Source organism: Crinia signifera, chromosome 3 (assembly GCF_055691185.1).
Source record: "Crinia signifera chromosome 3, ASM5569118v1, whole genome shotgun sequence".
Lineage (NCBI taxonomy): Eukaryota > Metazoa > Chordata > Amphibia > Anura > Myobatrachidae > Crinia > Crinia signifera.
Window position 1 is genome coordinate 339,014,432 of NC_139219.1, and position 288,358 is coordinate 339,302,789.

Sequence of the window (288,358 nt, forward strand, 5' to 3'; positions counted from 1 at the left end):
CAGCACTAATCTCACACACTGCAGGGTCAGCGCCTGATACTGTAACAGCACTGGTGTACTACAGGGTCAGTGCCTGGTACTGTAACAGCACTAATCTCACACACTGCAGGGTCAGCGCCTGATACTGTAACAGCGCTGGTCTCACACACTTCAGGGACAGCGCCTGATACTGTAACAGTGCTAATCTCACACACTGCAGGGTCAGTGCCTCATACTGTAACAGCACTAATCTCACACACTGCAGGGTCAGTGCCTGATACTGTAACAGCACTAATCTCACACACTGCAGGGTCAGCGCCTGATACTGTAACAGCACTGGTGTACTACAGGGTCAGTGCCTGGTACTGTAACAGCACTAATCTCAAAATCTGCAGGGTCAGCGCCTGATACTGTAACAGCACTAATCTCACACACTGCAGGGTCAGCGCCTGATACTGTAACAGCGCTGGTCTCACACACTGCGGGGTCAGCGCCTGATACTGTAACAGCACTAATCTCACACACTGCAGGGTCAGCGCCTGATACTGTAACCGCACTAATCTCACACACTGCAGATCAGCGCCTGATAATGTAACAGCGCTGGTCTCACACACTGCAGGTCAGCGCCTGATACTGTAACCGCACTAATCTCACACACTGCAGATCAGCACCTGATACTGTAACAGTGCTGGTCTCACACACTGCAGGGTCAGCGCCTGATACTGTAACCGCACTAATCTCACACACTGCAGGGTCAGCGCCTGATACTGTAACAGCCCTGGTCTCACACACTGCAGGGTCAGCGCCTGATACTGTAATAGCACTGGTGTCACACACTGCAGGGTCAGCGCCTGATACTGTAAAAGCGCTGGTGTACTGCAGGGTCAGCGCCTGATACTGTAACAGCGCTGGTCTCACACACTGCAGGGTCAGCGCCTCATACTGTAACAGTGTTGGTCTCACAATCTGCAGGGTCAGCGCCTCATACTGTAACAGCGCTGGTCTCACACACTGCAGGGTCAGCGCCTGATACTGTAACAGCGCTGGTGTACTGCAGGGTCAGCGCCTGATACTGTAACAGCGCTGGTCTCACAATCTGCAGGGTCAGCGCCTCATACTGTAACAGCGCTGGTCTCACACACTGCAGGGTCAGCGCCTGATACTGTAACAGCGCTAGTCTCACACACTGCAGGGTCAGCGCCTGATAATGTAACAGCGCTGGTCTCACACACTGCAGGGTCAGCGCCTCATACTGTAACAGTGTTGGTCTCACACACTGCAGGGTCAGCGCCTCATACTGTAACAGTGCTGGTCTCACACACTGCACGGTCAGCGCCTGATACTGTAACAGCACTGGTCTCACACACTGCAGGGTCAGCACCTCATACTGTAACAGTGCTGGTTTCACACGCTGAAGATCAGCGCCTGATACTGTAACAGCACTTATCTCACACACTGCAGGGTCAGCGCCTGATACTATAACAGCACTGGTCTCACACACTGCAGGGTCAGCACCTGATACTGTAACAGCACTAATCTCACAATCTGCAGGGTCAGCGCCTGCTACTGTAACAGCGCTGGTCTCACACACTGCAGGGTCAGCGCCTGATACTGTAACAGCGCTGGTGTACTGCAGGGTCAGCTCCTGGTACTGTAACAGCGCTGGTCTCACAATCTGCAGGGTCAGCGCCTCATACTGTAACAGTGCTGGTCTCACACACTGCAGGGTCAGCACCTGATACTGTAACAGTGCTGGTCTCACACACTGCAGGGTCAGCGCCTGATACTGTAACAGCACTGGTCTCACACACTGCAGGGTCAGCGCCTCATACTGTAACAGTGTTGGTCTCACACACTGCAGGGTTAGCGCCTCTTACTGTAACAGTGCTGGTCTCACACACTGCAGGGTCAGCGCCTGATACTGTAACAGCACTAATCTCACACACTGCAGGGTCAGCGCCTGAAACTGTTACAGCGCTGGTCTCACACACTGCAGGGTCAGCGCATGATACTGTAACAGCACTAATCTCACACACTGCAGGGTCAGCGCCTCATACTGTAACAGCGCTGGTTTCACACACTGCAGGGTCAGTGCCTGATCCTGTAACAGCATTAATCTAATACACTGCAGGGTCAGTGACTGATACTTTAACAGCGCTGGTCTCAGCGCTGGTCTCACACACTGCAGAGTCAGCGCTTGATACTGTAACAGCACTGGTCTTACACACTGCAGGGTCAGCGCCTCATACTGTAACAGTGCTGGTCTCACACACTGCAGGGTCAGTGCCTGATACTGTAACAGCACTAATTTCACACACTACAGGGTCAGCACCTGATACTATAACAGCGCTGGTCTCACACACTGCAGAGTCAGAGCCTGATACTGTAACAGGACTAATCTCACACACTGCAGGTTCAGCGCCTGATACTGTAACAGCACTGGTGTACTACAGGGTCAGCCCCTGATACTGTAACAGCACTAATTTCACACACTGCAGGGTCAGCACCTGATACTATAACAGCGCTGGTCTCACACACTGCAGAGTCAGCGCCTGATACTGTAACAGGACTAATCTCACACACTGCAGGTTCAGCGCCTGATACTGTAACAGCACTGGTGTACTACAGGGTCAGCGCCTGATACTGTAACAGCACTCATCTCACAATCTGCAGGGTCAGCGCCTGATACTGTAACAGCGCTGGTCTCACACACTGCAGGGTCAGCGCCTGATACTGTAACAGCGCTGGTGTACTGCAGGGTCAGTTCCTGATACTGTAACAGCACTAATCTCACACACTGCAGGGTCAGCGCCTAATACTGTAACCGCACTAATCTCACACACTGCAGATCAGCGCCTGATAATGTAACCGCGCTGGTCTCACACACTGCAGGTCAGCGCCTGATACTGTAACCGCACTAATCTCACACACTGCAGATCAGCACCTGATAATGTAACAGTGCTGGTCTCACACAGTGCCTGATACTGTAACAGCGCTGTTCTCACACACTGCAGGGTCAGTACCTGATACTGTAACAGTGCTGGTCTCACACACTGCAGGGTCAGCGCCTGATACTGTAACAGCACTAATCTCACACACTGCAGGGTCAGCGTCTGATACTGTTACAGCGCTGGTCTCACACACTGCAGGGTCAGCGCCTGATACTGTAACAGCACTAATCTCACACACTGCAGGGTCAGTGCCTCATACTGTAACAGCGCTGTTCTCACACACTGCAGGGTCAGTACCTGATACTGTAACCGCGCTGGTCTCACACACTGCAGGGTCAGTGCCTGATACTGTAACAGCACTAATCTCACACACTGCAGGGTCAGCGCCTCATACTGTAACAGTGCTGGTCTCACACACTGCAGGGTCAGCGCCTGATACTGTAACAGCACTAATCTCACACACTGCAGGGTCAGTACCTGATACTGTAACAGTGCTGGTCTCACACGCTGCAGGGTTAGAGCCTGATACTGTAACAGTGCTGGTCTCACACATTGCAGGGTCAGCGCCTGATACTGTAACAGCGCTGGTCTCACACACTGCAGGGTCAGCGCCTCATACTGTAACAGTGCTGGTCTCACACACTGCAGGGTCAGCGCCTCATACTGTAACCGCGCTGGTCTCACACACTGCAGGGTCAGTGCCTGATACTGTAACAGCACTAATCTTACACACTGCAGGGTCAGTACCTGATACTGTAACAGCGCTGTTCTCACACGCTGCAGGGATAGATCCTGATACTGTAACAGCACTGATTTCACACACCACAGGTCATCGCCTGATACTGTAACAGCGCTGTTCTCACACATTGCAGGGTCAGTACCTGATACTGTAACAGTGCTGGTCTCACACACTGCAGGGTCAGCGCCTGATACTGTAACAGCACTAATCTCACACACTGCAGGGTCAGCGCCTGATACTGTTACAGCGCTGGTCTCACACACTGCAGGGTCAGCGCCTGATACTGTAACAGCACTAATCTCACACACTGCAGGGTCAGTGCCTGACACTGTAACAGCACTGGTCTCACACGCTGCAGGGTCAGCGCCTCATACTGTAACAGCGCGGGTCTCACACACTGCAGGTTCAGCGCCTCATACTGTAACCGCGCTGGTCTCACACACTGCAGGGTCAGTGCCTGATACTGTAACAGCACTAATCTCACACACTGCAGGGTCAGCGCCTCATACTGTAACAGTGCTGGTCTCACACACTGCAGGGTCAGCGCCTGATACTGTAACAGCACTAATCTCACACACTGCAGGGTCAGTACCTGATACTGTAACAGTGCTGGTCTCACACGCTGCAGGGTTGGAGCCTGATACTGTAACAGTGCTGTTCTCACACACTGCATGGTCAGCACCTGATACTGTAACAGTGCTGGTCTCACACATTGCAGGGTCAGCGCCTGATACTGTAACAGCACTGATTTCACACACTGCAGGTCAGCGCCTGATACTGTAACAGCGCTGGTCTCACACGCTGCAGGCTCAGCGCCTCATACTGTAACAGTGCTGGTCTCACACACTGCAGGGTCACCGCCTGATACTATAACAGCGCTGGTCTCACACACTGCAGAGTCAGCGCCTGATACTGTAACAGGACTAAACTCACACACTGCAGGTTCAGCGCCTGATACTGTAACAGCGCTGGACTCACACACTGCAGATCATCGCCTGATACTGTAACAGTGCTGGTCTCACACACTGCAGGGTCAGTGCCTCATACTGTAACAGCGCTATTCTCACACACTGCAGGGTCAGCGTCTCATACTGTAACAGCGCTGGTCTCACACACTGCAGGGTCAGCACCTGATACTGTAACAGCACTAATCTCACACACTGCAGGGTCAGCGCCTCATACTGTAACAGCGCTGGTTTCACACATTGCAGGGTCAGCGCCTGATACTGTAACAGCACTAATCTCTCACACTGCAGGGTCAGCGCCTGATACTATAACAGCGCTGGTCTCACACACTGCACGGTTAGAGCCTGATACTGTAACAGCACTGGTCTCACACCCTGCAGGGTCAGCGCCTCATACTGTAACATCACTTATCTCACACAGTGCAGGGTCAGCGCCTGATACTATAACAGCGCTAATCTCACACACTGCAGGGTCAGCGCCTGATACTGTTACAGCGCTGGTCTCAAACACTGCAGGGTCAGTGCCTGATACTGTAACAGCACTAATCTCACACACTGCAGGGTCAGCGCCTCATACTGTAACAGCGCTGTTCTCACACACTGCAGGGTCAGCGCCTGATACTGTAACAGCACTGATTTCACACACTGTAGGTCAGCGCCTGATACTGTAACAGCGCTGTTCTCACACACTGCAGGGTCAGTACCTGATACTGTAACAGTGCTGATCTCACACACTGCAGGGTCAGCGCCTGATACTGTAACAGCGCTGGTCTCACACACTGCAGGGTCAGCGCCTGATACTGTAACAGCACTAATCTCACACACTGCAGGGTCAGTGCCTGATTCTGTAACAGCGCTGGTCTCACACGCTGCAGGGTCAGTGCCTGATACTGTAACAGCGCTGGTCTCACACACTGCAGGGTCAGCGCCTCATACTGTAACAGCGCTGGTCTCACACACTGCAGGGTCAGTGCCTCATACTGTAACCGGGCTGGTCTCACACACTGCAGGGTCAGTGCCTGATACTGTAACAGCACTAATCTCACACACTGCAGGGTCAGCGCCTGATACTGTAACAGTGCTGGTCTCACACACTGCAGGTCAGTGCCTGATACTGTAACAGCACTGATTTCACACACTGCAGGTCAGCGCCTGATACTGTAACAGCGCTGTTCTCACACACTGCAGGGTCAGTACCAGATACTGTAACAGTGCTGGTCTCACACACTGCAGGGTCAGCGCCTGATACTGTTACAGCGCTGGTCTCACACACTGCAGGGTCAGCGCCTGATACTGTAACAGTGCTGGTCTCACACACTGCAGGTCAGCGCCTTATACTGTAACAGTGCTGGTCTCACACACTGCATGGTCAGCACCTGATACTGTAACAGCACTGATTTCACACACTGCAGGTCAGCGCCTGATACTGTAACAGCACTAATCTCACACACTGCAGGGTCAGCGCCTCATACTGTAACAGCACTAATCTCACACACTGCAGGGTCAGTACCTGATACTGTAACAGCGCTGGTCTCACACACTGCAGGGTCAGCACCTGATACTGTAACAGCACTAATCTCACACACTGCAGGGTCAGTGCCTAATACTGTAACAGAGCTGGTCTCACACACTGCAGGGTCAGCGCCTGATACTGTAACAGCACTAATCTCACACACTGCAGGGTCAGCGCCTGATACTGTAACAGTGCTGGTCTCACACACTGCAGGGTCAGTGCCTAATACTGTAACAGCGCTGGTCTCACACACTGCAGGGTCAGCGCCTGATACTGTAAAAGCACTAATCTCACACACTGCAGGGTCAGCGCCTGATACTGTAACAGTGCTGGTCTCACACACTGCAGGTCAGCGCCTTATACTGTAACAGTGCTGGTCTCACACACTGCAGGTCAGTGCCTGATACTGTAACAGTGCTGGTCTCACACACTGCAGGGTCAGCGCCTGATACTGTAACAGTGCTGGTCTCACACACTGCAGGTCAGCGCCTTATACTGTAACAGTGCTGGTCTCACACACTGCATGGTCAGCACCTGATACTGTAACAGCACTGATTTCACACACTGCAGGGTCAGCACCTGATACTGTAACAGCACTAATCTCACATACTGCAGGGTCAGCGCCTCATACTGTAACAGCGCTGGTCTCACACACTGCAGGGTCAGTGCCTAATACTGTAACAGTGCTGGTCTCACACACTGCATGGTCAGCACCTGATACTGTAACAGCGCTGGTCTCACACACTGCAGGGTCAGCGCCTGATACTGTAACAGCGCTGGTCTCACACACTGCAGGGTCAGCGCCTGATACTGTAACAGCACTAATCTCACACACTGCAGGGTCAGCGCCTGATACTGTAACAGTGCTGGTCTCACACACTGCAGGTCAGTGCCTGATACTGTAACAGTGCTGGTCTCACACACTGCAGGGTTAGCGCCTGATACTGTAACATCACCTCTGCCCCACATTTCCTGCCCTGTCCTCCGTATCCATGAGCCTCTGAAACACGCTAACGGGTCTGAGTGACCCCCTTTTCCTCTCTATGTGCAGGCTTGTCTGTGCCCTCCCCCCCCCCCCCCCCAGTGGGCATCGGAGAGGCGGTGTACCCAGTACTGTCATGGCACTGTACCCGGAACTGTCATGGTGAACAAATAACAAAGGAGTCAAAAACAACACAATTTCAGATGTTTCTTTTGTGTCACCAGCAGAATAACTGGTTCCTCCACCTGTGGTACCGCTGCCGGGGATTCCCCTCAGTAACACCATGGAAACGCCACATGTAACATTCCGAGGATAACATCACAGCGTAAACATAACACGGTGTCTGTGTGTGAGAGAATGTCCTGCGTCACAGAAGGCTCTACCACGTCACACACTGATATGAGCACTGACACGTCATCCGCTGATACGAGAGCTGCCACGTCACCCGCTGATATGAGAGCTGCCACGTCACACGCTGATACGAGCGCTGCCACGTCACACGCTGATACGAGAGCTGCCACGTCACACGCTGATACGAGAGCTGCCACGTCACACGCTTATATGAGAGCTGCCACGTCACACGCTGGTACAAGCGCTGCCAAGTTAAACATGTTGATACAAGCGCTGCCACGTCACACGCTGATATGAGAGCTGCCACGTCACACGCTGATACGAGAGCTGCCACGTCACCCGCTGATACGAGAGCTGCCACGTCACACGCTGATATGAGAGCTGCCACGTCACATGCTGATACGAGAGCTGCCACGTCACACGCTGATATGAGCGCTGCCACGTCACCCGCTGCTACGAGAGCTGCCATGTCACCCACCGATAGGAGAGCTGCCACGTCACCCGCTGATACGAGAGCTGCCACGTCACATGCTGATACGAGAGCTGCCACATCACATGCTGATATGAGAGCTGCCACGTCACACGCTGATATGAGAGCTGCCACGTCACATGCTGATATGAGAGCTGCCACGTCGCATGCTGATATGAGAGCTGCCACGTCACCCGCTGATACGAGAGCTGCCACGTCACATGCTGATATGAGAGCTGCCACGTCACACGCTGATATGAGAGCTGCCACGTCACCCGCTGATATGAGAGCTGCCACGTCACATGCTGATATGAGAGCTGCCACGTCACACGCTGATATGAGAGCTGCCACGTCACCCGCTGATATGAGAGCTGCCACGTCACTCGCTGATACGAGAGCTGCCACGTCACCCGCTGATACGAGAGCTGCCACGTCACACGCTGATACGAGAGCTGCCACATCACCCGCTGATATGAGAGCTGCCACGTCACACGCTGATATGAGAGCTGCCACGTCACACGCTGATATGAGAGCTGCCACGTCACTCGCTGATATGAGAGCTGCCACGTCACCCGCTGATATGAGAGCTGCCACGTCACACGCAGATATGAGAGCTGCCACGTCACCTGCTGATACGAGCGCTGCCACGTCACACGCTGATACGAGAGCTGCCTCACTCAGTGCAGCCCAGAGCTCCCACAGTGCAGCCCAGAGCTTATCAATACTAACATTGGAAGATACGCCTCACTACTGCTATCTCCAAGACTTTAGGACAATAGATGTCTGATGCTGGTCTAGTTCCTGGCGAGCTCCTTATCCTACTGCCAGGAATTAGAGCTTTTATTTCCGTCCACATGACTCCTAGACCAATGCTCTTGTTGATTCGAGCTTTACTTCAATCCCTGGTGGTACCGGACTCCTGCCCTGCGCTCTGGATACGCCCTTCGGGCCCACAGAAGGTGGTATTTGTTCTCACGGGACCTGGTCAATAGGGGATTCCCTGTTACCGTCAGTAATTTGTCAGGAACCAGGTTGAATGGTTCATTCTGTTTTGGTTTTCTGTTCAGGTTGTGTTTGGCATTTGACTCACAGGTGGCCTCCAGTGGCAGGTCTGTGCCATATCAGCTCAATATTCTGTGAGCAATTATTCACAAGGCTGTGAGGTAATTAGCTCATTAAGCACAAGCCTGGGAGCTGTCTGGATCTCCAGCAGGTGTAATCAATCACTTGAGCCCTTTATAGGGCAGGCTCTCCTGCAATACTCTGCCAGTGATAGCTTCCAGCAAGCTAATCCCGGTCCCTGCTTGCATGTCTGTGCCCAGTCCCCGAATTCATCCTGTCCCAGTCCTGGCCTTTGGTTGGCGTTCAGTTCCTGTGCCCGGTTCAGTCTCACTGGTTATTCCCATCTCGGTTACATAAGTGCTCCTGTGGAGCCTGGTTATTTTCCATTTGTTCTTTTGGAGAGCTGCCAAGCTCTTTTAGTTATTGGGCCGTTTCGCCCGTTGTCTAGTTTGTTAGGGTTCAGGATTGCGCCCCGCCGTGGGCCAATCCCATTTCCTCCCTCTGGTAGTTACCAGTTATTTACCTTTGTTTCCTTTTTGCTTGCCCTTTCTATGCATTTAATAGGCAAGGCCTTCCCCATTCAGTCCTGTTTATTTAAGTTTATTTAACAGTCTGCGATGTGGGACGGTGTCAAAAGCCTTACTAAAGTCTAGATAAGCTACATCTACAGCCCCACCTTGATCTATTACTTTAGTCACCCAGTCAAAAAAGTCAATAAGATTTGTTTGACATGATCTTCCCCCAGCAAACCCATGCTGTTTCCGATCCTGTAAATTGCTGGTTTTGAGATATTCTACAACTCTTTGTTTTAAGTGTTTCCATAAATTTCCCTACTACTGATGTAAGGCTCACTGGTCGATAGTTGCTTACCTCTTCCTTTCTTCCACTTTTGTGCAGTGGGACTACATTTGCTGTTTTCCAGTCCTCTGGGATTACTCCAGTAGCTACTGTAGTGACTGGTTGAATAATTCTGTCATTGGTTTTACCAGCTCCACTTTGAGCTCTTTTAGTATCCTTGGATGTATCCCATCTGGCCCCATTGATTTATCCACTTTCAGTTTTGAGAGTTCTGTGAGGACGTTCTCCTCTGTAAATGTACTTGTTTCTCCCTCAGTTTTCTGACTATACTTGCAACTTAACTGTGGCCCCTTCCCCTCTCTTTCAGCAGTGAATACTGAGCAGAAATAATTATTAATATTATCTGCTATTACATTGTCCCCCTCAAGAAAACTTCCACTCTCTGTCTTCAGTCTAATTATTCCACTTTTTGTTTTTCTCCTTTCACTGATATACCTAAAAAAAGTTTTCCCCCCTTTACCCACTGACTGGGCCATTTTCTCCTCAGCCTGTGATTTTGCACATCTGATTACCTTCTTAGCCTCCTTCTGTCTAACAAGATACACCTCTTTGTCCTCATTCTTCTGCGTCTGCTTAAATTTCTTAAAGGCCAACTTTTTTGCTTTCACTGGTCATGGACCAGACCTCTGCGTCGGTAGCTGGCAGAGTGGAGCTTGGAGATGCTGGATACTTGTACCCAGTACAGCCGGAGAACGGAATTAGTGCAGTAATCCTATTGGTCGCAAGATGAAAACGGTCGTCTTGAGGCAAAGGTGTTTATTGCTCAAATATAAGTCCTGAAAAGGACCCTCTCCTAGATCCCTACAGCATACAGATGTTACAGCATTCAGATACAGGTAGAAGTAAAACTTACACAGGGCTCGCAGATCCTCCTTTTATGTTACTCCAATACACATTACGACAGGGGGTAAGCCACCCTGTGGTCTCCAACCAATCACATTAAGTGCCAGAGAAGTGCATGCCCTGGGCACATGCACACTCTGCATTGTCCTCTATGGACAGATAGGAGTGGTTACTCCTCTGAGCCACAGCCCACCTGGGGGACCAGGTACCACCCAATGTGCCGGTCTGTCTGGCTAGGGGGAAGGTTTTCCTCCAAAACATAATCCAGGAGCCTGCCAGGGGGCCATCTGAACACCTATACCCCACAGGTGCTGGTAATCCTACATTATCAATACCTCCCAGCATCCCCCTCTCCAGGAGGACACAATGCTCTGTTCCTGGGCTTCCCTGGTAATGTATGATTGCCAGCACCTGTGGTGACACCTTTCTTATCAGTTACCTAGCTCCCCACAGGTGCTGGCAATCCTACATTATCCATACCTCCCAGCATGCCCCTCTCCAGGAAGACACAATGCTCTGTTCCTGGGCTTCCCTGGTAATGTATGATTGCCAGCACCTGTGGTGACACCTTTCTTATCAGTTACCTAGCTCCCCACAGGTGCTGGCAATCCTACATTATCCATACCTCCCAGCATGCCCCTCTCCAGAAGGACACAATGTTCTGTTCCTGGGCTTCCCTGGTAATGTATGATTGCCAGCACCTGTGGTGACACCTTTCTTATCAGTTACCTAGCTCCCCACAGGTGCTGGCAATCCTACATTATCCATACCTCCCAGCATGCCCCTCTCCAGGAGGACACAATGCTCTGCTCCTGGACTTCCCTGGTAATGTATGATTGCCAGCACCTGTGTGACACCATTCTCATCAGTTACCTAGCTCCCCACAGGTGCTGGCAATCATACATTATCTATACCTCCCAGCATGCCCCTCTCCAGGAGGACACAGTGCTCTATTCCTGGGCTTCCCTGGTAATGCATGATTGCCAGCACCTGTGGTGACACATTTCTTATCAGTTACCTAGCTCCCCACAGGTGCTGGCAATCATACATTATCCATACCTCCCAGCATGCTCCTCTCCAGGAGGACACAATGCTCTGTTCCTGGGCTTCCCTGGTAATGAATGATTGCCAGCACCTGTGGTGACACCTTTCTTATCAGTTACCTAGCTCCCCACAGGTGATGGCAATCATACATTATCCATACCTCCCAGCATGCCCCTCTCCAGGAGGACACAATGCTCTGTTCCTGGGCTTCCCTAGTAATGTATGATTGCCAGCACCTGTGGTGTCTCCTTTCTTATCAGTTACCTAGCTCCCCACAGGTGCTGGTAATCCTACATTATCCATACCTCCCAGCATGCCCCTCTCCAGGAGGACACAATGCTCTGTTCCTGGGCTTCCCTGGTAATGTATGATTGCCAGCACCTGTGGTGACACTTTTCTTATCAGTTACCTAGCTCCCCACAGGTGCTGGCAATCATACATTATCCATACCTCCCAGCATGCCCCTCTCCAGGAGGACACAATGCTCTGTTCCTGAGCTTCCCTGGTAATGTATGATTGCCATTACCTGTGGTGACACCTTTCTTATCAGTTACCCAGCTCCCCACAGGTGCTGGCAATCATACATTGTCCATACCTCCCAGCATGCCCCTCTCCAGGAGGACACAATGCTCTGTTCCTGAGCTTCCCTGGTAATGTATGATTGCCAGCACCTGTGGTGACACCTTTCTAATCAGTTACCTAGCTCCCCACAGGTGCTGGCAATCCTACATTATCCATACCTCCCAGCATTCCCCTCTCCAGGAGGACACAATGCTCTGTCCCTGGGCTTCCCTGGTAATGAATAATTGCCAGCACCTGTGGTGACACCTTTCTTATCAGTTACCTAGCTCCCCAAAGGTGCTGGCAATCCTACATTATCCATAGCTCCCAGCATGCCCCTCTCCAGGAGGACACAATGCTCTGTCCCTGGGCTTCCCTGGTAATGTAGGATTGCCAGCACCTGTGGTGACACCTTTCTTATCAGTTACCTAGCTCCCCACAGGTGCTGGCAATCATACATTATCCATAACTCCCAGCATGCCCCTCTCCTGGAGGACACAATGCTCTTCTCCTGGCCTTCCCTGGTAATGTATGATTGCCAGCACCTGTGGTGACACCTTTCTTATCAGTTACCTAGCTCCCCACAGGTGCTGGCAATCATACATTATCCATAACTCCCAGCATGCCCCTCTCCTGGAGGACACAATGCTCTTCTCCTGGCCTTCCCTGGTAATGTATGATTGCCAGCACCTGTGGTGACACCTTTCTTATCAGTTACCTAGCTCCCCACAGGTGCTGGCAATCATACATTATCCATACCTCCCAGCATGCCCCTCTCCAGGAGGACACAATGCTCTGTTCTTGGGCTTCCCTGGTAATGTATGATTGCCAGCACCTGTGGTGACACCTTTCTTATCAGTTACCTAGCACCCACAGGTGCTGGCAATCATACATTATCCATACCTCCCAGCATGCCCCTCTCCAAGAGGACACAATGCTCTGTTCCTGGGCTTCCCTGGTAATGTATGATTGGCAGCACCTGTTGTGAAGATACGAGGTTCCTCAATCACTCAGACACCGAGCAGATGAAACCAAAATATGGTTTATTTTTATCACAGCACACGAAAGTAGATGAAGACAGGAAAAAGATTCAAATGGTAGCATAAAAACATCCGGGTAGCAAAGTCCTTGTAGCATCACAGTCCAAAGCACAAAACTATCACTTATTCCACACAGCAGTGATAGCAGATAAGTCCACACGATACCTAGACAGAGCATAACCTCTTAGTCCAGGACAGTCCATCAAAAAATCTCCCTCCTGGCTTGTGTGCCAGTCATTTTAAAAACTTCTAAATTCCCACGCGTCTCCATACCATCAGTGGGCTTGCACTCGATCTCGATTGGTGGATTCAAGAGTCAGACACATCCCCCCCAGGTAATATCCAGCTGGCCATCTGCTGCAGCCCCCCTGCTGGGTCGGTTCCAGTAAGTCTGCTAGTGACCAGAGATATGCAAGGGAGTATCAATACAAGATACAAAACACAGTCTGATTACATTATGTCCTGATTACCCCCTGTGAACATTTCCTGTTGATAGCAGGGGAATTGGATCACCCCCTGTGAAGATTGTCCCTCAGCTACCACCCTCCTGTGATAGCAGGAACAAAAGTATGGTAATTGGACATAACCTTTTGGTGAATTCTTTCCTGGGTATTTCCTGTCCGACCATATTTGCTTAACAGCATCTAATACTATGGTACACACAGATATGGGGGATAGAAACATCTGCAGTGAACAAGAGACCTAAAATGTACATTAATTACTGTGGAGTTCTACAGCCTAATACTATATGATCTGGAAATACACACAGATTTGGGGGATAGAAACATCTATGGAGAATAAGAGGGTACAGACGGACTAAAATAGTACATTAATTACTACACCTAATAAAATATCATAATTACAGTCTTACGGTCAGTTTGCTAACCTCACATTCCTTCCCCTACTATTTTAGTTCCTGTACCAAGTTGTTCTGGAACCAATAACAACCTGTAGTGGGATGCAGAGCAGAGAATCTGAGGTTTGGATCTACCACCTGAGTCCCACAGAGTGGCATCATACCAAACCCATCTTGTAAAAGGCGTCTGGTTTGCAGAAGCAGCAAGGGCAATATCACAATATAAGTTATGCATGTTAACTAACAAGTGAGTTAGCAATCCCCCGTCCTCAAATGTTGGGTACCCCCCCTCTGCAACATCGTAAACTTTCACACCGGGCACACCTATAGGGTGTGCTAATACTTTTGCCTCTGGCACAATGGGGCAGGGAGCAGTTCCCACCTCCCCCTCTTTCCCAAGGAACATCTGCCAAACGGCAGCCCAATATCGGAGCTCTGGCCCTGGCACTTCCGCCACTCTGTCAAGTCCTTCCCCCCTCAAACCCACACTAGGGGCATGGCAAATTTCAGTACAGCATTTGGTCTCAATGTCCAGGGCTGAGAAGGGACCCTCCATCAGGAACAATTCCGCTGGTGGCTGCAGGGCAGGCTGGTCCAAGGCCAGTCCTACCCCCTCAAAAGCCTGGGTCTCACCTGCCGCTTCCCCAGCTGAATATGCTGGGCAGCCTGAAGCACGACATCATCTGCGACTGGTATGCTTGTGGCCTGGATGTTGTCGGATACTCCTCTAACCACGGTGATCTCCTCCTGGACGCAGTCCTCATAGATCCCCTGGCAGCAGGTTAAAAATTCTGCATCTCTCACCTCAGCAAAAGGGAAGCAGTAGTGCAGCTCCTCCCGGGGTGCCTGGCTCAGAGGCCTCACTTCCTTCATTTTGGGGATAACCTTCCCCTGTATAGAACACTGAGCAGCTTCTCCCCTAGGCTGTGGGAGAAGCTGTTGCAGGCGGTGCCTTTCCTCACGCCCCCTGCGACACTGATCTTGCCATGCTGGGGTATCCAGGAGCCCGCGATCAATCGCCTCTTCCTCTGCCACCACGAAGCACTCCTCCAGACACTGCAATTGTTCCCACACACTCAACTGTGCACCGAAATGGAGGATCCATGCCCGATAATCAGCAAATGCATTTGTAGGATCTCCCTGATCGTGAAGGATCTGCTGAAGGATTTCCCCGCGAGTGCAGGATTGGATGGGTATACCTCGCAGCTGACATTCTGCTATCAGCTCCTCCATACTCATTTCTTCAAGGGCAGTTAGGGGCCCCCCTGACAACGACCCTTCTCTTGCGGTAACAATTAATTCTGTGGCAGACCCCTCGGTTGTCTGCCCAGATTGCAGTAGCCCCCTTCTAGACCCTTCCTCTGGTTCTATCTGGGGCATCAATTTATTCTGGACTTGTCCTTCAGCCTCAGAATATTGTCCTCTTTGTAGCATCTGGGTAACTGTAGCAATCACTTCCTCTGTGAATTCTACAAACTCTGGCTCCCCCAGCAGATTCCATGAGGTGGCCTCACCTTTACAGTGCAGGAATGCATCCCCCAGGTAACACAACTTGTCCTGAATGCTGGATACTCTCCACCCGCTGATCATCTGCTGAGCTTCTTCCCAGTACTCCCAGATATACTGCATTTTCCTGACAATAAATAACAGATCCGGCTTCCCAGCCTGCCGATACACTGAAGAACCTCCGTCCCTGAGCTCCTCCGCTCCAGGGGTCTTGAGGCATCGATTTTCTTTCCTTGGAAACATTTTCCCTTTCCACAGGAATGACACCTGCTCACTTGCTGAACATCACCTTATTGCATTTTCCGTTTCCTTACATATGGTCTGATCCTCTGTCCTCTGTGCTTTCTGTGCTCGATGGTTGGTGTCTGAATGATCCCACCGCTGACGCCAAATGTGAGGATACAAGGTTCCTCAATCACTCAGACACCGAGCAGATGAAACCAAAATATGGTTTATTTTTATCACAGCACACACATGTAGATAAAGACAGGAACAAGAGGCAAATGTAGCATATAAACGTTATCGGGTAGCAGTCCAAAAAATGGCAGTCCTTGTAGCAGCCGTTCCAAAGCACAAAACTATCACTTCTCCCACACAGCAGTGATAGCAGATAAGTCCACACGATACCTAGACAGAGCATAACCTCTTAGTCCAGGACAGTCCATCAAATCTTCCCTGGCTTGTGTGCCAGTCATTTTAAAAAAACTTCTAAATTCCCACGCGTCTCCATACCATCAGTGGACTTGCACTCAATCTCTATTGGTGGATTCAAGTCAGGTTTATCCCCCCTCCCAGGTACTGCTGCTGCCCCCCCCCCCCCCCCCCTGCTGGGTCAGGCCCCAGAAAGTCTGGAAGGGGCCAGAGATATGCAGAGCAGTGTCAACACAAGATACAAAACACAGTCTGATTACATTATGTCCTGATTACCCCCTGTGAACATTTCCTGTTGATAGCAGGGGAATTGGATCACCCCCTGTGAAGATTGTCCCTCAGCTACCACCCTCCTGTGATAGCAGGAACAAAAGTATGGTAATTGGACATAACCTTTTGGTGAATTCTTTCCTGGGTATTTCCTGTCCGACCATATTTGCTTAACAGCATCTAATACTATGGTACACACAGATATGGGGGATAGAAACATCTGCAGTGAACAAGAGACCTACAATGTACATTAATTACTGTGGAGTTCTACAGCCTAATACTATATGATCTGGAAATACACACAGACTTGGGGGATAGAAACATCTATGGAGAATAAGAGGGTACAGACGGACTAAAATAGTACATTAATTACTACACCTAATAAAATATCATAATTACAGTCTTACGGTCAGTTTGCTAACCTCACACCTGTGGTGACACCTTTCTTATCAGTTACCTAGCTCCCCACAGGTGCTGGCAATCATACATTATCCATACCTCCCAGCATGCCCCTCTCCAGGAGGACACAATGCTCTGTTCCTGGACTTCCCTGGTAATGTATGATTGCCGGCACCTGTGGTGACACCTTTCTTATCAGTTACCTAGCTCCCCACAGGTGCTGGCAATCATACATTATCCATACCTCCCAGCATGCCCCTCTCCAGGAGGACACAATGCTCTGTTCCTGGACTTCCCTGGTAATGTATGATTGCCGGCACCTGTGGTGACACCTTTCTTATCAGTTACCTAGCTCCCCACAGGTGCTGGCAATCATACATTATCCATACCTCCCAGCATGCCCCTCTCCAGGAGGACACAATGCTCTGTTCCTGGGCTTCCCTGGTAATGTATGATTGCCAGCACCTGTGGTGACACCTTTCTTATCAGTTACCTAGCTCCCCACAGGTGCTGGCAATCATACATTATACATAGATACCTCCCAGCATGCCCCACTCCAGGAGGACACAATGCTCTGTTCCTGGGCTTCCCTGGTAATGTATGATTGCCAGCACCTGTGGTGACACCTTTCTTATCAGTTACCTAGCTCACCACAGGTGCTGGCAATCCTACATTGTCCATACCTCCCAGCATGCCCCTCTCCATCAGGGAGAAAATGCTCTGTTCCTGGGCTTCCCTGGTAATGTAGAATTGCCAGCACCTGTGATGACACCTTTCTTATCAGTTACCTAGCTCACCATGGAACACTGGCAAATGCCTCCTTCATTGTGAATGAGGCACACTTGCGTCCGCACCCCCTCTTTGGACAGTAGTAGTACGTTTATTTATAAGGCGCCACAAAGTGTCCGCAGCGCCGTACATAGCAAACAAATGACAAGGTGACGTACAGGGTGTGGTGATAAAATACAGTATAAATGGGGTATAGCTGGTAGAACTAAAATCAGCATCAGTTCAGAAGTAGGTGTGGAAATTGTCGAGGAGACTGAAGATGAAGTAGAGGAAGGGGAGAACAGGACAGGAGCACAGGTGAGGTAAAGAGGTAGGGTGAGTACGTGAGGAAGGAGGTCCCTACTCATAAGAGTTACCAGACTAAAAGGAGGTGGGTGGACGAACGAAAAACAACAGGATAAGTAGGAACGGAGGCAGGATAGGAGGATCAAAAGGGGTTAGGAGGAGGGATAGGCTAGTCGAAAAAAGTGGGTTTTGAGGGAGCGCTTGAAGGAGGTAAGGTAATCAGATAGCCTGATGGGTGGCAGGAGGTTGTTCCAGTGCAGGGGGGCAGCACGAGAGAAGTCTTGGACATGGGAGTGGGAGGAGGTGATTAGGTGAGAGGTCAGTCGGCGGTCAGTGATGGAGCGAAGAGGACGGGAGGGAGTGTGGATAGAGATCAGTGAAGAGAGGACAGGAGACACACGCGCTACAGAACCCCTAACCCTGTCGGCAGGGTTGCTGTACCCTGCCGCAATAGCTACTCGGACGCAGGAGCGTCTCATTGCTGGAGCATCTCAAACAGATGGAGCGCCACTCTGCCGGCGCCAGCATGATCCCCTCTCCGCCAAAGAGATGGCATCATGCTGGCTCCGGCAGTGTGAGAGGTGCCGAGTAGGCTTGTCAGGGGCGCCGAGGACAGAGATGCGGTTCCCGGCAACAGTACGGTATTTATTTGTGTAGTTCCACGGCGGCAGCCTATGCTGATAACGTAGCTTAGGCTGCCGCCATGAAACTACACAAGTAAGGCAGCCGTTGGGCTACGCTGATAACGTAGCTTAGGCTGCCGCCATGAAACTACACAAGTAAGGCAGCCATTGGGCCATGCTGATAACGTAGTTTAGGCTTCCGCCGTGAAACTACACAAGTAAGGCAGCCGTTGGGCTACGCTGATAACTTAGCTTAGGCTGCCGCCGTGAAACTACACAAGTAAGGCAGCCACTGGGCTACGCTGATAACGTAGCTTAGGCTGCCGCCATGAAACTACACAAGTAAGGCAGCCGCTGGGCTACGCTGATAACGTAGCTTAGGCTGCCGCCATGAAACTACACAAGTAAGGCAGCCGTTGGGCCACGCTGATAACGTAGCTTAGGCTGCCGCCATGAAACTACACAAGTAAGGCAGACGTTGGGCTACGCTGATAATGTAGCTTAGGCTGCCGCTGTGAAACACTACACAAGTAAGGCAGCCATTGGGCCACGCTGATAACGTAGTTTAGGCTTCCGCCGTGAAACTACACAAGTAAGGCAGCCGTTGGGCTACGCTGATAACTTAGCTTAGGCTGCCGCCGTGAAACTACACAAGTAAGGCAGCCGTTGGGCTACGCTGATAACTTAGCTTAGGCTTCCGTCGTGAAACTACACAAGTAAGGCAGCCGTTGGGCTACGCTGATAACGTAGCTCAGGCTGCCGCTGTGAAACTACACAAGTAAGGCAGCCGTTGGGCCGGGCTGATAACGTAGCTTAGGCTGCCGTCGTGAAACTACACAAGTAAGGCAGCCGTTGGGCTACGCTGATAACTTAGCTTAGGCTGCTGCCGTGAAACTACACAAGTAAGGCAGCCGTTGGGCTACGCTGATAACGTAGCTTAGGCTGCCGCTGTGAAACTACACAAGTAAGGCAGCCGCTGGGCTACGCTGATAACGTAGCTTAGGCTGCCGCTGTGAAACTACACAAGTAAGGCAGCCGCTGGGCTACGCTGATAACTTAGCTTAGGCTGCCGCCGTGAAACTACACAAGTAAGGCAGCCGTTGGGCTACGCTGATAACGTAATTTAGGCTGCAGCCGTGAAACTACACAAGTAAGGCAGCCGTTGGGCTACGCTGATAACGTAGCTCAGGCTGCCGCTGTGAAACTACACAAGTAAGGCAGCCGTTGGGCCGGGCTGATAACGTAGCTTAGGCTGCCGTCGTGAAACTACACAAGTAAGGCAGCCGTTGGGCTACGCTGATAACTTAGCTTAGGCTGCTGCCGTGAAACTACACAAGTAAGGCAGCAGTTGGGCCACGCTGATAACGTAGCTTAGGCTGCCGCCGTGAAACTACACAAGTAAGGCAGCCGTTGGGCTACGCTGATAACGTAGCATAGGCTGCCGCTGTGAAACTACACAAGTAAGGCAGCCGCTGGGCTACGCTGATAACGTAGCTTAGGCTGCCGCTGTGAAACTACACAAGTAAGGCAGCCGCTGGGCTACGCTGATAACTTAGCTTAGGCTGCCGCCGTGAAACTACACAAGTAAGGCAGCCGTTGGGCTACGCTGATAACGTAATTTAGGCTGCAGCCGTGAAACTACACAAGTAAGGCAGCCGTTGGGCTATGCTGATAACTTAGCTTAGGCTGCCGCCGTGAAACTACACAAGTAAGGCAGCCGTTGGGCTACGCTGATAACGTAGCTTAGGCTGCCGCCGTGAAACTACACAAGTAAGGCAGCCGTTGGGCCGCGCTGATAACGTAACTTAGGCTGCCGCCGTGAAACTACACAAGTACCCATATGAGTAATCCCTTTAAGCTCTTGAAATCCCCACATGCCCCATACAAAACTGCTGTAATGAATAGCTGCATTTCTTCTATAGACTGTACGACTGCCCTTGTAGTGTAAAAAACACATTGCTCTCCCCCAGCAGGTGTGGCACCCATTCATCACTTACTGCACATCATCTAGGATATGCAAAGGGGTAACATGGCTGGGTCTCCGAGCTATCCTTCCCTTCCCTTACTCCTCTGCTTCCCACATTCCCACCCTTCCCTTACTCCTCTGCTTCCCACATTCCCACCCTTCCCTTACTCCTCTGCTTCCCACATTCCCACCCTTCCCTTACTCCTCAGCTTCCCACTATACCACCCATCCCTTACTCCTCTGCTTCCCGCATTCCCACCCTTCCCTTACTCCTCTGCTTCCCACATTCCCACCCTTCCCTTACTCCTCTGCTTCCCGCTATCCCACCCATCCCTTACTCCTCAGCTTCCTGCTATCCCACCCATCCCTTACTCCTCAGCTTCCCGCTATCCCACCCATCCCTTACTCCTCAGCTTCCTGCTATCCCACCCTTCACTTAATCCTCTACTTCCCACTATCCCACTCCTCTCTTACTCCTCTTCTTCCTGCAGTACCACCTTTCCCTTACTCCTCTGCTTCCTTCTGTGCCACCTTCCCCTTACTCTTTTTTTTTTTTTAAATTCATCTTTATTAAATTTTCCAACATTACAAAAAGAAAAGACAAAGATTACGTAAACATATACAAACATACCTCACATATACATATACAGTAAAAATCCACCATCACTCTACTTACTCCTACTGTCTAGCAGCGACCTTTATATATATGACGCTTGTCCTGGCAGGGGTTGGGATCATTTGGTCTATTGCATTATGGTAGAAAGTCATTAGGTCGAATCCATTAGGTCGACATGCTAAAAGGTCGACATGATTCTAGGTCGACATGGGAAAAGGTCGACATGATTCTAGGTCGAAAGGTCATTAGTTCGACAGGTCATTAGTTTGACAAGGTCATTAGTTCGACATTGTGTATGTCGACATTCACAAGGTCGACATGGGGTTTTTCACTGTTTTTTTTACCTGAATGTCAACACAGTCGACATGGACACAGTTTAAAGTGCACTGCATCCCCTCGCATCGCTCGCTGCGCTCGCTATGCGTCGGGCACGGTGCCTCGCTACGCTCGGCACACTATTTTATTCTCCCACCACGCCCTAGTGGATGGTAGGGCATGAAATACCGCCTGTCGGCACATGTTGGCTCAAAAAACAGTGAAAAACTCCATGTCGACCTTGTGAATGTCGACATAGACAATGTCGAACTAATGACCTTGTCGAACTAATGACCTGTCGAACTAATGACCTTTCGAACTAGAATCATGTCGACCTTTTCCCATGTCGACCTAGAGTCATGTCGACCTTTTAGCATGTCGACCTAATGGATACGACCTAATGACTGTCTACCATAATGCAGTAGACCAAATGACCGCATCCCCCTGGCAGGTATACTATAAAACTCTAGCCTCTCATTTGGTCTTATCTGCAGCCCGCGGCTACTACCTCCATCACCTGGTTTTCCTTTCTCGAGCTCTTTTATAGTGAATCATATGTATTTACTCATAAACCACTTATCTCTATTATTTTCTTTTTTTTTTCCCCTTCTTTCTCCCTCTTCCCTTTCTTAAGTTTTCCCCTGCCCTCATCCTTCCCCCTTTAATTCCTTTAATATATGCTCAAACTTTTTACTTATAATGGATTCTTGCACATGATTTCCATAATATTATTCCATCTCTCACTTCTATATTAATCTAATTATTGTGAAACTTATTTTTTGTGTCTAATAAAACAAATTCTTTGCAAAATATTCAGTGTTTAACTTTCTAAATAACATACTATATTATCTCACTACTTTAGCAAAACATTTATAATATGTTTTATAGTGAACTTTTACCCATAAAGTAACAGGTACATTGCTTTAATTTGTGATCATGAAGTGATCTTTAAAGAAGAAAAAAAAAAAAAAAAAAAAAAGTAATAATTTATCAATTAATGAATTATTAAATACTAAGATCCAGGATAAGATTTTTCTCACACCTTTCGTGTTCTAATTAGTGCATTATCATAATTTTTAACATGATAAAACAAGTGTCTTACTATGTTTTGTAATACTTTGAGTAGTACCACCCTCCCCAAATACCATAAAACTTTTCGATTGAATGCCTATTTAAGTGTACATACTTTTCATGTTCTAATGTGCAATTAACTAAATTAACCCACTCCTTAATTGTAGGACCCTTGTGTGCCATCCACGTACGTGCAATAAGAACCTTTGCTATTGAACATATGTTAATCGCGTATTGCCTCTTCTCGTTCGACATTAAATCATGGGGCCACACCCCCATAATACATCCTAGTGGTTGAATACACTGATTTGGTATCCCAGTCTCGTTCAAGATTCTAGCAACCCCCTTCCAAAAGATATTTACATTTTTGCACTGCCAAATTAGATGCCAGAATGTACCGTTTAACTCTTTGCACTTTGGGCATCTGTTCTCTTTTTTTACATTATTTCCCCCTTGGAATTTACTTAATCTCTCAGGTGTTATATATGTTCTATGCAGTATATTCACCTGAATTTGCTGTATCCTAGAGGAATTGGTAGCAATCCTTGGAATTGACATGGCCTCCCTCCAATTTTTTTCTGTAATTGGTGGTATTTCCTTTTGCCACTTTGTTCTAAGCCCCACCATCTCATCCTGTTTTATCTGGTCTCGTAAAAACCCATAGAATCTAGACACGCCCTTTTGACCCTCCATCTTCTTAATGGCTTGTTTAACCTCTGATTCAGCTATATTTATAGGTCCATCCCTTTGATACTGGGAAAGGCCACTCCTCACTTGTAAATACCTATAAAACATCTCCTTAGGCATATCAAATTCATGCTGGAGCTGAGAAAAGGATTTTAGGGTATTCGCCTCATACAACTGCCCGATTCTATTTATTCCAAACTGTTTCCAGGATTCCCCTCCCTGTTGAATATCTAACTGTTTCAGTGGACTTAATGAAAAGATATAGGTATCTGGATCCATTCCTACATCATCCTTCCCCTTTCCTGCCCAGTTCCATATTTTTATGGCCTGGGCAACAAGAGGGGGATACTTTCTTTGGATTTTCGGCATTGCCAACCCACCTAGCTCGCGCTCTCTGCATAGTGTGTCCATTTTGATTCTGGGGCGTTTATTTATCCATACGAATGATATAATAATACTGTTGATTTTCCTAAATATCTCGTCATTAATAAAAATAGGTGTCTGCTGAATTATATATAAAAACTTAGGAAGAATTACCATCTTTATCAAATTAACACGTCCCAGGATGGTTAAGGGCAGCTTCATCCAATTTTTACATTTAACCTTAATTTCCCTTATCAAAGGGTCAATATTATCCACCACATAGTTCCTAGAGTCTTTTGACATCATAATGCCGAGATATTTAAATTTGTTGACCTCTGGAAGTAACGGGTCATTCCAATTTTCCTCCCTATTAACCTGCTTATTTATCACCAACAGATTGGATTTGTTTTTATTTATTGTTAATCCTGAGACTACCCCAAATCCCTGTATGGCATCGAGTATAGTTGGCAAAACCCTTGTATATTCCGAAAGACCTACTAAAAGGTCATCTGCATATAAGGAGACTATGTTCTGCTTCGGACGTTTTTCTGCCCCGCTCTCACTCAGTATATCTCTTATGATACATGCTATCGGCTCAATTGCTACTGCAAATAATAAAGGGGATAGTGGACACCCCTGTCGCGTGCCTCGAGAAAGGGAGAATGACTCTGTAACATACCCATTTATTAATATTCTAGCTCTTGGTCTCAGATATAAAAGAAAAACCCATTTGATAAATGATTCAAAGCCAAAGGCCTCTAGAACACACCTAAGATACAGCCATTCGACTGAGTCGAAGGCCTTGTTCGCATCAAATGATGCGATCGCTGACTCTACCTCCGAGGTTTCTGCCACTTGAAGAAATGAAAATACTTTTCTCAGGTTTATTGATGTGGACTTCCCATTCATAAACCCGGTTTGATCCGGGTGAATGATATCGTCGGTCACTCTATTTAATCTGTTCGCCAGGATCTTGGCCAGTATCTTTGCATCTACTGTTATCAAGGATATAGGCCTATAGGAGTCAACCCACGTTGGGTCCTTGCCACTCTTTGGTATCACTGCTATTATTGCCTCCATCATTGATTGGGGCAGTTTCCCTTTAGTATCCATATCCAAAAATAAATTAAGGAGCTGGGGGGCGAGGATGCTCCTAAATCTTTTGTATACCTCTCCCGGAAGTCCATCTATCCCAGGTGTCTTACCAGTGGCTAATACATTAATAGCCACCTCAACTTCCTCTATCGTCAACTGAGAATCCAGAAATATTTTAGCCTCAGAAGACAACTTTGGTAACTTAATTCTACCCAAGTAGTTCATAATTTCATCCTTTTCTATTCTCAATTTCGTTTGATACACCTCAGAGTGATGTTTAACAAACACTTCTGCAATCTCCGGTGTTGAGGTCAGCAGTTCCCCTGTGTCAGAGTAGATTTTTACAACAATGTTTGAGGGCTTCTCCCTCTTAGATATATATGCCATATATTTGCCAGCTTTCTCTGAATTTACGTATGCCTGATGGGAGTTGATCAACAGTCTACAACTGACCATTTCTTGCATATGTTCAACCCAGTCTTGTTGCGCCGCTAACCATTCTATTCTAGTTAATTCTTTTTTTTTCCCGAATATATAACTGCTCTAACTCTAACATTCTTGTTTCAAGTCTCATAGCATTTTCTCTGCATGATCTTTTAGTAGACGCAATTTTTTGGATCATATTTCCTCGCAAAAAGACTTTAAATGTATCCCAAACACATATAGGATCAGAAGTACCAACATTGACTCCAAAGAACTCTTCCATCTCGGCTGCCACCTCTCCCAGTTTCCCCACCTGGCCAATCCAAGAGGGATGTAGCCTCCAATAGCTATATCCAGGCTGAGTCGCCGTATCTATCTGTATAGTTATAGGAGAATGGTCAGAGATCCCTCTAGACCCATATTCTACAGACATAACCTTATTTAATATTCCCTTTGAGGTGAATATCATATCTATTCGCGAGAAAGTTCCATACGTGTGCGAATAACACGAAAAATACCGTATGTCTGGATGTCTTTCACGCCACACATCCCACCATCCTATTTCCTTAATGAACTCAGAAAAATCGCTTACCCTTTCTTTCGCTCCCCCCCCTGTTTTACTCCACCTGTCTACATTCGAGTCCTTTACTACATTGAAATCACCCAGGCATATTATATGACCCTCTGAACATGCTGCAGCAAACTCGACTGCTGACCTTAATACATCATATGAAAAAGGAGGGGGTATATACACTGCTAACAAGCAGAACCGAATGGAATTTATGCAACAATCTAAGAAAACATATCTACCCGCGGGGTCAATTTTTGAAGCACTACATTCAAAGGAAATTGTTTTCTTAATTAGGATTGAGACTCCCCTGGAGGAAGATGTAAAAGGTGCATTATATATTCTGCTAATCCAGGGTCGCCTCAATGCCAGTAATCTATCCCCACATAAATGGGTCTCCTGAAGACATATAATATCTGCATTCATTGTTTTACATTGTTTAAGCACAAGTGAGCGTTTTACTTTCTCGTTTAGACCTCGTACGTTCCATGTCATTAACCTAACCATTCCCTCTTATTAGATATATTTATCCATCTAATGTCAATGACTTTAAGTGTATTTAATAAGCTGCTTGAGACAATATCTATCCTGATGCCATGGTTGGACTTTGACTGTACCACATAAACCTCACAATCACATAACAACAAACCCCACATCAATAACCCCCCTCCTCCCCCCACCCTGTATCACCTATCCCACTAGGCATACCTCTTCCCCCCAAAAAACACTTATTCCCCCCCACTTCTATCTTCATCCTCATCCTTTCGTTGAGGAGTATTTAACTTAAAGCCACCAAAGATGCTACCCTGGCTCTCCAGCTCTTTATAACTTTCTGACAGCATTTCCCCCCCCCCCCCCCCAGTTTCCCCTCCCTCCCCCCTCCCGGCCAGACGCCATATCTGTCTTAGAACAAAATTGTTAACTCTCCATTCCACTCCTCCCTCGACCAGAATATTGGTTTTCAAGTGCTGTAAAAAAGTCTATCTTCCCCCCTCAACACCTCCTATTTATTTGACAGTTGTTGCTTGCTTGGATACACTTTATCCAACCAGCCTGCAGCTTCTCCCGGGGTATAAAAGAACCTAGTTTCCCCGTTTGCAATTACTCTTAGCTTGGTAGGATAGATCATTGAATATTTGACATTCAGTTCTCTGAGTCTCATTTTTATATCACGGAATATAGCTCTTTCTTTCTGAACTTCTATGGGGAGATCTGGGAAGGTTGAAATCTTTCCCCCATTATATGAGAGATCCATCTTCTCACGTGCCATCCTTAATATAGAATCTCTATCCTTAAAGTGAAGAATTTTTGCTATTAAGGTACGTGGGGGTCCGCCTGGGATTGGTGGACGAGCTGGAATTCGGTGCGCTCTTTCAATTGCAAAAAAGGGAGTGAATGCTTCCTTCCCAAATTCCTGCTTTAGCCAGTCCTCCAAGAATCTCTCAGGATTACTACCTTCTGCTCTCTCTTCAAATCCCAGAAAACGAATATTATTTCGACGCATTCTTCCTTCAATGTCTGATAATTTATTACGCATTTCTGACATCTGTGCTGTCATAGTTTTAACTTGAGACTGCAGGGGGTTGATTACATCCTCTATCCCAGATACCCGATTTTCAACTTCTGTAACTCTTCCTCGCAGTTTTTGGGCATCATCTCTTAATAGGGTAATATCAACTTGCACTTTATTGATTTGTTCGGCCAACCGTGTTTCGCACGTATTTACAGCCTCTAGCACTTGCTGCAAGGTAACCTCGGATTGTTGGCTAGTACTGTCCTTTTTTGTAGGGGTAGACTGTGGAGTATTAACATTCGAGCCTCCCCCATTTTGCGTTTGGGAGCGGGCGTATTTTTCCAACCTTGCGGCCGCCGCAGTTTGGCCTGTTTTCCCCATGGTATACTTTATACAGATTGCACCACAGGTGCCTGGAGTTAATACCCGTATATCAACACTGTCACCACTGATGTCTGTGTACGGTTTAAACAACTGTCTGACCACTCACATCACCCAACTCTGTCCACACGTATGCACTCAGCAAATGAACCGGATTTCGATAAGCTGCTACCAGGAAAAACCCTTGCACTGGTTATCCCGGACAATCCCCAGCATTACAGGTAGATGGTACTTTAGGAATGTCTCTTTACAGCCACCAAAGAATTAAGTATTATGCAGCAGGGTAGGGCGGTGTTAGGTGATTTACACTTTAGAAGAAGTTAGTCACATATAGATCCTTTAAAGCAGCAAGCCGCTATCGCAGGGAGAACACTGAGCGACAGAGCAAGATATATCAGCAGTTGATAGATTTAAGCAGCTTGCTTCAGCCATAGGAAAGATACAAAGCAGCAAAGCAGGATGTAACATCCACTCACAGTCACTTGCATAGACACATTGTTGCAGCCAAGTATAATATAGTAGCCATCTATAACAAGCCAGCCCTTTGATTTAGCAAAGTTTGTAGCAGCTTCAAGCAGTCAGGTATATATAGCAGTTAAGGGTTTTCGCTGCCACTATTACGTGGCTCGCTTACCTCCTGGAACAGTTTTCATAAGTTACCACCATGTATCCAACAGGAGTGAAAAACAAGGCTACGGTAGATACTTGCTATAATGTCGTGCTTCCCACGCTGCCTGTACTCCTTGTCACCTTCAGGGAAGATCCCTAACCGTAAGAAGAGAATCCTCTGAGTACGTATCACCGTCACACCACTGACTCCTCGACTGCGGCACCACCATATTTGCCCGGCTGGGAGGTCAGGGATATAGAGAGGCTACTGCGGCGTCTGTCTTTTCCCGCACTTCTCTGTGCGCTCGGTCACCCAAACACAGGATCGGAGACTGGGAGGGAGAAGCTCACAGGTCTGTAAGCCGCGCTGATATGTGGAGAGAGACACTCCTCACTGCGGCGTCTGACATCAGCGTGCATGCAGGTACTGGGTACTGGCTTCCTCCGGCGGAGCAGCTTGCCCCACCGTGCCCAGTTTCACTCACTGCACGTGGGAGGCAGAGTGGAGGGGTCACCGGCGTTTACTATGGATGCTGGAGAGCCCGGGCATCCTCCTCCCTTACTCGCGCTCTGCCGTGGCCACACCCCCTCACCTTCCCCTTACTCTTATGCTTCCTGCTGTCCCTCCCTTCCCTTACTCCTCTGCTTCTTGCTGTTCCACCTTCCCCTTACTCCTCTGCTTCCTGCTATCGCTTCTTTCCCTTACTCCTCTGCTTTCCACTGACTCACCCTTCCCTTACTCCTAGGCTTCCTGCTATCCCACCATTCCCTTACTCCTCTGCTTCCTGCTGTCCCACAGTCCCCATACTCCTCTGCTTCCTGCTACCCTACCCTTACTTTACTCCTCTGCTTCCTGCTACCTTACCCTTACTTTACTCCTCTGCTTCCTGCTGTCCCACCTTTTCCTTACTCCTCTGATTCCTGCTGTCCAACCGTTCCCTTATTCCGCTGCTTCCTGCTATCCCACCCTTCCCTTACTCCTCTGCTTCCCGCTATCCCATCCTTCCATTACTCCTCTGCTTCCTGCCGTCCCACCTTCCCCTTACTCCTCTGCTTCCTGTTGTCCCTCCTTCCCCTTACTGCTCTGCTTCCTGCTATTCCATCCTTCCCTCACTCCTCTGCTTCCCGCTGTCCCACCCTTCCTTAACTCCTCTGCTTCCCGCTATCCCACTCTTCCCTTACTCCTTTGCTTCCTGCTGTCCCACCTTTCCCTTACTCCTCTGCTTCCTGCTGGGCCACCTTCCCCTTCCTCCTCTGATTTCTGCTGTGCCACCTTCCCCTTACTCCTCTGCTTTCTGCTGTGCCACCTTCCCCTTACTCCTCTGCTTCCTGCTATCCCACCCTTCCCTTACTCCTCGGCTTCCTGCTATCCCACCATTCCCTTACTCCTCGGCTTCCTGCTGTCCCACCGTCCCCTTACTCCTCTGCTTCCTGCTACCCTACCCTTGCTTTACTCCTCTGCTTCCTGCTACCCTACCCTTACTTTACTCCTCTGCTTCCTGCTGTCCCACCTTTTCCTTACTCCTCTGATTCCCGCTATCCCATCCTTCCCTTACTCCTCTGCTTCCTGCTGTCCCACCTTCCCCTTACTCCTCTGCTTCCTGCTGTCCCTCCTTCCCCTTACTTCTCTGCTTCCTGCTGTCCCACCCTTCCCTTACTCCTCTGATTTCCACTTTCCCACTCTTCTCTTACTCCTCTTCTTCCTGCAGTCCCACCTTTCCCTTACTCCTCTGCTTCCTTCTGTGCCACCTTCCCATTACTCTTATGCTTCCTGCTGTCCCTCCCTTCCCTTACTCCTCTGCTTCTTGCTGTTCCACCTTCCCCTTACTACTCTGCTTCCTGCTATCCCACCTTTACCTTACTCCTCTGCTTTCCACTGACTCACCTTCCCTTACTCCTCGGCTTCCTGCTATCCCACCATTCCCTTACTCCTCTGCTTCCTGCTGTCCTACCGTCCCCTTACTCCTCTGCTTCCTGCTACCATACCCTTACTTTACTCCTCTGCTTCCTGCTACCTTACCCTTACTTTACTCCTCTGCTTCCTGCTGTCCCACCTTTTCCTTACTCCTCTGATTCCTGCTTTCCCACCGTTCCCTTATTCCGCTGCTTCCTGCTATCCCACCCTTCCCTTACTCCTCTGCTTCCCGCTATCCCATCCTTCCATTACTCCTCTGCTTCCTGCCGTCCCACCTTCCCCTTACTCCTCTGCTTCCTGCTGTCCCTCCTTCCCCTTACTGCTCTGCTTCCTGCTATTCCACCCTTCCCTCACTCCTCTGCTTCCCGCTGTCCCACCCTTCCCTCACTCCTCTGCTTCCCGCTGTCCCACCCTTCCTTTAGTCCTCTGCTTCCCGCTATCCCACTCTTCCCTTACTCCTTTGCTTCCTGCTGTCCCACCTTTCCCTTACTCCTCTGCTTCCTGCTGTGCCACTTTCCCCTTCCTCCTCTGATTTCTGCTGTGGCACCTTCCCCTTACTCCTCTGCTTCCTGCTATCCCACCTTTCCCTTACTCCTCTGCTTTCCACTGACTCACCCTTCCCTTACTCCTCGGCTTCCTGCTATCCCACCATTCCCTTACTCCTCGGCTTCCTGCTGTCCCACCGTCCCCTTACTCCTCTGCTTCCTGCTACCCTACCCTTACTTTACTCCTCTGCTCCCTGCTACCCTACCCTTACTTTACTCCTCTGCTATTGGAGGGGGGGGGAGATTGCGCAGAATTGATGACAGAATAAGGATTGGTATAAAAATAACAATGTAAATTTATTTGTACATACAATACTTTAAAATAAGGTGCAATTGCCTGGGGGGGGGGGTTAAATTGTAAAAATGGGAAATGGAAAAATTGAAAAAGCTGCGTCCAGTAATGGGTGTTGACACCTTGTTTTCTGGCCAGTGGAGAAGAAGAATGTGGACAATGGAATAGTCCTCGTAGCACTGGGACTGGAATCCCTTTATAGAGTGTCCTCCAAATAGGAACTGAGATGGTATATGTCCTTGATTTGGATTCTCTAAGGTATATGGTTCCACTTTAAACCATAGGTCAGTACCTTAGATAGGTGGCGTTCCTTCACAGGTGGGTACTCCAATTGTGTTGGTTGGTGGATATATGTCCCGGTCTAGTTCTCCTTTGCTGGAAAAGGTGATGCAGTTTTTCTTTTGCCCAAAACAGCGGTAAAGTACTGCTCGTTTTTTGATGTAATAATTATACTATATATGCAATCTGTCTCCTGCTCCTATAAAGGTTTATATGTAATTGTTTTGCATTTTTAGAAAATTATTATTGCCTGCACAGGTGTATGTGTTTTACTAATTGATATGGGTATATATACCCCCACCCTCAGCCTGCTAAAGCTACAGTACCTTGAAAAAGCTGGCTCCTAAGCAGTGAAACGCGTTGGCCAGGCTACCCAGCCACCACCCCCCCCCCCCCTCCCTCATTCTTGCTGCCAGTCCAGACATCACCTTGGCAAAAGAAAAACTGCATCACCTTTTCCAGCAAAGGAGAACTAGACCGGGACATATATCCACCAACCAACACAATTGGAGTACCCACCTGTGAAGGGGATGCAGTTAAAATCCCGGCGGTCGGGATCCCGGCGTTCAGAATCCCGACCGCCGAAATACCGACACATTCTCCCTCCTGGGGTGTCCACGACACCCCTGGAGGGAGAATAAATTAGTGTGCCGAGCGTAGCGAAACACCGGGCCCGCTGCGTGGCGAGCGCAGCGAGCCCGCAAGGGGGGGCGATCCACGTCCCCCCCCCCCTTGTCGGCATTTCGGCTGTCGGGATTCCGGCGTCGGGATTCTGAACGCCGGGATCCCGACCGCCGGGATTCAATACTGAATCCCTGTGAAGGAACGCCACCTATCTAAGGTACTGACCTATGATTTAAAGTGGAACCCTATACCTTAGAGAATCCAAATCAAGGACATATACCATCTCAGTTCCTATTTGGAGGACACTCTATAAAGGGATTCCAGTCCCAGTGCTACGAGGACTATTCCATTGTCCACATTCTCCTTCTCCACTGGCCAGAAAACAAGGTGTCAACACCCATTACTGGACGCAGCTTTTTCAATTTTTCCATTTCCCATTTTTACATTTTAAACCCCCCCCCCCCCCCCCCCAGGCAATTGCACCTTATTTTAAAGTATTGTATGTACAAATTAAATTACATTGTTAAATTTTATACCAATCCTTATTCTGTCATCAATTCTGCGCAATCTCCCCCCCCCCCCCCCTCCAATTGCTTATTGTTTTATAGGGACTGACAATCCCTGCTTTTTGATTGCTGCAGGCCCAACCGCTCACACAGGCGCCCCAAACAGACACCCAGGTGTCTGTTAACCCCCTTTTTACTCATCTGCTTCCTGCGATCTCACTCTTACTTTACTCCTCTGCTTCCTGCTGTCCCACCTTTTCCTTACTCCTCTGATTCCTGCTGTCCCACCGTTCCCTTATTCCGCTGCTTCCTGCTATCCCACCCTTCCCTTAATCCTCTGCTTCCCGCTATCCCATCCTTCCCTTACTCCTCTGCTTCCTGCTGTCCCACCTTCCCCTTACTCCTCTGCTTCCTGCTGTCCCTCCTTCCCCTTACTGCTCTGCTTCCTGCTATTCCACCTTTCCCTTACTCCTCTGCTTTCCACTGTCCCACCCTTCCCTCACTCCTCTGATTCCCGCTATCCCACTCTTCCCTTACTCCTTTGCTTCCTGCTGTCCCACCTTTCCCTTACTCCTCTGCTTCCTGCTGTGCCACCTTCCCCTTCCTCCTCTGATTTCTGCTGTGCCACCTTCCCCTTACTCCTCTGCTTTCTGCTGTGCCACCTTCCCCTTACTCCTCTGCTTTCTGATGTGCCACCGTCCCCTTACTCCTCTGCTTCCTGTTATCCCACCCTTACTTTACTCCCTTGCTTATTGCTATCCCACCCTTACTTTACTCCTCTGCTTCCTGCTGTCCCACCTTTCCCTTACTCCTCTACTTCTTGCTGTCCCACCCTTCCCTTACTCCTCTGCTTCCCGCTATCCCACTCTTCCCTTACTCCTCTGCTTCCTCCAGTCCCACCTTTCCCTTACTCCTCTGCTTCCTGCTGTGCCACCTTCCCCTTACTCCACTGCTTCCTGCTGTGCCACCTTGCCCTTACTCCTCTGCTTCCTGCTGTGCCACCTTCCCCTTACTCCTCTGCTTCTTGCTGTCCCACCTTCCCCTTATTCCTCTGCTTTGCACTGTCCCACCCTTCCCCTTACTCCTCTGCTTCCTGCTGTCCATCACTTCCCTTACACCTCTGCTTCCTGCTGTCTCACCTTTCCCTTACTCCTCTGCTTCCTGCTGTGCCACCTTGCCCTTACTCCTCTGCTTCCTGCTGTGCCACCTTCCCCTTACTCCTCTGCTTCTTGCTGTCACACCTTCCCCTTATTCCTCTGCTTTGCACTGTCCCACCCTTCCCCTTACTCCTCTGCTTCCTGCTGTCCCTCACTTCCCTTACACCTCTGCTTCCTGCTGTCTCACCTTTCCCTTTCTCCTTTACTTGCTGCTGTCCCACCTTTCCCTTACTCCTCTGCTTTCTGCTGTCCCACCTTTCCCTTACTCCTCTGCTTCCTGCTGTCCCTCCCTTCCCTTACTCCTCTGTTTCCTGCTGACCCACCTTTCCCTTACTGCTCTGCTTCCTGCTGTCCTACCTTCCCATTACTCCTCTGCTTCCCACTATCCCACCCTTCCGTTACTCCTTTGCTTCCTGCTGTCCCTCCTTCCCCTTACCCCTCTGCTTCCTGCTGTCCCTCCTTCCCCTTACCCCTCTGCTTCCTGCTGTCCCTCCTTCCCCTTACCCCTCTGCTTCCTGCTGTCCCTCGCTTCCCTTACACCTCTGTTTTACACTCGCTGGCCCATTTGCTGAATAGTGGGTGGAAATGAGGCAGAAGCAGGGAAATGGGCGTGTCCATAAAAACACTGGGCATACCCCTGGAGATGTGTGGATGCCGGCTAGGAGCAGGCCACTGAGGTCACATAATGTCAGCACCGCCCCATTTTCAGCCATCTCCATCCAGGAGATGGTTGAGACTAATTTTCATGCAGAAACAGTGTGATGGTGAGCGACCATGTCACATGTCACATCCACCTGCATGCAAATACGGGGAGGGGGGCGACTGTGTGAGCTCTGGTTACTGATTACAGAGGCCCGGGAATGTCCTTATAAATACCTGGTGTATGCCCTCCGCACTGTTACCTGTGCTCTACAGGCGTGTTCTCCACACACACAGAGAGACCTGTGCTCTACATACGTGTTCTCCACACACACAGAGACCTGTGCTCTACATACGTGTTCTCCACACACACAGAGACCTGTGCTCTACATACGTGTTCTACACACACACACACAGACAGGGACCTGTGCTCTACATACGTGTTCTCCACACACACAGAGACCTGTGCTCTACATATGTGTTCTCCACAGAGACCTGTGCTCTACATGCGTGTTCTCCACACACACAGAGACCTGTGCTCTACATGTGTGTTCTCCACACACACAGAGACCTGTGCTCTACATACATGTCCTCCACACACACAGAGACCTGTGCTCTACATACGTGTTCTCCACACACGCAGAGACCTGTGCTCTACATACGTGTTCTCCACACACACAGAGACCTGTGCTCTACATGCGTGTTCCCAACACACACAGAGACCTGTGCTCTACATGCATATTCTCCACACACACAGAGACCTGTGCTCTACATACGTGTCCTCCACACACACAGAGACCTGTGCTCTACATACGTGTTATCCACACACACAGAAGGGAGGTTATACTGTACATATAACAATGCTGTATACAGGAGAAGGGAGGTTATACTGGGCATATAACAATGTCTATACAGGAGAAGGGAGGTTATACTGGGCATATAACAATGTCTATACAGGAGAAGGGAGGTTATACTGGGCATATAACAATGCCGTATACAGGAGAAGGGAGGTTATACTGGGCATATAACAATGCTGTATACAGGAGAAGGCAGGTTATACTGTGCATATAACAATGTGTATACAGGAGAAGGGAGGTTATACTGTGCATATAACAATGCTGTATACAGGAGAAGGGAGGTTATACTGGGCATATAACAATGTGTATACAGGAGAAGGGAGGTTATACTGTGCATATGACATTGTGGTATAAGGAGAAGGGAGGTTATACTGTGCATACAACAATGCCGTATACAGGAGAAGGGAGGTTATACTGTGCATACAACAATGCCGTATACAGGAGAAGGGAGGTTATACTGTGCATACAACAATGCTGTATACAGGAGAAGGTAGGTTATACTGGGCATATAACATTGCCGTATACAGGAGAAGGGTTATACTGGGCATATAACAATGCCGTATACAGGAGAAGGGAGGTTATACTGGGCATATAACAATGCCGTATACAGGAGAAGGGAGGTTATACTGGGCATATAACAATGCCGTATAAGGAGAAGGGAGGTTATACTGGGCATATAACAATGCCGTATACAGGAGAAGGGAGGTTATACTGTGCATATAACAATGTGTATACAGGAGAAGGGAGGTTATACTGTGCATATAACAATGCTGTATACAGGAGAAGGGAGGTTATACTGTGCATATAACAATGTGTATACAGGAGAAGGGAGGTTATACTGTGCATATAACATTGTGGTATAAGGAGAAGGGAGGTTATACTGGGCATATAACATTGCCGTATACAGGAGAAGGGAGGTTATACTGTGCATATAACAATGTGTATACAGGAGAAGGGAGGTTATACTGTGCATATAACAATGCTGTATACAGGAGAAGGGAGGTTATACTGTGCATATAACAATGTGTATACAGGAGAAGGGAGGTTATACTGGGCATATAACAATGCCGTATACAGGAGAAGGGAGGTTATACTGGGCATATAACAATGCCGTATACAGGAGAAGGGAGGTTATACTGGGCATATAACAATGCCGTATACAGGAGAAGGGAGGTTATACTGGGCATATAACAATGCCGTATACAGGAGAAGGGAGGTTATACTGGGCATATAACAATGTGTATACAGGAGAAGGGAGGTTATACTGTGCATATAACAATGCCGTATACAGGAGAAGGGAGGTTATACTGTGCATATAACAATGCCGTATACAGGAGAAGGGAGGTTATACTGTGCATATAACAATGCCGTATACAGGAGAAGGGAGGTTATACTGGGCATATAACAATGCCGTATACAGGAGAAGGGAGGTTATACTGGGCATATAACAATGCCGTATACAGGAGAAGGGAGGTTATACTGGGCATATAACAATGCCGTATACAGGAGAAGGGAGGTTATACTGGGCATATAACAATGCCGTATACAGGAGAAGGGAGGTTATACTGGGCATATAACAATGCCGTATACAGGAGAAGGGAGGTTATACTGGGCATATAACAATGCCGTATACAGGAGAAGGGAGGTTATACTGGGCATATAACAATGCCGTATACAGGGGAAGGGAGGTTATACTGTGCATATAACAATGCCGTATACAGGAGAAGGGAGGTTATACTGGGCATATAACAATGCCGTATACAGGAGAAGGGAGGTTATACTGGGCATATAACAATGCCGTATAAGGAGAAGGGAGGTTATACTGGGCATATAACAATGCCGTATACAGGAGAAGGGAGGTTATACTGTGCATATAACAATGTGTATACAGGAGAAGGGAGGTTATACTGTGCATATAACAATGCTGTATACAGGAGAAGGGAGGTTATACTGTGCATATAACAATGTGTATACAGGAGAAGGGAGGTTATACTGTGCATATAACATTGTGGTACAAGGAGAAGGGAGGTTATACTGTGCATATAACATTGCCGTATACAGGAGAAGGGAGGTTATACTGTGCATATAACAATGTGTATACAGGAGAAGGGAGGTTATACTGTGCATATAACAATGCTGTATACAGGAGAAGGGAGGTTATACTGTGCATATAACAATGTGTATACAGGAGAAGGGAGGTTATACTGGGCATATAACAATGCTGTATACAGGAGAAGGGAGGTTATACTGTGCATATAACAATGTGTATACAGGAGAAGGGAGGTTATACTGGGCATATAACAATGCCGTATACAGGAGAAGGGAGGTTATACTGGGCATATAACAATGCCGTATACAGGAGAAGGGAGGTTATACTGGGCATATAACAATGCCGTATACAGGAGAAGGGAGGTTATACTGGGCATATAACAATGCCGTATACAGGAGAAGGGAGGTTATACTGGGCATATAACAATGTGTATACAGGAGAAGGGAGGTTATACTGTGCATATAACAATGCCGTATACAGGAGAAGGGAGGTTATACTGTGCATATAACAATGCCGTATACAGGAGAAGGGAGGTTATACTGTGCATATAACAATGCCGTATACAGGAGAAGGGAGGTTATACTGGGCATATAACAATGCCGTATACAGGAGAAGGGAGGTTATACTGGGCATATAACAATGCCGTATACAGGAGAAGGGAGGTTATACTGGGCATATAACAATGCCGTATACAGGAGAAGGGAGGTTATACTGGGCATATAACAATGCCGTATACAGGAGAAGGGAGGTTATACTGGGCATATAACAATGCCGTATACAGGAGAAGGGAGGTTATACTGGGCATATAACAATGCCGTATACAGGAGAAGGGAGGTTATACTGGGCATATAACAATGCCGTATACAGGGGAAGGGAGGTTATACTGTGCATATAACAATGCCGTATACAGGAGAAGGCAGGTTATACTGGGCATATAACAATGCCGTATACAGGGGAAGGGAGGTTATACTGTGCATATAACAATGCCGTATACAGGAGAAGGGAGGTTATACTGGGCATATAACAATGCCGTATACAGGAGAAGGGAGGTTATACTGGGTATATAACAATGCCGTGTACAGGAGAAGGGAGGTTATACTGGGCATATAACAATGCCGTGTACAGGAGAAGGGCGGTTATACTGGGCATATAACAATGCTGTATACAGGAGAAGGGAGGTTATACTGGGCATATAACAATGCTGTATACAGGAGAAGGGAGGTTATACTGTGCATATAACCATGCCGTATACAGGAGAAGGGAGGTTATACTGGGCATATAACAATGCCGTATACAGGAGAAGGGAGGTTATACTGTGCATATAACAATGCCGTATACAGGAGAATGGAGGTTACACTGTGCATATAACAATGCCGTATACAGGAGAAGGGAGGTTACACTGGGCATATAACAATGCCGTATACAGGAGAAGGTAGGTTATACTGTGCATATAACAATGCCGTATACAGGAGAAGGGAGGTTATACTGTGCATATAACAATGCTGTATACAGGAGAAGGGAGGTTATACTGTGCATATCACAATGCCGTATACAGGAGAAGGGAGGTTATACTGGGCATATAACAATGCCGTATACAGGAGAAGGGCGGTTATACTGGGCATATAACAATGCCGTATACAGGAGAAGGGAGGTTATACTGGGCATATAACAATTCCGTATACAGGTGAAGGGAGGTTATACTGTGCATATAACAATGCTGTGTACAGGAGAAGGGAGGTTATACTAGGCATATAACAATTCCGTATACAGGAGAAGGGAGGTTATACTGGGCATATAACAATGCCGTATACAGGAGAAGGGAGGTTATACTGTGCATATCACAATGCCGTATACAGGAGAAGGGAGGTTATACTGTGCATATCACAATGCTGTGTACAGGAGAAGGGAGGTTATACTGTGCATATCACAATGCTGTGTACAGGAGAAGGGAGGTTATACTGGGCATATAACAATGTTGTATACAGCAGAAGGGAGGTTATACTGGGCATATAACAATGCCATGTACAGGAGAAGGGAGGTTATACTGGGCATATAACAATGCTGTATACAGGAGAAGGGAGGTTATACTGGGCATATAACAATGCTGTATACAGGAGAAGGGAGGTTATACTGTGCATATAACAATGCCGTATACAGGAGAAGGGCGGTTATACTGGGCATATAACAATGCCGTATACAGGAGAAGGGAGGTTATACTGGGCATATAACAATGTGTATACAGGAGAAGGGAGGTTATACTGGGCATATAACAATGCTGTATACAGGAGAAGGGAGGTTATACTGTGCATATAACAATGCTGCATACAGGAGAAGGGAGGTTATACTGGGCATATAACAATGCTGTATACAGGAGAAGGGAGGTTATACTGGGCATATAACAATGCTGTATACAGGAGAAGGGAGGTTATACTGTGCATATAACAATGCTGTATACAGGAGAAGGGAGGTTATACTGGGCATATAACAATGCTGTATACAGGAGAAGGGAGGTTATACTGTGCATATCACAATGCTGTGTACAGGAGAAGGGAGGTTATACTGTGCATATAACAATGCTCAAATGCTGTATACAGGAGAAGGGAGGTTATACTGGGCATATAACAATGCTGTATACAGGAGAAGGGAGGTTATACTGGGCATATAACAATGTGTATACAGGAGAAGGGAGGTTATACTGGGCATATAACAATGCCGTATACAGGAGAAGGGAGGTTATACTGGGCATATAACAATGCCGTATACAGGAGAAGGGAGGTTATACTGGGCATATAACAATGTGTATACAGGAGAAGGGAGGTTATACTGTGCATATAACAATGCCGTATACAGGAGAAGGGAGGTTATACTGTGCATATAACAATGCCGTATACAGGAGAAGGGAGGTTATACTGTGCATATAACAATGCCGTATACAGGAGAAGGGAGGTTATACTGGGCATATAACAATGCCGTATACAGGAGAAGGGAGGTTATACTGGGCATATAACAATGCCGTATACAGGAGAAGGGAGGTTATACTGGGCATATAACAATGCCGTATACAGGAGAAGGGAGGTTATACTGGGCATATAACAATGCCGTATACAGGAGAAGGGAGGTTATACTGGGCATATAACAATGCCGTATACAGGAGAAGGGAGGTTATACTGGGCATATAACAATGCCGTATACAGGAGAAGGGAGGTTATACTGGGCATATAACAATGCCGTATACAGGGGAAGGGAGGTTATACTGTGCATATAACAATGCCGTATACAGGAGAAGGGAGGTTATACTGGGCATATAACAATGCCGTATACAGGGGAAGGGAGGTTATACTGTGCATATAACAATGCCGTATACAGGAGAAGGGAGGTTATACTGGGCATATAACAATGCCGTATACAGGAGAAGGGAGGTTATACTGGGTATATAACAATGCCGTGTACAGGAGAAGGGAGGTTATACTGGGCATATAACAATGCCGTGTACAGGAGAAGGGCGGTTATACTGGGCATATAACAATGCTGTATACAGGAGAAGGGAGGTTATACTGGGCATATAACAATGCTGTATACAGGAGAAGGGAGGTTATACTGTGCATATAACCATGCCGTATACAGGAGAAGGGAGGTTATACTGGGCATATAACAATGCCGTATACAGGAGAAGGGAGGTTATACTGTGCATATAACAATGCCGTATACAGGAGAATGGAGGTTACACTGTGCATATAACAATGCCGTATACAGGAGAAGGGAGGTTACACTGGGCATATAACAATGCCGTATACAGGAGAAGGTAGGTTATACTGTGCATATAACAATGCCGTATACAGGAGAAGGGAGGTTATACTGTGCATATAACAATGCTGTATACAGGAGAAGGGAGGTTATACTGTGCATATCACAATGCCGTATACAGGAGAAGGGAGGTTATACTGGGCATATAACAATGCCGTATACAGGAGAAGGGCGGTTATACTGGGCATATAACAATGCCGTATACAGGAGAAGGGAGGTTATACTGGGCATATAACAATTCCGTATACAGGTGAAGGGAGGTTATACTGTGCATATAACAATGCTGTGTACAGGAGAAGGGAGGTTATACTGGGCATATAACAATTCCGTATACAGGAGAAGGGAGGTTATACTGGGCATATAACAATGCCGTATACAGGAGAAGGGAGGTTATACTGTGCATATCACAATGCCGTATACAGGAGAAGGGAGGTTATACTGTGCATATCACAATGCTGTGTACAGGAGAAGGGAGGTTATACTGTGCATATCACAATGCTGTGTACAGGAGAAGGGAGGTTATACTGGGCATATAACAATGTTGTATACAGCAGAAGGGAGGTTATACTGGGCATATAACAATGCCATGTACAGGAGAAGGGAGGTTATACTGGGCATATAACAATGCTGTATACAGGAGAAGGGAGGTTATACTGGGCATATAACAATGCTGTATACAGGAGAAGGGAGGTTATACTGTGCATATAACAATGCCGTATACAGGAGAAGGGCGGTTATACTGGGCATATAACAATGCCGTATACAGGAGAAGGGAGGTTATACTGGGCATATAACAATGTGTATACAGGAGAAGGGAGGTTATACTGGGCATATAACAATGCTGTATACAGGAGAAGGGAGGTTATACTGTGCATATAACAATGCTGCATACAGGAGAAGGGAGGTTATACTGGGCATATAACAATGCTGTATACAGGAGAAGGGAGGTTATACTGGGCATATAACAATGCTGTATACAGGAGAAGGGAGGTTATACTGTGCATATAACAATGCTGTATACAGGAGAAGGGAGGTTATACTGGGCATATAACAATGCTGTATACAGGAGAAGGGAGGTTATACTGGGCATATAACAATGCTGTATACAGAAGAAGGGAGGTTATACTGGGCATATAACAATGCTGTATACAGGAGAAGGGAGGTTATACTGTGCATATCACAATGCTGTGTACAGGAGAAGGGAGGTTATACTGTGCATATAACAATGCTCAAATGCTGTATACAGGAGAAGGGAGGTTATACTGGGCATATAACAATGTGTATACAGGAGAAGGGAGGTTATACTGGGCATATAACAATGCTGTATACAGGAGAAGGGAGGCTATACTGGGCAATTGGCCGCCTGTCACCTGTGGTCCCCAGATAATGTCGCCCAGTGCGCCATAACCCCCATATATGGGGGCACCATTGGTAAGAGGGGGGTCTCCTCTGTATAACCTGCACCCCTTTATTAGCAATCATCAGTAGATAGAACATAATGAGATGTGTATTAAATGTCACATGTGATGTTGCTATGGGCAACCAGTCAGAATCTACATCTTATTTATTTAGCACCCTCTAGAAGATAGGAGACAGGATCTGATTGGTTGCCGATAGCAACATCACATGTGAAATACAACTCACATCATAGTAAATTTCCCCCAATATTTGCTGCGGGTGCAGGGGGTGGACGTCCCGCTGCCGCGTCTCTGACATGTCTGTGACTATAGGCACATCCCCCTCGCCACCAGGTGGTATCTCTGAGTGCCCACCCGCCTCATCGCTCCCACCACTGAGGCTTATTATATAATGGCGTGATTGCTGAGACTGTCCCTGACCCACAGGAGCGTCCCCAAGCACACATCAAAGGAGGGAGTATAGCACACACCTGGGCGGAGGCCCTGTACACAGTGCAGCAGCGCCTTTCATCTCCGACCACACAGGCTGATGACAGCGAGGTCTGTGGGTTATAGCCTCTGTGAGACACCTGGCACAGGTGAGACAGGACACCTATATATCAGAGTCTGTGTGACACCTGGCACAGGTGAGACCGGACACCTATATATCCGAGTCTGTGTGAGACAACTAGCACAGGTGAGACAGGGCACCTATATATCAGAGTCTGTGTGACACCTGGCACCGGTGAGACAGGACACCTATATATCAGAGTCTGTGTGACACCTGGCACAGGTGAGACAGGGCACCTATATATCAGAGTCTGTGTGACACCTGGCACAGGTGAGACAGGGCGCCTAAATATCAGAGTCTGTGTGACACCTGGCACAGGTGAGACAGGGCACCTATATATCAGAGTCTGTGTGACACCTGGCACAGGTGAGACAGGGCACCTATATATCAGAGTCTGTGTGACACCTGGCACCGGTGAGACAGGACACCTATATATCAGAGTCTGTGAGACACCTGGCACAGGTGAGACAGGGCACCTATATATCAGAGTCTGTGTGACACCTGGCACAGGTGAGACAGGGCACCTATATATCAGAGTCTGTGTGACACCTGGCACAGGTGAGACAGGGCACCTATATATCAGAGTCTGTGAGACACCTGGCACAGGTGAGACAGGACACCTATATATCAGAGTCTGTGTGACACCTGGCACAGGTGAGACAGGGCACCTATATATCAGAGTCTGTGTGACACCTGGCACTGGTCAGACAGGGCACCTATATATCAGAGTCTGTGTGACACCTGGCACTGGTCAGACAGGGCACTATATATCAGAGTCTGTGTGAGACACCTGGCACAGGTGAGACAGGACACCTATATATCAGAGTCTGTGTGTGAGACACCTGGCACAGGTGAGACAGGACACCTATATATCAGAGTCTGTGTGACACCTGGCACAGGTGAGACAGGACACCTATATATCAGAGTCTGTGTGTGACACCTGGCACAGGTGAGACAGGGCACCTATATATCAGAGTCTGTGTGACACCTGGCACAGGTGAGACAGGGCACCTATATATCAGAGTCTGTGTGACACCTGGCACAGGTGAGACAGGGCACCTATATATCAGAGTCTGTGTGACACCTGGCACAGGTGAGACAGGACACCTATATATCAGAGTCTGTGTGACACCTGGCACAGGTGAGACAGGACACCTATATATCAGAGTCTGTGTGACACGTGGCACAGGTCAGACAGGGCACCTATATATCAGAGTCTGTGTGACACCTGGCACAAGTCAGACAGGGCACCTATATATCTGAGTCTGTGTGACACCTGGCACAGGTCAGACAGGGCACCTATATATCAGAGTCTGTGTGACGCCTGGCACTGGTCAGACAGGGCACTATATATCAGAGTCTGTGTGACACCTGGCACAGGTAAGACAGGACACCTATATATCAGAGTCTGTGTGTGAGACACCTGGCACAGGTGAGACAGGACACCTATATATCAGAGTCTGTGTGACACCTGGCACAGGTGAGACAGGATACCTATATATCAGAGTCTGTGTGACACCTGGCACAGGTGAGACAGGACACCTATATATCAGAGTCTGTGTGACACGTGGCACAGGTCAGACATGGCACCTATATATCAGAGGCTGTGTGACACCTGGCACAGGTGAGACAGGGCACCTATATATCTGAGTCTGTGTGACACCTGGCACAGGTCAGACAGGGCACCTATATATCAGAGTCTGTGTGACGCCTGGCACAGGTAAGACAGGGCACCTATATATCAGAGTCTGTGTGACACCTGGCACAGGTCAGACAGGGCACATATATCAGAGTCTGTGTGACACCTGGCACAGGTGAGACAGGACACCTATATATCCGAGTATCTGTGTGTGACACCTGGCACAGGTGAGACAGGGCACCTATATATCAGAGTCTGTGTGACACCTGGCACAGGTGAGACAGGGCACCTATATATCAGAGTCTGTGTGACACCTGGCACAGGTGAGACAGGGCATCTATATATCAGTGTGTCTGTGTGAGACACCTGGCTCAGGTGAGACCGGACACCTATATATCAGAGTCTGTGTGATACACCTGGCACAGGTGAGACAGGACACCTATATATCAGAGTCTGTGTGACACCTGGCACAGGTGAGACATCACACCTATATATCAGTGTGTCTGTGTGAGACACCTGGCACAGGTGAGACAGGACACCTATATATCAGAGTCTCTGTGTGATGCCTGGCACAGGTCATACAGGACAACTATATATCAGAGTCTGTGTGACACCTGGCACAGGTGAGACAGGGCACCTATATATCAGTGTGTCTGTGTGAGACACCTGGCACAGGTGAGACAGGACACCTATATATCAGAGTCTCTGTGTGACACCTGGCACAGGTGAGACAGGGCACCTATATATCAGAGTCTGTGTGACACCTGGCACAGGTGAGACAGGACACCTATATATCCGAGTGTCTGTGTGTGACACCTGGCACAGGTGAGACAGGACACCTATATATCAGAGTCTGTGTGACACCTGGCACAGGTGATACAGAATACCTATACTATATATCAGAGTCTGTGTGAGACACCTGGCACAGGTGAGAAAGGACACCTATATATCAGTGTGTCTGTGTGAGACACCTGGCACAGGTGAGACCGGACACCTATATATCAGAGTCTGTGTGATACACCTGGCACAGGTGAGACAGGACACCTATATATCAGAGTCTGTGTCACACCTGGCACAGGTGAGACATCACACCTATATATCAGTGTGTCTGTGTGAGACACCTGGCACAAGTGAGACAGGACACCTATATATCAGAGTCTCTGTGTGATGCCTGGCACAGGTCAGACAGGACACCTATATATCAGAGTCTGTGTGACACCCGGCACAGGTGAGACAGGGCACCTATATATCAGTGTGTCTGTGTGAGACACCTGGCACAGGTGAGACAGGACACCTATATATCAGAGTGTCTGTGTGAGACACCTTTCACAGGTGAGACAGGACACCTATATATCAGAGTCTCTGTGTGACACCTGGCACAGGTGAGACAGGGCACCTATATATCAGAGTCTGTGTGACACCTGGCACAGGTGAGACAGGACACCTATATATCAGAGTCTGTGTGACACCTGGCACAGGTGAGACAGAATACCTATATATCAGAGTATGTGTGAGACACCTGGCACAGGTGAGACCGGACACCTATATATCAGAGTCTGTGTGATACACCTGGCACAGGTGAGACAGGACACCTATATATCAGAGTCTGTGTGACACCTGGCACAGGTGAGACATCACACCTATATATCCGAGTCTCTGTGTGACACCTGGCACAAGTGAGACAGGGCACCTATATATCAGAGTCTGTGTGACACCTGGCACAGGTGAGACAGGACACCTATATATCAGAGTCTGTGTGACACCTGGCACAGGTGTGACAGAATACCTATATATCAGAGTCTGTGTGAGACACCTGGCACAGGTGAGACAGGACACTTATATATCAGTGTGTCTGTGTGAGACACCTGGCACAGGTGAGACCGGACACCTATATATCAGAGTCTGTGTGATACACCTGGCACAGGTGAGACAGGACACCTATATATCAGAGTCTGTGTGACACCTGGCACAGGTGAGACAGGGCACCTATATATCAGTGTGTCTGTGTGAGACACCTGGCACAGGTGAGACAGGACACCTATATATCAGAGTCTGTTTGACACCTGGCACAGGTGAGACAGGATACCTATATATCAGAGTCTGTGTGAGACACCTGGCACAGGTGAGACAGGACACCTACTGTATATAGTAGAGTGTATGTGTGACACCTGTCACAGGTGAGACAGGACACCTATATATATTAGAGTCTGTGTGAGATACCTGGCGCAGTTGATACAGGACACCTATTTATCAGAGTCTGTGTGAGACACCTGGCACAGGTGAGAAAGGACACCTATATGTAAGAGTGTCTGTGAGACGCCTGGCACAGGTGAGACAGGACACATATATATCACAGTGTCTGTGTGAGACACCTGGCACAGGTGAGACAGGACACCTATATATCAGAGTCTCTGTGAGACACCTGGAACAGGTGAGACAGGACACCTATATATCAGAGTGTCTGTGTGATGCCTGGCACAGGTCAGACAGGAAACCTATATATCAGAGTATCTTTGTGAGACACCTGGCACAGGAGGGACAGGACACCTATATATCAGAGTCTGTGTGAGACACCTGGCACAGGTGAGACAGGATACCTATATAGTAGAATATGTGTATGACACCTGGCACAGGTGAGACAGGACACCTATATATCAGAGTATATGTGTGATGCCTGGCACAGGGCAGACCGCACACCTATGTATTAGTCTCTGTGAGACACCTGTCACAAGTGAGACAGGACACCTATATAGTAAAGTGTATGTGTGACACCTGGCACAGGTGACACAGGACACCTGTATATATCAGAGTCTGTGTGAGAGGACACTTATTTATCAGAGTCTGTGTGAGACACCTGGCACAGGTGAGACAGGACACCTATATATCAGAGTCTGTGTGAGACACCTGGCACAGGTGAGACAGGTCACCTATATATCAGAGTGTCTGTGAGACACCTGGCTCAGGTGAGACAGGACACCTATATAGTAGAATCTATGATATACCTGGCACAGGTGAGAAAGGACACTTAGATAGTACAGTTTCTATGACATACCTGGCACAGGTTAGACAGGACAACAATATAGTAGAGTCCATGTGAGACACCTGGCACAGGTGAGACAGGACACCTATATAGTAGATGTTCTATAAGACACCTGACACAGGTGAGACAGGACACTTATATAGTAAAATCGATGTGAGATACCTGGCACAGGTGAGACAGGACACCTATATAGTAAAATCTATGTGCGACACCTGGCACAGGTGAGACAGGACACCTATATAGTAGAATCTATGTGAGTGACCTGGCACAGGTGAGACAGGACACCTGTATAGTAGAGTTTATGTGAGACACCTGGCACAGGTGATACAGGCCCCCTTTATAGTAGAATCTCTATGAGACACCTGGCACAGGTGAGACAGGACACTTGTATAGTAGAATCTATGTGAGACACCTGGCACAGGTGAGACAGGACACCTATATAGTATAGTATCGATGATACACCTGGCACAGGTGAGACAGGACACCTATATAGTAGAATCTATATGAGACACCTGGCACAGGTGAGACAGGACACTTATATAGTAGAATCTATGTGAGACACCTGGCACAGGTGTGACAGGACACCTATATAGGAGAGTATATGTGAGACAACTGGCACAGGTGAGACAGGACACTTATATAGTAGAATCTATGTAAGACACCTGGCACAGGTGAGACAGGATACCTATATAGTAGAGTATCTATGATACACCTGGCACAGGTGAGACAGGACACCTATATAGTAGAATCTATATGAGACACCTGGCACAGGTGAGACAGGACTCTTATAGTAGAATCTATGTGAGACACCTGGCACAGGTGAGACAGGACACCTATATAGTAGAGTATGTGTGAGACACCTGGCACAGGTGAGACAGGACATCTATATAGTAGAATCTATGAGATACCTGGCACAGGTGAGACAGGATACCTATATAGTATAATCTATGGTATCCCTGGCACAGGTGAGACAGGGCACCTATATAGTAGAATATAATTGACACACCTGGCACAGGTGAGACAGGACACCTATATAGTAGAATTTATGTGAGACACCTGGCACAGGTGGGACAGGACACCTATATAGTAGAGTTTATGTGAGACACCTGGCACAGGTGAGACAGGACACTTATATAGTAACATCGATGTGAGATACCTGGCACAGGTGAGACAGGAAACCTATATAGTAGAATCTATGTGAGTGACCTGGCACAGGTGAGACAGGACACCTGTATAGTAGAGTTTATGTGAGACACCTGGCACAGGTGATACAGGCCCCCTTTATAGTAGAATCTCTATGAGACACCTGGCACAGGTGAGACAGGACACTTGTATAGTAGAATCTATGTGAGACACCTGGCATAGGTGAGACAGGACACCTATATAGTAGAGTATCTATGATACACCTGGCACAGGTGAGACAGGACACCTATATAGTAGAATCTATATGAGACACCTGGCACAGGTGAGACAGGACACTTATATAGTAGAATCTATGGTATCCCTGGCACAGGTGAGACAGGATACCTATATAGTAGAATATAAGTGACACACCTGGCACAGGTGAGACAGGAAAGCTATATAGTAGATTTGATTTTCTGTAAGACACCTGGAACAGGTGTGACAGGACACTTATATAGTAAAATCGATGTGAGATACATGGCACAGGTGAGACAGGACACTTATATAGTAAAATCGATTTGAGATACATGGCACAGGTGAGACAGGAAACCTATATAGTAGAATCTATGTGAGTGACCTGGCACAGGTGAAACAGGACACCTATATATTAGAATCTATGAGATACCTGGCGCAATTGAGACAGGACACCTATATAGTAGAATCTATGAGATACCTGGCACAGGTGAGACAGGACACCTATATAGTAGAGTCTATTTGAGACACCTGGCACAGGTGAGACAATGCACCTATATAGTAGAATATAAGTGAGACACCTGGCCCAGGTGAGACAGGAAAGCTATATAGTAGATTTTTTTGTACGACACCTGGAACAGGTGTGACAGGACACTTATATAGTAAAATCGATGTGAGATACATGGCACAGGTGAGACAGGACACTTATATAGTAAAATCGATTTGAGATACATGGCACAGGTGAGACAGGAAACCTATATAGTAGAATCTATGTGAGTGACCTGGCACAGGTAAGACAGGACACCTATATAGTAGAATCTATATGAGACACCTGGCACAGATGAGTCAGGACTCTTATAGTAGAATCTATGTGAGACACCTGGCACAGGTGAGACAGGACACCTATATAGTAGAGTATCTGTAAGACACCTGGCACAGGTGAGACAGGACACCTATATAGTAGAGTATCTATGATACACCTGGCAGAGGTGAGACAGGACACCTATATAGTAGAATCTATATGAGACACCTGGCACAGGTGAGACAGGACTCTTATAGTAGAATCTATGTGAGACACCTGGCACAGGTGAGACAGGACACCTATATAGTAGAGTATGTGTGAGACACCTGGCACAGGTGAGACAGGACATCTATATAGTAGAATCTATGAGATACCTGGCACAGGTGAGACAGGATACCTATATAGTAGAATCTATGGTATCCCTGGCACAGGTGAGACAGGGCACCTATATAGTAGAATATAAGTGACACACCTGGCACAGGTGAGACAGGAAAGCTATATAGTAGATTTTTTTGTAAGACACCTGGAACAGGTGTGACAGGACACTTATATAGTAAAATCGATGTGAGATACATGGCACAGGTGAGACAGGACACTTAAATAGTAAAATCGATTTGCGATACATGGCACAGGTGAGACAGGAAACCTATATAGTAGAATCTATGTGAGTGACCTGGCACAGGTGAGACAGGGCACCTATATATTAGAATCTATGAGATACCTGGCGCAATTGAGACAGGACACCTATATAGTAGAATCTATGAGATACCTGGCACAGGTGAGACAGGACACCTATATAGTAGAGTCTATTTGAGACACCTGGCACAGGTGAGACAATGCACCTATATAGTAGAATATTAGTGAGACACCTGGCACAGGTGAGACAGGAAAGCTATATAGTAGATTTTTTTGTAAGACACCTGGCACAGGTGTGACAGGACACTTATATAGTAAAATCGATGTGAGATACATGGCACAGGTGAGACAGGAAACCTATATAGTAGAATCTATGCGAGTGACCTGGCACAGGTGAGACAGGACACCTATATATTAGAATCTATGAGATACCTGGCACAGGTGAGACAGGCCCCCTTTATAGTAGAATCTATATGAGACACCTGGCACAGGTGAGACAGGGCACCTATATAGTAGAGTATCTGTAAGACACCTGGCACAGGTGAGACAGGACACCTATATAGTAGAGTATCTGTGAGACACCTGGCACAGGTGAGACATGACACCTATATACTGTAGTAGAGTCTCTGTGAGACACCTGGCAGAGGTAAGACAGGACACCTATATACTGTAGTAGAGTCTCTGTGAGACACCTGGCACAGGTGAGACAGGACACCTATATACTGCAGTAGAGTCTCTGTGTGACACCTGGCACAGGTAAGACAGGACACCTATATACTGTAGTAGAGTCTCTGTGTGACACCTGGCACAGGTAAGACAGGACACCTATATACTAGAATCTATGTGAGACACCTGGCAGAGGTAAGACAGGACACCTATATACTGCAGTAGAGTCTCTGTGTGACACCTGGCACAGGTGAGACAGGAGGCCAGGTACAAGGAAGGAGCAGAGGCAGACCCGCCCGCCTGCAGATTCCTGCACTCAGCAGACTTCCTTGTAGTCACAGTCGGCTGCTCCAGGTGCAGACACACAGGACGGGATGGGACTGACTCTGTGTAAGAGACGCTGCACCTGCTGTCCTTGCTGCAGACCCCCCTCACCGGTCACAGAGAGACCACTAGACCGAGGTGTGGACATCAGAGTCAGTGACGCTGACATAAAGCGAGCCAAGCCCACCTTCCAATCCTTCTCTACTCCAATCCCAGAGGACCAGCCAGGCAGTAAGGATGACACCCTGCGCATGTACAGACCCCATAACCCCATGCCTGCACCCACCATAAATCTACAACAGATGGAGGCCAATCTGTCCGGACTGGATAACCTTGGATTTGTACCCACTGTGGACATCACTGTGGAATCTGAAGATGACACCAGTGGGCGCACCCCCAGCAACAATATCGATGGCGACAACCCGAGACTGAGTGCTGGGGGGCTGAGCCGAGACACAAAGGTGTCCAAGTACAGCTACAAGCCGCGGTCTGCCGAGGACCTGGAGGTGCCCAAGGGCCAATGTCTAAGGATCATCGACTCCCAAGGGGAATGGATAATTGCACGGACGCTGAACCAGGACGGAGAGAGCAAAACCGGTTACATACCCCGGACTTACCTGGCTGATGCTGGTAGCCTGGAGGCCGAGGAGTAAGTGTGGCACCTGCAGATCACATCTGCCTCTACTAACACTGCCCAGTGCCCCCCCCCCCCCCCCACGCTTTAGGGAGGCCGGGGGTAGTGGCAGGGGATGGAGGAGGCAGGGGGTACCATCAGGTAATGGGGGAGGCAGGGGGTACCCTCAGGTAATGGGGGAGGCAGGGGGTATGCTGAGGGGATGGTGATGGGGTACCATGGGGGAGGCAGGGGGTACCCTCAGGGGATGGGGAGGCAGGGGGTACCCTCAGGGGATGGGGAGGCAGCCAGATACAGAGAGGAATATGTGAGCTATGCAGCATTCTTCTGTCATATTATTGTCAGGGTGACAGGAGAAGAACGTCAGGGTAAGTCACATAGAGGGACAGGGCTGGGTCGCCCAGGGGTGCAGGGACAATGCTGGGTCTGCAAATTAGCAGCAGTGACACACAGATACTGATAATTAGACTTTGTTACACAGACCACACTGCACAATCACATAACACAGACCACACTGTACAATCACATAACACAGACCACACTGTACAATCACATAACACAGACCACACTGCACAATCACATGGCACAGACCACTCTGTACAATCACATGACACAGACCACACTGTACAATCACATGACAAAGACCACACTGCACAATCACATGGCACAGACCACACTGTACAATCACATAACACAGACCACACTGCACAATCACATGGCACAGACCACACTGTACAATCACATGGCACAGACCACACTGTACAATCACATAACACAGACCTCACTGTACAATCACATAACACAGACCACACTGTACAATCACATGACACAGACCACACTGTACAATCACATAACACAGACCACACTGTACAATCACATGGCACAGACCACACTGTACAATCACATAACACAGACCTCACTGTACAATCACATAACACAGACCACACTGTACAATCACATAACACAGACCACACTGTACAATCACATAACACAGACCACACTGTACAATCACATGGCACATACCACACTGTACAATCACACGGCACAGACCACACTGTACAATCACATAACACAGACCACACTGCACAATCACATGGCACAGACCACAATGTACAATCACACGGCACAGACCACACTGTACAATCACACGGCACAGACCACAGTGTGCAATCACAAAACACAGACCACACTGTACAATCACATAACACACACCACACTGCACAATCACATAACACACACCACACTGCACAATCACATAACACAGACCACATTGTACAATCACATTGCACAGACCACACTGTACAATCACATGGCACAGACAACACCGTACAATCACATGGCACAGACAACACCGTACAATCACATGGCACAGAACACACTGTACAATCACATTGCACAGACAACATTGTACAATCACATGGCACAGACCACACTGTACAATTACATGGCACAGACCACACTGTACAATCACATGGCACAGACAACACCGTACAATCACATGGCACACTGTACAATCACATTGCACAGACCACACTGTACAATCACATGGCACAGACCACACTCTACAATCACATGGCACAGACCACACTGTACAATCACATGGCACAGACAACACCGTACAATCACATGGCACAGACAACACTGTACAATCACATGGCACAGACAACACCGTACAATCACATGGCACAGACAACACCGTACAATCACATGGCACACTGTACAATCACATGGCACAGACCACACTGTACAATCACATAACACAGACCACATTTTACAATCACATTGCACAGACCACACTGTACACTCACTTGGCACAGACCACACTGTGCAATCACATAGCAAAGACCACACTGTACACTCACATACTGCAGACGGAACTGTACAATTACATGACACAGACCACACTGTACAATCACAGCACAGACCACACCATACAATCACATGGCACAGACCTCACTGTACAATCACATGACACAGACCTCACTGTACAATCACATGACACAGACCATACTGTACAATCACATGACACAGACCACACTGTACAATCACATGGCACAGACCACACTGTACAATCACATGACACAGACCACACTGTACAATCACATAACACAGACCATACTGTACAATCACATAACACAGACCTCACTGTACAATCACATAACACAGACCACACTGTACAATCACATGACACAGACCTCACTGTACAATCACATGACACAGACCACACTGTACAATCACATGACACAGACCACACTGTACAATCACATGGCACAGACCATACTGTACAATCACATAACACAGACTATACTGTACAATCACATGGCACAGATGACACTGTACAATCACATAACACAGACTATACTGTACAATCACATTGCAAATACCACACTGTACAATCACATTGAAAAGACCACACTGTACAATCACAGGACAGACCACACTGTACAATCACATTGCAAAGACCACACTGTACAATCACATTGCAAAGACCACACTGTGCAATCACATGGCACAGACCACACTGTAAAATCACATGGCACACACCACAGTGTACAATCACATGGCACAGACCTCACTGTACAATCACATAACACAGACCACACTGTACAATTACATGACACAGACCACACTGTACAATCACATAACACAGACGACACTGTACAATCACATAACACAGACCACACTGTACAATCACATAACACAGACCACACTGTACAATTACATGACACAGACCACACTGTACAATCACATAACACAGACCACACTGTACAATCACATGGCACAGACCACACTGTACAATCACATGGCACAGACCACATTGTACAATCACATGGCACAGACCACACTGTACAATCACATAACACAGACCACACTGTACAATCACATAACACAGACCACACTGTACAATCACATGGCACAGACCACACTGTACAATCACATGGCACATGGCACACTGTACAATCACATGGCACAGACCACACTCTACAATCACATGACACAGACCTCACTGTACAATCACATTGCAAATACCACACTGTACAATCACATTGCAAAGACCACACTGTACAATCACATTGCAAAGACCACACTGTGCAATCACATGGCACAGACCACACTGTAAAATCACATGGCACAGACCACACTGTACAATCACATAACACAGATCACACTGTACAATTACATGACACAGACCACACTGTACAATCACATAACACAGACCACACTGCACAATTACATGGCACAGACTATACTGTACAATCACAGCACAGATGACACTGTACAATCACAGCACAGACCACACTGTACAATCACATTGCAAAGACCACACTGTACAATCACATTGCAAAGACCACACTGTACAATCACATTGCAAAGACCACACTGTGCAATCACATGGCAGAGACCACACTGTAAAATCACATGGCACAGACCACACTGTACAATCACATGGCACATACCACATTGTACAATCACATGACACAGACATCACTGTACAATCACATAACACACACCACACTGCACAATCACATAACACACACCACACTGCAAAATCACATAACACAGACCACATTGTACAATCACATGACACAGACCACACTGTACAATCACATGGCAGAGACCTCACTGTACATTTACATGACACAGACATCACTGTACAATCACATAACACAGACCACACTGTACAATCACATGGCACAGACCACACTGTACATTACCTTACATCTCACTTTTGCAACCTGCATGTCCCGATATTGGTTACCGCAGCAATTGTCATTGTCCTCCCGCATTTAAGTTGGCGGGCTGAAGGCCACACAGTGACATTAAAATATAAAGGCCCACACAGTGACTTAGTTCGCCTCACAGATGAAGGCCATACAATGACAGACTACTTATACCATTATACACTATTTTTCCGTGATGCCAATTACACATTAAGCCGCACACCGTGATGACAATTACACATTACGCCGCACACCATGATGACAATTACACATTATGTCGCACACCATGATGACAATTACACATTATGTCGCACACCATGATGACAATTACACATTATGTCGCACACCATGATGCCCCTTAGACCCCACACTGTGATGCCCATTACACCCCACACTGTGATGGCAATTACACAATACTCCCCACAACGTAATGCCTATTACACATTATGCCCCACACGCCGCTGCCGCACAACTGATGCCGTTTACTAATATGTCCCCACAGTGCCATACATATATGCCCCCACAGTGGCAGATATGCCCCCACAGTGCCACACATATGCCCCCACAGTGCCACACATATATGCCCCCACAGTGACAGCTATGCCCCCACAGTGCCACACATATAAGCCCCCACAGATATGCCCACACAGTGCCACACACATATGCCCCCTCAGTGCCAATTATGCCCCCACAGTGCCACAGATATGCCCCCACAGTGCCACAGATATGCCCCTAAAGTGCCATATATGCCCCCACAGTGCCAAATATGACCCCAAAGTGCCACACATATGCCCCCAGTGCCACACATATGCCCCCAGTGCCACACATATGCCCCCCTCAGTGCCAGACCTATATGCCCCCACAGTGCCACATATATGCCCCCCTCAGTGCCAGAATATAATATCCCAGAAGCAGCAGAACTCACCGTTGCTGCTGCTGGGGAGAGCAGAGTCCACACTGTACAATCACATGGCACAGACCACACTGTACAATCACATGGCACAGACCACACTGTACAATCACATGGCAGTTACATAATTGTACAATCACATGGCACATACCACACTGTACAATCACATGACACAGACCACACTGCACAATCACATGACACAGACCACACTGTACAATCACATGGCACAGACAACACCGTACAATCACATGGCACAGACAACACTGTACAATCACATGGCACAGACAACACCGTACAATCACATGGCACACTGTACAATCACATGGCACAGACCACACTGTACAATCACATTGCACAGACCACACTGTAAAATCACATTGCACAGACCACACTGCACAATCACATAGCAAAGACCACACTGCACAATCACATAGCAAAGACCACACTGCACACTCACATACTGCAGACGGAACTGTACAATTACATGACACAGACCACACTGTACAATCACAGCACAGACCACACTGTACAATCACATTGCAAAGACCACACTGTACAATCACATTGCAAAGACCACACTGTGCAATCACATGGCACAGACCACAGTGTAAAATCACATGGCACAGACCACACTGTACAATTACATGACACAGACCACACTGTACAATCACATAACACAGACCACACTGTACAATTACATGGCACAGACTATACTGTACAATCACAGCACAGATGACACTGTACAATCACAGCACAGACCACACTGTACAATCACATTGCAAAGACCACACTGTACAATCACATTGCAAAGACCACACTGTGCAATCACATGGCAGAGACCACACTTTAAAATCACATGGCACAGACCACACTGTACAATCACATGGCACAGACCACACTGTAAAATCACATGGCACAGACCACACTGTACAATCACATGGCAGAGACCTCACTGTACATTTACATGACACAGACATCACTGTACAATCACATAACACAGACCACACTGTACAATCACATGGCACAGACCACACTGTACATTACCTTACATCTCACTTTTGCAACCTGCATGTCCCGATATTGGTTACCGCAGCAATTGTCATTGTCCTCCCGCATTTAAGTTGGCGGGCTGAAGGCCACACAGTGACATTAAAATATAAAGGCCCACACAGTGACTTAGTTCGCCTCACAGATGAAGGCCAAACAATGACAGACTACTTATACCATTATACACTATTTTTCCGTGATGCCAATTACACATTAAGCCGCACACCGTGATGACAATTACACATTACACCGCACACCATGATGACAATTACACATTATGTCGCACACCATGATGACAATTACACATTATGTCGCACACCATGATGACAATTACACATTATGTCGCACACCATGATGCCCATTAGACCCCACACTGTGATGCCCATTACACCCCACACTGTGATGGCAATTACACAATACTCCCCACAACGTAATGCCTATTACACATTATGCCCCACACGCCGCTGCCGCACAACTGATGCCGTTTACTAATATGTCCCCACAGTGCCATACATATATGCCCCCACAGTGGCAGATATGCCCCCACAGTGCCACACATATGCCCCCACAGTGCCACACATATATGCCCCCACAGTGACAGCTATGCCCCCACAGTGCCACACATATAAGCCCCCACAGATATGCCCACACAGTGCCACACATATATGCCCCCTCAGTGCCAATTATGCCCCCACAGTGCCACAGATATGCCCCCACAGTGCCACAGATATGCCCCTAAAGTGCCATATATGCCCCCACAGTGCCAAATATGACCCCAAAGTGCCACACATATGCCCCCAGTGCCACACATATGCCCCCAGTGCCACACATATGCCCCCCTCAGTGCCAGACCTATATGCCCCCACAGTGCCACATATATGTCCCCCTCAGTGCCAGAATATAATATCCCAGAAGCAGCACAACTCACCGTTGCTGCTGCTGGGGAGAGCAGAGTCCACACTGTACAATCACATGGCACAGACCACACTGCACAATCACATGACACAGACCACACTGTACAATCACATGGCACAGATCACACTGTACAATCACATGGCACAGACCACACTGTACAATCACATGGCACAGACCACACTGTACAATCACATGGCACAGACCACGTTGTACAATCACATTGCACAGACCACATTGTACAATCACATGGCACAGACCACACTGTACAATCACATGGCACAGACCACACTGTACAATCACATGGCACAGACCACACTGTAAATCACATGGCACAGACCACACTGTACAATCACATGGCACAGACCACACTGTACAATCACATGGCACACACCACATTGTACAATTACATGACACAGTCCACACTGTACAAACACACGGCACAGATGACACTGTACAATTACATAGCTCAGTCCACTCTGTACAATCAATAATGTATGTATAATCACATAGCACGGACAACACTGCACAATTACATACCACAGACCGCAAAGTAACATCACATGGCACAGACCACACCGTACAATCACGTGGCACAGACCACACCGTACAATCACATGGCACAGACCATACTGTACAATCACAGCACAGATGACACTGTACAATCACAGCACAGACCACACTGTACAATCACATTGCAAAGACCACACTGTACAATCACATGGCACAGACCACACTGTAAAATCACATGGCACAGACCACACTGTACAATCACATGGCAGAGACCTCACTGTACAATTACATGACACAGACATCACTAGTTAATCACATAGCACAGACCACACTGCACAATCACACGGCACGGACCACACTGTACATTACCTTACATCTCACTTTTGCAAACTGCATGTCCCGATATTGGTTACCGCAGCAATTGTCATTGTCCTCCTGCACTTAAGTTGGCGGGCTGAAGGCCACACAGTGACATTAAAATATAAAGGCCCACACAGTGACCTAGTACGCCTCACAGATCAAGGCCAAACAATGACAGACTACTTATACCATTATACACTATTTATCCGTGATGCCAATTACACATTAAGCCGCACACCGTTATGATAATTACATATTACACCGCACACCATGATGACAATTACATATTACGCCACACACCATGATGACAATTACACATTATGTCGCACACCATGATGACAATTACACATTATGTCGCACACCATGATGACAATTACACATTATGTCGCACACCATGATGCCCATTAGACCCCACACTGTGATGCCCATTACACCCCACACTGTGATGGCAATTACACAATACTCCCCACAACGTAATGCCTATTACACATTATGCCCTACGCGCCGCTGCCGCACAACTGATGCCGTTTACTAATATGTCCCAACAGTGCCATACATATATGCCCCCACAGTGGCAGATATGCCCCCACAGTGCCACACATATATGCCCCCACAGTGCCACACATATATGCCCCCACAGTGCCAAATATGCCCCCAAAGTGCCATATATGCCCCCACAGTGCCAAATATGACCCCAAAGTGCCACACATATGCCCCCAGTACCACCCTCCCTTACTGGTGTCACACTGACATGGCGTGTACCACCCTCCCATACTGGTGTCACACTGACACGGCGTGTACCACCCTCCCTTACTGGTGTCACACTGACACGGCATGTACCACCCTCCCTTACTGGTGTCATACTGACACGGCATGTACCACCCTCCCTTACTGGTGTCACACTGACACGGCATGTACCACCCTCCCTTACTGGGTATTACACTGACATGGCATGTACCACCCTCCCTTACTGGTGTCACACTGACATGGCATGTACCACCCTCCCTTACTGCTGTCACACTGACATGGCATGTACCACCCTCCCCTACTGGTGTCACACTGACATGGCATGTACCACCCTCCCTTACTGGTATCACACTGACATGGCATGTACCACCCTCCCTTACTGGTGTCACACTGACATGGCATGTACCACCCTCCCTTACTGGTGTCACACTGACATGGCATGTATCACCCTCCCTTACTGGTATCACACTGACATGGCATGTACCACCCTCCCTTACTGGGTATCACACTGACATGGCATGTACCACCCTCCCTTACTACTGTCACACTGACATGGCATGTACCACCCTCCCTTACTACTGTCACACTGACATGGCATGTACCACCCTCCCTTACTGGTGTCACACTGACATGGCATGTACCACCCTCCCTTACTGGTGTCACACTGACATGGCATGTACCACCCTCCCTTACTGGTGTCACACTGACATGGCATGTACCACCCTCCCTTACTGGTGTCACACTGACATGGCATGTACCACCCTCCCTTACTGGTGTCACACTGACATGACATGTACCACCCTCCCTTACTGGTGTCACACTGACATGGCATGTACCATCCTCCCTTACTGGTGTCACACTGACATGGCATGTACCACCTTCCCTTACTGGTGTCACACTGACATGGCATGTACCACCCTCCCTTACTGGTGTCACACTGACATGGCATGTACCACCTTCCCTTACTGGTGTCACACTGACATGGCATGTACCACCCTCCCTTACAGGTGTCACACTGACATGGCATGTACCACCCTCCCTTACTGGTGTCACACTGACATGGCATGTACCACCCTCCCTTACAGGTGTCACACTGACATGGCATGTACCACCCTCCCTTACAGGTGTCACACTGACATGGCATGTACCACCCTCCCTTACTGGGCGTCACACTGACATGGCATGTACCACCCTCCCTGACTGGTGTCACACTGACATGGCATGTACAACCCTCCCTTACTGGGTATTACACTGACATGGCATGTACCACCCTCCCTTACTGGTGTCACACTCACATGGCATGTACCACCCTCCCTTACTGGTGTCACACTGACATGGCATGTACCACCCTCCCTTACTGGTGTCACACTGACATGACATGTACCACCCTCCCTTACTGGTGTCACACTGACATGGCATGTACCACCCTCCCTTACTGGTGTCACACTGACATGGCATGTACCGCCCTCCCTTACTGGTGTCACACTGACATGGCATGTACCGCCCTCCCTTACTGGTGTCACACTGACATGGCATGTACCACCCTCCCTTACTGGTCTCACACTGACATGGCATGTACCGCCCTCCCTTACTGGTGTCACACTGACATGGCATGTACCGCCCTCCCTTACTGGTGTCACACTGACATGGCATGTACCACCCTCCCTTACAGGTGTCACACTGACATGGCATGTACCACCCTCCCTTACTGGTGTCACACTCACATGGCATGTACCACCCTCCCTGACTGGTGTCACACTGACATGGCATGTACCACCCTCCCTTACTGGGTATTACACTGACATGGCATGTACCACCCTCCCTTACTGGTGTCACACTCACATGGCATGTACCACCCTCCCTTACTGGTGTCACACTGACATGGCATGTACCACCCTCCCTGACTGGTGTCACACTGACATGACATGTACAACCCTCCCTTACTGGGTATTACACTGACATGGCATGTACCACCCTCCCTTACTGGTGTCACACTCACATGGCATGTACCACCCTCCCTTACTGGTGTCACACTGACATGGCATGTACCACCCTCCCTTACTGGTGTCACACTGACATGGCATGTACCACCCTCCCTTACTGGTGTCACACTGACATGGCATGTACCACCCTCCCTTACTGGGCGTCACACTGACATGGCATGTACCACCCTCCCTTACTGGTGTCACACTGACATGGCATGTACCACCCTCCCTTACTGGTGTCACACTGACATGGCATGTACCACCCTCCCTTACTGGTGTCACACTGACATGGCATGTACCGCCCTCCCTTACTGGTGTCACACTGACATGGCATGTACCACCCTCCCTTACTGGTATCACACTGACATGGCATGTACCACCCTCCCTTACTGGTATCACACTGACATGGCATGTACCACCCTCCCTTACTGGTGTCACACTGACATGGCATGTACCACCCTCCCTTACTGGCGTCACACTGACATGGCATGTACCACCCTCCCTTACTGGCGTCACACTGACATGGCATGTACCATCCTCCCTTACTGGTGTCACACTGACATGGCATGTACCACCCTCCCTTACTGGGTATTACACTGACATGGCATGTACCAAACTCCCATACTGGTATCACACTGACATGGCATGTACCACCCTCCCTTACTGGTGTCACACTGACATGGCATGTACCATCCTCCCTTACTGGTGTCACACTGACATGGCATGTACCACCCTCCCTTACTGGTATCACACTGACATGGCATGTACCACCCTCCCTTACTGGTGTCACACTGACATGGCATGTACCACCCTCCCTTACTGGGTGTCACACTGACATGGCATGTACCACCCTCCCTTACTGGTGTCACACTGACATGGCATGTACCACCCTCCCTTACTGGTGTCACACTGACATGGCATGTACCACCCTCCATTACTGGTGTCACACTGACATGGCATGTACCACCCTCCCTTACTGGTGTCACACTGACATGGCATGTACCACCCTCCCTTACTGGTATCACACTGACATGGCATGTACCACCCTCCCTTACTGGTGTCACACTGACATGGCATGTACCACCCTCCCTTACTGGTGTCACACTGACATGGCATGTACCACCCTCCCTTACTGGTGTCACACTGACATGGCATGTACCACCCTCCATTACTGGTGTCACACTGACATGGCATGTACCACCCTCCCTTACTGGGGTCACACTGACATGGCATGTACCACCCTCCCTTACTGGTCTCACACTGACATGGCATGTACCACCCTCCCTTACTGGTATTACACTGACATGGCATGTACCACCCTCCCTTACTGGTGTCACACTGACATGGCATGTACCACCCTCCCTTACTGGTGTCACACTGACATGGCATGTACCACCCTCCCTTACTGGTGTCACACTGACATGGCATGTACCACCCTCCCTTACTGGTGTCACACTGACATGGCATGTACCACCCTCCCTTACTGGTGTCACACTGACATGGCATGTACCACCCTCCCTTACTGGTGTCACACTGACATGGCATGTACCACCCTCCCATACTGGTGTCACACTGACATGGCATGTACCGCCCTCCCTTACTGGTGTCACACTGACATGGCATGTACCGCCCTCCCTTACTACTGTCACACTGACATGGCATGTACCACCCTCCCTTACTGGTATCACACTGACATGGCATGTACCACCCTCCATTACTGGTGTCACACTGACATGGCATGTACCACCCTCCCTTACTGGTATCACACTGACATGACATGTACCACCCTCCCTTACTGGTGTCCCACTGACATGACATGTACCACCCTCCCTTACTGGTATCACACTGACATGGCATGTACCACCCTCCCTTACTGGTATCACACTGACATGACATGTACCACCCTCCCTTACTGGTGTCCCACTGACATGACATGTACCACCCTCCCTTACTGGTATCACACTGACATGACATGTACCACCCTCCCTTACTGGTGTCACACTGACATGGCATGTACCACCCTCCCTTACTGGTGTCACACTGACATGGCATGTACCACCCTCCCTTACTGGGTATTACACTGACATGGCATGTACCACCCTCCCTTACTGGGTATTACACTGACATGGCATGTACCACCCTCCCTTACTGGGTGTCACACTGACATGGCATGTACCACCCTCCCTTACTGGTGTCACACTGACATGGCATGTACCACCCTCCCTTACTACTGTCACACTGACATGGCATGTACCACCCTCCCTTACTGGTGTCCCACTGACATGACATGTACCACCCTCCCTTACTGGTGTCACACTGACATGGCATGTACCACCCTCCCTTACTGGTGTCACACTGACATGGCATGTACCACCCTCCCTTACTGGTGTCACACTGACATGGCATGTACCGCCCTCCTTTACTGGTATCACACTGACATGGCATGTACCACCCTCCCTTACTGGTGTCACACTGACATGGCATGTACCACCCTCCCTTACTGGTATCACACTGACATGGCATGTACCACCCTCCCTTACTGGGTGTCACACTGACATGGCATGTACCACCCTCCCTTACTGGTGTCACACTGACATGACATGTACCGCCCTCCCTTACTGGTATCACACTGACATGGCATGTACCGCCCTCCCTTACTGCTGTCACACTGACATGGCATGTACCACCCTCCCTTACTGGTGTCACACTGACATGGCATGTACCACCCTCCCTTACTGGGTGTCACACTGACATGGCATGTACCGCCCTCCCTTACTGGTGTCACACTGGCATGGCATGTACCACCCTCCCTTACTGGTGTCACACTGACATGGCATGTACCACCCTCCCTTACTGGTGTCACACTGACATGGCATGTACCACCCTCCCTTACTGGTGTCACACTGACATGGCATGTACCACCCTCCCTTACTGCTGTCACACTGACATGGCGTGTACCACCCTCCCTTACTGGTGTCACACTGACATGACGTGTACCACCCTCCCTTACTGGTGTCACACTGACATGGCATGTACCATCCTCCCTTACTGGTGTCACACTGACATGGCATGTACCACCCTCCCTTACTGGTGTCACACTGACATGGCATGTACCACCCTCCCTTACTGGTGTCACACTGACATGGCATGTACCATCCTCCCTTACTGGTATCACACTGACATGGCATGTACCACCCTCCCTTACTGGTGTCACACTGACATGGCATGTACCACCCTCCCTTACTGGGTGTCACACTGACATGGCATGTACCACCCTCCCTTACTGGTGTCACACTGACATGGCATGTACCACCCTCCCTTACTGGGTATCACACTGACATGGCATGTACCACCCTCCCTTACTACTGTCACACTGACATGGCATGTACCACCCTCCCTTACTACTGTCACACTGACATGGCATGTACCACCCTCCCTTACTGGTGTCACACTGACATGACATGTACCACCCTCCCTTACTGCTGTCACACTGACATGGCATGTACCACCCTCCCTTACTGCTGTCACACTGACATGGCATGTACCACCCTCCCTTACTGGTGTCACACTGACATGGCATGTACCACCCTCCCTTACTGGTGTCACACTGACATGGCATGTACCACCCTCCCTTACTGGTATCACACTGACATGACATGTACCACCCTCCCTTACTGCTGTCACACTGACATGGCATGTACCACCCTCCCTTACTGGTGTCACACTGACATGGCATGTACCACCCTCCCTTACTGGTGTCACACTGACATGGCGTGTACCACCCTCCCTTACTGCTGTCACACTGACATGGCGTGTACCACCCTCCCTTACTGCTGTCACACAGACATGACATGTACCACCCTCCCTTACTGGTGTCACAATGACATGGCATGTACCACCCTCCCTTACTGGTGTCACACTGACATGGCATGTACCACCCTCCCTTACTGGTGTCACACTGACATGGCATGTACCACCCTCCCTTACTGGTGTCACACTGACATGGCATGTACCACCCTCCCTTACTGGTGTCACACTGACATGGCATGTACCACCCTCCCTTACTGGTGTCACACTGACATGGCATGTACCACCCTCCCTTACTGGTGTCACACTGACATGGCATGTACCACCCTCCCATACTGGTGTCACACTGACATGGCATGTACCACCCTCCCTTACTGGGAATTACACTGACATGTCATGTACCACCCTCCCTTACTGGTGTAACACTCACATGGCATGTACCACCCTCCCTTACTGCTGTCACACTGACATGGCATGTACCACCCTCCCTTACTGGGCGTCACACTGACATGGCATGTACCACCCTCCCTTACTGGTGTCACACTGACATGGCATGTACCACCCTCCCTTACTGGGCGTCACACTGACATGGCATGTACCATCCTCCCTTACTGGTATCACACTGACATGGCATGTACCACCCTCCCTTACTGGTGTCACACTGACATGGCATGTACCACCCTCCCTTACTGGGTGTCACACTGAAATGGCATGTACCACCCTCCCTTACTACTGTCACACTGACATGGCATGTACCACCCTCCCTTACTGGGTATCACACTGACATGGCATGTACCACCCTCCCTTACTACTGTCACACTGACATGGCATGTACCACCCTCCCTTACTACTGTCACACTGACATGGCATGTACCACCCTCCCTTACTGGTGTCACACTGACATGACATGTACCACCCTCCCTTACTGCTGTCACACTGACATGGCATGTACCACCCTCCCTTACTGCTGTCACACTGACATGGCATGTACCACCCTCCCTTACTGGTGTCACACTGACATGGCATGTACCACCCTCCCTTACTGGTATCACACTGACATGACATGTACCACCCTCCCTTACTGCTGTCACACTGACATGGCATGTACCACCCTCCCTTACTGCTGTCACACTGACATGGCATGTACCACCCTCCCTTACTGGTGTCACACTCACATGGCATGTACCACCCTCCCTTACTGGTGTCACACTGACATGGCATGTACCACCCTCCCTTACTGGTGTCACACTGACATGGCATGTACCACCCTCCCATACTGGTGTCACACTCACATGGCATGTACCACCCTCCCTTACTGGTGTCACACTGACATGGCATGTACCACCCTCCCTTACTGGTGTCACACTGACATGGCATGTACCACCCTCCCTTACTGGTGTCACACTGACATGGCATGTACCACCCTCCCTTACTGGTGTCACACTGACATGGCATGTACCATCCTCCCTTACTGGTATCACACTGACATGGCATGTACCACCCTCCCTTACTGGTGTCACACTGACATGGCATGTACCACCCTCCCTTACTGGTGTCACACTGACATGGCATGTACCACCCTCCCTTACTGGTGTCACACTGACATGGCATGTACCACCCTCCCTTACTGGTGTCACACTGACATGGCATGTACCATCCTCCCGTACTGGTATCACACTGACATGGCATGTACCACCCTCCCTTACTGGTGTCACACTGACATGGCATGTACCACCCTCCCTTACTGGTGTCACACTGACATGGCATGTACCACCCTGCCTTACTGGGTATCACACTGACATGGCATGTACCACCCTCCCTTACTACTGTCACACTGACATGGCATGTACCACCCTCCCTTACTGGTGTCACACTCACATGGCATGTACCACCCTCCCTTACTGGGTATTACACTGACATGGCATGTACCACCCTCCCTTACTGGTGTCACACTGACATGGCATGTACCACCCTCCCTTCCTGGTGTCACACTGACATGGCATGTACCACCCTCCCTTACTGGTGTCACACTGACATGACATGTACCACCCTCCCTTACTGGTGTCACACTGACATGGCATGTACCACCCTCCCTTACTGGTGTCACACTCACATGTCATGTACCACCCTCCCTTACTGGTATCACACTGACATGGCATGTACCACCCTCCCTTACTGGTGTCACACTGACATGGTATGTACCACCCTCCCTTACTGGTATCACACTGACATGACATGTACCACCCTCCCTTACTGGTATCACACTGACATGGCATGTACCACCTTCCCTTACTGGTCTCACACTGACATGGCATGTACCACCTTCCCTTACTGGTCTCACACTGACATGGCATGTACCACCCTCGCTTACTGGTGTCACACTGACATGGCATGTACCACCCTCCCTTACTGGTGTCACACTGACATGGCATGTACCACCCTCCCTTACTGGTGTCACACTGACATGGCATGTACCACCCTCCCTTACTGGTCTCACACTGACATGGCATGTACCACCCTCCCTTACTGGTGTCACACTGACATGGCATGTACCACCCTCCCTTACTGGTGTCACACTGACATGGCATGTACCACCCTCCCTTACTGGTATCACACTGACATGGCATGTACCACCCTCCCTTACTGGTGTCACACTGACATGGCATGTACCACCCTCCCTTACTGGTCTCACACTGACATGGCATGTACCACCCTCCCTTACTGGTCTCACACTGACATGGCATGTACCACCCTCCCTTACTGGTGTCACACTGACATGGCATGTACCACCCTCCCTTACTGGTTTCACACTGACATGGCATGTACCACCCTCCCTTACTGGTGTCACACTGACATGGCATGTACCACCCTCCCTTACTGGTGTCACACTGACATGGCATGTACCACCCTCCCTTACTGGTGTCACACTGACATGGCATGTACCACCCTCCCTTACTGGTGTCACACTGACATGGCATGTACCACCCTCCCTTACTGGTGTCACACTGACATGGCATGTACCACCCTCCCTTACTACTGTCACACTGACATGGCATGTACCACCCTCCCTTACTACTGTCACACTGACATGGCATGTACCACCCTCCCTTACTGGTGTCACACTGACATGGCATGTACCACCCTCCCTTACTGGGTGTCACACTGACATGGCATGTACCACCCTCCCTTACTGGGTATTACACTGACATGGCATGTACCACCCTCCCTTACTGAAATCACACTGACATGGCATGTACCACCCTCCCTTACTGGTCTCACACTGACATGGCATGTACCACCCTCCCTTACTGGTGTCACACTGACATGGCATGTACCACCCTCCCTTACTGGTGTCACACTGACATGGCATGTACCACCCTCCCTTACTGGTCTCACACTGACATGGCATGTACCACCCTCCCTTACTGGTATTACACTGACATGGCATGTACCACCCTCCCTTACTGGTGTCACACTGACATGGCATGTACCACCCTCCCTTACTGGTGTCACACTGACATGGCATGTACCACCCTCCCTTGCTGGTGTCACACTGACATGGCATGTACCACCCTCCCTTACTGGTGTCACACTGACATGGCATGTACCACCCTCCCTTACTGGTGTCACACTGACATGACATGTACCACCCTCCCTTACTGGTGTCACACTGACATGACATGTACCACCCTCCCTTACTGGTGTCACACTGACATGGCATGTACCACCCTCCCTTACTGGTGTCACACTGACATGGCATGTACCACCCTCCCTTACTGGTTTCACACTGACATGGCATGTACCACCCTCCCTTACTGGTGTCACACTGACATGGCATGTAACACCCTCCCTTACTGATGTCACACTGACATGGCATGTACCACCCTCCCTTACTGGTGTCACACTCACATGGCATGTACCACCCTCCCTTACTGGGTATCACACTGACATGGCATGTACCACCCTTCCTTACTGGTGTCACACTGACATGGCATGTACCACCCTCCCTTACTGGTGTCACACTGACATGGCATGTACCACCCTCCCTTACTGGTGTCACACTGACATGGCATGTACCACCCACCCTTACTGGTGTCACACTGACATGGCATGTACCACCCTCCCATACTGGTGTCACACTGACATGGCATGTACCACCCTCCCTTACTGGTGTCACACTGACATGGCATGTACCACCCTCCCTTACTGGTGTCACACTGACATGGCATGTACCACCCTCCCTTACTGGTGTCACACTGACATGGCATGTACCACCCTCCCTTACTGGTGTCACACTGACATGGCATGTACCACCCTCCCTTACTGGTGTCACACTGACATGGCATGTACCATCCTCCCTTACTGGTGTCACACTGACATGGCATGTACCACCCTCCCTTACTGGGTGTCACACTGACATGGCATGTACCACCCTCCCTTACTGGGTATTACACTGACATGGCATGTACCACCCTCCCTTACTGGTGTCACACTGACATGGCATGTACCACCCTCCCTTACTGGGTATTACACTGACATGGCATGTACCACCCTCCCTTACTGGTGTCACACTGACATGGCATGTACCACCCTCCCTTACTGGAATCACACTGACATGGCATGTACCACCCTCCCTTACTGGTGTCACACTGACATGGCATGTACCACCCTCCCTTACTGGTGTCACACTGACACGGCATGTACCACCCTCCCTTACTGGTGTCACACTGACACGGCATGTACCACCCTCCCTTACTGGTGTCACACTGACACGGCATGTACCACCCTCCCTTACTGGGGTCACACTGACATGGCATGTACCACCCTCCCTTACTGGTCTCACACTGACATGGCATGTACCACCCTCCCTTACTGGTATTACACTGACATGGCATGTACCACCCTCCCTTACTGGTGTCACACTGACATGGCATGTACCACCCTCCCTTACTGGTGTCACACTGACATGGCATGTACCACCCTCCCTTACTGGTGTCACACTGACATGGCATGTACCACCCTCCCTTACTGGTGTCACACTGACATGGCATGTACCACCCTCCCTTACTGGGTGTCACACTGACATGGCATGTACCACCCTCCCTTACTGGGTATTACACTGACATGGCATGTACCACCCTCCCTTACTGGAATCACACTGACATGGCATGTACCACCCTCCCTTACTGGTCTCACACTGACATGGCATGTACCACCCTCCCTTACTGGTGTCACACTGACATGGCATGTACCACCCTCCCTTACTGGTGTCACACTGACATGGCATGTACCACCCTCCCTTACTGGGTGTCACACTGACATGGCATGTACCACCCTCCCTTACTGGTCTCACACTGACATGGCATGTACCACCCTCCCTTACTGGTGTCACACTGACATGGCATGTACCACCCTCCCTTACTGGTGTCACACTGACATGGCATGTACCACCCTCCCTTACTGGGTGTCACACTGACATGGCATGTACCAACCTCCCTTACTGGGTATTACACTGACATGGCATGTACCACCCTCCCTTACTGGAATCACACTGACATGGCATGTACCACCCTCCCTTACTGGTCTCACACTGACATGGCATGTACCACCCTCCCTTACTGGTGTCACACTGACATGGCATGTACCACCCTCCCTTACTAGTATTAGACTGACATGGCATGTACCACCCTCCCTTACTGGTATTAGACTGACATGGCATGTACCACCCTCCCTTACTGGTGTCACACTGACATGGCATGTACCACCCTCCCTTACTGGTGTCACACTGACATGGCATGTACCACCCTCCCTTGCTGGTGTCACACTGACATGGCATGTACCACCCTCCCTTACTGGTGTCACACTGACATGACATGTACCACCCTCCCTTCCTGGTGTCACACTGACATGGCATGTACCACCCTCCCTTACTGGTGTCACACTGACATGACATGTACCACCCTCCCTTACTGGTGTCACACTGACATGGCATGTACCACCCTCCCTTACTGGTGTCACACTCACATGTCATGTACCACCCTCCCTTACTGGTATCACACTGACATGGCATGTACCACCCTCCCTTACTGGTGTCACACTGACATGGTATGTACCACCCTCCCTTACTGGTATCACACTGACATGGCATGTACCACCTTCCCTTACTGGTCTCACACTGACATGGCATGTACCACCTTCCCTTACTGGTCTCACACTGACATGGCATGTACCACCCTCCCTTACTGGTGTCACACTGACATGGCATGTACCACCCTCCCTTACTGGTGTCACACTGACATGGCATGTACCACCCTCCCTTACTGGTCTCACACTGACATGACATGTACCACCCTCCCTTACTGGTGTCACACTGACATGGCATGTACCACCCTCCCTTACTGGTGTCACACTGACATGGCATGTACCACCCTCCCTTACTGGTGTCACACTGACATGGCATGTACCACCCTCCCTTACTGGTGTCACACTGACATGGCATGTACCACCCTCCCTTACTGGTCTCACACTGACATGGCATGTACCACCCTCCCTTACTGGTGTCACACTGACATGGCATGTACCACCCTCCCTTACTGGTGTCACACTGACATGGCATGTACCACCCTCCCTTACTGGTGTCACACTGACATGGCATGTACCACCCTCCCTTACTGGTCTCACACTGACATGGCATGTACCACCCTCCCTTACTGGTCTCACACTGACATGGCATGTACCACCCTCCCTTACTGGTGTCACACTGACATGGCATGTACCACCCTCCCTTACTGGTGTCACACTGACATGGCATGTACCACCCTCCCTTACTGGTGTCACACTGACATGGCATGTACCACCCTCCCTTACTGGTGTCACACTGACATGGCATGTACCACCCTCCCTTACTGGTGTCACACTGACATGGCATGTACCACCCTCCCTTACTGGTGTCACACTGACATGGCATGTACCACCCTCCCTTACTGCTGTCACACTGACATGGCATGTACCACCCTCCCTTACTACTGTCACACTGACATGGCATGTACCACCCTCCCTTACTGGTGTCACACTGACATGGCATGTACCACCCTCCCTTACTGGTGTCACACTGACATGGCATGTACCACCCTCCCTTACTGGTGTCACACTGACATGGCATGTACCACCCTCCCTTACTGGTGTCACACTGACATGGCATGTACCACCCTCCCTTACTGGGTATCACACTGACATGGCATGTACCACCCTCCCTTACTACTGTCACACTGACATGGCATGTACCACCCTCCCTTACTGGTGTCACACTGACATGGCATGTACCACCCTCCCTTACTGGTGTCACACTGACATGGCATGTACCATCCTCCCTTACTGGTATCACACTGACATGGCATGTACCACCCTCCCTTACTGGTGTCACACTGACATGGCATGTACCGCCCTCCCTTACTGGTGTCACACTGACATGGCATGTACCACCCTCCCTTACTGGTGTCACACTGACATGGCATGTACCACCCTCCCTTACTGGTGTCACACTGACATGGCATGTACCACCCTCCCTTACTGGTGTCACACTGACATGGCATGTACCACCCTCCCTTACTGGGTATCACACTGACATGGCATGTACCACCCTCCCTTACTACTGTCACACTGACATGGCATGTACCACCCTCCCTTACTGGTGTCACACTCACATGGCATGTACCACCCTCCCTTACTGGGTATTACACTGACATGGCATGTACCACCCTCCCTTCCTGGTGTCACACTGACATGGCATGTACCACCCTCCCTTCCTGGTGTCACACTGACATGGCATGTACCACCCTCCCTTACTGGTGTCACACTGACATGACATGTACCACCCTCCCTTACTGGTGTCACACTGACATGGCATGTACCACCCTCCCTTACTGGTATCACACTCACATGTCATGTACCACCCTCCCTTACTGGTATCACACTGACATGGCATGTACCACCCTCCCTTACTGGTGTCACACTGACATGGTATGTACCACCCTCCCTTACTGGTGTCACACTGACATGGCATGTACCACCCTCCCTTACTGGTATCACACTGACATGGCATGTACCACCCTCCCTTACTGGTGTCACACTGACATGGCATGTACCACCCTCCCTTACTGGTGTCACACTGACATGGCATGTACCACCCTCCCTTACTGGTGTCACACTGACATGGCATGTACCACCCTCCATTACTGGTGTCACACTGACATGGCATGTACCACCCTCCCTTACTGGGGTCACACTGACATGGCATGTACCACCCTCCCTTACTGGTCTCACACTGACATGGCATGTACCACCCTCCCTTACTGGTATTACACTGACATGGCATGTACCACCCTCCCTTACTGGTGTCACACTGACATGGCATGTACCACCCTCCCTTACTGGTATCACACTGACATGGCATGTACCACCCTCCCTTACTGGTGTCACACTGACATGGTATGTACCACCCTCCCTTACTGATGTCACACTGACATGGCATGTACCATCCTCCCTTACTGGTGTCACACTGACATGGCATGTACCACCCTCCCTTACTGGGTGTCACACTGACATGGCATGTACCACCCTCCCTTACTGGGTATTACACTGACATGGCATGTACCACCCTCCCTTACTGGTGTCACACTGACATGGCATGTACCACCCTCCCTTACTGGGTATTACACTGACATGGCATGTACCACCCTCCCTTACTGGTGTCACACTGACATGGCATGTACCACCCTCCCTTACTGGAATCACACTGACATGGCATGTACCACCCTCCCTTACTGGTGTCACACTGACATGGCATGTACCACCCTCCCTTACTGGTGTCACACTGACACGGCATGTACCACCCTCCCTTACTGGTGTCACACTGACACGGCATGTACCACCCTCCCTTACTGGTGTCACACTGACACGGCATGTACCACCCTCCCTTACTGGTGTCACACTGACATGGCATGTACCACCCTCCCTTACTGGTGTCACACTGACATGGCATGTACCACCCTCCCTTACTGGTGTCACACTGACATGGCATGTACCACCCTCCCTTACTGGTGTCACACTGACATGGCATGTACCACCCTCCCTTACTGGTGTCACACTGACATGGCATGTACCACCCTCCCTTACTGGTGTCACACTGACATGGCATGTACCACCCTCCCTTACTGGTGTCACACTGACATGGCATGTACCACCCTCCCTTACTGGTGTCACACTGACATGACATGTACCACCCTCCCTTACTGGTCTCACACTGACATGGCATGTACCACCCTCCCTTACTGGTGTCACACTGACATGGCATGTACCACCCTCCCTTACTGGGTATCACACTGACATGGCATGTACCACCCTCCCTTACTGGTGTCACACTGACATGGCATGTACCACCCTCCCTTACTGGTGTCACACTGACATGGCATGTACCACCCTCCCTTACTGGTGTCACACTGACATGGCATGTACCACCCTCCCTTACTGGTGTCACACTGACATGGCATGTACCACCCTCCCTTACTGGTGTCACACTGACATGGCATGTACCACCCTCCCTTACTGATGTCACACTGACATGGCATGTACCACCCTCCCTTACTGGTGTCACACTCACATGGCATGTACCACCCTCCCTTACTGGGTATCACACTGACATGGCATGTACCACCCTTCCTTACTGGTGTCACACTGACATGGCATGTACCACCCTCCCTTACTGGTGTCACACTGACATGGCATGTACCACCCTCCCTTACTGGTGTCACACTGACATGGCATGTACCACCCACCCTTACTGGTGTCACACTGACATGGCATGTACCACCCTCCCATACTGGTGTCACACTGACATGGCATGTACCACCCTCCCTTACTGGTGTCACACTGACACGGCATGTACCACCCTCCCTTACTGGTGTCACACTGACACGGCATGTACCACCCTCCCTTACTGGTGTGACACTGACACGGCATGTACCACCCTCCCTTACTGGTGTCACACTGACACGGCATGTACCACCCTCCCTTACTGGTGTCACACTGACATGGCATGTACCACCCTCCCTTACTGGTGTCACACTGACATGGCATGTACCACCCTCCCTTACTGGTGTCACACTGACATGGCATGTACCACCCTCCCTTACTGGTGTCACACTGACATGGCATGTACCACCCTCCCTTACTGGTGTCACACTGACATGGCATGTACCACCCTCCCTTACTGGGTGTCACACTGACATGGCATGTACCACCCTCCCTTACTGGTGTCACACTGACATGACATGTACCACCGCATGTACCACCCTCCCTTACTGGTGTCACACTGACATGGCATGTACCACCCTCCCTTACTGGTCTCACACTGACATGACATGTACCACCCTCCCTTACTGGTGTCACACTGACATGGCATGTACCACCCTCCCTTACTGGTGTCACACTGACATGGCATGTACCACCCTCCCTTACTGGTGTCACACTGACATGGCATGTACCACCCTCCCTTACTGGTGTCACACTGACATGGCATGTACCACCCTCCCTTACTGGTCTCACACTGACATGGCATGTACCACCCTCCCTTACTGGTGTCACACTGACATGGCATGTACCACCCTCCCTTACTGGTGTCACACTGACATGGCATGTACCACCCTCCCTTACTGGTGTCACACTGACATGGCATGTACCACCCTCCCTTACTGGTGTCACACTGACATGGCATGTACCACCCTCCCTTACTGGTGTCACACTGACATGGCATGTACCACCCTCCCTTACTGGTCTCACACTGACATGGCATGTACCACGCTCCCTTACTGGTGTCACACTGACATGGCATGTACCACCCTCCCTTACTGGTGTCACACTGACATGGCATGTACCACCCTCCCTTACTGGTGTCACACTGACATGGCATGTACCACCCTCCCTTACTGGTGTCACACTGACATGGCATGTACCACCCTCCCTTACTGGTGTCACACTGACATGGCATGTACCACCCTCCCTTACTGGTGTCACACTGACATGGCATGTACCACCCTCCCTTACTGGTGTCACACTGACATGGCATGTACCACCCTCCCTTACTACTGTCACACTGACATGGCATGTACCACCCTCCCTTACTACTGTCACACTGACATGGCATGTACCACCCTCCCTTACTGGTGTCACACTGACATGGCATGTACCACCCTCCCTTACTGGTCTCACACTGACATGGCATGTACCACCCTCCCTTACTGGGTATCACACTGACATGGCATGTACCACCCTCCCTTACTGGTGTCACACTGACATGGCATGTACCACCCTCCCTTACTGGTGTCACACTGACATGGCATGTACCACCCTCCCTTACTGGTGTCACACTGACATGTCATGTACCACCCTCCCTTACTGGTGTCACACTGACATGGCATGTACCACCCTCCCTTACTGGTGTCACACTGACATGGCATGTACCACCCTCCCTTACTGGTGTCACACTGACATGGCATGTACCACCCTCCCTTACTGGTGTCACACTGACATGGCATGTACCACCCTCCCTTACTGGTGTCACACTGACATGGCATGTACCACCCTCCCTTACTGGTGTCACACTGACATGGCATGTACCACCCTCCCTTACTGGTGTCACACTGACATGGCATGTACCACCCTCCCTTACTGGTGTCACACTGACATGGCATGTACCACCCTCCCTTACTGGGTGTCACACTGACATGGCATGTACCACCCTCCCTTACTGGGTATTACACTGACATGGCATGTACCACCCTCCCTTACTGGAATCACACTGACATGGCATGTACCACCCTCCCTTACTGGTCTCACACTGACATGGCATGTACCACCCTCCCTTACTGGTGTCACACTGACATGGCATGTACCACCCTCCCTTACTGGGTGTCACACTGACATAGCATGTACCACCCTCCCTTACTGGGTGTCACACTGACATGGCATGTACCACCCTCCCTTACTGGTGTCACACTGACATGGCATGTACCACCCTCCCTTACTGGTGTCACACTGACATGGCATGTACCACCCTCCCTTACTGGTGTCACACTGACATGGCATGTACCACCCTCCCTTACTGGGTGTCACACTGACATGGCATGTACCACCCTCCCTTACTGGGTATTACACTGACATGGCATGTACCACCCTCCCTTACTGGAATCACACTGACATGGCATGTACCACCCTCCCTTACTGGTCTCACACTGACATGGCATGTACCACCCTCCCTTACTGGTGTCACACTGACATGGCATGTACCACCCTCCCTTACTGGTATTAGACTGACATGGCATGTACCACCCTCCCTTACTGGTATTAGACTGACATGGCATGTACCACCCTCCCTTACTGGTGTCACACTGACATGGCATGTACCACCCTCCCTTACTGGTGTCACACTGACATGGCATGTACCACCCTCCCTTGCTGGTGTCACACTGACATGGCATGTACCACCCTCCCTTACTGGTGTCACACTGACATGACATGTACCACCCTCCCTTCCTGGTGTCACACTGACATGGCATGTACCACCCTCCCTTACTGGTGTCACACTGACATGACATGTACCACCCTCCCTTACTGGTGTCACACTGACATGGCATGTACCACCCTCCCTTACTGGTGTCACACTCACATGTCATGTACCACCCTCCCTTACTGGTATCACACTGACATGGCATGTACCACCCTCCCTTACTGGTGTCACACTGACATGGTATGTACCACCCTCCCTTACTGGTATCACACTGACATGGCATGTACCACCTTCCCTTACTGGTCTCACACTGACATGGCATGTACCACCTTCCCTTACTGGTCTCACACTGACATGGCATGTACCACCCTCCCTTACTGGTGTCACACTGACATGGCATGTACCACCCTCCCTTACTGGTGTCACACTGACATGGCATGTACCACCCTCCCTTACTGGTCTCACACTGACATGACATGTACCACCCTCCCTTACTGGTGTCACACTGACATGGCATGTACCACCCTCCCTTACTGGTGTCACACTGACATGGCATGTACCACCCTCCCTTACTGGTGTCACACTGACATGGCATGTACCACCCTCCCTTACTGGTGTCACACTGACATGGCATGTACCACCCTCCCTTACTGGTCTCACACTGACATGGCATGTACCACCCTCCCTTACTGGTGTCACACTGACATGGCATGTACCACCCTCCCTTACTGGTGTCACACTGACATGGCATGTACCACCCTCCCTTACTGGTGTCACACTGACATGGCATGTACCACCCTCCCTTACTGGTGTCACACTGACATGGCATGTACCACCCTCCCTTACTGGTCTCACACTGACATGGCATGTACCACCCTCCCTTACTGGTGTCACACTGACATGGCATGTACCACCCTCCCTTACTGGTGTCACACTGACATGGCATGTACCACCCTCCCTTACTGGTGTCACACTGACATGGCATGTACCACCCTCCCTTACTGGTGTCACACTGACATGGCATGTACCACCCTCCCTTACTGGTGTCACACTGACATGGCATGTACCACCCTCCCTTACTGGTGTCACACTGACATGGCATGTACCACCCTCCCTTACTGCTGTCACACTGACATGGCATGTACCACCCTCCCTTACTACTGTCACACTGACATGGCATGTACCACCCTCCCTTACTGGTGTCACACTGACATGGCATGTACCACCCTCCCTTACTGGTGTCACACTGACATGGCATGTACCACCCTCCCTTACTAGTGTCACACTGACATGGCATGTACCACCCTCCCTTACTGGTGTCACACTGACATGGCATGTACCACCCTCCCTTACTGGGTATCACACTGACATGGCATGTACCACCCTCCCTTACTACTGTCACACTGACATGGCATGTACCACCCTCCCTTACTGGTGTCACACTGACATGGCATGTACCACCCTCCCTTACTGGTGTCACACTGACATGGCATGTACCATCCTCCCTTACTGGTATCACACTGACATGGCATGTACCACCCTCCCTTACTGGTGTCACACTGACATGGCATGTACCGCCCTCCCTTACTGGTGTCACACTGACATGGCATGTACCACCCTCCCTTACTGGTGTCACACTGACATGGCATGTACCACCCTCCCTTACTGGTGTCACACTGACATGGCATGTACCACCCTCCCTTACTGGTGTCACACTGACATGGCATGTACCACCCTCCCTTACTGGGTATCACACTGACATGGCATGTACCACCCTCCCTTACTACTGTCACACTGACATGGCATGTACCACCCTCCCTTACTGGTGTCACACTCACATGGCATGTACCACCCTCCCTTACTGGGTATTACACTGACATGGCATGTACCACCCTCCCTTACTGGTGTCACACTGACATGGCATGTACCACCCTCCCTTCCTGGTGTCACACTGACATGGCATGTACCACCCTCCCTTACTGGTGTCACACTGACATGACATGTACCACCCTCCCTTACTGGTGTCACACTGACATGGCATGTACCACCCTCCCTTACTGGTATCACACTCACATGTCATGTACCACCCTCCCTTACTGGTATCACACTGACATGGCATGTACCACCCTCCCTTACTGGTGTCACACTGACATGGTATGTACCACCCTCCCTTACTGGTATCACACTGACATGACATGTACCACCCTCCCTTACTGGTATCACACTAACATGGCATGTACCACCTTCCCTTACTGGTCTCACACTGACATGGCATGTACCACCTTCCCTTACTGGTCTCACACTGACATGGCATGTACCACCCTCCCTTACTGGTGTCACACTGACATGGCATGTACCACCCTCCCTTACTGGTGTCACACTGACATGGCATGTACCACCCTCCCTTACTGGTCTCACACTGACATGACATGTACCACCCTCCCTTACTGGTGTCACACTGACATGGCATGTACCACCCTCCCTTACTGGTGTCACACTGACATGGCATGTACCACCCTCCCTTACTGGTGTCACACTGACATGGCATGTACCACCCTCCCTTACTGGTGTCACACTGACATGGCATGTACCACCCTCCCTTACTGGTCTCACACTGACATGGCATGTACCACCCTCCCTTACTGGTGTCACACTGACATGGCATGTACCACCCTCCCTTACTGGTATCACACTGACATGGCATGTACCGCCCTCCCTTACTGGTGTCACACTGACATGGCATGTACCACCCTCCCTTACTGGTGTCACACTGACATGGCATGTACCACCCTCCCTTACTGGTGTCACACTGACATGGCATGTACCACCCTCCCTTACTGGTGTCACACTGACATGGCATGTACCACCCTCCCTTACTGGGTATCACACTGACATGGCATGTACCACCCTCCCTTACTACTGTCACACTGACATGGCATGTACCACCCTCCCTTACTGGTGTCACACTCACATGGCATGTACCACCCTCCCTTACTGGGTATTACACTGACATGGCATGTACCACCCTCCCTTACTGGTGTCACACTGACATGGCATGTACCACCCTCCCTTCCTGGTGTCACACTGACATGGCATGTACCACCCTCCCTTACTGGTGTCACACTGACATGACATGTACCACCCTCCCTTACTGGTGTCACACTGACATGGCATGTACCACCCTCCCTTACTGGTATCACACTCACATGTCATGTACCACCCTCCCTTACTGGTATCACACTGACATGGCATGTACCACCCTCCCTTACTGGTGTCACACTGACATGGTATGTACCACCCTCCCTTACTGGTATCACACTGACATGACATGTACCACCCTCCCTTACTGGTGTCACACTGACATGGTATGTACCACCCTCCCTTACTGGTATCACACTGACATGACATGTACCACCCTCCCTTACTGGTATCACACTGACATGGCATGTACCACCTTCCCTTACTGGTCTCACACTGACATGGCATGTACCACCTTCCCTTACTGGTCTCACACTGACATGGCATGTACCACCCTCCCTTACTGGTGTCACACTGACATGGCATGTACCACCCTCCCTTACTGGTGTCACACTGACATGGCATGTACCACCCTCCCTTACTGGTCTCACACTGACATGACATGTACCACCCTCCCTTACTGGTGTCACACTGACATGGCATGTACCACCCTCCCTTACTGGTGTCACACTGACATGGCATGTACCACCCTCCCTTACTGGTGTCACACTGACATGGCATGTACCACCCTCCCTTACTGGTGTCACACTGACATGGCATGTACCACCCTCCCTTACTGGTCTCACACTGACATGGCATGTACCACCCTCCCTTACTGGTGTCACACTGACATGGCATGTACCACCCTCCCTTACTGGTATCACACTGACATGGCATGTACCACCCTCCCTTACTGGTGTCACACTGACATGGCATGTACCACCCTCCCTTACTGGTGTCACACTGACATGGCATGTACCACCCTCCCTTACTGGTGTCACACTGACATGGCATGTACCACCCTCCCTTACTAGTCTCACACTGACATGGCATGTACCACCCTCCCTTACTGGTGTCACACTGACATGGCATGTACCACCCTCCCTTACTGGTGTCACACTGACATGGCATGTACCACCCTCCCTTACTGGTGTCACACTGACATGGCATGTACCACCCTCCCTTACTGGTGTCACACTGACATGGCATGTACCACCCTCCCTTACTGGTGTCACACTGACATGGCATGTACCACCCTCCCTTACTGGTGTCACACTGACATGGCATGTACCACCCTCCCTTACTGGTGTCACACTGACATGGCATGTACCACCCTCCCTTACAGGTGTCACACTGACATGGCATGTACCACCCTCCCTTACTGGTGTCACACTGACATGGCATGTACCACCCTCCCTTACTGGGCGTCACACTGACATGGCATGTACCACCCTCCCTTACTGGTGTCACACTGACATGGCATGTACCACCCTCCCTTACTGGTGTCACACTGACATGGCATGTACCACCCTCCCTTACTGGTGTCACACTGACATGACATGTACCACCCTCCCTTACTGGTGTCACACTGACATGGCATGTACCACCCTCCCTTACTGGTGTCACACTGACATGGCATGTACCACCCTCCCTTACTACTGTCACACTGACATGGCATGTACCACCCTCCCTTACTGGTGTCACACTGACATGGCATGTACCACCCTCCCTTACTGGTGTCACACTGACATGGCATGTACCATCCTCCCTTACTGGTATCACACTGACATGGCATGTACCACCCTCCCTTACTGGTGTCACACTGACATGGCATGTACCGCCCTCCCTTACTGGTGTCACACTGACATGGCATGTACCACCCTCCCTTACTGGTGTCACACTGACATGGCATGTACCACCCTCCCTTACTGGTGTCACACTGACATGGCATGTACCACCCTCCCTTACTGGTGTCACACTGACATGGCATGTACCACCCTCCCTTACTGGGTATCACACTGACATGGCATGTACCACCCTCCCTTACTACTGTCACACTGACATGGCATGTACCACCCTCCCTTACTGGTGTCACACTCACATGGCATGTACCACCCTCCCTTACTGGGTATTACACTGACATGGCATGTACCACCCTCCCTTACTGGTGTCACACTGACATGGCATGTACCACCCTCCCTTCCTGGTGTCACACTGACATGGCATGTACCACCCTCCCTTACTGGTGTCACACTGACATGACATGTACCACCCTCCCTTACTGGTGTCACACTGACATGGCATGTACCACCCTCCCTTACTGGTATCACACTCACATGTCATGTACCACCCTCCCTTACTGGTATCACACTGACATGGCATGTACCACCCTCCCTTACTGGTGTCACACTGACATGGTATGTACCACCCTCCCTTACTGGTATCACACTGACATGACATGTACCACCCTCCCTTACTGGTATCACACTGACATGGCATGTACCACCTTCCCTTACTGGTCTCACACTGACATGGCATGTACCACCTTCCCTTACTGGTCTCACACTGACATGGCATGTACCACCCTCCCTTACTGGTGTCACACTGACATGGCATGTACCACCCTCCCTTACTGGTGTCACACTGACATGGCATGTACCACCCTCCCTTACTGGTCTCACACTGACATGACATGTACCACCCTCCCTTACTGGTGTCACACTGACATGGCATGTACCACCCTCCCTTACTGGTGTCACACTGACATGGCATGTACCACCCTCCCTTACTGGTGTCACACTGACATGGCATGTACCACCCTCCCTTACTGGTGTCACACTGACATGGCATGTACCACCCTCCCTTACTGGTCTCACACTGACATGGCATGTACCACCCTCCCTTACTGGTGTCACACTGACATGGCATGTACCACCCTCCCTTACTGGTATCACACTGACATGGCATGTACCACCCTCCCTTACTGGTGTCACACTGACATGGCATGTACCACCCTCCCTTACTGGTGTCACACTGACATGGCATGTACCACCCTCCCTTACTGGTGTCACACTGACATGGCATGTACCACCCTCCCTTACTGGTCTCACACTGACATGGCATGTACCACCCTCCCTTACTGGTGTCACACTGACATGGCATGTACCACCCTCCCTTACTGGTGTCACACTGACATGGCATGTACCACCCTCCCTTACTGGTGTCACACTGACATGGCATGTACCACCCTCCCTTACTGGTGTCACACTGACATGGCATGTACCACCCTCCCTTACTGGTGTCACACTGACATGGCATGTACCACCCTCCCTTACTGGTGTCACACTGACATGGCATGTACCACCCTCCCTTACTACTGTCACACTGACATGGCATGTACCACCCTCCCTTACTACTGTCACACTGACATGGCATGTACCACCCTCCCTTACTGGTGTCACACTGACATGGCATGTACCACCCTCCCTTACTGGTCTCACACTGACATGGCATGTACCACCCTCCCTTACTGGTCTCACACTGACATGGCATGTACCACCCTCCCTTACTGGTGTCACACTGACATGGCATGTACCACCCTCCCTTACTGGTGTCACACTGACATGGCATGTACCACCCTCCCTTACTGGTGTCACACTGACATGGCATGTACCACCCTCCCTTACTGGTGTCACACTGACATGGCATGTACCACCCTCCCTTACTGGGTGTCACACTGACATGGCATGTACCACCCTCCCTTACTGGAATCACACTGACATGGCATGTACCACCCTCCCTTACTGGTCTCACACTGACATGGCATGTACCACCCTCCCTTACTGGTGTCACACTGACATGGCATGTACCACCCTCCCTTACTGGTGTCACACTGACATGGCATGTACCACCCTCCCTTACTGGGTGTCACACTGACATGGCATGTACCACCCTCCCTTACTGGTCTCACACTGACATGGCATGTACCACCCTCCCTTACTGATGTCACACTGACATGGCATGTACCACCCTCCCTTACTGGTGTCACACTGACATGGCATGTACCACCCTCCCTTACTGGGTGTCACACTGACATGGCATGTACCACCCTCCCTTACTGGGTATTACACTGACATGGCATGTACCACCCTCCCTTACTGGAATCACACTGACATGGCATGTACCACCCTCCCTTACTGGTCTCACACTGACATGGCATGTACCACCCTCCCTTACTGGTGTCACACTGACATGGCATGTACCACCCTCCCTTACTGGTGTCACACTGACATGGCATGTACCACCCTCCCTTACTGGTATTAGACTGACATGGCATGTACCACCCTCCCTTACTGGTATTAGACTGACATGGCATGTACCACCCTCCCTTACTGGTGTCACACTGACATGGCATGTACCACCCTCCCTTACTGGTGTCACACTGACATGGCATGTACCACCCTCCCTTGCTGGTGTCACACTGACATGGCATGTACCACCCTCCCTTACTGGTGTCACACTGACATGACATGTACCACCCTCCCTTACTGGTGTCACACTGACATGACATGTACCACCCTCCCTTACTGGTGTCACACTGACATGGCATGTACCACCCTCCCTTGCTGGTGTCACACTGACATGACATGTACCACCCTCCCTTACTGGTGTCACACTGACATGACATGTACCACCCTCCCTTGCTGGTGTCACACTGACATGGCATGTACCACCCTCCCTTACTGGTGTCACACTGACATGACATGTACCACCCTCCCTTACTGGTGTCACACTGACATGACATGTACCACCCTCCCTTACTGGTGTCACACTGACATGACATGTACCACCCTCCCTTACTGGTGTCACACTGACATGGCATGTACCACCCTCCCTTACTGGTGTCACACTGACATGGCATGTACCGCCCTCCCTTACTGGTGTCACACTGACATGGCATGTACCACCCTCCCTTACTGGTGTGACACTGACATGGCATGTACCACCCTCCCTTACTGGTGTCACACTGACACGGCATGTACCACCCTCCCTTACTGGTGTCACACTGACACGGCATGTACCACCCTCCCTTACTGGTGTCACACTGACACGGCATGTACCACCCTCCCTTACTGGGTATCACACTGACACGGCATGTACCACCCTCCCTTACTGGTGTCACACTGACATGGCATGTACCACCCTCCCTTACTGGTGTCACACTGACATGGCATGTACCACCCTCCCTTACTGATGTCACACTGACATGCATGTACCGCCCTCCCTTACTGGTGTCACACTGACATGACATGTACCGCCCTCCCTTACTGGTGTCACACTGACATGGCATGTACCACCCTCCCTTACTGGTGTCACACTGACATGGCATGTACCACCTTCCCTTACTGGTGTCACACTGACATGGCATGTACCACCCTCCCTTACTGGTGTCACACTGACATGGCATGTACCACCCTCCCTTACTGGTATCACACTGACATGGCATGTACCACCCTCCCTTACTGGTGTCACACTGACATGGCATGTACCACCCTCCCTTACTGGTGTCACACTGACATGGCATGTACCACCCTCCCTTACTGCTGTCACACTGACATGGCATGTACCACCCTCCCTTACTGGTGTCACACTGACATGGCATGTACCACCCTCCCTTACTGGTGTCACACTGACATGGCATGTACCACCCTCCCTTACTGGGTATCACACTGACATGGCATGTACCACCCTCCCTTACTGGTGTCACACTGACATGGCATGTACCACCCTCCCTTACTGGTGTCACACTGACATGGCATGTACCACCCTCCCTTACTGGTGTCACACTGACATGGCATGTACCACCCTCCCTTACTGGTCTCACACTGACATGGCATGTACCACCCTCCCTTACTGGTGTCACACTGACATGGCATGTACCACCCTCCCTTACTGGGTATCACACTGACATGGCATGTACCACCCTCCCTTACTGGGTATCACACTGACATGGCATGTACCACCCTCCCTTACTGGTGTCACACTGACATGGCATGTACCACCCTCCCTTACTGGTATCACACTGACATGGCATGTACCACCCTCCCTTACTGCTGTCACACTGACATGGCATGTACCACCCTCCCTTACTGGTGTCACACTGACATGGCATGTACCACCCTTCCTTACTGGTGTCACACTGACATGGCATGTACCACCCTTCCTTACTGGTGTCACACTGACATGGCATGTACCACCCTCCCTTACTGGTGTCACACTGACATGGCATGTACCACCCTCCCTTACTGGTGTCACACTGACATGGCATGTACCACCCTCCCTTACTGGGCGTCACAGACATGGCATGTACCACCCTCCCATACTGGTATCACACTGACATGGCATGTACCACCCTCCCTTACTGGTGTCACACTGACATGGCATGTACCACCCTCCCTTACTGGTGTCACACTGACATGGCATGTACCACCCTCCCATACTGGTGTCACACTGACATGGCATGTACCACCCTGCCTTACTGGTGTCACACTGACATGGCATGTACCACCCTCCCTTACTGGTGTCACACTGACATGACATGTACCCCCCTCCCTTACTGGTGTCACACTGACATGACATGTACCCCCCTCCCTTACTGGTGTCACACTGACATGGCATGTACCCCCCTCCCTTACTGGTGTCACACTGACATGGCATGTACCCCCCTCCCTTACTGGTGTCACACTGACATGACATGTACCCCCCTCCCTTACTGGTGTCACACTGACATGGCATGTACCCCCCTCCCTTACTGGTGTCACACTGACATGGCATGTACCACCCTCCCTTACTGGTGTCACACTGACATGGCATGTACCACCCTCCCTTACTGCTGTCACACTGACATGGCATGTACCACCCTCCCTTACTGGTGTCACACTGACATGGCATGTACCATCCTCCCTTACTGGTCTCACACTGACATGGCATGTACCACCCTCCCTTACTGGTGTCACACTGACATGGCATGTACCACCCTCCCTTACTGGGTGTCACACTGACATGGCATGTACCACCCTCCCTTACTGGTGTCACACTGACATGACATGTACCACCCTCCCATACTGGTATCACACTGACATGACATGTACCACCCTCCCTTACTGGTATTACACTGACATGGCATGTACCACCCTCCCTTACTGGCGTCACACTGACATGGCATGTACCACCCTCCCTTACTGGTGTCACACTGACATGGCATGTACCACCCTCCCTTACTGGTGCCACACTGACATGGCATGTACCACCCTCCCTTACTGGTGTCACACTGACATGGCATGTACAACCCTCCCTTACTGGCGTCACACTGACATGGCATGTACCACCCTCCCTTACTGGTGTCACACTGACATGGCATGTACCACCCTCCCTTACTGGTGTCACACTGACATGGCATGTACAACCCTCCCTTACTGGCGTCACACTGACATGGCATGTACCACCCTCCCTTACTGGTGTCACACTGACATGGCATGTACCACCCTCCCTTACTGGTGCCACACTGACATGGCATGTACCACCCTCCCTTACTGGGTATTACACTGACATGGCATGTACCACCCTCCCTTACTGGGCGTCACAATCACACATATGTATTTCCCACATGTTCATCTTTATTCTATTAGGCGTGATGACATGTCTCGTTACTACTGTACTCTTATTGGACGTTCCAAAATCTCAAATTTTAGAATGACCTTCACCAGACCTAATAAAGTTGTTGCATGTTCCACCTTACTTTTGGTACAGTGTAAAGGGGTGCTGGACGGGGACCCCACTGTCTTAATCCCGACAGTCATTTACCCGATGTCAGGATCCCGACTGTTAAAACACCAACAGATGGGTTCCCGACGGCTGTCTGAGTCGGGATCCCGATGTTGGCTAATGACTGTCGGAACCCTATACCACACACGTGTAAAGACCTGATATGTTCCTCCTTTATCCCTCTCTCCTCTTGTCCTCCGCCCTCAGCTTGGCTTCTTGACCTCATCTTCTTCTGCATTCCTTCTCTCCAAGCCTCTGCCTATACTTTCCCCTCCTCCTCCACCTCTGCCTCTATACTGTGATCTTCCCTCTTTCCATCAAACACCACCTAGTGTCCCCCATTCTATTGATCCCACCTCATCTATTGTCACATTACCTACCAACCACCCCATTTTCCCTGTTCAGACCATGGTGGGCATCAGTAAGGAACGGGAAAGCAGAATATGGGTATACGTACCAGTAGGTGGCCATTCTGTATCGCTGATGATGATGCTGTCTTCTGTTCTCCAGCTGGTATTCTGGTCCATTAACGAAGCTCGATGCCAAGCGTTGTCTCCTACAGGAACAGAATGGGACCGGCTCATTCCTGGTGTGGACACGGGAACAAGATGACTGCTACTTTATCTCTGGTATGTCCCCGTTCCAGTTCATAGGCGCAGATGTATTAAGCCTTAACAAGAGATAAATCCAAGGGTGATAAGGAGAGATAAACGTCCAGCCAATCACATCCTAACTGCCATGTTACAGACTGTGTTTGAAAAAAGTCAGTAAGGAGCTGATTGGCTGGACGCTTATCACCCTTGGATTTATCTCCTGTTACGGCTTAATACATCTGCCCCACTGTGCCGTATCCCAACACTAGGCCCAGCCAAGCAAGCAGCCATGTATGGGAGGGGCTTTAACAGTCCGCCGACAGTTCCCAAGTAAGAACTTTGTACTGGCGTCCATTGGGTGGGACGCCGCGCGCTCTGTACAAATGGCTACAGCTGTCTCTAAAGGGAATATTTAGTATTATAAAAATGACAAGAGGTGCTATTTCTCTTTCCTCCCCTAGGTGACATTGGAGAGTTACAGTTGGGAATAGAAGGGCGACCACAGGGAGCTTGGGCACTATATTTAATAAATTAACAGTGACTAACTCCTCCCCTTCTACTTCCTCTCCTTGGCAGTCTTAACATGTGCCCTACGGGAGCTGGGTGCATTCATTGCTCACTCCTGGGCTTTTTTAATTTTAGATGATCTGCATTCAGCAGGAGGACAGGCAGGTAGCCCCCTGTCCCTACCTGCCTGCGACGAGGGTGCTGTCGGCGGGTCCGGTCGTAGCTGCATTCAGCTCACCTCCGGTACCCGGCTGCAGGATCCACAGATCCTGAGGTCCCGTCGCCGCTGCACGCAGCGCGCCTCGAGGACCTGTCAGCACGCCGCACCCGACAAGAGAGGCAGGGGTAAGTATAACGCTGATCCCCCGTTAGCGGGGGATTCAGCGAAAGAGACGCGGCCAGGCACTTTTAAATACAGCGCCATAGCGAGGAGCGGAGCATAGGCGTGCGGCATGCTGGGCACTTCCGCTTCCTCCTCCTTTAAGGTGCGGCGGCCATTGAAGTAGCGTGATCCACAGCTCCCTCCAGGCGGCTGAAAAGTGCAGGTGGCCCTGGTACAGTGAGTCACAGCAGGACATAGGAGGTCAGGGCGGCTTGGACTGTGTCCATAAAGGTCCCTTAGCCGGCGCAGGTTATATTTATATACAGTGCGTGTCTCTGGCTTGTGGCAGACTCTGCCTTATATATCTCCTCTCCTGTCCGGTGCTTAACCTCTCTCTCCTCTCTGTGGATTATTGATGAGTGTATGATGGCTGGTGGGGCTCCTAAAAAGATTGCTTGCAAAAAGTGCAACACCAAGTTCACCCCACACGCTGAGGGCGCCATTTTATGTCCCCCATGTGCTGCAGCCCCAGTCCCCCCTCCTTCAGCAGCGGGGCACGATACTCCTGTATGGGCTTCCCAATTGTCCACAGTGATTTCTCAGCTGGCTTCTGAGTTATCTGCAGCCAGACAAGATAGGGATGCAGCCAGGGATCAACGGGCAGAGTTAACCTCTGCGGTTGAGGGTCTGTCTAGAGCATTACATGCAGACACCCCAGCACCCCCTCCCCCTAGAGTGGCTTCTGCTAATAGGATTTTTCCTCAGGTCCCTCTGTTAGATGATACAGATGATGACATGCCAGATCTGGAGGAGGGTGAATTTAATGAGCCTGAGGCTCCAGTTATACAGGACACTGATGTCCCCTCTCAGGGTTTAGAGGACTTAATACAAGCATACAAGCAGTCCTTTTAACCCTCAATGTCTCTGAGGAGGAGAGGCCTGCTGTGCGTCCCTCAGTTTTTGCTAAAAAGCAGAAGCAGTCTGCATTCTTCCCAGCCTCAGAGGAGCTGGATGATCACCTGCAAAAAGCTTGGTTACACCCTGACAAAAAGATTCAGGTGTCCCAAAGGTTTTTCACTTCCTATCCCTTTCCTAAGGATGCTAGGAAGTCCTGTGAAACGCCCCCTGCTGTAGACTCTTCGGTATCACGCTTGTATAAAAAGACAGTACTTCCCATACCAGGAGCCTCTACCCTCAAGGATGTCTCTGACAGACGGTTAGAGAGCACCCTGAAGAATATTTATTCAGCTGCAGGTCTTTTACAAAGGCCGTCCCATGTGGGCTGTTGGGTCAATAGGGCCATGGAGGTCTGGGCATCCCAGGTTGCCTCCTCTCTAGACCCAGGTGCAGGTGATATGTTGCTTCTGGTAGAACACATACGTGAGGCTGCAGGCTACTTAGTTGAAGCCTCTTCAGACGTCTGTATGCTGGCGGCTCATGTTTCTGCACTTTCAGTTTCAGCTCGCCGCACTCTTTGGTTGAGACAGTGGAATGCGGATGCCGACTCCAAAAAGGCGGTGGAAGCATTACCCTTTGCTGGTGAGGCGCTCTTCGGTCCAGAGCCGGACAAGATGATCTCACAGGCTACGGGGGGTAAGTCGCAGTTTCTGCCTACAGCAGCCCCTCCCCCACGCAGGTCCTTCCCAACTACAGGAAGGCAGTCCTTTCGTTTCTTCCGACCCACCCCCAGATTCAGGGGTAGGTCACGTGGAACTGCTTCCAGTTCTAGAGGACTCCGAGGCAGAGGTTCAGCCAGTGCACCCATCCTGGATGCAAAGGTTATCTCCAAGCCCTCTGCATGACTCTCCCAGTCCCTGCCCGGAGCGCAGAGTGGGAGGCCGTCTGCTGTTTTACCAGCACGTTTGGTCCATATCCTGCCAGGACGCATGGGTAAAGGACCTGGTGGCAGGAGGCTACAAGATAGACTTCTTATTGCCTCCTCCTCTACATTTTTTTTCCCACAGGTTTGCCAGCTTCTCCAGAGAAAAGCAAGGCACTACAGGCAGCCATTCACAAACTCAGGGACATGGAGGTTGTTATCCCAGTCCCAGACTCCGAGAGGTCAAGGGTTTTCTATTCCAGCCTGTTTCTGGTTCCCAAACCTGACGGCTCGGTGAGGCCCATCTTGAATTTGAAGCAGCTCAATCCGTTTCTGCGGTTCACCCGTTTCAAGATGGAGTCTCTGCAGTCAGTCATTGCAGGCCTGGAGCCGGGGGAGTTTCTCGTATCCATCAATATAAAAGATGCATACCTGCATATCCCCATCTGGCCCCCTCACCAGGCCTACCTGCGGTTTGCCGTTCAGAGCTGTCATCTACAGTTCAGAGCCCTTCCCTTCGGCCTCTCATCTGCGCCCCGGGTATTTACCAAGGTCATGGCAGTCATGATGGAAATACTCAGGGAGTTACCATTGTCCCTTACTTGGACGACCTTCCGTTGAAGGCTCCGTCCAAGGAGATCCTGCTGCACAACATCCAGCTGACATGTCAGACTCTGGAGTCCCATGGCTGGATGCTCAATATCCAGAAGTCGCAACTGACCCCCTCGCAGAGGATTCTGTTCCTGGGGATGACCTTGGACACTGTCCAAAGAAGGGTTTTCCTCCCAGGGGACAAGATATTGTCCTTGCAGGAATCGGTCCGCCTGGTGCTGCAGCATCGGAGGGTTTCAGTCCTACTCTGCACAAGGCTATTGGGAAAGATGGTGGCGTTCGAGTCGGTGCAGCACAGGCGTTTTCGATCTTGCCCCTTCCATCTGTGTCTGCTCCACCAGTGGTCAGGTTCGTATCTTTTTCTCCATCAGCGAATCACCCTTTCCCATCAGGCTCGAGCATCACTGGCGTGGTGGCTCGACTCCAGCAACCTGCAGGAGGGACGGAGGTTCGCCATACACAACTGGACGCTCCTCACCACAGATGCCAGCCTCAGGGGCTGGGGAGCGGTCACGCTGGGTCTCCACTTCCAGGGACTGTGGATGCATGAGGAAGCACAGATGTCCATCAATGTGCTGGAACTCCGAGCGGTGTACTACGCCCTCCTTCAAGCGGAAGTCATTCGCCGGAACAAGGACATCAGTGTGCAGTACGACAACGCCACGGCTGTAGCCTACATAAACAAACAGGGAGGCACTCGCAGCCGTGCAGTGATGAGAGAAGTGAAGAGGATTCTGCTCTGGGTGCAGGAGCACGCGGGGGCCGTGTCTGCCATTTTCATACCAGGCGTGGAAAATTGGGAGGCAGACTACCTCAGCCAAAGAGACGTCCATCACGGAGAGTGGTATCTGAACCCTCAGGTCTTCCAGACCTTGATTCGTCAGTGGGGATAACCTCAGATAGACATGCTGGCCTCCAGACACAACCATCAGTTGCCCCGGTACTGCGCTCGGACAAGAGATCCTCAGGCAGTGGCAGTGGACGCTCTCACCGCCCCTTGGACGGATCAGTACCTCTACATCTTCCCTCCATTGCCTCTCATTCCTCGGATTCTACAGAGAAGCCGCAGGGAGTCGGTAACAGTGCTGTTCATTGCTCCGGACTGGCCTCGCCGGTCATGGTACATGGTTCTAACAGGCCTGTTAGTAGACGAGCCGTGGCCTCTTCCACTCTGTGACGACCTGTTAACACAGGGTCCATTCACCTGTCCAAACTTAAAACATCTACATTTGACGGCATGGCTGTTGAAAGGTCCATTCTGAGAATAGCAGGGATTCCGTAGGCAGTGATCCCTACCATGATAGGGGCCAGAAAACAAGTTACCTCGGTGCATTACCATCGCATATGGAGGGTTTATGTGGCCTGGTGCGAGACCAGGAGGGTCTCTCCTGTGAATTTCAAATTGGCCCATTTTCTTTTGTTTTTACAGAAGGGCCTTTCCTCAGGACTCCGGCTGGGGTCCTTGAAGGTACAGGTATCCGCTCTCTCTATTTTATTCCAGAGAAAGCTGGTGGTTCTTCCTCAGGTTCAGACTTTCCTCCAAAGGGTGTTGCGGCTGCAACCTCCCTTCAAGCCCCCCACAGCACCATGGGACTTGGACCTGGTCTTGACCTTCCTCCAGTCCTCCCTATTTGAACCCATGGAGGACGTGGACCTGAAATATGTCACTTGGAAGACAGTCTTACTGCTGGCCTTGGCCTCGGCCAGAAGGGTGTCGGAGCTGAGTGCTCTCTCTTGTAGGGCACCCTTCTTGCGTTTCCACGAGGATAGAGCGGAGCTGTGCACCTCTAGTGGTTTTCTCCCAAAGGTGGTCTCGGCATTCCACATTAACCAACCTATTGTGGTGCCGGCCTTTCGGGAGGAATCAGATGAGTCTTGGAGCGCTGGACGTGGTCCGGGCCTTGCGCATATACGTTGCCAGAATGGAATCTTTGCGTAAGTCGGATGCTCTTTTTGTCCTCTATGACTCTCTACATCCTGGATGGCCCGCCTTCAAGCAGGCCCTGGCCAGGTGGATCAGGCTGACAATTCGTCAGGCTTATGTGGCTTCCTCTAGAGTGCCACCGTCTTCTATCTCCGCCCATTCAACGTGGTCGGTGGGTACCTCCTGGGCGGCTGCCCGTGGAGTTTCTATTCAATATCTCTGTAGAGTGGCTACTTGGTCTGGCCGCAGGACCTTTGTCCGATTTTATAAATTTGAAACATTTGCAGCAACTGCTTCGCGGTTCGGCCGTTCTGTGTTAAGGGGCTCTCAGCGTCATCCCACCCGTGTTGGGAGCTCTGGGACGTCCCCACTGTAACTCTCCAGTGTCACCTAGTGGAGGAAAGAGAAAAGGGGATTTTGTACTTACTGTTAAATCCTTTTCTCAGACTCCATAGGTGACACTGGACGCCCACCCGACGCTGTCTCTTTTATTGCTGTTTCAGGTTTGATCAGTTACCAGAGGTTATGAGACTTTTGTACTTAGCCTTCAAAAGTTTCCCAGCAATTATGGGTGTGTTCATTCTGTTATGAGTGATGTTTTTCAAACTATATTTTCACTCTATGCGAGTGTGTGTGTGTGTGTGTGACTTGTTATGTTATGTGTAACCTCCTCTTGGAAGTGTGTTGTTTTTCTTTCTTCCAGCTCCCTCCGGGCACATACCTAGACTGCCTAGGAGAGGAAGTAGAAGGGGAGGAGTTAGTCACTGTTAATTTATCCTAAAGTGCCCAAGCTCCCTGTGGTCGCCCTTCTATTCCCCCACTGTAACTCTCCAGTGTCACCTATGGAATATATATAAAGATATATAACGCATATAAGGAATTCATGGCCACACATGATGGTCAACCGCTCTATTGCCAAATTTCTCCAAATCTTAATGGAATAGATCAAATGTGCCAATAAATAGCATCTCACCAGACATTTCTGCGGTAACTCATCCAGTGGGAAATGGCATACACTGTATATGGATCCGTTCATCGTCTGGGCTAACGCGTTTCTCCACCTAGTTAGCTATCAGCATCTGCCTCAGTGGAAGCAGGTTCCTTTAGCTGAGAGCTAACAAGGTGGAGAAACGCAATAAGATCCTGGGATTTATGATGAGAAAGATACTACGCAGTAAGTAGGCGGAGAAACGTGTTATAAAGAAGATCCAGTGGTTCATTTCCCCCTTGATGACCCACGCCAAAACTGTTTATCTCCGACACCATCGGCCGGTGGTGTGACCCATGTGCGGCACAAGTCGGCAATAGCAGACCAGAGACTCCTCTGATGGAATAATGCCCCGTGGTAGGATGCACTACAGGAGCTGTCTGTGATGCTGGTCTCATAGGGGTAGGGTATAACATTGCCATAGTGGGAACCCAGTAATTATTACCAGCGTTATAGTGTCCTGCACACGGGGTAAGATCACAAGGGCTGTCACCCAGGCCCCCTCCTCACTTACCATAACCCGGCTCCTTCTCCACCATCTCCTCTTTCGCTGAGCTGCAGCAAGTAGGTCCCAGAATGGAGGCTTCTTCAACTCAGGATGCCAGAGGCCAAATAAAATGCAGCACTTTACCGCAGCCACTGATTGGATGCCGGTAAGCGAGCTCCGATTGGCTAAAAAGCCGGGTCAGCATTTTTATTGGAATGAATAAGCCTGCGCTCCGAGACCTGCTTGGTTCAGCACCCTGAGCGCAGCGGAGGCAGCCAAGGGGTTGCGGTGGGCAAAATGAGCTTCCAGAGGCCGGGGCCCAGGACAGCTGTACCCACAGCACCCCCTATTGGTGGCCCTGAAGATCACTGTCCATGATCCGTGCCCGATAACCCACTGCATGTGCTATACTGGTGCTTCTGTCCTTGCAGTGCGTGTGGATGACCTGGTGAGGCACTACAGAATATCGCAAGCTCATGCCTCCTTCTACCTGGTGAAGAGGAAATCGTTCTCCAGCATACAGGGGCTCATCCAGTATTACCAGCAATCATGTGACGGGCTCTGCGCCAGGCTGGAGAAGCCATGCGTCAAGGTGAGATAATGGGGGAGACCGGGCCGATGTTATATAGTGACTGACCATGCTGATAATGTTACCGTATCCCTCTGAGTCAGAGCACACACAATCATACCAGGCCGGATTCAGCACCCGTGTCTGCACCTTATTCTACTGCAACGGTATGCCATAAGATGTGCTGTGGCCGAGTGTCCGCATAGCCACACCCCTGTAACCCCGCAATCCCCATCCAGTTCTCTCTCAGGGACTCCCGGTAGCTGTGCAGTCACCAGCAAGTCATCTCCCAATCACCGCCTTGTAGCACCCATTCCCAGTTCTGTCACTCCCATGTCACCTCCTCTGGTAATGCCTATCACCTCCCTGTCCCTCCCCTTTCACCTCCTCCAGTAACGCCCATTACCTCCCTGTCCCTCCCCTGTCACCTCCTCCGGTAATGCCCATCACCTCCCTGTCCCTCCCCTGTCACCTCCTCCAGTAACGCCCATCACCTCCCTGTCCCTCCCGTCACCTCCTCCCGTAACGCCCATCACCTCCCTGTCACTCCCCTGTCTCCTCCTCCAGTAACGCCCATCACTTTCTCTGTCACTCCCCTGTCACCACCTCTGGTAACGCCCATCACCTCCCTGTCACCACCTCTGGAAACATCCATCACCTCCCTGTCACTCCCCTGTCACCACCTCTGGAAACATCTATCACCTCCCTGTCACTCCCCTGTCACCACCTCTGGTAACGCCCATCACCTCCCTGTCACTACCCTGTCACCACCTCTGGTAACGCCCATCGTCTCCCTGTCACTCCCCTGTCACCACCTCTGGTAACGCCCATCACCTCCCTGTCACTACCCTGTCACCACCTCTGGTAACGCCCATCGTCTCCCTGTCACTCCCCTGTCACCACCTCTGGTAACGCCCATCACCTCCCTGTCCCTCCCGTCACCTCCTCCGGTAACGCCCATCACCTCCCTGTCACTCCCCTGTCTCCTCCTCCAGTAACGCCCATCACTTTCTCTGTCACTCCCCTGTCACCTCCTCCGGTAACGCCCATCACCTCCCTGTCACTCCCCTGTCACCACCTCTGGAAACATCTATCACCTCGCTGTCACCACTTCTGGAAACATCCATCACCTCCCTGTCACTCCCCTGTCACCTCCTCCAGTAACGCCCATCACCTCCCTGTCACTCCCCTGTCACCACCTCTGGTAACGCCCATCACCTCCCTGTCACTCCCCTGTCACCACCTCTGGTAACGCCCATCACCTCCCTGTCACTCCCCTGTCACCACCTCTGGTAACGCCCATCACCTCCCTGTCACCACCTCTGGAAACATCCATCACCTCCCTGTCACTCCCCTGTCACCACCTCTGGAAACATCTATCACCTCCCTGTCACTCCCCTGTCACCACCTCTGGTAACGCCCATCATCTCCCTGTCACTCCCCAGTCACCACCTCTGGTAACACCCATCACCTCCCTGTCACTCCCCTGTCACCACCTCCGGTAACGCCCATCACCCTCTGTCACTCCCCTGTCACCACCTCTGTTAACGCCCATCACCTCCCTGTCACTCCCCAGTCACCACCTCTGGTAACATCCATCACCTCCCTGTCACTCCCCTGTCACCACCTCCGGTAACGCCCATCACCCTCTGTCACTCCCCTGTCACCACCTCTGTTAACGCCCATCACCTCCCTGTCACTCCCCAGTCACCACCTCTGGTAACGCCCATCACCCTCTGTCACTCCCCTGTCACCACCTCTGTTAACACCCATCACCTCCCTGTCACTCCCCTGTCACCACCTCTGGTAACGCCCATCACCTCCCTGTCACTCCCCTGTCACCACCTCTGGAAACATCTATCACCTCCCTGTCACTCCCCTGTCACCACCTCTGGTAACACCCATCACCTCCCTGTCACTCCCCTGTCACCACCTCTGGTAACACCCATCACCTCCCTGTCACTCCCCTGTCACCACCTCTGGTAACGCCCATCACCTCCCTGTCACTCCCCTGTCACCACCTCTGGTAACGCCCATCACCTCCCTGTCACTCCCCTGTCACCACCTCTGGAAACATCTATCACCTCCCTGTCACTCCCCTGTCACCACCTCTGGTAACGCCCATCACCTCCCTGTCACTCCCCTGTCACCACCTCTGGAAACCTCTATCACCTCGCTGTCACCACTTCTGGAAACATCCATCACCTCCCTGTCACTCCCCTGTCACCTCCTCCGGTAACGCCCATCACCTCCCTGTCACTCCCCTGTCACCACCTCTGGTAACGCCCATCACCTCCCTGTCACTCCCCTGTCACCACCTCTGGTAACGCCCATCACCTCCCTGTCACTCCCCTGTCACCACCTCTGGTAACGCCCATCACCTCCCTGTCACTCCCCTGTCACCACCTCTGGTAACGCCCATCACCTCCCTGTCACTCCCCTGTCACCACCTCTGGAAACATCTATCACCTCCCTGTCACTCCCCTGTCACCACCTCTGGTAACGCCCATCACCTCCCTGTCACTCCCCTGTCACCACCTCTGGTAACGCCCATCACCTCCCTGTCACTGCCCTGTCACCACCTCTGGAAACCTCTATCACCTCCCTGTCACTCCCCTGTCACCTCCTCTGGTAACGCCCATCACCTCCCTGTCACTCCCCTGTCACCACCTCTGGTAACGCCCATCACCTCCCTGTCACTCCCCTGTCACCACCTCTGGTAACGCCCATCACCTCCCTGTCACTCCCCTGTCACCACCTCTGGAAACATCTATCACCTCCCTGTCACTCCCCTGTCACCACCTCTGGAAACATCTATCACCTCCCTGTCACTCCCCTGTCACCACCTCTGGTAACGCCCATCGTCTCCCTGTCACTCCCCTGTCACCACCTCTGGTAACGCCCATCATCTCCCTGTCACTCCCCAGTCACCACCTCTGGTAACACCCATCACCTCCCTGTCACTCCCCTGTCACCACCTCCGGTAACGCCCATCACCCTCTGTCACTCCCCTGTCACCACCTCTGTTAACGCCCATCACCTCCCTGTCACTCCCCTGTCACCACCTCCGGTAACGCCCATCACCCTCTGTCACTCCCCTGTCACCACCTCTGTTAACGCCCATCACCCTCTGTCACTCCCCTGTCACCACCTCTGGTAACGCCCATCACCTCCCTGTCACTCCCCTGTCACCACCTCTGGAAACCTCTATCACCTCCCTGTCACTCCCCTGTCACCACCTCTGGTAACGCCCATCACCTCCCTGTCACTGCCCTGTCACCACCTCTGGTAACGCCCATCACCTCCCTGTCACTCCCCTGTCACCACCTCTGGTAACGCCCATCACCTCCCTGTCACTCCCCAGTCACCACCTCTGGTAACGCCCATCACCTCCCTGTCACTCCCCTGTCACCACCTCTGGTAACGCCCATCACCTCCCTGTCACTCCCCTGTCACCACCTCTGGTAACGCCCATCACCTCCCTGTCACTCCCCAGTCACCACCTCTGGTAACGCCCATCATCTCCCTGTCACTCCCCAGTCACCACCTCTGGTAACGCCCATCACCTCCCTGTCACTCCCCTGTCACCACCTCTGGTAACGCCCATCACCTCCCTGTCACTCCCCTGTCACCACCTCTGGAAACATCTATCACCTCCCTGTCACTCCCCTGTCACCACCTCTGGTAACGCCCATCACCTCCCTGTCACTCCCCTGTCACCACCTCTGGAAACCTCTATCACCTCGCTGTCACCACTTCTGGAAACATCCATCACCTCCCTGTCACTCCCCTGTCACCTCCTCCGGTAACGCCCATCACCTCCCTGTCACTCCCCTGTCACCACCTCTGGTAACGCCCATCACCTCCCTGTCACTCCCCTGTCACCACCTCTGGTAACGCCCATCACCTCCCTGTCACTCCCCTGTCACCACCTCTGGTAACGCCCATCACCTCCCTGTCACTCCCCTGTCACCACCTCTGGTAACGCCCATCACCTCCCTGTCACTCCCCTGTCACCACCTCTGGAAACATCTATCACCTCCCTGTCACTCCCCTGTCACCACCTCTGGTAACGCCCATCACCTCCCTGTCACTCCCCTGTCACCACCTCTGGTAACGCCCATCACCTCCCTGTCACTGCCCTGTCACCACCTCTGGAAACCTCTATCACCTCCCTGTCACTCCCCTGTCACCTCCTCTGGTAACGCCCATCACCTCCCTGTCACTCCCCTGTCACCACCTCTGGTAACGCCCATCACCTCCCTGTCACTCCCCTGTCACCACCTCTGGTAACGCCCATCACCTCCCTGTCACTCCCCTGTCACCACCTCTGGAAACATCTATCACCTCCCTGTCACTCCCCTGTCACCACCTCTGGAAACATCTATCACCTCCCTGTCACTCCCCTGTCACCACCTCTGGTAACGCCCATCGTCTCCCTGTCACTCCCCTGTCACCACCTCTGGTAACGCCCATCATCTCCCTGTCACTCCCCAGTCACCACCTCTGGTAACACCCATCACCTCCCTGTCACTCCCCTGTCACCACCTCCGGTAACGCCCATCACCCTCTGTCACTCCCCTGTCACCACCTCTGTTAACGCCCATCACCTCCCTGTCACTCCCCTGTCACCACCTCCGGTAACGCCCATCACCCTCTGTCACTCCCCTGTCACCACCTCTGTTAACGCCCATCACCCTCTGTCACTCCCCTGTCACCACCTCTGGTAACGCCCATCACCTCCCTGTCACTCCCCTGTCACCACCTCTGGAAACCTCTATCACCTCCCTGTCACTCCCCTGTCACCACCTCTGGTAACGCCCATCACCTCCCTGTCACTGCCCTGTCACCACCTCTGGTAACGCCCATCACCTCCCTGTCACTCCCCTGTCACCACCTCTGGTAACGCCCATCACCTCCCTGTCACTCCCCTGTCACCACCTCTGGTAACGCCCATCACCTCCCTGTCACTCCCCTGTCACCACCTCTGGAAACATCTATCACCTCCCTGTCACTCCCCTGTCACCACCTCTGGTAACACCCATCATCTCCCTGTCACTCCCCTGTCACCACCTCTGGTAACGCCCATCACCTCCCTGTCACTCCCCTGTCACCACCTCTGGAAACATCTATCACCTCCCTGTCACTCCCCTGTCACCACCTCTGGTAACGCCCATCACCTCCCTGTCACTCCCCTGTCACCACCTCTGGTAACGCCCATCACCTCCCTGTCACTCCCCTGTCACCACCTCTGGAAACATCTATCACCTCCCTGTCACTCCCCTGTCACCACCTCTGGAAACATCTATCACCTCCCTGTCACTCCCCTGTCACCACCTCTGGTAACGCCCATCACCTCCCTGTCACTCCCCTGTCACCACCTCTGGAAACATCTATCACCTCCCTGTCACTCCCCTGTCACCACCTCTGGTAACGCCCATCACCTCCCTGTCACTCCCCTGTCACCACCTCTGGTAACGCCCATCACCTCCCTGTCACTCCCCTGTCACCACCTCTGGAAACATCCATCACCTCCCTGTCACTCCTCTGTCACCACCTCTAGTAACGCCCATCACCTCCCTGTCACTCCCCTGTCACCACCTCTGGAAACATCTATCACCTCCCTGTCACTCCCCTGTCACCACCTCTGGTAACACCCATCACCTCCCTGTCACTCCCCTGTCACCACCTCTGGTAACGCCCATCACCTCCCTGTCACTCCCCTGTCACCACCTCTGGAAACATCTATCACCTCCCTGTCACTCCCCTGTCACCACCTCTGGTAACGCCCATCACCTCCCTGTCACTCCCCTGTCACCACCTCTGGAAACATCCATCACCTCCCTGTCACTCCCCTGTCACCACCTCTGGTAACGCCCATCACCTCCCTGTCACTCCCCTGTCACCACCTCTGGAAACATCCATCACCTCCCTGTCACTCCCCAGTCACCACCTATGGTAACGCCCATCACCTCCCTGTCACTCCCCTGTCACCACCTCTGGTAACACCCATCACCTCCCTGTCACTCCCCTGTCACCACCTCTGGAAACATCTATCACCTCCCTGTCACTCCCCTGTCACCACCTCTGGTAACATCCATCACCTCCCTGTCACTCCCCTGTCACCACCTCTGGTAACATCCATCACCTCCCTGTCACTCCCTGGTCACCACCTCTGGTAACACCCATCACCTCCCTGTCACTCCCCTGTCACCACCTCTGGTAACGCCCATCACCTCCCTGTCACTCCCCTGTCACCACCTCTGGAAACATCTATCACCTCCCTGTCACTCCCCTGTCACCACCTCTGGTAACATCCATCACCTCCCTGTCACTCCCCTGTCACCACCTCTGGTAACACCCATCACCTCCCTGTCACTCCCCTGTCACCTCCTCCAGTAACGCCCATCACCTCCCTGTCACTCTCCTGTCACCACCTCTGGAAACATCCATCACCTCCCTGTCACTCCCCTGTCACCACCTCTGGAAACATCCATCACCTCCCTGTCACTCCCCTGTCACCACCTCTGGTAACGCCCATCACCTCCCTGTCCCTCCCCTGTCACCACCTCTGGAAACATCCATCACCTCCCTGTCACTCCCCTGTCACCACCTCTGGAAACATCTATCACCTCCCTGTCACTCCCCTGTCACCACCTCTGGTAACGCCCATCACCCTCTGTCACTCCCCTGTCACCACCTCTGGAAACATCCATCACCTCCCTGTCACTCCCCTGTCACCACCTCTGGTAACGCCCATCACCTCCCTGTCACTCCCCTGTCACCACCTCTGGAAACATCTATCACCTCCCTGTCACTCCCCTGTCACCACCTCTGGTAACATCCATCACCTCCCTGTCACTCCCCTGTCACCACCTCTGGTAACGCCCATCACCTCCCTGTCACTCCCCTGTCACCACCTCTGGTAACACCCATCACCTCCCTGTCACTCCCCTGTCACCACCTCTGGTAACGCCCATCACCTCCCTGTCACTCCCCTGTCACCACCTCTGGAAACATCTATCACCTCCCTGTCACTCCCCTGTCACCACCTCTGGTAACGCCCATCACCTCCCTGTCACTCCCCTGTCACCACCTCTGGAAACATCCATCACCTCCCTGTCACTCCCCTGTCACCACCTCTGGTAACGCCCATCACCTCCCTGTCACTCCCCTGTCACCACCTCTGGAAACATCCATCACCTCCCTGTCACTCCCCAGTCACCACCTATGGTAACGCCCATCACCTCCCTGTCACTCCCCTGTCACCACCTCTGGTAACACCCATCACCTCCCTGTCACTCCCCTGTCACCACCTCTGGAAACATCTATCACCTCCCTGTCACTCCCCTGTCACCACCTCTGGTAACATCCATCACCTCCCTGTCACTCCCCTGTCACCACCTCTGGTAACATCCATCACCTCCCTGTCACTCCCTGGTCACCACCTCTGGTAACACCCATCACCTCCCTGTCACTCCCCTGTCACCACCTCTGGTAACGCCCATCACCTCCCTGTCACTCCCCTGTCACCACCTCTGGAAACATCTATCACCTCCCTGTCACTCCCCTGTCACCACCTCTGGTAACATCCATCACCTCCCTGTCACTCCCCTGTCACCACCTCTGGTAACACCCATCACCTCCCTGTCACTCCCCTGTCACCTCCTCCAGTAACGCCCATCACCTCCCTGTCACTCTCCTGTCACCACCTCTGGAAACATCCATCACCTCCCTGTCACTCCCCTGTCACCACCTCTGGAAACATCCATCACCTCCCTGTCACTCCCCTGTCACCACCTCTGGTAACGCCCATCACCTCCCTGTCCCTCCCCTGTCACCACCTCTGGAAACATCCATCACCTCCCTGTCACTCCCCTGTCACCACCTCTGGAAACATCTATCACCTCCCTGTCACTCCCCTGTCACCACCTCTGGTAACGCCCATCACCCTCTGTCACTCCCCTGTCACCACCTCTGGAAACATCCATCACCTCCCTGTCACTCCCCTGTCACCACCTCTGGTAACGCCCATCACCTCCCTGTCACTCCCCTGTCACCACCTCTGGAAACATCTATCACCTCCCTGTCACTCCCCTGTCACCACCTCTGGTAACGCCCATCACCTCCCTGTCACTCCCCTGTCACCACCTCTGGAAACATCTATCACCTCCCTGTCACTCCCCTGTCACCACCTCTGGTAACACCCATCACCTCCCTGTCACTCCCCTGTCACCACCTCTGGAAACATCTATCACCTCCCTGTCACTCCCCTGTCACCACCTCTGGTAACGCCCATCACCTCCCTGTCACTCCCCTGTCACCACCTCTGGTAACGCCCATCACCTCCCTGTCACTCCCCTGTCACCACCTCTGGAAACATCCATCACCTCCCTGTCACTCCCCTGTCACCACCTCTGGAAACATCTATCACCTCCCTGTCACTCCCCTGTCACCACCTCTGGTAACGCCCATCACCCTCTGTCACTCCCCTGTCACCACCTCTGGAAACATCCATCACCTCCCTGTCACTCCCCTGTCACCACCTCTGGTAACGCCCATCACCTCCCTGTCACTCCCCTGTCACCACCTCTGGAAACATCTATCACCTCCCTGTCACTCCCCTGTCACCACCTCTGGTAACGCCCATCACCTCCCTGTCACTCCCCTGTCACCACCTCTGGTAACGCCCATCACCTCCCTGTCACTCCCCTGTCACCACCTCTGGAAACATCTATCACCTCCCTGTCACTCCCCTGTCACCACCTCTGGTAACATCCATCACCTCCCTGTCACTCCCCTGTCACCACCTCTGGTAACATCCATCACCTCCCTGTCACTCCCCTGTCACCACCTCTGGTAACACCCATCACCTCCCTGTCACTCCCCTGTCACCACCTCTGGTAACGCCCATCACCCTCTGTCACTCCCCTGTCACCACCTCTGGTAACGCCCATCACCTCCCTGTCACTCCCCTGTCACCACCTCTGGAAACATCTATCACCTCCCTGTCACTCCCCTGTCACCACCTCTGGTAACGCCCATCACCTCCCTGTCACTCCCCTGTCACCACCTCTGGAAACATCTATCACCTCCCTGTCACTCCCCTGTCACCACCTCTGGAAACATCCATCACCTCCCTGTCACTCCCCTGTCACCACCTCTGGAAACATCTATCACCTCCCTGTCACTCCCCTGTCACCACCTCTGGTAACACCCATCACCTCCCTGTCACTCCCCTGTCACCACCTCTGGAAACATCTATCACCTCCCTGTCACTCCCCTGTCACCACCTCTGGAAACATCTATCACCTCCCTGTCACTCCCCTGTCACCTCCTCCAGTAACGCCCATCACCTCCCTGTCACTCCCCTGTCACCACCTCTGGTAACGCCCATCACCTCCCTGTCACTCCCCTGTCACCACCTCTGGTAACGCCCATCACCTCCCTGTCACTCCCCTGTCACCACCTCTGGTAACGCCCATCACCTCCCTGTCACCACCTCTGGAAACATCTATCACCTCCCTGTCACTCCCCTGTCACCACCTCTGGAAACATCTATCACCTCCCTGTCACTCCCCTGTCACCACCTCTGGTAACGCCCATCACCTCCCTGTCACTCCCCTGTCACCAGGAAACCAACCAAATAGGGGTTCCCCCGGCTCCAGGGCCGGGGCTGGTTGCCAAAATACAGGGGACAAAATGAGTAGGGGTCCGCCGTATTTTAAGAACCAGCCCCAGGCCCAACCAGCTAGCAGGGTAATGCCACAGCCGGGGGAAGTGATTTTATACAAGTCCCCCCCCCCCCCGGCCAAAGCATTCATCCCTACCGACCAGTCAGCCTGGCCAGGAGCCCTGGGAGAGTGGAGACCCCTTCCAATAAAGGGGTCCCCCCCTCCAGGACTTACCTGACCAGGCTGAAGCCTGGTGCTGTCCCCGGTGACCCTGGGCTGTGGTTACTGGGCTGATTAAGTGTAAAAAATTGGGGAACCCCTGTTTGCCGGGTTTCCTGATTTTTTATTACCAGCCTGGTGCTGGTTACAGCCGTGGGCGAGACCCCACGCCGTTTTATTTATTTAACCATTTTTTTTTTTGATCTGAGTGATCCGGGCAGACTGCCTGTACGAATTTGTATTAGCGGCCGTATATAAGAATCATTACGCCATCGGAGGATTACAATCAGTCGTATCTGGCTGCTTTGTAAATTACCCTCCGGAACACGAATTTTCATACTGCTGAAACAGCCGCATGCAGTCGTAGTCATTCGTATTAAGAATACGAAATATCATATTGGGATTCTTAGTAAATTCCCCCCCTACGTCTGACCCATGGAGACAGTAACCCGGCATCATGCATTCTATTCCCATATGTCAAATCCTCACAATGTAATCCTCAGGGACAAACGCAGGGCTTGCAAGGGCGGTTTCTATATAACATGGATTTGAACACCAAACCTCCTGCACTATGTTCATACAGATAACCGTAGGTAGCGTCATTGTACACATTGCCCTTCATCAGCGTCACCCTGTAGTTATAATACACTCTTCTCTGTGTTCCATGCCCGGGACTCCAACTCCAAACCTCATACACCGCAGGTAGACACCTTACAAATCAAGTTACCCGCCACACCGCTCCCGCCTGCTGCACCACACCGCTCCCGCCTGCTGCACCGCTCCCGCCTGCTGCACCACACCGCTCCCGCCTGCTGCACCTCACCGCTCCCGCCTGCTGCGCCGCACCGCTCCCGCCTGCTGCACCGCTCCCGCCTGCTGCACCACACCGCTCCCGCCTGCTGCACCTCACCGCTCCCGCCTGCTGCGCCTCACCGCTCCCGCCTGCTGCGCCACACCGCTCCCGCCTGCTGCACCTCACCGCTCCCGCCTGCTGCACCTCACCGCTCCCGCCTGCTGCGCCGCACCGCTCCCGCCTGCTGCGCCGCACCGCTCCCGCCTACTGCTCCACACTGCTCAAGCAAAGAAGCACTGTAGGAGGGAGTCCTGCTTCCGCCTGCCACAGTGCAACCACCAAATACCTTGGGGGCGGTATATTCATTGACAGACTCTATCCTGGGTATCTCAGGAATCCCCAAAGTGATGACATGTCCTGGGATTGGCTTCCCTAGTCTCATGGCGTGACGGCGACCACTGATTGTCCTCTATTGTTTCCTCCGCTAAGCTGGACCTTCCGTTGGTGGAGAGCATTTCCCACACCACTGTGGCACAACTGGAGATAGACCCCGGCTCCATAGTGAAGGTGCAGAAGTTGGGCAGTGGAAAGTTCGGCATGGTCTGGCTGGGCCTGTGGAACGGAACCACAGAAGTAGCCATAAAGGAACTTCAAGGTGAGTCCAGCCCCAATGTGTCTGATGTTTGGGGGCTACCATCGTATCACTCAGCGCAGCCTTCATCATCCTCATCCTCCTGCTGCAGGAGGTCGCTAGGACAATGCTGGACATGCAGGGGGAGCAGAATCTAGTGTCAGAGAGAGATAAGGTGCGGTTGTTGCCATGCCGTGGTGTAACTAGAAATTTTGCACCCCAATCAAAAAAAAGTTCTGGCACCCCCAACCCCACACACATTTATTATTATTTGTATTACCTAAATGCTCGTTGCCAGGGGTTACGTGCTCATTAACGGGAGTTGCATGCTCGTTGCCAGAGGTTTTGTGTTTGTTGCCACTACTAAAATGCTTGTTGCCAGGGGCAATATACAGTATATATATAAAACTTCCACTATGTGCTACCCAGTAGGACCTTAAGCATCTATTCATCTGTCCAGTAGGACTTCTAGCATCTGTCTCCTCCAAGGCGGCGGACATTTTTGGAGAGACATCTTATAGACAGAAGCTGATTGGCTGCTTTGCGCTCCTAGTCATGATACATCTCCCTCCTCACATGCAGATATATGATAGGCTGGTCAGCGGTTGGTCTGGTGTGGGTCTCTGGCAGTACATACATGACCCCCGGGTGTGCGCCTGCTAGCGTGCAGATATATAATAGGCTGGTCAGCGGTTGGCCCGGTGTGGGCCTCTGGTAGTACATACATGACCCCCGGGTGTGCGCCTGCTAGCTTACAGATATATGATAGGCTAGTCAGCGGTTGGCCCGGTGTGTGGGTCTGTGGCAGTACATACATGACCCCCGGGTGTGCGCCTGCTAGCGTGCAGATATATGATAGGCTGGTCAGCGGTTGGCCCGGTGTGGGTCTGTGGCAGTACATACATGACTCCCGGGTGTGCGCCTGCTAGCGTGCAGATATATGATAGGCTGGTCAGCGGGCGGCCCGGTGTGGGTCTCTGGCAGTACATACATGACCCCCGGGTGTGCGCCTGCTAGCGTGAAGATATAGGATAGGCTGGTTAGCGGGCGGCCCGTTGTGGGTCTCTGGTAGTACATACATGACCCCCGGGTGTGCGCCTGCTAGCGTGCAGATATATGATAGGCTGGTCAGCGGTTGTCCCGGTGTGGGTCTCTGGTAGTACATACATGACCCCCGGGTGTGCGCCTGCTAGCGTGCAGATATATGATAGGCTAGTCAGCGGTTGGCCCGGTGTGTGGGTCTGTGGCAGTACATACATGACCCCCGGGTGTGCGCCTGCTAGCGTGTAGATATAGGATAGGCTGGTCAGCGGTTGGCCCGGTGTGGGTCTCTGGCAGTACATACATGACCCCCGGGTGTGCGCCTGCTAGCGTGTAGATATAGGATAGGCTGGTCAGCGGTTGGCCCGGTGTGGGTCTCTGGCAGTACATACATGACCCCCGGGTGTGCGCCTGCTAGCGTGCAGATATAGGATAGGCTGGTCAGCGGGCGGCCCGGTGTGGGTCTCTGGTAGTACATACATGACCCCCGGGTGTGCGCCTGCTAGCGTGCAGATATATGATAGGCTGGTCAGCGGTTGGCCCGGTGTGGGCCTCTGGTAGTACATACATGACCCCCGGGTGTGCGCCTGCTAGCGTGCAGATATATGATAGGCTAGTCAGCGGTTGGCCCGGTGTGTGGGTCTGTGGCAGTACATACATGACCCCCGGGTGTGCGCCTGCTAGCGTGCAGATATATGATAGGCTGGTCAGCGGGCGGGCCGGTGTGGGTCTCTGGCAGTACATACATGACCCCCGGGTGTGCGCCTGCTAGCGTGCAGATATATGATAGGCTGGTCAGCGGGCGGCCCGGTGTGGGTCTCTGGCAGTACATACATGACCCCCGGGTGTGCGCCTGCTAGCGTGTAGATATAGGATAGGCTGGTCAGCGATTGGCCCGGTGTGTGGGTCTCTGGCAGTACATACATGACCCCCGGGTATGCGCCTGCTAGCGTGCAGATATATGATAGGCTGGTCAGCGGGCGGCCCGGTGTGGGTCTCTGGCAGTACATACATGACTCCCGGGTGTGCGCCTGCTAGCGTGTAGATATAGGATAGGCTGGTCAGCGGGCGGCCCGGTGTGGGTCTCTGGCAGTACATATATGACCCCCGGGTGTGTGCCTGCTAGCGTGCAGATATAGGATAGGCTGGTCAGCGGTTGGCCCGGTGTGGGTCTCTGGCAGTACATACATGACCCAGGGTGTGCGCCTGCTAGCGTGCAGATATAGGATAGGCTGGTCAGCGGTTGGCCCGGTGTGGGTCTCTGGCAGTACATACATGACCCAGGGTGTGCGCCTGTTAGCGTGCAGATAGAAGATAGGCTGGTCAGCAGGCGGCCCGTTGTGGGTCTCTGGTAGTACATACATGACCCCCGGGTGTGCGCCTTCTAGCATGCAGATATAGGATAGGCTGGTCAGCGGGCGGCCCGGTGTGGGTCTCTGGCAGTACATACATGACTCCCGGGTATGCGCCTGTTAGCGTGCAGATATATAATAGGCTGGTCAGCGGGCGGCCCGTTGTGGGTCTCTGGCAGTACATACATGACCCCCGGGTGTGCGCCTGCTAGCGTGCAGATATATGATAGGCTAGTCAGCGGTTGGCCCGGTGTGTGGGTCTGTGGCAGTACATACATGACCCCCGGGTGTGCGCCTGCTAGCGTGCAGATATATGATAGGCTGGTCAGCGGGCGGCCCGGTGTAGGTCTGTGGCAGTACATACATGACCCCCGGGTGTGCGCCTGCTAGCGTGCAGATATAGGATAGGCTGGTCAGCGGGCGGCCCGGTGTGGGTCTCTGGCAGTACATACATGACCCCCGGGTGTGCGCCTGCTAGCGTGCAGATATATGATAGGCTGGTCAGCGGGGGGCCCGGTGTGTGGGTCTGTGGCAGTACATACATGACCGCCGGGTGTGCGCCTGCTAGCGTGTAGATATATGATAGGCTGGTCAGCGGGGGGACCGGTGTGGGTCTCTGGCAGTACATACATGACTCCCGGGTGTGCGCCTGCTAGCGTGCAGATATATGATAGGCTGGTCAGCGGGGGGACCGGTGTGGGTCTCTGGCAGTACATACATGACCCCCGGGTGTGCGCCTGCTAGCGTGCAGATATATGATAGGCTGGTCAGCGGGGGGCCCGGTGTGGGTCTCTGGCAGTACATATATGACCCCCGGGTGTGCGCCTGCTAGCGTGCAGATATAGGATAGGCTGGTCAGCGGGGGGCCCGGTGTGTGGGTCTGTGGCAGTACATACATGACTCCCGGGTGTGCGCCTGCTAGCGTGTAGATATAGGATAGGCTGGTCAGCGGGCGGCCCGGTGTGGGTCTCTGGCAGTACATATATGACCCCCGGGTGTGTGCCTGCTAGCGTGCAGATATAGGATAGGCTGGTCAGCGGTTGGCCCGGTGTGGGTCTCTGGCAGTACATACATGACCCAGGGTGTGCGCCTGCTAGCGTGCAGATATAGGATAGGCTGGTCAGCGGTTGGCCCGGTGTGGGTCTCTGGCAGTACATACATGACCCAGGGTGTGCGCCTGTTAGCGTGCAGATAGAAGATAGGCTGGTCAGCAGGCGGCCCGTTGTGGGTCTCTGGTAGTACATACATGACCCCCGGGTGTGCGCCTTCTAGCATGCAGATATAGGATAGGCTGGTCAGCGGGCGGCCCGGTGTGGGTCTCTGGCAGTACATACATGACTCCCGGGTATGCGCCTGTTAGCGTGCAGATATATAATAGGCTGGTCAGCGGGCGGCCCGTTGTGGGTCTCTGGCAGTACATACATGACCCCCGGGTGTGCGCCTGCTAGCGTGCAGATATATGATAGGCTAGTCAGCGGTTGGCCCGGTGTGTGGGTCTGTGGCAGTACATACATGACCCCCGGGTGTGCGCCTGCTAGCGTGCAGATATATGATAGGCTGGTCAGCGGGCGGCCCGGTGTAGGTCTGTGGCAGTACATACATGACCCCCGGGTGTGCGCCTGCTAGCGTGCAGATATAGGATAGGCTGGTCAGCGGGCGGCCCGGTGTGGGTCTCTGGCAGTACATACATGACCCCCGGGTGTGCGCCTGCTAGCGTGCAGATATATGATAGGCTGGTCAGCGGGGGGCCCGGTGTGTGGGTCTGTGGCAGTACATACATGACCGCCGGGTGTGCGCCTGCTAGCGTGTAGATATATGATAGGCTGGTCAGCGGGGGGACCGGTGTGGGTCTCTGGCAGTACATACATGACTCCCGGGTGTGCGCCTGCTAGCGTGCAGATATATGATAGGCTGGTCAGCGGGGGGACCGGTGTGGGTCTCTGGCAGTACATACATGACCCCCGGGTGTGCGCCTGCTAGCGTGCAGATATATGATAGGCTGGTCAGCGGGGGGCCCGGTGTGGGTCTCTGGCAGTACATATATGACCCCCGGGTGTGCGCCTGCTAGCGTGCAGATATAGGATAGGCTGGTCAGCGGGGGGCCCGGTGTGTGGGTCTGTGGCAGTACATACATGACCCCCGGGTGTGCGCCTGCTAGCGTGTAGATATATGATAGGCTGGTCAGCGGGGGGACTGGTGTGGGTCTCTGGCAGTACATACATGACTCCCGGGTGTGCGCCTGCTAGCGTGCAGATATATGATAGGCTGGTCAGCGGGCGGCCCGGTATGGGTCTCTTGCAGTACATACATGACTCCCGGGTATGCGCCTGTTAGCGTGCAGATATATGATAGGCTGGTCAGCGGGCGGCCCGTTGTGGGTCTCTGGTAGTACATACATGACCCCCGGGTGTGCGCCTTCTAGCATGCAGATATAGGATAGGCTGGTCAGCGGGCGGCCCGTTGTGGGTCTCTGGTAGTACATACATGACCCCCGGGTGTGCGCCTGTTAGCGTGCAGATATAGGATAGGCTGGTCAGCGGTTGGCCCGGTGTGGGTCTCTGGCAGTACATACATGACCCCCGGGTGTGTGCCTGCTAGCGTGCAGATATATGATAGGCTAGTCAGCGGTTGGCCCGGTGTGTGGGTCTGTGGCAGTACATACATGACCCCCGGGTGTGCGCCTGCTAGCGTGCAGATATATGATAGGCTGGTCAGCGGGCGGCCCGGTGTAGGTCTGTGGCAGTACATACATGACCCCCGGGTGTGCGCCTGCTAGCGTGTAGATATATGATAGGCTGGTCAGCAGGGGGACCGGTGTGGGTCTCTGGCAGTACATACATGACTCCCGGGTGTGCGCCTGCTAGCGTGCAGATATATGATAGGCTGGTCAGCGGGGGGCCCGGTGTGTGGGTCTGTGGCAGTACATACATGACCCCCGGGTGTGCGCCTGCTAGCGTGTAGATATATGATAGGCTGGTCAGCAGGGGGACCGGTGTGGGTCTCTGGCAGTACATACATGACTCCCGGGTGTGCGCCTGCTAGCGTGCAGATATATGATAGGCTGGTCAGCGGGGGGACCGGTGTGGGTCTCTGGCAGTACATACAGGACCCCCGGGTGTGCGCCTGCTAGCGTGCAGATATATGATAGGCTGGTCAGCGGGGGGCCCGGTGTGGGTCTCTGGCAGTACATATATGACCCCCGGGTGTGCGCCTGCTAGCGTGCAGATATAGGATAGGCTGGTCAGCGGGGGGCCCGGTGTGGGTCTGTGGCAGTACATACATGACGCCCCCTTTGTTGTCTCTGTGCCAGTTACGCCGGAGTCCCTACATAAGTCGCTGTATGGTGAGGCGGAGACCATGTGGCGGCTGAGCCACCAGAAGCTGCTGAAGCTGTACGCGGTTTGTCTACAAGCAGAACCCGTCTTCATCGTCACTGAGTACATGAAGCATGGCACCCTGAAGAAGTACCTGCGAGGTGGGTGACATCGGGGACACTGCACAATCCAATGATTTACTGACAAAAGCGATTGTTGGGGGGCTGCACATTCGTTCACAACCCACCATTATTTACCAGCCGCTGCATTGGGGGGGTTTAGCTTGGGGTCAAAATGGGGGTATGTTGCCCCGGGTCTGCATCACAATGGTGATCCGATGTATTACAGATGCATACAGAAGGCATGGGATCTCAAATTCGGCCCTCAGGGCACCATGCCGCCAAACTGTGGGGGTTATTCTGATTCACTCGGAAAGGCACAATCACTGAGGAGCCGATTCAGACCGGGTCGCTGCGGCCTGAATTCGTTCCCCTGTCCGAGGTCGGGGTTTGCGTATGTGCAGACCTGGAAGCAAATGGCTTTGGCAAATTCCACACCCACGCGGCCGTTCCCCCACCGATGGGCGGGAAGAGGGTGGGCGGGCACCTGGTGGAAGCAAAGGATGGGCGTGCCTACAAAAACGCTGGGTGAATCCCTGCGTGCTTGGGGCCATCTCTTATGTATGGACTCATCCACAAATGTTCTCCTCAGTACGGCCACATGTACATGCGGATTCAGGTGGCGGGGGGGGGGGGGTGGGTGTTCCTTACATGTCGCCTAGTGATCAGGCCTGAATCACCCCCTTTAGCCTACAAATACCTAGAGGAAGCAGAGCAGGGGAGGTGCGTCTGCATGTGAGCGCTTACATAGGTACCCAAACCCGCCCTTTCTAGTGTCAGAATCGCCCATATTTGCTCATGGCCCTACGGGCTGTGGAAAACCAATTCATACAGTGCCTTGCATACATACATACATACATACAGTGCCATACATACATACATACAGTGCCATACATACATACATACATACAGTGCCATACATACAGTGCCATACATACATACATACATACATAGAGTGCCATACATACATACAGTGCAATACATACATACATACATACATACAGTGCCATACATACATACATACATACATACATACATACATACAGTGCCATACATACATACATACATACATACAGTGCCATACATACATACATACAGTGCCATGCATACATACAGTGCCATACATACATGCATACAGTCCCATACATGCATACAGTCCCATACATACATACAATGCCATACATACATTCATACCGTGCCATACATACATACAATGCCATACATACAGTGCCATACATACATACATACATACAGTGCCATACATACATACATACAGTGCCACATATACATACAGTGCCATACATACATACATACAGTGCCATAAATACATAAAGACAGTGCCATACATACTTAAATACAGTGCCACATATACATACAGTGCCATACATACATACAATGACATACATACATACAGTGCCATACATACAGTGCCATACATACATACATACATACAGTGCCACATATACATACAGTGCCATACATACATAGCCATACATTGCCATACATACATACATAAATACATACATACATACAGTGCCATACATACATAGCCATACATTGCCATGCATACATACATACATGCATACATACATAAATACATACATACAGTGCCATACATACATAGCCATACATACAGTGCCATACATACATACAGTGCCATACATAAAGTGCCATACATACATACAGTGCCATACATACATACATACATACAGTGCCATACATACATACATACATACATACATACAGTGCCATACATACATACATACATACAGTGCCATACATACATACAGTGCCATACATACATAACCATACATACATACATATATACATACAGTTCCATACATACATACATACAGTGCCATACATACATACATACATACATACAGTGCCATACATACATACAGTGCCATACATACATGCATACAGTGCCATACATACATGCATACAGTGCCATACATACATGCATACAGTGCCAAACATACAGTGCCATACATACAGTGCCATACATACAGTGCCATGCATGCATACATACATACATACATACATACATACATACAGTGCCAAACATACAGTGCCATACATACATACATAAATACATACATGCATACATACATACATACATACATACATACATACAGTGCCATACATACATACATACATACAGTGCCATACATACATACATACATACATACATACATACATACATACAGTGTCATTCATACATACATACATACATACATACATAGCCATACATACATACAGTGCAATACATACTTACATACATACATACATACATACATACATACAGTGCCATACATACACTAAGAGCCATACATACATACATCCATACATACAGTGCCATACATCCATACATACAGTGCCATACATACATACATACATGCATAAAGTGCCATACATACATACATACATACAGTGCCATACATACATGCATACATACAGTGCCATGCATACATACAGTGCCATACATACATAAAGTGCCATACATACATACAATGCCATACATACATTCATACAGTGCCATACATACAGTGCCATACATACATTCATACAGTTCCATACATACATACAGTGCCATACATACAGTGCCATACATACAGTCATACATACAGTGCCATACATACATAAAGTGCCATACATACATACATACATACATACATGCATACATTGCCATACATACATACAGTGACATACATACATGCATACATACAGTGCCATGTATACATACAGTGCCATGCATACATACATACATACATACAGTGCCATACATACATACATACAATGCCATACATACACACATACATACAGTGCCATACATACACACATACATACAGTGCCATCCATACATACAGTGCCATGCATACATACAGTGCCATGCATACATACAGTGCCATGCATACAGTGCCATACATACATGCATACAGTTCCATACATGCATACAGTCCCATACATACATACAATGCCATACATACATTCATACAGTACTATACATACATACAATGCCATACACACAGTGCCATACATACATACAATGCCATACATACATACAGTGCCGTATATACATACATACATACATACATACAGTGCCATACATACATACAGTGCCATACATACATAAATACAGTGCCATACGTACATACAGTGCCATACACACAGTGCCATATATACATACAGTGTCATCCATACAGTGCCATACATACATCCATACAGTGCCATATACACATACATACAGTGCCATACATACATACATAGTGCCATACATACATACATACAGTGTCATACATACAGTGCCATACATACATACATACATACATACAGTGCAATACATACAGTGCCATACATACATACATACAGTGCCATACATACATAAAGTGCCAAACATACATACAGTGCCATACATACAGTGCCATACATACATACATACAGTGTCATACATACAGTGCCATACATACAGTGCCATACATACATACAGTGCCATACATACATACAGTGCCATACATACATGCAGTGCCATACATACATACATACATACATACATACATACATACATACAGTGCCATACATATATACAGTGTCATACATACAGTGCCATACATACATACAGTGCCATACATACATACATACAAACATACATACAGTGCCATACATACATACATACATACAGTGTCATACATACATACATACATACAGTGCCATTCATACAAACAGTGCCATTCATACAAACAGTGCCATTCATACATACAGTGCCATACATACATACAGTGTCATACATACAGTGCCATGCATACATACAGTGTCATACATACAGTGCCATACATACAGTGCCATACATACAGTGCCATACATACATACATACATACATACATACAGTGCCATACATACATACATACATACAGTGCCAAACATAGAGTGCCATATATACATACAGTGTCATCCATACAGTGCCATACATACATCCATACAGTGCCATATACACATACATACATACATACATAAATACAGTGCCATACATACATACAGTGCCATACATACATACAGTGCCATACATACATACATGCATACATACATACATACATACAGTGCCATACTTACATACATACAGTGCCATACATACATACATACATACATACATACAGTGTCATTCATACATACATAGCCATACATACATACAGTGCAATACATACTTACATACATACATACAGTGCCATACATACATACAGTGCCATACATACACTAAGAGCCATACATACATACATACATACAGTGCCATACATCCATACATACAGTGCCATACATACATACATACATACATACATACAGTGCCATACATACATACATACAGTGCCATACATCCATGCATACATACAGTGCCATACATACATACATAAAGTGCCATACATACATACATACATACATACATACATACAGTGCAATACATACAGTGCCATACATACATACAGTGCCATACATACATAAAGTGCCATACATACAGTGCCATACATACATACATACATACAGTGTCATACATACAGTGCCATACATACAGTGCCATACATACATACATACATACATACAGTGCCATACATACATACAGTGCCATACATACATACAGTGCCATACATACATACATTGCCATACATATATACAGTGCCATACATACATTCATACAGTTCCATACATACATACAGTGCCATACATACAGTGCCATACATACAGTCATACATAAAGTGCCATACATACATACAGTGCCATACATACATACAGTGCCATACATACATACATACATACATACATACAGTGTCATACATACAGTGCCATACATACATACATACATACAGTGCCATACATACAGTGCCATACATACATACAGTGCCATACATACATAAATACAGTGCCATACATACATACATACAGTGCCATACATACAGTGCCATACATACATACATACATACATACATACATACAGTGCCATACATACAGTGCCATACATACATACAGTGCCATACATACATACAGTGCCATACATACATACATACATACATACATACATACATACATATATACAGTGCCATACATACAGTGCCATACATACATACAGTGCCATACATACAAACATACATACAGTGCCATACATTCATACATACATACATTCCTAAAGTAACTAAAGGTAAATTCAACAAAAAAAAGCCACCATGGTTGGACAAAGAAGTAAGGTCAGCTATCAACAATAAAACCAGAGCCTTTAAATTCTATAAAAATAACTCGAATGAGGAGGCGTTCGCAACATACAAAGAATCAAACAAAACTTGTAAAGGGGTAATCAAAGCAGCTAAAATATTATATGAAGAGTGCATAGCCACTGAAAGCAAAACCAACCCAAAGAAGTTTTTTAAATACATAAATAGTAAACGTTTAATTAAGGAAAACATAGGCCCACTAACTGATACTAGTGGAAAAAGTGTTACTGAGGACAAGGGAAAAGCAAAACTGTTGAATGAGTTCTTCTCATCAGTATTTACTAAGGGAGAGCAGACTGTGGAACAAACATTTACCACAAACGGGACAAATACGCCAGATCTCATTGTGGATTTCACGCCGAAAGAAATAATACTGAGGCTAAGCAAACTCAAAACAAATAAGTCACCAGGGCCAGATGGGATTCATCCGAGGGTATTAATGGAATTAAGGGATGAACTAGCTACCCCCCTACATTATATATTTAGCAAGTCACTATCGTCAGGTATAGTACCAAAAGATTGGAGAATAGCAGAGGTAGTGCCAATATTCAAAAATGGAAAAAAGGAAGATCCCGCTAATTACAGACCCGTTAGTTTAACATCAATTGTGGGTAAACTATTTGAAGAATTTTTAAGGGATGGTATCCAGGAATATTTAGATCATCACCGTCTACTCAGTACTAACCAACATGGGTTCGTGAAAAATCGTTCATGCCAAACTAATCTACTAGGGTTCTATGAAGAGGTTAGTAAAAACCTCGATAATGGAAACGCTGTAGATGTGATTTTCCTAGATTTCGCTAAAGCATTTGATACTGTCCCACACAAGAGATTGATTAATAAAATGGAGAACCTAGGATTGGGTGAAAATATCTGCAGATGGGTAGGGAATTGGCTATGTAATAGAGAACAAAGAGTGGTTGTGAATGGTGCCGTATCAGATATGATCCCGGTACTAAGTGGAGTGCCCCAGGGTTCGGTTTTGGGGCCCATTTTGTTTAACATTTTTATTAACGATATTGGGATAGGGTTACTCAGCAATGTATCCATCTTTGCGGACGATACAAAACTTAGCAAAGTCATCAAATCACCAGAAGATGTCACCATGCTTCAAAATGATCTTGCAATTCTAGATGAGTGGGCAAAAAAATGGAAGATGAGGTTCAATGTAGATAAATGTAAGGTTATGCACCTTGGCAGACACAACCAGTGTGCAAGTTACAACCTTAGCGGAGAGGAACTGGGTAATTCCATACTTGAAAAGGATCTAGGAGTACAAATAGACAGCAATCTAGGATGTAGTGCCCATTGTAATGTAGCTACAAAAAAGGACAACAAAATTCTGGCATGTATTAAGAGGGGAATGGAAACTAGGGACTCAAGGGTAATTATGCCACTATATAAAGCATTGGTGAGACCTCACCTAGAGTACGGAGTACAGTTCTGGGCCCCACACTATAAAAAGGACATCATAGAATTAGAAAAAGTCCAAAGGCGAGCAACAAAGCTTATTAGGGGAATGGAGAATTTAAGCTACGGGGAGAGATTAAGCAATTTGGGACTATTTACATTAGAAAAGAGACGTTTAAGGGGGGACATGCTCAACATGTACAAGTATATCAAGGGCCAATATAAGGAACTGTCACACACCCTCTTTTCTACTAGAAAGGAATCTAGGACGCGAGGGCATGAGTATAGATTAGAAGAAAAAAGATTTCATTCAGCTAGTAGAAAGAATTTCTTTACGGTCAGAACAGTCAAACTCTGGAACTCTCTTCCCAGAGAGGTGGTAACGGCTGGCTCATTAAATGCGTTCAAGGCAAAGTTGGACAAACATTTACTGGAGAAAAACATCCATGGGTACAAATAAGAAATATAATTTGTCTGTAAAATACCAGAACCTACCAAATCAGCAATGGATATCTATACCAGGTTGAACTAGATGGACGCAAGTCTTTTTTCAGCCTTACCTACTATGTAACTATGTAACATACATACATACAGTGTCATACATACATACAGTGCCATTCATACAGTGCCATTCATACAAACAGTGCCATTCATACATACAGTGCCATACATACATACAGTGCCATACATACAGTGCCATGCATACATACATACATACATACAGTGCCATACATACATACATACATACATACATACATACATACAGTGCCATACATACAGTGTCATACATACAGTGCCATACAAACATACATAGCCATACATACATACATACAGTGCCATACATACATACATACATACATACATACATACATACATACATACAGTGCCATACATACATACATACATACATACATACATACATACATACATACAGTGCCATACATACATACAGTGCCATACATACAGTGCCATACATACAGTGCCATGCATACATACATACATACATACATACAGTGCCATACATACATACATACATACAGTGCCAAACATAGAGTGCCATACATACCTACATACATACCTACATACATACATACATACATACATACATACAGTGCCATTCCTACATACAAACATACATACAGTGTCATACATACATACAGTGTCATACATACATACACACAGTGCCATACATACATACAGTGCCATTCATACATACAGTGCCATTCATACATACAAATATACATACAGTGCCATTCCTACATACAAACATACATACAGTGTCATACATACATACAGTGTCATACATACATACACACAGTGCCATACATACATACAGTGCCATACATACATACAGTGCCATACATACAGTGCCATACATACAGTGCCATACATACATACATACATACATACATACAGTGCCATACATACATACAGTGCCATACGTACATACAGTGCCATACAGTGCCATTCATACATACAGTGCCATTCATACATACAAATATACATACAGTGCCATACATACAGTGCCATACATACATACAGTGCCATACATACAGTGCCATACATACAGTGCCATACATACAGTGCCACACATACATACAGTGCCATACATACAGTGTCATACATACAGTGCCATACAAACATACATAGCCATACATACATACATACAGTGCCATACATACATACATACATACATACATACATACATACATACATACAGTGCCATACATACATACATACATACAGTGCCATACATACATACATACATACAGTGCCATACATACATACATACAGTGCCCTACATACATACAGTGCCATACATACATACAGTGCCATACATACATACAGTGCCATACATACATACAGTGCCATACATACAGTGCCATACATACATACATACATACATACATACAGTGCCATACATACATACAGTGCCATACGTACATACAGTGCCATACATACATACATACATACAGTGCCATACATACATACAGTGCCATACATACATACATAAATACAGTGTCATACGTACATACAGTGCCATACATACAGTGCCATATATACATACAGTGTCATACATACAGTGCCATACATACATCCGTACAGTGCCATATACACATACATACATACATACATACAGTGCCATACATACATACAGTGCAATACATACATACAGTGCCATACATACATACATACAGTGTCATACATACAGTGTCATACATACAGTGCCATACATACAGTGCCATACATAAATACAGTGCCATACATACAGTGCCATACATAGTGTCATACATACAGTGCCATACATACAGTGCCATACATACATACAGTGCCATACATACATACAGTGCCATACATACATACATACAGTGCCATACATATATACAGTGCCATACATACAGTGCCATACATACATACATACATACAGTGTCATACATACATACAGTGCCATACATACAAACATACATACAGTGCCATACATACATACAGTGCCATTCATACAAACAGTGCCATACATACATACAGTGCCATACATACATAGTGTCATACATACAGTGCCATGCATACATACAGTGCCATACATACAGTGCCATACATACATACATACAGTGCCAAACATACCTACATACATACATACATACAGTGCCATTCCTACATACAAACATACATACAGTGTCATACATACATACAGTGTCATACATACATACATACATACATACATACATACAGTGCCATACATACAGTGACATTCATACATACAGTGCCATTCATACATACAAATATACATACAGTGCCATACATACAGTGCCATACATACATACATACAGTGCCATACATACAGTGCCATACATACATACATACATACAGTGCCATACATACATACATACATACATACATACAGTGCCATACATACATACATACATACATACATACAGTGCAATACATACATACATACATACAGTGCCATACATACATACATACAGTGCCATACATACATACATACATACATACAGTGCCATACATACATACATACATACATACAGTGCCATACATACATACATACATAGTGCCATACATACATACAGTGCCATACATACATACATACATACATACATACATACATACAGTGCCATACATACATACATACATACAGTGCCATACATACATACATACATACATAGTGCCATACATACATACAGTGCCATACATACATACATACATACATACATACATATTGGAGATTGAGAACATCCGCACAGACCTTCAATTGTGTAAATGTAGCAGGCAGGGGCGGCCTCTGGGAGTCACAGTGCATCAGCAGGCAGGGGCGGCCTCTGGGAGTCACAGTGCATCAGCAGGCAGGGGAGGGCTCTGGGAGTCACAGTGCATCAGCAGGCAGGGGCGGCCTCTGGGAGTCACAGTGCATCAGCAGGCAGGGGCGGCCTCTGGGAGTCACAGTGCATCAGCAGGCAGGGGAGGGCTCTGGGAGTCACAGTGCATCAGCAGGCAGGGGAGGGCTCTGGGAGTCACAGTGCATCAGCAGGCAGGGGCGGCCTCTGGGAGTCACAGTGCATCAGCAGGCAGGGGAGGGCTCTGGGAGTCACAGTGCATCAGCAGGCAGGGGAGGGCTCTGGGAGTCACAGTGCATCAGCAGGCAGGGGAGGGCTCTGGGAGTCACAGTGCATCAGCAGGCAGGGGATGGCTCTGGGAGCCACAGTGCATCAGCAGGCAGGGGAGGGCTCTGGGAGCCACAGTGCATCAGCAGGCAGGGGAGGGCTCTGGGAGTCACAGTGCATCAGCAGGCAGGGGAGGGCTCTGGGAGTCACAGTGCATCAGCAGGCAGGGGAGGGCTCTGGGAGTCACAGTGCATCAGCAGGCAGGGGATGGCTCTGGGAGCCACAGTGCATCAGCAGGCAGGGGAGGGCTCTGGGAGCCACAGTGCATCAGCAGGCAGGGGAGGGCTCTGGGAGTCACAGTGCATCAGCAGGCAGGGGAGGGCTCTGGGAGTCACAGTGCATCAGCAGGCAGGGGAGGACTCTGGGAGTCACAGTGCATCAGCAGGCAGGGGCAGAATAAGGTCATTACTGGAGATCTGCAGCACCCAGCCCTGTCTATGGACCATGCCTCCTCCACTTCCTACCCTCCGGTGCATGCGCCACAGAGATGCATGCATTTGGGAACATGTGTATGTGGAGGCATTTGGGAACATGTGTATGTGAAGGCATTTGGGAACATGTGTATGTGAAGGCATTTGGGAACATGTGTATGTGAAGGTATTTGGGAACATGTGTATGTGGAGGCATTTGGGAATATGTGTATGTGAAGGCATTTGGGAATATGTGTATGTGAAGGCATTTGGGAACATGTGTATGTGGAGGCATTTGGGAACATGTGTATGTGGAGGCATTTGGGAACATGTGTATGTGGAGGCATTTGGGAATATGTGTATGTGGAGGCATTTGGGAACATGTGTATGTGGAGGCATTTGGGAATATGTGTATGTTAGGCATTTGGGAATATGTGTATGTGGAGGCATTTGGGAACATGTGTATGTGGAGGCATTTGGGAATATGTGTATGTGAAGGCATTTGGGAACATGTGTATGTGGAGGCATTTGGGAACATGTGTATGTGGAGGCATTTGGGAATATGTGTATGTGAAGGCATTTGGGAATATGTGTATGTGAAGGCATTTGGGAATATGTGTATGTGGAGGCATTTGGGAACATGTGTATGTGAAAGCATTTGGGAACATGTGTATGTTAGGCATTTGGGAACATGTGTATGTTAGGCATTCACCATTGGCCCCTGTTGCAAATTCAGTCCAATCAACCAGAATCCCCTCCATAGTGTAATATTCTGGACTTCTTCCCCCCACAGCTCATCAGAAGGACAGGGACATGGCGTATTCCCAGCTGCTGGACTTTGCTGTGCAGGTCAGTACCAGTCCTGTTATACCTAGGAATTCTGTGTATGGGCACTGACTACAGCTTATTAATGATAACATACAGTGGTCATATGTACTAATATGTTACATGTCAGCGTGTACTAATATGTTACATGTGGTCATATGTACCGGTACTCCAACAGCCAGCGTGTACTAATATGTCACATGTGGTCATATGTACCGGTACTCCAACAGCCAGCATGTAGTAATATGTTACATGTGATCATATGTACAGGTACTCCAACAGCCAGCGTGTACTAATATGTCACATGTGGTCATATGTACAGGTACTCCAACAGCCAGCATGTAGTAATATGTTACATGTGGTCATATGTACAGGTACTCCAACAGCCAGAGTGTACTAATAGGTTACATGTGGTCATATGTACAGGTACTCCAACAGCCAACGTGTACTAATATGTTACATGTGGTCATATGTACAGGTACTCCAACAGCCAGAGTGTAGTAATATGTTACATGTGATCATATGTACAGGTACTCCAACAGCCAGCGTGTACTAATAGGTTACATGTGATCATATGTACAGGTACTCCAACAGCCAGCGTGTACTAATAGGTTACATGTGGTCATATGTACAGGTACTCCAACAGCCAGCGTGTACTAATAGGTTACATGTGGTCATATGTACAGGTACTCCAACAGCCAGCGTGTAGTAATATGTTACATGTGATCATATGTACAGGTACTCCAACAGCCAGCATGTCGTAATATGTTACATGTGGTCATCTGTACAGGTACTCCAACAGAAAACGTGAACTAATATGTTACATGTGGTCATATGTACAGGTACTCCAACAGCCAGCGTGTAGTAATATGTTACATGTGATCATATGTACAGGTACTCCAACAGCCAGCGTGTAGTAATATGTTACATGTGTTCATATGTACCGGTACTCCAACAGCCAGCGTGTAGTAATATGTTACATGTGATCATATGTACAGGTTCTCCAACAGCCAGCGTGTACTAATATGTTACATGTGGTCATATGTACAGGTACTCCAACAGCCAGCGTGTAGTAATATGTTACATGTGATCATATGTACAGGTTCTCCAACAGCCAGCGTGTACTAATATGTTACATGTGGTCATATGTACAGGTACTCCAACAGCCAGCGTGTAGTAATATGTTACATGTGTTCATATGTACAGGTACTCCAACAGCCAGCGTGTAGTAATATGTTACATGTGTTCATATGTACCGGTACTCCAACAGCCAGCGTGTAGTAATATGTTACATGTGATCATATGTACAGGTTCTCCAACAGCCAGCGTGTACTAATAAGTTACATGTGGTCATATGTACAGGTACTCCAACAGCCAGCGTGTAGTAATATGTTACATGTGATCATATGTACAGGTACTCCAACAGCCAGAGTGTACTAATAGGTTACATGTGGTCATATGTACAGGTACTCCAACAGCCAGCATGTAGTAATATGTTACATGTGATCATATGTACAGGTACTCTAACAGCCAGAGTGTACTAATAGGTTACATGTGGTCATATGTACAGGTACTCCAACAGCCAACATGTAGTAATATGTTACATGTGGTCATCTGTACAGGTACTCCAACAGAAAACGTGTACTAATATGTTACATGTGATCATATGTACAGGTTCTCCAACAGCCAGCGTGTACTAATATGTTACATGTGGTCATATGTACAGGTACTCCAACAGCCAGCGTGTAGTAATATGTTACATGTGATCATATGTACAGGTACTCCAACAGCCAGAGTGTACTAATAGGTTACATGTGGTCATATGTACAGGTACTCCAACAGCCAGCATGTAGTAATATGTTACATGTGATCATATGTACAGGTACTCCAACAGAAAACGTGTACTAATATGTTACATGTGATCATATGTACAGGTTCTCCAACAGCCAGCGTGTACTAATATGTTACATGTGGTCATATGTACAGGAACTCCAATTGCCAGCGTGTAGTAATATGTTACATGTGATCATATGTACAGGTACTCCAACAGCCAGAGTGTACTAATAGGTTACATGTGGTCATATGTACAGGTACTCCAACAGCCAGCATGTAGTAATATGTTACATGTGATCATATGTACAGGTACTCCAACAGCCAGAGTGTACTAATAGGTTACATGTGGTCATATGTACAGGTACTCCAACAGAAAACGTGTACTAATATGTTACATGTGGTCATATGTACAGGTACTCCAACAGCCAGCGTGTACTAATATGTTACATGTGGTCATATGTACAGGTACTCCAACAGCCAGAGTGTACTAATAGGTTACATGTGGTCATATGTACAGGTACTCCAACAGCCAGCATGTAGTAATATGTTACATGTGATCATATGTACAGGTACTCTAACAGCCAGAGTGTACTAATAGGTTACATGTGGTCATATGTACAGGTACTCCAACAGCCAACATGTAGTAATATGTTACATGTGGTCATCTGTACAGGTACTCCAACAGAAAACGTGTACTAATATGTTACATGTGATCATATGTACAGGTTCTCCAACAGCCAGCGTGTACTAATATGTTACATGTGGTCATATGTACAGGAACTCCAATTGCCAGCGTGTAGTAATATGTTACATGTGATCATATGTACAGGTACTCCAACAGCCAGAGTGTACTAATAGGTTACATGTGGTCATATGTACAGGTACTCCAACAGCCAGCATGTAGTAATATGTTACATGTGATCATATGTACAGGTACTCCAACAGCCAGAGTGTACTAATAGGTTACATGTGGTCATATGTACAGGTACTCCAACAGAAAACGTGTACTAATATGTTACATGTGGTCATATGTACAGGTACTCCAACAGCCAGCGTGTACTAATATGTTACATGTGGTCATATGTACAGGTACTCCAACAGCCAGAGTGTACTAATAGGTTACATGTGGTCATATGTACAGGTACTCCAACAGCCAGCGTGTAGTAATATGTTACATGTGATCATATGTACAGGTACTCCAACAGCCAGAGTGTACTAATAGGTTACATGTGGTCATATGTACAGGTACTCCAACAGAAAACGTGTACTAATATGTTACATGTGGTCATATGTACAGGTACTCCAACAGCCAGCGTGTACTAATATGTTACATGTGATCATATGTACAGGTACTCCAACAGCCAGCGTGTACTAATAGGTTACATGTGGTCATATGTACAGGTACTCCAACAGCCAGCATGTAGTAATATGTTACATGTGGTCATATGTACAGGTACTCCAACATCCAGAGTGTACTAATATGTTACATGTGGTCATATGTACAGGTACTCCAACAGCCAGAGTGTACTAATAGGTTACATGTGGTCATATGTACAGGTACTCCAACAGCCAGCATGTAGTAATATGTTACATGTGGTCATATGTACAGGTACTCCAACATCCAGAGTGTACTAATATGTTACATGTGGTCATATGTACAGTTTCTCCAACAGCCAGCGTGTAGTAATATGTTACATGTGTTCATATGTACCGGTACTCCAACAGCCAGCGTGTAGTAATATGTTACATGTGATCATATGTACAGGTTCTCCAACAGCCAGCGTGTACTAATATGTTACATGTGGTCATATGTACAGGTATTCCAACAGCCAGCGTGTAGTAATATGTTACATGTGATCATATGTACAGGTACTCCAACAGCCAGAGTGTACTAATAGGTTACATGTGGTCATATGTACAGGTACTCCAACAGCCAGCATGTAGTAATATGTTACATGTGATCATATGTACAGGTACTCTAACAGCCAGAGTGTACTAATAGGTTACATGTGGTCATATGTACAGGTATTCCAACAGCCAACATGTAGTAATATGTTACATGTGGTCATCTGTACAGGTACTCCAACAGCCAGCGTGTACTAATATGTTACATGTGGTCATATGTACAGGTACTCCAACAGCCAGCGTGTAGTAATATGTTACATGTGATCATATGTACAGGTACTCCAACAGAAAACGTGTACTAATATGTTACATGTGATCATATGTACAGGTTCTCCAACAGCCAGCGTGTACTAATATGTTACATGTGGTCATATGTACAGGTACTCCAATTGCCAGCGTGTAGTAATATGTTACATGTGATCATATGTACAGGTACTCCAACAGCCAGAGTGTACTAATAGGTTACATGTGGTCATATGTACAGGTACTCCAACAGCCAGCATGTAGTAATATGTTACATGTGATCATATGTACAGGTACTCCAACAGCCAGAGTGTACTAATAGGTTACATGTGGTCATATGTACAGGTACTCCAACAGAAAACGTGTACTAATATGTTACATGTGGTCATATGTACAGGTACTCCAACAGCCAGCGTGTACTAATATGTTACATGTGGTCATATGTACAGGTACTCCAACAGCCAGAGTGTACTAATAGGTTACATGTGGTCATATGTACAGGTACTCCAACAGCCAGCGTGTAGTAATATGTTACATGTGATCATATGTACAGGTACTCCAACAGCCAGAGTGTACTAATAGGTTACATGTGGTCATATGTACAGGTACTCCAACAGAAAACGTGTACTAATATGTTACATGTGGTCATATGTACAGGTACTCCAACAGCCAGCGTGTACTAATATGTTACATGTGATCATATGTACAGGTACTCCAACAGCCAGCGTGTACTAATAGGTTACATGTGGTCATATGTACATGTACTCCAACAGCCAGCATGTAGTAATATGTTACATGTGGTCATATGTACAGGTACTCCAACATCCAGAGTGTACTAATATGTTACATGTGGTCATATGTACAGGTACTCCAACAGCCAGAGTGTACTAATAGGTTACATGTGGTCATATGTACAGGTACTCCAACAGCCAGCGTGTACTAATATGTTACATGTGGTCATCTGTACAGGTACTCCAACAGCCAGCATGTAGTAATATGTTACATGTGGTCATATGTACAGGTACTCCAACATCCAGAGTGTACTTATAGGTTACATGTGGTCATATGTACAGGTACTCCAACAGCCAGCATGTAGTAATATGTTACATGTGGTCATATGTACAGGTTCTCCAACAGCCAGCGTGTAGTAATATGTTACATGTGATCATATGTACAGGTACTCCAACAGCCAGCGTGTACTAATAGGTTACATGTGATCATATGTACAGGTACTCCAACAGCCAGCGTGTACTAATAGGTTACATGTGGTCATATGTACAGGTAAATGCTCATAGGGACTTAAGTGAATTAAGCGTGCAGATCTAGGAAAATCCCCATAGGGGCCCAGGTGATTTCCCGTTGTGTATACTACTGTATTTTGGTTGTTATTTCCAGATTTCCCAGGGAATGGAGTACATGGAGCAGAAGGGCTGCGTACACCGCGACCTGCGCTCGGAGAACATCCTCCTTTCCGCCATGATGGCCTGCAAAATTGGAGACTTTGGCATGGCGCGTTTCATGGATAGTTCGTCCATTGTTATCTCTGCAGGTCAGATATAAGCTCAGACTCAGATACTCCTACAGATACCTCAGTATAGCAGTATGCAGGTCATATATAAGCTCAAACAGATACCTGACTATAGCGGTATGCAGGTCATATATAAGCTCAAACAGATACCTGACTATAGCAGTATACAGGTCAGATATAAGCTCAGACAGATACCTGACTATAGCAGTATGCAGGTCAGATATAAGCTCAGACAGATACCTGACTATAGCAGTATGCAGGTCAGCTATAAGCTCAAACAGATACCTGACTATAGCAGTATACAGGTCAGATATAAGCTCAGACAGATACCTCACTATAGCGGTATGCAGGTCAGATATAAAGCTCAGACAGATACCTCACTATAGCAGTATGCTGGTCAGCTATAAGCTCAAACAGATACCTGACTATAGCAGTATGCAGGTCAGCTATAAGCTCAAACAGATACCTGACTATAGCAGTATACAGGTCAGATATAAGCTCAGACAGATACCTCACTATAGCAGTATACAGGTCAGATATAAGCTCAGACAGATACCTCACTATAGCAGTATGCAGGTCAGATATAAAGCTCAGACAGATACCTCACTATAGCAGTATGCAGGTCAGATATAAAGCTCAGACAGATACCTGACTATAGCAGTATGCAGGTCAGATATAAAGCTCAGACAGATACCTGACTATAGCAGTATACAGGTCATGTATAAGCTCAAACAGATACCTGACTATAGCAGTATACAGGTCATGTATAAGCTCAAACAGATACCTGACTATAGCAGTATACAGGTCAGATATAACCTCAGACAGATACCTGACTATAGCAGTATGCAGGTCAGATATAAGCTCAGACAGATACCTGACTATAGCAGTATGCAGGTCAGATATAAGCTCATACAGATACGTCACTATAGCAGTATGCAGGTCATATATAAACTCAGACAGATACCTGACTATAGCAGTATGCAGGTCAGATATAAGCTCATACAGATACCTCACTATAGCAGTATGCAGGTCATATATAAGCTCAGACAGATACCTCACTATAGCAGTATGCAGGTCAGATATAAGCTCAGACAGATACCTCACTATAGCAGTATGCAGGTCAGATATAAAGCTCAGACAGATACCTTACTATAGCAGTATGCAGGTCAGCTATAAACTCAGACAGATACCTTACTATAGCAGTATGCAGGTCAGATATAAAGCTCAGACAGATACCTGACTATAGCAGTATGCAGGTCAGATATAAAGCTCAGACAGATACCTGACTATAGCAGTATGCAGGTCAGATATAAGCTCAAACAGATACCTGACTATAGCAGTATACAGGTCAGATATAAGCTCAGACAGATACCTCCCTATAGCAGTATGCAGGTCAGATATAAAGCTCAGACAGATACCTGACTATAGCAGTATGCAGGTCAGATATAAAGCTCAGACAGATACCTGACTATAGCAGTATGCAGGTCATGTATAAGCTCAAACAGATACCTGACTATAGCAGTATACAGGTCAGATATAAGCTCAGACTCAGATACTCCTACAAATACCTCACTAAAGCAGTATGCAGGTCATATATAAACTCAGACAGATACCTGACTATAGCGGTATGCAGGTCATATATAAGCTCAAACAGATACCTGACTATAGCGGTATGCAGGTCATATATAAGCTCAAACAGATACCTGACTATAGCGGTATGCAGGTCAGATATAAACTCAGACAGATACCTGACTATAGCAGTATGCAGGCCATGTATAACCTCAGACAGATACCTGACTATAGCAGTATGCAGGTCAGCTATAAGCTCAAACAGATACCTGACTATAGCAGTATGCAGGTCATGTATAAGATTAAACAGATACCTGACTATAGCAGTATGCAGGTCAGCTATAAGCTCAAACAGATACCTGACTATAGCAGTATACAGGTCAGATATAAGCTCAGACAGATACCTCACTATAGCAGTATACAGGTCAGATATAAGCTCAGACAGATACCTCACTATAGCAGTATGCAGGTCAGATATAAAGCTCAGACAGATACCTGACTATAGCAGTATGCAGGTCAGATATAAAGCTCAGACAGATACCTGACTATAGCAGTATGCAGGTCAGATATAAAGCTCAGACAGATACCTGACTATAGCAGTATGCAGGTCATGTATAAGCTCAAACAGATACCTGACTATAGCAGTATACAGGTCAGATATAAGCTCAGACTCAGATACTCCTACAAATACCTCACTATAGCAGTATGCAGGTCAGATATAAGCTCAGACTCAGATACTCCTACAAATACCTCACTATAGCAGTATGCAGGTCAGATATAAGCTCAGACAGATACCTCACTATAGCAGTATACAGGTCATATATAACCTCAGACAGATACCTCACTATAGCAGTATGCAGGTCAGATATAAGCTCAGACTCAGATACTCCTACAAATACCTGACTATAGCAGTATGCAGGTCATATATAAACTCAGACAGATACCTGACTATAGCAGTATGCAGGTCATATATAAACTCAGACAGATACCTGACTATAGCAGTATGTAGGTCAGATATAAGCTCAGAATCTGATACCTCACTATAGCAGTATGCATTTCAGATATAAGCTCAGACAGATACCTGACTATAGCAGTATGCAGGTCATGTATAAGCTCAAACAGATACCTGACTATAGCAGTATGCAGGTCATATATAAGCTCAAACAGATACCTCACTATAGCAGTATGCAGGTCATATATAAACTCAGACAGATACCTCACTATAGCAGTATGCAGGTCAGATATAAGCTCAGAATCTGATACCTCACTATAGCAGTATGCAGGTCAGATATAAGCTCAGACAGATACCTCACTATAGCAGTATGCAGGTCATGTATAAGCTCAAACAGATACCTGACTATAGCAGTATGCAGGTCATATATAAGCTCAAACAGATACCTCACTATAGCAGTATGCAGGTCAGATATAAGCTCAGACAGATACCTCAGTATAGCAGTATGCAGGTCAGCTATAAGCTCAAACAGGTACCTGACTATAGCAGTATGCAGGTCATGTATAAGCTCAAACAGATACCTGACTATAGCAGTATACAGGTCATATATAAACTCAGACAGATACCTGACTATAGCAGTATGCAGGTCAGATATAAGCTCATACAGATACCTCACTATAGCAGTATGCAGGTCATATATAACCTCAGACAGATACCTGACTATAGCAGTATGCAGGTCAGATATAAGCTCAGACTCAGATACTCCTACAAATACCTCACTATAGCAGTATGCAGGTCATATATAAACTCAGACAGATACCTGACTATAGCAGTATGCAGGTCAGATATAACCTTAGACAGATACCTCACTATAGCAGTATGCAGGTCAGATATAAGCTTAGAATCTGATACCTCACTATAGCAGTATGCAGGTCAGATATAAGCTCAAACAGATACCTCACTGTAGCAGTATGCAGGTCAGATATAAGCTCAGACAGATACCTCACTATAGCAGTATGCAGGTCAGATATAAGCTCAGAATCTGATACCTCACTATAGCAGTATGCAGGTCAGATATAAGCTCAGACAGATACCTCACTATAGCAGTATGCAGGTCAGATATAAGCTCAGACAGATACCTCACTATAGCAATATACAGGTCAGATATAAGCTCAAACAGATACCTCACTATAGCAGTATGCAGGTCAGATATAAGCTCAAACAGATACCTCACTAGCATTATGCAAGTCGCATATAAGCTCAGACTCAGATACTCCTACAGATACCTCACTATAGCAGTATGAAGGTCAGATATAAGCTCGGAATCTGATACCTCACTATAGCAGTATGCAGGTCAGATATAAGCTCAGACAGATACCTGACTATAGCAGTATGCAGGTCAGATATAAGCTCAGAATCTGATACCTGATTATAGCAGTATGCAGGTCAGATATAAGCTCAGACAGATACCGCACTATAGCAGTATGCAGGTCAGATATAAAGCTCAGACAGATACCTGACTATAGCAGTATGCAGGTCAGATATAAGGTCAAACAGATATCTCACTATAGCAGTATGTAGGTCAGATATAAGCTCAGACAGATACCTCACTATAGCAGTATGCAGGTCAGATATAAGCTCAGACAGATACCTGACTATAGCAGTATGCAGGTCAGATATAAGCTCAGAATCTGATACCTCACTATAGCAGTATGCAGGTCAGATATAAGCTCAAACAGATACCTCACTATAGCAGTATGCAGGTCAGATATAAGCTCAGACAGATACCTCACTGTAGCAGTATGCAGGTCAGATATAAGCTCGGACAGATACCTCACTATAGCAATATACAGGTCAGATATAAGCTCAAACAGATACCTCACTATAGCAGTATGCAGATCAGATATAAGCTCAGACTCAGATACTCCTACAGATACCTCACTATAGCAGTATGCAGGTCAGATATAAGCTCAAACAGATACCTCACTAGCATTATGCAAGTCGCATATAAGCTCAGACTCAGATACTCCTACAGATACCGCACTATAGCAGTATGAAGGTCAGATATAAGCTCAGAATCTGATACCTGATTATAGCAGTATGCAGGTCAGATATAAGCTCAGACAGATACCGCACTATAGCAGTATGCAGGTCAGATATAAAGCTCAGACAGATACCTGACTATAGCAGTATGCAGGTCAGATATAAGCTCAAACAGATACCTCACTATAGCAGTATGCAGGTCAGATATAAGCTCAGACAGATACCTCACTATAGCAGTATGCAGGTCAGATATAAGCTCAGACAGATACCTGACTATAGCAGTATGCAGGTCAGATATAAGCTCAGAATCTGATACCTCACTATAGCAGTATGCAGGTCAGATATAAGCTCAAACAGATACCTCGCTATAGCAGTATGCAGGTCAGATATAAGCTCAGACAGATACCTCACTATAGCAGTATGCAGGTCAGATATAAGCTCATAATCTGATACCTCACTATAGCGGTATGCAGGTCAGCTATAAGCTCAGACAGATACCTCACTATAGCAGTATGCAGGTCAGATATAAGCTCAGACAGATACCTCACTATAGCGGTATGCAGGTCAGATATAAGCTCAGACAGATACCTGACTATAGCAGTATGCAGGTCATATATAAGCAAGACAGATACCTCACTATAGCAGTATGCAGGTCAGATATAAGCTCAAACAGATACCTCACTATAGCAGTATGCAGGTCAGATATAAGCTCAGACAGATACCTCTCTATAGCAATATGCAGGTCAGATATAAGCTCAGACAGATACCTGACTATAGCAGTATGCAGGTCAGATATAAGCTCAAACAGATACCTCACTATTGCAGTATGCAGGTCAGATTTAAGCTCAGACAGATACCTCGCTATAGCAGTATGCAGGTCAGATATAAGCTCAGACAGATACCTCACTATAGCAGTATGCAGGTCAGATATAAGCTCATAATCTGATACCTCACTATAGCGGTATGCAGGTCAGCTATAAGCTCAGACAGATACCTCACTATAGCAGTATGCAGGTCAGATATAAGCTCAGACAGATACCTCACTATAGCGGTATGCAGGTCAGATATAAGCTCAGACAGATACCTGACTATAGCAGTATGCAGGTCATATATAAGCAAGACAGATACCTCACTATAGCAGTATGCAGGTCATATATAACCTCAGACAGATACCTTACTATAGCAGTATGCAGGTCATATATAACCTCAGACAGATACCTGACTATAGCAGTATGCAGGTCATATATAACCTCAGACAGATACTTCACTATAGCAGTATGCAGGTCATATATAACCTCAGACAGATACCTCACTATAGCAGTATGCAGGTCATATATAACCTCAGACAGATACCTCACTATAGCAGTATGCAGGTCAGATATAAGCTCGGACAGATACCTCACTATAGCAATATACAGGTCAGATATAAGCTCAAACAGATACCTCACTATAGCAGTATGCAGGTCAGATATAAGCTCAGACTCAGATACTCCTACAAATACCTCACTATAGCAGTATGCAGGTCAGATATAAGCTCAGACAGATACCTCACTATAGCAGTATGCAGGTCAGATATAAGCTCAGACAGATACCTCACTATAGCAGTATGCAGGTCAGATATAAGCTCAGACAGATACCTCACTATAGCAGTATGCAGGTCAGATATAAGCTCAGACAGATACCTGACTATAGCAGTATGCAGGTCAGATATAAGCTCAGAATCTGATACCTCACTATAGCAGTATGCAGGTCAGATATAAGCTCAAACAGATACCTCACTATAGCAGTATGCAGGTCAGATATAAGCTCAGACAGATACCTCACTGTAGCAGTATGCAGGTCAGATATAAGCTCGGACAGATACCTCACTATAGCAATATACAGGTCAGATATAAGCACAAACAGATACCTCACTATAGCAGTATGCAGGTCAGATATAAGCTCAGACTCAGATACTCCTACAGATACCTCACTATAGCAGTATGCAGGTCAGATATAAGCTCAAACAGATACCTCACTAGCATTATGCAAGTCGCATATAAGCTCAGACTCAGATACTCCTACAGATACCTCACTATAGCAGTATGCAGGTCACATATAAGCTCAGACCGATACCTGACTATAGCGGTATGCAGGTCAGATATAAGCTCAGACAGATACCTCACTATAGCAGTATGCAGGTCACATATAAGGTCAGACCGATACCTGACTATAGCGGTATGCAGGTCAGATATAAGCTCAGACCGATACCTGACTATAGCAGTATGCAGGTCAGATATAAGCTCAGACAGATACCTCACTATAGCAGTATGCAGGTCAGATATAAAGCTCAGACAGATACCTCACTATAGCAGTATGCAGGTCAGATATAAGCTCAGACAGATACCTCACTATAGCAGTATGCAGGTCAGATATAAAGCTCAGACAGATACCTCACTATAGCAGTATGCAGGTCAGATATAAGCTCAGACAGATACCTCACTATAGCAGTATGCAGGTCAGATATAAAGCTCAGACAGATACCTCACTATAGCAGTATGCAGGTCAGATATAAGCTCAGACAGATACCTCACTATAGCAGTATGCAGGTCAGATATAACCTCAGACAGATACCTCACTATAGCAGTATGCAGGTCAGATATAAGCTCAGACAGATACCTCACTATAGCAGTATGCAGGTCAGATATAAAGCTCAGACAGATACCTCACTATAGCAGTATGCAGGTCAGATATAAGCTCAGACAGATACCTCACTGTAGCAGTATGCAGGTCAGATATAAGCTCAGACAGATACCTCACTATAGCAGTATGCAGGTCAGATATAAGCTCAGACAGATACCTGACTATAGCAGTATGCAGGTCAGATATAACCTCAGACAGATACCTCACTATAGTGGTATGCAGGTCAGATATAAGCTCAGACAGATACCTCACTATAGCAGTATGCAGGTCAGATATAAGCTCAGACAGATACCTGACTATAGCAGTATGCAGGTCAGATATAAGCTCAGACCGATACCTGACTATAGCGGTATGCAGGTCAGATATAAGCTCAGACCGATACCTGACTATAGCAGTATGCAGGTCAGATATAAGCTCAGACAGATACCTCACTATAGCAGTATGCAGGTCAGATATAAAGCTCAGACAGATACCTCACTATAGCAGTATGCAGGTCAGATATAAGCTCAGACAGATACCTCACTATAGCAGTATGCAGGTCAGATATAAAGCTCAGACAGATACCTCACTATAGCAGTATGCAGGTCAGATATAAGCTCAGACAGATACCTCACTATAGCAGTATGCAGGTCAGATATAAAGCTCAGACAGATACCTCACTATAGCAGTATGCAGGTCAGATATAAGCTCAGACAGATACCTCACTATAGCAGTATGCAGGTCAGATATAACCTCAGACAGATACCTCACTATAGCAGTATGCAGGTCAGATATAAGCTCAGACAGATACCTCACTATAGCAGTATGCAGGTCAGATATAAAGCTCAGACAGATACCTCACTATAGCAGTATGCAGGTCAGATATAAGCTCAGACAGATACCTCACTGTAGCAGTATGCAGGTCAGATATAAGCTCAGACAGATACCTCACTATAGCAGTATGCAGGTCAGATATAAGCTCAGACAGATACCTGACTATAGCAGTATGCAGGTCAGATATAAGCTCAGACAGATACCTCACTATAGCAGTATGCAGGTCAGATATAAGCTCAGACAGATACCTGACGATAGCAATATACAGGTCAGATATAAGCTCAGACAGATACCTGACGATAGCAGTATGCAGGTCAGATATAAGCTCAGACAGATACCTCACTATAGCAGTATGCAGGTCAGATATAAGCTCAGACAGATACCTCACTATAGCAGTATGCAGGTCAGATATAAGCTCAGACAGATACCTCACTATAGCAGTATGCAGGTCAGATATAAGCTCAGACAGATACCTCACTATAGCAGTATGCAGGTCAGATATAAGCTCAGACAGATACCTCACTGTAGCAGTATGCAGGTCAGATATAAGCTCAGACAGATACCTCACTATAGCAGTATGCAGGTCAGATATAAGCACATACAGATACCTCACATATAAGCTCAGACAGATACCTCACTATAGCAATATGCAGGTCAGATATAAGCACAGACAGATACCTCACTATAGCAGTATGCAGGTCAGATATAAGCACAGACAGATACCTCACTATAGCAGTATGCAGGTCAGATATAAGCTCAGACAGATACCTCACTATAGCAGTATGCAGGTCAGATATAAGCTCAGACAGATACCTCACTATAGCAGTATGCAGGTCAGATATAAGCTCAGAATCTGATACCTCACTATAGCAGTATGCAGGTCAGATATAAGCTCAGACAGATACCTCACTATAGCAGTATGCAGGTCATATATAAGCTCAGACAGATACCTCACTATAGCAGTATGCAGGTCAGATATAAGCTCAGACCGATACCTGACTATAGCGGTATGCAGGTCAGATATAAGCTCAGACCGATACCTGACTATAGCAGTATGCAGGTCAGATATAAGCTCAGACAGATACCTCACTATAGCAGTATGCAGGTCAGATATAAAGCTCAGACAGATACCTCACTATAGCAGTATGCAGGTCAGATATAAGCTCAGACAGATACCTCACTATAGCAGTATGCAGGTCAGATATAAAGCTCAGACAGATACCTCACTATAGCAGTATGCAGGTCAGATATAAGCTCAGACAGATACCTCACTATAGCAGTATGCAGGTCAGATATAAAGCTCAGACAGATACCTCACTATAGCAGTATGCAGGTCAGATATAAGCTCAGACAGATACCTCACTATAGCAGTATGCAGGTCAGATATAACCTCAGACAGATACCTCACTATAGCAGTATGCAGGTCAGATATAAGCTCAGACAGATACCTCACTATAGCAGTATGCAGGTCAGATATAAAGCTCAGACAGATACCTCACTATAGCAGTATGCAGGTCAGATATAAGCTCAGACAGATACCTCACTGTAGCAGTATGCAGGTCAGATATAAGCTCAGACAGATACCTCACTATAGCAGTATGCAGGTCAGATATAAGCTCAGACAGATACCTGACTATAGCAGTATGCAGGTCAGATATAAGCTCAGACAGATACCTCACTATAGCAGTATGCAGGTCAGATATAAGCTCAGACAGATACCTGACGATAGCAATATACAGGTCAGATATAAGCTCAGACAGATACCTGACGATAGCAGTATGCAGGTCAGATATAAGCTCAGACAGATACCTCACTTTAGCAGTATGCAGGTCAGATATAAGCTCAGACAGATACCTCACTATAGCAGTATGCAGGTCAGATATAAGCTCAGACAGATACCTCACTGTAGCAGTATGCAGGTCAGATATAAGCTCAGACAGATACCTCACTATAGCAGTATGCAGGTCAGATATAAGCACATACAGATACCTCACATATAAGCTCAGACAGATACCTCACTATAGCAATATGCAGGTCAGATATAAGCACAGACAGATACCTCACTATAGCAGTATGCAGGTCAGATATAAGCACAGACAGATACCTCACTATAGCAGTATGCAGGTCAGATATAAGCTCAGACAGATACCTCACTATAGCAGTATGCAGGTCAGATATAAGCTCAGACAGATACCTCACTATAGCAGTATGCAGGTCAGATATAAGCTCAGACAGATACCTCACTATAGCAGTATGCAGGTCAGATATAAGCTCAGACAGATACCTCACTATAGCAGTATGCAGGTCATATATAAGCTCAGACAGATACCTCACTATAGCAGTATGCAGGTCAGATATAAGCTCAGACAGATACCTCACTATAGCAGTATGCAGGTCAGATATAAGCTCAGACAGATACCTCACTATAGCAGTATGCAGGTCATATATAAGCTCAGACAGATACCTCACTATAGCAGTATGCAGGTCATATATAACCTCAGACAGATACCTCACTATAGCAGTATGCAGGTCAGATATAACCTCAGACAGATACCTCACTATAGCAGTATGCAGGTCAGATATAACCTCAGACAGATACCTCACTATAGCAGTATGCAGGTCAGATATAAGCTCAGACAGATACCTCACTATAGCAGTATGCAGGTCAGATATAACCTCAGACAGATACATCACTATAGCAGTATGCAGGTCAGATATAAAGCTCAGACAGATACCTCACTATAGCAGTATGCACTCAGCCACAACAATCTGGTTTTGAGACCTATAGTATCAGCTAACCTGTAAAACCTTAGGGTGGGTAGGATAACATATGAGGGAGGAGGAATCGTCAAACCAATATACAGTACCATTGGGTAGGGATCATTGTGGTGACATCATTAGGTAGGGATCATTGTGGGGACATCTCAGTCTGTTATGATCCCCTTACTGCATGGACACAGGGACACCTGTATGTGGGATGATTACATTACATGCCCTTCCACGCACAATAAGACTCCGCTAGCCTCCAAATGTTCAAGCGTTCCCTGAAAACTCACCTCTTCAGGCAGCCTATCATATTTATATACCACACACATAACCCTCTGAGGCACTTATGTATTCTATAGCTTCCCTCCTGGACTTGTAACTTGGTGGGACTGCTATGCTATTATTGGTGCCTTCCCTTGTGTTTCCATCCTATATACCTATAGATTGTAAGCTTGCAGCAGGGCCCTCCTACCTCCAAGTCTGTCTGTTGTTACCCAGTTTGTTTTATCACTGTCTACTATTGTAAAGCGCAACGGAATCTGCTGCCCTATATAAGACACTGTAACGGAATCTACTGCGCTATATAAGAAACTGTAATGGAATCTGCTGCGCTATATAAGACGCTGTAACGGAATCTGCTGCGCTATATAAGACACTGTAACGGAATCTGCTGCGTTATATAAGACACTGTAACGGAATCTGCTGCGCTATATAAGACGCTGTAACGGAATCTGCTGCGCTATATAAGACACTAACGGAATCTGCTGCGCTATATAAGACGCTGTAACGGAATCTGCTGCGCTATATAAGAAACTGTAACGGAATCTGCTGCGCTATATAAGACGCTGTAACGGAATCTGCTGCGCTGTATAAGACACTGTAACGGAATCTGCTGCGCTATATAAGTCACTGTAACGGGATCTGCTGCGCTATATAAGTCACTGTAACGGAATCTGCTGCGCTATATAAGACGCTGTAACGGAATCTGCTGCGCTATATAAGACACTGTAACGGGATCTGCTGCGCTATATAAGACACTGTAACGGGATCTGCTGCGCTATATAAGACACTGTAACGGAATCTGCTGCGCTATATAAGACGCTGTAACGGAAACTGCTGCGCTATATAAGACACTGTAACGGAATCTGCTGCGCTATATAAGACACTGTAACAGAATCTGCTGCTCTATATAAGACGCTGTAACAGAATCTGCTGCTCTATATAAGACACTGTGACGGAATCTGCTGCGTTATATAAGACGCTGTAATGGAATCTGCTGCGCTATATAAGACGCTGTAATGGAATCTGCTGCGCTATATAAGTCGCTGTAACGGAATCTGCTGCGCTATATAAGAACCTGTAACGGAATCTGCTGCGCTATATAAGTCGCTGTAACGGAATCTGCTGCGCTATATAACACCATGTAACGGAATCTGCTGCGCTATATAAGACACTGTAACGGAATCTGCTGCGCTATATAAGACACTGTAACAGAATCTGCTGCGCTATATAAGACACTGTGCCGGAATCTGCTGCGTTATATAAGACGCTGTAACGGAATCTGCTGCGCTATATAAGACACTGTAACGGAATCTGCTGCGCTATATAAGACACTGTAACGGAATCTGCTGCGCTATATAAGACACTGTAACGGAATCTGCTGCGCTATATAAGAACCTGTAACGGAATCTGCTGCGCTATATAAGACACTGTAACAGAATCTGCTGCGCTATATAAGACACTGTAACAGAATCTGCTGCGCTATATAAGACACTGTGCCGGAATCTGCTGCGTTATATAAGACACTGTAAATAAATAAATAAATAAATAATAACATATTACTGACACTTCTCCTCTTACTGTCAGATGCCCAGATTCCTATTAAGTGGATGGCACCAGAGGTGTTCCTGCAGCAGAAATACTCCAGTAAATCGGACGTCTGGTCGTTCGGAGTCTTACTCAGTGAGATTATGACGTATGGACAGATGCCTTTCCCAGGTGAGTGATGAGCTGCCAGCAGCAGGAGATACCCAGAGATTGGGGACATTCCCTCCCCCACCCCACAGCACATGTGTGACTAGCAGTATTCCCTGGTGTAGAGCGGTGCTGAGGTTAGGTACATACTGTAGATGACACGTGTATGACATCACTAGTCAGGAGGTGCCCAGAGATTGGGGACATCCCCACCCCACAGCACATGTGCGACTAGCAGTATTCCCAGGTGTAGAGTGGTGCTGATGTCAGGTACATACTGTAGATGACACGTGTATGACATCACTAGGCAGGAGGTGCCCAGAGATTGGGGACATCCCCTCCCCCACCCCACAGCACATGTGTGACTAGCAGTATTCCCAGGTGTAGAGCGGTGCTGATGTCAGGTACATACTGTAGATGACACGTGTATGACATCACTAGGCAGGAGGTGCCCAGAGATTGGGGACATCCCCTCCCCCACCCCACAGCACATGTGCGACTAGCAGTATTCCCGGGTGTAGAGTGGTGCTGATGTCAGGTACATACTGTAGATGACACGTGTATGACATCACTAGGCAGGAGGTGCCCAGAGATTGGGGACATCCCCTCCCCCACCCCACAGCACATGTGTGACTAGCAGTATTCCCAGGTGTAGAGTGGTGCTGATGTCAGGTACATACTGTAGATGACACGTGTATGACATCACTAGGCAGGAGGTGCCCAGAGATTGGGGACATCCCCTCCCCCACCCCACAGCACATGTGCGACTAGCAGTATTCCCGGGTGTAGAGTGGTGCTGATGTCAGGTACATACTGTAGATGACACGTGTATGACATCACTAGGCAGGAGGTGCCCAGAGATTGGGGACATCCCCTCCCCCACCCCACAGCACATGTGTGACTAGCAGTATTCCCAGGTGTAGAGTGGTGCTGATGTCAGGTACATACTGCCATAGGCGAATCTAGAATTATGGTAATGGGTGGTCCCAGATCTAGCCATTACAGTAGGGGGACCTTTGCGCGGCGTAGCCGCGCAGCAAAAAGGGGCGTGGCCTCATGGGAAGGGGGCGTGTCATCACAAAAAGGGGTGTGGTGTTACACTTTACACCATGCACAGTAATGCCCATTACACATTTTAGCAAACTCCGTAATACCCATTACACATAAAGCCACACGCCGTAATGCCAATTACACATAAGGCCACACACCATAATGCCCATTACACATTGTGCCACACATCATGATGCCCATTACATACTATATAACAAACCGTAATGCCCATTACATATTTGCCCCATAAATGCTGCTTACCTACGTGCTCATTGCTAGGGGGTTCTTGCTTGATGGCACCATAGTACCCATTACACATGATGCCCCACACCATAGTACCCATTACACATGATGCCGCACACCATAGTACCCATTACACATGATGCCGCACACCATAGTACCCATTACACATGATGCCGCGCACCATAGTACCCATTACACATGATACTGCACACATAATGTCCCTTACACATGGTGCTGCACACATAATGCCCCTTACACATTATGCTGCACACATAATGCCCCTTACACATTAAACCACACATTGGGCCTTATTCTAGTTCACTCTTAGAGGCAAATTCCTTCTCAGATGGACAAAACCATGTGCACTGCAGGGGGGCAGATGTAACAGGTGCAGATATAATTAGATTTGGGTGAGTTATTTTGCTGCTGTGCAGGGTAAATACTGACTGCTTTATTTTTACACTGCAATATAGATCTCACTTTGAAGAAAAACCCCACCCAAATCTAACTCTCTCTGCACATGTTATATCTGCCCCACCTGCAGTGCACATGGTTTTGTCCATTTGAGAAGGAATTTGCCTCTAAGAGTGAACTAGAATAAAGCCTATTATGCGTAATGCCCACACATATCGCCACTTGTAGCGTCCCTTAAGCAATGCCCTCAAAAGTGCCACTTACTGTAAATTTTTATATGAGCCTTCGCTGCTGCTGCAGGGAGAGATGGAGAGCAGTGCAGCTGCTTCTATGGGGAGAGGAGCAGAGCGCAGCGCAGCTCACGCTCCCACTCCCCTCCTGGTGTCCCCTCTAGCCGAGTGGACATTTGAAATATTGTGCACGCTGTTGTTGTGCATGACGTCGGGGGAGCAAGCCGGGCGCCAACACCACTTGATTAAAGGGGGGTGGGGCGGGCTGAGGTGAAAGTGGGGAGAAGAATTGGAGCAGGAGCTGCAGGGGTGACAGTCATTGACAGCTGGGCAGAGAGCAGGGGGCTGCCCGGCTGTATTCAGAGCACTGCAGGTCACGGCTGTTTGAAATAATACCCCTTTCACAACAGAAAATGCAGAGATTTACCCGGGAATATGGTCCCAGGATCATGCAGGGACATTCCCAGGCTGACCCCTTATACACCAGCCTAGTCCCTGCATTTTCTGGTGTGAGGGGGAGAGACAACCACTCCCCTCTCCCTACCCCCCTTTAACCAACCAGCTATATCTTCAGAACCAACTGACCCATTTACATGAGTAATATCATATTGAAGAACTTTTGAGTTGGCTTCGAATGATTTTCATCCCGTGAAACTGGGCTGTTTGGTTCCAGAGAAATCTGCCCTCAAAGAACATAAACAGTCATGAAATTACATTTAAGAAATGAAAAAAAAAAAAAAACGGTTTAACCTCAATTTCCCTGCAACCAATTAACCCATATGGATCCAGCCTGGTATCAGATTGAAGGCCCAGCGATTTGGGTTCGACTGAGATCAACATCGAGCTTCAGTGATGCCGTAGGGGGAACTGGCAGCCGTTGAACTGGGTGATGGGTCCCATGTTATCCTATAGGGAAAACGTTCCAGCTTTGCCTGGCAGTATCTCCGGTTCCCAGGGGGCTAGAGACACGGGGCTGGGCTCGTTGGAAAGCCCCATTCCTCAGCTACAAAATGGGCTAATGGGTGGTCCTGTGCACCCCCGGACCACCCCCTAGATTCGCCTATGCATACTGCAGATGACACGTGTATGACATCACTAGGCAGGAGGTACCCAGAGATTGGGGACATCCCCTCCCCCACCACACAGCACATGTGTGACTAGCAGTATTCCCGGGTGTAGAGTGGTGCTGATGTCAGGGACATACTGCAGATGACACGTGTATGACATCACTAGGCAGGAGTTGCCCAGAGATTGAGGACATCCCCTCCCCCACCACACAGCACATGTGTGACTAGCAGTATTCCCAGGTGTAGAGTGGTGCTGATGTCAGGTACATACTGTAGATGACACGTGTATGACATCACTAGGCAGGAGGTGCCCAGAGATTGGGGACATCCCCTCCCCCACCACACAGCACATGTGTGACTAGCAGTATTCCCGAGTGTAGAGTGGTGCCGATGTCAGGTACATACTGCAGATGACACGTGTATGACATCACTAGGCAGGAGGTACCCAGAGATTGGGGACATCCCCTCCCCCACCACAAAGCATATGTGTGACTAGCAGTATTCCCGGGTGTAGTATGGTAAGGTACTGATGACACGTGTATGACATCACTAGGCTGAGCTACCAATAAATGGAGCACCACCAGGTTTCTGCAAGATCTATTTAGTGAGGCTGATTCCCACAATTTCCGCTACTAAGCCCTTCCGTGGTGTAGATCCGTGCAGCGGAATGTGCTTAGAGTGAGTCACCCCTGTTTTCATGGGAGTACTAAGAAAACCGCAGGCAAGCCATAAGAAACGCTGGGAGTGTCCGGGATAACACTGAGAGTGTCCGGGATAATGCTGGGAGTGTCTGGGATAACGCTGAGAGTGTCCAGAATAATGCTGTGAGTATCTTGGGATAACAATAGGAATGTCCGGGAAATGCTGGGAGTAACGCTGGGAGTGTCCGGGGATAATGCTGGGAATGTCGACAGAAACACTGGGAGTGTCCGGGGATAAAGCTGGGAGTGTCCGGGGATAAAGCTGGGAGTGTCCGGAGTAATGTTAGGAGTGTCCAGGATAATGCTGGGAGTGTCTGGGATAACGCTGGGAGTGTCTGGGGATAACGCTGGGAGTGTCTGGGGATAATGTTGAGAGTGTCCGGGAATAACGCTGGGAGTGTCCGGGAATAACGCTGGGAGTGTCCGGGAATAAAGCTAGGAGTGTGCAGGATAAAGCTGGGAGTGTGCAGGATAACGCTGGGAGTGTCAGGGGATAACATTGGGAGTGTCCGGGATAATGCTGGGAGTGTCCAGGATAATGCTGGGAGTGTCCGGGAATAAAGCTAGGAGTGTCTGGGAATAAAGCTGGGAGTGTTCGGGAATAAAGCTGGGAGTGTCCGGGAATAACACTGGGAGTGTCCGGGAATAACACTGGGAGTGTCCGGGAATAACACTGGGAGTGTCCGGGAATAACACTGGGAGTGTCCGCGAATAGCGCTATGAGTGTCCGGGAATAACGCTAGGAGTGTCTGGGATAACGCTGGGAGTGTCCAGGATAATGCTGAGTGTGTCCAGAGTAATGCTGGGAGTGTCCAGGATAATGCTGGGAGTGTCCAAGAATAAAGCTAGGAGTTTCCGGGATAATGCTGGGAGTGTCTGGGATAACGCTGGGAGTTAATTTTTGAGGGAAAGGGGAAAGAGGGACATGGATCAGTGCACAGGTTGGTAACAATTTGTTAAGTTTTGACAAATTAATTCTAGAAGTCCACAATACATAGAGATGTAGGAGGCCTGTTAAACAGAGTCTCACAGAATAAGTGGCGTGGAGGTGCACCCTGGAGAGTAAATTGTATGTAGAAGCACAAAGAAGGAAAGACTCTCTCTTTTTTTGGGGCACTCTTGAATTGTGATTACATTTAGTAATCTATTTGAACATCTGTCGGGATGTTATAGGCGTGTCTGCGATGTGTTAAGGGTTAGGTGTTAAGACACAAGCTTAAAGATGAAACAGACTATGTTACACCACTCTTTGATAAGAGCCCTGGTGTGGCGGCGGTGTCATTGATTAGGGTTGGGTTGCTCGTGAGGGTACTAGTTACACTTAGGGAAGTGGGGTGGGTAATTCCATCCCAGGGTATGGTTTAGTCTAAAAATTAACTTTTATTAGTTTTCAATAAAATAGAAACTAGACAAAAACGTTTTCAGGCGTTCACACACAAACATATAAACATATATTGAAACACACTCAATGGTCTGTGCCCGCCGCGCATTCAGTCCTCTTGTTCAATATTCTGCAAGGCTGTGTATCTACAGGTTTATGGGAATCAGGCCTATCAGGCCTGCCCTTGGGCAGTCTATCAGAGATCCACTGCCGTCCAACCACCTTCTGGCACTGCAAACGTCCAATTTGGCAGAATTTAAGCCTTGTTGTGTGTCTGCTGTCCCAAAAGTGGTTATGTGACAGATAGGTATTCTGTCAGCACCTGATCTCACACTCTGTCAGTAAAAAAACCTGGTACACATATTGAACCTAAAATTGACAATTAGTCCCGGTATCAACTAGAGTATGTCGGGTGGAGAGCCTATCGATACTGGAATTTACACAGGCTGTGCCTAACTTGGAATATCTATTAGTTTCAGGATAAAATTCTAGACATCCTGGTGTTAATTTCAATGAAACCCAGATCAAATGTGGCTCTGTAGCAAATAAATCTGACAGTTGCAGTTCTGACCAATACAATGTATCCCGGTTGTTTCAATTCCCTTGCAGAGTTTTTTTTTTTTAATTTCATTTCTTTATTCAATTTCATTCAGTAAATACAAAAATCCACATTAAAAAAGACAATTACCGACACTTACAAACATTTAAGGACTGGCTTCACATACATACATACATTGCGTGTTATTTTGACTGTTCACATTTCATATACTTAATATTTTACTACCATGGAGGTTTAGTGTGTCTTTCCCTCTATAAAGGCTTAGATGGAGTCTTGAATTCTGGCATAGATCAGACTTTAATCCCGTAGAAAGTTATTTTCCCTCTTTTTTTCTTTCTTTCTCCTCCCTCCCCTCTCTCCTCCTCTCCCCCCCTCTCCTTCCCCCTCTATCTCTTTCTTCTTCCCGCTCCCTTGCTATTCGTTTCTTAACACGGTTTTATTTTGGCAGCTTTTCCCTTTTTTTTTCCCTTTTTTCCTCCCTCCATCACCCCTCCTATCTTATGTCCACAATGAGTGGTGGAGAGGAAAGAAGAGAAAAAAAAAAAAAAAAAAAATTTCCTATATATTACAGTGGTTATTTGTGAACTATATCTTTTACCCACCAATTTTCTTCACTCAGTTCTGTGTTCTATATTGTCTTAAATTTCATAATAGTGAGATTGTGTCCAGTGTTTCCATACTGCATTAAACTTACTTAACGATTTTCGTTCTTGTGCAATGTGTTTTTCTTGTTTTATTACGTAATTTACCCGTGCCTTCCATACTTCAATATTTGGAGCTATATTAGACATCCATTGTCTACCCACAATAATTTTTGCAATTGATACAAGATTTATTATATATTCTTTACTATTTCTATCAATATTGCCCCCTACTATTCCTAGTAGACAGCATTTAGTGTTCAAAATCTCCTTTGGAATACCTGTCTCTACTATAATAGCCGTGACTTTTCCCCAAAACTGAAAAACATAGTTGCACTCCCATATTAAGTGAAAAAAAGTACCAAAAATATACGAACATTTCGGGCAGGTGGAGTTAGTTCTTCCCGCGAACTTCATCATCCTTACCGGAGTCATATATGATCTATAGAGGATGAATAACTGTGTCTGCTGTATTCGAATGGAATTTGTTGCTTTTACAATCCCCGCTTTTGCGGCTACCCATTCTGACTCAGTTATTTCCCCTACTTCATTTTCCCATTTTTCTTTCACCTTATCCAGATTATCCTTAAACTTATTCTCCATTAGGGTTCCGTACATTTTAGATACTAAACTCTTAACATTGGGAGTGTTTATCAATCTTTTAATTTCCGATTCACCAAAACCTGCCTCTGATATTTTTACACGTGTTTCCAATATACTTCTAAGTTGTAAATATCTGAATAAGTATGTATTTGGAAGTTTATATTCTTCTTTTAGTTGTTGGAATGTCTTTAACCCATATGGTCCATAGACCTGGGAAAGAAATATTATAGAATGGGGGTACCATACTTCGTTTAGTTGTAAAAACTTAGTATCCTTAGGGGTCAGTATATCTATAATTCTAAAGTCTTTATCTATCAGTTCATTATCCAGTATTCTATTGGCCTCTTTCCAGACCTTTAGCGCCTGGTCTATTAATGGAGAGTCTCCTTGATGTTTCTTCCCCTGGATTAATCTGTACTTAGGGGGTATATTGGGCGTGGATGTTTCTACTAATCTTTTTACCAGATGACTATTTTCTTCCTCTTCCCTTACCCATGCTTTCAGATGTGCCAGCTGTCCTGCTATATAATAACCTCTGAGGTCAGGGAGCGCCATCCCCCCCTTGGCTCTAGGTCTCGTCAGGTCGTTAAATTTAATCTTGGGGCGAGCCCCATTCCATATAAAGGAACTTATTATACTATTTAGTTTCCTAAATAGTGGTTTGGGAAGATATATAGGTGATTGTTGTAGTATGTATAATATCTTTGGAAGCACTATCAACTTTATCAAATTGACCCTCCCGATGGGTATCATGGGCAGCTTACTCCAGACTTTGATTTTATTTTTAAGCCATTCCATCATGGGTTGCACATTTAATTCTATAAATTCTTTCGGGTCAGCAGATATCTGTATCCCGAGATATTTAAAATTTATTACCCTCTTAAGTCGTGATGGTAGTGCTTGTGAGCCGCTGTCCATGTCACCCACCGCGAGAATATTAGACTTAGTCCAGTTTATTCTGAAACCAGTGTAGTCTCCGAACTCTTCAATTACATTTAATATTATCGGGAGAGTGGTACTATAGTTTTTCAAAAATATTAGGAGATCGTCCGCATATAATGCTATTCTCTCTGTCTGATTATTAATCACATAGCCCAAATCCACCGGATGTTGCCTGATCAAACAGGCTAGCGGTTCTATCGCCAGGGCGAACAAGACAGGAGACAACGGACATCCCTGCCTTGTCCCCCTGGCGAGACCGAATGGCATGGAAGTCCATCCATTCGTGGATATTCGTGCGGTTGGGCTATGGTATAATAATTGTAACCATTTAATGAAATTTGGGCCAAACCCATATGCCCTAAGTACCTCCCATAAAAATGGCCACTCGATTGCGTCGAAGGCCTTTATCGCATCCAGCGATACCACAGCTCCTTGATTCTCCCTTAAATCTTTTATCTGCAGATGCGAAAAAAGCCTTCGAATATTGACACTGGTCTCCTTACCGGGCATGAATCCCGTCTGATCGGGGTGGATCAATCTGGCAATTATCCTATTTAATCTGTTTGCAAAGATTTTAGCTGTTATCTTGGCCTCAACCGATATAAGCGAAATAGGCCTGTACGAATCCATTTCCTGAGGGTCTTTCCCCGGTTTAGGGATCAGTATTATTTTAGCTTCAGTCATGGATTTTGGGATATTCCCCCCATTAAACCCTTCAGTGAGTGTTTGAAGTAATAAGGGTGCTAATGTTTCGGAGTATTTTTTATACGTCTCGACTGGTATGCCATCCAGGCCTGGCGCTTTCCCTGAGGGCATAGATTTAATAGCCTCTATAATTTCTTCCATTAACAGGGGTGCCTCCATCTCATTTTTACAATTATCGTCTAGTTTAGGGAGATTAACATTATTAAGAAAAATTTTTATGCTATCACCATCGTGTTGTATTTTACTGGAATATAAATCTTTAAAATAATCTACAAAAGCTTCTCCTATTTGCTGAGATGTATGAACTATATTATTAACCTGGTTTTTAATTTTTAGTATTGTGTTGGGGGGCTTTTCACTTTTAGCTAAATATGCCAGATACTTCCCTGACCGATCCTCGTTTTGGTATTTCATCTTCGCCCTGTGTTTCATTATGGTCTGGTTAACCAACTCAATGGCCTTCATCCATTTATCTTTAGCCTCCTGCCACTCGATATATGTCAACTCTGTGTTGTTTAAGCAGTATTCTTTTTCTTTTTCAGTATACTTTTTTTCTAACTGTACTATATTCTCTCTACTTATCCTTTTTTCCTCAGCTATTCTTTTCCGTAGCGTACCTCTAATATATGCCTTCAGAGCATCCCACACCACCGTTATCTCTACTGACCCCACATTGATATCCCAGAAATCTCGCCACTGGGACGCAAGATCGTTATTTTGATCTATTTTATGTAGCCAATTGGGATTAAACCTCCAAAAGCTCTGACCCATTTCGCTGCCTGAGTCAAATTCCATATATATCGGAGAGTGGTCCGATATACCTCGGGCCTTGTACTCTATCTTGCGGACCTTTGGGGCAAACTCTCTGGATATCAATATCAGATCTATCCTTGACAGGGTTATATGCGATGCCGAAAAACATGAGAATTGTTTATTATCTGGGTTGCGCAACCTCCACGGATCAATCCACCCAATGTTTTCAATATATTTGTCAAATCCGTGATTGCTTCTACCTCCTCCTATACCCTCACGGTTCTGCCTGTCTATCTGGGGGTTCAAGACATTATTAAAGTCCCCGAGACACAATACAGGAACGTCTGGCGAAGTGGTCATAAATTCTATGGCCTTGTTTAAGACCCTAAAAGAAAATGGTGGTGGCACGTATACTGCTAAGATCATCATTTGTACTGAGTTAATCATGCAATCTATAAATACATAACACCCATATGGATCAGTGGCAACTCTATTACATGAGAAAGCAGTTGATTTTCGGATCAAAACCGATACTCCCCTGGATGATGAAGTAAATGGTGCATGATATGCATGACTTATCCAAAGTTTTTTTAATACCTGTAGCTTATTTTTGGCTAAATGAGTTTCGGATAAACACATAATATCTACTCCATAATTTTTCAATTGATTCATTACGAGGGATCGCTTAACCCCATCGTTTAAGCCTCGTGTGTTCCATGCTAAAATTTTAACCATTTCTTATAGTTTGGTATATATTCCCTGTTTCTTATTCTGCCCTTATAATGAACCAATTTTTCACATTTTAAGCCTCCACATTTTTCAAAAATCACGCTTTTATAACAAACATTACATATAACAAATAGACAAGCAAATACAAAAACACCCCTCCCCCCCCCCTCCCCCCTTCCCCCCCTCCCTATATACCAGTTCTCCCAAGCTGAGTATATTTAATCCCTATCCCTGTATTTTTTCCCTTAGGGGCTAGACTATTCCTGACCACCAACGGGCGGTGAGCCCCCTGGTGAGTTTTTACTCAGTCATTGTCCCACTGCCTTCCAGCTGATGTTTTCCCGGAGCCCATTTGTCGATCCAACTTGCTGCGTCCTTTGGGTTTGTAAAGAATACAGTTTCTCCTCCTGCCACCACCCTCAACTTAGCAGGATATAACATGGAGTAAGAAAGTCCTTTTTCCCTTAATCTTCTTTTGATTTCCATGTATCTCGCTCTTTCCTTCTGTGTCTCTGTTGGATAGTCGGGGAAAATTGATATTTTTGCCCCGTTGTGGAGTATTGGACTTTTTACTCTAGCCATTCTAATTATGGCGTCTCGATCCTGGTAGTGTAGCAGCTTTAAGATCATTGTTCTCGGGGGTGCCCCCGGAGGGAGGGGTCTAAAGGGAACTCTGTGTGCACGTTCTATTGAGAAAAACCTCGAGAATATTTCACCATCAAATTTTTCACGTAGCCATTGCTCCATGTATTTAATTGTGTCCCCTCCTTCCTCCTTCTCGGGCAATCCTACTATCCTTAAATTATTCCTCCGGCTCCTCCCCTCGAGATCGGATATTTTAATTTTCATCTCTTTCATTTGGGCATTTAATTTGTCCACTTTCGCCCCTATTATATTGTTACCGTCCTCAATTTGTGAGACCCGGGACTCTGTCTCTTTTTGTTGTTCTTTAACTATTTTAATGTCCTGTCTCATATTTGCCACATCAGTTTGGATGTCTGAGATTTTTCCCATAAGTCTCTGTTCAGAGCCTGTAATTGCTTCCATTAGCTGTTGTAGGGTGACCTCTTGTGTTTCTGGAGGGGTACTGGCCTTTACTGGGGTTGACATAGGGGTACTAGTTGGGGTCTGCACCTTTGAACTGTTACTGGGTTGTGCGCGTGCGTACCTTTCCAACCGTGCCGCGGCACTAGTGTTTCCTGTTTTACCCATGTTTGCAGCAATATGTCTTTACAGTGACCTTATCCTGGGCAATATTTGTCTCACAGTGTGTATATTAAGCCTTTAGGTATGCTTAATATGCAGGGCAGATATATCCACTTGTGCCTTCGTTATCTCTCTCATGCATTCAACACTGTGCCCTGTATATCACAGACAGTCACTTCAAACAGATAAAAAGTTGGCTTGTATTACCTGTTGTCGCTGTTTCCTAACAGGTTATCAGGGGGACTGGAGCTTACAGTGGATCTAAGCAGCAGTAATGTTTTGTCCCCGCACGTATTTTTCCAGGTGTCTGTATGCCAGTGTTCTGGTCAACAGTAGTAGTCGACTTTACTGCTGCTGGAGCACGTTGTATTTCCACCAAGACAGACTCTCCCCTTTCTTTACTGGCCAACAGGCGAACAGTTTTCTCCTCTGCTTCACAGTCTGCACGCCACCAAAGCAGTCCTTTACCCCTCTCTTCAGGCCACACACGCACCTCCTCTGGTCAATGGCTCTCACTCCGCTTAGACCAGACTTTGTGTGCTTATTATTCTCCTCAGTCTGTTTCTGGACCAAGCCGCAGTCCCACACTTTCACTGTAGGCTCTATCACCCGTCCGTCAGTAACACCGGAGGTTTTGCAGCGATATCGTCACTCTGGTGCCGCACGGCTTCTCCACAGCCGTCTCTACCCGCCGGCACGCTTCCTCCTTCACAGGATGCCGCGTCACCTCCTCCCTTGCAGAGTTTTAATGCAATTGAATAATGATTATCTTATTCTAAACAGTCTGACAGTTGCAGTTCAAACCATACAGTGTGTCCAAGGGGTTTCAAATCTCTTGCAGAGGTTAAATACAAGTGAACACTGGTTATATTTGAACAAGAGGATGCGTAGGCTTACAGTGGCCTTATAATAAAATTCCCTAGGAAGAGGACATAGTTTTTCAAAAAAGTCAGGTGTCTTCCACAATGTTTTACCTAAACTGTATGATCAGTGTGGAATGAGGAAGAACATAATCTTAGAATAATTTAATTATGCTGCTTCATGGGCAGCTATTCGTCAAACCAGCAGGCTTCGCCGTGCCCATGTATATGGGACAAGCCTCACTTCAAATCTGGGCTAGCCTGCTGTCACTACGGTATATATCAACGGTATATTCTACGGTATATATCCATAATTTCTTTGACAAACAGGTTTGGTGAGACTCTGTGCTGGTAGTCCCCGCAATGTGGTGGGATGGGGGATAGGGAAGAAAAGGGGGGGGGGGGGGAAGAAACAAGGGGGAGGTTGGGCAAAAGGGAGGGGGGTAGAGAGAGTGTGCAGTGCAGAAAGAGGAGAAAAAAGAGGAGAAAGGGTAATGAAGGATTGGTGGGGAGAGATGGGGAGAGAGGTAAAGTGCCTGAGTGGTATAAGTTAGAGGTCTGACTGTGCCCAGTGGGCGTGGGTGATCCCAACCAGCTTTATATACCCGTGACAATGGTGGGATTGTCTGGTTGGAAGGTGGAAAGTCCCCTTTCCCCTTTTGGCAGGCTGCCCCTCTCCAATTGTCAGCTGCTACTGAGTGGGCTTTTATGGGTATTGCGGGGGATGCACCCTGCCTGGTGGGGAGTCAGGTAGAGGTTTAAGAGAGAAAAATCTGTGTTACCCTCTGTGAAAAAGAGGCTGCTGCCCTGCTTTGTATACCTGTCGCTTGGGGCGGAATAATGTATATAGGAGAGGTCACCCGTCTCCTATAATACCTTCTGACACCCCAGGCCAACAATCAATCTCCATGTCGAGTTTTAGCCTCAAGAATGAACTACAACAAAAACGAAGGACGGACAACTTGGATAACATCTTTCCTACCACCGGAAGTGAAATTATCCCTGAGTCTAACTGGACTGATGATCTAACAAAATTAAAACATACACTCCAACGTCAAACCAGGGTTAACTGGGACTTGACAAGCCTTGAGAACTATTGCAGACAGAAGATTACACCAAGAGGGCTCAGGCCAAAAACCTTCCCAGCCTTTGAACTGTGTACTGAAAGCCTTAAGAAGGAATGGGAAAACAGTCTACTCAAATGTTCCCAGGAATTGATGAGCATACTCATTCAACACAATCATCTGACGTTAGAAGCCATCTCTAAAGATATTGAAGTCCTAGGTAAGAAATTAGAACCCTGGGAACAGTCCCCTGCCTTTCAACAACAGTTTGAGAAAAACAAAAAAAGATCTGGATGATTATGAGAAAACCATTATAGAACGCAAGAAGACTAAATTCTATAGAGACCAGACCGATTTCCAGACAGGGCACGTCTTCCATTGGGGCAGAAGAAACTACAACCGAAGGACGTCAAGATATCCACCATCAGCATCGGAAACCGATTTCTCTAGTACAGACGATCAGAGTGATGATAACTCCCATCGAGGGGACGAGCTAACACTGAGGCCACCCATCAACCAGGGCCAATATCATCAACCCACAGGCCACTCAGCTTCGGGCCATTTTTTAGATTTTGGCCGGGGAAACAGGGGACCAAAAGAAAAACAAGACGTGCCAAAAAGAAGAAGAAGGGACTTCTCCAGATGGGAACCACGGACACCGAACCGCTACCCACTGAGGGGCAGGGAAGCAGAGAATCCGAAGTATCCAAACTACAGATATTAAACTTATCTCAACATGTACTATCAGATGCACAGAAGAATGTACTACAGAAAGGATTAACTTTTTGCCCCACCAGTACCTTCGACCGTTTCCAATGGGAAACCAATCTTCAACTCTTCAGTCGAAAGCTTTTACTCACAAAATTCTATGCCAAAAAAGATGGGTCCCTACCAACGGACACTTGGTCGGAACAAGAACAAGAAGCCATCCGGGCTCTAGAAGAATTGGAGGGGAACATTGAACCCCCAGAATCGACCACTAGACCACTGTGTAAGAAGCGATCCTGTTTCTTCCCACCGTTAAATATATGCCCTGAGGTGAAAGTGTTTACCAATTTGGTCTCAAGGGACCTGGATAAACTACATGAAAAGAAGAAACACACCAGACACAGCAGAAATATCAGTAAACAGGAAAACCAAGCAATTCATGAAATCAAGCAGTGGACTGATGTGGAAATCAAACCCTCTGACAAGGGGGGGAATATAGTTCTGTGGCCAACCCATCTATATCTGAAAGAGGTCAATAGACAGCTAGATGACACCTCATGCTACACTAAGACACTCTTTGATCCAACCGTGAATTTCAAAGCACAATATGACAGAATCATCCAAAATGCATTGATGAACGGGACCATCACAAAAACAGAACATCAATTCCTGGCAAATCCAAATCCCCGCACGGCGACCTTTTATTTGCTACCGAAGGTCCATAAAAACATCATTGATCCGCCAGGACGCCCAATAGTTTTGGGAAATGGAGCACTCATTGAAAAAGCCTGCATCTTCCTAGACACACACTTGCGCCAACATGTTACGGCCCTTCCCTCCTACATACAGGACACAGCTGACGTCCTAAGGAAGTTACATGATGTCTGCCTAGATGAAACTGAGATCCTAGTAAGCCTGGATGTCGAAGCTTTATACACTTGCATAAGACATGATCTGGGCCTTCAAGCAGTTAAATACTTTCTACAAATGGAAGAATTTGGAGACTTTCAGGATTTTCTCATACAACTGATGGACTTTGTACTGCACAAAAACTATTTCACGTTCAACAACCGCTTCTACATCCAGGGGAGGGGCACAGCAATGGGGGCGGCCTGTGCCCCCACCTACGCTAACCTCTTCCTTGGATGGTGGGAGCGGGAGTTCATCTTTCACGAGGACAATCACATCTATGAAGAATGTATAACCGCTTGGATGCAGTACATACAGATGGGTCTTGTCCCATCCTTGCTGGCGGGTCGCCATGGCGTCTGCGCTGGCGACCCGCCAGCAGCCACGCCAGCGAATGCACTGAGACGCGCGTGCGTCTCACGCACACGCGCGTCTCAGTCTCCGTCGCCAGCGCGACGGAAACCCTGTCCGTCTCCGCCTCAGGGAGACGGACAGGGTTAGGGGGGGTTAGGGGGGGATGCGGGCAGGCGGCGGGGACCCCAGGTTACCGCCGGCAAGCCGGCGGGGACCCGGGGGAACGGATGGAAGCGCCGTCGGAAGGGGACGCGCGCGCCTCTCGTGCGCGCGCGTCCCCTTCTCACCATCGCCATGGCGCTGGCGGGGGATGGCGGCTGGCGACGCCAGCGCCATCGCCTGCCAAGATGGGACAAGACCCATCTGTAGATGACATTCTGATGATCTGGAAGGGCTCCGAAGCACAGTTACATCAATTCCTGGAACACCTAAATAACAATAAACTCAATTTGAGATTGACATCTGAATACAGTCGTTCCAGCATAACTTTCCTTGATCTAAGGCTATATAGAGGTGAAGGAAATATGGTGAATACGGAACTCTTTCGGAAATCCACCTCAACCAACAGCTTGTTGTACAACTCCAGTGCACACTTTCCACCCACAATTGCCAATATCCCCAAAGGAGAATTCTTAAGGCTCCGTAGAAACTGTTCCAACAAAGAAGTATACCAACACAACTGTAAAGATCTCTGCAACAGACTGGTGGAGAGGGGATACTCCAAAAGATCCATCAAGAAGGCACAAAGAACAGTAGCAGTGGTGGAAAGAACACAGATCCTCTTCAAAAAAGATGAACCCACAAACAAAAAAGAAGATACCACAATTCGATTTGTTGGGAATTTTTGTGCAGAATGGCGTGAAATTAAAGACATCATACAAAAACATTGGCCCATCATCCTGAGTGACAATGACTTAGCCATGAAACTAGACAGTAGAGTCAACATGAGCTGGAGAAGAGCACCCAACTGGTGCACAGTCACTTCTCGGGACCAAGAACCAAAAATACCTTCCCGGATGGCAGCTTTCCCTGCGGAGGTTGCAAAATCTGCCAACACATCAAAAAAATAACAAAAATGAAGGACAAGTATGGTCAACTGATCACTATTAAAGGATACTTCAATTGCAAAAGTAAGAACCTGATATACTGCATCACATGCGACTGTGACATCCTATACATTGGGATGACAAGTCGGATGTTAAAACAACGTGCCCTCGAGCATCTAGGGAACATTCGGAATGCCCAAGCCGACATAAAAAAGATGAAGCAGTTAACAACCGTAGCTAGACATTTCCATCTGAAACATGCCGGAAAGTCCACCAGCTTCAAGATATTTGGTCTCGAACAGATACATCTGGGCCTCAGAGGTGGGGACCTTAACCAAACACTGCTCCAGAAAGAAGGCAAATGGATTTTCCGTTTGGGATCCCTAGCACCCAACGGCCTCAATGAAGACATCAAGTATGGGGCATTTCTCAGATAAAACCTCCAATTGTTAAATATGCAACATGGTTCCATTTTTTTCATCAAACTACAGCTGAACATTAATGTCCATCCTCTGTTCTATAATATTATTATATTTTTTTCCCACCATCACCAATCTAACACGTCGTCTATGGTAAATCTCAGTCCCTATCAGGTCTGAGCACAAACACTATCTAATCACCCCACTCCAATTCACCATTACCTCACCTGATATTTAAAAAATCAGCACCATGGGCATCTGGAAACACTTATTATATATATTTTTTTTTATATATCTTTTTATATTTATATTTTTATACTGGTAACCTTACCAATGCTTTACCACCAGTCACTTACATGCTGGCACTCCGGGTATCACACCAAAAGTACATACTTTTTATAGATTTCTTTGCACCAGTTTGTTTTTGTCTCACATTTTCTCGTTTTCTCTTCTCACCCTCACATGGCCATACCCAGGACCCATACTCACTAATTAACCCCACTTTGTCACTTTTACAATCATGCCCTAAACGCACAGTACTCACCAGGCTATTAACAGCTTCACTGTATATCTATAATTTAATACCCATTATTATTTCATTTTCTATTTTTCAATTATTATTAAGTGTATTTATTATTCAATTTATTTATATATTGAATCCAATGTTTCTCATTTATTTTATATTTATTTTCATTTTTATTTTATTTTTATTTATATTCATTTTTATATTTATATTTATATTTATTTTTAATTTATTTTAATTCTATTCCACCATTAGCATAACTCTATTATTAGCACAATGGTTTAAAATAACCTCCATTTTATACACAGTCCTTCACTATATACTACATATAGAGATTTATAACTTCCACAATATACAATTAATGTAATCAATACTGCATGATCTTAAGTAAACCCATCAGGGACCCCATTAACCAATCAATCCAATATCATGACCTTCAAACTGTTATGGAAGGTGAATACATACACCTCATACCGGGTAATCCTAACCCCATCAATATCTAACTCAAGTTGTCAAATCTCCACAGCTAAGGCTATTACGCTACTTTAATAGTGTTATCAACCAGCCCTAATAGGCTACAAAAAACGGCATCTAAACCCAGCTACAGCTCTGGGCCAACCAGTGACAAGTGCCTCCACATAGGCTAGTAGAGGCATCAATCAAAAAACCAGTATGGCGATTGGACGAATGACGTACAAGAGTCAGGGCAAACTGCCCTCAACCAAGATGGCGCATACTGACGAAGCCGATCCCGGCGAAACACGTGTCTAAACAGACACCCCAGCGACAGCAGCAGCAGCGTCACCCGCACGGAGACCCTCCACACTGCGACCCCCAACCAGCCGCACCTTCACCCTGCCTGGACTCTATGCTCTGACGCCCGGCGGCGTCCCAGGTACCAGTGTCCTCCATCTGCGTCTGGCAGAGGAGTGACACTTTTGTTTATTCAAAGGAACTGCTACAAACTTTCATATATACTTAGTAACCAGTGGTTAATTAACGTTGTCAGCCAGTTCGTGCAGTAGCCAGCATCAGAGCTGAGCCATTGAGTTGGGCAGCTGTGATAGGAACTGCTACAAACTCTCATGCATACTTAGTAACCAGTGGATAACTAACATTGTCAGCAAATTCTTGCAGTAGCCAGCATTGGAGCTGAGCTATTGAGTGGGGCAGCAGTGTGTTAGTACCAAACTGTGGATACTGGATAAACCCATTTTGCCAATTGCAATTGACCACCAGAAATAAACAGGCAGGCTAAACCAAGCACCTGGGTATTTAACCATATGTTTACCAAACACCACAGGCTTGACCATCAGCTATAAGTAATTCTAATATTATCTATAGTAATTAGGCAATTTTGCCTCATTTATTACTAATTGCTTCCACTCAACCCTTTTCCAATCCCCCCCCTTCCCTTTTTTTTCCTCCTCCCCTTCCCTCCTTTTATGTTTTTTTCTCCCTTTGTTATGTCAGCACTGCAGCAATTTTAAGATATTTAGCTGTAAGTCCGTTGGTGGCCACACAACCTGGGTATCCAGTCAGCTATCAATGCTCTAAACCACAGTTAACCAGGCAATTCTAATTCTGGGAAGTAAAACCTCAAAAAATACCATCATACCTCACTGGAACTGCCCAAACACTTCCCGAACTTGGAAGCTAAGCAGTGACGGGCCAGAATAGTATTCTTGTGGGGGGACCCCTGAAGAACATCTGGTGTGGTATTAATGTAGAGGTATCCCTAAGATAATTGCACTGGACACGCCTACTGCATGAGCAATACAAGCTGTGAAAATACCAAAAATTACTGTCGCTGGGGTAATCTATATCCCTACGGGGGATTCGAACCTGTAGGTGATTTAAACCATTCATTTTCGCCCATAATCACATTGTCAACATGTCAATGATTATAAGGACATAGTGCGCAGAATGGAGAGTAAGGTGTGAGAAGTGAAAAGTGCCATCACACAACATTTTATGTATTATATTATGTTTCATAACATTGGTACCCTTTTCTGAACCTCTCCTTCTCCTATTCCTTGGTTACTCTATATTAAAAGATCGAAATAAATGTTAAGTTTTAAATTAATTTCACATTTACATTTACAAATACAAGAGTGCGCCCACAAAGCTCTTTTTCTGTCTTATGTTTGCCCCCTCCTGAGCAAACGAAAACCCACCCCAGGCCAGTTACCATCACTTTAGTTGATGGACTTTGTAGGTATGGCGGGTGAGCGGGCTTTGTTATACACAGACAGGGGTTTACTGCACAGGGCTGGTAAAGAGGGGTACTGCTGTCAGGATTATAAGCCAGATTCCCCCTGAATAGACACAGTCCAGCGCAGGGTGGGTCACTGGCCTTGGGGCCTGATGAGTGATCCCTGAAGGAAGATATATTGAAGTAAGTGCTTAATGCCAGGGTAGGTGTGCTGCTGTCCTCCACATGTATGTAAATATACAGTGGTGGAGGGTGAGCGGTACCTATCAGAAATACAGGCAGAGCGGGTGTAAGAGAGGTGAAAGATGCTGGGGAAAAAGGGGGTAAAGGGACCAAGGTAGGGGGGAGAGCCGGACAGTGAGAGGGGGTTGGGGTGCGGGAGAGAGGGTGCCTGTTAGTGCGCTCTGCACTCTGTGCGGCACTTGCCGGCAGAGCTGGTGTCAGAGGATAACAGGTGGGAACCCTGGGGAGGGAAACGGAGGATTGGGGACCGGGGTAAGGGGGAACTGGACAGGTAAAAAAGGGGGCTGGTGTGAGGGAGAGAGGGTGCCTGTCAATGCACTCTGTGCCCTGACCGGTGCTATCAGGCAGGGCGGGTGTAGAGGTAAAACCTCACCGGAGGGAGGCGGAGGGTGGGGGGACCAAGGTTGAGAGGGAGAGCCGGAGAGGGAGAAAGAGGCTGATCGGCACTAACAAGCTGGGCAGGTGTGAAGGTAACCCTCAAACGGAGGGAGACAGAAGGTGGGGGGACCAAGGTGAGAGGGGAAAAACGGACAGGGAAAGAGGGCTGGGGTGCGGGACGACCGGTACCTGTTAGTGCGCTCCGTGCACTGAACGGCATCTGAGCCGTCTGCGTGGGGAAGGCTGCTGCTGCTAATACGGGAGGCGCACAATGTTGGCGTCACTCCCTTGTTTCACCTGTTTCACCAACAATCGTTTCACCTTTCGGCTTCTTCAGGATGTAAGTGTGTCACCCTGAAGAAGCCGAAAGGTGAAACGATCGTTGGTGAAACAAGGGAGTGACGCCAACATTGTGCGCCTCCCGTATTAGCCGCAGCAGCCGCAGCCCTCCCCACGCAGACGGCTCAGACGTCGTTCAGTGCACAGAGCGCACTAACAGGTACCGGTCGTCCCGCACCCCAGCCCTCTTTCCCTGTCCGTTTTTCCCCTCTCACCTTGGTCCCCCCACCTTCTGTCTCCCTCCGTTTGAGGGTTACCTTCACACCTGCCCAGCTTGTTAGTGCCGATCAGCCTCTTTCTCCCTGTCCGGCTCTCCCTCTCAACCTTGGTCCCCTCACCCTCCGCCTCCCTCCGGTGAGGTTTTACCTCTACACCCGCCCTGCCTGATAGCACCGGTCAGGGCACAGAGTGCATTGACAGGCACCCTCTCTCCCTCACACCAGCCCCCTTTTTTACCTGTCCAGTTCCCCCCTTACCCCGGTCCCCAATCCTCCGTTTCCCTCCCCAGGGTTCCCACCTGTTATCCTCTGACACCAGCTCTGCCGGCAAGTGCCGCACAGAGCGCAGAGCGCACTAACAGGCACCCTCTCTCCCGCACCCCAACCCCCTCTCACTGTCCGGCTCTCCCCCCTACCTTGGTCCCTTTACCCCCTTTTTCCCCAGCATCTTTCACCTCTCTTACACCCGCTCTGCCTGTATTTCTGATGGGTACCGCTCACCCTCCACCACTGTATATTTACATACATGTGGAGGACAGCAGCACACCTACCCTGGCATTAAGCCCTTACTTCAATATATCTTCCTTCAGGGATCACTCATCAGGCCCCAAGGCCAGTGACCCACCCTGCGCTGGACTGTGTCTATTCAGGGGGAATCTGGCTTATAATCCTGACAGCAGTACCCCTCTTTACCAGCCCTGTGCAGTAAACCCCTGTCTGTGTATAACAAAGCCCGCTCACCCGCCATACCTACAAAGTCCATCAACTAAAGTGATGGTAACTGGCCTGGGGTGTCAGAAGGTATTATAGGAGACGGGTGACCTCTCCTATATACATTATTCCACCCCAAGCGACAGGTATACAAAGCAGGGCAGCAGCCGCTTTCTCACTGAGGGTAACACAGATTTTTCTCTCTTAAACCTCTACCTGACTCCCCACCAGGCAGGGTGCATCCCCCGCAATACCCATAAAAGCCCACTCAGTGGCAGCTGACAATTGGAGAGGGGCAGCCTGCCAAAAGGGGAAAGGGGACTTTCCAACCAGACAATCCCACCATTGTCACGGGTATATAAAGCTGGTTGGGATCACCCACGCCCACTGGGCACAGTCAGACCTCTAACTTATACCACTCAGGCACTTTACCTCTCTCCCCATCTCTCCCCACCAATCCTTCTATACCCTTTCTCCTCTTTTTTCTCCTCTTTCTGCACTGCACGTTCTCTCTACCCCCCTCCCTTTTGCCCAACCTCCCCCTTGTTTCTTCCCCCCCCTTTTCTTCCCTATCCCCCATCCCACCACATTGCGGGGACTACCAGCACAGAGTCTCACCAAACCTGTTTGTCAAAGAAATTATGGATATATACCGTAGAATATACCGTTGATATATACCGTAGTGACAGCAGGCTAGCCCAGATTTGAAGTGAGGCTTGTCCCATATACATGGGCACGGCGAAGGCTGCTGGTTTGACGAATAGCTGCCCATGAAGCAGCATAATTAAATTATTCTAAGATTATGTTCTTCCTCATTCCACACTGATCATACAGTTTAGGTAAAACATTGTGGAAGACACCTGACTTTTTTGAAAAACTATGTCCTCTTCCTAGGGAATTTTATTATAAGGCCACTGTAAGCCTACGCATCCTCTTGTTCAAATGTAACCAGTGTTCACTTGTATTTAACCTCTGCAAGAGATTTGAAACCACTTGGACACACTGTATGGTTAGAACTGCAACTGTCAGACTGTTTAGAATAAGATAACCATTATTCAATTGCATTAAAACTCTGCAAGGGAATTGAAACAACCGGGATACATTGTATTGGTCAGAACTGCAACTGTCAGATTTATTTGCTACAGAGCCACATTTGATCTGGGTTTCATTGAAATTAACACCAGGATGTCTAGAATTTGATCCTGAAACTAATAGATATTCCAAGTTAGGTACAGCCTGTGTAAATTCCAGTATCGATAGGCTCTCCACCCGACATACTCTAGTTGATACCGGGACTAATTTTCGATTTTAGGTTCAATATGTGTACCAGGTTTTTTTGCTGACAGAGTGTGAGATCAGGTGCTGACAGAATACCTATCTGTCACATAACCACTTTTGGGACAGCAGACACACAACAAGGCTTAAATTCTGCCAAATTGGACGTTTGCAGTGCCAGAAGGTGGTTGGACGGCAGTGGATCTCTGATAGACTGCCCAAGGGCAGGCCTGATAGGCCTGATTCCCATAAACCTGTAGATACACATCCTTGCAGAATATTGAACAAGAGGACTGAATGCGCAGCGGGCACAGACCATTGAGTGTGTTTCAATATATGTTTATATGTTTGTGTGTGAACGCCTAAAAACGTTTTTGTCTAGTTTCTATTTTATTGAAAACTAATAAAAGTTAATTTTTAGACTCAACCATACCCTGGGATGGAATTACCCACCCCACTTCCCCAAGTGTAACTAGTACCCTCACGAGCAACCCAATCCCTACTAATGACACCGCCCCCACACCAGGGCTCTTATCAAAGAGTGGTGTAACATAGTCTGTTTCATCTTTAAGCTTGTGTCCTAACACCTAACCCTTAACACATCGCAGACACGCCTATAACATCCCGACAGATGTTCAAATAGATTACTAAATGTAATCACAATTCAAGAGTGCCCCAAAAAAAGAGAGAGTCTTTCCTTCTTTGTGGTTCTACATAACGCTGGGAGAATAAAGCTAGGAGTTTCCGGGATAATGCTGGGAGTGTCCGGAAATAAAGCTAGGACTGTCCAGGATAATGCTGGGAGTATCCGTAGTAATGCTGGGACTGTCCAGGATAATGCTGGGAGTATCCATAGTAATGCTGGGAGTGTCCAGGATAATGCTGGGAGTGTCCGGAGTAATGCTGGGAGTGTCCGGAGTAAAGCTGGGAGTGTCCGGAGTAAAGCTGGGAGTGTCCGGAGTAAAGCTGGGAGTGTTCGGATTAAAGCTGGGAGTGTCCGGGATAATGCTGGGAGTGTCCGGGATAATGCTGGGATTTCATATTTGCTGGGCGGCGTCTGATCACTGTGGTTTTGTGGCTGTGCTCACAGGTCTGAATAAGCCCCAAAGAATCTGCACCCAGCATGTGGTGGGGACACGTTTTCATGATGGCATCTGGCGCAATAGCGTGTACTGACTCTGACAGTGGGCAGCTCAGCCCTGGCACACTGAGACGCATGGACGTACACCAGGGAAGGGCAGCTCAGCCCTTGCACACTGAGACGCATGGACGTACACCAGGGAAGGGCAGCTCAGCCCTGGCACACTGAGACGCATGGACGTACACAGGGAAGGGCAGCTCAGCCCTGGCACACTGAGACACATGGACGTATACCAGGGAAGGGCAGCTCAGCCCTTGCACACTGAGACGCATGGACGTACACCAGGGAAGGGCAGCTCAGCCCTGGCACACTGAGACGCATGGACGTATACCAGGGAAGGGCAGCTCAGCCCTGGCACACTGAGACGCATGGACGTATACCAGGGAAGGGCCCAAACTGGCATCAGCAACACATTGGCAGCAACGTGCTACCCTGACCTGGCCCCCAATGGTGTCACCTCTATCTGCTCATCATGTATACTGGGTGTTATTACCACAGAAATAGAATATACAGTAGGACATGGGCCTCAGAAATGTCTAATTGTTCTCCACAGATAAAACGAATGGACAGTATCGGCAGCACATACTAGAGGGAAGAGCACTGGAGCCCCCCAAAGACTCCCACAGTGATGTGTCCCATATCATGACCATGTGCTGGAGGCATACGCCAGGCACCCGGCCCTCATTCTCCGAAATACAGCGCTTCCTCATGGACATGCTGGACCCAATGCTGGTAGAAGACACTGTGGAGTGATTGGGTCTGCAGCAGAGAGTTATGATGTTCTACAGATATGAAGGAGGAAACCCACTGATGATGGTGGAGCTTCCAGATTGTCATATAGGGACCTGGTGACTGAGATACAGCAAATGTCCACAGCAGGGACTATACTGAGAAAACATGGCTGTCTCTCCAGCTGCCCTACCTCTTGCCATAGTGTCCGAGGTGCCCATCTCGTACAGCATTGCCCCTTTCTGATCAACTGAGGGCCTGGCATAGGCCCATCTCCTACAGCATTGCCCCTTCCTGATCAACTGAGCGCACAGCATAGGCCCATCTCCTACAGCATTGCCCCTTCCTGATCAACTGAGGGTGCGGCATAGGCCCATCTCCTACAGCATTGCCCCTTCCTGATCAACTGAGGGTGCGGCATAGGCCCATCTCCTACAGCATTGCCCCTTCCTGATCAACTGAGGGCCCGGCATAGGCCCATCTCCTACAGCATTGCCCCATCCTGATCACCTGAGGGACCGGCATAGGCCCATCTCCTACAGCATTGCCCCTTCCTGATCACCTGAGGATCCGGCATAGGCCCATCTCCTACAGCATTGCCCCTTCCTGATCAACTGAGGGCCCGGCATAGGCCCATCTCCTATAGCATTGCCCCTTCCTGATCACCTAAGGGCCCGGTATAGGCCCATCTTCTACAGCATTGCCCCTTCCTGATCACCTGAGGGCCCAGCATAGGCCCATCTCCTATTGCATTGCCCATTCCTGATCACCTGAGGGCCCTCCATAGGCCCATCTCCTACAGCATTGCCCCTTCCTGATCACCTAAGGGCCCTCCATAGGCCCATCTCCTACAGCATTGCCCCTTCCTGATCACCTAAGGGTCCGGCATACGCCCATCTCCTACAGCATTGCCCCATCCTGATCTCCTGAGGACCCAGCATAGGCCAATCTCCTACAGCATTGCCCCTTCCTGATCACCTGAGGACCCCAGCATAGGCCCATCTCCTACACCATTGCACCTGCCTTATCACCTGAGGACCCATCTCCTACAGCATTGCCCCTTCCTGATCACCTGAGGACATGGCATAGGCCCATTTCCTACAGCATTGCCCCTTCCTGATTACCTGAGGGCCTGGCATAGACCCATCTCCTACAGCATTGCCCCATCCTGATCACTTGAGGACCCAGCATAGGCCCATCTCCTACAGCATTGCCCCTTCCTGATCACCTGAGGGCCTGGCATAGACCCATCTCCTACAGCATTGCCCCATCCTGATCACTTGAGGACCCAGCATAGGCCCATCTCCTACAGCATTGCCCCTTCCTGATCACCTGAGGACCCCAGCATAGGCCCATCTCCTGCAGCATTGCACCTGCCTTATCACCTGAGGACCCAGCATAGGCCCATCTCCTATTGCATTGTCCCTTCCTGATCACCGAAGGGCCTGGCATAGGCTCATCTCCTACTGCATTGCCCCTTCCTGATCACCTAAGGGCCTGGCATAGGCCCATCTCCTACAGCATTGCTCCTTCCTGATCACCTGAGGACCCAGCATAGGCCAATCTCCTACAGCATTGCCCCTTCCTGATCACCTGAGGGCCCTCCATAGGCCCATCTCCTACAGCATTGCGCCTGCCTTATCACCTGAGGGCCCTCCATAGGCCCATCTCCTACAGCATTGCACCTGCCTTATCACCTAAGGGCCCTCCATTGGCCCATCTCCTACAGCATTGCCCCTGACTGATCACCTGAGGACCTGGCATAGGCCAATCTACTACAGCATTGCCCCTTCCTGATCACCTGAGAGCCCGGCTTAGACCCATCTCCTACAGTATTGCCCCTTCCTGAGCACCTGAGGGCCCGGCATAGGCCCATCTCCTACAGTATTGCCCCTTCCTGATCACCTGAGGGTCCATCTCCTACAGCATTGCCCCTTCCTGATCACCTGAGGGCCTGGCATATGCCCATCTCTTACAGCATTGCCCCTTCCTGATCACCTGAGGGCCTGGCATATGCCCATCTCCTACAGCATTGCCCCTTCCTGATCACCTGAGAGCCTGGCATAGACCCATCTCCTGCACCATACCCCATCTCCATCTTGTGTTCTCAGTGGACAACTCCCTGGTTCTGTGAGCTGGTTGTAACCCCAGTATATTGCCAGGGTACATTCCCCCATGCTGGGCAGGACGATGGGTATGTCCAAGCCTCAGTATGCGTCCTCAGCCCATGCGGGGTGATACTGGCGGCCAGCAATGTAATAGATGTGACTGTCTCCCGGGGAAGTGTGTATTGCCCCCCTGCCTATGTCACCATAGCACACATGGCGTATGTATCCGAGAGGAAGGGACTGCTGCCGCTGTTACCATGGCTATAAGCAGAACTACATGCTGCTGTGCCCGGGGGTTGTTCCTGTATCCCTGCACCTGCAGGCCATCTTATCCTGCTGGATTGAGGAAACACCAATAGGTGTTGTACCTAGGTGCTGGCTGCCTGGTTCATATACATCACATAGTATCCTGTATATTACAACACTGGTGCATGTAGCTGTTACTAAGGCTCCGGAGTCAGCAGTCCCCGCATGCTATGATAATGATGTAAGACCCTGTGCTGTGATCACGTGCTGCTTCCAGTGCATATGAATAAATACACTATATATATGTACATAGAGTATTTATCTTTATAGAGTCAGGGGTGATGGTAAGTACTCATTGTGATGTGCGGTAAAGGTAAGTCCAGGCACAGTATTATCATGGTAGGTGCTGGGGCTGCGGGCATGCTGTATATCACTGTGCAGCGGAATGAAGCCATGGTGCGGGACTGCGGATATGCTGCACATCACTGTGCAGCGAAATGAAGCCATGGTGCGGGGGCTGCGGGCAGGCTGTATATCACTGTACAGCGTAATGAAGCCATGGTGCGGGACTGCGGATATGCTGGACATCACTGTGCAGTGGAATGAAGCCATGGTGCGGGGGCTGCGGGCAGGCTGTATATCACTGTACAGCGGAATGAAGCCATGGTGCCGGACTGCGGATATGCTGTACATCACTGTGCAGCGGAATGAAGCCATGGTGTGGGGGCTGCGGGCAGGCTGTATATCACTGTACAGCGGAATGAAGCCATGGTGCGGGGGCTGCGGGCAGGCTGTATATCACTGTACAGCGGAATGAAGCCATGGTGCCGGACTGCGGATATGCTGTACATCACTGTGCAGCGGAATGAAGCCATGGTGTGGGGGCTGCGGGCAGGCTGTATATCACTGTACAGCGGAATGAAGCCATGGTGCGGGACTGCGGATATGCTGTACATCACTGTGCAGCGGAATGAAGCCATGGTGTGGGGGCTGCGGGCAGGCTGTATATCACTGTACAGCGGAATGAAGCCATGGTGCGGGGGCTGCGAGCAGGCTGTATATCACTGTACAGCGGAATGAAGCCGTGGTGCGGGACTGCGGGCAGGCTGTATATCACTGTTCAGCGGGATGAAGCCATGGTGCGGGGGCTGCGAGCAGGCTGTATATCACTGTACAGCGGAATGAAGCCGTGGTGCGGGGGCTGCGGGCAGGCTGTATATCACTGTACAGCGGAATGAAGCCGTGGTGCGGGGGCTGCGGGAAGGCTGTACATCACTGTTTAGCCGAATGAAGCCATGGTGCGGGGGCTGCGAGCAGGCTGTATATCACTGTACAGCGGAATGAAGCCGTGGTGCGGGGGCTGCGGGCAGGCTGTAAATCACTGTGCAGCGGAATAAAGCCATGGTGCCGGGGCTGCGGGCAGGCTGTATATCACTGTGCAGCGGAATGAAGCCATGGTGAAGGCGATGCGGGCATGCTGTATATCACAGTGCAGCGGAATAAAGCCGTGGTGCGGGGGCTGCGGGCATGCTGTATATCACTGTGCAGCGGAATAAAGCCATGGTGCGGGGGCTGCGTGCATGCTGTATATCACTGTGCAGCTGAATAAAGCCATGGTGCGGGGGCTGCAGGCATGCTGTATATCACTGTGCAGCGGAATGAAGCCATGGTGCGGGGGCTGCGGACATGATGTATATCACTGTGCAGCGGAATGAAGCCATGGTGCGGGGGCTGTGGGCAGGCTGTATATCACTGTGCAGCGGAATGAAGCCATGGTGCGGGTGATGCAGGCATGCTGTATATCACTGTGCAGCGGAATAAAGCCATGGTGCGGGGGCTGCGGGCATGCTGTATATCACTGTGCAGCGGAATGAAGCCATGGTGCGGGTGCTGCGGGCATGCTGTATATCACTGTGCAGCGGAATAAAGCCATGGTGCGGGGGCTGCGGGCAGGCAGTATTTCACTGTGCAGCGGAATGAAGCCATGGTGCGGGCGATGCGGGCATGCTGTATATCACTGTGCAGCGGAATGAAGCCATGGTGCGGGGGCTGCGGGCATGCTGTATATCACTGTGCAGCGGAATAAAGCCATGGTGCGGGGGCTGCGTGCATGCTGTATATCACTGTGCAGCGGAATAAAGCCATGGTGCGGGGGCTGCGGGCATGCTGTATATCACTGTGCAGCGGAATGAAGCCATGGTGCGGGGGCTGCGGGCAGGCTGTATATCACTGTGCAGCGGAATGAAGCCATGGTGCGGGGGCTGTGGGCATGCTGTATATCACTGTGCAGCGGAATGAAGCCATGGTGCGGGGGCTGCGGGCATGCTGTATATCACTGTGCAGCGGAATAAAGCCATGGTACGGGGGCTGCGGGCAGGCAGTATTTCACTGTGCAGCGGAATGAAGCCATGGTGCGGGCGATGCGGGCATGCTGTATAACACTGTACAGCAGAATGAAGCCATGGTGCGGGACTGCGGATATGCTGTACATCACTGTGCAGCGGAATGAAGCCATGGTGCGGGGGCTGCGGGCAGGCTGTAAATCACTGTGCAGCGGAATGAAGCCATGGTGTGGGGGCTGCGAGCAGGCTGTATATCACTGTACAGCGGAATGAAGCCATGGTGCGGGCGATGCGGGTATGCTGTATATCACTGTGCAGCGGAATAAAGCCATGGTGCGGGGGCTGCGGACATGATGTATATCACTGTGCAGCGGAATGAAGCCATGGTGCGGGGGCTGCGGGCAGGCTGTATATCACTGTACAGCGGAATGAAGCCATGGTGCGGGGGCTGCGAGCAGGCTGTATATCACTGTACAGCGGAATGAAGCCATGGTGCGGGGGCTGCGGGCAGGCTGTATATCACTGTACAGCGGAATGAAGCCATGGTGCGGGGGCTGCGGGCAGGCTGTATATCACTGTACAGCGGAATGAAGCCGTGGTGTGGGGGCTGCGAGCAGGCTGTATATCACTGTACAGCGGAATGAAGCCATGGTGTGGGGGCTGCGAGCAGGCTGTATATCACTGTACAGCGGAATGAAGCCATGGTGCGGGGGCTGCGGGCAGGCTGTATATCACTGTACAGCGGAATGAAGCCGTGGTGCGGGGGCTGCGGGCAGGCTGTAAATCACTGTGCAGCAGAATAATGCCATGGTGCGGGGGCGGCGGGCAGGCTGTATATCACTATGCAGCGGAATGAAGCCATGGTGCGGGGGCTGCGGGCAGGCTGTATATCACTGTGCAGCGGAATGAAGCCATGGTGCGGGGGCTGCGGGCATGCTGTATATCACTGTGCTGCGGAATGAAGCCATGGTGCGGGGGCTGCGGACATGATGTATATCACTGTGCAGCGGAATGAAGCCATGGTGCAGGGGCTGCGGGCAGGCTGTATATCACTGTGCGCCGGAATGAAGCCATGGTGCAGGGGCTGCGGGCAGGCTGTATATCACTGTGCAGCGGAATGAAGCCATGGTGCGGGGGCTGCGGGCAGGCTGTATATCACTGTGCAGTGTAATGAAGCCATGGTGCGAAGGCTGCGGGCAGGCTGTATATCACTGTGCAGCGGAATGAAGACATGGTGCGGGGGCTGCGGGCAGGCTGTATATAACTGTGCAGCGGAATGAAGCAATGGTGCAGGGGCTGCGGGCAGGCTTTATATCACTGTGCAGTGGAATGAAGCCATGGTGCGGGCGCTGCGGGCATGCTCTATATCACGGCCATTGTAATCAGGCACAAGCCATTCACAGGGAGTTGGGTAGGCCAAGGACGGAAGGCGGTGGGGTTCGGGTGTTGCCCATGTGAACATCCAGCGCTGGGCGTTCCCATGGAATTGCAGGCGGGCGGATGTGTGCCACTTGCGGGAGGCTGACGTCATATGACCTCACCTGCCCGTTCTGCCTTCACCCGGGTGCCGCAAAGATAAGTCTCCACTGCCCAGGAGAACAGGGACCATCAAATGATATCTCCTTCTGTGGGCACATGCGAGGGCATACGTTGGTGGCGGTGGTCCGGGGGGGGGGAGGGGGGCGGTGCTTAGGGTAATCTAGGAATCAGTAAGATGTGAACGTCAGCCAGAATCAGACCCATGATGCAGGAAATAGTCAGAGCCGCCCCTGGGCAAAATTTTGTTGGTGCCCCCCTAGCAGGTAATGCCACCACAAAACTTTATGCTGCCAGGGCAACTTGTTCCCCCTCTGACCCATCACCACTCTCATGGCACAGATCACAGCAGCTGCCAGCGTTACCAGTCACCCCATGGCACAGATAACAGCAGCTGCCAGCGTTACCCGTCACCCCATGGCACAGATAACAGCAGCTGCCAGCGTTACCCGTCACCCTATGGCACAGATCACAGCAGCCGCCAGCGTTACCCGTCACCCCATGGCACAGATCACAGCAGCCGCCAGCGTTACCCGTCACCCCATGGCACAGATCACAGCAGCTGCCAGCGTTACCCATCACCCCATGGCACAGATCACAGCAGCTGCCAGCGTTACCCATCACCCCATGGCACAGATCACAGCAGCTGCCAGCGTTACCCGTCACCCCATGGCACAGATAACAGCAGCTGCCAGCGTTACCCGTCACCCCATGGCACAGATAACAGCAGCTGCCAGCGTTACCCGTCACCCCATGGCACAGATCACAGCAGCTGCCAGCGTTACCCATCACCCCATGGCACAGATCACAGCAGCTGCCAGCGTTACCCGTCACCCCATGGCACAGATCACAGCAGCTGCCAGCGTTACCCGTCACCCCATGGCACAGATCACAGCAGCTGCCAGTGTTACCCGTCACCCCATGGCACAGATCACAGCAGCTGCCAGCGTTACCCATCACCCCATGGCACAGATCACAGCAGCTGCCAGCGTTACCCGTCACCCCATGGCACAGATCATAGCAGCTGCCAGCGTTACCAGTCACCCCATGGCACAGATAACAGCAGCTGCCAGCGTTACCCGTCACCCCATGGCACAGATCACAGCAGCTGCCAGCGTTACCAGTCACCCCATGGCACAGATAACAGCAGCTGCCAGTGTTACCCGTCACCCCATGGCACAGATCACAGCAGCTGCCAGCGTTACCCGTCACCCCATGGCACAGATCACAGCAGCTGCCAGCGTTACCCGTCACCCCATGGCACAGATCACAGCAGCCGCCAGCGTTACCCGTCACCCCATGGCACAGATCACAGCAGCTGCCAGCGTTACCCGTCACCCCATGGCACAGATCACAGCGGCTGCCAGCGTTACCCGTCACCCCATGGCACAGAGCACAGCGGCTGCCAGTGTTACCCGTCACCCCATGGCACAGAGCACAGCAGCTGCCAGCGTTACCCGTCACCCCATGGCACTGATCACAGCAGCTGCCAGCGTTACCCGTCACCCCATGGCACAGATCACAGCGGCTGCCAGCGTTACCCGTCACCCCATGGCACAGATCACAGCAGCTGCCAGCGTTACCCGTCACCCCATGGCACAGATCACAGCAGCCGCCAGCGTTACCCGTCACCCCATGGCACAGATCACAGTGGCTGCCAGCGTTACCCGTCACCCCATGGCACAGATCACAGTGGCTGCCAGCGTTACCCGTCACCCCATGGCACAGATCACAGCAGCCGCCAGCGTTACCCGTCACCCCATGGCACAGATCACAGCAGCCGCCAGCGTTACCCGTCACCCCATGGCACAGATCACAGCAGCCGCCAGCATTACCCGTCACCCCATGGCACAGATCACAGCGGCTGCCAGCGTTACCCGTCACCCCACGGCACAGATCACAGCAGCTGCCAGGGAGGTATGAGTCAGGTATTACACTTGTGTGGCATTGCTGCGCTCAGGCAAATGCATTGTATGAAAACCATTCACCCGTTAGGGAGCAATGGCTCGCTGTCTCTTTTAAGTGAGCCATTCAAAAGAGCCGTCTCACTCATGACCGACACATCTCTGGTGGGAGGAAGCAGGAGGAGGAGGAGGAGGAGGAGGAGGAGGAGGGGTGAGATGCAGTAATGTGGCTTGTGTACAGTAACTAGGAGACACTGTGTAACACAGAGCAGGGAGCGGGCAGAGAACACATGGGAATCTCTTCCTGACAGTCGGGTGAGTGCCAGACATTGGGGCAGATGAGATAAAGTGGAGATAAAATCAGCTCCCAACTGTCATATTTCAAACACAGCTGGTGCATTATCTCCTTCTACTTTATCTCCACTTTATCTCTTGGCCAGGCTTAATACATCTGCCCCATTATTACATCAGATGTATCGCTATATCCATATACCCCTGTACCGTATTCTGTTGTCACATGTATCAGTGTCAGTGTATGGAGAGCAGGAGGCAGAGGGGAGTAACCAAAATACAGAGAGCGGAACGTGGCTGGTGGTGTGTGTAATACAGAGAGCGGAATGTGGCTGGGGATGTGTGTAATACAGAGAGAGGAACGTGGCTGGTGGTGTGTGTAATACAGAGAGCGGAACGTGGCTGGGGGTGTGTGTGATACAGAGAGCGGAATGTGGCTGGTGGTGTGTGTAATACAGAGAGCGGAACGTGGCTGGGGGTGTGTGTGATACAGAGAGAGGAACGTGGCTGGTGGTGTGTATAATACAGAGAGCGGAACGTGGCTGGTGGTGTGTGTAATACAGAGAGCGGAACGTGGCTGGGGGTGTGTGTAATACAGAGAGCGGAACGTGGCTGGGGGTGTGTGTGATACAGAGAGAGGAACGTGGCTGGTGGTGTGTATAATACAGAGAGCGGAACGTGGCTGGTGGTGTGTGTAATACAGAGAGAGGAACGTGGCTGGTGGTGTGTGTAATACAGAGAGAGGAACGTGGCTGGGGGTGTGTGTAATACAGAGAGCGGAACGTGGCTGGTGGTGTGTGTAATACAGAGAGAGGAACGTGGCTAGTGAGGTGTGTAATACAGAGAGAGGAACGTGGCTGGGGGTGTGTGTGATACAGAGAGAGGAACGTGGCTGGTGGTGTGTATAATACAGAGAGCGGAACGTGGCTGGTGGTGTGTGTAATACAGAGAGCGGAATGTGGCTGGGGATGTGTATAATACAGAGAGCGGAATGTGGCTGGTGATGTGTATAATACAGAGAGCGGAACGTGGCTGGTGGTGTGTGTAATACAGAGAGCGGAACGTGGCTGGGGGTGTGTGTGATACAGAGAGAGGAACGTGGCTGGTGGTGTGTATAATACAGAGAGCGGAACGTGGCTGGTGGTGTGTGTAATACAGAGAGAGGAACGTGGCTGGTGGTGTGTGTAATACAGAGAGAGGAACGTGGCTGGGGGTGTGTGTAATACAGAGAGCGGAACGTGGCTGGTGGTGTGTGTAATACAGAGAGAGGAACGTGGCTAGTGAGGTGTGTAATACAGAGAGAGGAACGTGGCTGGGGGTGTGTGTGATACAGAGAGAGGAACGTGGCTGGTGGTGTGTATAATACAGAGAGCGGAACGTGGCTGGTGGTGTGTGTAATACAGAGAGCGGAATGTGGCTGGGGATGTGTATAATACAGAGAGCGGAATGTGGCTGGTGATGTGTATAATACAGAGAGCGGAACGTGGCTGGTGGTGTGTGTAATACAGAGAGCGGAACGTGGCTGGGGGTGTGTGTGATACAGAGAGAGGAACGTGGCTGGTGGTGTGTATAATACAGAGAGCGGAACGTGGCTGGTGGTGTGTGTAATACAGAGAGCGGAATGTGGCTGGGGATGTGTATAATACAGAGAGCGGAATGTGGCTGGTGATGTGTGTAATACAGAGAGCCTAACATGGCTGGTGGTGTGTGTAATACAGAGAGCGGAACGTGGCTGGAGGTGTGTGTAATACAGAGAGCGGAATGTGGCTGGTGGTGTGTGTAATAAAGAGAGCGGAATGTGGCTGGTGGTGTGTATAATATAGAGAACAGAACGTGGCTCGAGGTGTGTGTAATACAGAGAGAGGAACGTGGCTGTTGGTGTGTATAATACAGAGAGAGGAACGTGGCTGGAGGTGTGTGTAATACAGAGAGCGGAATGTGGCTGGTGGTGTGTGTAATAAAGAGAGCGGAATGTGGCTGGTGGTGTGTGTAATAAAGAGAGCGGAATGTGGCTGGTGGTGTGTATAATATAGAGAACAGAACGTGGCTGGTGGTGTGTATAATACAGAGAGCCTAACGTGGCTGGTGGTGTGTGTAATACAGAGAGCCTAACGTGGCTGGTGGTGTGTGTAATACAGAGAGCGGAACGTGGCTGGTGATGTGTATAATACAGAGAGCCTAACGTGGCTGGTGGTGTGTGTAATACAGAGAGCGGAATGTGGCTGGTGGTGTGTGTAATACAGAGAGCGGAATGTGGCTGGTGGTGTGTATAATATAGAGAACAGAACGTGGCTCGAGGTGTGTGTAATACAGAGAGAGGAACATGGCTGGTGGTGTGTATAATACAGAGAGAGGAACGTGGCTGGAGGTGTGTGTAATACAGAGAGCGGAATGTGGCTGGTGGTGTGTGTAATACAGAGAGCGCAATGTGGCTGGTGGTGTGTGTAATACAGAGAGCGCAATGTGGCTGGTGATGTGTATAATACAGAGAGCCTAACGTGGCTGGTGGTGTGTGTAATACAGAGAGCGCAATGTGGCTGGTGATGTGTATAATACAGAGAGCCTAACGTGGCTGGTGGTGTGTGTAATACAGAGAGCGGAATGTCGCTGGTGATGTGTATAATACAGAGAGCCTAACGTGGCTGGTGGTGTGTGTAATACAGAGAGGGGAACTTGGCTGGTGGTGTGTGTAATACAGAGAGCCTAACGTGGCTGGTGGTGTGTGTAATACAGAGAGAGGAACGTGGCTGGTGATGTGTATAATACAGAGAGCCTAACGTGGCTGGTGGTGTGTGTAATACAGAGAGAGGAACGAGGCTGGAGGTGTGTGTAATACAGAGAGCGGAATGTGGCTGGTGGTGTGTATAATATAGAGAACAGAACGTGGCTCGAGGTGTGTGTAATACAGAGAGAGGAACGAGGCTGGAGGTGTGTTTAATACAGAGAGCGAAACGTGGCTGGTGGTGTGTGTAATACAGAGAGAGGAACGAGGCTGGAGGTGTGTTTAATACAGAGAGCGAAATGTGGCTGGTGATGTGTATAATACAGAGAGCGGAGAGCCACCACCATCCTCCTACGCTGTCCTTATGGCCACCACCATCCTTCTACGCTGTCCTTATGGCCACCAGCCTCCTATGCTGTCCTTATGGCCACCACCACCCTCCTATACTGTCCTTATGACCACCAGCCCTCCTGCACTGTCCTTATGACCACCAGCCTCCTACAATGTCCTTTTGGTCATCAGTCTCTTACAATCAATTGGCCACCACCAGCCTCCTATGCTGTCCTTATGGCCACCACCAGTCTCCTACATAGTCCTTATGGCCACCAGCCTCCTGCGCTGTCCATATGGTCACCACCAGTTTCCTACGCTGTCCTTATGGGCACCACCAGTCTGCTACATATTCCTAATCGTCACCAGCAGCCTTCTACACTGTCCTTATGACCACCACTAACCTCCTAAACTTTCCTTATGGCCTACACCATCCTCCTACGCTGTCCTAATGACCACCACCAGCCTCCTCCACTGTCCTCATGGCCACCACCAGACTCCTACACTGTCCTTATGACCACCAGCAGCCTTCTACACTGTCCTTATGACCACCACCAGCCTCCTACACCATCCTTATTGTGAGGTTACCGGTTCCTCAATCACTCAGACACTGAGCAGATGAAACCAAAATACGGTTTATTTTATCACAGCACACACAGGTAGATAAAGACAGGAACAAGAGGCAAAATGTAGCATAGAAACATCCAGTCCTTTTTAGCATCACGGTTCCAAATCACAAAACTATCACTCTCCACACAGCAGTGATAGCAGATGTTCCACACAATAGCGTAGTAGGATGCCCACCCCGGGCAGACGATGTGTTCCACAAGATCCCTTGGCAGAGTTTGACCCCTCGGCCAGGATTGCGACTAACATAAAAAGCTGGCATGTGTATAAGTCATTTTGGTACTTGTTTCCTAGCACGGCGCCCGTCGGGTTGATCGCATGCCTTAAGTTTAAGGTACTTAAGGCATGCGATCAACCCGATGGACCCGATTTTATGTCAATCACCAGTGTATTTGCCGGTGAAAGACAAAATCGCGTTGATCGGGTCCATTGCGGGCCATTATGATGGGCCGTGACCAATGCGATCAATGTGATTTTCCCATAGAGAATAATGTTAAATTATTTTTAAAGTTTAAAATTGGGTTGATCAACCCGATTTTACATAGGGAACAATGGGAAATGGGCCAATATGGCCCATTTCTCATTGTATAGGGTTAGAAGGTATGGTTAATGTCCCCCCATTGTTAATGCCACCCCACTATTGACGCCAACCCGAAGCGTGGCGAGCGCAGCGAGCCCTCGATTTTGATTGTATTGATCGGGTCGGAAAAATCGCGTCCATCGCATGCCAACCAAATCGACCTTTTCATACCCCCACTATCCACGTCGGCATGGAGACGATTTCATATAGTGTTGCGAGCGCAGCGAGCCACCGAGCCCGAAGCGTGGCGAGCGCAGCGAGCCCTGCACGGGGACACGTATAACTGTGAAGTTATGCGCGGCCGCTCGCCACGCTTTGGGCTCGGTGCGCTCGTCCGGATTGGTGGATTCAAGAGTCAGGTATATCCCCCCTTTAAAGCTACAGCTGTCCATCTGCTGCTGCCCCCCTGCTGGGTCCGGTTCCAGTGAGTCTACCAGAGTCCAGAAAGGCACAAAGCAGTGCAAATAAGGAGGAACAAACATCGGCTGATTGCGTTATGTGCTGATCACCCCCTGTGAAGATTATAACCCTCCTGTAAATAGCAGGGTGATTGGATCACCCCCTGTGGACATTCCCTGTCTGACCATATTTGGGCAACCGCATCTGATCTACAGTCTATAGGCCCCCATACACTAGCCGATTTTGGTCAGATTTCGGCCAGATCAGTCGGATCTGGCCGAAATCGGACCAAAATCGGCTAGTTTTGATGTCCCCTCAGATCCGATGCGCGGTCCCGTGCGCATCGGATCTGCGTCGGGTGGTCGGACCTGCTGCGCGTCCGACCACCCGACTTGGGACCTAGTGGGGCGGCGTGGCGGTGGACGGAGCAGGGGGGGCTGGGGACGCTGCGGGGGACACAGGCGGCATAGAGCCGGGAAGGGGGAGCCGTCAGTACTGAATAAAAAAAAAAAGCCCATACAATGAATGGGCGGCCTGTGATTGGCTCTCTCAGCCAGTCAGCAATTGGCTGAGAGAGCGCTCAGCCAATCACAGGCTGCCCATTCATTGTATAGGCTTTTTTCCTAGCACTGACAGCTCCCGGCTCCCTCTGCCCGGCTCTATGCCGCCTGTGTCCCCCGCAGTGTCCCCAGCCCCCCCTGCTCCCACCAGCAGGACAAGTCGCCCTAGTGTATGGGGGCCTTAATACTATGGTTCTGGAAATACACACAGATATGGGGAATAGAAACATCTACGGAGAACAAGAGGGTACAGACGGACTAAAAAGTACATTACTCACTACACATAATAAAATATAATAATTACAGTCTTATTGTGAGTCTGATAACCTCACACTTATGACCACCACCAGCCTCCTACACTGTCCTTATGACCACCAGCCTCCTACTCTATCCTTATGACCACCAACAGCCTACTACACTGTCCTTATGACCACCACCAGCCTCCTGCACCGCCGTATGACCACCACCAGCCTCCTACACCATCCTTATGGCCACCACCAGCCTCCTACACTATCCTTATGACCACCAGCCTCCTACTCTATCCTTATGACCACCACCAGCCAACTACACTGTCCATATGACCACCTCCAGACTCCTGCACAGTCTTTTTGCTACCACCAGCCTTCTACACTGTCCTTATGACCACCACCAGCCTCCTATTCTGTCCTTATGGCAACCACCAGCCTCCTACACCACCCTTATGCTACCACCAGCCTCCTACACTGTCCTTATGGCCACCACCAGCCTCCTATGCTGTCCTTATGGCCACCACCAGCCTCCTATGCTGTCCTTATGGCCACCACCAGCCTCCTATGCTGTCCTTATGGCCACCACCAGCCTCCTATGCTGTCCTTATGGCCACCACCAGCCTCCTATGCTGTCCTTATGGGCACCACCAGCCTCCTACGCTGTCCCTATGGCCACCGCCAGTCTCCTACATATTCCTTATGGTCACCAGCCTCCTACGCTGTACTTTTGGCCACCACCAACCTTCTACACTGTCCTTATGGTCACCACCAGCCTTCTATACTGTCCTTATGTCCACCACCAGCCTCTTATGCTGTCCTTATGACCACCACCAACCTCCTAAACTGTCCTTATGGCCACCAGCCTCCTGCGCTGTCCTTATGGGCACCACCAGCCTCCTATGCTGTCCCTATGGCCACCGCCAGTCTCCTACATATTCCTTATGGTCACCAGCCTTCCTACGCTGTACTTTTGGCCACCACCAGCCTTCTACACTGTCCTTATGTCCACCACCAGCCTCCTATGCTGTCCTTATGGTCGCCAGCCTCTGACGCTGTCCTTATGGCCACCACCAGCCTTCTTCGCTGTTCTTATGGCCACCACCAGCCTTCTACCCTGGCCTTATGACCACCACCAGCCTACTTCACTGTCCATATGGCCACCACCAGTCTCCTACACCATCTTCGTGACCTCTAGCTTCCTACGTTGTCCTTATGGCCACCACCAGAATCCTATACTTTCTTTCGACCACCAGCCTCCTACACTGTCTTTATGGCCACCACCAGCCTCCTACGCTTTCCTTATGACCACCACCAGCCTCCTACACTGTCCTTATGGCCACTACCAGCCTCCTACTCTGTCCTTATGGCCACTACCAGCCTCCTACTCTGTCCCTATGGCCACTACCAGCCTCCTACTCTGTCCTTATGGCCACTACCAGCCTCCTACTCTGTCCTTATGGCCACTACCACCCTCCTACTCTGTCCTTATGGCCACCGCCAGCCTGCTCTGTCCTGAAGCTCTCTGTTTAGCAGTCATACACAGTAACCACACAATGATGACACAGGTCTCCACAATACAACTATAAATTTTTCCGAGAGCCTCCTACTCCTCGCTGCTGCCCACATTCCTCCGTGTCAGTTAGACAGCGCCTGCGCATATAATGTATATAATAATGTAATAGTTATATATCCTGTATACAGTGGGAGCTAATTTCTTAGAAACACAATATACTGTATAAACATGCTGCTGATTACAATACAAACATTTGTTTAACATAGCTAAAATAATTCAAATATAAAACACAATTCAACACCCCACCTCCCACCCAAAGGTCACTCTGCACGTGTTACCTCTGCCCCCCTGCAGTGCAGCATGGCGTTACCAGGTCTCGCTGCACATGTTACATCTGCAATGTACTTGGAGGGTACTGACCTGGCCCATAGGAAAACGCAGGGGGGTTCTGGTTGCCTGGAAACCCCCCTCGTCTTGGAAAGTGCCTTACATTATGCCAACAACAGCACGGGTATATAAAATGATCAGCGGAGCTGCCGCCACATCATGCAGTGTAAGGGACAAAGCAGATATGCCACCACATCATGCAGTGTAAGGGACAGAGCAGAGCTGCCACCACATCATGCAGTGTAAGGGACAGAGCAGAGCTGCCACCACATCATGCAGTGTAAGGGACAGAGCGGAGCTGCCACCACACCATGCAGTGTAAGGGACAGAGCGGAGCTGCCACCACATCATGCAGTGTAAGGGACAGAGCGGAGCTGCCACCACATCATGCAGTGTAAGGGACAGAGCGGAGCTGCCACCACATCATACAGTGTAAGGGACAGAGCAGAGCTGCCACCACACCATGCAGTGTAAGGGACAGAGCGGAGCTGCGACCACATCATGCAGTGTAAGGGACAGAGCTGCCACAACATCATGCAGTGTAAGGGACAGAGCGGAGCTGCCACCACATCATACAGTGTAAGGGACAGAGCAGAGCTGCCGCCACATCATGCAGTGTAAGGGACAGAGCGGAGCTGCCGCCACATCATGCAGTGTAAGGGACAGAGCGGAGCTGCCGCCACATCATGCAGTGTGAGGGACAGAGCGGAGCAGCCGCCACATCATGCAGTGTACGGGACAGAGCGGAGCTGCCACCACACCATGCAGTGTAAGGGACAGAGCAGAGCTGCCACCACATCATGCAGTGTAAGGTACAGAGCAGAGCTGCCACCACATCATGCAGTGTACAGGACAGAGCGGAACTGCTGCCACATCATGCAGTGTAAGGGACAGAGCAGAGCTGCCACCACATCATGCAGTGTAAGGGACAGAGCGGAGCTGCTGCACATGCCCAGTGTACCAGCTTCTTCTACCAAATTTACTGTATGTGTGGCAGTAAACATTGCAATGGACCAGAGAGCAGCTGCCAGGAGGAAGAGACAGGAGCCTTACCATGTGGTGGGAGATTGTGGGCTTAGAAAGTGCAGCACTGGTTCTATTATGTTTGTGTATATTATATATCCGTATGAGACATACCAGGTCACACACCTCTTTTATAGATAATCCATTGAATGTATTGGCTACTTCATAGTCCTTAGTACATAGACTGGTTTGTATAACAAGTATTCAGAAGTTATGGGGCACAAACATATTCACCCATCCATATTCTGCAGTCAATGAGCCCGTTTCGGCTTTAGTAGCCTTCCTCCTGGATGGTGTATATTACTATACTATGGACCACCTGTACTGTGACATATTAATACAGGTCGAGTATCCCGTATCCGAATATCCGTTATCCGAATTATTCCGAAATACGGACATTCCAGAAAGTGAAAAAAAAATTTTTTTTTGCTAAAAACTCACTGGGGACATTTGTAACAGCATCACTGGGGACATGATATGTACCTGGCACTATATATGTGCAAGACAATGATTGCTTGGCATTCAAATTCAGTGCTGAGATAGTACACACATTTTGTTTCACGTTTTGAAACCTTGTTTTTTTAACAATTAAAATATATTTGTGTGTATTTTATGTGGTAATAAAATATATTTGTGTGTATATTATGTGTTTATACAGCATAAATGCAAGATACTTCAAAATACATCATTGAAATATTAAAATATTCCGAAATACGGAATAATCCGTTATCCAAAATTCTCCTGGTCCCGAGCATTTTGGATAAGGGATACTCAACCTGTACTGTATTCCATGCAGTATCCAGTGTATAAAAGGCTGTTTCTGCTCCCCCAGACTCCCGTACTTACACCAATGCCCTGCAGAGTGGGAGACTTTGGATTACATTTGGAACCCCCCCCCACCCCCCCCCGGTGCCTTCCCCATTACTCGGCCTGTCATCAGTGGAAGACTGTGGGGACTCCAGTCCCAGGCCCAGAGTAGTGCGGATACAGCTATGGACACTGGAGGTCTCACCAGGTGTTATGGTTGCTGCCTGGGCGCTGGGGGAAACCACTGGAGGCAGGGAGCTGGAGGTCAGGCGTGAGCCCGTAGCCGGGACCGCTGGTTAGAATGGCCACAGCGAACCCTACACTGACTCTATTGAGTACCCCGGGCAGATGACAAACCTCTGCAGGAACTAGGCTTCACCTGTGGCCGCCGCGTTCGAAGGAGTGAGATAGGCCCGCTCCAACCTCGATGCAGCTAGGTCTTATGGATGGACAAAAGGTGAGCGATCGTCAGGGGTAACTGAAGAGGATGATCTAACTAACGGGCCTAACTGAAAGATGCCCCTGTATGCTGGCACCTGGCCAATGACGGGAATGCGACCCAGTCGCAAGCACAAGAGACGGAGTACGGGGAATCTCCACACAAAAAGGAGACAAGGCTAAGAGGGGAATCCCCAAAACAAAACCAGGACTGAACGTGGGAGGCCCTGCCTATTAAATGCATAGAAAGGGCAAAAGCAAGTAAACAATGGGCTGAACAGCCCAATAACTAAAAGAGCTCGGCAGCTCTCCAAAAGAACAAAATAGAAAATAACCAGGCTCCACAGGAGCACTTACGTGACCCAAGATGGGGAATAACCAGTGGGATTGGACCGGGTATTGGAGCTGAGAACAGTGTGATGATAGACAAACCAACGGCAAAACACTGATGCCAGGAGTGGGACTGGATAAAGTCCGGGGACTAGGCATAGGCATTCTAGCCAGGGGCCGGGGTTAGCTGGCAGAAAGCTTATCAAGGGAACTGGACACTAGAAGCAGGAAGCTATCACTGGCAGAGTATTGCAGGAGAGCCTGCCCTATAAAGGGCTCAAGTGATTAATTACACCTGGCGGAGATCTAGGCAGCTCCCAAGCTTGTGCTTAACGAGCTCATTACCTCGCAGACTAGTGAATAATTAGCTCCCAGAATATTAAGCTGATATGGCACAGACCTACCACTGGAGGCCACCAGTGAGTCAAATGCCTAACACAAACTGAACAGAAAACAAAACAGACTGAACCATTCAACCTGGTTCCTGACACCAGACATTCCAGGTGTTAGGGAAACAAGGGACGGGGGCCCTGCCTATTTTGTCCGTTCTGGTCCACACTATGTCTGATGGCAGCTCTGCCTGTCACAGTGCCCAGGGCACATGCCCCACACTATATATGCCTCAGACAGACACTATACTATGGGTCAGTCCTTTGTGGACATATGGACCGGCAGCATTGCATACACTTCACCTCAATAATTGTAATGGTGGGATAGGGCGGCCGGCAGGGGCTGGACAGTGAGTATCTGAGGTTGTGGGGGTCCTGCTGGGAGGTCAGGAGAAGCTACAGCCACCTGGAAAGAGAATGGTGGGATAGGGTGACCGGCAGGGGCTGGACAGTGAGGGGGAATTATACTAAGCTAAAATCGTAAAAAATAGGTGTATTCGTATACAGAAATAGAAATTCGTATACAGAAATACACCTATTTTATACACATTCGTATTTTTGGGATTTACTATCCAAAAAATATGCTAATTCGTATTCGTATTGATGGCAAGATCGTATTTGTATTTACAAATACGAATGTATACACCATCGGGAAATACGAATAGGAATCCCCATTCAAAAGAATGGTAAGTAAGTAAGTTTTATTTACAGACTTTAAAAATAACAGTGCACATACTGCAATACAAAGGGTTATCAGTACAAGGAACAGGCAACAATGGCAGTACAGATATACATCACACATAGAGATATGCACAAGACGCATTCTAATAAGGGATACGAACATGGGGAACATATCATTACTGAGCTGTGCAGTACCCAGGCAGCCATTCAGTGGCGCCACATGGTGATTGCACAGCCAGTAACAGTACTGATATATATACACTAGATGTACTCTAATGAGGGACACAGACATGGGGAACATATAATTAAGAACAGTGCAGCACCCAGGCAGCCAATCAGCGGCGCCACATGGTGATTACACAGCCAGCTAGGTAGCCAGTAACAGTACTGAGATATATACTGTATATATACTAGATGTACTCTAATGAGGGACACAGACCTGGGGAACATATAATTACTGAGCTGTGCAGCACCCAGGCAGCCAATCAGCGGCGCTACATGGTGATTGCACAGCCAGCTAGGTAGCCAGTAACAGTACTGAGATATATATATATATATATATATATATATATATATATATATATATATATATATATATATATATATATATATATATATATATATATATATATATATATATATATATGGATAGCAGTTGTGAGTTGGCGCCCTTTTTTATGCCTTTAAGTACTGGGTCTCTATTAGCCTTTGATGAATAATAACATGGATAAGAGTAAAGTCCAAAACTTTGTAAATATTTATTAAAAGGTCTTTAAAACCACTTAGTAGTGGTGAATATTCCAGATCATAAAAAGTTTTTCACATTAGCAAACAGATGTTCCCAACGCGTTTCGTCCCTGCAAGGGACTTCATCAGGGGTTTGCGAACTTATTAGAAACAATTTCCCCGAATCTCGTATGTGGGATAAAACACCAACCAGGAATGGATAGATACACTCTTATTGGAAAGCTCTCATCCAGTGGTCAATATTGGATCAAGAACTCGTAGTTTCTTGTGAAGGTTATATCGGTGAATTTGCAGCCTGGTAGCTTTAAGGGTTTGGCTGGTTGGAGAGTTCCTCCTATATGATTATCTCCAGTATGGAATTGGTTGAACTAGTAAGACATATTTTCAGTGGAAATAAACTGTCAATAAAATCAATTATAACCCGCATACAAATTGCAGTTTTTTGTTCCGCAAATGGTTCTCACTGTCCTTTTGGAGGTGTGTACCGGTGAAAGGCCCACTGAGCCTTTCACCGGTACACACCTCCAAAAGGACAGTGAGAACCATTTGCGGAACAAAAAACTGCAATTTGTATGCGGGTTATAATTGATTTTATTGACAGTTTATTTCCACTGAAAATATGTCTTACTAGTTCAACCAATTCCATACTGGAGATAATCATATAGGAGGAACTCTCCAACCAGCCAAACCCTTAAAGCTACCAGGCTGCAAATTCACCGATATAACCTTCACAAGAAACTACGAGTTCTTGATCCAATATTGACCACTGGATGAGAGCTTTCCAATAAGAGTGTATCTATCCATTCCTGGTTGGTGTTTTATCCCACATACGAGATTCGGGGAAATTGTTTCTAATAAGTTCGCAAACCCCTGATGAAGTCCCTTGCAGGGACGAAACGCGTTGGGAACATCTGTTTGCTAATGTGAAAAACTTTTTATGATCTGGAATATTCACCACTACTAAGTGGTTTTAAAGACCTTTTAATAAATATTTACAAAGTTTTGGACTTTACTCTTATCCATGTTATTATTCATCAAAGGCTAATAGAGACCCAGTACTTAAAGGCATAAAAAAGGGCGCCAACTCACAACTGCTATCCATATTCTTCTTTCCCCCATCCAACAGGGGTTCTTGTGAGTACGGCAGCCAGAGTATAATATCAAACAAATAAGTGGCGCGAAACAAGAGTCTGTTCTATATATATATATATATATATATATATATATATATATATATATATATATATATATATATATATATATATATATACTAGATGTACTCTATGAGGGACACAGACATGGGAACATATAATTACCGAGCTATGCAGCACCCAGGCAGCCATTCAGCGGCGCTACATGGTGATTGCACAGCCAGTAACAGTACTGATATATATACTAGATGTACTCTAATGAGGGACACAGACATGGGGAACATATCATTACTGAGCTGTGCAGCACCCAGGCAGCCATTCAGCAGCACCACATACTGATTGCACAGCCAGCTAGGTATCCAGTAACAGTACTGATATATATATACTAGATGTACTCTAATGAGGGACACGGACATGGGGAACATATCATTACTGAGCTGTGCAGCACCCAGGCAGCCATTCAGCGGCACCACATGGTGATTGCACAGCCAGTAACAGTACTGATATATATACTAGATGTACTCTAATGAGGGACACAGACATGGGGAACATATCATTACTGAGCTGTGCAGCACCCAGGCAGCCATTCAGCAGCACCACATACTGATTGCACAGCCAGCTAGGTATCCAGTAACAGTACTGATATATATATATATACTAGATGTACTCTAATGAGGGACACGGACATGGGGAACATATAATTACTGAGCTGTGCAGCACCCAGGCAGCCATTCAGCGGCACCACATGGTGATTGCACAGCCAGTAACAGTACTGATATATGTACTAGATGTACTCTAATGAGGGACACGGACATGGGGAACATATCATTACTGAGCTGTGCAGCACCCAGGCAGCCATTCAGCAGCACCACATTGTGATTGCACAGCCAGATAGGTAGCCAGTAACAGTACAGATATAGGACATGTACAAATATGTACTAGATGTATCCTGATGGGGGACACAGACATGGGGAACATATATTACTGATCTGTACAGCACCAGGCAGCCATTCAGCAGCACCACATGGTTATTGCACAGCCAGATAGGTAGCCAGTAACAATACAGATATAGGACACATACAGATATACACTAAATTTATCCTGATGGGGGACACGGACATGGGGAACATATAATTACTGAGCTTTGCAGCACCCAGGCAGCCATTCAGCGGCACCACATACTGATTGCACAGCCAGCTAGGTAGCCAGTAACAGTACTGATATATATATATATATATATATATATATATATATATATATATACACTATATGTACTCTAATGAGGGACACGGACATGGGGAACATATCATAACTGAGCTGTGCAGCACCCAGGCAGAAATTCAGCAGCACCACATGGTGATTGCACAGCCAGCTAGGTAGCCAGTAACAGTATAGATAGATAGATAGATAGATAGATAGATAGATAGATAGATAGATAGATATACTAGATGTACTCTAATGAGGGACACGGACATGGGGAACATATCATTACTGAGCTGTGCAGCACCCAGGCAGCCATTCAATAGCACCACATGGTGATTACGCAGTCAGCTAGGTAGCCAGTAAAAGTACTGATATATATACACTAGATGTACTCTAATGAGGGACACAGACATGGGGAACATATCATAACTGAGCTGTGCAGCACCCAGGCAGCCAATCAGCAGCACCACATGGTGATTGCACCAGCCAGTACTCTACATATAGAACACAAAAGAACAGTACAGGGTACACAGAACTAGACATAACACAATTAAAGCACAATGCTAAGTACACAATACAGCTGAGATATAAGGAAGTGAATAAGAAGAGATGCAGGTATAGATTGTAGATAAGAGCTGTAGTTGAAATACAAGAAGAGTGCTGTGAGAACAGGAGGTGATTCCTAATTTACTAAGCGGCTGTATTAAAATACAACCGCTAATTATCGGCAAACTGCCGCTAATTGCCGACCAAATAGACTTCACTTTCCTGGCGTATTTGGCCTTGGCCTGCACGGATCAGTCAGATCCATCAGATCAGTCAGATCAGTGCAGGCTTCAGTGTAAACAAAAAAAGGTTAAAAAATAAATAAATAAAAAAAAAAACGGCATGGGGTCCCCCCTCAAAGAGCCGGGGCTGGTTTTAAAAAATCAGGGAACTGACGAAATAGGGCTCCGCTCCAAGTCGCAGCATGCTGGGGACGCTTGCTGGGACTCATAGTTCCACGGTTTTAGACAATGGTTTATAATTCTATTTTTTTTACACTTTATCAGCTCAGTACCCAACACCCAGGGGTACCGGGCACAGCACCAGGCTTCAGCCTGGGCAGGTAAGTTCTTAAGGTGGGGACGCCTTCATTGGGGGGGGCCCCCAGGACCCCTGCCCAGGCTGACTGGTCAGTAGGGATGAATGCTTTGGCCAGGGGGACTTGTATAAAAAGTCTCCCCCCGGCTGTGGCATTACCCTGCTGGCTGGTTGGGCCTGGGGCTGGTTCTTAAAATACGAGGGACCCTATTCATTTTGTCGTCCCCCCCCCCCCCCCCCGTATTTTGGGGACCAGCCCCGGCCCTGGAGCCTGGGGCTGATTTAAAAAATTCAGGGATGCCCGACTTCAATGGTTTCCTGATTTTTTAAAACCTGCCCGGCTCTTTGGGCCTGGTGCTGGTTACGCCGTTTTTTTTTTTTTACACACTGCAGGGATCTGCCTGATCCGTGCAGACTGCCTATACAAATTCATATTAGCGGCCGTATATACGGCCGCTAATACGAATTCATACAAATGAATACGCCATCTGGGTTTACAAAGCAGTCGTATCTGGCTGCTTTGTAAATTACCCTCCGGAGCACGAATTTGCATACAGCTAAAACAGCCGCATGCAGTCGTATTCATTCGTATTAGGAATAGGAATACGAGAAATCATATTCGTATTCTTAGTAAATTTCCCCCTGAGTATCTGAGGTTGGGGGGATCCTGCTGGGACCTGCACGGAGGTCAGTAGAAGCTACAGCCATCTGGGAAGATAATGGGGTGGATCCCGCTGCCGGCAGGGGCAGGACAGTGAGTATCTGAGGTTGGGGGGATCCTGCTGGGACCTGCACGGAGGTCAGTAGAATCTACAGCCATCTGGGAAGATAATGGGGTGGATCCCGCTGCCGGCATGGGCAGGACAGTGAGTATCTAAGGTTGGGGGGAACCTGCTGGGACCTGCACGGAGGTCAGCAGAAGCTACAGCCATCTGGGAAGAGAAATGACAGCACTGTCTAGCAGAAAAGTCCATGAGGTCCTTTCTCGTTACTTCATGTGAGAAGTAATAACAGATATGTCCATTACCCCAAATATCAGAATGTGATTACAGTGGGCTTCTGGCAAGACCACCCCAATAGCACCATACAGGAGCAGAAATAGATGGTAAGCTCCTTTGCACACAGTCCGTATTTGGTGTAAAGGGGCATGACACATTTTCTTCTTGTATTTCACAGATGGCACCAAAGAAGAAGTCATCGGGCAAAGCTGCAGAGGTCTCTGGGGCAGATGCCCCTGAACAGGTGGAGGACGGAGATGGGACCCAAGAGGTGGAGAGCGCAAGGAAGTCCCTCCTCCAACAGGAGCACAACCACCTGGTAGCTGAAGAAGAGGGCCTGAGGCGGCGGCTGGAGCAGCTACGCACGGAGAACGAGCTGCTGCATGAGGAAGCCGAGAAGGTCCGCGTGGAGAGCCAGGAATATCTGCTATATATGAGCAAGAGGAGCCAGAGACGCCAGGATACCATCGTCAGTCTGAGCGACCAGAATAGGCGGGAGCTGGAGGACATTCAGCGGCAGAAATCAGAGCTCGAGGCCCGATTCCAGAACGAGGAAAAGAAGCTGCGGGACCGACTGCTGGAGAAGGAGACAGAGCTTGCCAAATTGCAGAAAGAGCTGGAAGACCTGGAACCAATGAAGGAGCTGGAGAAGGAGCAGGCCGACCTCATAAGACTCCTGGAAGAGGAGGTGATGGCCACCCGAGGACACCACGCTGAGTCCCTGCTTAGGGTAAAGAGCGCCTTCCTGCGGCAAAAGGCGCAATGTCAGCAGGACTCTGAGAAGCAGCTGAACCGGCTGTCCCAGAAGGCCCATGAGGAGGCCAGGAAGGCATTGCAGGAGGTCAGCAGGAAGGTGAACGAGCAGAACCAAGGCCTCAGACAGGAGCTGTCCCAGCTCATCCAGCGGTTTCGTGTCCTGCAGTCTCAGCAGAAGAGGCTGAAGGAGCAGAACCAGCAGCTGCAGAGGGAGCAGCAATGCAGGAAGGATGCGGGGGTGGTCCAGCACAAGATGAGGATGGTGTCCACGCTTCCAAGTGTATGATGCAGAATCTGATGGAGGGAGGAGGAAGGACACAGGGGATGCCTCACTCTGTAATGTCCACCAGGCAGTATAGTAGCCCCATAGTGGTGCCTACATGGGGTGTATACAAGGTCATGGTGCATGTTGTACAGTAGCTAGTGATGGGGGGAGGGGGGGGTCTAATGCTCTGAAATTCGTCTACCTGAAAAAATGTGGAAATGTCCAAATAAACATTTTCATGATAACAATTAACTCCACATTCTTCACACACTATCTGCACTGGTGCTGAGTTTCCCAATAGGCAGGTGAGGCAGTTGTCTAAGGGCAGCACTAGTTTGGGATCAGCACTAGCTGGGGGAGTGGCACTAGCTGGAGGGCGGCACTAGTTGAGCAGGTGTCTCTAGCTGGAAAGCAGCACTAGTTGGGGGGGCGGCACTTTAGTTGGGGGGGCACTAGCTGGAAAGCAGCACTAGTTGGGGGGGGCAGTAGCTGGAAAGCAGCACTAGTTGGGGGGCGGCACTAGCTGGAAAGCAGCACTAGTGGGGGGCGGCGGCACTAGCTGGAAAGCAGAACTAGTTGGGGGGGCAGCGGCACTAGCTGGAAAGCAGCACTAGTTGGGGGGCACTAGCTGGAAAGCAACACTAGTTGGGGGAATGGCACTAGCTGGAAAGCAGCACTAGTTGGGGGGCGGCACTAGCTGGAAAGCAGCACTAGTTGGGGGGACGGCACTAGCTGGAAAGCAGCACTAGTTGGGGGGCGGCACAAGCTGGAAAGCAGCACTAGTTGGGGGGCGGCACTAGCTGGAAAGCAGCACTAGTGGGGGGCGGCGGCACTAGCTGGAAAGCAGAACTAGTTGGGGGGGCAGTGGCACTAGCTGGAAAGCAGCACTAGTTGGGGGGCACTAGCTGGAAAGCAACACTAGTTGGGGGGACGGCACTAGCTGGAAAGCAGCACTAGTTGGGGGGCGGCACTAGCTGGAAAGCAACACTAGTTGGGGGGACGGCACTAGCTGGAAAGCAGCACTAGTTGGGGGGCGGCACTAGCTGGAAAGCAGCACTAGTTGGCGGGCGGCACTAGCTGGAAGGCAGAACTAGTTGGGGGGGCGGCACTAGCTGGAAAGCAGAACTAGTTGGGGGGGGCGGCACTAGTTGGAAAATAGCACTAGTTGAGGAAGGCGGCACTAGCTGGAAAGCAGCACTAGTTGGGGGACAGCACTAGCTGGAAAGCAGCACTAGTTGGGGGGCGGCACTAGATGGAAAGCAGCACTAGTTGGGGGGACGGCACTAGCTGGAAAGCAGCACTAGTTGGGGGACGGCACTAGCTGGAAAGCAGCACTAGTTGGGGGACGGCACTAGCTGGAAAGCAGCACTAGTTGGGGGACGGCACTAGCTGGAAAGCAGCACTAGTTGGGGGGTGGCACTAGATGGAAAGCAGCACTAGTTGGGGGGCGGCACTAGCTGGAAGGCAGAACTAGTTGGGGTGGCGGCACTAGCTGGAAAGCAACACTAGTTGGGGGGACGGCACTAGCTGGAAAATAGCACTAGTTGAGGAAGGCGGCACTAGCTGGAGGGTGGCATTAGTTGAGGGGGCGGCACTTGGATGTTTGTGTTGTGTCACTGTCAGTCTGAAATGTACCAATAACTGCAAGATATTTCCTCTGTACTGTACCAGATGCCATCGTGTATGGAGTGGGCAGAACACGCACATACTGCCCCGGGATGTGCACAAAATAAAAAATAAAACATGTCATAATTAGCTGCTTTTTTAAAATGACTCTATGAAATTGAGTCTAGGGACACCCTCGCCGCACGCTGAAACTCCTCAACCCAAATATCTCTCTCCCTCTGCCCTCACCAATCCGGTGCAATTATGTTTTCTGTTTTCTCCTCGCTGATCCTCTTCCCTTCCACACTCTCTTCTCTATTACTCAGAACAACACAACCCCCGTTGCGCTTCTCCCTTCAACCTCCCTCTCTTCCCTTGTGCTTCTCCCCTAAACTCCCTCTCTCCCCTTATGCTTCTCATTCCAACCTCCCCCTCCCCCCATGTGCTTCTCCCCACAATCTCCCTCTCTCCCCTTGTGCTTCTCCCCCAACCTCCCTCTCTTTCTCGTGCTTCTTCCCTCAACTCAACCTCCCTCTCTCCCCTTGTGCTTCTCCCACCAACCTCCCTCTCTCTCCCTGTGCTTCTCCCCCCCAACATTTCTTTCTTCCCTTCTCCTTATCCCCTCAACCTCCCTCTCTCCCCTTGTGCTTCTCTCCCAAACCTCCCTCTCTCCCCTTGTGCTTCTCCCCCAATCTCCCTCTCTCACTCGTGCTTCTTCCCTCGACTCAACCTTCCTCTCTCCCCTTGCGCTTTTCCCACCAACCTCCCTCTCTCTCCCTGTGCTTCTCCCCCCAACATTTCTTTCTTCCCTTTTCCTTATCCCCTCAACCTCCCTCTCTCCCCTTGTGCTTCTCTCCCGAACCTCCCTCTCTCCCCTTGTGCTTCTCCCCCAATCTCCCTCTCTCCCTCGTGCTTCTTCCCTCGACTCAACCTTCCTCTCTCCCCTTGCGCTTTTCCCACCAACCTCCCTCTCTCTCCCTGTGCTTCTCCCCCCAACATTTCTTTCTTCCCTTTTCCTTATCCCCTCAACCTCCCTCTCTCCCCTTGTGCTTCTCTCCCGAACCTCCCTCTCTCCCCTTGTGCTTCTCCCCCAATCTCCCTCTCTCCCTCGTGCTTCTTCCCTCGACTCAACCTTCCTCTCTCCCCTTGCGCTTTTCCCACCAACCTCCCTCTCTCTCCCTGTTCTTCTCCCCCCAACATTTCTTTCTTCCCTTCTCCTTATCCCCTCAACCTCCTCTCTCCCCTTGTGCTTCACTCCCGAACCTCCCTCTCTCCCCTTGTGCTTCTCTCCCAACCTCCCTCTCTCCCCTTGTGCTTCTCTCCCGAACCTCCCTCTCTCCCCTTGTGCTTCTCTCCCAAACCTCCCTCTCTCCCCTTGTGCTTCTCTCCCAACCTCCCTCTCTCCCCTTGTGCTTCTCTCCCAAACCTCCCTCTCTCCCCTTGTGCTTCTCTCCCAACCTCCCTCTCTCCCCTTGTGCTTCTCTCCCGAACCTCCCTCTCTCCCCTTGTGCTTCTCTCCCAACCTCCCTCTCTCCCCTTGTGCTTCTCTCCCAACCTCCCACTCTCCCCTTGTGCTTCTCTCCCAACCTCCCTCTCTCCCCTTGTGCTTCTCTCCCAAACCTCCCTCTCTCCCCTTGTGCTTCTCTCCCAAACCTCCCTCTCTCCCCTTGTGCTTCTCTCCCAAACCTCCCTCTCTCCCCTTGTGCTTCTCTCCCAAACCTCCCTCTCTCCCCTTGTGCTTCTCTCCCAACCTCCCTCTCTCCCCTTGTGCTTCTCTCCCAAACCTCCCTCTCTCCCCTTGTGCTTCTCTCCCAACCTCCCTCTCTCCCCTTGTGCTTCTCTCCCGAACCTCCCTCTCTCCCCTTGTGCTTCTCTCCCAACCTCCCTCTCTCCCCTTGTGCTTCTCTCCCAACCTCCCACTCTCCCCTTGTGCTTCTCTCCCAACCTCCCTCTCTCCCCTTGTGCTTCTCTCCCAAACCTCCCTCTCTCCCCTTGTGCTTCTCTCCCAAACCTCCCTCTCTCCCCTTGTGCTTCTCTCCCAAACCTCCCTCTCTCCCCTTGTGCTTCTCTCCCAACCTCCCCTTGTGTTTCTCCCATACTCAACCCATTGCAGCATGTTTTCCTCTCAGCTTGAGTATTTACAGTTAGGTCCAATTCCCGTTACAGATTCTATTCTGCGCATTTTCATAAATACTGTTGTGTTGGTCGTACACATTCTTTCAAAATATGCTTTCATATTATTATTTGAGGTTTCCATTACTGTTCTATGACAACATGTTCTCATACTGTATATACACCCATGAGCCATAACATTATATACAGACATGAGCCATAACATTATATATACACAGCCATGAGTGACAGGGACCACATAGTGATGACTGGGTTCCCAGTGTGCAGAGGTCAGTACCTACCAAAGGTGGTCTAAGGGAGGACTAATAGACACCCAAGTCTCATTGTTACAGGTGGGGAACGGAGGCTCGTCCATCAGGTCCTAGCCCACATAAGAGTTTTGGTACCACAAATTACTGGTAACATGACTGTTGCCTGTGATAGAGAGGTGCTGGGACACGGAGAATTCCAGCTGTCTGCCTATGGGCCCATACTGACCACGGAAGGCATGTGAGCATCAGATCTAGACCATGGAGCAGAGGAAGAAGGTGGTCTGGTCTGATGAATCACATTCTCTATTACACCATGTGGGCGGCTGGGTGTGGCCCTTACCTGGGGTAGAGATGGAACCAGGATGACTATGGACAACAGGAACATCGGTCAGGGCAGTATGAAGTTCTCATGTTATGGAGAGCCCACCTCACACCTTACAGGGTCTGGTACCAAATACTACAGGGCACCTGCAGAGGTCTGGTGGAGGCCATGATTGGTGAGTCATAGCTATATAGGTGGCATAAGGAGGACGTACATGATGTCCGGCAGGTGGTTGTGATGTTATGTCTGATCTGCTTCAGCCAGATTCTCCAGACGTGTTACACGATACGCTGCGTGTCAATCAGGAATGTACAGTATCTGTGACACGTGACTTGTATTTATTACTGACGTGGCTACTAACCCCACCGCCTGGGCTTCCGTTATATAAGTGAACATCTGTTTCTACTATTATATACATGTCTGTGTAATCCACCTCTCCCGTATGCACTAACACACCACCAGAAGCGTACACCTATGCCGTGACACCTTACATGTGTCATACATCCCACAAATGCGATTGGTATAGTCACAGCAGCAATCGCCTCCAAGCCTATCGCTAAGACCAGCTCCTTGCTCTCCATGCACAGCCCCACAGTATCACCATGGTTACATGCACACAACCCCACAGTATCACCATGGTTACATGCACACAACCACACAGTATCACCATGGTTACATGCACACAACCCCACAGTATCACCATGGTTACATGCACACAACCCTACAGTATCACCATGGTTACATGCACACAACCCCACAGTATCACCATGGTTACATGCACAACCCCACAGTATCACCATGGTTACATGCACACAACCACACAGTATCACCATGGTTACATGCACACATCCCCACAGTATCACCATGGTTACATGCACACAGCCCCACACACAGTATCACCATGCTTACATGCACAACCCCACAGTATCACCAGGGTTACATGCACACAGCCCCACACAGTATCACCATGGTTACATGCACACAACCCCACATGCCATGTCCCAGTGTATGCCATGTACCACGTATCCCAGTGTATGCATGGTCGTATCTACTGGTTCATTATAACATTTATGGGTCTCATTGCCAGTACTCTATCACACAACATCTCCTGGAATCATTTCTCCTATCTTACCTGCCCCATCACTGTTCTGGATATTTGTATACAGACATTAAAGAACTCACTTTCTGCATACAGAACATGAGCGTGACAATATAGGAGAGTTGTGTATATATCTGCTGCCCCCTCCATCACCCGGGGTTATATGGTGAATATATGAATGGGTTTGTCGGGGGGGAAGGGTGAGCCAGGGCCGTGGCGCACTGAGTAGAAGATGAGTTTGGCTCCGCGGAACAGTTCCTCCCGGAATTTGGTGATGGTAAATGAGTAGATGCAGACGTTACTGACGGAGCTGAAGACAATCAGCATATTGCATAACATTCTCGTCACATTCACGGGGTGGTAGAAGTCGTAGCGGTTGACTGGCGGATACGTGAATCTTTCTACCACCTTGACGATTATTTTGGGCATCCAGTGGCCGAGGAACGAGACAGAAATCATGGCAAGCAGAGTCACGGACTTCTTCCTGCGCCCCACCTCTGGGTCCTCGCCTTGGTTTCCGGCAGATCCCCCCTTCAGGCTCTGACGCGCCCTGGTGGTTATGGTGATGTGCCAGACTGTTAAGCCATTGGTCAGAACCAGAGAGACAAGAGGAAGGATTATCCAAACCGTCGTCTGGATGTGATCATAAACCGACAGGAAAGGAATCGAGCTCAGATTGCGATGGAGGCTGCAAATGTGAAAGGCGCTTCCATCTGGCTGAATAGTCCGGACAGGTACATACATCCAGAATGTAGGCATTGCCACAAGGAAAGCGCCAACATATACACTAACGATTACCCATCGTGTCACAGAGGGCTTGCAGAACCGGAGCTTCATCTTCATGCAACATACGATGACATAACGGTCAACAGAGAAAGCCACCGTGAGCCACGTCAGGGAGTAGACGCAAGTGAAGTAGATCCAGTTGCTGACACCACAGGACAGCTGAGGCCACCACAACGTGATGTCCACGTAGAAGTAGAAGATGTCCCGGAAGATTGTCACCACCAAGATGAGGAGAAGATTGGCCAGAGCTAATGCCACCAGGTAATAAACAATGGATTTGGTCATGTCAAGGCTTCCTCTCCACAGTACGGCCATGGTCACCAGACTGGCTGCAAGGAGAGAGAAACAGCCAGCGTCACATTACCTACAGGTCTACATGAAGCTCTGCAGAGCCAAGGCCTTCTCAAGAAGATGCACAAATCATAGACTACTCTCCTTGGAGGACTGTTACATATAACGGACGGACAGACGGACGCACGTGTAGCCCCGGATTGTGCACACTGACTATGTTTTTTTATATTTTTTGGTTTCTATATGACAATATATTTATTGATAAAACATGGCTAAAGCTGACCAGGATGATGAAGCGGATCATCGCTCCAAACTCGCTCCCATCATGGTCCTAGCACCAGCATAAAACTGGAAACACAGATTAAAGCTTTTAGTTCCATGGTTAAAAAAACTTCTCTTTAATAAAAAAAGTTTTCTATGTAAAAATGTCAGGTGGTATACGGTATATTGGTCACATCTACTGGTTCATTATAACATTAATGGGGCTCATTGCCAGTACTCTATCACACAACATCTCCTGGAACCATTTCTCCTATCTTACCTGCTCTAATCAGTATAATGTATTACAGTAAGTCTAATATTGCGTCTTTGTGAATGGGCCCCTATCACCCACTGCTGGAGGTGATGATCTCTACCAATAATGAAAATATCCAAACTTCTAGATCAGTGGTTCTCAACCTCAGTCCTTAAGACCCCCAACAGTTCTCGTTTTCCAGGTCTCCACACAGAATCACAGGTGAAGTAATTAGCCCCACCTGAGGATCTTTTAAAATGTGTCAGTGAATAATGAGTGCCGGGTGACCTGTAAACCTTGAACTGTTTGGGGGGTCCTAGGGACCGAGGTTTAGAACCAGTGTTCTAGTGGAACTAGCAACAGACACCTCCCAGTTTACACTGAGAAGATTAAAGTCCCCCATGATTATCACCTCTCCTCCTTTTGATGACATTTTGGTGATGTCCTCCAGTAGGTTCTGGTCCAGTTCTTCTTCCTGACCTGGTGGTCTGCAGACCACCCCAATATGAAGAACGGCCTTGTCCTGTGTTTCTGTGGTCACCAAAAGGGTCTCAGTTTTTTTTCTTCAATATATAATACAGGTTGAGTCTCCCTTATCCGAAATGCTCAGGACCATGAGCATTCCAGATAAGGGATTTTTACGGTTTTTGGATTTTATTTTCTTAACATAACTACCTAGTCCCCCCGATGGCCCCACGGCGTATCCCGGTGTCCTCGGCATCCTTCAGGATCTTCTTCTGCTGAAGACGCTCCTGAAGGCCATCGTGGACATCGGGGGACTTGGTAAGTATGAATAAAGGGCTGGGGGGTGGAGGGAACAAAAAAAAAATCCGAAATATTCTAAAAAAAAACACGGTTTTTGGAATATTTCGGATGAGATCTCCGGATACGGGAGACTACCTGTATTAAGGTATTCCTTATGGTTTTCTTACATACATTGCTCCCCTCCTCCAATTATTGCCACTATATCCTTCTGAAATAAAGTATATCCTGGTATAGCTACAGTACGTCCCACTCATGATTCTCATGGAATAGCCACAATATCCAGTTCACGCCTTGTCATTAATGCAATTAGTTCTGGGATTTTATTTACTAAGCTCCTTCTCACACATAGCGCTTAGAATTTTGTTCATTCCTTTCCTGCTCCCAGCTGTGTTCTATCCGCCCAGAGCGAGGAGGCTAAGCAGCTGCCTCCTCACCACGTTCCCAATGAGCCACTTCTCCCCCACTCTGCCACCAAAGCAACCCCCCCCCCCCCCACACCACACCCCCCCACCCCCCCATTTCCTGGAAGCTGAGAAGCTGCCTCTTCTTCCTATTGGTGAGCAACAAAATACCCTGGGGCATATTATGGTTGGGGCAGCATTACAGTTATTATGGTGTAAAGCATGATGTGATGGGCATTTCAGTATGTAGCATAATATGTTGGGGGCATTACAGTGTGCTGCATAATGTGTAAGGGGAATTACGGTGTGTGGCATAATGTGTAATGGTTATAAAGGTGTGCAGCATATTGTGTAAGAAAATGATGGTGTACAGTATAACTTGATGGGCATTTTGGTGTGCGGCGTAATGTGTAAGGGGCATTACAGTGTGCGACATAATGTATAATGAGCATTACGGTGTGCAGCATATTGTGTAAGGAGAAATATGATGTCAGGCATAATGTGTAATGGCCATTACGGTGTATGCCATAATGTATAAGAGGCCTTACAGTGTGGCGTTTTGTGTAAGGGGAGATATGATGCCAGGCATAATGTGTAATGGGCATTATGGTGTGCGGCAATATGTATAAGGGGCATTACCGTGTGCGACAGAATGTGTAAGGGGAGATATAGGGGGAAATTTACTAAGATGGTTTAGTAGAAAAAAAACGTATTTTCCTAGGAAAATACGATTTTTTCCGGTGTATTCGTATTTTTGGCATTTACTATGCCAAAAATACAAATATTCGTATTCATATTGATGGGACATTCGTATTTGTATTTACAAATACGAATGTCTACACCATCGATAGAATACGACAGGAATCACCATTCAAAAGAATGGTGGTTCCAGATGTACTAAGCAGCCGTATTGAAAATACGGCTGCTAATTAGTGTAAAACTGCCACGAATATACGGCAGGAAAATACACTTTATTTTCCTGTCGTATTTGGCAGAAGCCTGCACGGATCAGTCAGATCCGTGCAGGCTTTAGTGTTAAAAAAAATGTAAAATAAATAAATAAATGAAAAAAATCAGCGTGGGGTCCCCCCCACAGCTGTAACCAGCACCAGGCTGAAAGAGCCGGGGCGGTAATTAAAAATCAGGGAACCCGACAAATAGGGGTTCCCCGATTTTTAACAACCAGCCCCAGGCTCCAGGTCCGGGGCTGGTTCCCAAAATATGGGGGACAAAATGAGTAGGGGTCCCCCGTATTTTAAGAACCAGCCCCAGGCACAACCAACCAGCAGGGTAATGCCACAGCCGGGGGACACTTATTATATAAGGTCCCACGGCCAAAGCATTAACCCTACCGACCAGTCAGCCTGGCCAGGGGTCCTGGGGGAGTGGGGACCCCCCCAATAAAGGGGTCCCCCTCCTCCAGGACTTACCTGACCAGGCTGAAGCCTGGTGCTGTCCCCGGTGGCCACCGGGCTGATAAAATGGTGTAAAAAAAAAAGATTAAAAACTATTGTCTCATACCGTGGAACTATGAATCCCAGAAAGCCTCCCCCGCATGCTGGGACTTGGAGAACCACAAGTCCCAGCATGCGGGGCATTAAAGGGCCCGCTGGTTCTTGTAGTTCCACAGTACAAGAAATAATTAAATAAACACACTGACAAGCCAGAAAAATAAAAGTTTAATACATACATTAGACAAATACACTGATACTTACCTATCTTGAGCCTGTCGGTAAGTCCCTGGGTCAAGTCCAGTGGCTTGGTTCCGGGGCTGGTCCGGGGCCTTGGTTCCGGGGCTGGTCCGGGGCTCCAGGGCTGAAGAGTCCGGGGTTCAGGATCCGTAGTAATCCAAATGGGTACCTGTGGAAGGAAATCCTACTCACCTGGTCGTCTGGCGACCATCCCTGCATCTTCTCTTCAAGTCGCGCTGCTTCCGGCTGCTGGTACCCGCTCCGCTCCGCTTGGACACTGGAGAGATGCAGAGATATTCATCTTTCCCCGCCTCTACACAGAATGATTTCTATTGGCCGCCTAGTGGCCAATCAGGAACCGAGAAAGTCGGCTCCTGATTCTGGAGGGGGGGACCCCTTTATTAGGGGGGTCCCCACTCCCCCAGGACCCCTGGCCAGGCTGTTAATGCTTTGGCCGGGGGGACTTGTATAAAAAGTATCCCCCCGGCTGTGACATTACCCTGCTGGCTGGTTTGGCCTGGGGCTGGTTCTTATAATACGGGGGACCCCTACTCATTTTGTCCCCCGTATTTTGTGAACCAGCCCTGGACCTGGAGCCTGGGGATGGTTTTTAAAAGTCGGGGAACCTCTATTTGTCGGGTTTCCTGATTTTTAATTACCGGCCCCGGCTCTTTCAGCCTGGTGCTGGTTATGGCTGTGGGAGGGGACCCCACGCCGTTTTTTTTATTTATTTATATTTATTTAAAAAAAAAAATTACACCTTGCAGCCTGCATGGATCTGACTGATATGATGGATCTGACTGATCCGTGCAGCCTGCCTATATATACGGCCAGCTAATATGAATTAATACGACATCGGAGGGTTACAAAGCAGTCGTATATGACTGCTTTGTAAATCCCCCTTCGGAACACGACTTTGCATATGAGGTATGCAGTCGTATTCATTCGTAGCAAGAATACGAATACAATTATTTGTATTCGTATTCTTAGTAAATTTCCCCCATGATGTCAGGCATAATGTGTAATGGGCATTATGGTGTGTTGCTTAATGTATAAGGGGCATTACCATGTGCGACATAATGTGTAAGGGGAATTATGAGATCAGGCATAATGTGTAAAGGGGCATTATGGTGTGCGGCATAATGTATAAGGGGCATTATTACCCTGTGCAGCATAACGTGTAAGAAAATTACGGTGTACAGTATAACGCGATGGGCTTTACGGTGTGACATAAATCAAAACTGGATGCATTTTTGGCCACTAAGCCACTATGTGTAAGGAGAATTATGGTGTGCGGAATAATGTGTAAGGGGCATTACGGTGTGCGCCATATTGTGTAAGGGGAGATATGATGTCACGCATAATGTGTAATGGGCATTATGGTGTCTGGCATAATGTATAAGGGGTATTACCATGTGCGGCATAATGTGTAATGTGCATTATGGTGTCTGGCATAATGTATAAGGGGCATTACAGTGTGCAGCATAATGTGTAAGGAGAATTATGGTGTGCAGAATAAAGTGTAAGGGGCATTACAGTCGGCAGCATAATGTGTAAGGGGCATTACAGTGTGCAGCATAATGTGTAAGGGGCATTACAGTGTGCGGAATAATGTGTAAGGGGCATTACAGTGTGCGGAATAATGTGTAAGGGGCATTACAGTGTGCAGCATAATGTGTAAGGGGCATTACAGTGTGCAGCATAATATATAAGGGGCATTACAGTGTGCAGCATAATGTGTAAGGGGCATTACAGTCTGCAGCATAATATATATAAGGGGCATTACAGTGTGCAGCATAATGTGTAAGGGGCATTACAGTGTGCAGCATAATGTGTAAGTGGCATTACAGTGTGCAGCATAATGTGTTAGGGGCATTACAGTAAGCAGCATAATATATAAGGGGCATTACAGTGTGCAGCATAATATATAAGGGGCATTACAGTGTGCAGCATAATGTGTAAGGGGCATTACAGTGTGCAGCATAATGTGTAAGGGGCATTACAGTGTGCAGCATAATGTGTAAGGGGCATTACAGTGTGCAGCATAATGTGTAAGGGGCATTACAGTGTGCAGCATAATGTGTAAGGGGCATTACAGTTTGCAGCATAATATGTAAGGGGCATTACAGTGTGCAGCATAATGTGTAAGGGGCATTACAGTGTGCAGCATAATGTGTAAGGGGCATTACAGTGTGCACCAATTCTATTTCTGGCACAGGGCACTGGTATTGGTATACATATACATACTTTGTAACTTAACCCTGGAGATATTTCCATACAATTCCTAACAATATTATCAGCGTGATCTCTATGACGTCACATGCCTGGAGAGGTCCCCGCTACATTCGTGTGATAACTGCGGATTTATATAGTGGCTGGTGCTATTCCAATATTCTTCATGGTGGCAGCTTCAGTGACCATCCACCAGCATCAGGTATGTGTATCGGAGCGCAGGCTGGGGCACTGTGCTGTGACATCACTGGAGTCTGCATAGCCTACTGGTTCCCCTTTATGATAATTGCAGAGAAGGCAGCAGGTTAGTGAGGAACAAAAACTCACCTGGTATTCCAAACACACACATAATGGGATAGAAAAGCCTCTGCACAGTCCGAATCCATGGTTCTTCCATCGTGACTGCCCCTAACCGGTATTATTCTCCTCTAACGCCTGCCCTCAGCAATAACTCACCGTGTCACACTGCTGCACTCACCACTAACTCACACTGTCACACTGCAGCACTCACCACTAACTCACTCTGTCACAATGCTGCACTCACCGCTAATTCACTCTGACACACTGCTGCACTCACCGCTAACTCACTGTCACACTGCTGCACTCACCGCTAACTCACTCTGTCACACTGCTGCACTCACCGCTAACTCACTGTCACACTGCTGCACTTACCACTAACTCACTCTGTCACACTGCTGCACTCACCGCTAACTCACTGTCACACTGTTGCACTCACAGCTAACTCACTCTGTCACACTGCTGCACTCACCGCTAACTTACACTGTCACACTGCTGCACTCACCAGTAACTCACACTGTCACACTGCTGCACTCATCACTAACTTACACTGTCACACTGCTGCACTCACCAGTAACTCACACTGTCACACTGCTGCACTCACCAGTACCTCACACTGTCACACAGTTGCACTCACCACTAACTCACTCTGTCACACTGTTGCCCTCACCACTTACACTGTCACACTGCTTCCCTCACCACTAACTCACACTGTCATACAGCTGCACTCATCACTAAATGACACTGTCACACTGCTGCACTCACCGCTAACTCACACTGTCATACAGCTGCACTCATCACTAAATGACACTGTCACACTGCTGCACTCACCGCTAACTCACTCTGTCACACTGCTGCACTCACATTAACTCACAATGTCACACTGCAGCCCTCACCACTAACTCACACTGTCACACTGCTTCCCTCACCACTATCTCACACTGTCATACAGCTGCACTCACCACTAACTCACTTTGTCACACTACTGCACTCACCAGTAACTGACACTGTCACACTGCTGCCCTCACCACTAACTCACCTTGTCACACTGCTGCCCTCACCACTAACTCACCTTGTCACACTGCTGCACTCACCACTAACTCATACTGTCAAATTGATGCACTCACCACTAACTCACACTGTCACACTGCTGCACTCACCACTAACTTACTCGGTCCCACTGCTGCCCTCACCGCTAACTCACACTGTCACACTGCTGCCATCACCGCTAACTCACATTGTCACACTGCTGCACTCACCACTAACTCACACTGTGACACTGCTGCCCTCACCGCTAACTCACACTGTCACACTGCTGCCCTCACCACTAACTCACTCTGTCACACTGCTGCACTCACATTAACTCCCACTGTCACACTGCTGCCCTCACCACTAACACACTCTGTCACACTGCTGCCCTCACCACTAACTCACTCTGTCGCACTACTGCACTCACCAGTAACTGACACTGTCACACTGCTGCCCTCACCACTAACTCACCTTGTCACACTGCTGCCCTCACTACTAACTCACCTTGTCACACTGCTGCACTCACCACTAACTCCCACTGTCAAATTGATGCATTCACCACTAACTCATTCTGTCACACTGCTGCCCTCACCACTAACTCACACTGTCACACTACTGCACTCACCAGTAACTGACACTGTCACACTGCTGCACTCACCACTAACTCACCTTGTCACACTGCTGCCCTCACTACTAACTCACCTTGTCACACTGCTGCACTCACCACTAACTCCCACTGTCAAATTGATGCATTCACCACTAACTCATTCTGTCACACTGCTGCCCTCACCACTAGCTCACACTGTCACACTGCTGCACTCACCACTAACTCACACTGTCACACTGCTGCCCTCACCACTAACTCACACTGTCACACTCACCACTAACTCACACTGTCACACTACTGCCCTCACCACTAACTCACATTGTCACTCTGCTACCCTCACCTCTAACTCACACTATCACTCTGCTGCCCTTACCTCTAACTCCCACTGTCACACTGCTGCACTCATTTATAACTCCCACTGTCACACCGCTGCACTCACCTCTAACTCCCACTGTCACACTGCTGCACTCACCTCTAACTCCCACTGTCACACTGCTGCACTCACAGCTACCTCCCACTGTCACACTGCTGCCCTCACCTCTAATTCACACTGTCACACTGCTGCCCTCACCTCTAATTCACACTGTCACACTGCTGCCCTCACCACTAACTCACTCTGTCACACTGCTGTCATCACCACTAACTCACACTGTCACACAGCTGCCCTCACCTCTCACTCACACTATCACACTGCTGCCCTCACCTCTAACTTACACTGTCACACTGCTGCCCTCACCACTAACTCACACTGTCACACTGCTGCACTCACCACTAACTCACACTGTCACACTGCTGCCCTCACCACTAACTCACACTATCACACTGCTGCCCTCACCTCTAACTTACACTGTCACACTGCTGCCCTCACCACTAACTCACACTGTCACACAGCTGCCCTCACCTCTAACTCACACTATCACACTGCTGCCCTCACCTCTAACTTACACTGTCACACTGCTGCCCTCACCACTAACTCACACTGTCACACTGCTGCACTCACCACTAACTCACACTGTCACACTGCTGCCCTCACCTCTAACTCACACTGTCACTTCTCACAATTACTGTCACGCCACTGTTCTCTTCTCAAACTCACTGTCACGCCACTGTAGTGTTCTCACACTCACTTTGATAACACTGACCTCTTCTCCCTGCAATATGAAAGTTTATATATATATATGAACATTCCTCAATCATAGTGTATCTATGTCAGGACATTCCTCAGTCACAGTGTATTTATGTCAGGACATACCTCAATCACAGTGTATCTGTCAGGACATACCATAGTCACAGTGTATTTATGTCAGGACATACCATAGTCACAGTGTGTCTATGTCAGGACATACCTCAGTTACAGTGTATCTACGTCAGGACATACCTCAGTCACAGTAGTGTGTCGATGTCAGGACATAATCTCAGTCACAATGTATCTATGTCAGGACATACCTCAGTCACAGTGTGTCTATGTCAGGACATACCTCAGTCACAGTGTATCTATGTCAGGACATACCTCAGTCACAGTGTGTCTATGTCAGGACATACCTCAGTCACAGTGTGTCTATGTCATGACATACCTCAGTCACAGTGTATCTATGTCAGGACATACCTCAGACACAGTGTGTCTATGTCAGGATATACCTCAGTCACAGTGTATCTATGTCAGGACATACCTCAGTCACTGTGTGTCTATGTCAGGACATAGCCCAGTCACAGTAGTGTGTCGATGTCAGGACATACCTCAGTCACAGTGTATCTATGTCAGGAAATACCTCAATCACAGTGTGTCGATGTCAGGACATACCTCAGTCACCGTGTGTCTATGTCAGGACATACCCCAGTCACAGTAGTGTGTCTATGTCAGGACATACCTCAGTCACAGTGTGTCGATGTCAGGAACATACCTCTGTCACAGTGTATCTATGCCAGGACATACCTCAATCACAGTGTGTCGATGTCAGGACATACCTCAGTCACAGTGTGTCTGTCAGGACATACCTCAGTCAAAGTGTGTCTGTCAGGACATACCTCAATCACAGTGTTTCAATGTCAGGACATACCTCAGTCACAGGGTGTCGATGTCAGGACATACCTCAGTCAAAGTGTATCTTTGTCAGGACATACCTCAATCACAGTGTGTCGATGTCAGGACATACCTCAGTCACAGTGTGTATGTCAGGAAATACCACAATCACAGTGTGTCGATGTCAGGACATACCTCAGTCACAGTAGTGTGTCGATGTCAGGACATACCTCAGTCACAGTGTATCTATCTCAGGACTTACCTCAGTCACAGTGTATCTATGTCAGGACATACCTCAATCACAGTGTATCTGTCAGGAAATACCTCAGTCACAGTGTGTCGATGTCAGGACAAACCTCAGTCACAGTGTGTCTATGTCAGGACTTACCTCAATCACAGTGTATCTGTCAGGAAATACCTCAGTCACAGTAGTGTGTCGATGTCAGGACATACCTCAGTCAAAGTGTATCTTTGTCAGGACATACCTCAATCACAGTGTGTCGATGTCAGGACATACCTCAGTCACAGTGTGTATGTCAGGAAATACCACAATCACAGTGTGTCGATGTCAGGACATACCTCAGTCACAGTAGTGTGTCGATGTCAGGACATACCTCAGTCACAGTGTATCTATCTCAGGACTTACCTCAGTCACAGTGTATCTATGTCAGGACATACCTCAATCACAGTGTATCTGTCAGGAAATACCTCAGTCACAGTGTGTCGAAGTCAGGACATACCTCAGTCACAGTGTATCTATGTCAGGACATACCTCAATCACAGTGTATCTGTCAGGAAATACCTCAGTCACAGTAGTGTGTCGATGTCAGGACATACCTCAGTCACAGTGTATCTATGCCAGGACTTACCTTAGTCACAGTGTATCTGTCAGTACATACCTCAGTCACAGTGTATATTTGTCAGGACATAACTCAGTCACAGTGTGTCGATGTCAGGACATACCTCAGTCACAGTGTATCTATGCCAGGACTTACCTTAGTCACAGTGTATCTGTCAGTACATACCTCAGTCACAGTGTATATTTGTCAGGACATACCTCAGTCACAGTGTGTCTATGTCAGGATATACCTCAGTCACAGTAGTGTGTCTATGTCAGGACATACCTCAATCACAGTGTGTCGATATCAGGACATACCTCAGTCACAGTGTATCTATGTCAGGACATACCTCAGTCACAGTGTGTCAATGTCAGGACATACCTCAGTCACAGTGTGTCAATGTCAGGACATACCTCAGTCACAGTGTGTCTATGTCAGGATATGTCACCCTAGTCCTAGTTGACCTCTCTGCCAGCCTATACCAGTCTGGCACTGGGAATGGGGATGGTAAGAGTGGCATGTACTACCTCTCCCTCATCCTACATCGCTGCCTCTCACAGACTCCCATTTATTGCCTCCATGTACAGCCTCTGCATGTACACCCTGGGGACACGTACCTCCCGGGAGTCCTTCCTCTGGGGCTCATTCACATGCTCAGGCTCTTCCCAGCCGAGAGTCACAGCTGTGATCACTGACAGGAGACATCCGCTGTGGAATAATGATGTGACTCTAATAGGAAGGGAAGCCAGAGAGCTCACAACCGTGCGCAGCTCTTATCAGTAACAGCAGTGTACCCGCAGTGTATACAGCACAGTGTACCGCGCACTGTACCGCAGTGTATACAGCACAGTGTATCGCGCAGTGTACCTGCAGTGTATACAGTACAGTGTACAGCAAAGTGTACCACAGTGTATACAGCACAGTGTACCACACAGTGTACTGCAGTTTATACAGCACAGTGTATCGCGCAGTGTACCGCAGTGTATACAGCACAGTGTATCGCGCAGTGTACCCGCAGTGTATACAGCACAGTGTATCGCGCAGTGCACCGCAGTGTATACAGCACAGTGTATCGCGCAGTGTACCCGCAGTGTATACAGTACAGTGTACAGCAAAGTGTACCACAGTGTATACAGCACAGTATACTGCAGTATATACAGCACAGTGTACCACACAGTGTACTGCAGTTTATACAGCACAGTGGCCCTTATTCTGATCGGTGCGGATATTCCCGCATTCTTACGGTGCGGTCCGCACGCCACAGTGTTTTGCCGCGTGCGGCCATCGTCCGTAGAAACGCCCACGTGTCCTCCGCATTCGGACGGACTCACTCTTTAAGAACAGGGCGTGTTTACGGACGACATACAAACCATGCGTGTGCGGGAGAAACACTCCGATTCTGCACGGTATTACTGAGTATTACAGAGTATGCTCGGAAATACCGCATCCGAACGGGAGCCAAGCGGTGCTACCGCCCGTAAGCGGAGTATTTACGCCAAACAACCCACTATTATGTCAATTCTGCAATACATCACATGACCCACTTATTCAATTACCTATCCTCATAAAAAACAGCTTATTTGGAATTGGAATCAATTAGATGCCAATATATCCTTACAAGCATGCCTAACACATGCATTGCACACATTAACCCTTACAGCAATTGAAGCAGCAATGGTTTCAATTAAAGCACTGACAAGCGGCCTATTAGTGAGTAATGAGTAAAGGAGTAGATTCTATTGGGTTCAGGTGTTAATGGTTGTAGTCATTAGGCGTACGTTCGCCTACCGCATGAACGAGTGGTGTCCGCAAAGCAATAGTACACTTGTGGACACCGCACATTTCTGCCCTTTTTGATCGCGTGCATTCGGAGTGGTTTCCGAATGTACGCCCCCCAACATAAGTGTACTCCCCCGTGTCCGCCCATGTTTCCGCCCCGTTTTGCCCACTTTGAAACTACGCCCATGTGTCATTCCGCATGACGCCCATAATACGCCCCTATTTCCCGAATGATAGCGGTGAACAGTTCTGGACGGGATCTGGCCGAACTGGTACCGAGTCAAGGCGTGGCACATGCGCGTTGCGTTCTCCACGCATGCGCAGACGCCGTAAAGACGCGATCCGAAAGTATGCGGTAAAGTCCGCGTCAATCAGAATAAGGGCCAGTGTACCACACCATGGGCCTTATTTTGGTTCATTCTTTCTGACAAAATCCTTCTTAGATGGACAAAACCATGTGCACTGCAGGGGGGGCAGATGTAACATTGCAGAGAGAATTAGATTTGGGTGAGTAATTTTGTTTCTGTGCAGGGAAAATACTGACTGCTTTATTTTTACACTGCAATATAGATCTCACTTTGAAGTAAAACCCAACCCAAATCTAATTCTCTCTGCACATTTTACATCTGCCCCACCTGCAGTGCACATGGTTTTGCCCATCTAAGAAGGATTTTGTCAGAAAGAATGAACCAAAATAAGGCCGCATGTACTGCAGTATATACAGCACAGTGTACCGCACAGTGTACCACAGTGTATACAGCACAGTGTACCACACCATGTACTGCAGTATATACAGCACAGTGTACCACAGTGTATACAGCACAGTATACCGCAGTATATACAGCACAGTGTACCACACCATGTACTGCAGTATATACAGCACAGTGTACCGCACAGTGTACCACAGTGTATACAGCACAGTATACCGCAGTATATACAGCACAGTGTACCACACCATGTACTGCAGTATATACAGCACAGTGTACCACAGTGTATACAGCACAGTATACCGCAGTATATACAGCACAGTGTACCACACCATGTACTGCAGTATATACAGCACAGTGTACCGCACAGTGTACCACAGTGTATACAGCACAGTATACCGCAGTATATACAGCTCAGTGTACCACACCGTGTACTGCAGTATATACAGCACAGTGTACTGTGCAGTGTATACAGCACAGTGTACCGCACAGTGTACCACAGTGTATACAGCACAGTGTACCACACCATGTACTGCAGTATATACAGCACAGTGTACCACGCAGTGTATAATACAGCACAGTGTACCGCACAGTGTACCGCAGTGTATACAGCACAGTATACCTCAGTATATACAGCACAGTGTACCACACAGTGTACTGCAGTATATACAGCACAGTGTACCATGCAGCGTATATACCACAGTGTACCGCACAGTATACCACAGTGTATACAGCACAGTGTACCACAGTATATACAGCACAGTGTACCACACCGTGTACTGCAGTATATACAGCACAGTGTACTGTGCAGTGTATACAGCACAGTGTACCGCACAGTGTACCACGCAGTGTATACAGCACAGTATACCGCAGTATATACAGCACAGTGTACCACACCGTGTACTGCAGTATATACAGCACAGTGTACTGTGCAGTATATACAGCACAGTGTACCGCGCAGTGTATACAGCACAGTGTACTGTGCAGTGTATACAGCACAGTATACCGCAGTGTATACAGCACGGGATGCAGTCAAAATCCCGACAGGGTCAAAATCCGGACATTTAACCCCTTCCCGCCCGCGGACGTACCTGTACGTCACGGCAGCGGGGTAGTTCGCGCACCTTGCCGTACAGGTACGTCCCCGCTGTGTCATGTCGCCTTGTCAAGTGACAAGGCGACATAGTATAGATGGCTGCTGTCATCAACAGCAGCCGATCGTGTCAGTGCGCCCGCGGACCAATCAGAGTGGTCCCGCCCCGCCGATCGCTGTGATTGGTCAGTCAGTCCTGACTACACCAATCACAGCCTTTCTATTGTAAAAGGGGTGTTTTGCTTCTCTTCCCGGGCTCTAACCCTCTCACTGTGTTAGAGCCTTGGAAGGAGAAGCTGTGTCAGAGCTGTGTCAGAGTTTAGGCTGTGTTTAGGCTGTGTAAAATTGCGCTGATCACCACAATACCCCTGCCTATATCACCCTCCCTGTGGTCATCTGTGCAGGGATCACCCTCCCTGTGGTCACCCCTGCCTATATCACCCTCCCTGTGGTCATCTGTGCAGGGATCACCCTCCCTGTGGTCACCCCTGCCTATATCACCCTCCCTGTGGTCATCTGTGCAGGGATCACCCTCCCTGTGGTCACCCCTGCCTATATCACCCTCCCTGTGGTCATCTGTACATCGATCACCCTCCCTGTGGTCATCTGTGCTGTGATCACCCTCCCTGTGGTCATCTGTGCTGGGATCACCCTCCCTGTGGTCATCTGTGCTGTGATCACCCTCCCTGTAGTCACCACCTAATTTTGTGTGTTGTGATCCGTATAATTTTTCTGTACCTTATCCGTACACCATAATTTTTCTGTGCGTTATTCGTACCCCATAATTTTTCGGTGCATTTGTACCCCATAATTTTTTATGTGCGTTACTCGTACCCCATAATTTTTCGGTGCATTTGTACCCCATAATTTTTTCTGTGCGTTACTCGTACCCCATAATTTTTCGGTGCATTTGTACCCCATAATTTTTTCTGTGCGTTACTCGTACCCCATAATTTTTCGGTGCATTTGTACCCCATAATTTTTTCTGTGCGTTACTTGTACACCATAATTTTTCAGTGCATTTGTACCCCATAATTTTTCAGTGCATTCGCACACCATAATTTTTGCAGTGCATTTGCACATTGTCAGTGCTACAAAACCCCACACGTGTTGAAGCACCTCATAAATACATACACCAATAAAACTATGGCCCGCCGAACATATACTGCCGAGGAGGCATACGAGTTTCTGGCCTCTGAAACTGAGTCTGCTAGCGAGAATGAGACAAATTTCCGTTTGTCATCCTCTTCATCATCTAGTGACTCTGATGAACCCCCGAGGAGGCAACGCAGGACTCCCACTGCAGTAGTCGAGTCCTCTGACCCCACATGGACAACCCCTGAAAACTACGTACCCCAGGTCCCTGAGTTCACAGGGAATCCAGGAATACAATTTAATTCAGCAGGGTTCAGAGAGCTGGACTTTTTTAAAAAAAAATTTAGTGATGATTTAGTTGATCTAATGGTCACCCAGACTAATGTTTATGCCCAACAATTTATTGAGCAAAACCCCACCTCTAATTATGCCCAGCCCCGCAAGTGGACCCCTGTACATAAAAATGAAATGGTTATATTTTGGGGCCTTGTACTGTGCATGGGGCTAGTGAAGAAGCCCACGATTAGGTCCTACTGGAGCACAGACATCTTATACAATACACCAATGTTCCGTGTGGCTATGTCAAGGACCCGCTTCGAAGCGATCCTTAGGTTTCTCCATTATAGGGATAATGCACAGTGCCCACCCCGGGATGACCCCAATTATAACCGGTTATATAAACCCCTTATAGACCATTTTAGTACCAAGTTTGCCCAGGCATACATCCCCGAGAAGCACATTTCAATAGATGAGTCCCTGGTACATTTCAAAGGGAGGCTCCAATTCCGCCAGTACCTGCCAAGTAAGAGGGCAAGGTATGGCGTGAAGATGTACAAGCTGTGTGAGAGTACATCAGGGTACACACACAAATTTAGGATATATGAAGGTAGAGACACAAAAATAGACCCCCCACAATGCCCCCCCTTACTCGGAATTAGTGGGAAGATAGTGTGGGATTTGGTGCACCCACTGCTGGACCAGGGATACCACCTGTACCTGGATAATTTCTATACCAGCGTCCTACTATTCAAAAGCCTCGCTTCCAGAAGTACTGTGGCATGCGGCACTGCACGTAAAAATAATAGAAGCCTCCCTAGGTCGCTGCTTGGGCAAACACTTAGAAGGGGCGAGAGCAGGGCATTATGCAGTGACAATGTACTGTGTGTCAAGTATAGGGACAAGAGAGATGTCCTTATCTTGACAACAGTGCATGGCCATAGCAGCACCCCTGTCCCAGTGCTGGGCACAAGTACCGAAACCCCAAAACCCAACTGCATTGTGGATTATAATAGGTACATGGGGGGGGTCGACCTGTCAGATCAAGTGCTGAAGCCTTACAGTGCTATGAGAAAAACAAGGTTCTGGTATAAAAAATTAGCTGTACACATAGTACAAATGGCACTGTACAACGCATTTGTACTACATCGATGTGCAGGCCAAAGGGGGACATTCCTGGAGTACCAAGAGGCAGTAATAAAGGCCCTTATTTTTGGCAACCAGGAACAGGGGGGCCCTAGTACTTCTGGAAGCGAGGCTTTGCGAATTGTACCAGGGCAACATTTTCCGAGTGAAGTCCCCCACACTGGAAAGAAAGGAAGGTCCCAGAAACGATGTAGAGTATGCTACAAAAAGGGGATAAGAAAGGACACAACTTACCAATGTGAAACCTGCCCCACACAACCCGGCTTGTGTATCAAAGATTGTTTTAAGATATATCACACTTCCCTTGAATTTGAATGTACTCCACACAGCTTGTACAAAGAGCCGCATGCCATTACCTTCCCTTCTGAGTCTTGCCATGTGTCCAAACAGAAATTTACAAACACATATATGCTATTTCCATACTCAGGAGAAAAAGCACCCCATAATATGTTAAACAATTTCTCCTATTAACCCTTGTGAAAATGGCACATTTTGATCTAAAGTTACATATTAATGGAAAAAATTAGTTTTTTTTTTATTTTCACAGCCCATAACAATTTGACAAAACACCAGTGGGGTCAAAATGCTCACTACGGCCGTAAGTGAGTTCCATGAGGGGGGCTAGTAACAAAAAGGTATCACTTGCTTGGGATTTCCACTGCACAGATACAATATGGGCTCTGCAAATGCAAGATGGCGCCCGAAAACCATTCCAGCAAACTCTGTGATAAAATGGTGCACCTTCCCTTCTGAAGCCTGCTGTCTGCCCAAATAGCGTTTTACAACCATATATGGGGTATTGCCATACTCAGGAGAAATTGTGTAACAAATTTTGGGGTGCTTTTTCTACTATTGCCCTTTGTGGAAGTATAAAATTATGGGGTGAATCTACAAATGAATGGAAAAAATGACATTTTTCATTTTCACGTATCGATGCCTAACAATTTGACAAAACACCAGTGGGGTCAAAGTACTCACTATACCCATAGATGAGTTCCTTGAGGGGTGTAGTTTACAAAATGGTATCACTTGTTGGGGTTTTTGACTGCTCTGATACAACAGGGGTTCTGCAAATGCAACATGGCGCATGAAAACCATTCCAGCAAAATCTGCGCCAAAAACGCCAAATGGTGCACCTTCCCTTCTGAAGCCTGCTGTCTGCCCAAATAGCGTTTTACAACCATATATGGGGTATTGCCATACTCAGGAGAAATTGTGTAACAAATTTTGGGGTGCTTTTTCTACTATTGCCCTTTGTGGAAGTATAAAATTATGGGGTGAATCTACAAATTAATGGAAAAAATGACATTTTTCATTTTCACGTATCGATGCCTAACAATTTGACAAAACACCAGTGGGGTCAAAGTACTCACTATACCCATAGATGAATTCCCTGAGGGGTGTAGTTTGCAAAATGGGGTCACTTGTGGGGGGGTTCCACTGTATTGGTGCTTCGGGGGTCTTGCTAATGCGACATAGCACCCACCATTCATTCCACCAGAATCTGTGCTGCAAAATCCAAATATCACTCCTTCCCTTCTGAGTCCTGCCATGCACCCAAATGGTATTTTTTGGTCACATATGAGGCATTGCCGTACTCGGGAGAAATTGCGGCACAGATTTTGGGGTGCTTTGTCTCCTTCATTCCTTGTGAAAATGAAAAATTTTGAGCCAGAACTTCATTTTTGTGTAAAAAAATGTAATTTTGCATTTTCACAGCCCAGTTGTACCAAAATTGGTGAAACCCCTGGGGGTTTGAAATGTACACTATACCCCTAGATGAATTCCCTGAGGGGTGTAGTTTGCAAAATGGGGTCACTTGTGGGGGGGTTCCTAAATTTTAGCATCTTATGGTGCCTAGAAACCTACATGGTGCCTAAAAAATAATCTCATAAAAAGGAGGCTCCAAAATCAAGTAGGTGCTCCTTCTATTATGAAGCCTGTGGTTTGGTCAACGTGCACACTAGGGCCACATATAGGATATTTATGAAAACAAAAGAATTGGGGGAATCAATTTTTAGTCACATTTCTCTAGTAAAATCTACTGTGTTCCTTAGAAAAATGTATTAAAATTGAAAATCTGCTAAAAAAATGAAATTTTGAAATTTCACCTACACTTTGTTTTAATTCCTGTGAAACACCTAAAGGGTTAACAAACTTCCAAAATGCTGTTTTGAATACTGTGAGGGGTGCAGTTTTTGAAATGGCATCATTTATGGGGGTGTCTCACATACAAGTCCCTCAAAGTCACATCAGAACTGAACTGGTCCCTAAAAAAATCAGTGTTTGAAATTTTCTTGAAAATTTGAGAATTTGCGGTACTTGTGAGTTATCCGGGCTCCCGATTTTTTGATTGTATGCCTTAAGTTAAGGCATACAATCAGATGCGATGCGATGCGATATCGCATCGCATCGCATCGCATCCGACCATCGGATGCGATGACCCGATTTTTCCATAGGAATCAATGTTAAAATGGACTGAGTCCATTTTAACATGGAATTCAATGGGAAAAAGGGGTCCTTTTCATACCCCTACTATCCAAGTGGGCATGGAGTTGGATATAAATCTGTGGCGAGCGTAGCGAGCCACCGAGCCCGAAGCGTGGCGAGCGAAGCGAGCCCCGCGAGGGGACGGTATTCCGTGTCCCCTCGCGGGGCTCGCTACGCTCGCCACGCTTCGGGCTCGGTGGCTCGCTACGCTCGCCACAGGTTTATATCCAACTCCATGCCCACTTGGATAGTAGGGGTATGAAAAGGACCCGATTTTCCCATTGAATTCCATGTTAAAATGGACTCAGTCCATTTTAACATTGATTCCTATGGAAAAATCGGGTCATCGCATCGCATCGCATCCGATGGTCGCATGCGATGCGATGTCCCGATCCGACCCGATTTAAAAATCGGACGCCCGGATAACTCATAAGTACCGAATTTGCTATTTATATTTTAAGCCTCCTAGTGTCCAAAAAAATTAAAAGGAGGCTGAAATAATGATGGCAACATAAAGTAGACATATGGTCTTTGTTAGTTATTAACTATTTTGAGTGGTATGATTATTTGTCTCACAAGCAGAAAATTTAACATTTTGCAAATTGCTAAATTTTCAGTTTTTTTTCCAAATTTTGGTATTTTTCACAAAAAAACACAGACTGTATCGACCAAAATTTGCCACTAACTTAAAGTACAATGTGTCACGAGAAAACAATCTCAAAATCAGTTGGATAAGTAAAAGCATTAGAAAGTTATTCCCACATAAATTGACACGTCTGATTTGAAAAATAGGGCTGCGTCCTTTGGGCCCAAATAGGCCGCGTCCTTAAGGGGTTAAAATCCCGACATGGTCAAAATGCCGACATTTAAAATGCTGACAGGGTCAAAATCCCGGCATATAGAATGTACCGGTGAAACAGTCTACATGACTTTCGGTCGACAGGTGCGAGGTCGACATGGGTTTTTTTTACTGTTTTTTGAACCGACAGGCGGTATTTCATGCCCTACCATCCACTACGGCGTGGTGGGAGAATAAAATAGTGTGCCGAGCGCAGCGAGGCACCGTACCCAAAGCATTGCGAGGTGCTGTGTCCATGTTGACTGTGACCATGTCGACTGTGTCGTCATTCAGGTAAAAAAACAGTGAAAAAACCCATGTCGACCTCGCACCTGTCGTCCGAAAGTCATGTAGACTGTATCACCTGTACATTCTATATGTCGGGATTTTGACCATGTCGGGATTTTAAATGTCGGGATTTTGTCCATGTCGGGATTTTGTCCTTTTCGGTATTTTGACCCATTCGGGATTTTGACCCTCTCGTTATTTTGACCGTCGGGATTTCATACCGAATCCATATACAGCACAGTGTACCGCACAGTTTATACAGAAAAGTGTACCGCACATTGTACTGCACAGTGTACCGCAGTGTATACAGCACAGTGTACCGCAGTGTATACAGCACATTGTACCGCAGTGTATACAGCACAGTGTACCCAGGGGCGTAACTATAGCACCGCAGCCCCCGCGACCGCGGGGGGGCGCTATGCATGTGCGGGCGCCGGGGGCTGCAGTGCTATAGTTACGTTACACCCCGCTGCCCGCCGCACCATCCCCAGTCTTTACCTGTGCAGGTGGGGGGGACGCTGCGAGGCGGCTGGGGGGACGGACGCTGCGGGGGACACAGAGGCGGCAATTACTTACAGCTGAGCCGGGCAGGGGGAGCCGGGAGCTGTCTGTACTGAAGAAGAAAATAAAAGCCCATACAATGAATGGGCAGCCCGTGATTGGCTGCTGAGCGCTCTCTCAGCCAATTGCTGACTGGCTGAGAGAGCGCTCAGCCAATCACAGGCTGCCCATTCATTGTATGGGTCTTTTTTTTTTTTCTTCCGTACTGACAGTGACAGCTCCCGGCTCCCCCTGCCCGGCTCAGCTGTAAGTAATTGTGGCAGTCCACTCCGGATGCCCCCTGTGCCCCAAAGGTTTAATTGCAGCCAATGCTGCTATTAAGAAAGACTGCAGCTTCATAGACACTGCAGGGATGTGAGGGGTTAACAGACCCAGCTCACATCCAGAGAACCTGACATTCCCCTGATTGGCTGCCCTGGAGTGTGTGAAGACAGGAAGCTGAGAGGTCAGGGGTCAGCCAGCAGAAGGGACAGAGAAAACTCGCTGCAGTGGAGAGAAGGCAGAGATTGTGCACAGAGAGAGAGAGAGGACACTTGGCAGCCTAAAGACCTGCAGAGAGGGCAGAGGTCAGCCCAGTGTGAGAAGAAGCAGCAGCAGCCATCACAGAAGGGGCCTGATTCGAGACCAGCAGGAGCTGGCAGCAGCAGCAGCTGAAACAGGTATTTCAATCCTCCTGTCTGCACCCTTGACACCCCAGTCCCCCTGGGACACTGTTGGCCTGACCTGTACCTGGCTAGTCTATGCCGCCCAGCAGTCGGCCACACTGCCACACAGTACCCTCACAGTGGTGTGAGGTGTAAAACTCTGCATATGCCCGGCTACTTTGCAGCCCCATTATCCCAGCCAAAGGGAACTAGCCACCGCTGCCATCAGCCACTGGCGGAGCCAGTGACCCCATCGCCAGGGTGTTGTTGCACCCAACCTCACCCCTTACAGTTGTTCCTCACCAACCTCGCAGGGAGTTGCCCTAGGTAACGGGAACCCGCCTGTACCCCTTTGAAGGGGATTGTTCATTTGTTCTGTACTATTCATAGTAGTGTGCACACTGTTAGGGCCTAATTCAGTGAGTGAGGATTTGTGCGTCGTGGGACCGTTATTGCCCTCAGGAACTCTGTATGGTATCTGAGACTGCAGTTACAGGGTGTGCAGCGCCACCCAGTGGACAATCTGATTTATAGTAGTACAGGTGTAGTTAAGCATTTTAGTGTCATATTATTGTCTTTAATATTTCTCTCTTTAATAGTATTTTCTTTAAATGTCTTTGTCTTGGTTATTGATGTTTGCATATGTGTAGGAGTATATCACAGCGACTAGTGCAGTTGTTTTTCTTCAATAAATATTTGTCGCTGTTTCCCGAAGTAGCGTTGTCTTTTGTGGGTCCCTTGGGTTGTGCCGTTCCCTGCCACAGGTTCCCCAGCAGAAACCGCGACGAATCCAGAAGCCGCCGCCGTCACCAGCTCCAGATTAAGGTACGCCATCTTGCACCACACCGTACAGGGGCACTGTCACATAATTGCCGCCTCTGTGTCCCCCACAGCGTCCGTCCCCCCCACCTGCATTGACGGCTACCTGGGGGAGCGGCGGGTGAGTGGCTGGGCGCCCTCCCTTTAACGGCGGGGGGGCGCCCAAAATGTAGTTACGCCACTGAGTGTACCGCACATTGTACAGCACAGTGTACCACAGTGTATACAGCATTGTGTTTTGCACAGTATACAGCAGTTTATACAGCAAAGTGTACCGCACAGTGTATATAGCACATTGTACCACACAGTGTATACAGCACAGTGTACCGCAGTGTATACAGCAAAGTTTACTGTGTAGAGTATACAGAAAAGTGTACCACACAGTGTATACAGCGCAGTGTACCGCAGTGTATACAGCACAGTGTTTACAGAACAGTGTACCGCACAATGTATACAGCAAAGTGTACCGCACAGTGTATACAGCACAGTGCACTGGACAGTGTACCGCATTGTGTACCGCACAGTGTACTGCATTGTGTACCGCACAGTGTACTGCAGTGTATACATCACAGTGTACCGCGCAGTGTATACCGCACAGTGTACTGCAGTGTATACATCACAGTGTACCACGCAGTGTATACTGCACAGTGTACGGCACAGTGTATACAACACAGTGTACTGCACAGTGTGCCACGCAGTGTATACACCACAGTGTACCGCACAGTATAACACAGTGTATAAAGCACAGTGTACCACACAGTGTACTGCAGTATATACAGCACAGTGTACCGCGCAGTGTATACAGCACAGTGTACTGCACAGTGTATACAGCACAGTATACCGCAGTGTATACAGCATGGGATGCAGTCAAAATCCCGACAGGGTCAAAATCCCGAATGGGTCAAAACACCGACATGGACAAAATCCTGACATTTAAAATCCCGACAGGGTCAAAATGCCGACATTTAAAATGCCGACAGGGTCAAAATCCCGGCATTAAGAATGTACCGGTGAAACAAACTACATGACTTTCGGTCGACAGGTGCGAGGTCGACATGGGTTTTTTCACTGTTTTTTGAACCGACAGGCGGTATTTCATGCCCTACCATCCACTACGGCGTGGTGGGAGAATAAAATAGTGTGCCGAGCGCAGCGAGGCACCGTACCCGAAGCATTGCGAGCGAAGCGAGCGATGCGAGGTGCTGCGGTCCACTTGCAACTGTGTCCACGTCGACTGTGTCAAAAAACAGTGAAAAAACCCATGTCGACCTCGCACCTGTCGTCCGAAAGTCATGTAGACTGTTTCACCTGCACATTCTATATGTCGGGATTTTGACCATGTCGGGATTTTAAATGTCGGGATTTTGTCCTTGTCGGTATTTTGACTCATTCGGGATTTTGACCGTCGGGATTTCATACCGAATCCATATACAGCACAGTGTACCGCACAGTTTATACAGAAAAGTGTACCGCACATTGTACTGCACAGTGTACCGCAGTGTATACAGCACAGTGTACCGCATAGTGTACTGCACATTGTACTGCACAGTGTACCGCAGTGTATACAGCACATTGTACTGCACAGTGTACCGCAGTGTATACAGCACAGTGTACCGCACATTGTACGGCACAGTGTATACAGCACAGTGTTTTGCACAGTATACAGCAGTTTATACAGCAAAGTGTACCGCACAGTGTATATAGCACATTGTACCACACAGTGTATACAGCACAGTGTACCGCAGTGTATACAGCAGAGTTTACTGTGCAGTGTATACAGAAAAGTGTACCACACAGTGTATACAGCACAGTGTACCGCGCAGTGTATACAGCACAGTGTTTACAGAACAGTGTACCGCACAATGTATACAGCAAAGTGTACCGCACAGTGTATACAGAACAGTGAACAGTACAGTGTATTGTACAGTGTAAGATTAGACAGAAATGGGGAGAGAAAGAGGACTCTGTTTTTGGGGCACTCTTATGATATGATGGTTTAAAAATAAAACTTAGCTTTTATTTCGTTATATTTCAAAATAAGGGGCTATAACTCTTGGATAGGGTAGCCGTTTTCTTCAAAATCCCTCTCCCATCTAGCAGTGAGCTTCTTGTAGTATATGCTATGCACTGGGGATTTTGATAAAAGATTCAGATTGGTACTACAATAGGGCCAATCTGAATTGGTGATGTGCTGCCTGGTGGGCCTTGCGGCAAATAGTAACTAGGGCTCGTTAGAGGCAAAGTGTGTGATTTAGAGGGGTTAATTCCCTATAGTTGTGGATACTGCTCACACGTTGAGCGTTGTTCCTTCTTGTACTAGAATGAATAGTACTAGTGTCGGCACCGCAGTCATTTATTATGGTTCAATTAATTCAATAGACTGCCCCTAATTGGGCTTAACACGATTCAGTAGATGCCCAGTGCACAGCTCTTAGATTTGAGCTTTCAACAAGTGCCTGGCTACTTAGTGAGCTAGATAATGCGCTGCGCCTTACTGGGCTAGAGTAGAAAACGACATTGTATTGGCACCGCAGTAGTTTGTTAAGGTTCTATTCGACTCAAAGCACAGTAATTATCTAAGTGCCAAGGGCTTGACACAATTTAATGACTACTTAAATAACTGTACAACATGCTGCTCTAAGATTGAGCTTGAACACAGATTTAGCTATTTAGTGAGCACTAACTGACAATTTCAGAGTACAAGTAATTGTTGCTAGTGTCGATTTAGACTAAGCTTCAAATTGATGCACCGTTCCTAGCCAAGCTTCCACCATTCCATGACAGTGGATATTGCAACATACAATTTAATAGCTGCTTAAATAGCTGCACACAAATTAAACAGCTGCCCACAATGTTGCTCAGGGATTGAGCTTAGAGTTGGTATTAGGCTACTCAAGCCGAACCCCAGCACGGGGGGCAGGGATCTCTCTTGATCCCCCCCATCCCGAGTGGGGGTAACTTAGTGCGGGATCCAAACAAAACCTTATCCCCTATTGTACAGTGTATACAGCCCAGTGCACTGGACAGTGTACCGCATTGTGTACCGCACAGTGTACCGCAGTGTATACAACACAGTGTACCGCGCAGTGTATACAGCACAGTGTACCGCAGTGTATTCAGCACAGTGTATACCGAACAGTGCACAGTATACTGTGCAGTGTATACAGAGAAGTGGACCATGCAGTGTATAGAGCACAGTGTACCACGCAGTGTACTGCAGTGTTTACAAACAGTGTACCGCACAGTGTACCACGCAGTGTATACAGCACAGTGTACCGCACAGTATACCACAGTATATAAAGCACAGTGTACCGCAGTGTACCACAGTATATAAAGCATAGTGTACCGCGCAGTGTATACAGCACAGTGTACCACACAGTGTACCGCAGTATATACAGCACAGTGTACTGCGCAGTCTACTGCAGTATATACAGCACAGTGTACCACGCAGTGTATACATCACAGTGTACCGCACACTATACCGCAGTATATACAGCACAGTGTACCACAGTATATACAGCATAGTGTACCGCGCAGTCTATACAGCACAGTGTACCGTGCAGTGTATACAGCACAGTGTACCATGCAGTGTATACAGCACAGTGTACCGCACAGTATACAGCACAGTGTACCATGCAGTGTACCGCCGTATATACAGCATAGTGTACCGCGCAGTGTATACAACACATTGTACCACACAGTGTACTGCAGTATATACAGCACAGTGTACCGCGCAGTGTATACAGTACAGTGTACCACACAGTGTACTGCAGTATATACAGCATAGTGTACTGCACAGTGTATACAGCACAGTGTAACGCACAGTATACCACTGTAAACGCAGTATATACAGCACAGTGTACCGCGCAGTGTACCGCAGTATATACAGCACAGTGTACTGCACAGTGTATACAGCACAGTGTACCATGCAGTGTATACAGAACAGTGTAACGCACAATATACCGCCGTAAATACAGCACAGTGTACCGCAGTATATACAGAACAGTGTACCGCGCAGTTTACCGAAGTATATATAGCATAGTGTACCGCGCAGCGTATACAGCACAGTGTACCGCACAATGTATACAGCACAGTGTACCACACAGTATACTGCAGTATATACAGCACAGTGGGCCTTGTTCTTGTTCACACTTTCTGACAGAATCCTTCTTAGATGGACAAAACCATGTGCACTGCAGGTGGGGCAGATGTTACTTGTGCAGAGAGAATTAGATTTGGGTGCGGTTTTACTTCAAAGTGAGATCTATATTGCAGTGTAAAAATAAAGCAGTCCGAATTTACCCTGCACAGAAACAAAATAACTCACCCAAATTTAATTCTCTCTGCACATTTTACATCTGCCCCCCTGCAGTGCACATGGTTTTGTCCATCTACGAAGGATTTTATCAGAAAGAGTGAACTAGAATGAGGCCCTGTGTACCACACAGTGTACTGCAGTATACTCAGCACAGTGTACCGCGCAGTGTATACAGCACAGTGTACCCCGCAGTGTATACAGCACAGTGAACCGCACAGTACTAGGGCAGATGTATTAAGCCTGGCAAGAGATAAACTGGAGATAAATATAGACTCCCAACTGTCATATTTCAAACACAGCTGATTGGCTGGTGCGTTATCTTAATATGGGATGCGGTCAAAATCCCGGCAGTCGGAATCCCGGTGGTCAGAATCCCGACACTGCAATGCCGGAACTTTGTCCCTCTATGGGTGTCCACGACACCCACAGAGCGAAAATAAAATAGTGTGCCGAGCGTAGCGAGGCACCAGGCCCGCTGTGTGGCGAATGCAGGGAGCCCGCAAGGGGGGGGGGGGCAATTCGGCGGTCGGGATTCCGGCGTTGGTATTTCGACGGTCGGGATTTCATACTGATCCCCTTAATACATCTGACCCCACTGTACGGCACAGTGGCTGAGTTTACCGCACAACGCACCACCGCAGTGTATACAGCACTCTGTCACCATATAATAGATAATAACATGCTACCAACGGTGTTATCACGTGTAACCGGCAGACGGGATTCTGGCAGTCAGAGCACGTACAGTGTCATCCTGCTGATCTGTATCCCGACAGGGGCTTGGTAAGTTCCCCTCCCTACCTGCTGCCTAACGTTATACATACCTTCTACCCCTCCCTACCTGCTGCCTAACTCTATACTTACCCTCTACCCCTCCCTACCTGCTGCCTAACTCTATACTTACTGTACCTTCTACCCCTCCCTACCTGCTGCCTAACTCTATACTTACCTTCTACCCCTCCCTACCTGCTGCCTAACTCTATACTTACCCTCTACCCCTCCTACCTGCTGCCTAACTCTATACTTACCATCAACCCCTCCTACCTGCTGCCTAACTCTATACTTACCTTCTACCCCTCCCTGCTGCCTAACTCTATACTTACCTTCTACCCCTACCTACCTGCTGCCTAACTCTATACTTACCTTCTACCCCTCCCTACCTGCTGCCTAACTCTATACTTACCTTCTACCCCTCCCTACCTGCTGCCTAACTATATACTTACCTTCTACACCTCCCTACCTGCTGCCTAACTCTATACTTACCTTCTACGCCTCCCTACCTGCAGCCTTACTCTATACTTACCTTCTACCCCTCCCTACCTGCTGCCTAACACTATACTTACCTTCTACCCCTCCCTACCTGCAGCCTACCTATATACTTACCTTCTACCCCTCCATACCTGCTGCCTAACTATATACTTACCTTCTACCCCTCCCTACCTGCCGCCTAACTCTATACTTACCTTCTACCCCTCCCTACCTGCTGCCTAACTCTATACTTACCTTCTACCCCTCCCTACCTGCTGCCTAACTCTATACTTACCTTCTACCCCTCCCTACCTGCTGCATAACTCTTAATTTACCTTCTACCCCTCCCTACCTGCTGCCTAACGCTATACTTACCTTCTACCCCTCCCTACCTGCAGCCTACCTATATACTTACCTTCTACCCCTCCCTACCTGACGCCTAACTATATACTTACCTTCTACCCCTCCCTACCTGCCGCCTAACTCTATACTTACCTTCTACCCCTCCCTACCTGCCGCCTAACTCTATACTTACCTTCTACCCCTCCCTACCTGCTGCCTAACTCTATACTTACCTTCTACCCCTCCCTACCTGCTGCATAACTGTATACTTACCTTCTACCACTCCCTACCTGCTGCCTAACTGTATACTTACCTTCTACCCCTCCCTACCTGCTGCCTAACGCTATACTTACCTTCTACCCCTCCCTACCTGCAGCCTACCTATATACTTACCTTCTACCCCTCCCTACCTGATGCCTAACTAAATACTTACCTTCTACCCCTCCCTACCTGCCGCCTAACTCTATACTTACCTTCTAACCCTCCCTACCTACTGCATAACTCTATACTTACCTTCTACCCCTCCCTACCTGCCGGCTAACTCTATACTTACCTTCTACCCCTCCCTACCTGCTGCCTAACTCTATACTTACCTTCTACCCCTCCCTACCTGCTGCCTAAATCTATACTTACCTTCTAACCCTCCCTACCTGCTGCCTAACACTATTCTTACCTTCTACCCCTCCCTACCTGCTGCCTAACTCTTTATTTACCTTCTACCCCTCCATACCTGCTGCCTAACTCTATACTTACCTTCTACCCCTCCCTACCTGCTGCCTAACGCTATACTTACCTTCTACCCCTCCCTACCTGCAGCCTACCTATATACTTACCTTCTACCCCTCCCTACCTGCTGCCTAACTCTATACTTAACTTCTACCCCTCCCTACCTGCCGCCTAACTATATACTTACCTTCTACCCCTCCCTACCTGCCGCCTAACTCTATACTTACCTTCTACCCCTCCCTACCTGCTGCATAACTCTATACTTACCTTCTACCCCTCCCTTCCTGCTGCCTAACTCTATACTTATCTTATACCCCTCCCTACCTGCCGCCTAACTATATACTTACCTTATACCCCTCCCTACTTGCTGCCTAACTCTTTATTTACCTTCTACCCCTCCCTACCTGCTACTTACCTTCTACCCCTCCCTACCTGCTGCCTACCTATATACTTACCGTCTAACCCTCCCTACCTGCTGCCTAACTCTATACTTAACTTCTACCCTTCCCTACCTGCCGCCTAACTATATACTTACCTTATACCCCTCCCTACCTGCTGCCTAACTCTATACTTACCTTCTACCCCTCCCTACCTGCCGCCTAACTATATACTTACCTTATACCCCTCCCTACTTGCTGCCTAACTCTTTATTTACCTTCTACCCCTCCCTACCTGCTACCTAACTCTATACTTACCTTTTACCCCTCCGTACCTGCCGCCTAACTATAAACTTACCTTATACCCCTCCCTACTTGCTGCCTAACTCTTTATTTACCTTCTACCCCTCCGTACCTGCTGCCTAACTCTATACTTACCTTCTACCCCTCCCTACCTCCTGCCTAACTCTATACTCACCTTCAACCCTTACCTGCCTGCTACCGAACTCTATATTTACCTTCTACCACTTCCTACCTGCTGCCTAACACTATACTTACCTTCTACCCCTCCCTACCTGCTGCCTAACTCTTTAATTACCTTCTACCCCTCCCTACCTCCTGCCTAACGCTATACTCACCTTCTATCCCCTCCCTACCTGCTGCCTAACTCTATACTTACCCTCTACCCCTCCCTAGCTGCTGCCTAACTCTATACTAACCTTCTACCCCTCCCTACCTGCTGCCTAACTCTATACTAACCTTCTACCCCTCCCGACCTGCTGCCTAACTCTTGTTTTAACTTCTACCCCTCCCTTCCTGCTGCCTAACTCTATACTTACCTTCTACCCCTCCCTACCTGCTGCCTACCTCTATACTTACCTTCTACCCCTCCCTACCTGCTGCCTAACTCTATACTTACCCTCTACCCCTCCCTACCTGCTGCCTAACTCTATACTTACCTTCTACCCCTCCCTACCTGCTGCCTAACTTTATTTACCTTCTAACCCTCCCTACCTGCTGCCTAACATTATACTTACCTTCTACCCCTCCCTACCTGCTGCATAACTCTATACTTACCTTCTACCCCTCCCTACCTGCCGCCTAACTATATACTTACTTTATATCCCTCCCTACTTGCTGCCTAACTCTATACTTATCTTATACCCCTCCCTACCTGCCGCCTAACTATATACTTACCTTATACCCCTCCCTACTTGCTGCCTAACTCTTTATTTACCTTCTACCCCTCCCTACCTGCTACTTACCTTCTACCCCTCCCTACCTGCTGCCTACCTATATACTTACCGTCTAACCCTCCCTACCTGCTGCCTAACTCTATACTTACCTTATACCCCTCCCTACCTGCTGCCTAACTCTATACTTACCTTCTACCCCTCCCTACCTGCTGCCTAACTCTATACTTACCTTCTATCCCTCCCTACCTCATGCCTAACTCTATACTCACCTTCTACCCCTCCCTGCCTGCTGCCGAACTCTATATTTACCTTCTACCACTTCCTACCTGCTGCCTAACACTATACTTACCTTCTACCCCTCCCTACCTGCTGTCTAACTCTTTAATTACCTTCTACCCCTCCCTACCTGCTGCCTAACTCTATACTTACCTTCTACTCCTCCCTACCTGCTGCCAAACGCTATACTGACCTTCCACCCCTCCCTACCTGCTGCCTAACTCTATACTTACCCTCTACCCCTCCCTAGCTGCTGCCTAACTCTATACTAACCTTCTACCCCTCCCTAGCTGCTGCCTAACTCTATACTAACCTTCTACCCCTCCCGACCTGCTGCCTAACTCTTGTTTTAACTTCTACCACTCCCTTCCTGCTGCCTAACTCTATACTTACCTTCTACCCCTCCCTACCTGCAGCCTAACTATATAGTTACCTTCTACCCCTCCCTACCTGCTGCCTACCTCTATACTTACCTTCTACCCCTCCCTACCTGCTGCCTAACTCTATACTGACCTTCTACCCCTCCCTACCTGCTGCCTAACTCTATACTTACCCTCTACCCCTCCCTACCTGCTGCCTAACTCTATACTTACCTTCTACCCCTCCCTACCTGCTGCCTAACTTTATTTACCTTCTAACCCTCCCTACCTGCTGCCTAACATTATACTTACCTTCTACCCCTCCCTACCTGCTGTTTAACGCTATACTTACCTTCTACCCCTCCCTACCTGCTGCCTAACTCTATACTTACCTTCTACCCCTCCCTACCTGCCGCCTAACTCTATACTTACCTTCTACCCCTCCCTACCTGCCGCCTAACTCTATACTTACCTTCTACCCCTCCCTACCTGCTGCATAACTCTATACTTACCTTCTACCCCTCCCTACCTGCCGCCTAACTATATACTTACTTTATATCCCTCCCTACTTGCTGCCTAACTCTTTATTTACCTTCTACCCCTCCCCTCCTGCTGCCTAACTCTATACTTATCTTATACCCCTCCCTACCTGCCACCTAACTATATACTTACCTTATACCCCTCCCCTACTTGCTGCCTAACTCTTTATTTACCTTCTACCCCTCCCTACCTGCTACTTACCTTCTACCCCTCCCTACCTGCTGCCTACCTATATACTTACCGTCTAACCCTCCCTACCTGCTGCCTAACTCTATACTTAACTTCTACCCTTCCCTACCTGCCGCCTAACTATATACTTACCTTATACCCCTCCCTACCTGCTGCCTAACTCTATACTTACCTTCTACCCCTCCCTACCTGCCGCCTTACTATATACTTACCTTATACCCCTCCCTACTTGCTGCCTAACTCTTTATTTACCTTCTACCCCTCCCTACCTGCTACCTAACTCTATACTTACCTTCTACCCCTCCGTACCTGCCGCCTAACTATAAACTTACCTTATACCCCTCCCTACTTGCTGCCTAACTCTTTATTTACCTTCTACCCCTCCCTACCTGCTGCCTACCTCTATACTTACCTTCTACCCCTCCCTACCTGCTGCCTAACTCTATACTTACCCTCTACCCCTCCCTACCTGCTGCCTAACTCTATACTTACCTTCTACCCCTCCCTACCTGCTGCCTAACTTTATTTACCTTCTAACCCTCCCTACCTGCTGCCTAACATTATACTTACCTTATACCCCTCCCTACCTGCTGCATAACTCTATACTTACCTTCTACCCCTCCCTACCTGCCGCCTAACTATATACTTACTTTATATCCCTCCCTACTTGCTGCCTAACTCTATACTTATCTTATACCCCTCCCTACCTGCCGCCTAACTATATACTTACCTTATACCCCTCCCTACTTGCTGCCTAACTCTTTATTTACCTTCTACCCCTCCCTACCTGCTACTTACCTTCTACCCCTCCCTACCTGCTGCCTACCTATATACTTACCGTCTAACCCTCCCTACCTGCTGCCTAACTCTATACTTACCTTATACCCCTCCCTACCTGCTGCCTAACTCTATACTTACCTTCTACCCCTCCCTACCTGCTGCCTAACTCTATACTTACCTTCTATCCCTCCCTACCTCATGCCTAACTCTATACTCACCTTCTACCCCTCCCTGCCTGCTGCCGAACTCTATATTTACCTTCTACCACTTCCTACCTGCTGCCTAACATTATACTTACCTTCTACCCCTCCCTACCTGCTGTCTAACTCTTTAATTACCTTCTACCCCTCCCTACCTGCTGCCTAACTCTATACTTACCTTCTACTCCTCCCTACCTGCTGCCAAACGCTATACTGACCTTCCACCCTCCCTACCTGCTGCCTAACTCTATACTTACCCTCTACCCCTCCCTAGCTGCTGCCTAACTCTATACTAACCTTCTACCCCTCCCTAGCTGCTGCCTAACTCTATACTAACCTTCTACCCCTCCCGACCTGCTGCCTAACTCTTGTTTTAACTTCTACCACTCCCTTCCTGCTGCCTAACTCTATACTTACCTTCTACCCCTCCCTACCTGCAGCCTAACTATATAGTTACCTTCTACCCCTCCCTACCTGCTGCCTACCTCTATACTTACCTTCTACCCCTCCCTACCTGCTGCCTAACTCTATACTGACCTTCTACTCCTCCCTACCTGCTGCCTAACTCTATACTTACCCTCTACCCCTCCCTACCTGCTGCCTAACTCTATACTTACCTTCTACCCCTCCCTACCTGCTGCCTAACTTTATTTACCTTCTAACCCTCCCTACCTGCTGCCTAACATTATACTTACCTTCTACCCCTCCCTACCTGCTGTTTAACGCTATACTTACCTTCTACCCCTCCCTACCTGCTGCCTAACTCTATACTTACCTTCTACCCCTCCCTACCTGCCGCCTAACTCTATACTTACCTTCTACCCCTCCCTACCTGCTGCATAACTCTATACTTACCTTCTACCCCTCCCTACCTGCCGCCTAACTATATACTTACTTTATATCCCTCCCTACTTGCTGCCTAACTCTTTATTTACCTTCTACCCCTCCCCACCTGCTGCCTAACTCCATACTTATCTTATACCCCTCCCTACCTGCCGCCTAACTATATACTTACCTTATACCCCTCCCTACTTGCTGCCTAACTCTTTATTTACCTTCTACCCCTCCCTACCTGCTACTTACCTTCTACCCCTCCCTACCTGCTGCCTACCTATATACTTACCGTCTAACCCTCCCTACCTGCTGCCTAACTCTATACTTAACTTCTACCCTTCCCTACCTGCCGCCTAACTATATACTTATCTTATACCCCTCCCTACCTGCTGCCTAACTCTATACTTACCTTCTACCCCTCCCTACCTGCCGCCTTACTATATACTTACCTTATACCCCTCCCTACTTGCTGCCTAACTCTTTATTTACCTTCTACCCCTCCCTACCTGCTACCTAACTCTATACTTACCTTCTACCCCTCCGTACCTGCCGCCTAACTATAAACTTACCTTATACCCCTCCCTACTTGCTGCCTAACTCTTTATTTACCTTCTACCCCTCCCTACCTGCTGCCTAACTCTATACTTACCTTCTACCCCTCCCTACCTCCTGCCTAACTCTATACTCACCTTCAACCCCTCCCTACTTCCTGCCTAACTCTATACTCACCTTCTACCCCTCCCTACCTGCTGCCTAACTCTATACTTACCCTCTACCCCTCCCTAGCTGCTGCCTAACTCTATACTAACCTTCTACCCCTCCCTACCTGCTGCCTAACTCTATACTAACCTTCTTCCCCTCCCGACCTGCTGCCTAACTCTTGTTTTAACTTCTACCCCTCCCGACCTGCTGCCTAACTCTATACTTACCTTCTACCCCTCCCTACCTGCAACCTAACTATATAGTTACCTTCTACCCCTCCCTACCTGCTGCCTACCTCTATACTTACCTTCTACCCCTCCCTACCTGCTGCCTAACTCTATACTTACCCTCTACCCCTCCCTACCTGCTGCCTAACTCTATACTTACCTTCTACCCCTCCCTACCTGCTGCCTAACTTTATTTACCTTCTAACCCTCCCTACCTGCTGCCTAACATTATACTTACCTTCTACCCCTCCCTACCTGCTGCATAACTCTATACTTACCTTCTACCCCTCCCTACCTGCCGCCTAACTATATACTTACTTTATATCCCTCCCTACTTGCTGCCTAACTCTATACTTATCTTATACCCCTCCCTACCTGCCGCCTAACTATATACTTACCTTATACCCCTCCCTACTTGCTGCCTAAGTCTTTATTTACCTTCTACCCCTCCCTACCTGCTACTTACCTTCTACCCCTCCCTACCTGCTGCCTACCTATATACTTACCGTCTAACCCTCCCTACCTGCTGCCTAACTCTATACTTACCTTATACCCCTCCCTACCTGCTGCCTAACTCTATACTTACCTTCTACCCCTCCCTACCTGCTGCCTAACTCTATACTTACCTTCTACCCCTCCCTACCTCATGCCTAACTCTATACTCACCTTCTACCCCTCCCTGCCTGCTGCCGAACTCTATATTTACCTTCTACCACTTCCTACCTGCTGCCTAACACTATACTTACCTTCTACCCCTCCCTACCTTCTGCCTAACTCTATACTTACCTTCTACTCCTCCCTACCTGCTGCCAAACGCTATACTGACCTTCCACCCCTCCCTACCTGCTGCCTAACTCTATACTTACCCTCTACCCCTCCCTAGCTGCTGCCTAACTCTATACTAACCTTCTACCCCTCCCTACCTGCTGCCTAACTCTATACTAACCTTCTACCCCTCCCGACCTGCTGCCTAACTCTTGTTTTAACTTCTACCCCTCCCTTCCTGCTGCCTAACTCTATACTTACCTTCTACCCCTCCCTACCTGCAGCCTAACTATATAGTTACCTTCTACCCCTCCCTACCTGCTGCCTACCTCTATACTTACCTTCTACCCCTCCCTACCTGCTGCCTAACTCTATACTGACCTTCTACTCCTCCCTACCTGCTGCCTAACTCTATACTTACCCTCTACCCCTCCCTACCTGCTGCCTAACTCTATACTTACCTTCTACCCCTCCCTACCTGCTGCCTAACTTTATTTACCTTCTAACCCTCCCTACCTGCTGCCTAACATTATACTTACCTTCTACCCCTCCCTACCTGCTGTTTAACGCTATACTTACCTTCTACCCCTCCCTACCTGCTGCCTAACTCTATACTTACCTTCTACCCCTCCCTACCTTCTGCCTAACTATATACTTACCTTCTACCCCTCCCTACCTGCCGCCTAACTCTATACTTACCTTCTAACCCTCCCTACCTGCTGCATAACTCTATACTTACCTTCTACCCCTCCCTACCTGCCGGCTAACTCTATACTTACCTTCTACCCCCTCCCTACCTGCCTAACTCTATACTTACCTTCTACCCCTCCCTACCTGCTGCCTAAATCTATACTTACCTTCTACCCCTCCCTACCTGCTGCCTAACTCTATACTTACCTTCTAACCCTCCCTACCTGCTGCCTAACACTATTCTTACCTTCTACCCCTCCCTACCTGCTGCATAACTCTATACTTACCTTCTACCCCTCCCTACCTGCCGCCTAACTATATACTTACCTTCTACCCCTCCCTACTTGCTGCCTAACTATATACTTACCTTATACCCCTCCCTACTTGCTGCCTAACTCTTTATTTACCTTCTACTTCTCCCTACCTGCTACTTACCTTCTACCCCTCCCTACCTGCTGCCTACCTATATACTTACCTTCTACCCCTCCCTACCTGATGCCTAACTCTATACTTACCATTTCCCACTACCCTTCCAACCCGATAGCTAACGCTAACACTCTTCCCTCCCTGCAGCTTAACCCTAACCCCCTCCACCACCCCCTCGCTAGGGCCTAACCCTTTGAAAATGGCTAATGCCTTTTCTTTCAGTTTATATATCCTTCACATATTGGTTTCTCTGTATCAGTCACTGACATTCCTCTGACCATCCCACTCAGTCATTTCTGCATACTGTGATAACAAATTTGACCGAATCATCTACGCCAGTGTTCCACTGGTTTGTGATGTTAGTATGTATAATTGATGGCAACAAATACCTGTTGCTATTAAGAACCATTTGCTGTTCTTTACAATGCAATTTCCTCTTGCAAAGTGCAGTCTGTGACCTCTTTTGTTCTTCTGGCTATGAGACTTAATTCCAATTCTGGGACATAAAGTTTGTGTTGCAGTGAACCACTCCTCATTTCACGTGAAGGGGGAAATTTACTAAAGGAAATTTGTAAAAAATAGGTTTATTTGTATTTAGAAATACACTTATTTTTGACATTTACTATCCCGAAAATACGGCAATTCGTATTCGTATTGATAGCACATCAATATGAATACGAATTGCCGTATTTTCGGGATAGTAAATGTCAAAAATAAGTGTATTTCTAAATACAAATAAACCTATTTTTTTTACAAATTTCCTTTAGTAAATTTCCTCCGAAATGTCTGGTACCACCTGAATCAATATACCAACAATCTTTTCTCATTTCTTCTTAATATTTAGCATTGCACCTTATTCTACACAGCATTCATATTCTTTTGCCTACATACAAATGCATTGTGACCTGATCTGGGACTTACAGTATATCGCACCTGTACTTGAATTTTATAAGACTCTCACTCTTTGTATGTCATGCAGCACTCTCAGAATGTCATTCATTTGGAAAGCATTCTTGGAATGGTATTAGCTTTTTTCTATCTATGGGCCTGATTCAGACCTGTTCGCTAGGCTGCGTGTGCTCAAAGCCTCACAAACAGGAGAAAGCTGCTCGCTGCCCTGCCAAGAGCCTACTCCTAGTAAAGTCAAACTTTGCAGCACTGCAGTGGCAATCTCCTCATGTTCTACTTGCACTTCTAAAGATAACAGATGCTGAGAAATAGATAAGAGTCTGTCAATGTAGTCACTCATACTGCTGCATTCACATAGCTTGCTATTATACTATACGGGTCTTCTCATGAGACCTCAGCTATGTAGGCTGTCTGCAGTGCTGTCCACATGTCGTCACATAGCTCTTGTGTGTAGTGCTGTCCACGTGTCGTCACATAGTTCCTGTGTGCAGTGCTGTCCACGTGTCGTCACATAGCTCCTGTGAGCAGTGCTGTCCACGTGTCGTCACATAGCTCCTATGTGCAGTGCTGTCCACGTGTCGTCACATAGCTCCTGTGTGCAGTGCTGTCCACGTGTCGTCACATAGCTCCTGTGTGCAGTGCTGTCCACGTGTCGTCACATAGCTCCTGTGTGCAAACTTATTACTCGCATGATTATGAAGCTCCGATGCTTCCAGTGCTAACATACTGCACTGAAAACACTCTGTGCTGCCATCACTGTGCGTTTACAGCTGTCTACAATGGTGTTCTAGTAGCACGGGGTCTGTAAATCTTTAACTTCTGTGCCCAGGCAGATACTTTTCTGGAATATGTATGCACAAGTGGTGGTGGTAAGGCAGAGTTTAGTACACATTGGCGGATGCCCTGAGGCACTTAACCAGTAAGGTGGCATATCTGGGCAATAATGTGAATTGTACGGTAACTGTGAGAGTTATGGGCCCTACACAGAGAGCGATATTCAGCCACTTTCTTAACGATTTTACATAATTGCTCAGACAGGGATGCGCGGCCCCACGGGACAGTGATATATACTAGCCCCGTTTGTTATTGTCGCTCAGAAGGCCCAAACATCTGCACGTGTGTGGTGACCTTCTGAGCCATCAGCTGCCTGGAGCCACCCCCTGGAGATTCCGGAGTCACCCAGTGCTCTGCCTCAGCTCCCCAGCGGCTGAGCGATTGCTGGCGTACCGGGTGAGCTGGAAAGCTGTGTACACACGGTGTAGTCAGGTGCTGCACAGTGCATTGGGCCTACCTAACTGGGACATGTCAGTGACCCGGGCCTAGTGCCCAGGGTTACCAGGTATTCCACTATGGGAGCTACACTAATGGGCATAGTGCCCCTAAACACCACCAAGCCTAGTGCCTAATTACCAGCCATAGGCCTAGTGCCCGCCTAACAGTGGAAGTGTGCGCCCAAGACGGCTGCCGTGCCTGGTACCTTTTATGGTGGGAATATATAACCCATAGAAGTTATTACCCATAATGTCTGCACCAACCCAGCAGTATGGTTACTGTGCTCTCTGTGTTATGTCCTTAATTCTCTCTGTTTTCCAACTTCATGCAATTCTAACGCCTTTGTTCAGGGTGTACCATGTGCCCTATGGGAGAAAAGCTCTATATAAATAAAATTATTATTATAATAATAATGTGACATGGACCTAGTGCCGTAAGTCACCAGACAAATGGGGAGCGGGGGTGTAGCAACCTCCTAACTGCACCCAGGCCTACTGCTACAGACCTAGTGTATGGGCCAGGAAGGCTCAACTATATTACCCACGGGAGAGGAGGGCCCAATTATAATGCCCACGGGCAGAGGGTGTCTGAATACTGCAGCATGGGCTGAGAGGGTCTGACTATACCCACACGCCTAGTGCCTGATCCCTGGTAGGCCAGGGAGGGAGCGGTGGTAGTTGACCCACAGCCACCTACCTGCTGTGGGGAGCTTCATTAGCTTTTTTGATTTGCTCCACTGCAACTATCTCCAGGCCTTTCCTTATTTCTACAGCCGCTGGCCCTTCCTGGCCAGCAGCAGCACCTCTTCTATTTTTCTTCAGGTGGTGCCAGGCATCTTCTGCCTTGATCCTGCCATCTTCTGGTTCTTCCGTGGCCACCGGGACTCTTCAGGATCCTCTGCAGTCTTCTGTTCTTCAGGAGCTCTTCAGTGATCCTTCTCAGCCAATGGACTCCCTTCTCTGCACTCCCAGCAGCATCGGACACCAGATTCCAGGGTCAATTATGGTGTAGTGAGCGCTGATTTGCTCTCTGTGGCCATTTCCCATTGGCCGCCAATTGGGGCGCCTCAATTGGCTCACAAATGGCATCAAAATCTATCATTCCCACCACATGTTTGTGGAAGTATCATGCCACGGACAAAAGGAGATTTTTGAGGACCTCGCAAGAAGATTTTTTTTGATGGTCATCAGATTGTAAACGATTACACAACCATCTCTAAAGACTTTGGAGTCCATCAATCAACAGTCAGACAGATTGCGTACAAATGGAGGAAATTCCAGACCATCATTACCCTCTCAGAAGTGGTCTCCCAACAAAGATCACACCAAGAGCAAGGAGTCTAATAGTTCTCAAGCCCACAAAGGAACCCAAGGTCACCTCTAAGCAACTGAAGGCCTTTCTCACAATAGCCAATGTTAACATACATCAGGAGGACACTGTATCAATGTATCAGGAGGACACTGAACAACCATGGTATAAATAAGAAGCATTGAGCTTGGAGAAAGGAGAACACTGCATCCCAGCATAGAACCCTCATACCATCTCTGAGACACGGTGCTGGGATCATAGTGGTCTGGGCCTGTTTTGCTGCATCTGGCTGGGGTGAATTACCATTATTTGTAGGACAATGAATTCTGAATCATACTGAAATATTCTAAAGGAAAATTTGAGGACACCTGTCCATGAACTGCATCTTAAGAGAACGTGGGTCCTGCAGCAAGACAACGACCCAAATCCCACGTCATTTCATGGAAGTACGGTTACAGAAGAATAAATGTAAAGATTGGGAATGGCCAAGTCACAGTCCTGATCTTTATCCAATGAGAGTGTGGTGGAAGGCCCTAAGCAGCTCATGGGAGGGAACCCCCAGCATTACACAGGTGAAGCTGTTCTGTGCGGAGGAATGGGGTATAATGGCTCCAAGCTGATGTTCAGGATTAGCGGACATGTATAGATGCACCAGTGTATGCAGACGGTATACTGTATGTGTGCAGGCCTTTGGTGGTGCTACAATAGAACCAGACTGAGTACCGCGGCAATGTATGCGTGCTGGGGATACAGTATACTGTATGTGTGCAGGCCTTTGGTGGTGCTACAATAGAACCAGACTGAGTACCGCGGCAATGTATGCGTGCTTGGGATACAGTATACTGTATGTGTGCAGGCCTTTGGTGGTGCTACAATAGAACCAGACTGAGTACCGCGGCAATGTATGCGTGCTTGGGATACAGTATACTGTATGTGTGCAGGCCTGTGGTGGTGCTACAATAGAACCAGACTGAGTACCGCGGCAATGTATACGTGCTTGGGATACAGTATACTGTATGTGTGCAGGCCTTTGGTGGTGCTGCAATAGAACCAGACTGAGTACCGCGGTAATATATGCGTGCTTAGGATAGGCGTACAAATATACTTACATAAAACTTATTCAATTATTCTAATGCTATGTAATGTACAATACATCCGAAGTGACCCAGTGGTGACACTTTCTCCTAGCTTCTACCTAGAGCAGCAATGGGACACTTATTTTCCCCATAGGGGACCCCTGTCATCCAGCGTAGCATGTACAGTAGAGAGAGGGAACACCCTGGGGAGGCCGGCATTAACGTTCAGCCTCTGTACCTTAAGCTGAAGTGACAGCTGGCCCCAGAGACTCGGCAGCTGGGAGTACCAGTGTTCCTCAGTGGAAGGTAAGGGCTGGAGCGATGTGTAACCTTGTGTCTCAGGCAGTGCTGCTGCTTAGGGGACCGAGGTGTAATTGGAGGCAATGGGATCATTTCTCAGAGGCGTTCCGCTACGGAACTTTCACAAATGTGAAAGGTCAAAAATAATTTCCCGGCTGATCTCCCTCTGGAAAAGCAAATGTCAGTCATTCCTCATGTTCCCATGTAACACTATGGCAAGTATTCAATGCTCCGGCGAGCACAGGGGCAGTGTACACGGTCCTGGTTTCGCCTGCGCTCGCCGTGCTTCTCCAGTCAGCTGGGTTCAGGTCACCGTATTCAATGCCTCAGGGGCACACTGCCCCTGACAGCGAAAATGGCATAATATAGCCACACAGCGGAGGCAGGCAGGATGGCAGACGCCTGGCGCTGCACAGGCAGGAGGGGGACAGGGCGGAGGGCTGCAGCACATATGTATACACTGCAGGGAGGGCCGGGTGACCCAGGCAGTAGTGTGCGCCGAGCAGGTCCCGCTCCGTGCATATCTAGTGAGCGGACCCAGTGCAGGGCATATTTAACCCCTTCAGTGGTAATCTCGAGAATTTTCCTGGCTATGCCTAAGTGCCCAGACTGGCAAGCCCAGAAAATTCTCGGGATTGCCACTGATCAGCGCCGGGCAGCACTGTTGAGTTGATCGCTGAACTCAGCAGGCTCCCTTCTCCTACGCCGCACCACCTCCTTCCTTCGTTGTAACACTGTGTACGATCGGCCGTCACCGATCCCGGAGGAAGCTTCCTACGTTGTAACACTGTGTACGATCGGCCCTCACCGAGCCGGAGGAGGCTTCCTACGTTGTAACACTATGTAGCGATTGCCCGTCACCGAGCCCGGAGGAGGCTTCCTACGTTGTAACACTATGTAGCGATCGGCCGTCACCGAGCCCGGAGGAGGCTTCCTACGTTGTAACACTATCTAGCGATCGGCAGTCACCGAGCCTGGCGGAGGCTTCCTACGTTGTAACACTATGTAGCGATCGGCCGTCACCGAGCCTGGCGGAGGCTTCCTACGTTGTAACACTATGTAGCGATCGGCCGTCACCGAGCCTGGCGGAGGCTTCCTACGTTGTAACACTATGTAGCGATCGGCCGTCACCGAGCCTGGTGGAGGCTTCCTACGTTGTAACACTATGTAACGAACGGCCGTCACCGAGCCTGGCGGAGGCTTCCTACGTTGTTACACTATGTAGCGATCGGCCGTCACCGAGCCTGGCGGAGGCTTCCTACGTTGTTACACTATGTAACGAACGGCCGTCACCGAGCCTGGGGGAGGCTTCCTACGTTGTAACACTATGTAACGAACGGCCGTCACCGAGCCTGGCGGAGGCTTCCTACGTTGTAACACTATGTAACGAACGGCCGTCACCGAGCCTGGGGGAGGCTTCCTACATTGAGGCCTATCACTGCTTATTCCCTACTTAGAGTATTGTGTCCCACTAATTCATGCCATCTCTGATTGTCTCTCTACCTACCCACAGGGTCACGCCAGCAGGAATATACAAACGCTGGTTCCACCATCGGCACACTATTGCATCCAGCATCAGATTACGGCAGGCGCACAGTCTACTGTACATCTGATTGTGGCCCATAGCTGAGAAACTTACTAAGCCGCCATGTTTGGTGAATTTGTCAGACCAATGGTGAGATTTCTGATTAGCTGCCGAGTTTGCTGACAGCTGCACACTACCGAACAAGAAGCTTGTACAGATCAGTCAGATCGGACTGGGATCATTGGGTCGACCTAAAGATGGTCAACAGTCATGAGGTCAAAACCGTTGGGTCGACATACAGCAAGGTCGACATGGGACAAGGTCAACAGTAGCGTTAGGTCAACATGGTCTGGGTCGACAGTCAAAAGGTTGACATGGGGATTTTCACTGTTTTTTTTTAGCCGAATGTCAACACAGTCGACATGGACACAGGTTAAAGTGCACAGCTGCACTCGCCATGCTTCAGGCAGACTATTTTATTCTCCCACCACGCCCTAGTGTATGGTAGGGCATGAAATACCACCTGTCGGCACATGTCGGCTCAAAAATCAGTGAAATAAACCAATGCCGACCTTTTGACAGTCGACCTAAGCACCTGTCGACTTTGTCCCATGTCGACCTAGACACCTAGGCACCTGTATGTCGACCCAACGGTGTCAACCTAAAACAAATATTTAAAAGGGGTACGGTGTCCCCCCTCCTAAGCATAACTGGCCCCAGTCTCTATGAGCAGATACTGGTTCTAAAACTACAGTGGGAACAGGATTGAGACGCCCTTGTATTTAAAGAGAAACAGGTCCACTAGTCAGTAATGTGATGCCACAGCCGGGGGACACATTTATACTGGTAGCATTAACCTGCTTGTCAGCCCTGGGAGCACCCCAATAAAGAGGCCCCCCTACAGGGCACTCCTGGGTAGTGGGTGCTGAGTTTATTGCCATCAAGTGTAAAAAAATTAGACAGGAGGAGACAGGACATGTGGGGATACAGAGACAGGGCATGGGGGATACAGAGACAGGGCATGGGGGGATACAGAGACAGGACATGTGGGGATACAGAGACAGGGCATGGGGGATACAGAGACAGGGCATGGGGGGATACAGAGACAGGACATGTGGGGATACAGAGACAGGACATGTGGGGATACAGAGACAGGAGGAGACAGGGCATGGGGGGATACAGAGACAGGAGGAGATAGAATATGGGGATACAGAGACAGGACATGTGGGGATACAGAGACAGGGCATGTGGGGATACAGAGACAGGGCATGTGGGGATACAGAGACAGGAGGAGACAGGGCATGGGGGGATACAGAGACAGGAGGAGATAGAATATGGGGATACAGAGACAGGGCATGTGGGGATACAGAGACAGGGCATGGGGGATACAGAGACAGGACATGTGGGGATACAGAGACAGGGCATGGGGGATACAGAGACAGGGCATGTGGGGATACAGAGACAGGACATGGGGGATACAGAGACAGGACATGTGGGGATACAGAGACAGGGCATGGGGGATACAGAGACAGGACATGTGAGGATACAGAGACAGGGCATGGGGGATACAGAGACAGGGCATGTGGGGATACAGAGACAGGACATGGGGGATACAGAGACAGGACATGTGGGGATACAGAGACAGGGCATGGGGGATACAGAGACAGGACATGTGGGGATACAGAGACAGGACATGGGGGATACAGAGACAGGACATGGGGGATACAGAGACAGGGCATGGGGGGATACAGAGACAGGGCATGGGGGGATACAGAGACAGGGCATGGGGGATACAGAGACAGGGCATGGGGGATACAGAGACAGGGCATGTGGGGATACAGAGACAGGACATGGGGGATACAGAGACAGGACATGGGGGATACAGAGACAGGACATGTGGGGATACAGAGACAGGGCATGGGGGATACAGAGACAGGACATGTGAGGATACAGAGACAGGGCATGGGGGATACAGAGACAGGGCATGTGGGGATACAGAGACAGGACATGGGGGATACAGAGACAGGACATGTGGGGATACAGAGACAGGACATGGGGGATACAGAGACAGGACATGGGGGATACAGAGACAGGACATGGGGGATACAGAGACAGGACATGTGGGGATACAGAGACAGGACATGGGGGATACAGAGACAGGACATGTGGGGATACAGAGACAGGACATGGGGGATACAGAGACAGGACATGGGGGATACAGAGACAGGACATGGGGGATACAGAGACAGGACATGTGGGGATACAGAGACAGGACATGGGGGATACAGAGACAGGACATGGGGGATACAGAGACAGGGCATGGGGGGATACAGAGACAGGGCATGGGGGGATACAGAGACAGGGCATGGGGGATACAGAGACAGGGCATGGGGGATACAGAGACAGGGCATGTGGGGATACAGAGACAGGACATGGGGGATACAGAGACAGGACATGTGGGGATACAGAGACAGGGCATGTGGGGATACAGAGACAGGGCATGGGGGATACAGAGACAGGGCATGTGGGGATACAGAGACAGGGCATGGGGGATACAGAGACAGGACATGGGGGATACAGAGACAGGACATGTGGGGATACAGAGACAGGACATGGGGGATACAGAGACAGGACATGTGGGGATACAGAGACAGGGCATGGGGGATACAGAGACAGGACATGTGGGGATACAGAGACAGGGCATGTGGGAATACAGAGACAGGGCATGTGGGAATACAGAGACAGGACATGGGGGATACAGAGACAGGGCATGGGGGATACAGAGACAGGGCATGTGGGGATACAGAGACAGGGCATGGGGGATACAGAGACAGGACATGTGGGGATACAGAGACAGGGCATGGGGGATACAGAGACAGGACATGGGGGATACAGAGACAGGGCATGGGGGATACAGAGACAGGGCATGTGGGAATACAGAGACAGGACATGGGGGATACAGAGACAGGACATGTGGGGATACAGAGACAGGACATGGGGGGATACAGAGACAGGACATGGGGGATACAGAGACAGGACATGGGGGATACAGAGACAGGACATGTGGGGATACAGAGACAGGGCATGGGGGATACAGAGACAGGACATGTGGGGATACAGAGACAGGGCATGGGGGATACAGAGACAGGGCATGTGGGAATACAGACAGGACATGGGGGATACAGAGACAGGACATGTGGGGATACAGAGACAGGACATGGGGGGATACAGAGACAGGACATGGGGGATACAGAGACAGGACATGGGGGATACAGAGACAGGACATGTGGGGATACAGAGACAGGGCATGGGGGGATACAGAGACAGGGCATGGGGGATACAGAGACAGGGCATGTGGGGATACAGAGACAGGGCATGGGGGATACAGAGACAGGGCATGGGGGATACAGAGACAGGACATGGGGGGATACAGAGACAGGGCATGGGGGATACAGAGACAGGGCATGGGGGGATACAGAGACAGGACATGGGGGATACAGAGACAGGGCATGGGGGATACAGAGACAGGACATGGGGGGATACAGAGACAGGGCATGGGGGATACAGAGACAGGGCATGGGGGGATACAGAGACAGGACATGGGGGATACAGAGACAGGGCATGGGGGATACAGAGACAGGGCATGGGGGATACAGAGACAGGACATGGGGGATACAGAGACAGGGCATGGGGGCTCCAGAGACAGGACATGTGGGGATACAGAGACAGGGCATGGGGGATACAGAGACAGGAGTAGACAGGACATGTGGGGATACAGAGACAGGGCATGGGGGATACAGAGACAGGACATGTGGGGATACTGAGTCAGGGCATGGGGGATACAGAGACAGAAGGAGACAGGACATGGGGGATACAGAGACAGGGCATGGGGGATACAGAGACAGGGCATGGGGGGATACAGAGACAGGACATGTGGGGATACAGAGACAGGACATGGGGGATACAGAGACAGGGCATGTGGGAATACAGAGACAGGACATGTGGGGATACAGAGACAGGACATGGGGGATACAGAGACAGGGCATGGGGGATACAGAGACAGGACATGTGGGGATACAGAGACAGGGCATGGGGGATACAGAGACAGGGCATGTGGGGATACAGAGACAGGACATGGGGGATACAGAGACAGGACATGTGGGGATACAGAGACAGGACATGGGGGATACAGAGACAGGGCATGGGGGATACAGAGACAGGACATGTGGGAATACAGAGACAGGACATGGGGGATACAGAGACAGGACATGTGGGGATACAGAGACAGGGCATGGGGGATACAGAGACAGGACATGTGGGGATACAGAGACAGGGCATGGGGGGATACAGAGACAGGACATGGGGGATACAGAGACAGGACATGTGGGGATACAGAGACAGGACATGGGGGATACAGAGACAGGACATGGGGGATACAGAGACAGGACATGTGGGGATACAGAGACAGGGCATGGGGGATACAGAGACAGGAGGAGATATAACATGGGGATACAGAGACAGAGCATGGGGGGATACAGAGACAGGGCATGGGGGATACAGAGACAGGACATGGGGGGATACAGAGACAGGGCATGGGGGATACAGAGACAGGGCATGGGGGGATACAGAGACAGGACATGGGGGATACAGAGACAGGGCATGGGGGATACAGAGACAGGACATGGGGGATACAGAGACAGGGCATGGGGGCTCCAGAGACAGGACATGTGGGGATACAGAGACAGGGCATGGGGGATACAGAGACAGGAGTAGACAGGACATGTGGGGATACAGAGACAGGGCATGGGGGATACAGAGACAGGACATGTGGGGATACTGAGTCAGGGCATGGGGGATACAGAGACAGGAGGAGACAGGACATGGGGGATACAGAGACAGGACATGGGGGATACAGAGACAGGGCATGTGGGGATACAGAGACAGGGCATGGGGGATACAGAGACAGGACATGTGGGGATACAGAGACAGGGCATGGGGGATACAGAGACAGGGCATGGGGGATACAGAGACAGGACATGTGGGAATACAGAGACAGGGCATGGGGGGATACAGAGACAGGACATGGGGGATACAGAGACAGGACATGTGGGGATACAGAGACAGGACATGGGGGATACAGAGACAGGGCATGGGGGATACAGAGACAGGACATGTGGGAATACAGAGACAGGGCATGGGGGATACAGAGACAGGGCATGTGGGGATACAGAGACAGGACATGGGGGATACAGAGACAGGACATGGGGGATACAGAGACAGGACATGTGGGGATACAGAGACAGGAGGAGACAGGACATGGGGGATACAGAGACAGGGCATGGGGGATACAGAGACAGGGCATGGGGGGATACAGAGACAGGACATGTGGGGATACAGAGACAGGACATGGGGGATACAGAGACAGGGCATGTGGGAATACAGAGACAGGACATGGGGGATACAGAGACAGGACATGGGGGATACAGAGACAGGGCATGGGGGATACAGAGACAGGACATGTGGGGATACAGAGACAGGGCATGGGGGATACAGAGACAGGGCATGGGGGATACAGAGACAGGACATGTGGGAATACAGAGACAGGACATGGGGGATACAGAGACAGGACATGTGGGGATACAGAGACAGGACATGGGGGATACAGAGACAGGACATGTGGGGATACAGAGACAGGACATGGGGGATACAGAGACAGGGCATGGGGGATACAGAGACAGGACATGTGGGAATACAGAGACAGGACATGGGGGATACAGAGACAGGACATGTGGGGATACAGAGACAGGGCATGGGGGGATACAGAGACAGGACATGGGGGATACAGAGACAGGACATGTGGGGATACAGAGACAGGACATGGGGGATACAGAGACAGGACATGTGGGGATACAGAGACAGGGCATGGGGGGATACAGAGACAGGGCATGGGGGATACAGAGACAGGACATGTGGGAATACAGAGACAGGGCATGGGGGATACAGAGACAGGGCATGTGGGGATACAGAGACAGGACATGGGGGATACAGAGACAGGACATGGGGGATACAGAGACAGGACATGTGGGGATACAGAGACAGGAGGAGACAGGACATGGGGGATACAGAGACAGGGCATGGGGGATACAGAGACAGGGCATGTGGGGATACAGAGACAGGACATGGGAGATACAGAGACAGGACATGTGGGGATACAGAGACAGGACATGTGGGGATACAGAGACAGGACATGGGGGGATACAGAGACAGGGCATGGGGGATACAGAGACAGGACATGGGGGGATACAGAGACAGGGCATGGAAAATACAGAGACAGGGCATGGGGGGATACAGAGACAGGACATGGGGGATACAGAGACAGGGCATGGGGGATACAGAGACAGGACATGGGGGGATACAGAGACAGGGCATGGGGGATACAGAGACAGGGCATGGGGGGATACAGAGACAGGACATGGGGGATACAGAGACAGGGCATGGGGGATACAGAGACAGGACATGTGGGGATACAGAGACAGGGCATGGGGGATACAGAGACAGGACATGGGGGATACAGAGACAGGACATGTGGGGATACAGAGACAGGGCATGGGGGATACAGAGACAGGGCATGGGGGATACAGAGACAGGACATGTGGGGATACAGAGACAGGGCATGGGGGATACAGAGACAGGGCATGGGGGATACAGAGACAGGACATGTGGGGATACAGAGACAGGGCATGTGGGGATACAGAGACAGGGCATGGGGGATACAGAGACAGGACATGGGGGATACAGAGACAGGACATGGGGGATACAGAGACAGGACATGGGGGATACAGAGACAGGACATGTGGGGATACAGAGACAGGGCATGGGGGATACAGAGACAGGAGGAGATAGAATATGGGGATACAGAGACAGGACATGGGGGATACAGAGACAGGGCATGGGGGATACAGAGACAGGACATGGGGGATACAGAGACAGGACATGTGGGGATACAGAGACAGGGCATGGGGGATACAGAGACAGGGCATGGGGGATACAGAGACAGGACATGTGGGGATACAGAGACAGGGCATGTGGGGATACAGAGACAGGGCATGGGGGATACAGAGACAGGAGGAGATAGAATATGGGGCTACAGAGACAGAACATGGGGGGATACAGAGACAGGGCATGGGGGATACAGAGACAGGGCATGGGGGATACAGAGACAGGACATGGGGGATACAGAGACAGGGCATGGGGGATACAGAGACAGGGCATGGGGGATACAGAGACAGGACATGTGGGGATACAGAGACAGGGCATGGGGGATACATAGACAGGACATGGGGGGATACAGAGACAGGGCATGGGGGATACAGAGACAGGACATGGGGGGATACAGAGACAGGAGGAGACAGGACATGGGGGGATACAGAGACAGGAGGAGACAGGACATGGGGGATACAGAGACAGGACATGGGGGATACAGAGACAGGGCATGTGGGGATACAGAGACAGGGCATGGGGGATACAGAGACAGGACATGTGGGGATACAGAGACAGGGCATGGGGGATACAGAGACAGGGCATGTGGGGATACAGAGACAGGGCATGGGGGGATACAGAGACAGGACATGGGGGATACAGAGACAGGACATGTGGGAATACAGAGACAGGGCATGGGGGATACAGAGACAGGGCATGTGGGGATACAGAGACAGGACATGGGGGATACAGAGACAGGACATGTGGGGATACAGAGACAGGACATGGGGGATACAGAGACAGGACATGTGGGGATACAGAGACAGGGCATGGGGGATACAGAGACAGGACATGTGGGGATACAGAGACAGGACATGTGGGAATACAGAGACAGGACATGGGGGATACAGAGACAGGGCATGGGGGATACAGAGACAGGGCATGTGGGGATACAGAGACAGGGCATGGGGGATACAGAGACAGGACATGTGGGGATACAGAGACAGGACATGGGGGGATACAGAGACAGGACATGGGGGATACAGAGACAGGACATGGGGGATACAGAGACAGGACATGTGGGGATACAGAGACAGGACATGGGGGGATACAGAGACAGGGCATGGGGGATACAGAGACAGGGCATGTGGGGATACAGAGACAGGGCATGGGGGATACAGAGACAGGGCATGGGGGATACAGAGACAGGACATGGGGGGATACAGAGACAGGGCATGGGGGATACAGAGACAGGGCATGGGGGGATACAGAGACAGGACATGGGGGATACAGAGACAGGGCATGGGGGATACAGAGACAGGACATGGGGGGATACAGAGACAGGGCATGGGGGATACAGAGACAGGGCATGGGGGGATACAGAGACAGGACATGGGGGATACAGAGACAGGGCATGGGGGATACAGAGACAGGACATGGGGGATACAGAGACAGGGCATGGGGGCTCCAGAGACAGGACATGTGGGGATACAGAGACAGGGCATGGGGGATACAGAGACAGGAGTAGACAGGACATGTGGGGATACAGAGACAGGGCATGGGGGATACAGAGACAGGACATGTGGGGATACTGAGTCAGGGCATGGGGGATACAGAGACAGGAGGAGACAGGACATGGGGGATACAGAGACAGGACATGGGGGATACAGAGACAGGACATGGGGGATACAGAGACAGGGCATGTGGGGATACAGAGACAGGGCATGGGGGATACAGAGACAGGACATGTGGGGATACAGAGACAGGGCATGGGGGATACAGAGACAGGGCATGTGGGGATACAGAGACAGGGCATGGGGGGATACAGAGACAGGACATGGGGGATACAGAGACAGGACATGTGGGGATACAGAGACAGGACATGGGGGATACAGAGACAGGGCATGGGGGATACAGAGACAGGACATGTGGGAATACAGAGACAGGGCATGGGGGATACAGAGACAGGGCATGTGGGGATACAGAGACAGGACATGGGGGATACAGAGACAGGACATGGGGGATACAGAGACAGGACATGTGGGGATACAGAGACAGGAGGAGACAGGACATGGGGGATACAGAGACAGGGCATGGGGGATACAGAGACAGGGCATGGGGGGATACAGAGACAGGACATGTGGGGATACAGAGACAGGACATGGGGGATACAGAGACAGGGCATGTGGGAATACAGAGACAGGACATGGGGGATACAGAGACAGGACATGGGGGATACAGAGACAGGGCATGGGGGATACAGAGACAGGACATGTGGGGATACAGAGACAGGGCATGGGGGATACAGAGACAGGGCATGTGGGGATACAGAGACAGGACATGGGGGATACAGAGACAGGACATGTGGGGATACAGAGACAGGACATGGGGGATACAGAGACAGGGCATGGGGGATACAGAGACAGGACATGTGGGAATACAGAGACAGGACATGGGGGATACAGAGACAGGACATGTGGGGATACAGAGACAGGGCATGGGGGATACAGAGACAGGACATGTGGGGATACAGAGACAGGGCATGGGGGGATACAGAGACAGGACATGGGGGATACAGAGACAGGACATGTGGGGATACAGAGACAGGACATGGGGGATACAGAGACAGGACATGGGGGATACAGAGACAGGACATGTGGGGATACAGAGACAGGACATGTGGGGCTACAGAGACAGGGCATGTGGGGATACAGAGACAGGACATGGGGGATACAGAGACAGGGCATGTGGGGATACAGAGACAGGGCATGGGGGATACAGAGACAGGGCATGGGGGATACAGAGACAGGGCATGTGGGGATACAGAGACAGGACATGGGAGATACAGAGACAGGACATGTGGGGATACAGAGACAGGGCATGGGGGGATACAGAGACAGGACATGTGGGGATACAGAGACAGGACATGTGGGGCTACAGAGACAGGGCATGTGGGGATACAGAGACAGGACATGGGGGATACAGAGACAGGGCATGTGGGGATACAGAGACAGGGCATGGGAAATACAGAGACAGGGCATGTGGGGATACAGAGACAGGACATGGGGGATACAGAGACAGGGCATGGGGGATACAGAGACAGGACATGGGGGGATACAGAGACAGGGCATGGGGGATACAGAGACAGGGCATGGGGGGATACAGAGACAGGACATGGGGGATACAGAGACAGGGCATGGGGGATACAGAGACAGGACATGTGGGGATACAGAGACAGGGCATGGGGGATACAGAGACAGGACATGGGGGATACAGAGACAGGACATGTGGGGATACAGAGACAGGGCATGGGGGATACAGAGACAGGGCATGGGGGATACAGAGACAGGACATGTGGGGATACAGAGACAGGGCATGGGGGATACAGAGACAGGGCATGGGGGATACAGAGACAGGACATGTGGGGATACAGAGACAGGGCATGTGGGGATACAAAGACAGGGCATGGGGGATACAGAGACAGGACATGGGGGATACAGAGACAGGACATGGGGGATACAGAGACAGGACATGGGGGATACAGAGACAGGACATGTGGGGATACAGAGACAGGGCATGGGGGATACAGAGACAGGAGGAGATAGAATATGGGGATACAGAGACAGGACATGGGGGATACAGAGACAGGGCATGGGGGATACAGAGACAGGACATGGGGGATACAGAGACAGGACATGTGGGGATACAGAGACAGGGCATGGGGGATACAGAGACAGGGCATGGGGGATACAGAGACAGGACATGTGGGGATACAGAGACAGGGCATGTGGGGATACAGAGACAGGGCATGGGGGATACAGAGACAGGAGGAGATAGAATATGGGGCTACAGAGACAGAACATGGGGGGATACAGAGACAGGGCATGGGGGATACAGAGACAGGGCATGGGGGATACAGAGACAGGGCATGGGGGATACAGAGACAGGGCATGGGGGATACAGAGACAGGACATGTGGGGATACAGAGACAGGGCATGGGGGATACATAGACAGGACATGGGGGGATACAGAGACAGGGCATGGGGGATACAGAGACAGGACATGGGGGGATACAGAGACAGGAGGAGACAGGACATGGGGGGATACAGAGACAGGAGGAGACAGGACATGGGGGATACAGAGACAGGACATGGGGGATACAGAGACAGGGCATGTGGGGATACAGAGACAGGGCATGGGGGATACAGAGACAGGGCATGTGGGGATACAGAGACAGGACATGTGGGGATACAGAGACAGGGCATGGGGGGATACAGAGACAGGACATGGGGGATACAGAGACAGGACATGTGGGGATACAGAGACAGGGCATGGGGGATACAGAGACAGGGCATGGGGGGATACAGAGACAGGACATGGGGGATACAGAGACAGGGCATGGGGGATACAGAGACAGGACATGTGGGAATACAGAGACAGGACATGGGGGATACAGAGACAGGGCATGGGGGATACAGAGACAGGGCATGTGGGAATACAGAGACAGGGCATGGGGGATACAGAGACAGGGCATGTGGGGATACAGAGACAGGACATGGGGGATACAGAGACAGGACATGTGGGGATACAGAGACAGGACATGGGGGATACAGAGACAGGACATGTGGGGATACAGAGACAGGGCATGGGGGATACAGAGACAGGGCATGTGGGGATACAGAGACAGGGCATGGGGGGATACAGAGACAGGACATGGGGGATACAGAGACAGGACATGTGGGGATACAGAGACAGGACATGTGGGGATACAGAGACAGGACATGGGGGATACAGAGACAGGGCATGGGGGATACAGAGACAGGACATGTGGGAATACAGAGACAGGGCATGGGGGATACAGAGACAGGGCATGTGGGGATACAGAGACAGGACATGGGGGATACAGAGACAGGACATGGGGGATACAGAGACAGGGCATGGGGGATACAGAGACAGGACATGTGGGGATACAGAGACAGGGCATGGGGGATACAGAGACAGGGCATGTGGGGATACAGAGACAGGACATGGGGGATACAGAGACAGGACATGGGGGATACAGAGACAGGACATGGGAGATACAGAGACAGGACATGTGGGGATACAGAGACAGGACATGGGGGATACAGAGACAGGACATGTGGGGATACAGAGACAGGACATGGGGGATACAGAGACAGGGCATGGGGGATACAGAGACAGGACATGTGGGAATACAGAGACAGGACATGGGGGATACAGAGACAGGACATGTGGGGATACAGAGACAGGGCATGGGGGATACAGAGACAGGACATGTGGGGATACAGAGACAGGGCATGGGGGGATACAGAGACAGGACATGGGGGATACAGAGACAGGGCATGTGGGGATACAGAGAAAGGGCATGGGGGATACAGAGACAGGGCATGGGGGATACAGAGACAGGGCATGTGGGGATACAGAGACAGGACATGTGGGGATACAGAGACAGGGCATGGGGGATACAGAGACAGGACATGTGGGGATACAGAGACAGGACATGTGGGGATACAGAGACAGGACATGGGGGGATACAGAGACAGGGCATGGGGGATACAGAGACAGGGCATGGGGGATACAGAGACAGGACATGTGGGGATACAGAGACAGGGCATGGGGGATACAGAGACAGGGCATGGGGGATACAGAGACAGGACATGTGGGGATACAGAGACAGGGCATGTGGGGATACAGAGACAGGGCATGGGGGATACAGAGACAGGACATGGGGGATACAGAGACAGGACATGGGGGATACAGAGACAGGACATGGGGGATACAGAGACAGGACATGTGGGGATACAGAGACAGGGCATGGGGGATACAGAGACAGGAGGAGATAGAATATGGGGATACAGAGACAGGACATGGGGGATACAGAGACAGGGCATGGGGGATACAGAGACAGGGCATGTGGGGATACAGAGACAGGGCATGGGGGATACAGAGACAGGACATGTGGGGATACAGAGACAGGGCATGGGGGATACAGAGACAGGGCATGGGGGATACAGAGACAGGACATGTGGGGATACAGAGACAGGGCATGTGGGGATACAGAGACAGGGCATGGGGGATACAGAGACAGGAGGAGATAGAATATGGGGCTACAGAGACAGAACATGGGGGGATACAGAGACAGGGCATGGGGGATACAGAGACAGGGCATGGGGGATACAGAGACAGGACATGGGGGATACAGAGACAGGGCATGGGGGATACAGAGACAGGGCATGGGGGATACAGAGACAGGACATGTGGGGATACAGAGACAGGGCATGGGGGATACATAGACAGGACATGGGGGGATACAGAGACAGGGCATGGGGGATACAGAGACAGGACATGGGGGGATACAGAGACAGGAGGAGACAGGACATGGGGGGATACAGAGACAGGAGGAGACAGGGCATGGGGGGATAATACAGAGACAGGAGGAGACGGGGCATGGGGGGGATAATACAGAGACAGGAGGAGACGGGACATGGGGGGATAATACAGAGACAGGAGGAGACGGGGCATGGGGGGATAATACAGAGACAGGAGGAGACAGGGCATGGGGGGATAATACAGAGACAGGAGGAGACAGGACATGGGGGGATAATACAGAGACAGGAGGAGACAGGACATGGGGGGATACAGAGACAGGACATGTGGGGATACAGAGACAGGGCATGGGGGGATACAGAGACAGGACATGGGGGGATACAGAGACAGGACATGGGGGGATACAGAGACAGGACATGGGGGATACAGAGACAGGACATGGGGGATACAGAGACAGGACATGTGGGGATACAGAGACAGGGCATGGGGGATACAGAGACAGGGCATGGGGGATACAGAGACAGGGCATGTGGGGATACAGAGACAGGGCATGGGGGATACAGAGACAGGGCATGGGGGATACAGAGACAGGACATGGGGGATACAGAGACAGGACATGGGGGGATACAGAGACAGGGCATGGGGGATACAGAGACAGGGCATGTGGGGATACAGAGACAGGGCATGGGGGATACAGAGACAGGGCATGGGGGATACAGAGACAGGGCATGGGGGATACAGAGACAGGACATGGGGGATACAGAGACAGGAGGAGACAGGACATGTGGGGATACAGAGACAGGGCATGGGGATACAGAGACAGGAGGAGACAGGACATGGGGGGATACAGAGACAGGGCATGGGGGATACAGAGACAGGGCATGGGGGATACAGAGACAGAACATGGGGGGATACAGAGACAGGACATGTGGGGATACAGAGACAGGACATGGGGGGATACAGAGACAGGACATGGGGGATACAGAGACAGGACATGGGGGATACAGAGACAGGACATGGGGGATACAGAGACAGGACATGTGGGGATACAGAGACAGGACATGGGGGATACAGAGACAGGACATGTGGGGATACAGAGACAGGACATGGGGGATACAGAGACAGGACATGTGGGGATACAGAGACAGGACATGGGGGATACAGAGACAGGACATGTGGGGATACAGAGACAGGACATGGGGGATACAGAGACAGGACATGTGGGGATACAGAGACAGGACATGGGGGATACAGAGACAGGACATGTGGGGATACAGAGACAGGACATGTGGGGATACAGAGACAGGGCATGGGGGGATACAGAGACAGGAGGAGACAGGACATGGAGGGATAATACAGAGACAGGAGGAGACAGGACATGGGGGGATAATACAGAGACAGGAGCAGACAGGACATGGGGGGATAATACAGAGACAGGAGGAGACAGGACATGGGGGGATACAGAGACAGGACATGGGGGATACAGAGACAGGACATGGGGGATACAGAGACAGGACATGGGGGATACAGAGACAGGACATGGGGGATACAGAGACAGGACATGGGGGATACAGAGACAGGACATGTGGGGATACAGAGACAGGACATGTGGGGATACAGAGACAGGACATGGGGGATACAGAGACAGGACATGGGGGATACAGAGACAGGACATGGGGGATACAGAGACAGGACATGGGGGATACAGAGACAGGACATGGGGGATACAGAGACAGGACATGGGGGATACAGAGACAGGACATGTGGGGATACAGAGACAGGACATGGGGGATACAGAGACAGGACATGTGGGGATACAGAGACAGGACATGTGGGGATACAGAGACAGGGCATGGGGGGATACAGAGACAGGACATGGGGGATACAGAGACAGGACATGGGGGATACAGAGACAGGACATGGGGGATACAGAGACAGGACATGGGGGATACAGAGACAGGACATGGGGGATACAGAGACAGGACATGTGGGGATACAGAGACAGGACATGGGGGATACAGAGACAGGACATGGGGGATACAGAGACAGGACATGGGGGATACAGAGACAGGACATGTGGGGATACAGAGACAGGACATGGGGGATACAGAGACAGGACATGGGGGATACAGAGACAGGACATGGGGGATACAGAGACAGGACATGGGGGATACAGAGACAGGGCATGGGAGATACAGAGACAGGACATGTGGGGATACAGAGACAGGACATGGGGGATACAGAGACAGGGCATGGGAGATACAGAGACAGGACATGGGGGATACAGAGACAGGACATGGGGGATACAGAGACAGGACATGTGGGGATACAGAGACAGGACATGTGGGGATACAGAGACAGGACATGGGGGATACAGAGACAGGACATGGGGGATACAGAGACAGGACATGGGGGATACAGAGACAGGACATGGGGGATACAGAGACAGGGCATGGGAGATACAGAGACAGGACATGGGGGATACAGAGACAGGACATGGGGGATACAGAGACAGGACATGGGAGATACAGAGACAGGACATGGGGGATACAGAGACAGGACATGGGGGATACAGAGACAGGACATGGGGGATACAGAGACAGGACATGTGGGGATACAGAGACAGGACATGGGGGATACAGAGACAGGACATGGGGGATACAGAGACAGGACATGGGGGATACAGAGACAGGACATGGGGGATACAGAGACAGGACATGGGGGATACAGAGACAGGACATGGGGGATACAGAGACAGGACATGGGGGATACAGAGACAGGACATGGGGGATACAGAGACAGGACATGGGGGATACAGAGACAGGACATGGGGGATACAGAGACAGGACATGGGGGATACAGAGACAGGACATGGGGGATACAGAGACAGGACATGTGGGGATACAGAGACAGGGCATGGGGGATACAGAGACAGGACATGTGGGGATACAGAGACAGGGCATGGGGGGATACAGAGACAGGACATGGGGGATACAGAGACAGGACATGTGGGGATACAGAGACAGGGCATGGGGGATACAGAGACAGGGCATGGGGGATACAGAGACAGGACATGTGGGGATACAGAGACAGGGCATGGGGGATACAGAGACAGGACATGTGGGGATACAGAGACAGGGCATGGGGGGATAATACAGAGACAGGAGGAGACGGGACATGGGGGGATAATACAGAGACAGGAGGAGACGGGACATGGGGGGATACAGAGACAGGAGGAGACAGGGCATGGGGGGATAATACAGAGACAGGACATGGGGGGATACAGAGACAGGAGGAGACGGGCCATGGGGGGATAATACAGAGACAGGGCATGGGGGATACAGAGACAGGGCATGGGGGATACAGAGACAGGGCATGGGGGATACAGAGACAGGGCATGGGGGATACAGAGACAGGGCATGGGGGATACAGAGACAGGACATGTGGGGATACAGAGACAGGACATGTGGGGATACAGAGACAGGGCATGGGGGGATACAGAGACAGGACATGGGGGGATAATACAGAGACAGGAGGAGACGGGACATGGGGGGATAATACAGAGACAGGAGGAGACAGGACATGGGGGGATAATACAGAGACAGGAGGAGACGGGACATGGGGGGATAATACAGAGACAGGAGGAGACGGGGCATGGGGGGATACAGAGACAGGAGTAGACAGGACATGTGGGGATACAGAGACAGGACATGGGGGGATACAGAGACAGGAGGAGACAGGACATGGGGGGAAAATACAGAGACAGGAGGAGACGGGGCATGGGGGGATAATACAGAGACAGGAGGAGACGGGCATGGGGGGATAATACAGAGACAGGAGGAGACGGGGCATGGGGGGATACAGAGACAGGAGGAGACATGGCATGGGGGGATACAGAGACAGGAGGAGACAGGACATGGGGGGATAATACAGAGACAGGAGGAGACAGGGCATGGGGGGATAATACAGAGACAGGAGGAGACGGGACATGGGGGGATAATACAGAGACAGGAGGAGACAGGGCATGGGGGGATAATACAGAGACAGGAGGAGACGGGACATGGGGGGATACAGAGACAGGAGGAGATATAACATGGGGATACAGAGACAGGGCATGGGGGGATACAGAGACAGGAGGAGACAGGACATGGGGGGAAAATACAGAGACAGGACATTAGGGGGATAATACAGAGACAGGAGGAGACAGGACATGGGGGGATAATACAGAAACAGGAGGAGACAGGACATGGGGGGATAATACAGAGACAGGAGGAGACAGGACATGGGGGGATAATACAGAGACAGGAGGAGACAGGACATGGGGGGATAATACAGAAACAGGAGGAGACAGGACATGGGGGGATAATACAGAGACAGGAGGAGACAGGACATGGGGGGATAATACAGAGACAGGAGGAGACAGGACATGGGGGGATACAGAGACAGGACATGTGGGGATACAGAGACAGGGCATGGGGGGATACAGAGACAGGACATGGGGGGATACAGAGACAGGACATGGGGGATACAGAGACAGGACATGGGGGATACAGAGACAGGACATGGGGGATACAGAGACAGGACATGGGGGATACAGAGACAGGACATGTGGGGATACAGAGACAGGGCATGGGGGATACAGAGACAGGACATGTGGGGATACAGAGACAGGGCATGGGGGGATACAGAGACAGGACATGGGGGATACAGAGACAGGACATGTGGGGATACAGAGACAGGGCATGGGGGATACAGAGACAGGGCATGGGGGATACAGAGACAGGACATGTGGGGATACAGAGACAGGGCATGGGGGGATACAGAGACAGGGCATGGGGGATACAGAGACAGGACATGTGGGGATACAGAGACAGGAGTAGAAAGGACATGGGGGGATACAGAGACAGGGCATGGGGGATACAGAGACAGGACATGGGGGGATACAGAGACAGGACATGGGGGGATACAGAGACAGGAGGAGACAGGACATGGGGGGATAATACAGAGACAGGAGGAGACAGGGCATGGGGGGATAATACAGAGACAGGAGGAGACGGGACATGGGGGGATAATACAGAGACAGGAGGAGACAGGGCATGGGGGGATAATACAGAGACAGGAGGAGACGGGACATGGGGGGATAATACAGAGACAGGAGGAGACAGGGCATGGGGGGATAATACAGAGACAGGAGGAGACGGGACATGGGGGGATAATACAGAGACAGGAGTAGACAGGACATGTGGGGATACAGAGACAGGGCATGGGGGATACAGAGACAGGAGGAGACAGGACATGGGGGGATACAGAGACAGGGCATGGGGGATACAGAGACAGGACATGGGGGGATACAGAGACAGGGCATGGGGGATACAGAGACAGGGCATGGGGGATACAGAGACAGAACATGGGGGGATACAGAGACAGGACATGTGGGGATACAGAGACAGGGCATGGGGGATACAGAGACAGGAGTAGACAGGACATGTGGGGATACAGAGACAGGGCATGGGGATACAGAGACAGGAGGAGACAGGACATGGGGGGATACAGAGACAGGGCATGGGGGATACAGAGACAGGGCATGGGGGATACAGAGACAGAACATGGGGGATACAGAGACAGGACATGGGGGATACAGAGACAGGACATGGGGGATACAGAGACAGGACATGGGGGATACAGAGACAGGACATGTGGGGATACAGAGACAGGACATGGGGGATACAGAGACAGGACATGGGGGATACAGAGACAGGACATGGGGGATACAGAGACAGGACATGGGGGATACAGAGACAGGACATGGGGGATACAGAGACAGGACATGTGGGGATACAGAGACAGGACATGGGGGATACAGAGACAGGACATGGGGGGATACAGAGACAGGACATGTGGGGATACAGAGACAGGACATGGGGGATACAGAGACAGGACATGTGGGGATACAGAGACAGGACATGTGGGGATACAGAGACAGGGCATGGGGGGATACAGAGACAGGACATGGGGGATACAGAGACAGGACATGGGGGATACAGAGACAGGACATGGGGGATACAGAGACAGGACATGGGGGATACAGAGACAGGACATGTGGGGATACAGAGACAGGACATGGGGGATACAGAGACAGGACATGGGGGATACAGAGACAGGACATGGGGGATACAGAGACAGGACATGTGGGGATACAGAGACAGGACATGGGGGATACAGAGACAGGACATGGGGGATACAGAGACAGGACATGGGGGATACAGAGACAGGACATGGGGGATACAGAGACAGGGCATGGGAGATACAGAGACAGGACATGTGGGGATACAGAGACAGGACATGGGGGATACAGAGACAGGGCATGGGAGATACAGAGACAGGACATGGGGGATACAGAGACAGGACATGGGGGATACAGAGACAGGACATGTGGGGATACAGAGACAGGACATGGGGGATACAGAGACAGGACATGGGGGATACAGAGACAGGACATGGGGGATACAGAGACAGGGCATGGGAGATACAGAGACAGGACATGGGGGATACAGAGACAGGACATGGGGGATACAGAGACAGGACATGGGAGATACAGAGACAGGACATGGGGGATACAGAGACAGGACATGGGGGATACAGAGACAGGACATGGGGGATACAGAGACAGGACATGGGGGATACAGAGACAGGACATGTGGGGATACAGAGACAGGACATGGGGGATACAGAGACAGGACATGGGGGATACAGAGACAGGACATGGGGGATACAGAGACAGGACATGGGGGATACAGAGACAGGACATGGGGGATACAGAGACAGGACATGGGGGATACAGAGACAGGACATGGGGGATACAGAGACAGGACATGGGGGATACAGAGACAGGACATGGGGGATACAGAGACAGGACATGGGGGATACAGAGACAGGACATGGGGGATACAGAGACAGGACATGGGGGATACAGAGACAGGACATGTGGGGATACAGAGACAGGGCATGGGGGATACAGAGACAGGACATGTGGGGATACAGAGACAGGACATGGGGGATACAGAGACAGGACATGTGGGGATACAGAGACAGGGCATGGGGGGATACAGAGACAGGACATGGGGGATACAGAGACAGGACATGTGGGGATACAGAGACAGGGCATGGGGGATACAGAGACAGGACATGTGGGGATACAGAGACAGGGCATGTGGGGATACAGAGACAGGACATGGGGGATACAGAGACAGGACATGTGGGGATACAGAGACAGGGCATGGGGGGATACAGAGACAGGACATGGGGGATACAGAGACAGGGCATGTGGGGATACAGAGACAGGGCATGGGGGATACAGAGACAGGGCATGGGGGATACAGAGACAGGACATGTGGGGATACAGAGACAGGGCATGGGGGATACAGAGACAGGACATGTGGGGATACAGAGACAGGGCATGGGGGGATAATACAGAGACAGGAGGAGACGGGACATGGGGGGATAATACAGAGACAGGAGGAGACGGGACATGGGGGGATACAGAGACAGGAGGAGACAGGGCATGGGGGGATAATACAGAGACAGGACATGGGGGGATACAGAGACAGGAGGAGACGGGCCATGGGGGGATAATACAGAGACAGGGCATGGGGGATACAGAGACAGGGCATGGGGGATACAGAGACAGGGCATGGGGGATACAGAGACAGGGCATGGGGGATACAGAGACAGGGCATGGGGGATACAGAGACAGGACATGTGGGGATACAGAGACAGGACATGTGGGGATACAGAGACAGGGCATGGGGGGATACAGAGACAGGACATGGGGGGATAATACAGAGACAGGAGGAGACGGGACATGGGGGGATAATACAGAGACAGGAGGAGACAGGACATGGGGGGATAATACAGAGACAGGAGGAGACGGGACATGGGGGGATAATACAGAGACAGGAGGAGACGGGGCATGGGGGGATAATACAGAGACAGGAGGAGACGGGGCATGGGGGGATACAGAGACAGGAGTAGACAGGACATGTGGGGATACAGAGACAGGACATGGGGGGATACAGAGACAGGAGGAGACAGGACATGGGGGGAAAATACAGAGACAGGAGGAGACGGGGCATGGGGGGATAATACAGAGACAGGAGGAGACGGGGCATGGGGGGATAATACAGAGACAGGAGGAGACGGGGCATGGGGGGATACAGAGACAGGAGGAGACATGGCATGGGGGGATACAGAGACAGGAGGAGACAGGACATGGGGGGATAATACAGAGACAGGAGGAGACAGGGCATGGGGGGATAATACAGAGACAGGAGGAGACAGGACATGGGGGGATAATACAGAGACAGGAGGAGACAGGGCATGGGGGGATAATACAGAGACAGGAGGAGACAGGGCATGGGGGGGATACAGAGACAGGAGGAGACAGGACATGGGGGGATACTACAGAGACAGGAGGAGACAGGACATGGGGGGATAATACAGAGACAGGAGGAGACAGGGCATGGGGGGATAATACAGAGACAGGAGGAGACAGGGCATGGGTGGATAATACAGAGACAGGAGGAGACAGGGCATGGGGGGATATTACAGAGACAGGAGGAGACAGGGCATGGGGGGGATACAGAGACAGGAGGAGACAGGACATGGGGGGATACTACAGAGACAGGAGGAGACAGGACATGGGGGGATAATACAGAGACAGGAGGAGACAGGGCATGGGGGGATAATACAGAGACAGGAGGAGACAGGGCATGGGTGGATAATACAGAGACAGGAGGAGACAGGGCATGGGGGGATATTACAGAGACAGGAGGAGACAGGGCATGGGGGGATACAGAGACAGGAGGAGACAGGGCATGGGGGGGATACAGAGAGAGGAGGAGACAGGGCATGGGGGGATAATACAGAGACAGGAGGAGACAGGGCATGGGTGGATAATACAGAGACAGGAGGAGACATGGCATGGGGGGATACAGAGACAGGAGGAGACAGGCCATGGGGGGATAATACAGAGACAGGAGGAGACAGGGCATGGGGGGATAATACAGAGACAGGAGGAGACAGGACATGGGGGGATAATACAGAGACAGGAGGAGACAGGACATGGGGGGATAATACAGAAACAGGAGGAGACAGGACATGGGGGGATAATACAGAGACAGGAGGAGACAGGACATGGGGGGATAATACAGAGACAGGAGGAGACAGGACATGGGGGGATACAGAGACAGGACATGTGGGGATACAGAGACAGGGCATGGGGGGATACAGAGACAGGACATAGGGGGATACAGAGACAGGACATGGGGGATACAGAGACAGGACATGGGGGATACAGAGACAGGACATGGGGGATACAGAGACAGGACATGGGGGATACAGAGACAGGACATGTGGGGATACAGAGACAGGGCATGGGGGATACAGAGACAGGACATGTGGGGATACAGAGACAGGGCATGGGGGGATACAGAGACAGGACATGGGGGATACAGAGACAGGACATGTGGGGATACAGAGACAGGGCATGGGGGATACAGAGACAGGGCATGGGGGATACAGAGACAGGACATGTGGGGATACAGAGACAGGGCATGGGGGGATACAGAGACAGGGCATGGGGGATACAGAGACAGGACATGTGGGGATACAGAGACAGGAGTAGAAAGGACATGGGGGGATACAGAGACAGGGCATGGGGGATACAGAGACAGGACATGGGGGGATACAGAGACAGGACATGGGGGGATACAGAGACAGGAGGAGACAGGACATGGGGGGATAATACAGAGACAGGAGGAGACAGGGCATGGGGGGATAATACAGAGACAGGAGGAGACGGGACATGGGGGGATAATACAGAGACAGGAGGAGACAGGGCATGGGGGGATAATACAGAGACAGGAGGAGACGGGACATGGGGGGATAATACAGAGACAGGAGGAGACAGGGCATGGGGGGATAATACAGAGACAGGAGGAGACGGGACATGGGGGGATAATACAGAGACAGGAGTAGACAGGACATGTGGGGATACAGAGACAGGGCATGGGGGATACAGAGACAGGAGGAGACAGGACATGGGGGGATACAGAGACAGGGCATGGGGGATACAGAGACAGGAGGAGACAGGACATGGGGGGATACAGAGACAGGGCATGGGGGATACAGAGACAGGGCATGGGGGATACAGAGACAGAACATGGGGGGATACAGAGACAGGACATGTGGGGATACAGAGACAGGGCATGGGGGATACAGAGACAGGAGTAGACAGGACATGTGGGGATACAGAGACAGGGCATGGGGATACAGAGACAGGAGGAGACAGGACATGGGGGGATACAGAGACAGGGCATGGGGGATACAGAGACAGGGCATGGGGGATACAGAGACAGAACATGGGGGATACAGAGACAGGACATGGGGGATACAGAGACAGGACATGGGGGATACAGAGACAGGACATGGGGGATACAGAGACAGGACATGGGGGATACAGAGACAGGACATGTGGGGATACAGAGACAGGACATGGGGGATACAGAGACAGGACATGGGGGATACAGAGACAGGACATGGGGGATACAGAGACAGGACATGGGGGATACAGAGACAGGACATGGGGGATACAGAGACAGGACATGTGGGGATACAGAGACAGGACATGGGGGATACAGAGACAGGACATGTGGGGATACAGAGACAGGACATGTGGGGATACAGAGACAGGGCATGGGGGGATACAGAGACAGGACATGGGGGATACAGAGACAGGACATGGGGGATACAGAGACAGGACATGGGGGATACAGAGACAGGACATGGGGGATACAGAGACAGGACATGTGGGGATACAGAGACAGGACATGGGGGATACAGAGACAGGACATGGGGGATACAGAGACAGGACATGGGGGATACAGAGACAGGACATGTGGGGATACAGAGACAGGACATGGGGGATACAGAGACAGGACATGGGGGATACAGAGACAGGACATGGGGGATACAGAGACAGGACATGGGGGATACAGAGACAGGGCATGGGAGATACAGAGACAGGACATGTGGGGATACAGAGACAGGACATGGGGGATACAGAGACAGGGCATGGGAGATACAGAGACAGGACATGGGGGATACAGAGACAGGACATGGGGGATACAGAGACAGGACATGTGGGGATACAGAGACAGGACATGGGGGATACAGAGACAGGACATGGGGGATACAGAGACAGGACATGGGGGATACAGAGACAGGGCATGGGAGATACAGAGACAGGACATGGGGGATACAGAGACAGGACATGGGGGATACAGAGACAGGACATGGGAGATACAGAGACAGGACATGGGGGATACAGAGACAGGACATGGGGGATACAGAGACAGGACATGGGGGATACAGAGACAGGACATGGGGGATACAGAGACAGGACATGTGGGGATACAGAGACAGGACATGGGGGATACAGAGACAGGACATGGGGGATACAGAGACAGGACATGGGGGATACAGAGACAGGACATGGGGGATACAGAGACAGGACATGGGGGATACAGAGACAGGACATGGGGGATACAGAGACAGGACATGGGGGATACAGAGACAGGACATGGGGGATACAGAGACAGGACATGGGGGATACAGAGACAGGACATGGGGGATACAGAGACAGGACATGGGGGATACAGAGACAGGACATGGGGGATACAGAGACAGGACATGTGGGGATACAGAGACAGGGCATGGGGGATACAGAGACAGGACATGTGGGGATACAGAGACAGGACATGGGGGATACAGAGACAGGACATGGGGGATACAGAGACAGGACATGTGGGGATACAGAGACAGGGCATGGGGGGATACAGAGACAGGACATGGGGGATACAGAGACAGGACATGTGGGGATACAGAGACAGGGCATGGGGGATACAGAGACAGGACATGTGGGGATACAGAGACAGGGCATGTGGGGATACAGAGACAGGACATGGGGGATACAGAGACAGGACATGTGGGGATACAGAGACAGGGCATGGGGGGATACAGAGACAGGACATGGGGGATACAGAGACAGGACATGTGGGGATACAGAGACAGGGCATGGGGGATACAGAGACAGGGCATGGGGGATACAGAGACAGGACATGTGGGGATACAGAGACAGGGCATGGGGGATACAGAGACAGGACATGTGGGGATACAGAGACAGGGCATGGGGGGATAATACAGAGACAGGAGGAGACGGGACATGGGGGGATAATACAGAGACAGGAGGAGACGGGACATGGGGGGATACAGAGACAGGAGGAGACAGGGCATGGGGGGATAATACAGAGACAGGACATGGGGGGATACAGAGACAGGAGGAGACGGGCCATGGGGGGATAATACAGAGACAGGGCATGGGGGATACAGAGACAGGGCATGGGGGATACAGAGACAGGGCATGGGGGATACAGAGACAGGGCATGGGGGATACAGAGACAGGGCATGGGGGATACAGAGACAGGACATGTGGGGATACAGAGACAGGACATGTGGGGATACAGAGACAGGGCATGGGGGGATACAGAGACAGGACATGGGGGGATAATACAGAGACAGGAGGAGACGGGACATGGGGGGATAATACAGAGACAGGAGGAGACAGGACATGGGGGGATAATACAGAGACAGGAGGAGACGGGACATGGGGGGATAATACAGAGACAGGAGGAGACGGGGCATGGGGGGATAATACAGAGACAGGAGGAGACGGGGCATGGGGGGATACAGAGACAGGAGTAGACAGGACATGTGGGGATACAGAGACAGGACATGGGGGGATACAGAGACAGGAGGAGACAGGACATGGGGGGAAAATACAGAGACAGGAGGAGACGGGGCATGGGGGGATAATACAGAGACAGGAGGAGACGGGGCATGGGGGGATAATACAGAGACAGGAGGAGACGGGGCATGGGGGGATACAGAGACAGGAGGAGACATGGCATGGGGGGATACAGAGACAGGAGGAGACAGGACATGGGGGGATAATACAGAGACAGGAGGAGACAGGGCATGGGGGGATAATACAGAGACAGGAGGAGACGGGACATGGGGGGATAATACAGAGACAGGAGGAGACAGGGCATGGGGGGATAATACAGAGACAGGAGGAGACGGGACATGGGGGGATACAGAGACAGGAGGAGATATAACATGGGGATACAGAGACAGGGCATGGGGGGATACAGAGACAGGAGGAGACAGGACATGGGGGGAAAATACAGAGACAGGACATTAGGGGGATAATACAGAGACAGGAGGAGACAGGACATGGGGGGATAATACAGAAACAGGAGGAGACAGGACATGGGGGGATAATACAGAGACAGGAGGAGACAGGACATGGGGGGATAATACAGAGACAGGAGGAGACAGGACATGGGGGGATAATACAGAAACAGGAGGAGACAGGACATGGGGGGATAATACAGAGACAGGAGGAGACAGGACATGGGGGGATAATACAGAGACAGGAGGAGACAGGACATGGGGGATACAGAGACAGGACATGGGGGATACAGAGACAGGACATGGGGGATACAGAGACAGGACATGTGGGGATACAGAGACAGGGCATGGGGGATACAGAGACAGGACATGTGGGGATACAGAGACAGGGCATGGGGGGATACAGAGACAGGACATGGGGGATACAGAGACAGGACATGTGGGGATACAGAGACAGGGCATGGGGGATACAGAGACAGGGCATGGGGGATACAGAGACAGGACATGTGGGGATACAGAGACAGGGCATGGGGGGATACAGAGACAGGGCATGGGGGATACAGAGACAGGACATGTGGGGATACAGAGACAGGAGTAGAAAGGACATGGGGGGATACAGAGACAGGGCATGGGGGATACAGAGACAGGACATGGGGGGATACAGAGACAGGACATGGGGGGATACAGAGACAGGAGGAGACAGGACATGGGGGGATAATACAGAGACAGGAGGAGACAGGGCATGGGGGGATAATACAGAGACAGGAGGAGACGGGACATGGGGGGATAATACAGAGACAGGAGGAGACAGGGCATGGGGGGATAATACAGAGACAGGAGGAGACGGGACATGGGGGGATAATACAGAGACAGGAGGAGACAGGGCATGGGGGGATAATACAGAGACAGGAGGAGACGGGACATGGGGGGATAATACAGAGACAGGAGTAGACAGGACATGTGGGGATACAGAGACAGGGCATGGGGGATACAGAGACAGGAGGAGACAGGACATGGGGGGATACAGAGACAGGGCATGGGGGATACAGAGACAGGAGGAGACAGGACATGGGGGGATACAGAGACAGGGCATGGGGGATACAGAGACAGGGCATGGGGGATACAGAGACAGAACATGGGGGGATACAGAGACAGGACATGTGGGGATACAGAGACAGGGCATGGGGGATACAGAGACAGGAGTAGACAGGACATGTGGGGATACAGAGACAGGGCATGGGGATACAGAGACAGGAGGAGACAGGACATGGGGGGATACAGAGACAGGGCATGGGGGATACAGAGACAGGGCATGGGGGATACAGAGACAGAACATGGGGGGATACAGAGACAGGACATGTGGGGATACAGAGACAGGACATGGGGGGATACAGAGACAGGACATGGGGGATACAGAGACAGGACATGGGGGATACAGAGACAGGACATGTGGGGATACAGAGACAGGACATGGGGGATACAGAGACAGGACATGTGGGGATACAGAGACAGGACATGGGGGATACAGAGACAGGGCATGGGGGATACAGAGACAGGAGGAGACAGGACATGGAGGGATAATACAGAGACAGGAGGAGACAGGACATGGGGGGATAATACAGAGACAGGAGGAGACAGGACATGGGGGGATACAGAGACAGGACATGGGGGATACAGAGACAGGACATGGGGGATACAGAGACAGGACATGGGGGATACAGAGACAGGACATGTGGGGATACAGAGACAGGACATGTGGGGATACAGAGACAGGACATGGGGGGATACAGAGACAGGACATGGGGGATACAGAGACAGGACATGGGGGATACAGAGACAGGACATGGGGGATACAGAGACAGGACATGGGGGATACAGAGACAGGACATGGGGGATACAGAGACAGGACATGGGGGATACAGAGACAGGACATGGGGGATACAGAGACAGGACATGGGGGATACAGAGACAGGACATGGGGGATACAGAGACAGGACATGTGGGGATACAGAGACAGGACATGGGGGATACAGAGACAGGACATGGGGGATACAGAGACAGGACATGGGGGATACAGAGACAGGGCATGGGAGATACAGAGACAGGACATGGGGGATACAGAGACAGGACATGTGGGGATACAGAGACAGGACATGGGGGATACAGAGACAGGGCATGGGGGATACAGAGACAGGACATGTGGGGATACAGAGACAGGGCATGGGGGGATACAGAGACAGGGCATGGGGGATACAGAGACAGGACATGGGGGGATAATACAGAGACAGGAGGAGACAGGGCATGGGGGGATAATACAGAGACAGGAGGAGACGGGACATGGGGGGATAATACAGAGACAGGAGGAGACGGGACATGGGGGGATAATACAGAGACAGGAGGAGACAGGGCATGGGGGGATAATACAGAGACAGGAGGAGACGGGACATGGGGGGATAATACAGAGACAGGAGGAGACAGGGCATGGGGGGATAATACAGAGACAGGAGTAGACAGGACATGTGGGGATACAGAGACAGGGCATGGGGGATACAGAGACAGGAGGAGACAGGACATGGGGGGATACAGAGACAGGGCATGGGGGATACAGAGACAGGAGGAGACAGGACATGGGGGGATACAGAGACAGGGCATGGGGGATACAGAGACAGGGCATGGGGGATACAGAGACAGAACATGGGGGGATACAGAGACAGGACATGTGGGGATACAGAGACAGGACATGGGGGGATACAGAGACAGGACATGGGGGATACAGAGACAGGACATGTGGGGATACAGAGACAGGACATGGGGGATACAGAGACAGGACATGGGGGATACAGAGACAGGACATGGGGGATACAGAGACAGGACATGGGGGATACAGAGACAGGACATGTGGGGATACAGAGACAGGACATGGGGGATACAGAGACAGGACATGGGGGATACAGAGACAGGGCATGGGGGATACAGAGACAGGGCATGGGGGATACAGAGACAGGAGGAGATATAACATGGGGATACAGAGACAGAGCATGGGGGGATACAGAGACAGGAGGAGACAGGACATGGAGGGATAATACAGAGACAGGAGGAGACAGGACATGGGGGGATACAGAGACAGGACATGGGGGATACAGAGACAGGACATGGGGGATACAGAGACAGGACATGGGGGATACAGAGACAGGACATGGGGGATACAGAGACAGGACATGTGGGGATACAGAGACAGGACATGGGGGATACAGAGACAGGACATGGGGGATACAGAGACAGGACATGGGGGATACAGAGACAGGACATGTGGGGATACAGAGACAGGGCATGGGGGGATACAGAGACAGGGCATGGGAGATACAGAGACAGGACATGTGGGGATACAGAGACAGGGCATGGGGGATACAGAGACAGGGCATGTGGGGATACAGAGACAGGACATGGGGGGATACAGAGACAGGACATGTGGGGATACAGAGACAGGACATGGGGGATACAGAGACAGGGCATGGGGGATACAGAGACAGGACATGTGGGGATACAGAGACAGGACATGTGGGGATACAGAGACAGGACATGGGGGATACAGAGACAGGACATGGGGGATACAGAGACAGGACATGTGGGATACAGAGACAGGGCATGGGGGGATACAGACAGGACATGGGGGATACAGAGACAGGACATGTGGGATACAGAGACAGGACATGTGGGGATACAGAGACAGGACATGGGGGATACAGAGACAGGGCATGGGGGGATACAGAGACAGGGCATGGGGGGATACAGAGACAGGGCATGGGGGGATACAGAGACAGGACATGTGGGGATACAGAGACAGGACATGGGGGATACAGAGACAGGGCATGTGGGGATACAGAGACAGGAGGAGACAGGGCAGGGGGGGATACAGAGACAGGAGGAGACAGGGCATGGGGGGATAATACAGAGAGAGGAGGAGACAGGGCATGGGGGGATATTACAGAGACAGGAGGAGACAGGACATGGGGGGATAATACAGAGACAGGAGGAGACAGGACATGGGGGGATAATACAGAGACAGGAGGAGACAGGCCATGGGGGGATATTACAGAGACAGGAGGAGACAGGGCATGGGGGGATATTACAGAGAAAGGAGGAGACAGGACATGGGGGGATAATACAGAGACAGGAGGAGACAGGACATGGGGGGATAATACAGAGACAGGAGGAGACAGGACATGGGGGGATAATACAGAGACAGGACATGGGGGATACAGAGACAGGACATGGGGGGATAATACAGAGACAGGAGGAGACAGGGCATGGGGGGATAATACAGAGACAGGAGGAGACGGGACATGGGGGGATACAGAGACAGGAGGAGACAGGACATGGGGGGATAATACAGAGACAGGAGGAGACAGGGCATGGGGGGATAATACAGAGACAGGAGGAGACGGGACATGTGGGGATACAGAGACAGGAGGAGATATAACATGGGGATACAGAGACAGGGCATGGGGGGATACAGAGACAGGAGGAGACAGGGCATGGGGGGATAATACAGAGAGAGGAGGAGACAGGGCATGGGGGGATATTACAGAGACAGGAGGAGATGGGACATGGGGGGATACAGAGACAGGAGGAGATATAACATGGGGATACAGAGACAGGGCATGGGGGGATAATACAGAGACAGGAGGAGACAGGGCATGGGGGGATATTACAGAGACAGGAGGAGACAGGGCATGGGGGGATATTACAGAGAAAGGAGGAGACAGGACATGGGGGGATAATACAGAGAGAGGAGGAGACAGGGCATGGGGGGATAATACAGAGACAGGAGGAGACAGGGCATGGGGGGATATTACAGAGACAGGAGGAGACAGGGCATGGGGGGATATTACAGAGAAAGGAGGAGACAGGACATGGGGGGATAATACAGAGACAGGAGGAGACAGGACATGGGGGGATAATACAGAGACAGGAGGAGACAGGACATGGGGGGATAATACAGAGACAGGACATGGGGGATACAGAGACAGGACATGGGGGATACAGAGACAGGACATGGGGGATACAGAGACAGGACATGGGGGATACAGAGACAGGACATGGGGGATACAGAGACAGGACATGTGGGGATACAGAGACAGGGCATGGGGGATACAGAGACAGGACATGTGGGGATACAGAGACAGGGCATGGGGGGATACAGAGACAGGACATGTGGGGATACAGAGACAGGGCATGGGGGATACAGAGACAGGACATGTGGGGATACAGAGACAGGGCATGGGGGGATACAGAGACAGGGCATGGGGGGATACAGAGACAGGAGGAGACAGGACATGGGGGGATAATACAGAGACAGGAGGAGACAGGGCATGGGGGGATAATACAGAGACAGGAGGAGACGGGACATGGGGGGATAATACAGAGACAGGAGGAGACAGGGCATGGGGGGATAATACAGAGACAGGAGGAGACGGGACATGGGGGGATACAGAGACAGGAGGAGACGGGGCATGGGGGGATAATACAGAGAGAGGAGGGAGACAGGGCATGGGGGGATAATACAGAGACAGGAGGAGACAGGGCATGGGGGGATAATACAGAGACAGGAGGAGACAGGGCATGGGGGGATAATACAGAGACAGGAGGAGACAGGGCATGGGGGGATATTACAGAGACAGGAGGAGACGGGGCATGGGGGGATAATACAGAGACAGGAGGAGACAGGACATGGGGGGATATTACAGAGAAAGGAGGAGACAGGACATGGGGGGATAATACAGAGACAGGAGGAGACAGGACATGGGGGGATAATACAGAGACAGGAGGAGACAGGACATGGGGGGATAATACAGAGACAGGAGGAGACAGGACATGGGGGGATAATACAGAGACAGGAGGAGACAGGACATGGGGGGATAATACAGAGACAGGAGGAGACAGGACATGGGGGGATAATACAGAGACAGGAGGAGACAGGACATGGGGGGATAATACAGAGACAGGAGGAGACAGGACATGTGGGGATACAGAGACAGGACATGTGGGGATACAGAGACAGGGCATGGGGGGATACAGAGACAGGACATGAGGGGTACAGAGACAGGACATGGGGGATACAGAGACAGGACATGGGGGATACAGAGACAGGACATGTGGGGATACAGAGACAGGACATGTGGGGATACAGAGACAGGACATGTGGGGATACAGAGACAGGACATGGGGGATACAGAGACAGGACATGGGGGGATAATACAGAGACAGGAGGAGACAGGACATGGGGGGATAATACAGAGACAGGAGGAGACGGGACATGGGGGGATAATACAGAGACAGGAGGAGACAGGGCATGGGGGGATACAGAGACAGGAGGAGATATAACATGGGGATACAGTGACAGGGCATGGGGGGATACAGAGACAGGAGGAGACAGGACATGGGGGGAAAATACAGAGACGGGACATTAGGGGGATAATACAGAGAAAGGAGGAGACAGGACATGGGGGGGATAATACAGAGACAGGAGGAGACATGGCATGGGGGGATAATACAGAGACAGGAGGAGACAGGGCATGGGGGGATAATACAGAGACAGGAGGAGACAGGACATGGGGGGATACTACAGAGACAGGAGGAGACAGGACATGGGGGGATACTACAGAGACAGGAGGAGACAGGGCATGGGGGATACAGAGAGAGGAGGAGACAGGGCATGGGGGGATAATACAGAGACAGGAGGAGACAGGGCATGGGGGGATAATACAGAGACAGGAGGAGACAGGGCATGGGAGGATAATACAGAGACAGGAGGAGACAGGCCATGGGGGGATACAGAGACAGGAGGAGACAGGGCATGGGGGGATACAGAGACAGGAGGAGACAGGACATGGGGGGATAATACAGAGACAGGAGGAGACAGGGCATGGGGGATAGAGAGATAGGAGTAGACAGGGCATGGGGGGATAATAAAGAGACAGGAGGAGACAGGGCATGGGGGGATAATACAGAGACAGGAGGAGACGGGGCATGGGGTGATACAGAGACAGGAGGAGACAGGACATGGGGGCATAATACAGAGACAGGAGGAGACAGGACATGGGGGGATACAGAGACAGGAGGAGACAGGACATGGGGGGATACTACAGAGACAGGAGGAGACAGGGCATGGGGGGATGCAGAGACAGGAGGAGACAGGGCATGGGGGGGATACAGAGAGAGGAGGAGACAGGGCATGGGGGGATAATACAGAGACAGGAGGAGACAGGGCATGGGTGGATAATACAGAGACAGGAGGAGACATGGCATGGGGGGATACAGAGACAGGAGGAGACATGGCATGGGGGGATACAGAGACAGGAGGAGACAGGCCATGGGGGGATAATACAGAGACAGGAGGAGATAGGGCATGGGGGGATAATACAGAGACAGGAGGAGACAGGGCATTGGGGGATAATACAGAGACAGGACATGGGGGCATAATACAGAGACAGGACATGGGGGGATACAGAGACAGGAGGAGACAGGACATGGGGGGATACTACAGAGACAGGAGGAGACAGGACATGGGGGGATAATACAGAGACAGGAGGAGACAGGGCATGGGGGGATAATACAGAGACAGGAGGAGACAGGGCATGGGGGGGATACAGAGACAGGAGGAGACAGGACATGGGGGGATACTACAGAGACAGGAGGAGACAGGACATGGGGGGATAATACAGAGACAGGAGGAGACAGGGCATGGGGGGATAATACAGAGACAGGAGGAGACAGGGCATGGGTGGATAATACAGAGACAGGAGGAGACAGGGCATGGGGGGATATTACAGAGACAGGAGGAGACAGGGCATGGGGGGGATACAGAGACAGGAGGAGACAGGACATGGGGGGATACTACAGAGACAGGAGGAGACAGGACATGGGGGGATAATACAGAGACAGGAGGAGACAGGGCATGGGGGGATAATACAGAGACAGGAGGAGACAGGGCATGGGTGGATAATACAGAGACAGGAGGAGACAGGGCATGGGGGGATATTACAGAGACAGGAGGAGACAGGGCATGGGGGGATACAGAGACAGGAGGAGACAGGGCATGGGGGGGATACAGAGAGAGGAGGAGACAGGGCATGGGGGGATAATACAGAGACAGGAGGAGACAGGGCATGGGTGGATAATACAGAGACAGGAGGAGACATGGCATGGGGGGATACAGAGACAGGAGGAGACAGGCCATGGGGGGATAATACAGAGACAGGAGGAGACAGGGCATGGGGGGATAATACAGAGACAGGAGGAGACAGGGCATTGGGGGATAATACAGAGACAGGACATGGGGGCATAATACAGAGACAGGACATGGGGGGATACAGAGACAGGAGGAGACAGGACATGGGGGGATACTACAGAGACAGGACATGGGGGGATAATACAGAGACAGGAGGAGACAGGGCATGGGGGGGATAATACAGAGACAGGAGGAGACAGGGCATGGGGGGATATTACAGAGACAGGAGGAGACAGGGCATGGGGGGGATACAGAGACAGGAGGAGACAGGACATGGGGGGATACTACAGAGACAGGAGGAGACAGGACATGGGTGGATAATACAGAGACAGGAGGAGACAGGGCATGGGGGGATAATACAGAGACAGGAGGAGACAGGGCATGGGGGGATATTACAGAGACAGGAGGAGACAGGGCATGGGGGGATACAGAGAGAGGAGGAGACAGGACATGGGGGGATAATACAGAGACAGGAGGAGACAGGACATGGGGGGATAATACAGAGACAGGAGGAGACGGGCCATGGGGGGATAATACAGAGACAGGAGGAGACGGGGCATGGGGGGATAATACAGAGACAGGAGGAGACGGGGCATGGGGGGATAATACAGAGACAGGAGGAGACGGGGCATGGGGGGATAATACAGAGACAGGAGGAGACAGGACATGGGGGGATAATACAGAGACAGGAGGAGACAGGACATGGGGGATACTACAGAGACAGGAGGAGACAAGGCATGGGGGGATACAGAGAGAGGAGGAGACAGGGCATGGGGGGATAATACAGAGACAGGAGGAGACAGGGCATGGGGGGATAATACAGAGACAGGAGGAGACAGGGCATGGGTGGATAATACAGAGACAGGAGGAGACAGGGCATGGGGGGATAATACAGAGACAGGAGGATACGGGGCATGGGGGGATAATACAGAGACAGGGCATGGGGGGATAATACAGAGACAGGAGGAGACGGGGCATGGGGGAATAATACAGAGACAGGAGGAGACAGGGCATGGGGGGATAATACAGAGACAGGACATGGGGGGATAATACAGAGACAGGAGGAGACGGGGCATGGGGGAATAATACAGAGACAGGAGGAGACAGGGCATAGGGGGATAATACAGAGACAGGAGGAGACAGGGCATGGGGGGATACTACAGAGACAGGAGGAGACAGGACATGGGGGGATAATACAGAGACAGGAGGAGACAGGGCATGGGGGGGATAATACAGAGACAGGAGGAGACAGGGCATGGGGGGATAATACAGAGACAGGAGGAGACAGGACATGGGGGGATAATACAGAGACAGGAGGAGACTTTGTCCTATTTCTGTAGTAAATAAAGTTATTGAGAAGGGGCGGGGCAGATAGAAGCGTCGTCATGGTGACACGGTTCCCGTGCCCTCCTCTCGGTGGTGAAAACGGCGACGCTCTGTCCTCCAGTCTCTATGGTACTAGCAGCGGCGGAGGCGGCGGAGTGAGCGGGATGGCGGAGAGCGGTGGTGGCGGCGGCCGGGCCCCGCTGTGTATGATAGTGCTGGGGATGGCCGGCTCCGGGAAGACCACCCTGGTGCAGGTGCCGGCTGTCACCTTATATACCCCCCAGTCCTGCTGTGTGCTATATACCCCCCCTCCTGTGTGCTATATACCCCCCAGTCCTGCTGTGTGCTATATACCCCCCTGCTATGTGCTATATACCCTCCCCCTCTCCTGTGTGCTATATACCCCCCCCTCTCCTGTGTGCTATATACCCCCCCCCCCCTGATGTGTGCTATATACCCCCCTGCTGTGTGCTATATATACCCCCCCCACACCTGTGTACTATATACCCCCACCCCCTCTCCTGTGTGCTATAGATACACACCCCCACCTGTGTGCTATATACCCCCCTGCTATGTGCTATATACCCTCCCCCTCTCCTGTGTGCTATATACCCCCCCCCCCTCTCCTGTGTGCTATATACCCCCCCCCCTGATGTGTGCTATATACCCCCCTGCTGTGTGCTATATATACCCCCCCACACCTGTGTGCTATATACCCCCACCCCCTCTCCTGTGTGCTATAGATACACACCCCCACCTGTGTGCTATATACCCCCTCTCCTGTGTGCTATATATACCCCCCCACCCCCCTGCTGTGTGTTGTATCCCACCCCACCCCCCTCTCCTGTGTGCTGTGTCCCCCTCTCCCACCCCCTCTCCTGTGTGCTGTGTGTCCCCCTCTCCCACCCCCCTCTCCTGTGTGCTGTGTGTCCCCCTCTCCCACCCCCTCTCCTGTGTGCTGTGTGTCCCCCTCTCCCACCCCCCTCTCCTGTGTGCTGTGTGTCCCCCTCTCCCACCCCCTCTCCTGTGTGCTGTGTGTCCCCCTCTCCCACCCCCCTCTCCTGTGTGCTGTGTGTCCCCCTCTCCCACCCCCCTCTCCTGTGTGCTGTGTGTCCCCCTCTCCCACCCCCCTCTCCTGTGTGCTGTGTGTCCCCCTCTCCCACCCCCCTCTCCTGTGTGCTGTGGCCCCCTCTCCCACCCCCCTCTCCTGTGTGCTGTGTGTCCCCCTCTCCCACCCCCCTCTCCTGTGTGCTGTGTCCCCCTCTCCCACCCCCCTCTCCTGTGTGCTGTGTGTCCCCCTCTCCTGTGTGCTGTCCCCCTCTCCCACCCCCCTCTCCTGTGTGCTGTGTGTCCCCCTCTCCTGTGTGCTGTGTCCCCCTCTCCCACCGCCCCCCTCTCCTGTGTGCTGTGTATTCACTTACTGAATGTTGTTAATTCGTCCTTGTAATTAGTGTGTGTGTGTATGTGTGTGTGTGTGTGTGTGTGTGTGTGTGTGTGTGTATGTATGTATGTGTGTGTGTGTGTGTGTGTGTGTGTGTATGTATATGTATATATATATATATATATATATATATATATATATATATATATATATATATATATATATATATATATATATATATATATAGATATCTCTATCTATATATATATATATATATATATATATATATATATATATATATATATATAGATATCTCTATCTCTGCGTAATTATATAGTGCAGAGATGCAGACCAGTCTGTGCTAGAAGCACCAGATCAGAGAGTGACGCCCAATACAGGAAGGTGGAACTGTATGGTGTGTGATGGGTGCTGAGATAGAGACCACAATGTGCTAGAAGCACCAGAGTAGAGAGCAAAATGGCACAAAATATGTGGAAAGAGCACACCGTTCTTCTAGCACAGTGTGGTCTTTATCTCAGCATTCTGCACCCGTCACGGGTGTTGGGATACAGACCACAGCGTGCTAGAAGCACCAGAGCAGAGAGGGACACTCGAGGCTGGAAAGAGGACCTGCATGGGGTTGTGCTAGGAGCACGGTGCTGAGATACAGACCGCACTGTGCTAGAAGCAACAAAGCAGAGATGGCCTGCCAGACAGGAAAGAGGAACTGCATGGGGTGTGACAGGTGCTGAGATACAGATCACACTGTGCCAGATGTACCAGAGCAGAGAGCAACAGACCAGGCAGGATGTGGGGTGTCACAATTTGTTTAGTAAAAAATGGGGTATATATCTGTCTGCACAATGGAGCAGCCTGTATTCGAAATGAGATGAGGATACCACCTAGTACCCTTACAAAGTGGAAAGGAAACAAAAAATATCTCAAATGTAAGAACATGGGCGATGGTATGAGAAAGAGGCCAGTACTCGGCTGTCTTTGCAATGTGTCCTGATGCGTCTCCTCAATTCATTCTCTCCATAATGATTATTATGAAATGACAAAAAGGGGAGATAGAGGACAAGTCTCCTCGTGTCATACAGTTCGCACAGGGGATTCTTTCCTTTTAAAACATAATTTCTTGTAGCAAGGGGGGGGGGAGTAGTGAGAGTATTAACCGCACTGGTCAGTGGTGACGGACCACTGTGATTTTATAGTAACAAAGTCTGTGATAACTGGCACAACACCGTTATTCGGATAAATTGGTCCTAGACACTTAGGTCATTTAATTTGTCAAGTGTCCCTTTGCTGGACTGCCAGTGGTGCACCCCTGAGTACGTGAAATATACAGTAGACACTTGTTCCAAGAGAAGAAAAGAAAGACATTCTCTGGGTGGGGGCACCCTCACATCACAGACAATGGATTTGCTTCAATTGCATGTATTAAAAACTTACATTTTTATTATGGATATTATTAAAAATATATGGTGTTCATATTCCTTGTCCGGAATAGCGCTTTGCAAAAATATATTGGTGAATATGGTCAGGCATTTAATGCCTGTTGTAGCTGCGGAAATATGGTTGAGTATGTGAGCAGTGTGACCCTCATATCCTAGTATTATACCAAGGTCTGGGTAGCGGTATTTAGGATTTTAATCATAGGCCACATATAAAACCCAGAATAATTTCCAATACAGGTATTGCCAGTTAATAATACAGGTTGCAGGTTTATATGTCCCTGCAGTACAGATAATCTGAGAGCATTAGTAAGCAGGATCGGGGCTAGTACAAAGCTATTAGCAGAATGGAAAGGGGATCCCCTGGACGCATCCAGCGGTTACCTTGTTACCAAACAAGGTGTGTGCTTGAAGCCGCATATAGCCACCGTAGTAACCGCTTCCTGGTCTCTCCCTGTCTGTCAGTTGTGTGCCGGTTACGTGTGTACATCACATGATCGGCTGGTCCCGACGTACGTTTCGCTGGGCGTTTGGTCATGGGACATCCTGTGACCAAGCGCCCAGCGAAACGACCACTAGTCCTCGAGAGCTACCAACAGTGCATGATTTGCAGGTCTCCTCACGGGAATACTACCCATGTATTTCATATGATTGACCACTAGATGGTGACCAAGTACTGTGATAAATAAAGCCAATATATTCCACAAATAGAGGAAGCTAACCCTGGTATCTCCTACCAAAAACCACTAGATGGGAGTAGAACACCAAGAATTGGTTACCAATGTCAGGATTTTTTTGTTCGATTTGGCGAAAACGGGAGCACGCATCGAATCGAATTTAGATCGAAAGGAACAACAAACCGAAACGATTTCTTACAGGATTCGATCTGATTTTGCTCCTATAAGCAAAATCGAATCGAAAATGGCCAAAAATCCAAACGTGTGTACGGCCCTATACTCAAATCCCCCAAATGAATATACATGCTGCATAATGCCGAATGAGGCAGTAAATAAAAAGGAGGCTAATTGATACCCAGATATATATAGGGTATATAACTGCAGTCCAGCAGATACATTGAACAAAACTATCAATGAAAATATCCACCGTCGGACTAAATACAAACTGTCTCCCACTTAAAGCTTGTATAGAGGGGGCTGTGGAAAAACAGTCTAGCCAGATTGGGATTCAGCCTGCACATAATAAATAACTGCATAGACCATCATCCCATCAATATCTGGACTAGATTACAGGTCGTCAATAGGGAAAATTACCCATATATTGTACATTAATGACCGCCAGATGATTAAGTACCACGATAAATAAGGCTTGAGTATTCCACAAACAAGAGGTAGCTAACCCTGGGTAACTTCTACTACAAAACCACGACATGGCAGTAGAATACCAATAATCGGTTACCAACCTTAATTCTATCTAAATCCCCCAAGCGAAAAAAACATGCTATATAATGCCGAATAAGGCAGCAAATAAAAAGGAGGCTAACCAATACCCAATATATGTAGTGAGTATAACTGCAGCTCAGCAGTCACACTGAATAAAATCAACAATAAAGGGAATGGCAGAATAGACACCGAGTGAAACCATCACTACATACATAGAGCAGAAGAGTGAATAACATCCAAATACCTTGAAATACACCTAAAAGCAAACACTCTGCCTGACCAAAATCCAATAGTCTCCCACCCAGATATCATCTCTTGGAGTAAGGGTGAAGAGCTGAAAAACCTAACCTCTAAACAGCCCCCTGCTCCCATTAACGAGAACCCTATACAGTAAGATTTTGGAACAAGTAACATGTCCAGTAAACACTTCCTACTACTACAGTGCATGAGCACTTCACTTTATATGTATGTGTGATATGTATGTCCAATTTTAACCTCTAACTATTTCACAAAAGCTGAGTGGACCAAGACCTGCGGCTCCATATGAACACGAAAAACGCAGATACCTAGGTCCCCTCGATATATTTCATAAATCAATAAAGGTTACGTTTTAAATTTAAAAACAAATCCTCTCTTTTGGTGTGCAAATTATGAACACCATATATTTTTAATAATACCCATAATAAAAATGTAAGTTTTTTTAATACATGCAATAGAAGCAAATCCATTGTCTGTGATGTGAGGGTGCCCCCACCCAGAGAATGTCTTTCTTTTCTTTTCCGCTCTTGGAACAAGTGTCTAAAACATAGTTTCTGATCGGCTAATTTCTAAGGTATATTTATTTATATATTGGGGTGTTGTGCCCCTAAAGGCACACTCACAGGATTTGTGAATTAAAGTGGGCGTATCGTACCCTACAAGGGTATAACTGGTGTGGAATCACAGTAGATGTAGTGGGGTAGAAGCCCTCGTGGAACTGTATGATAATAGTATATCATGTGCCTGTACGTCCCTCAATTCTCAATGTGATGTCCGGTTTGATCATCATATGAAATCCGGATACTGTGTTATGCTAAAAACAGATTTCTCCTTCGGGAGACATCAGGGGCCACAGCGTTACAGTGGGTAGTAAGGAGATGGGAGAGCACCAGCACCCTAGAGGTTAAACTTGAACTGCCTCCCAGGCAGCCGGGCTCCTCCCCTCCTCTACCCCACCTCCAGGCCAGGAAGCTCAGTTTTTTCGGGTGCTGGCAGGAGCCAGATGCACCTAATAGAGGGGCTGCTATTTAGCAGCCTAACTTGATTTTTATATTTTATTTTTCATTTTTCTTTTACACTGACTTGTGTCAGTGACAGAGCAGCAGCACTGGGGGTCTGCACAGACACCTGCGCTGCTGCTCCATCACCCGGGTCCGGAGCTGCATCGCCACTCGAGGGTGGGGACCTGCAGCGGCCCCCGGGCACTGGGGAGCCACAGCCGCCACCGGACGCCGGGGACCTGACAAAGGTAACGCGCTCCCCGCTTGCTGGGCATTGCGGCTGCAGCAGTTCGGCGGGGGGGACCGCCGACTGCGCTGACAAGCGGACGGCTGGTTCGCCACCCGCTCCCGCTGGACCACCAGGGAAACGGTTTGTGGGCAGCGGCGCCAGGTATGCGGGGCCGCCCGGTAGCGCCGGACCCCTGCCATTTTTACCTGCGCCGCATGTGGACACCTCCCTGGGGGCCATTTGTCAGCAGGGGGAGAAGGCTCCCCCCACATCAGCCTCTCCACCCGGGGACAGTAGGCAGGGAACTGTGTTTAACACACAGAGAGTTCCCGCCACTGAGATCCCTTCCTGCCTGCCTGCAACATGTGAGGAGAAACACGGAGGAGCTCATAGCCACCCGGAGTTCCACTCCTTCACTGCCAGGTCATTTGGGCATGCCCCCCCTGTACCCCTCCTTCGGGATACTGTACAGTACTGTGCTCTGAAAGGAGCCTTGTGCCATTAATTGCATTGCCCTTGTATGCTGCATTGTTTGTTAACAGTTTAGCTGCCTGTCAGTTTAATCTGTGTTACACTGTACTATATGGCCATGTATTGCTGGTTAGGTCATGCTGACTTAACATGTGTGGAGGGACACAGAGAGCTTATCAAGCCAGTCTGGGGTTCCACTCCTTCACTGCCTGGGCTCCCCTGTAATAATCTCCTCCAGGAGTCAGGTAACAGAGCAGACAGAGTTCAATCTCTGGGCACAGCAGAGCCAAGTGCAACATTGTATCCTGTAAATTAACACCATCACTGCCTGTCGGAAGCATAAAGGACAGAGCCGATGGTGTAATGGTTAGCATTGCTGCATCACAGTGCAGAGGTCATGGGTTCGATTCCCAACATGACCCAAACTCTGCAGTTATCTGCCTGTCAGATACAAGCTGGCTGTCAGATGCAGACTGCGTTGTCTGTATCATATAGACTGCCAGTATATCCACTGCACCTGTATATATAACTGCACTGTATGTCTATATCACTGCTTTGTATGTCTATTACAAGCTGGCTCAGATGCATACTGCATTGTCTGTACCGTATAGACTGCCGGTCTATATCACTGCAGCTGTCTATTGTATGTATATCACTGCACTGTCTATATCACTGCATTGTATGTATATCACAGGCTGGCTGTGCACTGTGTAACACTATCACTGCCTGTCAGAAAGGCTGCCTGCCAATGATTGCTATATGTGCCTAGTACTAGCTTACTGCGTACTGTGGGGGCAGCACAGCTCGGGTCGTGGGTTCAATTCCCACTATGACCCTAACTGTGCAGAGTTTGTACGTTCTCTCCGTGTTTTAGTGGGGTTACTCCGTGTACTCCGGTTTCTTCCCACAATGCAAAATTTAAAACAGAAGTATGCTGTGTTAGCCGTACAAATGGGCCAAATGTCTACGCCACCGCAAGGTATACGTAGTACCAGCTTACGGTGTATGGCTTGAACACTATCTCTGTTGGTCAGAGAATACTGTGTTAGCGGTACCATATAGTCTACCCGCCTATTCTATGGCATTGTATGCCTTCTATACTTGTAGTACATTGTCTTACCTGTGCTTTAGCAGCCGGTTCACAGTGCTATAATACTGCAACGTCTTCCAGGAGTACCAGTCCCAGTGACTCTGGGGCTCCGGCGCGGATGTCTTGTACATCCTGTAATGTTGGCCTATGCCCCCATTACTAGTACAGTACGGCTTATACGCAGGCTGCTACAATGCCTGGGCGAGGCCCACAGGTACAGCCTCCTCTAGAAAACAGGAGCCTGCTTGGGCCACGTTCTTTACTCCGTTGCCGGTGCAGCTAGTAGCAGTAGCAGCCTCATCCCTTGGCTGAGTGCTTATCTGCCTCCAGACAAGGTCCCCAGAAATGCCGTCCCCATCCTTGGCGGGTGTAGCTCCCCGCACAGTGGAAGCGCTCTGTACCTGCAGGTAGACGCAGATACCCCCGTCATCCAGACTCCTCCGTCAGCAGACACAGAGAGGAGGACACCTGGGATTAGCATTGTCTAGAGGGGACCGTCGACGACGGTATGGAAGATGGGGGGCCTGTGATAAGGTGAATCCCCCCCACCTCGTCTTGAGGTGCCGACCTTGGTCTCAGCTGTCAAATAGGTCCTTACCTTAAACGACCCCGCTGAGCCGCCTACACCTTTGGGTGTCTCCCTAGGTGTATTCTGGGTTTATTCCATAAATCTGTGAACTCGACTAAGGTCATCAGTTGGGAGATTCCTAACAGGAAGTTTAGCTTGCCATCGGCGGTTTCCCTTCCTTTTACCCCCTTCCACAGGAGGACATAGTCCCCTGGGAGACTGTCCCTAAAGTGGACGCACTCCTGCCCCAGGCATCTGCTTGGGTGGCTAAGGCCTTAGTTGCGTGAGCAACTTCTCTCACAGCGGACGCTGCATAAGGGGTGTCGGAGGAAACCCTGCTGCCTTCTATTGAGTATCAGGTGACGGCTCTGGAAATTACACCAATCGCCTCCAGAGGGTCACCCTCGGCCATAGCTGCACACACATACCAGCGTCTGTGCTCTTGGAAGGCCTGAACTCAAAGTCCCTTTTGAGGGTTCCTTTTTATTTGGGCCAGTGCCAAATATGGGGGCCGGTTTAGATACCATTCGGCAGAGGATATCCCTTCTGGGGGATTGCCATCTGGCTCTACAGTCCAGGATCAGACATCTCTTGTCCCCCTGGCAGGTGTCTGTGCAGGCCTGCGTGGGGTCCCTGGGGTTGGTGGATCGGCCTTCGAATTGGCAGAATAGGCTCAGTTCCATACCA

At 49.6% G+C, this 288,358-nt stretch overlaps 4 protein-coding genes across 4 annotated transcripts in view; 3 read left to right on the forward strand and 1 right to left on the reverse strand.

Moving 5' to 3' along the window:
* Positions 1–51,510: 51,510 nt before the first annotated feature.
* On the forward strand, positions 51,511–168,981 carry LOC146063101 (tyrosine-protein kinase Src42A-like). The gene is made up of 9 exons (XM_083175115.1): positions 51,511–52,109; positions 90,012–90,130; positions 97,185–97,345; positions 108,497–108,662; positions 114,342–114,506; positions 126,010–126,065; positions 131,418–131,571; positions 144,242–144,373; positions 168,530–168,981. Exons 1-9 carry the CDS (start codon positions 51,511–51,513, stop codon positions 168,727–168,729), a joined length of 1,752 nt encoding a protein of 583 aa, XP_083031241.1. The 3' UTR covers positions 168,730–168,981.
* An 8,060-nt stretch (positions 168,982–177,041) lies between these two features.
* On the forward strand, positions 177,042–194,790 carry CCDC121 (coiled-coil domain containing 121). The gene is made up of 2 exons (XM_083174837.1): positions 177,042–177,156; positions 193,527–194,790. Exon 2 carries the CDS (start codon positions 193,527–193,529, stop codon positions 194,388–194,390), a length of 864 nt encoding a protein of 287 aa, XP_083030963.1. The 5' UTR covers positions 177,042–177,156; the 3' UTR covers positions 194,391–194,790.
* A 5,148-nt stretch (positions 194,791–199,938) lies between these two features.
* Positions 199,939–206,856, reverse strand: LOC146063102 (putative G-protein coupled receptor 139). The gene is made up of 4 exons (XM_083175116.1): positions 206,787–206,856; positions 204,420–204,504; positions 202,068–202,171; positions 199,939–200,894 (listed from the first exon to the last, which is right to left on the reverse strand). The coding sequence occupies exons 1-4, from the start codon at positions 206,854–206,856 to the stop codon at positions 199,939–199,941; spliced, it is 1,215 nt and encodes a 404-aa protein (XP_083031242.1).
* A 73,007-nt stretch (positions 206,857–279,863) lies between these two features.
* GPN1 (GPN-loop GTPase 1) overlaps positions 279,864–288,358 on the forward strand; it is a 32,187-nt gene continuing 23,692 nt past the window's right edge. Inside the window, exon 1 of the mRNA XM_083175117.1 lies at positions 279,864–280,073. Within this exon, the coding sequence (XP_083031243.1) occupies positions 279,879–280,073 (195 nt within the window). The 5' untranslated portion in view covers positions 279,864–279,878. The remainder of the gene's footprint in view (positions 280,074–288,358) is intronic.

Bases quoted from the DNA above. Each gene is read 5' to 3' on its own strand.
- LOC146063102 (XM_083175116.1), bottom strand. From the start codon at position 206,856: ATGGAAGAACCATGGATTCGGACTGTGCAGAGGCTTTTCTATCCCATT. The intron at 202,172-204,419 runs GTGAGTAGGATT...TCCACCCCCCAG, and splicing joins GATGGTCGCCAGACGACCAG to CCCTTTATTCATACTTACCA. The intron at 200,895-202,067 runs GTGGGGCCATCG...CTCTCCTTGCAG, and splicing joins CGAGGACACCGGGATACGCC to CCAGTCTGGTGACCATGGCC.
- CCDC121 (XM_083174837.1), top strand. From the start codon at position 193,527: ATGGCACCAAAGAAGAAGTCATCGGGCAAAGCTGCAGAGGTCTCTGGG.
- LOC146063101 (XM_083175115.1), top strand. From the start codon at position 51,511: ATGGGACTGACTCTGTGTAAGAGACGCTGCACCTGCTGTCCTTGCTGC. The intron at 97,346-108,496 runs GTGAGATAATGG...TCCTCCGCTAAG, and splicing joins TGGAGAAGCCATGCGTCAAG to CTGGACCTTCCGTTGGTGGA. The intron at 108,663-114,341 runs GTGAGTCCAGCC...TCTCTGTGCCAG, and splicing joins AGCCATAAAGGAACTTCAAG to TTACGCCGGAGTCCCTACAT.